At 43.9% G+C, this 288,358-nt stretch overlaps 1 protein-coding gene across 1 annotated transcript; it reads right to left on the bottom strand.

Moving 5' to 3' along the window:
* Positions 1 to 67,069: 67,069 nt before the first annotated feature.
* LOC124775741 (uncharacterized transmembrane protein DDB_G0289901-like) lies at positions 67,070 to 162,621 on the bottom strand. Its single transcript, XM_047250570.1, has 8 exons — positions 162,513 to 162,621; positions 133,775 to 134,177; positions 112,009 to 112,129; positions 99,562 to 99,739; positions 86,413 to 86,613; positions 78,290 to 80,689; positions 74,117 to 74,991; positions 67,070 to 69,924 (listed from the first exon to the last, which is right to left on the bottom strand). The coding sequence occupies exons 1-8, from the start codon at positions 162,619 to 162,621 to the stop codon at positions 69,640 to 69,642; spliced, it is 4,572 nt and encodes a 1,523-aa protein (XP_047106526.1). The 3' UTR covers positions 67,070 to 69,639.
* Positions 162,622 to 288,358: the final 125,737 nt, after the last annotated feature.

The raw sequence follows: 288,358 nt of genomic DNA, 5'->3' as shown, positions 1-288,358 counted from the left end.
GCTCTTCCACGCATTTAAATGAGATTTTCAGAGTACCCATGTAGATGTAGATGTAGATCAAAGGGTATAGTGAGCGGCAGCAGTCGAGCTCACCCATAAGCGGTGCGAGACGTATAATATTCCACAGTCTGGTTGGAGTCCAGGCACCGAATACACATAACAGTACAACTCTCAGCAATTGCAGAAGACGACTGGGTTGGTCGTAAAAATATTGTGCATAAAATGGAAACATCTCGGCTGAACATGTCTTAGACATGATGTCTGCATGGTGCGAAAAGAGGCAATTATTTCTGAATAAGGAAAAGTGTGAAGTTATCCACATGCGTACGAAAAGATATCCGTTAAATTTCAGTTGCGCTATAAATAACTCAAATTTGAAGGCTGTCAGTTTAACTAAATATCTTTAAAGTACAACTAAAAGTGGGACCATCACATAGATAATGTTGCGTGGAAGGAAAGCCAAACAATGTAATTTATTGGTAGAACACTTAGAAGATGCAACAGGCTTGTGTCCTGTGTCAGAGTACTGATAGGCTGTATGGCGTTCTTACCAGATAGAATTGACGAAAGACATCGGAAAAGTACAAATAAGGGCAGCTCGTTTTGTGTTATCGCGAATTAGGTGAGAGTGTGTCACGAATATGATAAACGAGTTGGAGTAGCAATCATTAGAAGTTTGCGGCAAGGTCTTTTCACGAAATTTCAATCATCAGCTTCCTCCTTTGAATGAGAAAATATTATTCTGTCGCCAACTTCTATAGGGAGAAATGATCATCGTAATAAAATATGAGAAATCAGAGTACGGACTGAAAGACTGAAATGTTCATCTTGGAGAGAGGAACAGTAAAGAAATAATATCAAGGTGGTTCGAAGAAACCTCTGCGAGCCACTTACGTGTAAATTGCTGAATAGTATGTAGATGCAGATGCAGATGATTATATAGTTATTGAGCACGTTGATGGAGATGAAAATTTAACTGCAATAGAGTATTAGAATTTGATATTAGGAAAAGGAAGAGAAAGAAAAGTATCAGCCCTCTGCTTGTCACGCCAAGAAAACTTGAGGCATCAGCAACTACTACTAGTATTACAAATAGTGAAGTAACATGCACTATTTATATGATGAGACAAATGAGCGATATTATGAAAACATACGGTGCGTTAAATTCAAAACACTGCTGTCATATCTTTGACATACTGAAATGAAAGCTGTGACTGAACACAACCATTAAGGATCGATGAAAAACTTGTATTCATTCGAATTTTGGACTCTATTGTTTCCTTGTTTTAGAATAAGTACTATTGATTCTGTTGTGATAACTTGATCTGACGATTTGCAATAAGTTTCGCTACGGGGAAAGATATGGATTTAATATCTCATTGATGATAAGATCATTAAACACGAAGCATAAGCTCAGGTAGGAAAAATATGAGCTGTGTCCTTTTCAAAGGAACTGTCCTCATTCTGGCATTGATATGTAATATTAAGAACAAGGATGTTAAATAAATGTGACGAGAAAATGTACAGCTAACCATTTCTCCTCGCTGAAGATACGAGGAAATTAAGTGCGAAAGTGCTACAGTTGGCTGATGTTCCATCCGTACAGTCTGCAAACTTTCGTCGTAAATTTAAAGGTGACTTCTTCAAAAAGATTTCATCAATGATCAGTGTTCCAAAAGCCAGTAAGTATCTGAGTCCCAGTTCTGACTCGAAGAGCGTAGGTACAATGCTCGTTATAAAACAAATCTTTGATCATGCAAGGCGAGCGAGGGCAATGCTCGTTCTTTCCTCTGTATTCTTAATATTACTCATCGTTGAGTTTGTCCACTGCACACAATGAGAACACTGCTGCAGTGAGGAAAAGAAATTGATACACAGTATTTGTTATCTGTGGGTCTTCTAACTACTAAAAGACTGAGAGATCTTGAAATGTAATTTAACACTGAGATAAGGAATTATTTGTTTGCTTTTGTGGTTGAGATAAAGTGGTCCAAAGGCTCTGAGCACTATGGGACTTAACATCTGAGATCATCAGTCCCTTAGAACTTAGAACTACTTAAACCTAACTAACCTAAGGACACCACACAAATCCATGCCCGAGGCAGGATTCGAACCTGCGACCGTAGCGGTTGCGCGGTTCCAGGTTGAAGCGCCTAGAACCGCTCGGCCACATCGGCCGGCCTGGGTTAAATCACAAAAAACTTAACAGAGAGGAAAGTTGTCTAAAACACAAATAAAATCACAAAATGACTCTTAATATCGTGGGGAGGTACCAAAATGTGTGGAGGACTGTGTGGAGAAAGTCCAACAACATCTGTCAATATGGGCAGCTTGTGAAACCAAAGTTAATGATACAAGAAGATGCCACAAATTGCAACCAAACCAAGCAATAAAAGTTGCATGGCAAAGAAAGCAAGTAACAAGCTGTTCAGAATGCAGATCACGCTATCAAAGTTTGCAACATCTACATTTTCCAAAATCAGCTTGCATGCACCAATCAGCACTAGGTGGCAGCCGGAAACAACTTTCTCAACAGTAGTCTGGAGACAAATGCCCAGTATCTAAATTCATTGCACATCCAATTTCTAATTTCAAAAACCTCTACTTGGAAAGGACCACTCAACGTTGCTGCCAACATGATGGACAAGAATGTTGCTCATTTCATGAGAAAACAAGGGATCAGTGCAGAAACTTTCCTCTTTTGTTTGGGCCCATTATACCAAGCACAGTGGCAATTCTTCTGGATAACTAAAAATATGGAGTGAAAGCAACCATCGCTCTCATTATGACCGGGCAATGCCCTGCTTCTTGGCCTTCGTTCGTGCAGAAAAGGCACAAATGTCAAACTCAGTTATTCTCTAGGGGCGGTTGTGCCGGCGCGGCCAATTCAGGGCACCGGCCCTGTCCACAACACAGGAAGCAAGCGGCAGCGTCATTTCCTCGAAAACTGCCCCTCCGCCTGGGGAGGAGAGCCTCTCCTAATGAAATTCACTAACTGCCTTCTGCCAACAATGGGACCCTGAGGCCACACCGGTCGTACACCGTCCGAGAGCGAAAAACGCAAAGCTCTTCGCCAAAGCACACAGGTCCAGCACTTACAAAATAATTAACTTTTCATGGTCGTGGGTCACAGTCATGTTAAAATTTTTTAATGGGCACCATATTCGCCGTTGAGTGTTGCAATTATTTATTTCACAATTGCAGTTTCGGTCTCTGGGCCATTTTCAAATGGTATTGGAAAAGATTTTGTTTCAGCATATGTCAGACTTCAAAATCCTCCGACATGACATACGTAAGTGTTGGAGGATTTTAAAGTCTGAAATATGCGAGGAAGCAAAATGTTTTGCAGTACCATTTGAAAATGGTTCAAAGGCGGAAATTGCAGTTTTTAAATAAATAATTTCTGCAGTCGTCAGCGAATATGATGTTCTTAAAAAACTCACAAAATTATAACCGTGATATAGCGCCAGACGATTAAACAATGCCAACTAACGAGATATGACAGTAATGCCATAACTTTTAATTCGGGCTGTTGGTAAAAAAGGAAAATAAGTCTGGGACACATCTTTACTTTCCTCAGTAATCATGAGAAAACAGAGACGAGTTTTTTGACGAAGAAACAGTGGGATCACTCAAAATGCGCTGCTGGTCTTTCAAATTACAACACAAGATACGATTGCAAATAACGAAATTTTACACGTTGTGCATATCAAGTATAGCAAAAAGAATACATTATTTATTTGTAACTGATCTGGGAACATAAAGGATGTGAAATATACTAGTAGGATACTGCTCTGCCACCTCTGGCAACAACTGTGGGTCTAACCGAACTTGGTATCAAGTCGAACTGAACTTGGATGACAGATACGGGTACATCATTTCATGCCGTTTCAACTCTAAACCAGTATTCATCAACAGTAGCTGCTGGTGAATAGTGACGTGACAGTCTGTTGGCAATCTATGACCAGATCTTTCCAGTGGGTGAGAGATCTAGAGAACCTGTTGGCCACGGTAACAAACGAACTCCATCTTTTTTGAGCTAGGTCACTGTTATCTTGTTGAAGGATAACGTAACGGAGATCTTGAATGTGGGGCACATCAGTCGGGAATCAAATCTCACAAATGTAACACCTGCTGTCCAAATCACCAGCTGTGTGTACCAGCAGTGAACATATGGCGTCCCTGATACCCCATACCATCACGACTGGTATTGAGCACATGTAACAGTAGTAAATTTAACCTGCCAACGATCGTTCTCTTTGCCGCCTTAACCCATGGATACATCCATTGTGCTGCTTTACACAGAACACAAAATCATATAGGTGTAATGCAAGATTAGGCCTCGTAATGAACAAGAAAACAAGAATGGGTGTCAACTACTATGAACAGCATAATGAACGGATTACAGTAGCCAGGATAGATACAAATCCATAGCACCCCACGGTAGTAAATTATCCCACACATTCTTCAGACTATAACGAGATAAAAGTAATTATCGAGTAGATAGGGGAGAAGAAAAATTTAATTTTGGTAGAGTACCAGAATTTGATATGAAGAAAAAGAAAAATAGTAGCAGAAAATAAACTGAGTGAAAGGAATGATGGAGAAGCAGCCTGGTAGAGTTCTGCACAAAGCACAATTGAATAATTGCTCACACTTGGTTCAAGAACCATGAATGAAGGTTGTGTTTGTGGGGGAGCATAGAAAGGTAGGAAATTAAGGTGATGGGCCATTGATAAGTTGAAACACGCAGAGGCTTTTGAGAGTTTCAATGGTAGCGTTGTGCAACCACTAACCGAAATAGGAAACAGATGATTGTAACATCTCCAGGCAGCAAACTTTTTTAATTACACAGTGCTAATGATGAAAAGACATGAGTAGAGCTGCGATATTAATAATTTCAACGATGTCTAAAAAATTTTCACTTTGCTTTTTTTAGAACAAATGAAGTTTGTCACAGATTAGTATATTGCTTTCTGGCATCCTGATTGTTGTAACAGATGGGCGCATCTGTGTGTACTAGCACTAGGCAACAGATTACTGTCGTTATTATGAACATACACTTATCATCCTTGAAATAAACAAGGTTACTGTATAAAAGTTTTATTTATTAATTACAAGTGCGACGGATCATGACCTAAATGAAATTCTGTAACCTGAAGTTTTAGGACCAGCAAAGAAAAGAACACGGCCGGGTGGATCTTGCCAAGAAGAAAGTGACAACAAAGGGATAATAGGTAATACTTTAATTAGTTTCCACCATAGTCTGATTGCCTTCGTGCAGAATGGGAATCCAGAGCCCTAAAAACGAGGAACATGAGAATCTGGCCACTGCGCTCCTGCATGTAGCGAGTTTGCTGCAGTCTATGAATCTGAGAGAGAAGGCCACAAAATCATCAGGGAAGTATAAAGGAAAAACCAACTGCGACTTAAAACTAATGCACTGACTTTTCTGTTTGATGAAATTCAGTCCTAAACGAGACCACAATGTCTACCGACTACACGAAAGCAGAATAATACATACAGGAAGTTGTGAAGATATGGACTTGAGAAGGCCTGAATGCACACAAACTTCAAGTTAAAAGTTTAATATTGCTCATTAGGGCATGCCGAAGTGCACTTTCAGAAGACATTTGTAGAAAAATATAAATGAATAGAAGCTTTGAGTTTAATGGCTAACACCAGTCACGTTATGAACATTGAGGATCGTTGAGAGTAAATGGTAGAAGAGAGACACCATTTCATAACAGCACGAAAATTTTAATTTCATGATCGGTGAAGGATAATCAGTTCGTTGTGTTTAGAACAAGAAATTTGTGTTTTATTCTATGCTTTGTGAAATATATTTAAAAATGGCTCCTAAACAAGCTGAAATAATTGTAAAGCTTAATGGTGTTTTCGAGAAAATGAAGTTAGTGTCTACTGAAGTGGCAAAAATAATGTTAATTTCGGAAGAATATAGTAAAAATTAAACTGACTGGATTTCAAAAGAAGTTAGCAAAATTAAAGGTATGGTATTTTAGAAGAAATTATCAAAATTAACGACATTTTGTAGAAAGTGGACAATATTTCTGCAGAGCTGTAGGCAGGTTCAAGAGATGGGTAGAAGAAAAGGATTAACAAATGAAATATATGTTGGATGCTGAGCGAGAAAAGGTTATAGACAAGGAATTTAACTGATACAAAACTGAAACAGATCAATTTCTAGGACAATTTATAAATCAGAAGTTTGAAGAATACAAATCCCGAGAGCATGATCAACATATCTGAAGCCAAGGTAAATGACAATGCGCATTGACGGTAACTAAATTGAAAAACATGAGTTTGGGTGTAGATTATAAAGTGAATGCTATATCAAATTCTGTGAGACAAATGAAGATTGCCATCCAGTCCGTGCGAAGCAAATTAGGCGAACTAAAATGCAGAGTGAATGGGACAGTAAAAAGCAACCTAGTTACACAGAAAGTATTTTAGGTGGGCGAGCATCAGGCTTCATTTCAATAGAACGGATTCGATTTCATTAGTTCACAGTCATGACAGGAGTCGACATTATACGAATCTCCGAAACGAACAGTCGTAGAACCAAATCTAACTTCTTAACTTAACAGACGATAACGCGCTAAAGCTTCGGCAGTTCGCGACGTTCGCACCAAGAAGGTAAGATATATCTTCAGATGTGTTTACATAATCTTTACTACTCCAGAGCTGGAGTGACAGCCACAAAGTTTTGGATTGCTGAAGACGCGAAGCTTTTCTTCAAAAATACTAGTCCAAGGCATTACAAGAAAGATGAGAAAGGTAGTACTGAATCCTGAATCATTTACTCTGCAGCAGGGTTGATGGCAGTGCTATTTTGAAAAATATTTGAAGAAGACTGGGATTAAGTAATGTCGCAGATCTACATCTCGAAAATTTTGAAGAACTGGCTTCTCGCAGAAACCAGAGAGAAGCTATTAACTGTACCGGACAAAGATATCGAAACATTGCTCGCATATCTAGAGTGTTTGGATATGTCAGAAGACGATTGACGCGCTTTTTACAGAAACAGGCAGTGAGCCTATTTTAGAGGAACAGATGACGCAAGAGAAAGATGTGACGACACTGGCAGATGTGACAGCCACTGACCGCGATGAAATAATAATGCGAGAGGCGCAGTGTGGGCAACTGAATGCGAGACTTGCAGTACCAAGACAGAAACGACAGGAGACACTTTTAAAAATGAAAATCATGGAATAATAAATGCGAATACAGAACAAGAGGAGGATATGGTAGAGGAAACCGCACGGAAAAGAAGCAACAACGACAGTGATTCGAACCGAACTGTGACAACTTGAATCAGGGACATCGTTTGAACCAAGCTGCCATCAACGTTAAATAGAATGGAGCAAACGTAGAAGAAATAGTAGCTAGTGGGTAAGAGATGAGTTCAATTTCCTTTGAAAGGTTTGATCAATGGAAGAAGAACAATGAAATTCGGATGCTATCTTTGAGCAATGTCTTGATCTTAGATGCAGTAGGTAACAGAAGTCCAGTGAAGATTCAAGCACAGGTCTAAATTAAAACTGGTGCAAAATTGCTGATACACGTATGTTTTGGTAGTGGAGATCTAGTGGTCGATTGATTGCAGTACATTGGACAAGGAATTGATTTTACTGAAGGTCAACTACAAATGCCAATAAAATGAGAAGAAATGGAAGTGAATTTGATAGACATGATAATTGGTTGACCAAGAGGATACGAATCAGAGAAAGTTAGAGTGATATTCTAACTACATCATGCATCGAAGCAGGCGGCACAAAAGCAATTGTTAACAAGGTCTGAGAATCTGATTACTTAGATTAAGTAAACGAAGAAGAGCTTAAAATCGTTGTCTTGCATTATCCAGGCTTTCAGGACAAACCCAAGTGTCATCTGATGGTATGAACATAAACTTCAAGTTAAACAACACATACCTTTAACAAGCCAACTTATGTGATTCTATGCCACGCCAGATGAGCTACTGTAACTAAGTAAATCCGCCAGGTGTTGGATTAGAATATTATTGAAGAAAGTAGAAGCCCATAAGAGAATCCATCGTTAAAAGTGCATAAATTTTCAATCGCTGTCAGACTTCCGTTAGATGCAAGAGCACTTAACTTAGTTTTGTTCCCAGTAGAGACTAGGCCAGAGAACTTAGAAGTACAAATAAAAAAATTATGATACGATGTACTTGACAAGCATTGATTTACGTATGTTATACTGGCAGTTTGCTTTAGAGAAAAATTAAGGAAATATACTGTGTTCAGATTTGTGGGTCACAGTGATCAATTTCGAGTTCTAACATGTAGCATGAATTTGCCTGGAGGAGTTTTCGTTGCTGCATTAGCACTTTTTTTAGGAGACTATCTACAGGAAAAAGTTAATGTTTATGCGTATGATCTTCGGATCACGGTGGAGACTCGGGAAGAACACTTAGAAGTACTGTGCATTTTGCAGTTCTGGAGAGACCAAATTTAAATTTTGACGGAATTAAGTGAAATATGCAAAACATGTAGTAACAGTGGGATGAATTGTGTATGATGTAGGGAAAATCAGTGCCATTAGAAAATATCCAAGACTCTACGAAAAGAAACAAATCAAATCATTCCTTGGACCCTGTAATTTTCATCGATGGCATGTGAATGCACGGTCATTAAACAGTGAAGAATTTAGATGGTTAACCAAGGGGTATACTGTGTGAGGAATGGAAACAGGGATGGCAACGAGCTTTTGAAATCAACAGGATTCCAGGATGTTGTATCATCCCGATACGAATACGGAATCCGAATTCGTGTCAATTGCTACGGGATTCAAAATATGGAAAGATTTGCTAGTCAGGTCTTAAACAGACATGAACTGGGCTATTCAGCGACTGAATTAGAATTACTTACAATTGTTTGGGCATTCTGCCACTTTCATTACTATCTACGAGGGGTTGTCCAGAAAGTAAGTTCCGATCGGTCGCGAAATGGAAACCACAGTGAAAAACTAGAAACGTTTTATTTGCAACAGTTAGGTACATCTTCCACCTACTTCTCTACCTAGTCGCCGCTCCAACTTCGAGTTTTGTCTTAGTGTTGTATCAACTTTCCAATATTCTCGTCATAGAAAGCAGCCACCTGTGCTTTCGGCCAGTTATCCGCACTTGTCTGCAGTTCGTTGTCTGTGGAAAAATTTTGTCTTCATAGTGAGCGGTTCTTGTGAGCAGAGATGAGACTAAGGGGGAGCCGATTGTGGGTGATCAAACACTTCTCGTCGGAAACGCTGCGGGAGCGTCTTCATTGCCCCTGCACTGTGCGGCCGAGAATTGGCATGAAGAAGGAACTGCTCGACAGTTGTGTTATATGGGCTGCACGACACAGGCGAAATCTCTGGCCAGGCCCTCACACTTGGCGGAAGACGCTATTCCCTACGCATCTTTACATGCTCACTATTCACTCAAAACTGAAAAGAGCGGCGCGACACGATCGACGGGCATACTAGAGACACTGCCCAACACATCTGTGCAAAGTTTTATCGGATTTTCCCAGTGGTTTCCATTTCGCAGCCGAACGGAACTTACTTTCTGGACAACCCTCGTATATGGGTATCGTACTATGGTCTTTACAGATCACAGGTCTTTTAAGTTGTCTTTTGAGTTATACGCTGATCCACACACGATTCGCTAAATGGACAGTTTCTCTTCAAGATTGTTATTTTGAAATAGTTTACATCAAAGGAGAACGAAAGGTAATTGCAAATACATTATTACTGTTACCTGAATGTTGGAAACGAGTGCCTGTAAATTGTTTACCTAACCCAGATGTCAAGATGTGACGAAGCACTTACCGTCTTTCAGATAAACAAAGTGATTGGACGAAAGTTTTATTTTTTAATCACAAATACGACGGATCACGACCTACATAAAACTCCATAGTCTTAAAGTTATAGCGCGAGCAAAGAGTAGAGCCTGACCGAATGTTTCCTGCGAATGCAGGATCCCCAACGAGAAACATGAGATGCTACAGAAGCTGAATGGGCAACTCATTGAAGTGGAATGGTGAAGGGAGTACAGTGTAATGTCACAGTTTTGACACCATCTATTAACTACCGGGTTTTAGGTTTAGTCATATCATTGTATGCACTTGCTTAGGCAAGCCAGACACACCTGAATTACATTCGCAGTACACATATATTACCTGTCGGGTAGAATCAAAGAGTATGTTATGTCTATGGAGAAAGCATAGTCTACTGCGCATGTTCTCAACATCAAACCGGACTACTCAATTGATTTTAGGACGACGCCGCTAGTCTACAAGTTGCGGTAACAGCGAGGCTTCAGTGCTACATGTCTTCGCCTTGTTTTATGTACGTTTCTCCACGTTTGAGTTTTAGTAACAGCTGTGATGCAGTAATGTTGCTACGGATGTAAAGAGAAATATGTGAAAGGTCGACCAGTATGTACAGCAAAAATATAATTGTAAATGTCATATTAATGTAATGTATGAGGCACTTTATGTGTTGAAAAATATCGAGACACGTGTTATAAAGTATTGCACTATAGGGATAATTTCTACTATTTTATGAGCATATGTTTACGAAACAAGTGCTAAACAATCTGCAAGTGTGTTTGAGTAAAAACTGATCAACGTATCTATATTGGTGCTATGTTCATATGCAGATAAAATTTATGCATGACAGTCTGATTAATTTCCTCCAATTTATGCAGGTTCTCAAACTCCTGTGTCTATCTAAGTATTTCTGGATGAGACAGTTTCGTATACAGTGTCATTGTAACGTAATTCATTAGAACAGATTCGACAATATGAACCAGTGCAACAGAAAACCTAAAAAAATATTGTTGTCTGTTATTTCTTTTATTACTCCGAAATTCGAGCATTGAGCTTGTATTTTATTTTTTTTTTTTTTTTGTGCGCAGTGTATGGTTTTACTTTTCTGATGAATGTTGTGAACGGGATAGGTGGAGGTCCTCAGGTCCTCAACAAACTACTAGAAATTTAAATGAAAATACAAAACTGAAAAACACAACCTCCGTTCTATTGGATTCTGATGACTATCGCATTACCAAATTTGTCGAGTACGAGGATGTTAATCTGTATATAGTCTCTTATGACTGAAGTTGTATAAACAGCTTTTTTTATAAAATAAAATACAGATGGTGTATTTAAAGTCAACTAACCTTCCCAAAACGACTAAGAACTTCCCTTAAATGTTTCTCAGTTTGAGGAATAATCACTGGAATGCTTGGTTTTGAAATGCCAAATAAATAGCTCAAACTGGCACGTAAGTCGTCGGTTGCCAGCTAACGAAATATTATTGCTAGCTTTTTCTTCAGGCTTTATCTCAAGCAAAAAAATCTTAAACTTCACTGTGACCTATTTCTAAATTTGCGAACAAAAAGTCGCCGTCACTAAGTCTTTCTTGTACCTCTGCTACTTAGATGCTGTTTTACTCATTGTCGCCTTTTTTTTCTTTTTCTGCCGCCTTTCATCACAATAAACGCGGCACAAACTGCAGAACAAAGAAATGAATGCATAGCAGACTGCTGGAACAATGAGGTAACCACGCGTACGTGCGTTCTTTCTACTAATTTTTGTGCACGCGCCTTTGTTCCCGTGCATCAGCGATTGCGTACGAGGAAAGAGACATCGAGTGGAGATATCTTATATTTGAAGTAACTGCCATATTTCTGTTCGTATTATTGTTTTAAATTGTAAATATTACACTGTCGCCGCTCGCGGTAGCCATGCGGTCTTGGGCGCCTTGTCACGGTTGACGCGGCTACTCCCGTAGAAGGTTCGAGTCCTCCCTGGGGCATGGGTGTGTGTGTTGTCCTTAGTCAAAGTTAGTTTAAGTTAGAGTAAGTAATGTGTAATCTTAGGGACCGACACCTCAGCAGTTTGGTCCCAAAAATTTCCAATTACACTGGTTAATATTAACGTACCAAACAAGTAGAATGTGTAGTATGGCGCCAAATACGTTACTGAAAATTTAAATTAAGCGTTTTATGAACGAGCTGTGGTCAATAAAGTCGGTAACTCGCTAAGAAACAATAAATTTAAGTCATTGGTATGTACTTCGGGAAGGTACATTGGCTGAAAGTAACAGAAGCTTACCCCGGGATTCTTTTTGCATACTGAAGTGTCGACCGTCAGAGTGAAAGAACGAGTCTGGAAAGTGTTGGTATGTAAATAGCAGCAAGGCAGTTGTACAGGAACGTTTGAGACGCACTCGTTTACGCAACTAACTGTACTAATTGTAAAATAGATTAGAAGTAGCCTGAATTTGGAAGAGGTGTTTGTTGCAAAACGCCAAGAAAATACTGCCAGTTACTGCCTAACGCTTTGAACCAGCAAAAGGTACATCGTGTGGTGAAACAGTTTGCTTTGTACTGGATTTTGATTTGTAATGAGCCACAGACTGTGCGGTACGTACATTCAGTTTATGAAGCCAGGTTTCTCAAATCGACACAGAAAATCATGTTATTAAAATCAGTAGAAGGTAACATATTTGTTGTTCTAATGAGTTCATTAACTTTCAGTATCTATTCCAAACTAATCTTCCTCTGCTGACGATAATTACAAACCCATGATCCTAAGAATGTTGTTTTGACCAAAGTATGCATTTAATCACATGCAAAATGTCAAGTAAAATACAATATCAACTGATGGCAGGACCTCTTGGTGAAGAACGCACTGGCAACAATCTGTATGCTTCAAACTGATAAAAGTATTTCTGAGCCAAAAAAGGTAGACACATTCACATTGTTCTGTATACTGTGATTTAAACTGCGAAATCAGCTAACAGATTTGCTTCTAATTCCACAGAAATATAACCAATGTAATTGACTTTTATGAAGACAAACAATCATGTGTTTTGTCCATTTTTTATCACTGGCTAACGAATTTCAATGCAAAAGGCAATATTATCTTTCACATATTTTATGCCCGTAATAAAACCTTAAGCCATTAAAATCATATTTTATTACTCTGCACTAAAATATTGCTTACATGGTATTTATTTTGCATTGTTTCATGTCTATTCTGTTGTGTGTACATGTATCTGAGATAAAGTGTGCTTATGCGTTAATGTGGATTTGCAGCACTCTCTGACTTTCCCGTTCCCTGCTAAGTGTATACAGCGTCTAATGATGAGAACGATGTCTCACACATTTCGTATATTGGCATCAAACGTTTTATCGCAAACATGTGTCAATTTTGTTTTGAAATACGTAACCTAAGTGGTATTTGGTGGATTTTTACGAGAGAGTATCTGTCATTTTCATACGCTATGAATACTACTGTGACTTAGCTGCAGAATGTCGAGTTAAGAATTTGTGTTTGTAGGTTCCTAATTAGGACAGTCACAAGGTGGTTGCAAGAGGAACAATCAGTCAAAAAAGACAAGGCCTAACATAAATCCTTGTATAACATGATATATTAAATTTAACTAATGAAAGGAGAAAGTATAACAGTACAGGAAACGGAACAGGAAAAAACAGTAAGAAAGTAGAAAAAAAGAGCTTGACAGAAAGTAAAAAGTTTCAAAGCAGGAATTTCTAGAACAGAAATGAGAAGGTGTAAAACATTCATGGCTATGAGGAAAACAGATGTCGAATGTAGGAAAACTAAAGAAACATTTGTACCTGCTGTATGAACGTAAAGGGCTCAGATGGCAAATCTGACGGGTGGGAGGAATTTATACAAGGAACTCGTCTGTAATGACCTTGTCATTGATGGAACGCTAAACCATAATCTCCATTTTTAAAGAATATTTTGGAAAGGGAGGAAGAAATGGACGAAAATGAGATGAGGAATGCGGTACCGCGAGGCGAATTCGACAGAGCACTATTAAGACTTAAACCGAAACAAGACATCTAGAGTAAATGACAATCCCTACAAAGGATATGTGAGACAAGTGAGATGTCCTCAGACTTCAAGAGGAATCTGACAATCCCAATACCAAAGAAAGCAAATGATAGCAATTGTGTTGCAGAATCATCGGTTCAATTAGCCAAGGTTTCCAAAAAGTAATGGGAATCGTCTGTAGATGGCACGATTGGAAGAAGGCAACTAGGGGGAAAATAAATTTGGCTTCCGGAGAAATGTAGGAACACTTACTACTTATCTTAGAAGACAATTCGAAGAAACAAAACCAGTCATCCATAGTATTTGTCGATGTAGAAAAAAAACTTTGGCATTGCTACCGAACTACTCCATTTGAAATACTGAATTTATCAAGAACATTGAGTGAAAGGTTATCTACAACTTGTACAGAAATCAGACTGCAGTTATAATAGCCGAATGACATGGAAAAGGCATTAGTTGATTAGTTGATAAGGGATTTAGACAGGACTGTAGTTTATACCTCATTTTATTCAATCTGCACATTGAGCCAGCAGTAAAGGAAATCAAGGAGCAAAGTGGAAAAGGAATTAAAGACACAAGAAGTAAAAATTTTAATGTTTGCTGAAAACACTATAATTCTGTCAGAGACAGCAAAGGACTTGGAAGAGCAGTGAAACGGAATGGAAAATGTCTTGAAAAGAGGTTATCAGATGAATTTAAACAAAAGTAAAACTAGGGTAAAGGAGTATAGTCGAATCACGTCAGGTGATGCTGAAGAAGTTAGAATTGCAAATGAATTAACTAAAATTAATGCCAGAGCTATACTGCTATTTGGGCATCAAAATAACTGACGATGGCATAAGTAAGGAGGATATAAAACGCAGACTTGAAATACCAAGGAAAGCTTTCCCGAAAAACAGAGATCTGTTAACATGCGACATGAAGATTTGCGTCAGGAAGTCTTTTCGGTAGTAGTTTTTGGTGTGTAGCCTTGTACTGAAGTGAAACGTGACGATAGAAATTGCAAAAAGGAGACAGGAGAATGCTGAAGATTAAGTGGATGTATTGGATAAACAACTGTAGAAGTACTGAATCGAATTGAGGAGAAAAGATCTTTTCGACATGTCCATACCAAAAGAAGGAATCTATTGATAGAACACATCCTCGGGCGGTAATAAATAATTAATTTCGTAATGGAAGGTCGACGGTGAAAACTATAGAGGAATACTGAGGCTCTATAACACAGTAAGCAGTCTTTAATAGATGTCCTTAGCGTAGTTATGCAGGGATGAAGATACTTGGTCAGGGCAGGATAGTGTGGAGAGCTACATCAAACCAAGAGAACAACAACAACTGTATTTTTATCATATTTTAATTTTGTATTTTTTTCTCCTAGATTTTATTTATTATTATTATTATATAAACTTTGAAAACCATGAATTTCTAAATATATTCTCTTTGTCAAGCGATGTAAGATGTGTTTATTTAATCTGTTGCAGGCAACGAGAGAGCGGGTAACGTAGCTTGATTGCATAAAAAAGGTTTTGGGGATTATCCAGTCCTACTCAGAACTTTAATATCGTTAAATACTTACTATAAAACACAGAGGGACTTGCAGCTGATCAGCGCCTGCCTCAAACATTAAAATATGAATCGAAGCAAATGAATTGTAATGTAATGCTGGTAAATAGAGAAAAAGATCCAATACTGTTTACTATGCTATACGGATCAGTCACTGGAATCAGCCGCAGCCTTCAAGAAAATAAAAGTTTCTGTTCGGTACGTTTTAAGGTGGAGCAGCCAAATGATTCTACCCCTGATGAAAGCAGATATTTGACTCAGATTTATTTGAGGAACCCTAAGGAAGCTTAAGCTACGAACGAAAGAAACAGTTTCAACGTCCTCGTTCGACCAATCCTCAAATACTAGTTCTCGGTCTGGACAGTTATCAAGTTGGGTTAATGGGAAACACAAAAAAGATTCACAGAGCAGCTGCACAGTTTGTTAGGGATTTGGTCTGCACGAGAGTGTCATAGAACGCTCAAAAAACTGTGGTTGGAGACGTTACAAGGAAGACATTGTGCGTTTCCAAAAAGAGTCAGGAAACATATTATTCCTCCAACATATGTCAGGGTGTGTTTCTCTGTACAGATGTTGATGATTATTATCCTAAAATGAATGCAGTTATGATATCACTGAACAGGGTCTCTGTAAGAAATCCAGACCATCTTTTTCTTTGAACTACCACCCTCTGTCCGTTTGCTATTTTAATGCGACAGTACTATCTTCAACTCAACCTCGCCGTCATCAGAAAATTAGTAGTGGAGGTGAGGTGCCTGGAGAAAGATTAACAGTGACCAGAACGAAAGAGTGACTGTTTCAGTGTTCATCACAGGAACGTGTTTCCTGGCTACGAAGAGAGTACGTGTTCCCTCGAACAAAATGTGGTCACTTGGGAAGCAAGCCAAGTTTACGAGAAGGACGTCGGAGTGTGACAAATGGAGGCCAGGACGGGAACCGAATAGATTGTTTAATATGATGAACACTCTGCAATGTGTGTTAAAAACTATATTTTGAGTCTTAAGACATTCCCTATTTCCTGTTTAACTTATGAGATGTTTGATAGATGCCAAATGTAGTTAAATGACAAGCGTCAAAGGTGCATCCACCTCAGAGTGTTGGCATATCGAGCTTACAAACAGTTCCGACCGAGAAAAAAAATCGGCTTTTATCGTATGAGAGTGTCTCATTAGAATTTAAACTGAAGGAATACACGACATTAAGTTCTATAAGTTCAATGTAGTATTATGGCTATATGTAGCCGAACACAGTGAACATAAACACTCAGCTCAAGAAGCCTCGGTAAAATATTGATAGATGATACCACGTTTTAGAATATCTGGAATCTCTGTAGCAGAGTACCATTGCTGCTGTTTGACGACTTTATAAAAAACGTTAGCCGTGAAAGTGTACTCAACTTAAAGAAGGCAAATTATGCTACCGAAACTAAAATAAATTTCACCATCGGATTTCTAATTAAACTTTTGTTAAATATGACTAAAGGATAATTTGCTAGAAGATTATATTTCGCTCAAGAAGGTGCTGCACGATTATTTGTGCGAAAGGATTAAATTCCAAACATTGCATTGATGACACCGTGGACGTGGACACGCAAGTAAAAAAGAAAAGCTCTTACCTTCCTGGCAGTCAGACTCGTGAAAGATTCTTGTGACTTCACTGCTGGTACGTCCAAATACTTTGGTGCGATAGATAACTTTGCCGATCACTCTTTTTCCATAACAATAAACAGTTATACATCTTCAGCAATTCAGGGCACTCATAGCGAAAGAGATAGTTAAAATTCCTGAGATTCAATCTCAGACTACTCAAACAAAAAACTTCTATGGCTATTACCGCAGAGTAGGAATATCTCTGGAATGAACATAGCAAACTGTAACTTCGTGGCAGATCATATCAGCGCACACTCCGCTGCAGAGTGAAAATCTCATTCTGGACAGCAAACTGTGTTAACTGCCGTGGAGGTAGCCACAGTCAACATCGAGGAGGGCAAGCCACAATCCTTCGGTATACGCTCTTTTTTTAAGCTTCGAGCAAAGACGGAAATTTACGTATTATGAATTTCCCCATTTTATGTATTTGTTTATTTGTAACTGAAACCATGATTTAATGCTACAGGTGCAAAGAGAAATTCGTGGAAATAGAAACCGTTGCACTTCATAGGAAAGTAACTCATAGATATGAATACAGCTACGGTAGTAAAATGGTTCAAATGGCTCTGAGCACTTTGAGACCAAGCATCTGAGGTCATCAGTCCCCTAGAACTTATAACTACTTAAACCTAACTAACCTAAGGACATCACACACATCCATGCCCGAGGCAGGATTCGAACCTGCGACAGTAGTGGTCGCGCGGTTCCAGACTGAAGCGCCTAGAACCGCTCGGCCACACAGGTCGGGGCTACGGTAGTAGCAAGAGGTATTTTATATGTTGAAAAATATCAAGGCTCATGGTAACAAAGCGGTACTACCATGTGGCTGTCAGACAGATTCATATACTTGTGGGCCTACATGTTCCGGTCATATTAATGTGACAGCCGCCTATGTTTGACGTCGACGTGCAATAACCACTCACAGACGGCGGGTAGCAGCACTAACAGTGGAGGGTATATAAAATGTTTTGTGGGAACGCGGAAAACAGTGCAGTTGTTGCTGTAATGTGGAAACAGAGCGTTGTTTCTGACGTCCAAAAGGTCACGAGCATTGGCTTTCGGGCCAAGGGTGGAAGTATTTCCGAAACGGCTAAACCTGTGAACTGCTCGCATGCCACAGAGGTTAAAGATACCGTCCGTGGTGAAATGGTGCTACCCCGTAAGCGACGCCGAGGCAAATGTGGTGCGCCACAATAGATCAACACGAGTATGCATCTATCCTTGGGGACGAAGTCTACCCCTACGTGTAGTTTGTTTTTCTTCGGCACAATGTAATCTACCAACAAGACAGTGCACGTGAATGTCTTACCCACCCAACCTGTTTCACATGTAATTCTAGACCAAACTACCTCTTTGCTTTCAACCTCTCTACTTGGAATGTCTTTCTACCATACGAAAAGGAGTGAATGCAAAATCGAACACTGTGGGACACCTTTAGTGATTTCTCTCCAGCCACAAAAATTTTCTACATTCCAAACATTGCCTGAATTATTCAGAACAGCTTTTTGTATTCTGTTTGTTACGTATGATTCAGACCATTTGTATTAAAGCATTAAGTTCCATTAATTACAATGGACATTAAGTTTGATCTATTTCGGAAACCATTTGGAATAGGATACATGTCTACTCATGTATAAAGATTATTGCTTCAAATTATCTTCAGTGCTCTTGGGACATCCTGTATGTAGGAAATATTTCCCCGAAAATGGACGGAGTAATAAGGAAACTTAAGATTAAAATAAACTTTCTTACACCATAAAAACTCTTGGCGCTTCTGGGAACGGTCAAAGCCGACTCAGAGCTGTGAAAGGCAGGCGTTTGCTAGATTCCATGCTAGTGTGGCAAATTATATACTGTGCAAACGACTCTCATTGTTCAGGAGCGCATCGGGAAACACCAGCGGCATACTCGTTTACACTGTATTTCTAGTGGGCATGCGATGAAATGCAGTGAAACAGAAATTATGGCCTGTACTTCAAATTTCTGGATCTCCATTATAAATGAATCAATGGAAATACGACTGCGACCCTTGTCGATCGGGACAGTGGTTTCAGGTCTAGTACATGGAATGCAACCATTAAAAAAAAACCTTGTGCTATGCGTAGCCGATGTGTTTCAGCGATTTTACTGTATGAATACGATAGATAAAACATCGATGAGGCCAATTTTCACCACGAATGTCGTTCGCAGCAGCACACAGACTTGTAACAGATGTGCATGCTCTTAAGCAGCACTTGCACAGTTACGACTGGGTTCACTACACATGCACCAGCGGGGTCTTAGATAGAAGAGTTAAGCCTAGTTTCACCATTTTAAACCTGAATATGGACAGAAGACCCTACGCTGAAATCTCAGGGCAGTGAGTTACAGACATGCGGCAGTTTGCCAGAAATTTCATGAAACAGAGCACCCTGATATTGACAAGTCCTCTATTCACGGATTCCAAGTTGATTTTTATGGAAAACACATTCTTTCTCTAAATACGTCAAAATTCGTCAGCATAAAACAGGTTCCATAATTCTAAAATATATTGAAGTCAACGATGTAAGCATAAAATGGCCCTTCTTGAAAACGGGAACGATAATACGAGCTTCTTTTTCCCAACGGGTAGGCGCCCTCCGTTGCTACAGCGATCTATCGTGATCTGATGCTAGATGGTGGGCAAGTTCTTTCGTATGACAGCTGTCTGTCCTTCCTCCATAGTTGGCGTTGGCGCACCACTGTCGACGCGCTGAACTTGGCTGATGTGTAATGGGAAGCCGCAACGATGGTCGCAGTGCTCTCGGCCTATGGTAATCCGGACATCATTATTCCGTCCATTCGGCCACTCGCACATAGGCCCGTTTCTTGAGCCAAGGTGCGTAACGTAGCTGTACGACTTTGCACAGGCTAGCTAGCAGTATAAGATTTTTCTCGAGCGTTCGTCGTATGGAGCCGTTGAGGCACTGCATGGCCTTGTGCGTGGCCTTCTTGAACCCATAGATTCTACGTTCACGTAACAGTTGTGCGATTCCTACCAGCACGAGCAGTAATATATACGCTGGTATTAACGAGAAAGCTGTACGCACCCGCTTAAAAGTTGAGTTTTGTATTTGACCCTTAAAGTCGCCGACTTTGGCGACATATTTTCCTTGGAGGGCTGTATACTACTGGGTATGAAGCGATATGATGACCATGCAGCGATAGAAAATATTTAGTCGTCTGGTCTTAACGCAGCAACGATATCTGGTAACTCAAAGTGCCCTTTTTTCAATATCGATTTATGAATGCATGTTAATCGAATTTAAATATTAGAATGACACAACAAAATGTGTTTATTTTTTCTGGTTGGTTGATTTGGGGGAGGGGACCAAACATCGATGTCATCGGTCCCATCGGACTAGTGGAGGACGGGGAAAGAAGTCGACCGTGCCTTTTCAAACGAATCATCCCGGCATTTGCCTAAAGCGATGTAGGGAAATCAAGTAATACCTAAATCAGGGTGGCCGGTTGCGGGTTTGAACCGTCGTCCTCCCGAATGCGAATCCAATGTGCTATCCACAGTGCCACCTCGCGCCTTGTTCTAGTATATGACTTGTGCAGCACCTGATTGGTAGCCGATGCCAGACTTTTCCTCCTAACGAGAAGCTGGCGTCGCCGGACGTATTCGCCACTGAGTCGATAGCCGTGGGGGTAAAGAAGATACCATAAGCTACAGTTAATTACTGTGATCACTATTCGTTAAGAAGGGAGGAAAAAATCTTGTATGTAATGCAACGAGTTTAAATTTCATAGTGACTGTGCGTCCGCCATGTTTGAAACAAACTGAATTCAAGTATGCCATTTTTTCTGCAATCAAGGACGTCGTCTGCTTTGTCACTCCCCCATGAAATTACCTTTAACTAACTCGAAATAGCTTTACCTTTCTCGGAAAACAGGTTACATCTACTATTTCTGTGAATACTGGCTGCAACAAATAAAGTTTTGATCGAAATATGGGTAAACTTTTCTGTGCAGATGAAAGTGCATGACTGTTCAAAACACGTTCTACTCGTGTTAACTTCTTGTCGGTCGCAAACTGAACGTAAATCAGTGCAATTTCAACAGGTACCGCCTGAAGATTACGTAGTAAACTTCGAAACGTGTTGTGGTTAGCTAATAGAGACGGTGATTGGCGCTGAAATATAGTTTTCATTGTATTTAAAGCGCAATCAAAGCCTCAAAAACCAGTGCTTTATGGACAACAATACAGAAAAAAATATATTTGTTATAAGTAATTAAATAATATAAATGATAACTAACAAGACATTAAAATAACTTTTTCCCAAATCACTTTTACAATGTTTTGTTGGGAATGAATTTCTACAATGTTTCCATTGGCTTTTAACGTTCTGACCATAGTGGAAATGGCGGCCAAGTTAATTTTGGTTGCCGTAAGGAGTGTTGAAACTCGTGTGGCAGCCACTCTGAAATTTTAACTCTTCAATTACTCTTGATATCTGCATGAATCACGTTCTGTGTGACGCATATAAGCGGCCATGATTGATTACAGTATACAAACATAATAATTTGAATTTATTACGTGGCAAAAGTCTGTACTTACTCTGTGGTATAAAACTTTTTGATGTGTTGAAGTGAACCATATGTGTTGGTAGAGTATTATGATTTATCCTGAAACTACAAATTTGAGGCTATTTGAAAATTATGTATAAAGAGGATTTCAGCGTAATTAGAAAATATTAATTTAAAGTTCACATTGATTACGAAGTTCAAGTAATAGCGCAAGAATATCTCTGGTCACTATATATTACATGTGTATAAAATTATCTCTCAATATGATTATGTTCTGAATGTAAAGAGATGTGAAGTTTTTGAACTGTGGAAAGTGTTTTAGAATTTTATCATTCCTAAAGTGATCGTAAGGAATGTATATTCAAAGAATAATTCATAGCTGACTTAAAGTAACACTCAGATGTCAGAGAGTATTGCATTCAAGTCACGGCTGTTAAAAGTTATTTCTTCTTTATAGACATTACGACTACTTGAGACTTGACATCACGGAGGTTAAAAAAGTAAGAAGTTATCATTACGTCACAAACTTGAAGCCGACGTCAGCCCATAGCATTAAGTTCAGTGCATTTACACCTTCATGGTTCACCGCGGTGGTACTTCCCCATGATGTCACTCTGACGTGGCCGTGCCCAGTTTTGACCGTTGGGGATATCTACCGACTTTTTTGGTCGTATCCGAAACAGTGCCTGGTGCTTTGATAGTGTAGAGACATAACTGTTTCATCAAAAATACAAACTTGCGTCGTTTACGGGTGTATTACTCGATACGATTGTAATTCTAAGTTTAAATGAATCCCATTCATTCGTAAGTGGAGCCATTGAAGCAATATTTTCTTTCGTATACATGAATTATGTTTGCACTGTTTACTTTTATTCATTCCCGTGTTTTTCATTCCCTTACAGACTGCAAACGCTTCGATATCCGAGCCACACTGTATCAACGGTCTTGTCCCTGCATAACACACAGTTAGGTGACCACGATTATTGACGGTGCAGCATCTCATGCCATAAATTCCTCCCGCCAGCAATTATTCATTGCTCACATTTTCTCCCTCTTTAAAGAAGATTCTGGATAGAACAGCCCGAGACAGTTGTCGTGTGTGTGAGTTATATACACTCCTGGAAATTGAAATAAGAACACCGTGAATTCATTGTCCCAGGAAGGGGAAACTTTATTGACACATTCCTGGGGTCAGATACATCACATGATCACACTGACAGAACCACAGGCACATAGACACAGGCAACAGAGCATGCACAATGTCGGCACTAGTACAGTGTATATCCACCTTTCGCAGCAATGCAGGCTGCTATTCTCCCATGGAGACGATCGTAGAGATGCTGGATGTAGTCCTGTGGAACGGCTTGCCATGCCATTTCCACCTGGCGCGTCAGTTGGACCAGCGTTCGTGCTGGACGTGCAGAACGCGTGAGACGACGCTTCATCCAGTCCCAAACATGCTCAATGGGGGACAGATCCGGAGATCTTGCTGGCCAGGGTAGTTGACTTACACCTTCTAGAGCACGTTGGGTGGCACGGGATACATGCGGACGTGCATTGTCCTGTTGGAACAGCAAGTTCCCTTGCCGGTCTAGGAATGGTAGAACGATGGGTTCGATGACGGTTTGGATGTACCGTGCACTATTCAGTGTCCCCTCGACGATCACCAGTGGTGTACGGCCAGTGTAGGAGATCGCTCCCCACACCATGATGCCGGGTGTTGGCCCTGTGTGCCTCGGTCGTATGCAGTCCTGATTGTGGCGCTCACCTGCACGGCGCCAAACACGCATACGACCATCATTGGCACCAAGGCAGAAGCGACTCTCATCGCTGAAGACGACACGTCTCCATTCGTCCCTCCATTCACGCCTGTCGCGACACTACTGGAGGCGGGCTGCACGATGTTGGGGCGTGAGCGGAAGACGGCCTAACGGTGTGCGGGACCGTAGCCCAGCTTCATGGAGACGGTTGCGAATGGTCCTCGCCGATACCCCAGGAGCAACAGTGTCCCTAATTTGCTGGGAAGTGGCGGTGCGGTCCCCTACGGCACTGCGTAGGATCCTACGGTCTTGGCGTGCATCCGTGCGTCGCTGCGGTCCGGTCCCAGGTCGACGGGCACGTGCACCTTCGCCGACCACTGGCGACAACATCGATGTACTGTGGAGACCTCACGCCCCACGTGTTGAGCAATTCGGCGGTACGTCCACCCGGCCTCCCGCATGCCCACTATACGCCCTCGCTCAAAGTCCGTCAACTGCACATACGGTTCACGTCCAAGCTGTCGCGGCATGCTACCAGTGTTAAAGGCTGCGATGGAGCTCCGTATGCCACGGCAAACTGGCTGACACTGACGGCGGCGGTGCACAAATGCTGCGCAGCTAGCGCCATTCGACGGCCAACACCGCGGTTCCTGGTGTGTCCGCTGTGCCGTGCGTGTGATCATTGCTTGTACAGCCCTCTCGCAGTGTCCGGAGCAAGTATGGTGGGTCTGACACACCGGTGTCAATGTGTTCTTTTTTCCATCTCCAGGAGTGTATATATATGTGTGTGTGTGTGTGTGTGTGTGTGTGTGTGTGTGTGTGTGTGTGTGCGCGCGCGACGTGTGTGTGAGTGCGTGCTTTGCTTCCTTTCTGAAGAAGGCTTTCACCGAAAACTTATTTGAACACTCTTCTCATCGTGCTTGCCTGTTGCTCAGCGTGTGAGTAGCAACCTATCCACTTCACAGTAAAGTTATTTTCTCAAGAAGTTTGTTGTAGATAACAGGAACAATGATGTACATAATTACGATACCCGAAGAAAAAAATGACATTCATTACGCAACATTAAGGTTGTCTGTGGCACAAACAGGGGTTCACAATGCTTCAACAAAAAGTTTTGATCACTTACACAGTGATATGAAATGTTTGACAGACAGCAAAGTAAAATTTGAAACTAAATTGTAAACTTTTCTCTCTAACAACTCCTCCTATTCCGTGGAAGATGATCTTTTATTGTAATGTGTAAATGGTGATGGGTAGAAATTACATACTAACATTTGTCTGTCTTTAATTAAAAAAGAAAAATCTAATAAACGAGTAGCATGGAGGCATATTAACAAAAACAATATCTGAATATAAAATGATCCATCCCGCATCATTGCGATTTATCATGCAAATGATAGATAGAACATGAAACTAAGTAACTAAAAGTACTGGTATATCACAAAGAATGGTATAGACTTACATACTTCGAAAACGTCTGAATGAAATTCAAAAGTAAAGTGAAGCAGCTGGTCAAAATAGACTTAGGTTCTAATTGTCTTATGTTTATTATTCCTGAAAAACTGACGGGGTTACTGGTAAGAAATATCCCAGAAAAATTAGCAAATAGGCTACTGCTGGAGAGGTAGAGCTGTATGTTACATAGGTTTGGCCACCACAACTAAAAAAGTGACATATAAATGTTAAAGCAAAATATCCATTTTACTTGGTCTAAGCGTCTGAGACCATTCCTTTTATCATATTCATAGTATTGCAGAATGCTGGACCAAGCTTAAAAAAATTATATCAATTTTTTACCCTGTAAATTGCTATTATTGGTCACACTCTAGAGGGTGCATCGTAGGTAAGATTTCAAAGCGAGAAGAGATGTAAACTAAAGTGAAACTAAAGCACTGATAGTCCAATAAAACGAGAACTCTGTTCTGCATGAATGTACACCTCTATGCTGTTCTGATTCTTTGAGATTCCAACAATCGTTCACTTTGTTGACATGCAGAAGATACGATAGCACGTCTTGCGTCTTCCATTACGCACACGTTTATGGGCTAGCGAAGAACACGTGTGTTATTTTTTTTTGCAAACGTGAACGTTAAAAACGTTGCGCATACGAGTTGGAAGTTGAAAATGTAATGAACAAGAAGCGGTATCAGTAAGCAAACGAGCATTAGTTTTGGAGTTCCAGCATCATTTGCTATCGTCACAAATACAGTAAAAGCGCAATTAAATGGAGTATTAAAGCATGCTTTTCACTTCACTTCCTTTTCATCTTAGTAGAAATATATCAACAAAAAATAAGTTCTGGTAACAAGGCCAAATGTGTCGCATTACTAGGGTAAATATGCGTTTAAGAGCAGAAAAACGTTCGAAATTTCCTTTCCTGACACTAGGTTATTCATGTAAACACTGTAATATTCAGTATTTAAAACAGTGATAGAAATAACGAGCAAGAAACAATCCTAAACAGCAGGCTGCTAACGTTTTGGGAAATTTAAGATGGTGGCAGTCCACACAAACTGTGATTTGAAAACAACGTACAGCGTTAAGTCTATAATGCCCTCTCCCGTCTCTCTCTGCTTCCGTGATTGACAATCAGTGATCATTGTTGTAATTTAGTGAGTAACCAGATTTCATATAGTGGCCGACTTACTGACTTACAATAATTAATAAAGAGCGATCCCCAAGGTTGGGATCGACTTTTTGAAACCGTAAGTTAAGATCCCAGGTGTCACAACCTGCCGTCATTCACACTTGTGGGCGCTCGTTTGCGAGTAATTGACGAAAAAAATTTTGCAATTTTGCGTGACGCTCAGAAGAGTTAAAAAGGTTGTATTACATACAAGCAGACGGACGGCGTGATGCTATGACGGGGTAAGGGCTTACCATGCAGGAGGTTGTTAATGAAATTTTACGACCCGGACATGTACGAAAGGACTGAAAATGAAAACGGTGACAAATGGAAATTTAAATAGCATGACAAAGCGTATCTGATGTGGCTTTGTCTCACATGGGTTATGGGATACGACATGTCCGTGTGTTCAGTCTCCCGTTTGAAGTCCCAACGCAGATGATGGGACGCAATCTGATGCTACATGAAAAAATGTATTCGATGACAAACGAAAAATGGGGTAGTGGCTTCAGGCTACAAGTGTACAGCGAAGTTCGATGAGTCCGTACTGAATTAAAACAGCACATCGTCAAAGGCGGATACAGGGCGTTTATCTCCTACAACGGACAACCCTAGACATGTTCGTACTGTAACACTACGGATCACTTTCGTCAGAACTGCCCGAACAGACGGCGTCCTGTGCAGCTCCCGCTTGGTGGGGATGGTACACAGGCGCAGCAAATTTCGTATGCGTCGGTAGCGTTAAGTGTCGTTCCACCTCAGCCCACGCCCACACCCTGTGGCAGAGGCCACACGCGAGACACCCGTAATGCCAGCAAACCCGGAGAAACCCATAGAGATACACGGCAATGCGATGGAAGTTACTGAAACCCATGTAAAAGCCGTCATACCCGAAAGAATGCCGAATGCTCTTCCGCGTGATACAGCGTCACAACGCGAAACCGTAACTAGTGATATTGTTGTTGCTGGTATCAACCCAGAGACGCGTAATCGAGAAGTAATTACATCCGGAGTTTCGTGAAATTCGGACGGTGGGCGCAGTTCGGCTGCTTTGTTAGTGACTCGAGCCTCCAAAAAAGATTGTGGTCCGTCCGCAGGCCAGTTCCCCGAGCAAGCGCTCCAGTAGGAAACAATGACGCGGGCGCGGTAATGCGAATGCTGAATCAGAGCAAAAATGCCCCTTTGCTGTCGGCCCCGTAGATTCAGTTCTTTCTATCGAGACAGAAGCGGAACGCCGAAATGACGCAGTAGTGCGGCACCAATGTTCTTAATAGACAAGGGAAAGAACTGAGCACTCAATCGTCTGTAACTGAGGCCTTGACACCCGTGCCAATAAAAAGGAAAGCAGAGGAATTACACGAGCGCGGTGCCCGCCCCACGGCCCAGCAGTGTGCGATTTGTGATTTTACCAGTGGGGGGTGGGGGGGGGGATGTCTTAGGGGGTTAGTATAATTATATGTGTATGTTACTAGCTTGGACCGTGGCGTTACCCATGGTTAAGTTGTTATTTATAAATAGATTTTAATGCCGAAACTCACTATTCACGTGTATGCACTATCAGAAAAGTCATCCCTTGTTGTATCTTTAAAAGTACATTATAGGTAAAGCTTATTTACAAAATCATCTACATACCGGTATACGAAGGGAATTCAAAAAGTAAAGGCACATTTGTGAAAAGCTGTACTTATTCTGATGACAGAAAACTGAAACATGCGTTATTTTTCTACGTAACCTCCCTGGACTTCAATGCAGTTTTTTTATTTCATCAGATAATAAGTATATCGGTTGCATCTGTAACCAATTTTGCACAGCAGCAATGACGTCTTCATCACTTTCAAATCTTCTTCCCTGTAGTGCTTCCGTTAAGGGTCCAAACATGGGAAAATCGCTTGGAGCCATGTCTGGACTGTATGGTGGATGTTCCAGCACCTCGAATCTCAACTCCTTTATTGCGTCGGCTGTCCGTTTGGCAGAATGCGGGCGAGCGTTATCTTGCTGCAGGATGACACCTCTTCACAGTTTTCCACGACGTTTGGATCTGATTGCAGGTTTTAGTCTCGTACGCAACACATCACATGCACCATACAATAGAGGCCTGGCTCTAAAGCCTCGTTTACGCTGGGGCGACGTCTTGCAACATTGTGGCATGCTACGGAAATGTGGCGTGCGTCGTCTTGTCATTTAGTTCTACGTGTTTTGAAATGCTTAACTACTACATAACACTTTTTCAAAATTCATAAGCAATCATATTAATAGTATTAATAGTAAACTTTCAGTGTTCGTCTCCACAAATTTAAATTATATGTAAAGTTTTACTCCAGTGCGTGGGAAATAAACATCCCAGGTTGGGATGCATAAACTAAAACCAGAGGAGGGGATGGTCTGATGCAGAGGGGGGGAAATCCCCCCATCCCCCCCTGCAAATCGCACACTTCGGCCCAGGTCCCGAGAGATGACAGCCGTGCAGACCGTTGTGCAGGTGGACTCACCGCACGTTGTACAGACGTAAGTATGGGTGGATATCACAGACGACCCCCCAACTCGGGTCACCAACTGCTAAGAGGTTGGTTCGAAGAGGTCGTTACTGAATCTGGCTTTTAATTAGTCGTAAACACATGCGGCGTTAAGCCAATGTGAATTGCATCCTCCTCTCTCTTCTATCCTTTGTTTGTCTTCTCTCTGTGCTAGCAATGCCTATCAATTCTGATGCTTAATAATAATAATAATAATAATAATATTTCCTTACATCAGGGTGATACCTGACAATTTGTCCCTGTTCGGGGGCCACATCTGATGTAAGGAAATATTATTTTTATTATTATTATTACTCATCAGATTGAGAAGGGGAAGCAACAAATATTTGCGTGGCTTCCTTTCCCGTTTATCAAGTGCCGCGTACCATTGTGGAACAGCGAGGCTTTGTGCGAGCGATTACTATTTGAGAAGTTAAGTTTGCTAAGAAATTGCCGGACGTCGCTGGCCCTGAAAATGTACCTAAGGGCCAGTTTACAACAGAGTTTGAAGAATATTACAAGGGGGGAAATAAAATTAGGATGTTAATGCCGGCCTCGACTGCTCTGTCCACAGAATGACACGTCGGACACGGTTGGCTCTGTGAAAAAACCTTGGCACATAGAAAGTGAATGATTAAGGTTGTCCAACAACTAAAGCAAACACAAACTTAGAATAATTGACACTACAATTACGAGCTTGGATGTGAAACACATATACCATGTTAACACTCACGTCAATAACAATGACAGAAACTGAACGGTTTTCTTATGTCCATAAAAGTTTATAAATCACGTAAAAATGTCCATCATTAACCACTCTGTGTTTTTCACACATACTAGTCTCACATGCAACAAAATAACTGCATATCTCTGTAGATTTAAACAAATTACAAATATTATAATGACGCCTATATAATGGTGTGTCCGTATTATACAGGAGATAAAAAGAGAGTGATATCGTCCGACAGTGGACAATGGGTTGCGCGCTTGTTTTTTTGTAATACAATACATGTCTTCAGAGTCTGTCTTTAATATCGATGTTTCTATATGCGCGCTGAATCAGTCTTCAGTTTCTTAGGCGCGTCACTGGCGCAGGATTCATTTCTCCTTGCACATCGTCAAAATACATCATTACAATGCGTAGTTCAGTATTATACACTGGAAAATAAATGGCTCTTGGCCTCTTTCATTACTCAAATCAGTGTTTCATGTGACGAGATGTGGCGGTGTGAAAATACAACATCTCACAATTATAAACAGATAAAATCTTTCTCTGTTCTAACCCTAAACGTTAACAGTATTTCGGAGTTGCACAAAGTATTATCATTTACAGACTTCCTGCATTGTGGTCATTATGATATAATTTTACTTCAGGAAGTAACTGCAGACGTTTTTAACAACTAAACGGATATGACGTCATCTGTGACGTCAACAACAATGTCAAATGTGGCACCGCTGTGTTATACAAAGACTCGCTGGCACCTGACAATATTCAAATGTTGCCAAACGAGCACGCGATGGCGTGTGATATATAGTTGGTAAAATTTATCAACGTTTACGCACCCTCGGGCACAGATAATAGACTGGCACGCGCTGCGTTCTTTAATCACGAAGTCGTTCACCTTCTGGCTACGACCCGTCCCATCGTCCTCGGTGGTGACTTCAGTTGTGTGATAGCCACTGCCGATCAACGTCCTACGGCCATAAAAAGTCCAGAACTCGTGGATCTCATAGCCACTAAAGAACTGCAAGACGCGTGGCTTCGCTTTTACCCAGCTACTACACAATATAAATCTGTATACAATAGACAAGCTAAAATGCTTCGTTCCTTGCTTTGTAAATAGAACTGCCTTTTCCTGCTGCCACTTTATTTATCCTAGATGCGTTTTGCCTTTTTCTTGTTCTAAGGCATCATCAGTGCCATCTACAACGATACAGTTTTGTTAGATTTAGATTATTAAACAGTTCACGTCGCGATTATTTTTGTGAAAAACTAATTACTTACGATTGGCTGATCTGCGTTTCCTCACATCTGGTCTGGAGGTCGCACTACCACTTTATTACTGACACACACTACTGGCCATTACAATTGCTACACCAAGAAGAAATGCAGATGATAAACGGGTATTCATTGGACAAATATATTATGCTATAATTGACATGTGATTACATTTTCACGCAGTTTGGGTGGATAGACCATGAGAAATCAGTACCCAGAACAACCACGTCTGGCCGTAATAACGGCCTTGGCACGGCTGGGCATTGAGTCAAACAGAGCTTGGATGGCGTGTACAGGTACAGCTGCCCATGCAGCTTCAACACGATACCACAGTTCATCAAGAGTAGTGACTGGCGTATTGTGATGAGCCAGTTGCTCGGCCACCATTGACCAGACGTTTTCAATTAGAGAGAGATCTGGAGGATGTGCTGGCCAGGGTAGCAGTTGAACATTTTCTGTATCCAGAAAGGCCCGTACGGGACCTGCAACGTGCGGTCGTGCATTATCCTGCTGAAATGTACTGTTTCGCAGGGGTCGAATAAAGGGTAGAGGCCAGCCGGGGTGGCCGAGCGGTTCTAGGCGCTACAGTCTGGAGCCGCGCGACTGCTATGGTCGGAGTTTCGAATCCTGCCTCGGGCATGGATGTATGTGATGTCCTTAGGTTGGTTAGGTTTAAGTAGTTCTAAGTTCTAGGGGACTGATGACCTCAGAAGTTACGTCCCATCGTGCTCAGAGCCATTTGAACCATTTGGAGGGTAGAGCCACGGGTCGTAACACATCTGAAATGTAACGTCCACTGTTCAAAGTGCCGTGAATGCGAACAAGAGGTGACCGAGACGTGTAACCAGTGGCACCCCATATCATCATAACGGGTGATACGCCAGTATGTCGATGACGAATACACGCTTCCAATGTGCGTTCACCGCCAAGTCGCCAAACACGGATGCGACCATCATGATGCTGTAAACAGAACCTGGATTCATCCGCCGTTGGGGTCTAGCACGGCGTTCCGTATTTCCCTCCTGAATCCACCGATTCCGTATTCTGCTAACAGTCACTTGATCTCGACCAACGCGAGCAGCAATGTCGCGATACGATAAACCGCAATCGCGATAGGCTACAATCCGACCTTTATCAAAGTCGGAAACGTGATGGTACGCATTTCTCCTCCTTACACGAGGCATCACAACAACGTTTCACCAGGCAACGCCGGTCAATTGCTGTTTGTGTATGAGAAATCGGTTGGAAACTTTCCTCATGTCAGCACGTTTTAGGTGTCGCCACCGGCGCCAACCTTGTGTGAATGCTCTGAAAAACTAATCATCTGCATATCACAGCATCTTCTTCCTGTCGGTTAAATTTCGTGTCTGTAGCACGTCATCTTCGTGGTGTAGCAATTTTAATGGCCAGTAGTGTACAAGCAGAGTGGCAGTGCCGCTCCTGTCCCAGGTTTTGGAAACTCTGTGCGAGACATCTTGCGGCGACAGGTTTCCGCTCTGGATGTGCGAGCTACGTGGCTGCGTTGCCTGCAGAAAGTGAACAACCACAGCTCAACACTCAAGTGGTGGGCTGCTTATGCTAAGCCGCATATCAGGATGCTCGCACAATGCGACAGTCAGGAGGTATCTCTCTGGACACGGCGAACGCTGGAATTTTACCAGCAGCGCCTGAAAGATGCTCTAAATGCACCTGTGGGACTACATGACAAACTTCGCCTACTTTTAAATCGAATTAAATCCTATATCCTTCAAATTCATAGTGAAAGATCGAAAAGAATCTTAGTCCGAATTCACCCCTTTGTAGGGAAGCAGCCTACTCACGCTATAGTAAATTCACATCAGTTTCCATTGTGTGCCAGCCAGTCTGCTGTAACTAGCTCTGACGTCATAAATGTTGCGCAATACCTTAAAAATCAAGCAAATGAACTAAAACTTTTCTAGCATGTCAGGAATAATACTAAATTAATGTGTGTTAAATATCAGTTCGATAACTTCAGCCATTTTCGAAATTTGGACGTTTTTCTGAAAAAATCATTGGCGCAACAGAAAAGAGCTAGAGACTTCAAAATTTATATTTAGATTCATCTTTCATAATGATTTAATAAAAACAGTACTTTGGATTTCACAAATTAAGATTTTAGTGGAAATTCATGATTTTCTGGTTTTCATCTCAAAACTGAAGGAAGCAAGATAGATTAAGTAGGCTAATAAATAAGGCTAGGATGTTTAGATTTAAATAGGTTGGAGGTCCGCTATGACTATGAAGATGTGAAAAGTTTTCTTTTGAATACCTATAAAATTATAGCGATAGCGGATCTCAAAAGGGCCAGTTCAGAGCTCATCTACTGCGTGCAGTGTAATTTAATTAATTCTCTCGCCCAAAATATTTAACTTAGCCACATCAAAAATTTATTATCAATACTTACCTGCGTGCTAAATGCACATTTAAATTAAGAGCTTCATCGGCCATCAGCGAAAGAAGCTATAAATTATTATGTAACTTGAAGTGTTGCGTTACTAGCCCAGCGGCTAGTCGGAAGAGCCGAAAAGATCAGGCGTTCCCTTAGCCGTCCGCACCGCGGCTTTATATATAAGGACGCTACGCGAGGAAGCAAGGCCCCAGTTCTCTCCAGACGCTGAATGACACGCCATCTGTGTCGGTAGTCGCGTTGCATCAGTGTATCTGCTACAAACAGCCTCGGGTGCCGTATTAAGTTACTAGAGATACGCGGAACCATGAAGACATTTTATGTGAAGTGTTAATTCTGGGATGATTTTCATTAACTAGCTTCAGTTTGCGTATTGTCGTATTTTCACGTGCCGTCGCGGGACAGACATTCTACCAAAAATTTAGCGTGGCGTTTGATGAAATATTTTCATCAAATTATGGCGAGCATTCTTTTAACATTTAATTCGGACATTTATAGTTGCATCAGCGCATTAGACTCTGAACTGCTCTGTTAGTTAGGCTGTAGGGATACTTGTGTTTTTTATCAGTGAATTTCAGAATATACTCAACTATTTTGGAAAACTGTTTTTGATTAGAAATCCCGGACCATCTCCTAATTCCTCAGAGCTATAAGCTGCAGCTATAATGGTATCTCAATTGAAGTGGGCACTAGGATCTCTAAATACTGGCTCCATGTTTTATTAAATCACTTTCTGGGTGCCAAGAAGTAAATAGAGAGCCAGTGTTGAGAACGGCGAAAGACAGCATTAACAACATTCTAAAAGCTAGAAACTGATTCAACACGCAAGCATATATCCAGCAATTAATTAGATTATTTATCACAAACTTATCCGCCGCCCCACACCTTGTGTGCCCTAGACGACGAAGAACCATTTCACCTCTCATGTGAAAAAAGACGGGCGCTAAGAAAACACGTAGCATCGATTATAACCGCAACTGGTGATCATCTCTCACAGAAATCAGGGATCGTCGCACACATTACGGCCTATTATAAGACTTTATACAGGGATGTTGAGGGCAACGACGCTGCACTGAATAGCCTGTTACAAGACCTGCAATCCGACATTTCGGACTCTGACGGTGGGGAATTAGGAGCGGAGGTGTCGGTATAAGACAGGAAATCAGTGTTACAAACAGGCTCTAAAGGGAAGTCTCTAGGGCCTGCTGGGCATCCAAGAGAGTTTTATCAGGTCTTCTGGGATATCTTAGGAGACAAATTTACAGACATGGTCAATGAAATAATTCGGAGCATTGAAGTCCCTGCTAAATTTCATGAAGGTCGAGTTGTGCTTGTCCCGAAAATACGACATACGTGCCATATTCAAGATTTCCGATGCATTCTGAACACGGATTGCCACAAGCTGTCTCGCATTGAGGATGAAATGAATTATGGACAACGCCTTAGCCCCTATCGAACATGTGCAGTTACACGTCGCAACATCTTCCATGCAGCCTCTGTGTATAGTAGAGATATACGAGCACATTCGACGTGTAGTGGAATGTACTAGAGACTGTCACTGACAGATACACTTCTCTATTATCAAATGTGTAGCGCATGGAGATGACGCTGGGGCTTTCATCGGTCATACTGCCGACACTGACTCGATTCGTTGCTCTCTCCAGCAGTACGAACTCGCCTCTGGAGCAGTGATCAACAGCCGTAAAACAGTGCTGCTTCTCCTGGGACTGCTTGAAACTAACGCAGCTACGCATTGGAGAAGGCTCCTCAATTCCATTAAGGGCCTTTGCGGAAGTCATTCAACTCGGCGGCTAAATCTCCATGAAAAAGTGACAGTTATCAACACCCTGTTTCTCTCCGAGGCCTGGTACCTCGCCAAGTTCTTAAGTGTGCCGAAGCTCATGTGCAGATCAATTTCACTGGTAGCTTACTTGCTTCTGTGGAGGCATGTAATTTTTAAGGTGCGTGCAACAACCCGTGTCTTAGATAGGTCACGTGAGGGCCCCGGACTTGTTGATCTTTCGCGCAAGTGCTGCACTGCTAGTTCAACGCACAGCTTCCATATAGGCCAGCAACCCGGGTGGAACATCAGCAGCACTGCTTGCAATGTGTCAGCTCCATTCTGCACAAGCACCAGTCATGATAGCGCACATTCCTTTTCAGCTATCATTCATCAAAGAGTACTTCCTCAGCAGGAACTACGTACTAGAGACTGTCACTTACAAGCACAGATCAGTTCCTAAACTCTAAATGGCTATGTTAAGACGCCCTCCAGTGTCCACGCACGAGCTTCGGCTACCCTTTGTGAACAGGAGACAGTTGTGGTCCAACGTTAACAATCCCATATTGCCAACAGGTGTGAGCGCACTTTGATATAAATTAATAAACAATACGATATCAACGAAGGAACGTCTCGCAAACATCAAAAGCTCTAGTACGTGTAATAGGCCTGATACACGAGAGCAACGCTTCAATGTCCCAGCGTGTCAACGGTCTGGGAAATATGCCGAGTAGTTCAACTTTTGTAGTTCTGCCTTCCTCAGTTGCGTGTAATATTACGGTATATTGATAATTTTTACTCATGGATCGTCTGACAGCAACTGAATAAAACACAATTTTAGTGCCATACGCGTTGCGCCTTTATTTTCTGCAAGGCATCATCAGTGGCCTGGAATATGCACATATGTTTGCTATTTAATGTACATTTTTGTCACTGGGGGGCCGGCCGAAGTGGCCGTGCGGTTAAAGGCGCTGCAGTCTGGAACCGCAAGTCCGCTACGGTCGCAGGTTCGAATCCTGCCTCGGGCATGGATGTTTGTGATGTCCTTAGGTTAGTTAGGTTTAACTAGTTCTAAGTTCTAGGGGACTAATGACCTCAGCAGTTGAGTCCCATAGTGCTCAGAGCCATTTGAACCATTTTTTTTGTCACTGGGGGTATAGGTTATAAACTGTTCTGGTGGTTGGTGTTTCTTATTAAGTACTAATGTTTTGAACTGTACCTACAAGTTTCGTGGACAATTTCTTACATATTACGCACCTGTTGCATTTTTGGTGTTGTTCTTCTTCTTATGAATGCCAATTTGCGGTTTTTTCCCACATTCCACAGCACTATGTCCTGAACGCTTGTTTCAATGCAATGTTTTGGTTTCTGTTGCCGACTGTCAAATGTTTTTGCCAAAGAACTGAACAAAACTACTTCCAGTTTGAGAAAGAATATTATCTACAAAGTGATGGATTGCCCATGGGATCCCCAATATCAGGGCCACTAGCAAACATTTTCATCAGTCATCTAGAAAATCAGATATTTGAAACGATAACCACTAATGAAAGTTTCAAAATCATATATTAGTACAGATACGTGGATGACATTATTTGTCCGGTAGATGAACCAGGTGAAAAAAATAGATGAACTCCATTCGGAAATAAACAAAGCTCATCAGAACATAAAATTCACACTTGAAAAAGAAAATCAAATAAATTTTCTTGACATTGCAATAAAAAAAAGAAAATGGCAAACATACATTTAACATCTTTACAAAACCAACAGCCACAGACACAATAATACATTCCACATCCAATCACCCCCACAGCCAGAAACTTGCAGCACTAAGACACATGTTACATATATTAAACATAATCCCTCTCAACAAGACAAATTATGAACAAGATATGAGTACAATCACACAAATAGCTAGGAACAACGGGTATGACACACGTGTGGTACACAGGATCAATCAGAAATTAAAAACACAAATACAAAACAAACACAACCTTTCCAGAATAGAAGAGAACTCACAAGCTGAAAACTTACAAAAACACTCAACAAACACACACAATGACAGCACCACAGAGAAAAGAACCAGATGGTACACCCTGACCTACACACATAAACTAACACACAGAGTTTCAAACATCCTAAAGAGACAGGGCTTCAAAATAGCATATAAGCCTGGACAAACCCTCCAATCACACCTAAGCCAGCCAGCTACCACGAGGCACAAATTCCAACAATCAGGAATATATAAACTTGAATGTCAAAGTTGTGATGCAGTATACATAGGCATGACATGCAGGAATTTTGAAACGCGATACAAAGAACATATCAGATGTTGGAAGTATGAAACAAACCACTCCACATTTGCAGAACATTTAAAACACCATAACCATCATCCTACAAACATGAAACAAGAAATGAAAATAATGAGAATAAGCAACCATGACAAACATCTTATACAAATGCAAGAAAACTTCCACATCCAGAAAGCCATAGCAGAAAACAAACATGTGATAAATGAACAAACACACATCAGCACTGGTTCCCTACTACACTTAATAAAGGAAATGATAAGTTAAAACAAAAAAACTCTTCCCCCTTCACCTTCTCGACACACACACACACACACACACACACACAGAGCCCACAAAAAAATGTATCACGCCAAAACACACACACACACACACACACACACACACACACACACACACACACACAGCCCACAATATATATATATATATATATATATATATATATATATATATATATATATATCTGTGATCTGATCGTGTATGCATACACGAACAGATCACAGATACTTCAATAATTACACTCGAAAGTTTGGCAATAACATTCGATCTTTGGCAAAAACATTTGACAGTCGGCAACAGAAACCAAAACGTTGCATTGAAACAAGCGTTCAGTTCATAGTGCTGTGGGGAAAAAAAAACCGCAAATTGGTCTTCATAAGAAGAAGAACAACACAAAAAATGCAACAGGAGCGTAATATGTAAGAAATTGTCGACACAACCTGTAAGTACAGTTCAAAACATTACTACTTAATAAGAAATCAAACCACCAGAAGTGTTTATAACCTATAGGTACAGTGACAAAAATGTAAATTAAATAGCAAACATATGTACATATTCCAGGCCACTGATGATGCCTTGCAGAAAATAAAGGCGAAACGCGTATGGCACTAAAATTGTGTTTTATTCAGTTGCTGTCAGACGGTCCATAAGTAACAATTATTAGTATACCGTAATGCCGAGTAGTGTTGACATTTATCTATCGGACCACACCTGCATTCGTGACCGTCAATCGCATCCTGGAGCCTGACTTTAAACGTTTTCCGAGGCCGAAACACAACACGATGGTGTGGCTTTTAGGCCAGACGGGCTTCGTCATAATATACCAAAAACTTAACGACGCTATTTCGTATCTCTCCTGTTTATGGGCACAACACCAAAGATTTAGATCAGTAAACAGCTATAGACATTTATTCCAAAATTATCTGTCGGCGTCTCTAGAACACGGATGCAGCAAGATACTCCGAAACTGACTTAAAACTCCACTTACTATGTAAAACATTTTTATGTTGAAAAAGTAACAACTAATAATTCATCGCTAAATTTTCGACTGATGTGTCTGCCATTACTGAGACCAGACGATTGATTTCCAAATTGTAAATTGTTTGTAGTATACAGGGTGATTATAATTAAAGATAGATTTTCAAAACGCTGTAGAAATAACACCATTCGTCAGAATGACGTCAAACTGTAACGGAATGTTATCGGAGAAGGGAGAAAACGTATGGCAGAAGAAAAAAAAATAGTGTGAAAACTGATCTACAGATAGCGCTGTTCGTGTCAGAATACGTAAATGAAAGCACCTGTCATGCACACGACCCATCGAAGTTGGTATAAACACGCCGGGTACACGGCTATTCCTCCTTTCGCGTGTGCGACGTTCGCTGTTACTGTCTCAATGCAGGATTGCGCTCAGCTTGTATAGCTGTATTACAAAAATGATGAATGAGCACACGTCGCTCTGCAGAAGTTCCGGATACTGAAGGGTTTGAAGAATGACGTTGGTCCGATGACTGCCGTGGGTCTGGAGAAAATGTATTGGAAATTCGAAATGACGGGTTCTTTTGGTGTGCAATCTGGTAGAGGGAGGAAAAGAATTGATTCCTCGTGAGTGGAAGCAGTGGCCACAACAATTCAGGAGGAGACGAGTGGTGGTGTGCAAACGTGTAGTGCACGGAGAATTGGACATACCCATGAACACGGTGCGTAAAATCCTACGAAACATCCTTCTTTGCCGGCCGTTGTGGCCGAGCGGTTCTAGGCGCTTCTGTCCGGAACCGCGCGACCACTACGGTCGCAAGTTCGAATCCTGTCTCGGGCATGGATGTGTGTGACGTTCTTAGGTTAGTTAGGTTTAAATAGTTGTAAGTTCTAGGGGACTGATGACCTCAGATGTTAAGTCTCATAGTGCTCAGAGCCATTTGAACCATCCTTCTTTGCTATCCATTCAAAATTACCCATGCGCAAGAGTTGATTCCTGTTGACCTGCCAGCAAGAGAGAGCTTTGCTATAGAATTTCTTGCTCGCATGGAAGTGGATAATGATTGGCCGTGGAAGATTTTGTGGACAGACGAAGCCCACTTCCGTCTAACAGGATATGTCAATACACAGAGTTGTCGAATATGGGCAACGGCAAATCCACACGCAAGTGAACCAGTACCACTTCATCCTGAAAAGGTCACTGTGTTGTGCGGGTTTATGGCATAATTTATCATAGGGCCATACTTTTTCGAAGAGACAGGTGCTCCGGCCCTGTTACCTGTACCGTCTCTGGTAAGCGCTATTAGTATCTTTTGCGAAACCACGTCATTCCAGCTCTCCAACAGCGTGGATGTTGGATGGGATCATTTTTATGCAAGATGGCGCACCTCCTCTCATTGAAAATCCAGCTAAGCAGCTGCTGAAGCGCTATTTCGGAAATGCTACAATTATCAGCCACCATTTCCCTACAGCCTGGCCGTCCCTATCACCTGATCTTAATCTATGTGACTTCTGGCTGCGGGGCCATCTGAAAGATGTTGTGTTCAGTGTTCCAATTGCAAACATAACTGCATTGAAGGCACGCACTGCGCAACACATTCTGAACTTTGACTCCGGAAACACTTAGATCAGTTGTGGAACATGCTGTTTCCCAATTTCAACTTGTTGCAGAAAACGGTGGACAGCATATTGAACATGTTTTGCGACAGTCACACGGAAATTAATAATCCGATTTGATTATGATTGATGCTTTTTATGAGGTTTTTGACCTCAGGACAGTTAAAAACCAATGTGACTGATGCCTTTAATGCGGTTTTTGGCCCCAGGACAATTAAAAACCAATGTGATTGATGCTTTTATGCGGTTTTTGGCCTCAGTACAATTAAAAACTGATTTTTCCCATCCGATGTGATATGACCTTGCCATGGTGGATGGGCTTACGTAACTAACAATATCACACATGTACACTTGTGTACACAGAGTAGTACAGTTTGTTTAATGTCAAACGTACAGCTTGGGCGTTGTTGTATGATTCATTTGTCATTTACAGTCGAACACTATTAAATTGTGATGCTTTCAGCGCCTTCTATTGCTACATTTTGTAACTATTTATTTTTCTTCTGCCATACGTTTTCCCCCCATCTCCGATAATATTCCGTTGCAATTTGACGTCATTCTGACCGGTGGTGTTATTTCTACAGCGGTTTTAAAGTTTAACTTTGGTTATAATCAACCTGTACTCATAACTTTCCAGGTGAACATGCTTCATAACCAGATTTGTTATGTTATGTACTCTCTTAATGACTCTTTCACACGTATTCTCATCTAGACAGAGTTTTCTTTAAAGATGTTCCTCTGGTATAAATGTCTTTAGTTTGTTATAATTATTGTTGTCACTTGTATTAAAAGGGAGTCTTTGCCTTATAACTTTGTTTCTTTTTCTCTCACTGCTGAAGCTCCCACCTAAAGCTCATTAGTTTGATTCAAGTACATAGAGTTCAACGATCTATTCAAAAAAAGCCGGGAGCTGGTTTATTTTGAAATGTGTAACCGAAAATTCACCAAAAATTTCTGCAGGTGCGATTATCTTTTATTTTAAAATATTTATCGAAATGACTTTGATCATTATTTTTATTCAAGTAATTGGTTTAAATCTAATTTTTTATTTGTGTTACTTTTTCATCTGATCGTTTTTTCTTTATGTCATTCTTTTTTCACTCGGAATCTAATTATATTTATCTATTATAATATCTAATTGTGATCTAATGGCTAAAAAACAAAAGACAGAATAATCTATTTCTATGGACTGTGCAGTGGTGTAAACATGTATTTTGCGTTACAAGAAGTGAAATTTTTTGCATCGTAATTGTCACAGAAACGTGGAAAACATACCCTAAATTCCTATTACACTATGGAAAAAAACACAGATGAAGATTTAAACGAAAGAATGGTTTATACGTAAAACGAAATTCAAGCAAAATAACAAACAGATATAATCCAGGCAAAAACGTGGTCGAAAAAATAGGATGATAAAAACAAAATAAATTATATCGAAATAAATGCATAAAATTAATTAAAACACATGAACAAAGGTTTCAACTGGAAAAAGAATGAGAGGAAGAAAAATGAGAGCCAATGAAGAAGTTGATATTAGAATTAAAATGATATGATGAACAAAGTCACTTCGATTTTAAAAACAAAAGAAGTTGTTGTCCATTACAAGACTAGAACCTATAACCTCCTTCACGTGAAGCCCTTACCATATCTATTACATCACGCAACCAATCACTGTAACAGCCCATTTTTAATGCTACTGTGCGTCACGCAAAATACTAATTTTTTTGTTTCAGTCGATTAGTCGCAAATGAGGGCTCACAAGGATGAATGGCTGCAGTGTGTGATGCCTGGGATGTTTCCCTACATAACCGTATAGATGGATTCAAAAAGTCGATCCCAACGTTGGTGACGTCTCCTTGTAAACCGTATTTACTCGAACATAGTTAACGCTCAACGCAGAGGTTATGACACACGAAGACGCCACAATTAAGATTTATCTCTGGTCGCGATAGCAAAGAAAAATCAACTAAGCTTCCGAAGCGCTTCTAAATCTGCATTCGAGCGGACTGAATTCCGTAAAAGGTACATCCAAGAGCTAGTACTCACAAGTCTCGCCGCAAGAACGGGAAAAAACCTGACATTAGCCATTAATTTTTTCAGATGTAAGTGTGGTGCTGTTTTCCTTGGCGTAGCGAGTGATAAAAGGAAGCGAAGATACAGACCTAAAGTTAGGTACCGCTATTTCATTAGGGTACTAGTGTGAGGAGGTCGTGTCGCTACGAAATGGAGCAGTCGGCGCGCGGCTTACCTGGTCAGCTGGTGTAGCGGGAGTTGGCTGCTGACGAATGACGCCTTGCTCTGGGCACATAGCTCACTGACGGCAGGTCTCGACTGCCCACTCAGCGACATCCAGCGCTGACGCCGCTCCTGCCCCATAGCTCACAGCCAACCGTCTGCACAACACCCAGCCACCAGAACGTCACACTCCGAGTGGGCAACGCACTGCACTCATGCAATTCGGTCTTTCATAATTACAGGTCAACGCGGATGCGGATATCCACAGGAATATCTGCAAATACCCAAATACACATAATAATAATTACTTTGTGCTTAACGCTTAAAGGACAGTGTCAATATCGCTATCTTTGTTTTTCAGTTACAAGTGATGTGTCGTAATGAATGTTATTTCAGAGTGAATGTTCACCATACAGCGGAGTGTGTACTGATTTGAAACTCTGTGCGGATTGGGAGAAGAGGTACTGCCGGAAGTAAAGGTATAAAGAGGGGTAGTGAGTCTAGCTTGGATAGCGTAATCGGTAGAGGACATGCTCGCTTTAGGTAGAGTTTCCTGTTTCGAGCCCCGGCCCAGCACACAATTTAATAGGCCAAGAAGTTCCAGTTATCATTATCACTGTTTAAGTTCGTACTATTACGCATTTCGGATTCAATGTCTTTTAAATGTCTCGAATGTGCTGTATCCTGGAGGCTTTAGAAGCGTTTTGACATCTGCCAGCGCTAAATACGGTGAGATGAAGATCATCTTGATTTTCCGCACAGTTACATGTACAGTCGAGGACAAAACGAGCGGACCCCTCGCCTTTTCGTTATGCTGATCCGCACAGCTTTAAAGTCTGCTACACAGCATAACAGGCAAGGCGACGAAGTGCTACCAACATACTATGCGCAGGCGTGAAATTGAAAAACTATCCGAACTTTGTCACACTGTTTTCAATCATATGTAAGACTATATTAATGCTGATTAGTGTATTAAACACAAGTCGTAAATATAAGATATAAGTGAAAGAAGAAACGGTAATTAGTATGAACTGTACTAATAAAAATGAATTTCAGCTTATCCAGATAACATAACTGTTTTAGTAAGACAAAGTACCCCAGGTCGTTACGAATTAGCAAAATATTATGCGCATTCGGCCGCGAAACGGTCTGTGTCATCGTTCAGGCGAGTCATACTGGATTACCGTTGCTGACCTACCATGAAAGTGTGCAAATTCAGCAATGCGTGAAAATTCATAACGAAATTCAGTTAAAAATCATTCAGTGCCACACTTAATTCAGTTCAATTATTGACACAAGCGGAAAAAGTAGGCAGTAACAAGCATGAAATTCTACAAGATTTTCATATTTACATCCACAGGGCGCCGGTACAGAATAAAGGCAGCAATAAAACGTATTGGGGGCGCGAGAATTTCTTAAAATTTCTTTACTGATAGTCTATCTGCCTCCATCAAGATTAGAACCGAAAATAAACCAGACCTCCCTTGCAGTAGCAAACACCTTTCACTACGCTAGCAGACAAACCAGGAAAACAGCCCTCTATTATTACCCGAGACATGAATAAGCCGGCAATTTCGCAATGAAAATGTCAAAATGATCTTCAGTTTCCGTTGCAGAGAGCTTTCTGGACTCAAAAAATGAATTTTCTACCTTTATGTCACTGCTTATCTGACAATCATTCGGGATGTTTATCGAAAGAAAAAAATACTGTTATTAGCGAGTAAATTTAGTAGCTTGCCGGCGCGGGTTAGACATGCGTTCAACTGCATCATATCGCGGACCGAGCGGCTGCTTGCGGCGTCAGTTCGAATCCTTCCCCGGGCATGGATGTGTGTTGTTAGGTTAGGTAGGTTTAAGTAGTTCTACGTCTAGGGGACTGATGACCTAAGCAGTTTGGTCGCATAGGTCTTAGAGCCATTTTTTGACCTTACGCGTAAATTTTCTTTACATAAACGGCCGTATCTTAAGATTGCGTTGACATAGAAGCTCACTTTTTTACGCCACCAAGGGACAGTATACTGCAGGGAGTGCGATACATTTCCGCTTATTATGTCTACCTGTTCTCGAGGTAAACAGGTTTTAAGGATTGGGTAGACAGGTAAACGGTCAAGAAAGTGAGACTAGTAGGGTTTCATTTCTACCGATTTATGTGACGAAATCCTAACAAAGAAAATAGCTACGACAGTTACTGAAGACGAGGGCCGCATAAATAATTCTCCCTACCCTTATTTGAAATGTTCTAGTTGCAGTCGATACATCAGCATATTACTCGTAGCTACCCTTTCGATCCAAATCACGTTTACAGGATTGCAAATAAAATCCATTTGCCTACACACGTGGTAATTCATATCCCAGTATTAATGCCACTGCGTTTTAAAAGTGCGGGAATTCCCATTGCTAGCTAGCGTAAGAAACACTTCGGCTAATGAACGTTTTCTGGCTGTGGCGAGTCTAATGGAAAATTCTAAACATTGCAGAATACGTTTGGCAGCTATGTAGCCGTTTATTTCCTGGGGTGGTGTAGAATTATCCTACTAAATTTACTCGCTAATAACAGTATTTTGTTCTTACGATAAACATCCCGAATGATTGTCAGATAAGCAGTGACATAAAGGTAGAAAATTCATTTTTTGAGTCCAGAAAGCTCTATGCAACGGAAACTGAAGATCATTTTGACATTTCCATTGCGAAAATGCCGGCTTATTCATGTCTCGGGTAATAATAGAGGGCTGTTTTCCTGGTTTGTCTGCTAGCGTAGTGAAAGGTGTTTGCTACTGCAAGGGAGGTCTGGTTTATTTTCGGTTCTAATCTTGATGGAGGCAGATAGACTATCAGTAAAGAAATTTTAAGAAATTCTCGCGCCCCCAATACGTTTTATTGCTGCCTTTATTCTCTACCGGCGCCCTGTGGATGTAAATATGAAAATCTTGTAGAATTTCATGCTTGTTACTGCCTACTTTTTCCGCTTGTGTCAATAATTGAACTGACTTAAGTGTGGCACTGAATGATTTTTAACTGAATTTCGTTATGAATCTTCACGCATTGCTAAATTTGCACACTTTCATGGTAGGTCAGCAAAGGTAATCCAGTATGACTCGCCTGAACGTTGACACAGACCGTTTCGCGGCCGAATGCGCATAATATTTTGCTAATTCGTAACGACCTGGGGTACTTTGTCTTACTAAAACAGTTATGTTATCTGGATAAGCTGAAATTCATTTTTATTAGTATAGTTCATACTAATTAGCGTTTCTTCTTTCACTTATATCTTATATTTACGAGTTGTGTTTAACACACCAATGAGCATTTAATATGCACACATGATTGAAAACAGTTTGACAAAGTTAGCATACACATATAAAGATGGTATCGGACATGTCCGAAAGAACAGTTGCTATCGATGACCATGCAGCTCGTTAGAATGAAATTACAATGAAATGAATACCCTTAGCTGCATACAGGCTGTTAATATAAGTCAACCGTCCCCTTTGACTTATATTAACGCCTGTATGCAGCTAAGGGTATTCATTTCATTGTAAAGTTCGGATAGTTTTTCAATTTCACGCCTGCGCATAGTATGTTGGTAGCACCTCGTCGCCTTGCCTGTTATGCTGTGTAGCAGACTTTAAAGCTGTGCGGATCAGCATAACGAAAAGGCGAGGGGTCTCGCTCGTTTTGTCCACGACTGTACACCTAGGTTCCGTTTTTCATGAACAGAAATCACTTACGTAACACCGAAAGTTGTCACACAGTGACATGAAGGCTGTTCTAGGAGAGTCTAGCCCAAGGCAACTAGAATACAATCAGGTAGGTGACTCCAGAGTGTAGCTCTGCTATTGGCTAAAGCGTATGGCGTCATCGGGAATACTGTTCTACCGCGAGAGTTTACCCCCAGCCTCATGAATTCCGTATTGCCAAGTGCTGACGAACATTATTAAGCGTTACTTAAATCTAAAATGATAAGAAATAAACACTTATATGTTATAATATTAACCATCTTCAACGACCTAATATTAAGAACAAGAACGTCGTACTGCGTTCGTAGGTATTACTGTAGCTCAGGAATATGACGACGCAAACCGTCGAAGACTTTTCTTTGCAGCAGTTTTTTCTATGTTTTCCGTTTTAGTTTTATCTTCAGATGCCTTATTTTAATGAAATTTCTTGTCCTTACGTAGAGAAAACCACTTTGTAATGCATTTCGGCAACTCTGAGTTTATTATAGAAATTAACTTTTGTATCCTTCCGTCACACTTAACTACACGTTACCCACGAAAACCGCCAAACATCATTTCAAACTCCTTTGTTTTATTGATGCAGTGAGTTACAGGATAAGTTAACCCATCTCTGGAGATTGCGGGACCCAGTCATTGCCAGTGGTAATTGTGTTGTAAAATGGACCCAGACCACGAATTTCAGAAAAAATTTCTCCAAATAGTCTTTGTTTATCCTGGAAGTCAAGATGTCCGAAGCTCCCAAGTTCTTTATGCCGCTGTAAGGTCTAAAGAGAAAGTTTACTGAAATTGTGAAACCCTTCTGGAATGGCAGTAGGCCTTGCTTTTTTCCACAACGTAAGTTAGAACAAACCTCGAGGAAGCGTTTTAGTGTGTTCTACTGTCTTTGAAAATTAAGGCCGTAGCCTCTTCGAAGAGGTGTCTTAGGACCCCTTGAGTTTAAAAAATTAACTGTGTTATTGATCAGTTCAATTAAATTTCTTTCTTGTTCTTTGCTTAGCAGGTATGTAATAGCTCGATCTCAACGGCGTGAAAACAGCTGTGCTGTCATTTGTATATTCTACTGAACTTGACCGCTTATTTCTAGGTGAGCCTTCACTTCAACATCATTATCATCATGCGTGACAGTGGCTCAATTGGATTTTGTAAATATTGGACTGTGTACAAACTGGGACTTCGTACGGGCGCTGATCACCGCGCAGCTGAGCACTTCACAAACCAAACATTATCATCATCATCTATGTGTGCCTCTATAACGGGTTATGATGCCTATATCCCTAATCACCACAGATCGCAGACTAGTATTCTTAACAAATTATTATTGTTGTTGTAGAAATGAAACGTTTGTAATTGGTATAGAAAAAACGATGCGCGAATAATTCGAAAACCGATAATACATACATTCTAAAGAGAATGAATATCTAGCAGTTACCTGTACGTTGTCTCTGGTGATACTTGCGACAACCTCTAATGTATCTCCATACCAATTTGGATTTTTTTGACGTTAGAACGTCACCCTTTAATTTTCTTTTCAAAGACAAACCCAGAAGCTCAGTTTTTAAGTCCTGTTCGCAATCTTCGGCGAGGAAATGATCTGAAGTGATCCTTGCATTATTCACATTAACAGAGCAGCTCTTTTACAGCGTGACATCCACTTGCAACATTGTACTCCATCCTTCGGAAATCTATGATGAACGATATCCACAGTTTTATATCAAGCATTTCTGCATTCAGAAATAGTACGATGATTTCTACTTTCGCTCTTAGTACTACAGAACGGCCAACATCTAGAACAGCTAACAATCAGCTGCATTCTATTTATTTAAACAGAGGGACTTGGGAATTTACTTGCATTAACAATCCAAGTCTATTGTTCTCGCTTCCCGAATTCAGAATGACGTCACTTCGTATCGCCCACAGTTTGCTCGAGAAGCCAATACGGCATGCCCTGAGTCTAGCCATTGGAATCTTGGCTTTATTACATCTACATACATACTCTGCAAACCACTGTGAATGGACATGATCCAGGGTATTTCTCGTTGTACGAGTTGTTAGGGCTTCTTCCTGTTCCATTCACATTGAGTGAAGTGGCGCAGTAGTCAGCACACTGGATTCGCATTCGGAGAGGACGTCGGTTCAAAACCGTGCCCGACAATCCAGGTTTAGATTTTCAGCGATTTCCCCAAATCACCCTAGGCAAATTCCAAGATAGTTCTTTTGGAAGTGCACGGCCGATTTCCTTCTCCGTCCTTGAAATAATCCGAGGTTGTGCTCCGTCCCTAACACCTCGACGTCGACGGGTCGTTAAGCCCTAACCCTCCTTCTATCCCTCCATTCCAGTCATATACGGACCATGGGAAAAATGGTTGTCTAAACGCTTCTGTGCACGCTGTGATTAATCTAACCTTGTCCTCACGATCCTTATGAGAGAAATACGTAGGGGCTTGTAGTATATTCCCGGATTAATCATTTAAAACGGATTCTTGAAACTTTGTAAGTCGTTTCGGGATAGTTTGCGCTGTAATATTATTGGATTTCAGATATTTTGCATATGAGGTATTTGGCATAAAAGAAGAGGACAGCCAACGATCTGTAGTTTGTAAAGATGCCAAGTAACACAGCGCGAGAGTAAAGAGACGAAATATTTTTATAATGTGAGCCTGTACCAAGATGCGCGTCCAGCGTTTAAACACTTTAAATAAACCCTATGACCCGCTGGGGGCAAATATTTAAAATCATTGCCGCAGCGCTTGATAGCAAGAAGCTGCGAAACAGAAGAAATATTCTAGAGTCATTATTATCCCTTGTACTTTTGGTCGCCGACATGTTAAGACGTACTACATAGCATTGCTACAAGTTGTATTTTTATTTTGTGTAAAACTATGTGAAACGACGAAAAAACGTTTCGGTAACTCGGGTGAAGATATAATATACTTACGCATACGCAGGAACATTTAATTTTAGGAAGGAACGGACTGATAAAGCAGCGATTATTCGGCTGTGCCATGTACAAAAGAAATATCAGAAGTAAGTCATATATTCATTGTATGTTTGTCAATGTCTTAGAAGTTTAAAGCCATTTTGTTCAAAATATATTAATATTTTACGGTGCAGTAATTTTCTTCTTCTTCTTTTCTTTCACTAACCAAAAATTATGTTCAGATTGTACATGAGCTTTGTTGCAGGTTCGCTCTTTATCGCGGTATTTCGGCTGTATTTGGGAGACCACTAATGTGTTCAACTTCCGATCTGTTAACCTTTTTCTTGCGAAATTCCACTAATTTGCTTTCATTTCCATTTTAATATTCAAATAAGTCCCTTAGGTATTTTCATCGAAGGTTCTGGTTGGGTGAAGGCAATCCGGGTCAAAAGGTCAATTAAGAAAACTCCTTCGCGTAAGCAATCCGTACGTGTCCTGAACACAATCGAGAACTGACACATCGGTGATCAATTAATAATCTCTCTCTTTTCAAGTCGTACTGAAAAACGGCCACACAGGATAGCCGTAAGTACGCAGTCTAGTGTTAGGTTGCATTTTGCCAGTAAATATAACCAACCAACAGTGATAGCATCACTATTATTATGTACTACTATTTCTTATAAAGAATACGCAAATGCTAACGCTAGAGCGCCTATCTTCAAGCTCCTGTCTGTTTAATTTCTTCAGCATCGCCGTGACATTCTCCCATAGGTCAAACAAACCACTGACAATTAGTGCTGTCCTTCTCAGTGTACGTTCAATGTTCCCAATTAGTCCTACGTGGTGCGGGTCCCTCATACCTCACCAATATTATAGGATGGACAACACGTTTGTTTTGTAAGCAATCTCCTGTCTAGATTATTTAATTTTTCTTATATTCTACTAGTGAACCGAAGTCTGCCGCCTGCTTTTCCTACGAGGGACGGAAGTGATCGTTCCATTTCATACCTGACTGATCATACTTTTCACTCGTTGATATTGTAGTCATAGGAGTCTATGTTTTTGCGTTTGTGACGTGCACAGTGTTACATTTCTGGTCACTTAAAGGAGGTTGCAAACCTTAGTACAATTTGAAATCGTATGAATATCCAACTGAATATTTGTGCAGATTTTCTCAGACAGTACTACATTATTAACAACTACGCTATCGCGAATTGTCTGAGATTACTACTCACATTGTCCGAACGACCATTGATAGGCTATACAGTATGAAGAGTAACGATCCCAACACACTTCCCTGGGGCAAACCCGAAGTTGCTTCTACATCTGCCTATGACTCTCCATCGAAGATGATATGCTGCGTCCTCCCTATCATGAAATTTCGCTCGATACCCGATACGATCGCACTTCCGATAATAAGCCTAGACATAGCTAAGAGTCAAATGCTAATCGGAAATCAAATATTGCATCTACCTGAATGCTTTGATCCATGGCTTTCAGCATGTCATATCAGAAAAGTGCGAGCTGGGTTCCACAAGATCGATGATGACTTTCATGGAGTAGGTTATTATGATCGAGATACCTTTAGAAGTGGAGTACGTTAACACGATTTAACATCACAATTAATTAACGAACATTTGATGAGCGTATTAATACCTAACATACAAAAATATTCAAGATGCAATAACAACTTCTAACACGAGTTCATTTCAGCAGAAAATTTCACACGATCCAGTTCAGTAACTATTACAGAAAATTATAACTTAAGTAACAAGTCAGTAATATGAAAGACTACGTTGTATTAAAATGTGGTCGTGATAGACTATGGAGTGCGCTTCAAGAGCTCTGACTTCAGCAGACGAAATTTCAGACCAGGGTCGAGCCTACCGTCAGAATTTCAGCGTACCAAACAGACTGAAGTGGTTTACTATATTTTAATATCCGCCGATGCAGATGTCGATAAAAAACCTGCCGATGCGTATAAGGGTAACGGACTTGCAGTTGTCGTGCAGATAGCATTTTTCTTATCCGCAAAGGCCTTTGTTTATAATGTCCCAAGTCTAAGAAGAATAACGAAAGATAAAACCACGAAATTACTTATTATTTCTTCTCTGAGCGAGATCCATTTAGGTATCAACTATTTTTTCTGGCGATGTATGATCTGTGTACGGAATGTCAGAAAGTAAGCCGACTATATTGGATACTTCTTGCCAAATAAAGCTCTGTATTGCGAGACATGCAGTCAGAAGCGAACGTAGCGACATACGTACCTCAGGCAACCGTAGTGGGACCTCCTACTGTTCAGTGCAAGCTCACTGGACATCCGTAGCATGCAGTGCTGGCCTAGCCGCCGCCGTGTGCGGAGCTCGCAGCGAGTGGTGCACGTCATTGGCCGTGTCGCTGAAGCTTGTGAGTACAACATAGCCATCCGGCTATGGAAGCTCAGATTAAGAAGTCTACGTTGAAGTTTTTGTTTCCGTTCGAATATGACAGGCCGAAAGTTTATGAAATCGACGATTGGTTGTTCGAGAAGATAGGTTTACAAGACGATGACGTTCACGGTTTTGCATATGATTTCCTGGGTAATGCAGTGTATGTTTAAGTATGAGACGTTGAAACATGAAAAAAATAGTCGGTTTCGCGAACTTTCTTCATTACAGTGGTGAATCTAGCTCGATTGTGATCAGCTATGATGATTTAGGGTTGCGATCTGTGCGCGTATTCAACCTCCTATTTGAACTGGAGTTCGATCTCATCTAACGAGCGTTAACGCCTTGCGGCACGGTTTTGCTGGTTTCTGGTGAGAAATGGACGGGCAGCAAACATTTCAGGTTGACAATGGTGCGAAATGATAGAATTGATCTTCGTGAGCATATCCCATGGTATATTATTGTTCAAGGCTTCAAAGCCATAGTTGTTTATGGTGGCCAACCAAGGACATGCCTAATATGTGGATGCACAGGTTATCTTAAGGCAACCTGTCCCCGTGTATAATCTTTATGGAGGGCGAAACAGAAACTGTCATATGCAGAGACCTTGTCAGCCCCATTACAAGAAAAAAGGAATGGGCAAGGCTCTGACATATCACGTTATGGAGAAAATGAAGGAAATCAGGATTCAACTGCACGTAGTGTATTGACAAATGAACAGAGTTCAACGGTTACCCTCCCAAAATGTTCAAATCAAGCCTCTCCAGGAGAGACTAATCCTCAGAGACTTAGACGGTAGCAAGAGACTTGGAATAGAAATTACTATGCCTGTTAAACATCCCGAGGTTCAAAAATGGCTCTGAGCACTATAGGACTCAACTGCTGAGGTCATTAGTCCCCTAGAACTTAGAACTAGTTAAACCTAACTAACCTAAGGACATCACAAACATCCATGCCCGAGGCAGGATTCGAACCTGCGACCGTAGCGGTCTTGTGGTTCCAGACTGCAGCGCCTTTAACCGCACGGCCACTTCGGCCGGCCATCCCGAGGTACCACTAGGTTGCAATCCCAGTGATGTTCCAGTGTCATCAGTAGGTAGTGACATGCTAGTTGATGAGGAAACAAACCCAAACAACACCACATTCAATGACCGGCCTGATCACCCAGTATCAAATAAGGATAATTTTAAAAAGTCGTCTAAACAAACGAAACGACACGCTAGAATAAAAGGTCAGGAAGAGACAAAGAAGAATGGAAACGAAAAGAACACGCACCAGAGAAATTCTTAAGCAGTCTCAGACAGGGAAACGGCGGTGGCTGATGAAATGAGGGTATTGGCTCCCATTCGGAATGAGGACGTTCTGGTGGAGTTAGACAATCACATGAACACAACCGTGTTAGCATCTTCCGGTTCCGAGCACGTTTCGGTCGGAAGATACTGAGTAGTAGTAGATAGTTGTATGCAGACTTACAAGCTAGCTGCAGTTAATGTCTCACGGGTAAGTTCGGCAGCAAAGTTACAGTGTTTAAAAGTTTATCTTCATGCCACCGACATAGATGTTACCAGGTTACAAGAGGTTGTAACAACTGAAGTAGCAGACATAACAGTTTATGAGGCCATCATCAACATTGGAAATGAAGGAGGAATAGCCATTTTGTTCAAAGAAGGTATCACTTATCAAGCTCAAGCTATTTTAGAGACTGCTCGGGGTGTAACTGTCCAACTTCAAGACCTCATTTTACGAACGTACATGCACCACCCGGGACTAACGAAAGACGGCACAGAAGTAAATTTTATCGGAATGAGATAGTTGAACCGTTATAGAACGTTGGGGCCGCCCCCATGTTTGCCGGAGATTTTAACTGTGTGTTGCGCCGTGAAGACCAGGTGGCCAGTTTGAATGATCGTCAGTAGTAGCGCAAAGAGAGCATGATCCCATGTAGCATTGTTACAAAAGTTATTCAAGACGACGGATCCAAGATGGCAGCGATAGGTGTGGCAATGTCGCAATGACGTCATGGCGGGAAGTTCAACTTCTGGTGGAAAAAAGGTCACTTAGGTGACTTGGTCTACCTCCACTAACCGAAGTCATCTGACCAACATCTCTCCCTTGGAAATTGGCAAGAAAAGGACTCAGCCTGTGCTGGGCTGCTGGATAAGATGAACGTAAGTCTTTATTCTGCATTCAGCGTTTATTTAAACAATTTCTGTTGTAGCTCCATCCAGTGTGTTCTCCATGTGGTCCAGAGTCCTACTGACCTAGTACACAGTACCTATTGCCACGAGAGGGCACTGTCGTCCCATGGTGGTGTGGGAAAAAATGGCGGGGAGAGGAAGGAGTGTACTTAATTTATTTTGGAACAATTTATTCAGGGACGGATTTCAGGTAGTTCATTTATTACACTGATACAAAACACTTGCCGTGGCGTGCTTGGGGTCACAATAAATAGCCTACAGACCGGCAAACTACTCGTAAATCACTGAAATAATGCAGGGCACTGATGTGCAGACATGAAAACAACTCGTAAATTGTCAAAATAGTGCTCACAACGCTTAAACAGCCGAAATAATGTAGTGCACAAACACTCATTGCATATAAAAATGCTTTCGAACTAACGTTAAGACATTTAACCACGACTTATCAGCGAACTGTTCCCTACAGAGGCCCCAAGGCATGCATGCTGGGTCAGTACGAGCACAACGGTCCAACCTGCGAGATACTTCTATCTGTGCACGTGTTTGCCTAACCACTGTTACTGGCAGAATGACACAGAGATGTTTCCTAGCAACTCACCATCTCAAGCGCAGCTGATAGCTTGTCAGTGTTATACTGACATCACATGTCTATGTAAAGAGGAGCCAAGTCTCGCTCTGGACGCACCATAGACATCTTTTGCAATGCTTTCAGAAACTGTTTACGAAAATAGACGGAATAACACAGGTTGCATTCCTCCAACAGATCCTAACTAGACAGCCAGTCCATTACATATCAGCCCCTTTCCAGAAATCGTATGTGTCACAGAAATAGTTAACGTTCGCTTTTGTTGTTGCTGTAGGAGCTTTCGTAATGTCACAGCTTGTCTGCATAGAAATTCTTGTTCTAACAGAACCTATTTACGAAAGTAGCCCTGAATAACACCGAATGCATTCTTTCTGATGGTCCTAATGAGGCGCCCTGTCCATCAAGTGTTACGCTTCCTGGAAATCTTGACATCATGCTTTCAACAAACGTCTCCAAAACGGTAAACGTTCTCACCGCTATTTAGGGGCTTCTGTGTCCCAGCACAAAGGACGTCTTCTGAATGAGCGGAGCATTCTGATTGGCTCTTACAGAATTTACTCGCCAAATTACTGATGCTGCCAGTATGGAAGCAGTGTCCGCCTTCTTTTTTCTACAGATGAGACTTTCAGCGACAGAACTATTTTGTACAGATCGCCATATTGCCCTGACAGTTAAACCTTGCAATAGTGGTCTACATATCGTCAAATACAGAAAGACACTTCCTCAATTACACTGCCCTGCCGCTGACGACAGAAGCTTGAATATTTCAGCCTGGAACTGAACTCAAACCTGTATATCACAACATACCGTTTCGTTGTAGTAGACACACAATTTGTGTCCTGTGCTATACAAAATCACCACTTCTGCATCTTGCATATAGCTATCGAAAAGCTGACAGTCGTACATATACCACGAAGACAGGCAACATAAGCACATGGACCGTATATAGTCACCGCAGCATTAGACACTTCCCACAAGCTTAGTAGATCATCCACCATAGCCTATGGTCGCAAGTGATGCCTCCACACACACACTGGCCCGACGCATGACGAGAGCACCCTCAGTGGACTGATGTCACTCTCCGAACTATTGTACAAAGTGTGGGTCGGTCCTCTCGTCACAAAGGCGTTACTGTTTCTTACCTGACTGCTTGCTTTCTACACCCATCTCCAGGCTATGGGATTACAAGACCATATGTATTTTCACGCGGTACTTCTCGATATCAAACACATAGCAATATCGCTTGCATAGCAGTATCGCCTGTGCAGTATAATTTCGAATATATAGGCTGGAAATTATTTCTCTAGAAACCCGAAATTTTAGCGAGGTGAAGCGTGCTGTAAACCACTGAATAACTAGAAACTTATCTCGTTTGCGTAGACCTTTACATGAAAACTCGAAAAAGTAGAGGAAACCGATGCTGGTGATATAACAGATTCCAGATCATCTTTATAATTTACAAAGTAAACTAGGTGTTTCTCATGTCTAGAGAACCATCAAACGTTTCTTCCACCCGTCTTTCACCTGCTATATGCACACAACATACACCACAATCGATGTTGTCTCAACTAAATAAAGACGTGAAATGTGCAGAAGCAGTCAACCAGACAATTTGCATTGGAGGGAATAATGGTGCAGCGCAAACACACGTCCATATTGAATCTTCTCAAATTTCCACAGGAACACACGCGATCACGAAGGCTGTCCAACACATACTGAGTATTAGTGCGCTATTCAGCCGTCTAGATGACGACATAGTTAGGTCACCTTCATTCCTGCACGCCAACAGGCCTTTCCATTTGGACAGCTCCTGCTGTTAGCTGGAAACGTGAATCATTCCCACCACAGGTCACCACCGCCGTGCTCCACGCACCCATTGACAGACTCGTCCTAGGAAACTGGCTGCATATAAATTTGATCGCTATAGTTACAGTTAAATATTACGATTGCGATCTCAATTGTATGACATTCGACAATGCGCGAAGTATCAGAAATACCCCCTGCTGATGGCTGTGGCTCGGGAAATAGAAATATCTGTACCATTATTATGACTTGACATACTTTTCCAAGTAAAAAAAAATCTTCCATTCTCTATGCTATTGCAGTAATCTATATCAAATCCATACCTTCATTACGACTGGACATAGTCATTTCCTTGCACATATCGAAACACACATACATACTGTATAAGCCTGATGCTCAAGGCGAACCTATCACACATCCCCTGCTACTAAGTATATACAGTTGCTCCACTCCCTCAAATTATGACCAGTTTCAGCGCTTAACTAAACTTTAGAATTAAAGACTTATGTTGGAGCATCTTTTTTTTTTTTTTTTTTTTTTTTTTTTTTTTAAAATGGTGAAAGAAGTGAAAGATGAATGATATGTAGAGTGTGTGTGTGTGTGTTATAATGAATGATGAAGCAATTTTCTGTGCATCGCAAGTGCTACCCACAACTCCTTCTCAGCTAAATAAAGCTAACTATCCACAGTGAGTTAGACACTTGCAATGAAACGTACTTACCCTGCATTACTTCTCTCCATTGCAGCACTTCCTAGAACTACACACTGCATCCACATTTAAAATTAAACAACTTCATATGTGTGGACTATACTTACTGTTTGTCAATCACTCGACTGTTGAACCCCTTGCTTCTGAACTGGCAGAAATTGGACGACTTGAGAATGTTAATGTTTTCTGTCTAGCAAGTTTAATAATAATAATAATAATAATAATAACAATAATGCTGTGTACAGCCTTAGGTAGTTAGTGCTGTCTCGCGCTGTCAATTAATTCGTTCATCTATTTCGAAACGAGTAATAGAGCAATTTCTGGACGACTGCAAGTACTAACAACAGCTTGGAGAAGACATTTTTTGAGAGATTTACCATTTGTTACGTATATGTCCCACTTTTATCGTCAGCAGTGTATAGGACAAAGCACAACATACGTGTGTAGCGGGTGGACTATGTGAGAAATCTATAACCTCCACCGGATTACTGCTACTAATTGAGAAAAAATAATTATTGATAACTTGTATAAACAGTATTAGAGTCTTACAAAATTTTGATAAAAGTAATGATCTTTTGAAAACAATTTAGTTTCTGACTTTAACAGAAACGAATCGTTTAGTTTTTAAACCTCAGAAAATTTCATTTTACCCTCATGGGGTAATTAACCCTAGGTTGGGAACCTCTGTCCTACACATTCCAGTGTACGAGAAAATAAAGGACTGGTGAAGAACTGCGCGACAATTCATTGCATAAATAAATATGATAAGGGACCAATGATATCTGTCATAGGTTCATCAATATTTTTATATTTTTTGTATATTAATGCACTTCCCTGATAAACGTGTCTACAATGTTATAATATAACAACTGTCCATTTAATGGTAGGCTTGAAACGGCTTTTAGAAAAATAATTAAATGCTGTCAGGAGGCAAGGTTTCCGACCGACAGAGAGCTATTTTCTATGTTCGGAAACTTTCGAGGGAATTTGTTTCCTTTCGAATTGTTTGAGTAAATTGCAGAAGACTGAAAGATTGTGCTGTTCCATCGATCTTTCGTTTCTCGAACAATATACAGCAGAATTTAATTATTTTTGTAAAGGTAGGGTTTATCAAATTTTAACCATAGAACTTTAAAGGCACTTAAGTGCAGGCAAGAGAGGATTAAGTGCGTAATTTTACCACCACTATGATCGCTATTAAATTTGTCCGCCGTTACGGTATTGTGGGGAGTTTGGAAGCGTGATACCCGTAATAAGTGACGCGGAGGTGATATTAAACAGAAGAATTATACATTTATTTCTAACATCTCTGAATACATTCTCGAGCAATATTGTTGCGTATTCCTAAATGCACGAGCATTTTTGTTCTTACCTACATTAAGAGAATGATGTGTTGTGTCATAATTGGACTCTAACACAAGCATGTAATAAATGAAGTAAACACTCAAAATCGACATCATCCCCGGAAATTTAAACACATTAGGGTACATAGGTAACGAAAAATGAAGCATCAAATTTAGATTTCAGCAGCCAGACTATTCTGAATTTAAGCGCTTGTGAACAATGTGTAGGTTTTAGACAAAGAAATATTACAAATTAACGAACGCTGGGTAGTGTTAATAATCAGGTAGATCCATGGTGAAACCGGAAATTTTGCTGTCCTGGGAACGAACGAGACACCCTCTCTGTTCCCGTACCACATTTTCATAAACATCAAACGGCTAGTGATGTAACAAGAGTTGCACGACAAAAGACACTCGACAAAAGCTTCGTCTCTCAGAATTCAAATAGTGGTTAAAAACTCAGACAATAATTTAAGCTAGCAGAATGCGTTATATTTAGTTTCATTTGCTATAAGAGCGTTCCCTGAATGTGACTTGTCGGTAGAAGTAGGCAGCCGTTGTCACCGGACCTGCTGCCAACCTATGCGATCCAGCAGTAAATAATTGTGCAGGGGCTGTGTGGTAGAACCCGGTGAGCTTCGATGGAGACTTTACGTACATCGACACTTGAACTGATTTTTTTTTTTGGCCGTAGAGTATTATGCTTCACTGCGGTGTAACAGTTGTTATACCCACCGCAGACTCGCAGAACTGAGACTCTGCTTAGAGATTACCTCGATGTAAAAGGGAGTGAGGAACTTCGCATTCATCACGACATTATGTCTTATGAAGAAATAAACTTCATTCAAGACACCCGCCACTTCTGTACGCTTAACAGCTAACTACAAGTTACACCAAAGCAAGAGATCTCTGGAACAAGAACTGTCAACGTATCGGAAATTAGCAAGAACGTGAAAGGTCAGAGAAATACGTCTGTGATGTAGTGGGTGTCGAACTTGACAGGAAACTGTGGGTCAAATTAAGTAGAATCCGCAATGGATGTGGAAGGTGCACTGACTCACTCTGTAAATAGGGTGTTGTGGAGTCTCCGAGTTGTGACTTTGGTGCACTGGATCAATCTATCAGACATATAAGAGAGGAGTGCGTCCTACGATGCTATAAGAGCACGTGGAATGATTTTTGAATGCCAATGCCAGAGCGGTGGAATTGATTATAAACCTAGATATTAATATTTAGTCTTTTTATTTTTGTTTTATGCAATGACATCCATTGCATACTGTAAATATAGTGTTTGTGTGTGCCACACGAATGATGATGATGGGGCACAACAAATTTCATTTAATTAATTTCATATTCATATCTGCAAATAAGCATGAAGGTCTCTATAATGCGCTGTCATGAATGTCAGCTGATCGGTACGACGCGAGAGTGTTGTCGGAATTTTGTTCATTGTTTGGTTTAAAAGCGCAATGAATAGAATAAAGAAATGACCCATAGTCGCAATTTTTTTGTACCTCATAAATGAATGAAAACCGAAAGTGGAAGTGTGGGAATCGAAAAATATACTAACTGCGATGAAACATCGCAAGAGAAGGGCAATTGAGACTCAAATATCTCTATCAAAAATCGTAATAACTGCACTATAATTTAAGCCTAAGGTCTGCCTCTGCTGACTTCAGGCGCTTCGGTGAAAAAGATAGTAGTCTCCCAATCGGTATATCTGAAAAAAGAAATGGAGATAAACGATTCGCTACTAAGAGTATAAGATTTTATTGATCTGCAAAAATACACAGGAAATCCGAAGCATATACATCTATATTTACATCTACAACTACAACTACATCTGCATAGATACTCCGCAAATCACACTTATGTGCTTGGCAGAAGGTTCATCGAAGCACCTTCACAATAATTCTTTATTATTCCATTCGCGAACAGCACACGGAAAAACGAACACCTGCACCTTTCCGTGCAAGGTCTGATATCCCTTATTTTATTATGATGTTCGTTTCTTCTTATGTAGGTCGGCGTCAACAAAATATTTTTGCATTCGGCGGAGAAAGTCCATGATTGAAATTTCGTAGAAGATCCCGCCGCAACGAGAAACGCCTTTGTTTGAATGATGTCTACCCCAAATCCTGTATCATGTCCGTGACATTCTCTCCCCTATTTCTCGATGATATAAAACGTGCTGCCCTTCTTCGAACTTTCTCGATGTACCCTTAATCTTATCTGGTAAGGATCCCAGACCGCATAGCAGTACTTCAAAAGAGGAGGGATAAGGGTAGTTTAGACAGTCTGTTTAGTACATCTGTTGCATCTCCTAAGTGTCCTGCCAATAAAACGTAGTCTTTTTTCGCCTTCCCCACAAAATTTTCTGTGTGTTGTGTTCAATTTAAGTTGCTCGTAATTATAATTCCTAGGTATTTAGACGAATTTACGGTCTTTAGATTCGATTCATTAATCGTGTAGCAGTGGTGTAACGAAATCCTTTTAGCACTCATGTGGATGACCTCACACTTTTCATTATATAGAGCCAACTGACAATTTTCCCACCATACAGGTATCTTTTCTAAATTGTTTTGCAATGCTGATGACAGCATCATCTGCAAACAACCTAAGACAGCTGCTCAGATTGTTTGCTGAATCGACAGCTAAGGAACAGCGGAGGGCCAATAACACTGCCTTGGGGAACGACAGAAAGAACTTCCGTTTTACTCGATGACTTTCCGTCAGTTACTATGAACTACAACTTATGACAGAAAATCACGAATACAGTCGCAATAATTGAGACGTTATTCCGCAAGCATGCAATTTCACTACAAGCCGCTTGTGAGGAACGGTGTCAAAAGCCTCCTAGAAACACTGAATCAATTCGAAATCTTTTGTCGATAGCAGTCAACACTTCGTGTGAATAAAGAGGTATTGTGTTTCACAGGAACGATATTTTCTAAATCCGTGTTGACTATGTGTTAGTAGACCGTTCTCTTCGAGGTAATTCATAATGTTCATACACAATGTATGTTCCAAAATCCTGCTGCATTTCAACGTTAATGACATGGACGTGTAGTTTAGTGGATTACTCCTACTACCTTTTTGAATATTGGTGTGACCTGTGCAAATTTCCGATCTTCGGGTAGGGATCTTTCGTCGAGCGAGTGGCTGTAAATGTTTCTTAAGTACGGAGGTATTGCATCAGTATACTCGACAAGGACCGTAATTCGTACACAGTTTGGACCAGGAGATATGCTTTTATTAAGTGATTTAAGTTGCTTCACTACACTGAGGATATCTGCTTGAAAGTTACTAGTGTTGGCAGCTGTTCTTTATTCGAATTCTGGCATATTTACTTCATCTTCTTTGGCGAAGGAGTTTCAGAAGATTGTGTTTAGTAACTCTAGCTTATCAGCATTGTCATCGACAGCACTGGATTGCTATCCCACAGAGATGGCATTGATTGTGTCTTGCCGTTAGCATACTTTATATATGACCAGCCTCTGTTTGGATTTTCTGCCAGGTTTCGAGACGAAGTTCCGTTGTGGGACCCATTATAAGAATCTCACACTGAAGTTCGCTCTAAAATTCGAGATCCTGTAAAAGATCGCCAATCTTGGAGGTTCTGCATTTGCTTAAATTCGGCATGGTGTTTTCGTTATTTCCGCAACAGTGTTCTGACCTGTACCATGTACCACGGGGGATCAGTTCTGTCGTTTGTTAACTATTATACCCTGTACAGAAAGATCTCTGTGTTCAGTTTTCCCTTGCGCTGCTCAAGAGTGGAACATTAGAGACATTGTGTGAATGTGGTTCGATGAATCCTCTGCCGAGCAAATAAGTGTGAATTCCAGAATAGCCATATAGATCTAGATGCAGAAGTTTCGCTACCGCCCTCTGGAGAAAGGGTGGTCTGCCTCAGTGGCATTAGTTGAAATTCTCCGCGATAACACAGGAGCGGTAGGGTAATAACAGTACAAGCAAATTTTGTTAGTGCGGGCTACATACATCCGGTGAGGGGGGGGGGGGGCAAACATGCATTCAGGGTCAAAGTTGATAGATTTATGACACCCTCCGCCACATTTTAACCTATTTTTATGCTAACTGCTTTATGACTAAGGGGAGGGGGGGGTTTAATTATGATCGCTGGGCATAATATGTCCTTCTGAGGAACACTCATCCCTTCCCCTCCTCCTCCCTGATCCCTCTTGAAAATCCTCAACCCTCCCCCCCCCTTGCACATAAAAGCTTCAAATTAATTGATAATTAATTAAACTGATCAATTAATGACTGCATCCCCTCCTGAGAGATTCCCCAGCTCTCCTCCGCCTCTCACCCATAAAAAAATTGGTGGGAAAATCGCCCAGACTGTGTAGAGCTGTTGGTGTGGGATATGGAAGTATTACCCTGTCCAGAAACTGCCTGTCCTAATTATATAATTACACTGTTGAAGATTGGAGTTACTCTACTGTTGGAAATTTTTCACATGTGTGCTCACCTTGACGTGCAGGGATCGACTGACTAGACCACAATGCCACGACCAGAGGCTGTCCAACCCATTCCCCGCTACCTCCTTTCACCTCGTAGAAATATTGCTGAGGTGGTGGACTGGAAGGATCCCATGACAGGAAATTCAACAACATTCAACATAGTATAATAATATATTGTTTATTTATGAAACTGGTTTTGCAAGGGTTGCACCTCTCCTTTATTTGGTGGCAACAGCTCATCGTTCTCTGCTGTTTTGAAAGATGTTGGTCTTGTAAAATGCATCATAAAAAAGTAATTAAATATGTAAAAAGATCACTTTTTCCAAATACTCAAGGAATAACATCAACATAAATCAGTGCACGTAATTGCAGTGTTACAGATCGCGATAAACATATCTGGCAAAGAAACAACTTTTCGATTGTGCACACTTGCTTCTTAATGCACGCTCTCCCCAGAGTACTGAGTGATGATGGGATCACGGCCAAATGTGCATTGAACAGCAGGCAGAAACTATGGAAGTGCCGGACCAACATGGGTTGCAGTCTCTGATCACCTACTACTTAACCTCTGAACCAAGCAATAGGTGCCAGCATCCCTTTGATACCAGACTCACATACTGTTTTGCTCCCAAACACACGCCTTCCATACCAGCTCAGTGGAAGCAGCTGCTCTATGTGCTCGTCCTGCTGTGCAGATACTGACTGAGTTAGTTCACAATAGCACTGGCAGAGGACGTTGAGAGGGGATCGACCTCCCCACTCCCTGCCCAGCGAGTGTCTGTCATGTAATGCATTAACCCCTCGTTTGTGCTGAACAAAGTTGTGGATACCTGGTAAACCTTCAGCCTTCTCGAAAATTCTGGGCTGTGGATCTCTTAGAAATAATTCAATTGCACTCCCCCAACTCCACCCAGTTGATTGAATAATTAATTAAATCGTTACCCTCTGTATGATACTGTTTTTCCTTGCTTCCAATTGGTGGGTACTAGGAGTGGAATATTTGAGGCAAAATTCCACATATGATCCTGTAACTGTCCGATTTTCAAACCCTACATTTCCCTCGTCTGGATTTTTTCATTGCATCCTGTTGGCAGAGGTAGGTATTTTTGGCAGGAAGTCCATTACGTTGGAGGTAGCTGAAAGTTTCAAATTTCAGGTCAACTCTGCTATGTCGTTAAACAATATGCAGGAGATGGAGGTAGGTGTCTGGCTGGAGTATGTGCTCATAATATCACTATTGGGAACATTAAATGGACAATCGGGAATGTGACGTTACTATTGGTTTTTAAAGGATTATATAATCCCTAAGTTGATTCTCTCAGCTGCACAAGGATGAGGAATGAGGGAGAGGAGTAGGAGGAGGAGGAGGAGGAGATAGTATAGTAGCAACAACAAATACTACTTCCACCTTTCTGCTGCAAGCAGAGTTCACTGGGCTGTATTGAGAAGCAGTTAATACCACACACAGAGACCAAATTCCATTCCTATGTAGGTGGTTGCTGAAACACTCGTACATCCCACACGCTTGTGCCCTGGTGTCCACATACTGCATTCCAGGCAAGAGAGTCGTGCAATGCTAGTTGCTACTGTAGACATGCATCTCAGTGATTGTGTCAGGTCTGCAACCAGACTTGGTCTGCCAGAGAGGAATGCTTGCCATGGAGGGTGTCCAGGATGACCGGAGTGGTAGGAATTTGGACGTTATCAATACATCCAGTGCTAACAACTGTCAATGATCGATATTGAATCCTCTCAAATATCCATGCAGAAACTGGAGAATGCTCGCAACAACCGTGATCACGAAAGCTGAGTATTAGTTCGCTATTAACCCACCCAGAGGGTGACATGGTTGTATCCCACCCCCACCCCCTGACCAGTTTGGGAGGCTCAGCGGCAGCTAGCGCCTTGAGCCAGAAATGTTCATTGATTCCAGTCACCGGCTACCTGTGCCACGCAACTTGATGGCAGGCAGACTCAGCCTAAGACACCAGAAACATATTTATCAGTGTAGTTACAATTAAATGTTACGATTGCATCCCCAATCTGGTGACACTGGGCAATGGGACAAGTACTGGAAATATCTCCTGCAGATGACTGTGGCTCTGGAAATATCAATTGTCCACGTAAATCTTCCTTCTTACATCTGGACGTAATTTTCTACGTAAAACCATTCATCCCCCTTACAGCTATCGATGCATTGAAATCGCAGTTTTTCACATCAAATCTATACATCCCTAATGATCAGACAGTCATTTTCTTTGCACTTGTTGGCACACTGACCACAGTAACTTTACACTCTGACACATACACATTTCCGATTATCCTTTACATGTGCTACGGGCTGTTACATTTTATTCAAGAAAACGAAAAGAGAAGACAGAAATTAAAAAGGTAGCCGAAAATGAAGCAATATTCATTAACTATGTATAAAAAAAGAATCAACCCTTGCCAAATATCAGCTAAACAACACAAAGACCGGACGAAAGCATAGCAAATGTGATGGGCTTAGCAAGTTCTTTTGTGGAAAAGATGTACTTTCTTTGCATGTTTTTCGATTGTTATTTTTCTGATGTACTTCCTCTACAGACATTAATTTTGGCGCTAAAATTATATTGTGATTCTTGAGTTTATTCCATATACAGGCGCACTCTCTGGGAAAATCGCCCGCATTTGGAAGAAACACCGGGTCGGAACTGTGTTTTGTCCTCCGAATAAAACTCGTGCACCTGTGGGGAGCGCCAAAGATGACCTCGGTTTGAGGAAGGCCGGCGTGTACCAGATTCCGTGTCAATGTGGCAAGTCGTATATTGGTCAGAGGATGCGTACCGTCGAGGATCGATGCCGTGAACACCAGAGGCACACTCGACTGATGTATCCGAGCAAGTCGGCGGTCGCTGAACATTGTTTGTCGGAAAATCACGCTATGGAGTATGAACGCACGAGGATTCTGGTACAGACGTCGAGATACTGGGACAGCGTTGTTAGGGAGGCCATCGAAATTCGCACCAATGACGACCTCACAAACCGTGACTGGCTATAATCTTAGCAAGGCTTGGGGACCAGCGATTGGATTAATCAAGAGTAAATCGAGCAAACGTATAGTTGTGACGACCACGACTGACAGAGCCATCACACCGACGTCATCTCAGACGCCGTCGCAATCTGTTCCACCGCGTGACCGCGGCGCGGGGCGCGGACGGCGGAGGGAGTGCGCCGCGGGCGGAGGGTATTTAAATCGGCCGCCGCCGCGACCGAACCCAGTTCCCCCTGAGCAGCCATAGCGTACGGATCTCCGTACCGGCACGTTCACAGGAGCTCAGTCCGTCAGTTCACCTGATGATGGCGACATGTATGATCGCCGAAATATTGTGCCCGTTGGATACTGTAGACCGGCAGTACATCCGTGGATATTTTGATTATAAAATTATATTGTTCACACTCGACTGGAGTGTTTTTTGTAACCTTAAAAATTTAGATTTCCTCTCCGGAAAAATGTTGTCGGCTCTTCATATGACATTTCTTTCAGATTAAAAAACATATATCTATTCTACGATACTAAAGTAATTCGACTGTGGTGGCTCAGTTCTGACCACTTTTGTCAGCACAAGAACGCATTGCAGTCGACATATATCATCACTAATCTCTTAATAAACAACAATTTATATTGGAAAACCACAGTTTGCTGCACTAGAGGACAAAGCAGGACAAAAATATTATAAAGACGATTGACATACGTAATATAAGACGTGACCGTCAATTCTTTAGTCAGTTTAGTATATTAGCAAACTTGTATCTGATAATACGTTTAAAATATAATAGAATCTGCGGCTTGTATTAGTAATAAAGAACTTACAAGCTACATTTCTATCTGTTGAATTGTCTCTTTGGCTACAAAATTATGGCCACGTACTTCAAGATATTTTCGTTGAAGTATTTTATCGTCTCATGTCTGTACTTGCCTGTTGTGGCGGCGGGGCTTCACTGAAATAGATAACTGAGAACATTAAAAAAGTACATTTAATTGTTCTCCTAAGTTAAAGATCCTTCAGGCAACATTTATTATAGCCCCACTGCAAGTAGAAGATTGGCTGATGTTTCTCGCAGTAGATCTTCGCAGACAGTAGGGCAGACTATCGATTTTTCTAGTCAAACCGAATGCCAGAAATGTTAAAGAACGTTTACAGGGGGCTAACCCAAGCCAGTATGATAGATCTAGCCAGCAGAGATCTATTCAACAGTCAGGTATCGTCGATAACACCAGAAACATTAGAAGGGAAGCTTAACTGTTGGTGCATAGCTCTCCATTGCCCCGTTGATTACGTGCGTGAAGACAGTTTCGTTGCATTTGAGATCAACAGGCAAGATGTAGCGAATTCGAGAGAGTGGTAGAAACACTGCTGGCGGCGAGCGGATATTGATACAATGACTGGCAATAGCAGTACCCAGCGCAATGATTCGTTATGTCTGTACAATGAATTTTCTTGATTTCTTCTCAAATTAGCCCTTCTAAGGAACTGAGACAAAGTATAAAGATTTAGTTTAAAGTAGTCTGTAGAAATGTTAACTGTAAAAAAATGAAGGTATTGTTCGTCTATCTCAGTCGTGTGATTTTGGTGTTGTCACAGTTAGGAATCTGGATAGTAACAAAGAAGCTTCATGTACATATAAAAAAATCTTTATTTCAGTAGTTATTTACAAGAAGGCATATATTTACAACCTATTTTGTTGGCTGTAGCAGCTTCATAATGCTGCCCATGAAACTATAATCACTTATCCATCATAAAAAAAATAATGGAACTTCATCTGATGTTTCTTGACTACGCAATGAAATCACGTCAGTGACATTTGACTCCTAAAACTATGTCAGTAATAACTATTAAAGCTGGCGTACATATTTGTAAAAACACATTTCATATTGTCGTCTGGTCTGACTGCTGGTGCAGAACAAATAAATAAATAAAAAGCAATGAGGCCATACGACTCCGTAGCCGAGAAGAGTCATTCGCGTCTTCCCAGGAAACCGAAAATCATCCTGCCAGGGGCAGAAGGTATACGCTTCCAGGAAACGCCATGAAAATTCATAACGATCCGTGCGTGGTTCAGAACAAGTACTCTACACATTGTATAAACTTGTATGGACGTATTTTTGGTCGAGAACACGTCAATGTTACCAATATGTAATGTTAAGATGTGTGTGCCTTTGTAGTGCAACAATAAAATGCGGCAACTTGACTTTGTTCCAACACTGTAAGATCATCAGTAACGTACAGATAGGTGTGAAAGAGAGAAGAAAAAGGGAATTCGTTTCTGACGCTGTAGACTCTTTTCTCGGCTACAGAAATAACATGGCGGTAAGGCGAGCCCTCCGCAGCCTCTCGCGACTGCCCTGTTTGTGGAAACAGACCACGTGTCGACACACGCCAACCGCGATAAACTTGTTCCGGGCTCGCCCAAGCGCCAATGGTAGAAGTTAGGAACCGCCACCTCCCCGACACCAGACATTAATTCAACACCGTCGCACTGCGTTGGACACCTGAGCAATAACTGCATCCGAAAGGAGTTTCAGATACAGACATCATTAGTTAGATTTAAAACTCATGTTTTTTGTAATAAATGTATAAAGACGCGGTCCGTAAGCTCGTATCACTCAGGCTACTGTGTGATAAATTTCAGACACGCGATTCTCGTTTCAAACTGATGAACTATTTCAATAACAACTAGTCAGCTAGCGATGCTACTTTGTACGTTCGGACTACCGGAACAGTCAAGACTTTTCTTGAAGTCAGATCTTCTGAAAGTAACCGTGCTTTTGCAACATTTTTTGGAAATTTTATACTGCAAACTCTTGAAGAAAATGTCTTCTGGTTCATACGCATAGTAACAAGTGTGGTATCTGTTTACATTCCTCATTAGCTATTGTGAACTTCTCTTAATTGTTTTGCGGATTAATTAATGAGATATAGCATGTGTACTTGAGAGCTCTGTTGCTCACATCAGTAGGCAAGTAATCTCAGAGGGAAATGATATAAGACTTTTTGATATATATGTTTCCGGGGGCCACGGATGCCGTGGCCTGAAGCTAGGCAACCAACACAACGGGGCTGCTGCAAGCGCAGCCGACTACGCGGCGTGCGCACAAACTTGATCGCAAAGACAATTCACTATGCGTTTGTGATATGTAACATTCGTCACAATTTTCAAGTAGAGACTCTGTGACTCTCAGGGGGGGGGGGGGGGGGGGACGACGACGACGAGTTGATCCTCCTACATATATGGTGTGCAAGTAATATGATGACTGCGTGGTGCGTTGTGCTCCAAGAGGGAAGAAGGATACTTTGCCGAGTTGCGAGTGTAATCCCCGGCGTTGCCTGCTCTAGTAACTGAACGCTGGGGAAAGCGCCGTGATGGGCCTTAGTTTATGATTCTGATGCTCTCTAGAAGAATTTAATGCTTGGAAAACAACAGCTGTCGCCTGTCAGCACAAAACTTGGAGTGTCTGCTTTACGGCGCCCCTAATGGACACTACAGTCGCTAATCACTCTCACTACACCCAAAGTAATACGAAAAATGGACACTAAATGTTTTACATGGACACATAGGCGCACGATACAGGTATATGCGCGACGGAATGACGGTACAGGCTGGAACGTCACTTACTACGGCGCATCGCAACACCACCCGCGTCCTTACGTCCGCACCACCACAGTAACGATTTATGAAACTGATCCTGAACAACCGCTAACTGACCGTTTATGACCCTACACTTTTCAATCTGTTACTGACCTACAGTGACCAATAACTTTACAAAGCGATAATTGGTACATTTCAGTCATTAAGCCAATCAACGTATCTATATTATACATTGTTCAGACATATAGTTCCCAGCAGCTGTACTGCGTAGTAGCGTTGACATCATGTTCTGTCGAAAAATGACTTACTACTAAAGTGGTGTAAAGTCACATTGTTGCCTAAATAAGTATCTCTGCTGTCAACCACTAAACACTGTCAGCGGCCATTAGACATGGTCGTTTCGTTCATGTTAATGCCTCGGATGTAATTTAAGAATACGTACGTAGACTCTTTTTGAAGCACGATAGAGAACGTTTTCGGTTAGTTCCAAAGCGAAGAATAATTCATCAGTTTTGTGTTTCGTTCATAAATGTTAGTATAAACTGTTGATCTAGGCGTCAGATAGGCAGGAAATTTCTGAAGTCCCTGCCGAAGTCTTCATGACTGCGGAAAATTGTGGGTCTCGCGTCCGGGCATTTAAAGCAGCTTCAGACTTCGTGCGGAGCCCAGGTTGGACGTCTCGATGGGTGCGGATCCTGGAGGCGGCTCGTCGGAGGAGTACTCGCCGTAGGGGCAGGAGGGGATCTTGTAGGGCCGCTCGCAGCGCCGGGACACGGGCCAGAAGCCGTAGCCCTGGGGGCACCGCGACGCGCGCGCCGCCAGGCGGCCACCGTCGTCGCGAGAGCAGCGGAGGAATGTGTGGCAGTCGCCGGGCATCGGCTGCGGGCCCTCCGTCGGACACAGCGCCACGCCCGCGGGGACCTGCAGACACACGTCACATTCACATGGACATACGACAAGCGAAGGCTACTTTTAACTATCACTATGACAGATTGTGGTTCGATCATGGTATCGAAATTACTTCTGTAAAGATATCCTGCGACGCATCAACTGATAATTGGTCTAACCTGCATTCTACGAGGGTCACTCCAAAAGAAATGCACACTATTTTTGTAAAAATACAGTTTTCATTCTTCATGTGTGAAAGTTTTACAGTGTGTAGATACATCCTTCCCGCTTGTTTTCGAACATAGTTCAACCTGTTCCCGTGAGTGGCGTCTCAGACCATGTCTTCAAGATGGCTGCTACACTTGACGTTCGTCAGAAGCAACTTGCTGTCATAGAATTCCTGTGCTGTGAAAACGAGACAGTGGGAAACATCCACAAGAGGTTGGAAAAGGTGTATGGAGATGCTGCTGTCGATCGCAGTTCAGTTAGTCGGCGGGCAAGCAGGTTACGTGATGAAAGCGGGTACGGCAGTATTGAGGATTTTCCTCGCAGCGGCAGGCTTCGTACTGCACACACTCCAGACAATGTGCAGAGAGTTAACGAATTGGTGACTGCTGACAATCGCATCACAGTGAACGAATTGTCACGCTACGTTGGGATCCCTGGAAGGAAGTGTTTGCAGAATACTGAAAGTGTGGGCGTTAAAAAAGGTTTGTGCCAGATGGGTTCTCAGGATGTTCACAGTGGCTCACAAAGGTACAAGAAAAACGATATGCAGCGAACTTTTGGAACAGTACGAGAATGGTGGAGATGAATTTCTTGGAAGAATTGTGACAGGTGATGAAACATGGCTCCATCATTTTTCACCAGTGACGAAGAGGCAATCAGTGGAGTGGCATCATGCAAATTCACCCAAGAAAAAAACATTCAAAACCACACATTCTGCTGGAAAAGTTATGGCTACAGTGTTTTTCGATTCTGAAGGACTCTTGCTTGTGGACATCATGCAAAGTGGAACCACCATAAATTCTGATGCATTTGTGATAACACTGAAGAAACTTCAAGCTCGACTGAGTCGTGTTCGGCCACATCGGCAAAAGCAGGATGTTTTGCTGTTGCACGACAATGCATGGCCACATGTCAATCAAAAAACTACAGAAGCAATCACAAAACTCGGATGGACAACACTAAAACACCCGCCTTACAGTCCTGACCTGGCTCCATGTGACTATCATCTCTCTGGGAAACTGAAAGACTCTCTTCGTGGAACAAGGTTTGAAGATGATGACTCCCTTGTGCAAGCTGCCAAACAGTGGCTCTAACAGGTTGGTCTAGAATTTTACCGTGCGGTTATACAGGCGCTGGTTCCAAGATGGCGTGAGGCAGTTGATAGAGCTGGAAATTATGTGGAGAAATGAAAATATTGTTCCTAAAGGATGTATCTACACACTGTAAAACTTTCAAACGTGTAGAATAAAAGATGTATTTTCAAAAAAATAGTGTGCATTTCTTTTGGAGTGTCCCTTTTAGATTACATTTCAACCAGTCCACCTAATCCTGGAACCAGTAGCTCCTTAAAACAAATCCTTCCAAAAATAAGTATACCTACATAATTCCTTGACTTCCGAGAAGCATTACAATCACTACTACCCGCACGATTATTGTTAGAAGTAGGATCGTAAGGGATATCAAGAGAAGTTTGTGACTGGATTGATGATCTGTTGGTAGGGAGGGCGCAGGTTGTTATCTTGGGATGGAGAATCGTTAACGGATGCAGAAGGAACTTCAGATGCATCCCATGTGTTGGGACTCTTGCACCTTTGTTCTATATTAAAGAATATATATAAAATATTAATAGCAAATTCAGATTTTGTAGAAAATATTAATAAAAAATTCAAGCTTTTCGCACATGGTGCAGTAACATATGTCGAACTACTGACTGAAAAATGCTGAAAGAATATTCAGTCGGATCTTGCTAAGAATTCAAAGAGGTGCAAAAACTAACAACATGCTTTAAATGAACACGAATCTAAAATAGTGCATTTCACAAAACGAGAAAAAGGTTTACTGCCCTATGACTGAATTATCAATGATTCACAATTGAAATGGGTGAACTTGTACAAATACCAGGATAACACTTTGTATGCAGGGCATCCACAGTCGAAATATTCCGTGTTGAGTAAGAAGGACCGCTGCGACTGTTAAAAATCTTTATTCAAAGGCACGATCGGTTTCGCAAACAATATTTGTATCAACAGGTGTTTATGAGTATACAAATGCGTAAGACATCTTATCAGAATTTTGGCAATGACAGGTAATGGAAATTAAAAGCGATTAGGTTTGTTTCTATAGAAGTGATCTGCTTAAAATCCTAAAAAAAAAATCTCATTTCCCAACATTCTCATTCATGTAATAATTTGTAAGGAAATGAAATGGAACGATTAGATATTCTCATTTGTAGAAAAAGCAAGTGGTAGAGCTCTGTTCATTGGTTGGTAGGCTACTAGGAAAATGCAGTAGTCCACAAATGAAATTGCTTACAAAACTCTCATGCGACCCTACGTTGAATATTTGTCAAAGTGTGTGTGTCCCATGTCAAATAGGACGACAAGGGATAATGGACGAAAACGAAGAAGACCAGCATGAGTGTACACACGTTTGTTTGTGCCATGGGAGACCATCATGGAGATGCTGAAGAAACGAACTGGGATATTATTGAAAAGCGATGCAAACAATTCGGTAGAAGCCTACTTACAAAGATTTTTCAAAAACTAGCTTTAAATGATGGATCTAGGAATATCCCACAAGCCCCTATGAATCCCGCCCCCCCCCCTCCTCCTCCGTTGGGATCCGGAAGACAAGATTAGAATAGTCATAGCACGCACGGAGTCGTTTAAGCAAACATTCCGCCCGCGCTCCATATGTGAATGGAAATGGAAGAAGCCTCAGTACCTGGTACAATGGGAAGTACAATGCCCTTCGCATTGGTTTGCAAAGGACTGATTTTGCAGGGAGGACAGAGTAAAGAAATGCAGCCTAATAGTGAAACTAGATCGGGATAGGAGACGTGAAATCGAACAAATTTTCCCGATAACCGTAGGTCGTAAATCAAACATCGTGGGGCTACGGCCACAAGGCGACAACCAATCAACGAAGAGTGCTTGAAAGGGTGTGCGTTTCAGTAAGTTTATCCCAGGTAATGCCTATTATGTTAAGCTGAATTAGCAGGAGATAATGATTGCAACTGAACGTACAAAACCAGGCAAACTTTGAACACCTATTCATAGCTGAGCGTTAGTCGCGAATTTTCTATCATGTGTACTGGTAAAGGTTGAGGAATACATTGTCGGAAAAATATTCAGCGTCCTGAAGTACTGTGATCATTGGCACTGTGGTATAATATTTGCATATTGAGAGGTTGTAGGGTATGTATGTATGTATGTATTGAACTGGAGACCTAGAAACGACGGAGAGGCTTCATCCCCGCCGTAGCCCTCAGTGGTACACAACCCCACAATAGGCTACAGCTATCCATTTCACCCACAGCCGCCCCACACCGACCCTAGGGTTATTGTGCGGTTCGGCCCCAGTGGACCCCCCCCCCCCCCCCCCATACTCCCCGGGAACGTCTCATTCCAGACGAGTATAACCCAAATGTTTGCGCGTTAGAGTAATTATGGTGTACGCATACGTGGAGACAGTGTTTGCGCAGCAATCGCCGACACAGTGTAACTGAGGCGGAATAAGGGGAACCAGCCCGTATTTGCCGAGGCAGATAGAAAACCTTAAAAACCATCCACAGGCTGGCAGGCACACCGTACCTCGACACTAACCCACCGGGCGGATTCGTGCCAGGGACAGGCACACCTTCCCGTTCGGGAAGCAGTGCGTCAGACCGCACGACTAACTGGGCGGGCTGGTTGTAGGGTAAGTGACCTTCTTTGCTGGAAACCAAGGCTTAGTGTTCCTTCGTCCCTCTCCTCACTACTTCCCCAACACTGAAAAGGCAGTTGAAGGGTAAAAATTCGACAAATTTGAGGAGATTCATAGAGCTGTGACCCGCAAACTCAAGACATTTACAAGACCGCGAAGACACTGAAAACTCACTGCAAACAATATATCACGTCAATGGATCTTATTTTGAGTAGATAATAGTCTGCAAACTTACGGAGAACGAGGTTGTGCATGAGAATTAGAAAGAAAAGAATCTAATGCCAAATCTTACCTGCTGGAAAGTCGTCCTGGCATCCGACATTTCACAGGCGCGTGGTTCCTTTGGCGGCAAGCACTGGATTTCATTCTCGTCGTATTCGGTGCCGTTTCCGCAGGCGAACACCTGGATGCTCACGTCGCGCCAGTCTTGCGAGACTGTGCACTGATAGAAGAGCCCGCAGCGGGTGGGATGCTGCCGGAAAGCGGTGGGGCAGACGAGCAGTGCCTGGCCTGGTTTCAGCGGACCTGGGCACGAGCCTTGCTGGCCGCCAGAGCCTCCTGAAGGCGCTTCTGTCGTACCGGACGTTGGTGATTCCGTGGCCTCCGTTCCGTCCGGACCGCTCGTCGAAGAGTCTCCGGTGCTCGTCGTCTCACCGGGCGTCGAAGTCTCCGCCGTCCCGGTTGTTCCGCCAGGCGTCGAGGTTTCCTCCGCCCCTGTGGTGGGAGTAGAAGTCTCTGTTCCGTCCGTTGTTTCTCCTCCGCTAGTCGTATCAGTAGGAGGGTTAGAAGTTTCGCCACCCGTCGATCCCTCGGGAGTGCTTGTAGTTTCGCCACCAGGAGATGTTCCTTCGGGATCAGTCGAGCCGGTGTTCACCGTGGAAGTCTGATCAGTCGGAGGAGCATCGGTGGCTGCCGTTGCGGGTGTCGTAGTGCCTGCTTCGTCGGTTCCCGTGGTCTCTCCTGGTGTCGTCGATTGCTCGGGCGCGGTGCCTCCAGTTTCTTCAGGTTGTGTCGAACCGCCATCTGTGTTTGTCGTTTCGCCGGCAGGAGTCGTCGATCCATCTGTGCCCGTGGTTTCTGGAGTACCGCCTTCAGTTGCTCCAGGAGTGGTGCTAGATTCCTCAGAACCCGTGGTCCCCGGTGCTTCTGAAGTACCCTCTGCAGTACCTAGCGGAAAAATAAGAAATGAGTTAAATCGTATCCACAGGAGCGAGAAGACAACATTATTGCTCTTACTGTCAACAACAATTACTGTGTGTGGGTGTTCATGCTATTTCCACGTTTACGCCGAAAAACTACTGGAATATTTTTTTCAGTAGAATTACAATTTCTTTTGTATGATACATCTTCCCAATAGTGCTCTTCCTATATTTACAAATGGTATATGTTTGGAGTAAAATTGACAATATGTTACCGACTTCAAACTTACCTAAATCCATCCTCTCACGTCCATATGGCTGTCAAAATCAGTCAGCCACGGGGTATATCGACCAACTCAAATACATACAAACATATAAGACGCACTGTGCAAGCCAGCTTTAGGAGATTCGAGAAGACGGTTGTACCCACGTCGAGACGCTTTTGATTATCTGTCCAATTTTGGTTACACGTGCTTACATATGTTGCTGGTGTCTTCTTGAATCACCTACTGTTGCAGTTAGCTTGCACAGTTTATATTCTGTATGCACACCATTTGAGTTGCTCGACATGCTCCGTGGTCAACCGATTTGGACAGTGGCGTCGAATCTGAGGATGCAGTCACATAATTCCCAAACTGAGTACATAATGAAAATATAAGCATCATAAACAAAGACATTTGCATGGAATGTTTCAAACATATATTATTGCAAGTGGAATTTATCTAGAAGAATCTCTGTGAATAAGTCATACCATGAACCTTGTTCAAGGGATACGGTAGTTCTAATGATTACTAAATGTCATATATAAAAATAGCTTAGCGTCTTACGGGAAGCAGACCTTAGTTGTAAAAGAAATCCGACTTCATAAACTGGGAATGAAACTTTGCAACAGTTTTTTCCTAACATAGAAACTGAAGTTCTGCTGCCGAAGTAATGATTGACTAATAGGTTTCTAGATGTTTGTTAGAAACGTTTGTCATTTATCTAATTTAAAATACATAGAAATGATTGAAATTTGATACACGTGGGCGGGTATGGAGGTGGGAACAATTAATTTATCTCTAGGTTTAGTAAAAATAACAGAAGGGGCTAACCAGTACCCAAAATATTGTCCTAGAAATAATAATTCCCTGGGTTCTTTCACTCTCTTGAATTGACCTTGACGTTTGCCACGTGTAATCAGAGGAATAAAAGTGTCAATACCATATAACTGGTTTTTTCATCAGAATAAGTAGCTTTTTCTGTGCTGCTGTCAGTGGCACGTGTTAACTTTGTTTGTAAGCCGAGAGATCTTGTAACATAAATGGGCCAGTACTGAGTTTGCAAAATAAATAGTGCACCACGCTGCACACACGTTTCTTCTTAAGTCTGGAATGAATAGTGACACGAATCGAAATTCTGTAACTTAAAGAATTTCTCTGGTGCACTCACCTTTCTGGTGCCTGTGACTTCGTTAACATCAGCATCAGGGTATGTTGGCACAACAGGTGAAAGTCGTCGTACCGTTATTTACTGAGAATCTCTACCGCTTTAGTTGAATGCATGACAAGAAAACTAAGAATTAAATTTCTACATCCATCAAGCGATATTACTAGGTCTACAACTTTCCTTCCACCATTTTGTCTCGAAGTTCGGAGTTTTATTGTGAAAAACTTACAAAAAATTATGATTCATAGTATTGCCCATCGCTGGCCACTACATTTTCCCATCTTTCGGAAAGCATACGAATCCCGTGGCGGAAGAACTGGGTGTCTTTTGTGGGGATCCATGAATCGATTCAATTTTGCACTTGCTCATATGATCGGATGTGCTGGTCAGCCAGACTGTATGCCACTGGTTGAAAAAGTTGGTACTCAGAGAGAGATAACGTATGGAGAATACGGCGAGAGGAATAGGACTTCTCATTTCAATGTTTCCACGTATATTTTGACGGGTTTTGCGACATGGGGTCGAGCACTGACCTGCTGCAAAATTACCTTTACGGGTCTATCGCTGTATTGTGGCCGTTTGTGTTTCAGTGCTGGGCTCGAGCGCATCAATTGCTTTCGATAATTATGTACTCTGACTGTCTTCGTCTGTTTCAGTAGCTACGAAAACGTTCTGTCTTCCACCACCATGCCGGTCTTCGACATCAAAATCATCGTTCTTAAGGCGTTGGAAACATTCTCTGCACGTTCTTCCATTAATAGTTCCCTCACCACTGGTCTTACTCAGCATTTTAAGAGCCACAGCCGCAAATTTCTTCATGTTAAAGCAGAAAATTAAGACTTCCCTCAAATGGCGAGAAATGGGTACGTAAGTTGCCCTACTTAATCGAGAATAATCTTATGATGAAATCACAAATGGACTAATATTGTTATGGCATTATGTTTACAGATGCCTAAGCTCATTGTATTGCACCTATGACCAACTACCTGAACCCAACTTGCCGCTAATGCCGTCTATTGCAAAACGGCGGAAGTAAAGTTGTAGACCTAATACTTGGCGCTGTACCATTTAGTCGTAGTGTATTGGCAATCATCAGCTGCTGTGTCCACGTTCCTCGTGACAGTGCAGTCCGGAGGGTGCAAGAAAGATTGTGTAGACTCATAGGGAAAAATGTGCTCTACAAACCACTGACGTAGTGACATATTGTTTACTGTTTCTTTTGCAATCTCGATCTCCAGTGTCGGGATGTACGTAGTTTGTTTGTGACTGAGAAGAAAATTCTTTTTGTGCATACATTTATCCATCATGAAACAAATGGAGTGGTGGCTACTATGGCAGCCTGAGAATCAGCAGAAACAAAAGGCATGTTCCATCTCTGCCACTGGGAATTAATGTATTCGTGACACTACTTGTTTAAGATTACATCCATCATCATATGTGGCCTGTGTATTTCCCGACGTCATGACAGGCAACGTGCATAAGTCTATTTCCTTAGTGTCAGGTTCTATATTGTACTTCTCTTGGAGTGCAAGGAGTGTGTAAAATCTAGCCACTTCTTGCACGGTTTAAGTGTTTTCTTCTTGTGTTTCGTTTGCAAAGTTTCAGAAACTGCCACTGCTGAGCTAATTTAGTTACACACTTATGCAGCTAATTTGTTTCTCACCTTACCACACCTGATGACGGAAGACTTCTGAACCACGTGCTGTGCTGAATAAATTGATTCGCAGTCGCAGCGAGTGAAAATTCGTTTTATCGCTGCTTTTGTTTTTTCTGGTCATGTGATGCAAATTAAGTAATTAGCAAGGTGCAGAATGATGAAGTGCTGTTAGTACTAGAAATAATACTTGCGTCCTCAGCAGGCAATGCAAGAGGTCTCTTGCTGTGAAATAATAACTTACCAGTCGTTTCTCCTGGTGGAGGACTGCTACTGCCAGCAGCTGGTGTTGAGGTTTCAGCAGTCGGTGTCTCGCTTCCTGCGTCACCACCACCACCACCGCCGCCTCCACCGGAACAGTCCCTTGGCGGATATACTGAGTCTGCGTGGTTGCAAACACTCAAGCTCGGATCAAAGATGGTTCCTTCACCACACTCGAAGTGATACACGGAGAAGCGCTCGCCTTTGTTTCCATCCCAGTCGACGCAACGATAGAACTTGCGACAGTCCGTAGGGTGTGGGAAGTATCCGGCCTCCGTACACTTAATGTCTTGTGGTTTCGGCGTCGTGTTGCAGGGCGCCGTGCTTGAGGTATTAGTGCCATCGCCGGATGGCTTCGTCGCCTCTGCCGGTGGTTCGCTCGTTTCCCCGGTACCTGAAGTACTGGTGCCGTCACCACCCTGTCCTGGAGTACCTCCTGCTGTTTCGGTCGGTGTCGCGGTACTTGCTTCTCCCGACCCCTCAGGTCCTGACGAAGTGTTGTCTCCTGAATCTGGTGCAGTTTGATCGCTTCCGTCACCTCCCTGCGACGGCGGACTTTGACCTCCATCAGTGGATGGAGAAGTGTTTTCGGATTCTGGCTGTGGTGATGAAGCTTCACCTGAGTCGGTAGGTTGGGAAGAAGTTTCGCCATCAGTTCCTGCAGGTGTAGAAGAGCCATCAGTTTCTCCTGGCGAAATGGAACTCATATCAGGAGAAGCTGTTGACGACGCATCTGTGCCAGTACCATCTGTTCCTGGAGACTGACCCCCTTCTCCATCAGGTCCTGGAGACTGACCCCCTTCCCCATCAGGTCCTGGTGACTGACCTCCATCCCCATCAGGTCCTGGTGATTGGCCTCCGTCCCCATCAGGCCCTGGTGATTGGCCTCCATCTCCATCAGGCCCTGGTGATTGTCCTCCGTCTCCATCAGATCCTGGAGTTTGACCTCCTTCGCTACTCGGACTGCCATCTCCAGTACCAGCTGGTGTTGTTGAACCTTCTGCTGGTGCTCCTTCTCCAGATCCAGCAGGTGGTGTCGAACCACCTTCAGGAGCGCCTGGCGGCGAAGGCGCGCTGTCACCAGCTCCTGGTGTGGTCGATGAGCCATCAGTTGCTGGTGGACCTCCAGTTGTCGATCCACCATCTGGTGATGAGCTTCCGTCCTCAGGTGAAGCTGTAGAACTGCTTTGTTCACCAGTAGGTCCACTGCCACCTGTATCTCCGTCTCCAGACGGTTGGGATGCGCCTCCTGTCCCACACTCACCTTGCGTGGCCCAAGGGTGGTTGCATGCTGTAGTGGCAGGATCCCACACAGTTCCCTCAGCGCACGTGAATTCGTACCTTGTGAAACCACCCTGCCCATTATCCACGCATCGTATGAATTTCTTACAGTCACCAGGAACTGGGTGGAATCCTTCGGAAGAGCACTGTCCACTGCCACCACTACCCCCGCTACCGCCACTTCCGCCGCTTCCTTCTGGCCTGGCAGTGGTCGACGTGGCTGGCGTCATCGGCTGTGTTGCTCCTCCTGACGTCTGCTGTTGCTCTCCGCCGCCAGAGGACGACCCTGTTTGCTCGCTGCCAGAGGACGATCCTGTCTGTTGTTGGCTGCCTGACGACGATGACTGCTGACTGTCACTCCCAGATGACGATCCGGACTGACCGCTTTCAGATGAAGATGATGTAGTCTGTTGGGATCCAGATGACGAAGTCCCTTGTTGATTCTGACTGCTAGATGACGATGTTTGCTGGTTTTCGCTTCCTGAAGAAGTGGACTGCTGATTTTCTGAAGATGTCGACGAAGACGAGGTCTGTTCACTGCCTGAGGAGCTTGTAGATTGCTGATTCTCGCTTCCTGATGAACTAGTGGTCTGCTGATTCTGACTTTCTGACGAACTAGTGCCCTGCTGGTTCTGGCTGCCTGAAGACGTCTGCTGACTCCCAGTCATAGATGACGTGGTCGATTGCTGTTCGCTGCCCGAAGAAGATGTGGTCTGCTGATTTTGACTGCCAGAGGAAGACTGTTGGCTTCCACTTTGCGATGAAGTGGTCGATTGTTGGTTCTGACTACCAGATGAGGAGGATGTAGACTCCTGGTTACCGGCAGCGGCTGTGGTGGCTGTCTGGCTACCTGAGGTGGTGATGGTAGTGCTGGTCATGTTGCTGCTAGACGACTGCGACGAGCTAGACTGTTGCTGGGAACTGCTGCTGGAGCTGCTGGAAGAACTGGAAGTGCTGCTCGTCGTGGAGCCTCCGGAATCGGTGGTCGCTGTGGTCTGGTTGCTGCTCGACATCTGCTCGCTGCTGCTGCTGCTGCTCATACTGCTGGACGATGATGAAGATGAGGAAGAGGAGGACGTCGTCATAGTCGTTTGCTGGCTCCCTGGGTAAAAGAAGCGAGAGGTCAGTGAAAGATTATTTAAATGAACTGTAAAGATGTTAGTGAGAGAAACTTCTCGATTTATGTTGTTGAAATTGCAGTTTAGACAATCACTGAAAATTTTAATAACGTTTAGTGATAGACATTATGCAGCCATCGAAATGTATAGATAAGGGGAAGAGGGATGCAGCGGAAGTTGAAATTACGCCACAGATGATCCACAATAGAAGTGAGTTCAAATGCAGAGTTAACAGTATAAAATCGTTTCAAGAGAAACCATCAAATAGGAGGCCCAAACGGACCGTTTCCGAGGAGGAAGAAAAAAAAAACAAGTGAAAGAATAGTGAAGGTCTGGAAGAAGAAAAGAACAAAAGCCAAGAAGTCTCATGCTCTTTGCGGTCCATAGTTGACCAAATTCATAAATAAAAAAAAGGAACATCAGACAGCATTGCGTGTTGTGCCTTGCTAGTGTTCAACGGACTTTCCATGGAAGATGCACCCGATCGTCTTGCAGGCCCGGTCGTTTTCTTCGTCGGTAAACACCTACGACTATTGGTAGACTTTCAAGAAAGGCCGGGCAAAGACTTAGAGAATTAATTTTAGATCAGTGGAAACTTTCTTGAAAGCCAGGCCGCAAGTAATAGCAACGGGTGGTGGAGGTACAGGCAGGAGGTACTACCAATCTTGAAACATACCATTAGTAGTAGAAGAAGAAGAAACAGTGGGAACGCCCATTACTGAGGGAAACGCCAGTAAACTACTGAAGTGCTAGGTGGTTAGAAGTCTTGAGCGTTTATACAAGTATTGGGGGCTGCTCTAGACTTCGGGAATTTTAATTCGTCACGAGGCCTCGTGTAGTTTTGTGGGAAGGAAGCCGCCCTGCAGCACACAGAGCGAAGATGGTAGTTTCGGATCGAAACGCGATTTTAGGAGAGCAAGGTTTGTGATTTGTGATTCACGCTAGTCGCATTTTTTATATATTTACTTATTTATTTTTGTGACAGCCTTGTGATTTGTGATAGGTTGCAGGGTCGTATTAAGCTGGATGAAGTTTTTTCAAGATAACGGACTGCGACATTTTAGTTGATCTTCTATGACGATTGGATTATCGTGCTTCTTAAACTACTATCCAGAGACTTACTCTCTGCGATGAGTGTGTTTCGCAACACCAGTTATGAAAAATGAAACAGTTAGTGATTTATTGCTTATAGTCCAGTGACCGTATTAGTAGTGACTTTATTTGCAACTGGATTTAAATCAGTAAAAAATGGTTCAAATGGCTCTGAGCACTATGGGACTCAACTGCTGAGGTCATTAGTCCCCTAGAACTTAGAACTAGTTAAACCTAACTAACCTAAGGACATCACAAACATCCATGCCCGAGGCAGGATTCGAACCTGCGACCGTAGCGGTCTTGCGGTTCCAGACTGCAGCGCCTTTAACCGCACGGCCACTTCGGCCGGCTTTAAATCAGTAGTGTAGCAGTTGTGCCAATTAGTCTTATTTCAGTTTCAGAAGCACGAACGGAGAAAATGGACAATTAATTTAAAAGTATAGAAAACAAAACACGTCAAACGCAAAATGTTTTCATTGCGGGATGCGGGATAATAACGTTTCACAAGAAAGTCGTGTGCGTTGCATCTGGCGTTGTATTCTTGTAGTGCAATGCACTGAATCGCGCAGATAAGGTCTTTATTATCTAAGGGAACATTTTTCATCGTTCATCTACAAAATATTTTTACTATCCAGACCAGTTACGGAGTGTTATAACTCCATTTTGAATAGAAGTAGTTTATTAGGGATTGTACAAATATTGTGCAAATGCCAGGTCATAGCACAGTCCCATCGACCAGGTTTGAAAGAAGTTCATGTGCCCTAAAAATGGTATTTGAAGATTCAAGCAAATAGAATTCAAATATGTCATTCTCATCAACCAGATTGTTGATGCTTTAATGGTCTTCCGACTGAAGACTGGTTTGATGCAGATTTAAGCGACAGCATGTACTGTGCAAATCTCTCTAGTAACTGCCGCAGCCTACATCCACTTGAACGTATTTACTGAAGTCAGATTTTGGTCTCCCTCTACAATTTCTAACCCGCTCCCCCCATACGAATTTTCCTGAGTTACCAAACTATTCGTGATGTTTCAGGACGTATCTTGCCAACCTACGCCTTCTTTTATTCAAATTGTGCCCTAGATTTATTTTCTCTCCGATTCGATTGAGTATCATTTTATTAGTTATCATAACTACCTATTTAATCTTCCGTATTCTACTGTAGTACTACGCTTTAACATTTTCTATTTTCTCCTGGTCTGTACCGTTTCACTTCCATGTACTACAAATACTTTCGGAAAACACTCCCTAAAAGTTAAATGTGTGTTTAGTTGTTACATATTTCTCTTTTTCATAGAGGCTTTTCTTGCTAATGCCAATTTCTGCGTCAGTTATTTGCTGCCCAAGTAACAAAACTAGTTTACTAGATGTTACTTTCAGTTCATCCCTTCTTCTAAAAAACGTTTCGGAAAGATACTTGAATAATATTTAAATAAAAATATGTAAAAGGTGAAGGATGGTAACGAAGAGTAAACGTACCATAAGAAATTAAAGCTCAACGCCATAGCTTGTTTTATCTGTGTATTCAAATCTGTTCTGTACGAAAATTGTCCGTTAGCACTACTCGCTCAGATGTGATGTGGAATTGTGATTTGGAAGTTGAAACATCATATCACTATTATTAAAATTTTGCCTAAAAGCGAATTCACCGTATGGACGGCATTGAGTCCAAAGATCACCATTTTTCCCACGTCTGATAAATCAGTTAAAAAAAACTTATTTTCGGAGATAGTGGGAGCAACTGAAGTTATTAACAGATAAAGAATATGGATAACGAACAACACTGAGATGATAATACTTGATATTTGCTTTCTGAAATTTTAACGTAGTGAACTTTACGCTAGCCGGTAGTCAACTGTTTAAGTGATTTCCGAAGAGAATAACAGTTATAATGTCTGATTTCTCCGTCAATCAAGCTAGACGGAACGAACATTATTACATTTCATACGATCATTAGTTTGCTTCTTGCTAGATATGCAAGGGATATAACTCAATTCATGACCTTACTAAACCAACTAGGAATAAATAAAGTGCTCCATTTTAGCGTAGGCTTGGATAATCATCGATACAGCTTGTTATGTAGCGCCGTGCATCGCGAATATTTGTACGAATCGCACGCATTTTAAAGCATCTTCTTTTACGCTAGACTCAAAGTGAAAAGTGACGATGAAGCAGGCTGTGTCTACTTGTTTAAGTGAAAACCAACAGTCGAGATCGAAATAATATTTGTTTATTTATCAGTTTCGGCTTATGTTAAATCTATCTTCAGAATTTTTGGCGCCCTGTGGCTGGTGTTGTCGGCTTCTCGGTTTTCTCGTGATACCACGATCGTGCACTTGGACAGTGTGGTTTTAACCTAACTAAAGCACCAGGTCGCTGTACTCCATAGACAATGTTGTCTAAATTTGTGTGTGTACTTGAGTCGCAGCTCTCCACCAACTACAAGGCCACCAGAGTGCCCAAAAATACGGTAGCTAACTTGTCATCTTCAGCAAGAAAGCAAGAACTTCATGTACAGGGTGGTACATTGATAGTGACCGGGCCAAATATCTCACGAAATAAGCATCAAACAAAAAAACTACAAAGAACGAAACTCGTCTAGCTTGAAGAGGGAAACCAGATGGCGCTACGGTTGGCCCGCTAGATGACGCTGCCATAGGTCAAACGGATATCACATGCGTTTTTTTTAAAATATGAACTCCCATTTTTTTAATACATATTCGTGTAGTAAGTAAAAAAGGATTATGAATTTTTTAGTTGGACCACTTTTTTCGCTTTGTGATAGATGGCACAGTAATAGTCACAAACGTATAAGTACGTGGTATCACGTAACATTCCGCCAGTGCGGACGGTATTTGCTTCGTGATACAGTACCCGTGTTAAAAAGGACCGTTTACCAATAGCGGAAAAGGTTGATATCGTATTGATGTATGGCTATTGTGATCAAAATGCCCAACGGGCGTGTGCTATGTATGCTGCTCGGTATCCTGGACGACATCATCCAAGTGTCCGGACCGTTCGCAGGATAGTTACGTTATTTAAGGAAACAGGAAGTGTTCAGCCACATCTGAAACGTCAACCACGACCTGCAACAAATGATGATGCCCAAGTAAGTGTTTTAGCTGCTGTCGCGGCTAATCCGCACATCACTAGCAGACATATTGGGCGAGAATCGGGAATCTCAAAAACGTCGGTGTTGAGAATGTTACTTCAACATCGATGGCACACGTACCATGTTTCTACACACCAGGAATTGCATGGCGACGACTCTGAACGTCGTGTACAGTTCTGCCAATGTGCACAAGATAAATTACGGGACGATGACAGATTTTTTGCACGCGTTCTATTTAGCGACGAAGTTCATTCTCCAACAGTGGCAACGTAAACCGGCATAATATGCACTACTGGGCAACGGAAAATCCACGATGGCTGCGACAAGTGGAACATCAGCCACCTTGGCGGGTTAATGTATGGTGCGGCATTAAGGGAGGAAGGATAATTGGCCCCCATTTTATCGATGACAATCTAAACTATTCGCTGTTCAGAGGAATGTCGTTACACGTGTTGCCAAATGCATTGAGGTTGACGGACATCATTTTGAGCATTAACCGCATTAATGTGGTATTTACAGGTAATCACGCTGTAACAGCATGCGTTCTCGGAAATGATAAGTTCACAAAGGTACACGTATCACATTGGAACAACCGAAATAAAATGTTCAAACGTACCTACGTTCTGTATTTTAATTTATAAAACCTACCTGTTACCAACTGTTCGTATAAAATTGTGAGCCATATGTTTGTGACTATTACAGCACCATCTACCACAAAGCGTAAAAAGTGGTACAACTAAAACATTCGTATTTCTTTACGTACTACACGAATATGTGATAAAAATGGGGTTCCTATTTTTAAAAAAACGCAGTTGATATCCGTTTGACTTATGGCAGCGCCATCTAGAGGGCCAACCATAGTGCCGTCTGGTTTCCCCCTTGAAGCTAGACAAGTTTCGTTCTTTGTAGTATTTTCGTTTGAGGTTTATTTCGTGAGATATTTGGCCTAGTCACTATCAATGAGGGACCCTGTATAAAATTTCACCGCCGTACTACTACTATGGCAAGAAAAAGGAGGACACAGCACAAATGTCATCGTCACGTGATATAATACGACTACATCTCATTCCCCTTTGATTTACTTCTGTTCAATGATCCACTTTGTTCAAATGGTCTTCCAAGTTGTTTGATGTCTCTGGCAGAATTACGTCATAATCGTCAAATCCTAAAAGTTTTCCTTTCTCTCTCTTGGCCCTTAACACCTTTTCTAAATTTCTCCTTGGCTTCCTTCACTGCTGGCTTTATATACAAATTGAACACCACAGGGTAAAGGCTAGAAAGCTGTCTCGTTCCCTTCTTAACTACTGCCTGGCATTAGCGGCCTTTGAGTCCCATATCAGTGTAGTTTGTGCACTGTTGCAATAACGCCTCGTTCCCTGTATTTAAACCGTGATAGTATCAGATTTCAAAGAGCGTATTCGAGGCTAAAATGATTCGCCTTTCCTCAGAGAAACAGCTGCTTCTTTGCGGGACAGGGGCCTGTAGTGTTGGGTCAGTACCTGCAGCGCGGCACTCGCTCCTGGCGACGGCCCAGGCGTGGTTGCAGACGCCGGCGTCGGGGTCCCAGACGGTGCCGGGGCCGCAGGAGAACTCGTAGCGCAGCAGGCTGCGGCCGTCGCCCTGCACGCAGCGCACGAACTTGGTGCAGTCGCCAGGCACGGCGTGGAAGCCCTCAGACGGGCAGTCCGCCGAGCCGTCACCTGCAAACACGCGTACCAACTGTCACATGCGAAAAACACTCATCAGGTTGTCTCTGCCCTATCTGACATCCCCAGTTCGCTCTGTCATTTACAAGCAAAACAAGAGTTCTTCTTGCACAATCGTTAGTAACATCGCATTATTAAATGATAAATAACTACACTGAAATAGTGTTCAGATGTACGTCTTCAAAAATAAGAACAAAGTGATATAGCATGACACTGTTGGCTGACAGACCTGTAGAATGGGTATCTGCGCCTTACAAACGTTGTCTTCCTTGGAAGACATTGGTTGTTTTCGTCGTGAAATGTATGTCGTGTCTTATGTCTACATATCTCATGTACGAGGCTTAGAACTTTAATTCTGGCAACTATTTATTTACAACTTATACAAAATAGATGCATGTTTCGCCGGCCGGTGTGGCCGAGAGGTTCTAGGCGCTTCAGTCTGGAACCGCGCTACCACTTCGATCGCAGGTTCGAATCCTGCCTCGGGCATGGATGTGTGTGATGTCCTTAGGTTAGTTAGGTTTAACTAGTTCTAGGTTCTGGGGGACTGATGACCTCAGATGTTAAGTCCCATAGTGCTCAGAGCCATTTGAACCATTTGACACATGTTTCATACTCTACTGGCCATTAAAATATCTACACCACGAAGATGCCGTGCTACAGGTGCGAAATTTAACCGACAGGAAGAAGTTGCTGTGATATGCAAATGAATAGCTTTTCAGAGCATTCACACAAGGTTGACGCCGATGGTGACACCAAGAACATGCTGACATGAGGAAAGATTTAAACTGATTTCTCATACACAAACAGCAGCTGACCGGCGTTGTCTGGTGAAACGTTGTTGTGATGCCTCGTGTAAGGAGGAGAAATGCGTACCATCACGTTTCCGACTTTGATAAAGGTCGGATTGTAGCCTATCGCAATTGCGGTTTATCGTATCGCGACTTTGCTGCTCGCGTTGGTCGAGATCCAATGACTGTTAGCAGAATATGGTATCGGTGGGTTCAGGAGGGTAATACGAAACGCCGTGCTGGATCCCAACGGCCTCGTATCACTAGCAGTCGAGATGACAGTCATCTTATCCGCATGGCTGTAACGGATCGTGCAGCCACGTCTCGATCCCTGAGTCAACAGATGGGGACGTTTGCAAGACAACAACCATCTGCACGAACAGTTCGACGACGTTTGCAGCAGCATGGACTATCAATTCGGAGACCATGGCTGCGGTTACCCTTGACGCTGCATCACAGACAGGAGCGCCTGCGATGGTGTACTCAACGACGAACCTGGGTGCACGAATGGCAAAACGTCATTTTTTCGGATGAATCCAGGTTCTGTTTGCAGTATCATGATGGACGCATCCGTGTTTGGCGACATCGCGGTGAACGCTCATTGGAAGCGTGTATTCGTCATCGCCATACTGGCGTATCACCCTATGTGATGGTATGAGGTGCCATTGCTTACACGTCTCAGTCACCTCTTTTTCGCATTGACGGCACTTTTAACGGTGAACGCTACATTTCAGATGTGTTACGACCCGTGGCTCCAACCTTCATTCGATCCCTGTGAAACCCTACATTTCAGCAGGATAATGCACGACCGCATGTTGCAGGTCCTGTACAGGCTTTTCTGGTTACAGAAAATGCTCGACTGCTGACCTGGCCAGCACATTCTCCAGATCTCTCACCAATTGAAAACGTCTGGTGAATGGTGGCCGATCAACTGGCTCGTCACAATACGCCAGTCACTACTCTTGATAAACTGTGGTATCGTGTTGAAGCTGCATGGACAGCTGTACCCGTACACGCCATCGAAGCTCTGTTTGACTCAATGCCCAGGCGTATCAAGGCCGTTATTACGACCAGAGGTTGTTGTTCTGGGTACTGATTTCTCAGGATCTATGCACCCAAATTGCGTGAAAATGTAATCAGATGTCAGTTCTAGTATTATATATTTATCCAATGAATACCCGTTTGTCATCTGAGTTTCTTCTTGGTGTAGCGATTTTAATGGCCAGTAGTGTATAACACCTTACCAGCGGTCTGAAAGTCATAGAATAACCTTAGAAGCGTCAGTTGTGTTGATAGTTCGAGTGGAGGGGCCTATTGTTCAAAGATTCTGAAGCGAATACCATGACGTGCTTCCTTCATCTGTGTAATGAAGTTGAAGTCACAAGGGCGTAAGTCCGGGGAGTGTGGTGGGTGGCACAGCACTTCCCATCTCCGACGGAACGAATCAGTCACAACTTGTGCCTTGTGCACCCGGGCATTCTCCTGCAAAATGATGGGCAGGTCATGCAGAAACTGTCGCCGTTTTTTTCTCTTAGTTAGTTGCGGGCTGTGTTCCAGGAATAATCAGCTTAGAGCAAGAATCGGCGACACTTTCTGTAAGACCCACCAATCATTTTGCAGGACAATGCTCGGGCGTATACTGCGCAAGTTGCAACTGTTTTGTTCGATCTACATCTACATTTATACTCCGCAAGTCAACCAACGGTGTGTGGCGGAGGGCACTTTACGTGGCACTGTCATTACCTCCCTTTCCTGTTCCAGTCGCGTATGGTTTGCAGGAAGAACGACTGTCTGAAAGCCTCCGTGCGCGCTCTAATCTCTCTAATTTTACCTCGGGAGGTATAAGTAGGGGGAAGCAATATATTCGATACCTCATCCAGAAACGCACCCTCTCGAAACCTGGCGAGCAAGCTACACCGCGATGCAGAGCGCCTCTCTTGCAGAGTCTGCCACTTGAGTTTATTAAACATCTCCGTAACGCTATCACGGTTACCAAATAACCCTGTGACGAAACGCGCCGCTCTTCTTTGGATCTTCTCTATCTCCTCCGTCAAACCTATCTGGTACGGATCCCACACTGATGAGCAATACTCAAGTATAGGTCGAACGAGTGTTTTGTAAGCCACCTCCTTTGTTGATGGACTACATTTTCTAAGCACTCTCCCAATGAATCTCAACCTGGTACCCGCCTTACGAACAATTAATTTTATATGATCATTCCACTTCAAATCGTTCCGCACGGATACTCCCAGATATTTTACAGAAGTAACTGCTACCAGTGTTTGTTCCGCTATCATATAATCATACAATAAAGGATCCTTCTTTCTATGTATTCGCAATACATTACATTTGTCTATGTTAAGGGACAGTTGCCACTCCCTGCACCAAGTGCCTATCCGCTGCAGATCTTCCTGCATTTCGCTACAATTTTCTAATGCTGCAACTTCTCTGTATACTACAGCATCATCCGCGAAAAGGCGCATGGAACTGCCGACACTATCTACTAGGTCATTTATATATATTGTGAAAAGCAATGGTCCCATAACACTCCCCTGTGGCATGCCAGAGGTTACTTTAACGTCTGTAGACGTCTCTCCATTGATAACAACATGCTGTGTTCTTTTTGCTAAAAACTCTTCAATCCAGCCACACAGCTGGTCTGATATTCCGTAGGCTCTTACTTTGTTTATCAGGCGACAGTGCGGAACTGTATCGAACGCCTTCCGGAAGTCAAGAAAAATAGCATCTACCTGGGAGCCTGTATCTAATATTTTCTGGGTCTCATGAACAAATAAAGCGAGTTGGGTCTCACACGATCGCTGTTTCCGGAATCCATGTTGATTCCTACATAGTAGATTCTGGGTTTCCAAAAACGACATGATACTCGAGCAAAAAACATGCTCTAAAATTCTACAACAGATCGACGTCAGAGATATAGGTCTATAGTTTTGCGCATCTGCTCGACGACCCCTCTTGAAGACTGGGACTACCTGTGCTCTTTTCCAATCATTTGGAACCCTCCGTTCCTCTAGAGACTTGCGGTACACGGCTGTTAGAAGGGGGGCAAGTTCTTTCGTGTACTCTGTGTAGAATCGAATTGGTATCCCGTCAGGTCCAGTGGACTTTCCTCCATTGAGTGATTCCAGTTGCTTCTCTATTCCTTGGACACTTATTTCGATGTCAGCCATTTTTTCGTTCGTGCGAGGATTTAGAGAAGGAACTGCAGTGCGGTCTTCCTCTGTGAAACAGCTTTGGAAAAAGGTGTTTAGTATTTCAGCTTTACGCGTGTCATCCTCTGTTTCAATGCCATCATCATCCCGGAGTGTCTGGATATGCTGTTTCGAGCCACTTACTGATTTAACGTAAGACCAGAACTTCCTAGGATTTTCTGTCAAGTCGGTACATAGAATTTTACTTTCGAATTCACTGAACGCTTCTCGCATAGCCCTCCTTACGCTAACTTTGACATCGTTTAGCTTCTGTTTGTCTGAGAGGTTTTGGCTGCGTTTAAACTTGGAGTGAAGCTCTCTTTGCTTTCGCAGTAGTTTCCTAACTTTGTTGTTGTACCACGGTGGGTTTTTCCCGTCCCTCACAGTTTTACTCGGCACGTACCTGTCTAAAACGCATTTTACGATTGCCTTGAACTTTTTCCATAAACACTCAACATTGTCAGTGTCGGAACAGAAATTTTCGTTTTCATCTGTTAGGTAGTCTGAAATCTGCCTTCTATTACTCCTGCTAAATAGATAAACCTTCCTCCCTTTTTTTATATTCCTATTAACTTCCATATTCAGGGATGCTGCAACGGCCTTATGATCACTGATGCCCTGTTCTGCACTTAAAGAGTCGAAAAGTTCGGGTCTGTTTGTTATCAGTAGGTCCAAGATGTTATCTCCACGAGTCGGTTCTCTGTTTAATTGCTCGAGGTAATTTTCGGATAGTGCACTCAGTATAATGTCACTCGATGCTCTGTCCCTACCACCCGTCCTAAACATCTGAGTGTCCCAGTCTATATATGGTAAATTGAAATCTCCACCTAAGACTATAACATGCTGAGAAAATTTATGTGAAATGTATTCCAAATTTTCTCTCAGTTGTTCTGCCACTAATGCTGCTGAGTCGGGAGGTCGGTAAAAGGAGCCAATTATTAACCTAGCTCGGTTGTTGAGTGTAACCTTCACCCATAATAATTCACAGGAACTATCCACTTCTACTTCACTACAGGATAAACTACTACTAACAGCGACGAACACTCCACCACCGGTTGCATGCAATCTATCCTTTCTAAACACCGTCTGTACCTTTGTAAAAATTTCGGCAGAATTTATCTCTGGCTTAAGCCAGCTTTCTGTGCCTATAACGATTTCAGCTTCGGTGCTTTCTATCAGCGCTTGAAGTTCTGGTACTTTACCAACGCAGCTTCGACAGTTGACAATTACAATACCGATTGCTGCTTGGTCCCCGCATGTCCTGACTTTGCCCCGCACCCGTTGAGGCTGTAGCCCTTTCTGTACTTGCCCAAGACCATCTAACCTAAAAAAACCGCCCAGCCCACGCCACACAACCCCTGCTACCCGTGTAGCCACCTGTTGCGTGTAGTGGACTCCTGATCTATCCAGCGGAACCCGAAACCCCACCACCCTACGGCGCAAGTCGAGGAATCTGCAGCCCACACGGTCACAGAACCGTCTCAGCCTCTGATTCAGACCCTCCACTCGGCTCTGTACCAAAGGTCCGCAGTCAGTCCTGTCGACGATGCTGGGTAGTGCTGCATTACCCACCACACTTCTCTGACTTATGAGCTTGTGACTTCAGCTTGACACCCAAATTGAAGGAAGCACTTTATGGCATTCCCTTCAGAATTGTTACAGAGATTCGTATCGTAGTAGACCGATCCACTCGAGACAACTGGCACTGCTTAAGGATATCCTAAAAGTGCCCCACACTAGAACCCTTTGTTATACACACTGATGCTTACTACTATGAAGGACAGTAAAACTTTGAAACATGTATCTCTCTTCTAAAAGTTATAAACTAATCGCTGCCAGTGTTACAGTTACAGTCTTCGTATATGGCCTTGATGCGTGTCTGTATAACTCGACAAAGGGTTGGGGACTGCCCGGGGACTGAGTGTTTGTGTTGTCCTCATCATTCCATCATCATTCATGAAATTGGCTAGATTGGACTGTGCACGAATTGGGAATGTGCACGGGCGCTGATGACCGCGCAGTTGAGAGCACCACAAAACCAAACATCATCATCATCATCGTCATCGACAAAGCAAACTGTGTTCCAACATGACATGCCGACGGGCTCATAAGTCGAACCACGGCAAGCTACCCCCAGACGGTGAAGGCGAAGGACATACACATAACTGGAGAAATGACTAACATGTAGTACAATTGAAGGCATGTTCCGTATTTCTTTCGTAATATCAGTGTGCTAACAGTAGTTGAAATGTCCTCTTAAAAACTTGTAGTAATCCCGCCAACTTTCAAACGATACTGCGTTGGATTATCTTTAATACTGTGGTTGCGTACACAAATCATTGAGCAGAGATGTTTACGAATCTGCCTTTTCTGCCAAGTTGGCAATAACAAGGCAACGGTAAAATCACGCGAGGCGGGAACTGCAGGAGGAGCGAGTGGCTTCGCGAATTGTCAGAGGGACTTCATCTTGGGCGGCATCGATGGCTGACGCAGGTGCAGCTAGTCTGCACAGGTTAACACTTTGGTCCCGTGTGAGGAGCTGGTGTATCTTCTCCATAAACAGTTGTGAGTGGCAATTACTTTGAAGGTAGCGTAGAAGTGTTTTGTTTATGTGTTTCATATACATTACTATTTAATTACGCAATTTTTTTAACCACGTGGCTGTAGGCCAGCCCATGTACCAGTACATCTTTATAAAACGTTTTTATTCTTTTCATAAAACTTCACTGGAGTATTTTGCTTAGTGATTTCTGGTTGTATAAGATTTAATGAAAAGAATTTTTGTCGCTTTTCGTGGTGTATTGAACCGTGGGATCGCAGTTCCTTTGCACTATATCAGGATACGAATGCAGGATTCGTATCGCTTACGTGTGCAGTACATTCTGTTTCGCATGCTTCCCTATTTTTCAGTGGTAAACAAATATGCTAGTTGTTTCTTCAAGTTATTCCATTTGATTAAGATATGCTACAGACTGTCAAATATAATTTTTCTGTCCACTTCTTAAATGTATGTTCTGTTGTTGTAGGAGGTGCTGTGTTCTCTCCAGCTATATTTTTACTACTGATAGCGAGTTTTCTTTCGTCTGAAGAATATCTTGTCATTGGATTTATGTTTCGGGTATACTGCATCAAATTTCGAGGTATCGAATATACAGGATCAACGTCAATGAAACAGAAACTGTTGGGACGGATTCCTGATAGGAAATAGTGGAAAAAAGGTCCTATGAACATGTGTCCGGAAGTGCATGGTTGCCATAAAGCAGATAAAGGCATGTTTTATATACACACGTAGCAAATCAGCCGCTTTCTATTTTTGTTGTAAACCATGAATGAATTATCAAGTTTTAAGTTTTCTTTTCATATTAATTTGTAAGTTTGTTGTGGCTCTCCTGTTTTTAACCTTTTAAAGCGAATGGAGCATTGCACTTCATTCATATCGCGCTCTGTAAAATATTTCTAGACTAGCGAAGGTGCCATTCTGAAACACAACTGATGTCCGACGATGATAGTAAGAAACTACCAAACAGAACAAATGGGGAAAGTCTTGCACACTGCAGTTACACGCGTACCATCTACTGTAATAGGCCATGCCTCATGGTGACAGGAACATTATGGTCTCAACAGGGCTGTACCAATTCTTATGCCACGTATTTGTTGCCTGTTTCTATCGGCATTGTTATTAAAACAGCACTGATCGATTTTCCTCATTTTCTGTAATAACTCAATATTTCAAAGCTATGCAAATTTTACGTATAAAAATACTATTTCATTAAAAGTTTACTTAAAAACGAAAACTTTAGCATTGCTGTTACGGCTAACTGATATTTCGGTATTTTACCCGGTTAATAGAAAAAAATAAAAATACCTGTTATAACCGAGAAAAAATACCCGTTATTCGGAAGTGAAATGCCGATATCAATTTTAAATGATCGTTTTTTCCCATCGGTATTAATAACACTGTTTGATGTAAAGATTCAGCAATACAGAGGAGAGAATAATAACGTAATAAGAAGCCCAGAGCAAGGTAAAGAACAAAAATCATTTTTTACAGGGTGTGCTTCAATTTATTGCCTCCAACAGCTGTCGAAGTTAATGTAGTCGAAGAAAAATGGTTGTTACACCCTCTCGAAAATTCCTGGCACGTTGTGAATGATTGTCGCGGCATCGAAAATTCTTGCGATCAGCTCTACATGGGTGTTGATTTCCTTGAGTTCACCGTTGATTGGCTGACGTTTCATGTTTGGTACCTTTCCGACGCACGATAATTGGGCAGATGTGTTGAATTCGACGTCCTCTACCCAGTTCTGACAGTATCAAGTTGTTATTCTTCACACTGTAGAGTTATACACCCTCCCTCCTTCCATGAAATGACAGAAAGGTTTTGGGTCCGATTCCCGGCGGGATCAGGGATCTTCACCCCCCTCGAGATGACTGGATGTTTGTGTTGTCCTCATCATTTCATCATCATTCGTGAAAATGGCAAAATTGGACTAAGCAAAGGTTGAGAATTTGTACAGGCGCTGATAACCGGGCAATTGAGCGCCCCACAAACCAAACATCATCATCATCAAAGGTTTTGGGATGTAAACTATGCCACTAGTGTCCCGTTTGGTGACTGGGAGATGTTCGCTTTCACCTCCCATCCTTTTGCTTGTTGGTGATGAAAACTTCTGCCACGAAGAATCGGAGCAGCTACGTCTGTAAAATGAAGCGACCACTTTTTACCTCCACATCTATATAATTACTCTCTAACTCACATTAAGTGTTTGGCAGAGGATTCATAGAATCAATTTCAGACTATTTCCCTCCTTTTGCACTCTCGCATGGCACATGGGAAAAATGAACGCTTAAATCTTTCCGAGCGAGCTCTGTTTTCTCTCATTTTATCATGATATTTAGTTCTTACTATGTGAGAGGAAGTCAACAAAATATTGTAGTTTGGCATTCGGAGGAGAAAATTGGTGATCGTAATTTCGTGGAAAGATCTCGCTGTAACTAGTGTCTTTCTTTTAATGGCTAATACACCAAGTTGCTTGTCATATCCGTGACACTCTCGCCCGTATATCGTAGTAACACAAAACGAGCTGCCGTTCTTGGATATTTTTCGATGTTTTGCCTCAGTATTATGCGTTAAGTATCCAATACTGTACTCCAGAAGAAGACGAGCATGTGTAGTGGCGACAAGCGGTTTAATAAATTTGTTACACCTTCTATATGTTCCGTCTATAAAATGCAGTCTTTGATGTGAAACACACACTTTTTACTGTCCAGGCCTAATCGCCACTTTTCGCACAACACACACTAAGGAGCTAAAGGATCTCAATCACCTGCCTAATACTGTGTAGGGCCCCCGCGAGCACGCACAAATGCCGCAACACGACGTGGCATGGACTCAACTAATTCTGACGAAGTTCTGGGGGGAACTGACACCATTAATCCTGCAGGGTTGTCCATAAATCCGCAAGAGTACGAGGGGGTGGAAAACTCTTCTGAACAGCATGTTACAAGGCATCTCAGATATGCTCAATAACGTTCGTGTCTGGGAAGTCTGATGGCTAGCGGAAGAGTTTAAACGCAGAAGAGTGTTCCTGGAGCCACTCTGTAGCAATTATGAACATGTGAGATGTCTCATTGTCCTGCTGGAATTGCCCAATCCGTCGGAATGCACAATGGACATGAATGGACTCAGGTGATCAGACAGGATGCTTACGTACGTGTCGCCTGTCAGAGTCGTATCTAGACGTATCAGGGATCCCATGTCACTCCAACTGCACACGCCCCACACCATTAGAGAGTCTCCACCGCTACCTCGGAGATGCTGTGCCCCATCGCTCGTGCGTCGACTATAATACCATGCTGAAACCCACGTAGCCAGCCCGGGTGGCCGAGCGGCTCTAGGCGCTGCAGTCCGGAACCTCGCCACTGCTACGGTCGCAGGTTCGAATCCTGCCTCGGGTATGGATGTGTGTGATGTCCTAAGGTTAGTTAGGTTTAGGTAGTTCTAACTTTTAGGGGAGTGATGACCTCAGATGTTAAGTCCCATAGTGCTCAGAGCCATTTGAACCAATTTGCAACGCACTTAAATCTTGATAATCTGCCTCTTTAGGAGCATTAACCGATCTAACAGCAGCCCCAGACATTTGTCTTATATAGACGTTGCTGACCGCAGCGCCGTATTCTGCCTGTTTACATATCTCTGTATTTGAATACCCATGCCTACACCAGTTTTTTTTTTTTTTTTTTTTTTTTTTTTTGCGCTTCAATGTACATACCCTACGCAAATCATATAATTATTAATTTTGATCTTCTCAAGACTTTACTAAATGGTAAAACACATCATCATCAAAACAATCTGAGAGGGCTTCTCAGATGGTCTCCTAAATCATTTATATACATTAAGCACACCAAAGGGCCTACAAACTCTTCCTTGGGGAACGACAGGTTAAATTTCCGGTTCAGTCGATGACATCCCGTGTGTTACTACGAACTGTGACCCATCTGACAGGAAATTTCGAATCCAACCGCACAGCTGAGGCGATATTCCATAGGCACGCAATTTGATTAGCAGTCGCTTATGAGGAACGATGTCAAAAGCTTTCTGGAAATATAGAAATATGGACTCAATTTGAAACCAGTCAATAAAATTCATCACATTATGGGAATAAAGAAGATGATGATGTTGGTTTGTGAGGCGCTCAACATCTTGATCAACAGCGCCCGTACAAGTTCCAAAACTTTCCATTTCCGTTCTCAGTCCTTCGCGCATGATTATAAGATGATGAGGACAACACGAACACCCAGTCCCCGGGCGGAGGGAATGAAGAGCCAGTTGTGTTTCACAAGACTGGTATATTCTGAGTGCTGGCTACGTTCCAATGAAACGTTACACTGAGATGACAAATGTCGTGAGATACGTGCTAGTTTAGTGTCGGACCTCCTTTTGTCCGGCGTAGTGCCGCAAATCGACGTGGTCTTGGACTCAACAAATCGTTGTAAATCCCGTGCAGAAATAATGAGCCTCTATAACCATATATAAGTCTTGCAGGTGGAGGATTTTGTGCATGAACTGACCTGCGGTTATGTCCCATAAAATGTTCGATAAGGTTCATGTCGGGCGACCTGAGTGGCCAAATCATTCACTCGAATTGTCCAGAATGTTCTACAAACCAGTTGCGCACTGCTGTGTCATAGTGACATAGCTCATTGTCGTCCATAATAATATCATCGTTGTTTGGCTGCATATGGTGTCTAAGTAGCGGAACAAAACCATTTCCCGTGGATGATCGGTTCAACTGTATTAAAGGACCCAATTCGCCGCGCGGTATTAGCCGAGCGGTCTGAGGCGCTGCAGTCATGGACTGTGCGGCTGGTCCCGGCGGAGGTTCGAGTCCTCCCTCGGGCATGGGTGTGTGTGTTTGTCCTTAGGAGAATTTAGGTTAAGTAGTGTGTAAGCTTAGGGACTGATTACCTCAGCAGTTAAGTCCCATAAGATTTCACACGCGTCTGAACATTTCTTTGAAAGGACCCAATTCGTTCCATGTAAACACAGCCTAAAGCATTATGGAGCCACCACCAGCTTGCACATTCTCTTGTTGACAACTTGAGCCCATGATTTCGTGGATTCTGCGCCACAGTCGAAGCTTACCACCAGCTCTTACAAACTGAAATCTGGATTCATCTGATCAGATCACGGTTTTCCAGTCGTCTAGGGTCGAACCGATGTGGTCACGAGCCCAGGAGATGCGCTGCAGGCGATGTCGTGATGTTAGCAAAGGCACTCGCGTCTGTCGTCTGCTGCCGTAACCCATTAACGCCAAATTTCGCAGCACTGTCCTAACGGATACGTTTGCCGCAGATCCTACATTGATTTCTGCAGTTATTTCACGCAGTGCTGCTTGTCTGTTAGCACTGGGAGCGTCCCTGTTACCGGTCGTTAAGTGAAGGCCGTCGACCACTGCGTTATCCGCTTTGAGAGATAATGCCGTATATTTGATATTCTCGCGCACACTCTTGACACTGTGGATCTCGAAGTATTGAATTCCCTAACGATTTCCAAAGTGGAATGTCTCATAAGTCTACCACGGACTACTATTCCGCGTTCAGTCTGGTAGTTCGCGATGTGTGGTCATAATACGTCGAAAATCTTTTCACATGAGTCACCTGTGTGGAAATGACAGCTTCGCCAATGCACTGCCCTTTTATACCTTGTGTACGCGATACTACAGCCATCTGTATATGAGCATATCGCTATCCCATGACTTTCTACATCTACATCTACATTTATACTCCGCAAGCCACCCAACAGTGTGTGGCGGAGGGCACTTTACGTGCCACTGTCATTACCTCCCTTTCCGGTTCCAGTCGCGTATGGTTCGCTGGAAGAACGACTGCTGGAAAGCATCTGTGCGCGCTCGAATCTCTCTAATTTTACATTCGTGATCTCCTCGGGAGTTATAAGTAGGGGGAAGCAATATATTCGATACCTCATCCAGAAACGAACCCTCTCGAAACCTGGCGAGCAAGCTACACCGCGATGCAGAGCGCCTCTCTTGCAGAGTCTGCCACTGGAGTTTGCTAAACATCTCCGTAACGCTGTCACGCGTACCAAATAACCCTGTGACGAAACGCGCCGCTCTTCTTTGGATCTTCTCTATCTCCTCCGTCAACCCAACCTGGTACGGATCCCACACTGATGAGCAATACTCAAGTATAGGTCGAACGAGTGTTTTGTAAGCCACCTCCTTTGTTGATGGACTACATTTTCTAAGGACTCTCCCAATGAATCTCAACCTGGCACCCGTCTTACCAACAGTTAATTTTTTGACTTCGTGACTTTAGTCACCTCAGTGTACTTCGGATCGTGCAAAACAAAGTCACGTGGGAGACACCCCTTGTTTTTTTTGTCGCTGGAAGAAGCTCGCCTCCGGTTCCGCTAGACGCACCTTGCGGGTGTCCGACGGCGGTGGAGCTGTCCTGCCCCGGCTGCGCCTGTGCGTCCTCCGCGGCTCCGGGCTGAGTGTCGGGTTGCGGCTGCGGCTGACCCTGCGGTTCGCCCCCAGCGGCCACCTCGTTGCCTTCCTGCGACTCTGGTGCTCCTTGTTCCCCGTCTCCGCCTCCTCCCTGCGAACAACAAATTTCCTTGACTCGTAATGAACGACAACTTTTCTGGTCATAAAAAAGTTGGAACTAAATGACCCAACAAAAAGTTTTCTAAAGGATTTCCACAATTTACGTAATCTAACATGAGTCCGTCCAGTGTACGTAGTAATTCTACTCGAGTAAGTCAATTGTTCTGGTTTTATTGTTTGTAAATGTCACTCCAACTGCGAGTAAAATATATCATATTAATTCTTTTTTATATAATGTACTATATTATTTGTAAAATACTCAACATAATTTAACTACCCAATCACTTCTGTAACTTTTTAAATACCCATAGTAGCACTCAACGTATCTGTGCTAAGCACTTTCACTTTTTAATCATACAGATGTTTAATTAGAAATACAATAGTTCCGCAGGGTAACGTATACAGTCACGACATTCACTGGTAAGAAACTTGTTAAGGTAACGTGCCCAAATATCGTACCCTCTCCTACTTTCGTCCCCAGAGAAATTTACGGTTTCTGCAGTTGGTAAGAAATGTCTAACTGTGTGTGCATGCGTGACCTTAGTTCACAGTTTTGTTGTCTGTTGTGTGCAGCACGTTCAGCTTACGAAGTAATTCATATTTTTACGCTGAAGTGAGTTAATGCAGCAGTCATACTAACTGCCTGCTATTCCTAGTGTGATCACTGGTTTGTGTTCAAATATCGGGTTTTATTTAGTCGTGTGTTGTAGTGTCTGGTATATAATCGCTATTTTCAACAGGTTCGCCTATGTTGTTCAAGCGGCTATTCTAAATCCCTGGGATTTTCAACCCCCTTGCAATTTCTGTTTTCGTCCTGAGGACGAAATTGGGAACCGGTGTTAAAAATTCATTTTATTTGGTATTTACAGGATTAGTTTACTTTTTCCTATTGAAAAAGGCAAACGTAGAGAAATAGATTCGTTAACTAAAATGCATGGTTTTTTATCTTCATTATCCATGCACACAAATTTCAGTGTCACACAAATTTTTATTTTTAAAGGGGATCACTTAAGACTGTTTCCATGGGTTCGCCCCTCAAATTTCTCCCTCATATCACAAAATTGTTGTCTGATGTAGTACAAACTGAAAAAATAAATTCCTTTTAAAGCACAGTTTCGTATATAATTTATATTCAAAACCTTACACCTGTGTCACAGAACAAATCCTACATCGAGAATACTTTACACAAGTTTAAGGGAAGAAATGCTTCCGATAATTATTACAGTATTTAAAGAACATCAAAATATGAACAAGCTGAAGTGAACAAACAGTACATGAGACTATGTTAATCAAATCAACTGTAAAAAGCTAAGGAGCATATTATTAGCGAAATCAGAAATATGCAAAAGTGAAATGCCAAAATGAGCACTTCTCAATTGGGAGAAAATCAAAACAATCAGAATGGCTGAAAGAGAGCACAATAACATGAGCCATAAACGAATAAGAGCTAAGCAACCAAGCAAATAAGAAAATAGGCAAAAATGAGATGCCAACAAAATGAGAGCTGGCCGAACTCCGTCGGCACTTACACACTGTTGCGCTCGTGGCGGCACCTCGCAGCCCGTGCGCAACATGCGCGCCTGCAATCGCAGTGCGCTCTTAGCGCTCGCGGCGGCGTCTAGCGGCCCGTACGCAAGTTGTGCGATTGTTGTCGTAGGTCGACCCTTAATCTATGATGTTACAATGAGAAAAATATATTTTTGTAGCTGTCTGTTCTTATTATGATAGCACTTTCGTTGACATCTAACAATTTTCTATGGAGTCTAATGATTCGCATATTATTACATTTCACTCGCCTTTCCAGTGGAGGAATATTTTTGTTAATTTCATTATCTTTGCTGCAAAGATGTGTTGAAGATTCTTGCTCTTTGTGGCTCTAATTTAATGAAAATAGTGGAATTGCCTTCTTCTTTGTTGGGAAACTGTCTTATTACTTTTGACGTTTTATTGGCAAGTCTGCCTGGCTTTTCCTTCAGCCACAGTTGTGGTAGCTTACTTGGTACCTTACATAATGTAGGTATTGCATTCCATACAAGTTCACCGCATTCTGGATTCACTGAATTGGCTGGAAGTTCAGTGAACAAAACTTCACATTGTTGAGTAGATATACGAAGTCTTTCTGGAAAAGGTCAGGTCTTCTCCTGTTTACTAACTATTTTTTTGTTTGTTCTTAAAAGGCAATGTCCCGACTGACTGACTCACTCACTCATCATTCCCCAGCCCAAACCACTAAAGACAGGAACTCGAAATTTAACTGTGTTGATCTTACACGGTAGGCGTCGTTTAAGGAGAGAGTGTATGAAATTACATACCTAAGAGGCTGAAATAGCAGATGGTTTTTTTTTCGAAAATATGCCGCTATTAAGACAATTTTGAAGTTGTCAACGAAAATTGGTATTTGGTTTCTCGGTCACAAATAAAGAAACATGTGTTTCAGCATTTTTGTAAATTTAACCCCTATGGGCGTGAAATAGTGGGTGAAAGTTTTTTTTTGAAAATATATCATTAACAAAGAACTACTAAAGTATGAAAACTGATATATGACTTCTCGGTTAGAAATAAAAAATACGTGCTTCATTGCCCTCGGAGATTCAATCCCTAAAGGGGTGCAATAAAGGATGAAATGTTCTATGAAAATATTTCATTATGAAAGCATTTTTGAATTTAAATCTATTAAAATTTTTATTTGGCTTCTCTGTTAGAAATAAAAAAATATGCATTTCACTGTTTTTAGAAATTCAAGCCCTAAGTGGGTGAAAAAGAGGGTGACATTTGGCATGAAAGTGGTTCATTGTTAGAGCATTTTTAAAGTTAAATCTTTGAAAATTGGTATTTGGCTTCCTGGCTGGAAATGAGGGTGGCATAGCGCCAGACTAATTCACTGGCTCATCATTGCCTAGCCCAAGCCGTTAAGGATAGAAACTTGAAATTTGCAGAGTTTGTTGATCTTATATTGTAGTCATCGTTTGAGATGGGGTGGTTCGAAAATTCCACTCCTAAGGCGGATAAATGGGTGATGAAACTTTTTTTAAAAATATGTCGCTATTAAGACAAGTTTGAAGCTAGGGCTACGGAAATTGGTGTTTGGTTTTTCTGGCAGAAATAAAGAAGTATGTTCAAATGGTTCAAATGGCTCTGAGCACTATGGGACTTAACTTCTGAGGTCATCAGTCCCCTAGGACTTAGAACTACTTAAACCTAACTAACCTAGGGACATCATACACATCCATGCCCGAGGCAGGATTCGAACCTGCGACCGCAGCGGTCGCGCGGTTCCAAACTGTAGTGCCTAGAACCGCTCGGCCACTCCGACCGCCAAAGAAGTATGTGTTTCAGACTTTTTGGATATTCAACCACTAAGGGGATAAAATACTCGAAGTGGTTGAACGTTTTTGAAAATAAATCGTTATTACAGAACTACGAAAGCATTTTTAAAGCTATATGTATGAAACCTGGTATCTGACTTCTCGGTCATAAGTGTTTCACAGTTCACAGAAATTCAGCCCCTAAACGGTGAAATAGGGGATAAAAATTTTTAAGAAAATATTGCGTCATATTAAAATAGTTTTAAACTAAATCTATAAAAACTGATATTTCACTTCCCGGTTAGCTATGAAGATATATGTGTTAGGGAACGGAAGTTTCTACGGATATGTTACCACAGGAACGCAAAAGGCATGATTAGAAAAAACCTTGGACTCCAACTATTAGATCGCTTTTCGATGAGAAGTGCATTCGGAAGAGGCCATGCTTCCATGACCTTCATTAGCGTGAACACTTTCGGAGGTCTTGCAATTAGTGAAAAACATAAAAATTCGGTTAAAGGAAAACAGAAAAATCACTGCAGACCATACAGTCTATGTGAGCGAAGAAGCGGGCGCTAAGCTAGTTCTTCTATAGATACCTGTAGATCACAAGAGAATCGTCAATAAACCGTTCCGTAGTGCGCCGTTTCACATCCCGCAAGGTCCTTAGGATACTACATAAACTCAAATGTGGTGTCCTCTTATGGTTATTGTCGATTTTTATGGCACTGCATGTGCTCTCCGTTGTAGAACCTATGTTACAAATCAATATAAACGATACTGTTCGCACTCATCTGATATCGTATTCAGAAGTGTTGCTGGCTGGCTGCTTGTAGCACTGCTGACGCAGAGTACAAAATAACTGAGCAGGAGTGTCGGGACTGTATGTGTTAGACTGTGATAGTACTTTCAGAACCTGTACATAAAATATGTCTATGACCACAGATATAATTCTCCGATGTGAACAAAGACGTCAGTCAGCAGTATGGAGGATACTGTGCTGTTTTTGTGTAAGACACAAGTAGAAAAGTGCGTTATTGCAGTGCCTGTGTTTTCTGATGACAATGCACTGCAGCGACCACAGCTGTTGTGAAACACATCAGATGAATTGGCAATTGCGAATAATGACTACCCTCAGCTGCGGAATGGAATGACGACAATGAAAATTTGTGCCGGACCGGGATTCGGATTTCCCGCTTATCGGGAGCGGTTGTCTTACCATTTTGTTTTTGTTGGTCTCAATTTGTTCTATATTTTTCGTTGAATTTGTTCGGGGCGGATGTCCGATGACACCCGTTTAGGTTCTTTGTTGATCCATTCACTAAGTTTTTTATTACAGAGGGTAGCTAACCCTCTGACCGAACACGCTGAGCTACGGTGCCGGCAACCATTTGGCTATTCGTGCACGCGTCACGGCTAGACCCAAACTTCCATATGTCGTCAACCATACATCTACGATCTGTACTCGCACATCTATTGTGCATATTCCCGTACAGATCAAACGTTGTGCTTGAAAGTCACATGCTTCGTATCTTCACGAACAACGGATGAATTTCCATAGGTGACCGTCAAAAACAAATAATTTTATGTCGGCACGTTCATCCATTTGAGCGAAACGATCACAACTGCATGAAAAAGCCATATAAACAAATCTATGCTGCAGTCTTCACTTAACACTATCACACATCACATACAGTATCAACAAATCAAAAACAAATTTGATTGCCCGCATCTCGTGGTCGTGCGGTAGCGTTCTCGCTTCCAACGCCCGGGTTCGATTCCCGGCGGGGTCAGGGATTTTCTCTGCCTCGTGATGGCAGTCCCATAGTGCTCAGAGCCATCTGAACAAATTTGATTGGTATGAAAGCTATCTTGGAACCAGGCCGAAGTCTTCTCTCTTTTCGATAGTATTTGTTTACTGTTTATAATGTTCTCGTCAAGTTCAGAGCTAAACTTTACTTTCAATGACTACATCTCGGATTTCATCTGACGTCAACTACAGTATGACACATTCCTAAGTGAATATTTTTTATTAGAATCGCTAAAAACCACACTACTTACAACCCATTGTCGATTGTCGGGAAGTGCGATTGAAACGGGCAGTTATTAAAAACTATATCTCTGGGAATTGCGATGTGTATTTTGCCGAATTTTATGATATGAAAAACAAATAAATATCAAGCGTACACTGCTAACTTACTGACTGGATTGTGTGACTGGCATTCGATAGCCTAGCTATTTTGAAACAAGTTCGCCGATCCTTGCTCCTTCGATGCCATTAGTGTTACCACATGTTGGTAATATTACTCGCAGTTAGTGTAACGTCTGCTGCTTTATTATCTGCTCCCGCAGTTACGTAACTCACATGCTGAAAGCTTACTGATTTTCTGTTGCCTGTAGGTCATAAGATTGTAAAGTAAATTTTCTTCCCTTATATGTTCGCAAGAGGCTATTTTCGTCACTTGAACAGTATAGACTAATACCAGAGTTTGCTAAATATGGCATGGTTTTAATTAAACTTTCGCTGCTTGGAGATCACCGATGAATACGAGTGATCGCAGGATAATGAAACATAGTGGAAACAACTGTAAGGACACGGGGAAGAGCAATAACGAAAGAACCATTGAAAGAAACTTATTTTGATTTCCACGTGAGATGTAACATTTGTTAACTGCGTACCATCTTTATGTTCCAGGTTACAAACGTTGCTCAGTGTGACTACCATGTGTATCCACGGCAGCTTGGAACTGCACAAGAGATACCATTTCACAATGGTTCGCAACACTTTTTGAACGGTGGAGCATAGAATATTCGGCTGTCGTGACTCAGCTCGTGCAAAGCTTGAAGATCGCATATCGCGTCCAGCATCCTCAGCTATGGCAACAGTAACTTCTTTGTGGCGCCACTGACCGTCTGTCTCACCCAGGAGCAATTCCCAAATCGCCTGTTAGTCCGAAGTTCCGAATCATGATCTTCAACGACGGTGCAGAAAGAGGACCTCTCCGCATTCCTTTCATGCGTCGATACTCGCGAAGAGCTGTTGTTTTGTTAAATCAGCTTTACGAGTAAAGCCCTCCTCACCTCGTGCGGCCCCTGGCTGACGGTATTCAACTGCTGCGCACACTGATGCTTGTGTTTCAACCCTACGTCGCCGTACCACCATCGGTGCCTAACGGCTAGTCATGACACTAAAACCACAAACAACGCAAATCCTTCAGCGCACAGTCTGAACGTCGTTGGGTACCCACACCGTAAATAGTTTTCCGTCTACACTGTCTCTAGCACCGAATGCTCAATTATAACCACGCTGTAAGAAAATACACTACTGGATATTAAAATTGCTACACCACGAAGATGACGTGCTACAGAGGCGAAATTTAACCGACCGGAAGAAGATGCTATGATATGCAAATGATTAGCTTTTCAGGCATTCACACAAGGTTGGCGCCGGTGCCGACACCTACAACGTGCGGGCATGAGGAAAGTTTCCAACCTATTTGTCATACTAAAACAGCAGTTGGCGGGCGTTGACTGGTGAAACGTTGTTGTGATGCCTCGTGTAAGGAGGAGAAATGCGTACCATCGCGTTTCCGACTTTGATAAAGGTCTCATTGTAGCCTATCGCGATTGCGGTTTATCGTATCGCGACATTGCTGCTCGCGTTGGTCGAAATCCAATGACTGTTAGCAGAATATGGAAAGCGGCGGGTTCAGGAAGATAATACGGAACGCCGTGCTAGATCCCAACGGCCTCATATCACTAGCAGTCGAGATGACAGTCATCTTATCCGCATGGCTGTAACGGATCGTGCAGCCACGTCTCGGTCCCTGAGTCAACAGATGGGGACGTTTGCAAGACAACAACCATCTGCACGAACAGTTCGACGACGTTTGCAGCAGCATAGACTATCTGCTCGGAGACCATGGCTGCGGTTACCCTTGACGCTGCATCACAGACAGGAGCGCCTGCGATGGTGTACTCAACGACGAACCTGGGTGCACGAATGGCAAAACGTCATTTTTTCGGATGAATCCAGGTTCTGGGTACAGCATCATGATGGTCGCATCCGTGTTTGGCGATATCGTGGTGAACGCACATTGAAAGCGTGTATTACCTGGCGTGATGGTATGGGGTGCCATTGGTTACACGTCTCGGTCACCTCTTGTTGGCATTGACGGCACTTTGAATAGTGGACGTTACATTTCAGATGTGTTACGACACGTGGCTCTACCCTTCATTCGATCCCTGTGAAACCCTACATTTCAGCAGGATAATGCACGACCGCACGTTGCAGGTCCTGTACGGTGCTTTCTGGATACAGTAAATGTTCGACTGCTGCCCTGGCCAGCACATTCTCCAGATCTCTCACCAACTGGAAACGTCTGGTGAATGGTGGCCGAGCAACTGGCTCGTCACAATACGCCAGTCACTACTCTTGATGAACTGTGGTATCGTGTTGAAGCTGCATGGGCAGCTGTACCTGTACAAGCCATGCAAGCTCTGTTTGTCTCAATGCCCAGGTGTATCAAGGCCGTTATTACGGCCAGAGGTGGTTGTTCTGGGTACTGATTTCTCAGGATCTATGCAGCCAAATTGCGTGAAAATGTAATCACTTGTCAGTTCTAGTATAATATATTTGTCCAACGAATAACCGTTTATCATCTGCATTTCTTCTTGGTGTAGCATTTTTAATGGTCAGTAGTGTACATGGTTTTTATACTCCCCCCTTCTGTCACTGGACGACTACAAGCAGTGGACCGATCTGCGCATTTCTATGTTACTTTACCTGACTGTATGACTAAGTGAACGCGAGTCAAAGTAACTCTTTCGTGTTATCACGGATCGTGATTGTTAAGCATAAGTTTTAGGCTACACTCGCACTCGCAGAGGAGGAATGGTGCACGTAGTTCGAATGTAACTAATAGCTCGAGGATCTAAAAGGATTGTTCTGTCAACGAAATGTGCAACTGAACGCACAAAATGGAAATTGTCGATGTCTCTAAAATCTTCGATTTCTCAAGCGATCTCGAAATTTCAGTAATGGAAAGGTGTAAAAATGTTATCAGTTCAGTTGATACGGAAAAGAGTTTGTTTTAAATTCGTGTTATGTGGTTGTAGTACGATAGTACTAACTAGTTTCTTATACTAAGTTGAAAAATGCAACGGCGAAAAGGTGTGAATCTTTCAATGTGAAAATTACTCCACTCTTCAGTGAGTTTCTTCACTCAAGAAATAAATTACTAAATGTCACCCTTCGCCTCTTAACATAGCAAAGGAAAAAAAGACCTTGTATAGATCTATTTTGTGAGGAAGAAATACCTTAAATGCATGTTGACTTTTCAAAGTAAATTTTGTATGTGATATTTTCAGCATCGTTCTCTTCATCTGAACCGCACTAAATACATGTTTGAATATTGCTGATGAGCTTCATTAGTTAGAAATCTTTCGTTTGTGTGCATAACTGTCTTACCCTTCAAGGCATATAAAGAAGTTGTAATGTCAACATTCTTTAATCTAAGAAGGTCTGTTTCAATTTTCTCCAGTATTTTTTATATTTCTTTCATACCTGTTTTATTGACTTGACGGCCAACAAGGCTGTAACGGAAATTTTTAAAATGCGCCGCAATAACACTACTATGAAAACATTTGTAAGCGTGCAACCAGTTATAGAATTAGTACCTTCTGTTAATGTAGATTCATCACGGGGAAAAAAATGGGTGTTATTGATGAAGAGATCAATGAAACACAGATGTATTGCTACACTACTTTAATATTATAAAAATGAATTATTACAGTCATTAAACCTAAAAGAAAAATAAATAAATAAATAAATAATGTCTGATAACAACAAAAGCCATAAGTGGAAATGATGTTCTACAATCGACACATTCGCTTTGTGCTTATATCTCAATATCATAAAAAATTTTTTGGAGTAATCTAACCTTTTTTACGGAAAGAAGTTATAAAAATAAGCAATTATTAATTTTTTTGCTAAACACACACAAAAAACCGCTATATTCGCTTTAACACTTGAATTGCAGAGGCGCTTTGGGGGAACTCTAGAAAGCAGAGACAGGAAGACACCACATAAAAGTGAAAACACAGATAAGAGAAAGATGGCTATACTAACAAAATTATCATTATAGGCCATAGTAGGCCTGCTTGGTCTAAGGTATTCTAGACCCAACAACTGACAATCCGAACTCAGGGGCTCTATCTTCGTTTGAATTTGGAGGCTGTGCTTGACTTCTCCCCGTGACATACGCACTATTATCCCGTAGGAGCATACGGATTTTTTTAGTTAGCTCTCATAATGCTGTGCAGCTGGATTTCCTGGCTGAGGGATAAAAGGGTAGAGATTACCAGATAATTATAACATCGCTTAAGCTGTGCGATAAAACTAGTATGTGCACGGTCCTTACGACTGTACAGGAGACAGTGTCAAGGTCCCTGTTTTTCTTATTTTTTTACGACAGTTTGCTCTCAATTCGGAACGTGTCAAATGGTAATAAATAGTCAATGATCTTTAAGGAAAAGTGTGACATATTAATAACTGCAATTGTAAAAATCAGTTCGCAAATCTGTACTACCTACTTTTTGGGATTGTCTAGTGCAAGCGGTATCGTTTTGGAAAGCTATGTTCTACTGAAAATTATCAAGTGTGTAACGTTATACAACATTATTTGCTGTAGAATTTGCTCAATCTCCAACATATTAGCCATACATCAGCTTTTGCTAATCATGAACGCATATCTTCCCTGGTTTATCACCCCACCAGCGTATCGCTCCCGCAGCACATGTCATTTTCCAACACCTCGTCAAGGTACGTGTTTGTGGGCACGCGAAACTACAATTGTAATTGTCCTATTTACAAATAAGTTGTTCCTCTGGCGGCCTGTTGGTGTCACGTGTGGAGAAATGGCCACCATTCAGCACTCATACTCTTAACCTTGGCTGTGTAAGTGGGCGAAAGGGCTGTTAACGGCATTCTGTTCTTGCCCAGCGTGATTCTTGTAGAACTCGGTTTCAGCCTCAGTCTTGCTTTTTCAACTTTATGAACACTGAGGCCAGGGAAACCACATACATTATTTTAATTTTCAACTACAGGAAGTAGTTACCACATGCATATATATCATCTGTGACGTTTTCGATCATAGTGGTTATTAATGATTACATATATTTTCAACCACATTTATTTTCAGTTCAGTTTGTTAAATGTTATCCCATGTTAAAAGTTTCATTCAGTAGCAGCAGTGGCTGTTCCCACGACATGATGGCTTTTTACTGATTATATTCAGCTACGTTAAGCTGTGGTGTTGCCATAATGGATCCCATGTGAACTCTTATGCGTCTAGCTGCATACAGAATGAGAATGAGCAAATTCCTACACGCCAAAATTATCTTTTGTTTGTATCAGATTTCATCATTGAATGAGAATAGGACTCACTTGGAACGATTTCAGAAACTTCTGGCTGAATTAACTGTTTATGACCACATTCTTAGTTTTATTAAATAAACGAAAATCTAGATTGTACTTATGACAGTTAACAACAGCTAAACATGTATAGCGTATTAACTGCCGAAAATGGTGGTCCGCGGTGAAGCTGCTAGTGTCTACGTCTTGATAAGACCGCACCTCTGTGTCAGCGGAATCGATGTTTCACGTCGTCAATTTTCTGAACAGTTTATGTTCGTTACTGAAAATTGGCTAGAGAGTGCAGAACATCCGAAATCAAGAAGTTGGGTTGTGATGTGAGAGAAAGAGAACTCTCACAAATCTCGCGCAGTGACTGTTCACTTGAATAGCAAGGAGAACACTTTCAACAGTCTATCGGACGGGAGGCCCTAGCCACACGGCATCAGGTCACTAAAGAGATAATATAAGTTAAGGGAGAATATGGAATGAAAGTGTAGTGGCCGACTATTGTTGGACGTTGAAGCAGCACAGTAAAAATGAAGCTACTGCGAAGAAATCAATGGAAAGAGAGAGTCTGAAAATTAAATGTGAGTATCACACTGTTATTAAGACAACAGTTTGTGGTATTATTAATATACGCGTAAAAATAAATAAAAATAAATAAATGAGTAAATAAATATTATAAAAATATAGGCTTTGATTGACAGCTTATTTTTGTCTGTGCTTCAGCGACTTAAATCTTTAAAATGTGTGCTCTTAGCTTGTGAAAAATTCGGACGTAACAGAACAAAATAAAAGTAATTTCCAAGGTTAGTGTTATAAACTGTTTATAAACATTTTTGAGAAATCACCTGAAACCGATACTAAATTTATTTGAGAAATCACCTAGTAAAAATTTTAAATATTTAGTCGCGTCACAATTAAAACTATAAATTGAGTGACACGGTATTTTTGAAAATACGATATTACAATGTTAACCAACACGATACCAGAAATGGAAACACGCCACTGGCTACTACATCGGAACAAAATAGTGTATGCAATGACTGCTGAGGCAGGAAATACTTGCACGAGTGCCAACTGTAAATTATATTTTCAGACAAAAATACTTTAAACTCTACTTAGAACGGCAGTTGTAGCTAAGTCGGCGTAAGATGATGCCTGAGAGTTGCAGTGGGCAGGGCGCGGCGGCCTCGCCATTTTGTAAACGTCTCTATGGCAACGCTTCACTCTTTCGCCTGCAGCCGTTAGCAGTTGAAAGCTGGAATCAGTGCTGCGAACTCTCAGGGATCTTCTTACACCGTCTCGAGTACAGCCACAGAGAGGTATCACACAGGTCATTCGCTTCACCATCCCTGTGTGGTTGCCACATTTATTTCTGTACCAAACGGGGAGACTTGTATGTTACAAGTCCACGGAGAAGGCTGCGGGCAGCCTGGAGCAGGCCAGCAGCAGCAGCAGCAGCAGGCGGCCCGGTGCCCTGCAGGCAGAAGCCACGCCTGCTCCTGCCCCTGCAGCAGTGGCGGCAGCCGCACTCACCAGCTGCGACGCGTCGTCCGCCTGCGAGCCGCCGCACTCGGAGCGGCCCGTGGCCCACGCGTGGTTGCACACGCCCGTCGCCGGGTCGAACACCGCGCCCTCTCCGCACTCGAAGTCGTACCTGCAACAGTGCGCAAGGCAACCTCAGCACAGCAGTCAACACACTGGCACGACGCTATTCCACGGGCAGGGCTGGTCAGACCAAAAAAATACCAACGAGTCGCAAATGCGATCTAGAAAATCATTTAAATACCTGGGTCTATAGTGTGGTGACAAAAGTCGTGGGAGAGCTATATTCACAAATACGGATGGCGGTAGTATCTAGTACACACGATATAAAAGGGCAGGGCATTGGCGGAGCTCTTCCCCATCAGCGTCTCTGCACTCCCTCCTGCCTTGTCTTTCCTCTTCATCTCCTGTCCCACCAGTCTCCTGCCTCTTGGTGTACCCGCTGACGCCCCTACTATCTTCATCCCGCCCCCTCCCCTGCTGCTCCTTGCTCTCCTCTCCTTTTCCATCCTCTCCGGACTCTCCCTCGGCAGGTCGCACCTGGTAGTTTTATTCTTCATCGTGTGTGCTCGAAGTGGGTTTAAAGTGTGTTGTTCTGGAGTGTTTTTAATACTGTGGCCGACTTGTAACCTGTGCGTGTGACTTCAGTGTCTTCTTTGTGTTTTAAGAATCGCCAACTGTGTTTTTTAACTTTTAATTGTCCCCCTGTAGTAACCACAACCAACAGCGGGAACGCCTTGGGCTGCGGATCGGAGCCGCCAGGTGGGGAAGCCGCCGGCGGTGGAGCACGCATAACCGGGTAAACACAGGACGAGTCGTACGACAGACCAACGACAACTGACAACAACCGACCACGACCGACTATGAGCGACACAACAAGGAAGAGATAAACAACGGAGGCTTGTGGAAACCACAACACCAAACACCACACGTAAATCCACTCGGAACCAGAGCCAGGCAAATGTCAACAACGAGCAACGACTAGAACGCAGTACCGCCGAGATAGAAACGAAATCCAGAGCGAGTACCAGACTGGCTGGACTAGGGCTTTTTTTTTTTTTACTTTATTGTTATTTTAAAACCTGTACAACAGGCAGGCTGTCAGCAGCATTCTGCGCTGCTCTTCAGCCATAGAATACACAACGAGAAAAAAAAAAAACAGGAAGAATACACGTAAGTTCCAGAACGGTGGGCAATAAAACAGTAGACACATAAAGACAAACATAATCCACACGGCAAACTTTTGAAACGACGCACAAACACTGAAGATGGCAGTGGCACAGGTGACCGATGGAGTGCGATGGTGAACACTAAACACTAAACACGACGGCACACACGAGACACAGAGGGCGATGATCTCCAGCGCGCGAAAGTCCATGTAGTGTGTGCGAGTCCGCGGACCTGCCAAGAAAGGAGGAGTGGGGTGGGAGAGGGAGAGGGGAGAGCAGAGATGCCATCGGCAGAGGAGATAGGAGGAAAGGAGGAAGGGGGAGGGGAAGCCTGGGGGAAGAGGGATGGAGGAAGAGGGGTGGGGGGAAAAGGAGAGAGAAGGGAAGGAGGGTGCCTAAAGGAAAGGACACTGGAAGTGGGGGGGGGGGCAGGATCAAAGTTGATAGGAGGGGTAGATGGAGGGGAGGAGGACATCATCAGGGAGGGGGAGCTGGCGGAAGCCGCCTTGGGAGAGGGTAAGGAGGGTGGAGAGATGGAGGCTGGGTGGGAAGTGGGAATACAGGTGTGGCAGTGGGCGGGGGCGGGAGAGGATGGGCGAGACAAGCGGGTGAGGAGGATCGAGTTTGCGGGAGGTGTACAGGATCCGTATCCTTTCAAGGGAAAGGAGGAGGTGGGGGAACAGAATGAGATCGTACAGGATCCGCGTGGGGGAGGGGAGACGGATGCGATAGGCGAGGCGGAGAGCATGGCGTTCAAGGATTTGAAGGGATTTATAAAAGGTAGGGGGGGGGGCGGAGATCCAGGCCGGATGGGCGTAACAAAGGATAGGGCGGATGAGGGATTTATAGGTGTGGAGGATGGTGGACGGGTCCAGACCCCACGTACGGCTGGAAAGGAGCTTGAGGAGACTGAGTCGGGAGCATGCCTTGGCTTGGATTGTCCGGAGATGGGGAGTCCAGGAGAGGCGACGGTCGAGGGTGACGCCAAGGTACTTAAGGGTGGGAGTGAGGATGGCCTTAGATGGTGGGATAGAAATCAAGGATGCGGAAGGAAGGGGTGGTTTTGCCTACAATGATCGCCTGGGTTTTGGAGGGATTGACCTTGAGCAACCACTGGTTGCACCAAGCGGTGAACCGGTCAAGATGGGATTGGAGAAGGTGTTGGGAGCGCTGGAGGGTGGGGGCAATGACAAGGAAGGCGGTGTCATCGGCAAACTGGAGAAGGTGGACGGGGGGTGACGGCGGCGGCATGTCCGCCGTATACAAAAGGTACAGAAGGGGGGAGAGGACGGAGCCTTGTGGCACACCGGCGGAGAGGAAAAAGGTGTAGGAATCCGTGTTATGGATGGTGACGTAGGAAGGACGGTGGGAGGGAAAGGAGCCGATCAGGCGGACGTAGTTAATGGGAGGGGCTAAGGTTTGGAGCTTGTGGACTAGGGCAGAGCGGGTCCCTATATACGAAACCGGAGGGAGCGGCTATTGGCCGCTGTCTGCACGTGGCGTAGCGGTGGCGCCCTCGCTGCGTGAGATCCGCTGCGCGGAATAGCCGCCGCGGAGCCGGAGCCCTCTATGGGCTGACCACGTCCATTTGTTCGACTTCCGCGGCGGAAGGTACTAGACCCCCCATGAACGTTTCCATGTCAGCGTATTTTTACCTCCATATTTAATATACACTGTTTATTTTGAAAGCGCTCTGGAATCTTCTTTTTTACATGTATGCGAGGGAATCGTTTACATGTGAATTTGGCCTTACACAATGACACTTCCACGTTGGAATTTTATATGTAACATTTTTATATGTAATATCTTATTCTTGTATTAGTTGTCATGTTACTCGGCTGAAGAGCGGCGGATTGCGCCGCTGACAGCCCTCCCCTGCCCATATGGGGCAGGGGAATGAAATCACAATAAAGAAAAAAAAAGAGCAGAGTTCTCATTTGTACTCAGGTGATCCATATAAAAAGGTTTCCGACGTGATTATGGCCGCAGGACGGGAAATAACTGACTTTGAATGCGGAATGGTGCTTGCAGTTAGATGTATGGGACATTCCATTTTGGAAATCGTTAGGGAATTCAGTATACCGAGATCCACAGTGCCAAGAGTATGCCGAGAATACCAGATTTCAGGCATCATCTCGCACCACGGACAGTGCAGTGGCCGACGGCCTTCATTTAACGACCAAGAGCAGTGACGTTTGCTTAGTTATCGGTGCTAACACACAGGCAACACTGCCTGAAATAATCGCAGAAATCAACGTCGGACGTACAGCGAACTTATCCCTTAGGACGATATTGTGATCTTCAGTCCAAAAAACTGATCAGATGCAGCTCTCCATGCTACTCTCGCCTGTGCAAGCCTCTTCGTCTCTCACTAACTACTGCAACCTATATCCCTCTGATTCTGCTTACTGTATTCATCTCTTGCTCTCCCTCTACGATTTTTAACCCCCCTCGCTTCCCTCCAGTGCTAAATTGGTAATCTATTGATGCCTCAGAATGTGTCCTGTCCACCGATCCCTTCGTCTAGTCAGGTCGTACCACAAGTTTGTCTCCTCACTAGTTCTGTTCAGTACCTCCTCATTCATTACGTGATCTACCCATTTAATCTTCAGTATTCTTCTGTAGCACACATTTCGAAAGCGTCTTTTCTCATCATGTCTAAACTGTTTATCGTCCATGTTTCACCTCCATACATGGCCACGTCGCAAGAAGAAAAGACGACAGATGGACGAAGCTAGTACTGGAGTGGAGTCCGAGAGAGCATCGGAGGCCTAGAGGAAGATCACCAGAGAGATGCGACAAAGAAGATCGCTGGTAACACCTGGCAGAGAACTGGCCAAGACCGTCCCACTTGGAGAAGACCGCTGAAAGCCTACCTGAATCCACGACTCAAAGAGGCCACATCATTTAATGATTGAATTGGCTGATGATGATGATGATGATGATGATGATGATGACATGGCTAGACTCCCTACAAATACTTTCAGGAAAGGCATCCTGACAAATAAATTTATACTCGATGTTAATAAATTTCTCTTCTTCAGAGGTGCTTTCCTTGCCATTGCCAGTCTACATTCTACTTCGACCATCATCAGTTATTTTGCCCCCCAAATAGCAAAACTCCTTTACTACTTTAAGTGTATCATTTCCTAATCTAATTCCCTCAGCATCACCCGACTTAATTCGACTACATTTCATTATCCTAGTTTTGCTTTTCTTGATGCTCATCTTATATCCTTGTTTCAAGTTACTGTCCATTCCGTTCAACTGCTGTGCCAAGTCCTTAGCGGTCTCTGACAGAATTACGAACCTTAAAGCTTTTATTTCTTCTCTCTGGACTTTTATTTATACTCCAAATTTTTCTTTTTCTTCTTTTACTGCTTGTCCAATATACGGATTGTATAATATCAGGTATAGGCTACAACCCTGTCTCACTCCCTTCTCAACCACTACTTTCCGTTCGTGCCCCTCGACTCTGATGACTGCTATCTGGTTTCTGTACAAATTGTAAATGGGCTTTCGCTCCCTATATTTTATCCCAGCCATCTTTAGAATTTGAAAGAGAGTATTCCAGTCAACACTGTCAAAAGCTTTCTCTAAGAATAGAAATGCTGTAAACGTAGGTTTGTCTTTCCTTAAGCTAGCTCCTATGAGAAGTCGTAGGGTCAGTATTGCCTTGCCTGCTTCTACATTTCTCCGGAATCCAAACTGATCCTCCCTGAGGTCGGCCTTTACCCGTTTCTCCATTCATATGTGAAGGATTCGTGTTAATATTTGCAGCCGTGACTTATTAAACTGATAGTTCGGTAATTTTCACACATGTCAGCACCTGCTTTCTTCGGAATTGGGATTATTATATTCTTATTGAAGTCTGAGGGTGTTTCGCCTGTCTTATACATCTTGCTCATCAGCTGGAATAGTTTCGACATAGCTATCAGTAGCTCTAACGGAGTGTAGTCTATTCCTGGGGCCTTGTTTCGACCTAAGTCTTTCAGTGGTTTGTCAAATTCTTCGTGCAGTGTCATATCTCTCTTCTCATCTTCCTTTGCGTCATCTTCCCTTTCCATAATAATGTCCTCAAGTACATCTCCCTTGCATAGACGCTCTATGTACTGCTTCCGCCTGTCTGCTTTCCCTTTTTGCTTAGGACTGATTTTCCATCTGAGCTTTTCATATTCATACAGCTGCTTCTGTTTTCTCCAAAGGTCTCTTTAACTTTTCTGTAAGCAGTATCTATCCTACTCCTAGTGATACATGCATCTACATCTTTCCATTTTTCCTCTAGTCATTTCCCTTTTGCACTTCTTGTCAATCTCATTTTTACACGTTTGTATTCCCTTTCGCTTGCTTCATTTATTGCATCTTTATATTTTCTCTTTTCATGAAATAAATTCAATATCCCTTTTGTTACCCAAAGATTTCTATTATGCCTCATCTTTTTACCTACTTGATCCTCTGCAGCCTTCACTATTTCATGTCTCAAAACTACCCATTCTTCTTCTAATGTATTCCTTTCCCCCGTTCTTGACAACCGTTCCATAATGCTCACTCTGAAACCCTCTACAATATTTGGTTCTTTCAGTTTATCCATGTCCCATCGCCTGAAATGCCCGCCTTTTGCAGGTCCTTCAGTTTTAATCTGCAGTTCATAACCAATAAAGTATGATCTGAGTCCATATCTGCTCCTGGAAACGTCTTACAATTTATAACCTGGTTACGAAATCTCTGTCTTACCATTATATAATCTATCTGAAATCTTTCGGTGTCTCCAAGTATCTTCTACCCTTTACAGTCTTCTCACATGATTCTTAAACGAAGTGTTAGCTATGATTAAATTATGCTCTGAGCAAAATTCTATCAGGCGCCTTCCTCTTTCTTTCCTTTACTCTAGCCCATATTCACCTGCTACTTTTCCTTCTTTTCCTTTTCCCACTAACGAATCCCAGTCTCCCATGACTATTAAATTTTCGGCTCCCTTCTCTATCGGAATAATTTGTTTTATCTCATCATACATTTCGTCAATCTCCTCCTGATCTGGGGAACTAGTTGGCTTTAGTGTGCTGTTCATAATAGCTTATCCGCATTCCGATTTTTTTACTCATTATTAAAAAAATGGTTCAAATGGCTCTGAGCACTATGGGACTTAACTTCTGAGGTCACCAGTCCCCTAGAACTTAGAACTACTTAAACCTAACTAACCTAAGGACATCACACACATCCATGCCTGAGGCAGGATTCGAACCTGCGACCGTAGCGATCGCGCGGTTCCAGACTAGAGCGCCTAGAACCGCTCGGCCTCTCCGGCCGGCATTATTAAATCTACTCCTGCATTACGCCTATTTGATTTTGTGTTTATAACTCTGTATTCACCTGACCAGACGTTCTGTTCCTCCTGTTACTGAACTTACCTAATTCCCACTATCTTTAACTTTAACCTATCCATTTCCCCTTTCGAATTTTCTGATGTACCTGCCCGATTAAGGGACCTGACATTCCACGCTCCGATCCCTAGAACGTCAGTTTTGTTTCTCCTGATAACGACGTCCTCCTGAGTAGTAACTGCCCGGAAATACGAATGGAGGACTAATTTACTTCTGGAATATTTTACCCAAGAGGATGCCATCATCATTTGACCATACAGTAGAGTTGTATGCCCTCGGTAAAAATTACGACTGTAGTTTCTCCTTACATTCAGCCGTTCACAGTGGCAGGACAGCAAGGCCATTTTGGTTAATTTTAAAAGGCCAGATCAGTCAATCATCCAGACTGGTGCCCCTGCAACTATTGAAAATGCTGATGCCCCTCTTCAGGAACCATACTTTTGTCTGGCCTCTCAACAGGCACCGCTCCGTGTGGTTGCATTTGCGGTACGGCTATTGTAGTGCTGAGGCACGCAAGCCTCCCCACCAACGGCAACGTCCATGGTTCATGAGTGGGGGTGGGTGGGGGGGAAGGGGGAGGGGGGCAAACCGTTATGACAGTGCGGCGAAATTTGGCGTTAATGGGCTATGGCAATAGTCGACCGACGCGAGTAACCTTGCAACAACACGACATTGCCTGCAGCGCCTCTCCTGGTCTCGTGACCACAACGATTGGATCCTAGACGAATGGAAAACCGTGACCTGGTCGGACGGGTCCCGACTTCAGTCGGTCAGAGCTGATGGTAGATTTCGAGTGTGGTGCAGACCCCTACACGTCATGGACCGAAGTTGCCAACAAGGCACTGAGCACGCTGGTGGTGGCTCCATATTGGTGTGGGTTGTGTTAAGATGGAATGGATTCGGTTCTCTGGCCCAACTGAACCGATAATTGTCAGGAAATGGTTATGTTTGGCTACTTGCAGACCATCTTCAGCCAATCATGGACTTCATGTTTCCAAACAACAGTGGAATTTTATGGATGACAGTGCAACTTGTCACCATGCCACAACTGTTCGAGATTGGTTTGAAGAACATTCTGGACGGTTAGAGCGAATTATTTGGCCACCCAGACCGTCCGACATGAATGGTATCGAACATTCTTGGCACATAATCGCCGCGTGGGATTAGCCGAGCGGTCTCAGGCGCTGCAGTCATGGACTGTGTGGCTGGTCCCGGCAGAGGTTCGAGTCGTCCCTCGGTCATGGGTGTGTGTGTTTGTCCTTAGGAAAATTTGGGTTAAGTAGTGTGTAAGCTTAGGGACTGATGACCTTAGCAGTTAAGTCCCATAAGATTTCACACACATTTGAACATTTTTGGCACATAATCAAGAGGTCAATTCGTGCCCCAGAATCATGTACCGGCAATCCTTTGACAGTTATGGACTACTCTAGGGGCATGAGACATTCCCGGGCAGATCCTCTGGGGGCCGAACTGCACAGTAACCCTGGGTTCGGTGTGGGGCGGCGATGGGGTGGGTGGACTTCTGTGGCCTGTCGTTGGGTTGTGAACCACTGAGGGCTACGGTGGGACGAAGCCTCTCCGTCGTCTCTAGGTCCCCAGTTTAATACATACATACATACATACATACTATAGGGGCAGCATGTCCCAATATATCGGCAGGGCACTGCCACCGACATGTTGAGTCCCTACCACGTCGAGTTGCTGCACTACGCCGGACAGAAGAAGATCGGACATGATATTAGCAGGTGTTCCACGACTTCTGTCATCTCAATGTAACACGTCGTAGGGGTCTGAAAAGGGATGATATAACAGAATCTGTCGTAGGTAAGGCAGCTGGCTCGGCTTTGATTCGTTGGTAGAATACTGACAAAATACGTTCAGTCAAAGAGACTGCTTACAAAACACTTGCGAGACTCATCCTAGAATCCTGTTGAAGTGTGTGGGATCCGTACCAAATAAGATTGAACGTATACGGAGAAGGATACCACGAATGCAGATTTGTCCGACCCACGAGAGAGTATCACGGAGATGCTGACAAAGACTCAACTGGCAGACGCTTGCAGTTAGACGAAAACTATCGAGTGGAAACCTTAAAAAGTTTCGAGGTCAAGCTTTCCGTGAGGTACCTAGGAACTTACTACAGTCTTCTGCGTATCGTTCCTGTAGGGATTACGAAGACAAGTTTTGACTAATTACAGCACGCACAGGGGCGTAATCGTTCTTCACCCATTCGGTACCTGAGTATGGCGGGAAGATGCACTAGCAACTAGTACAATATGAAGTACTCTCAGCCGTGCATTGAACAGTAATTTCTAGAGTGTGGTGCTAGACAGGAAACCACAAACATCCAGATGTAGTTCAGGCACTTATTGTTCTAGTCGTCTGCGACCGTAAACAAATTACACTTTGGCCGCTACAGGGAAGAGAGAGTTGCAGGGGAACAAGTCTTGCCTTCCTCCCGCAGGGGTGGCAGTCTACATCCCTGAGTTATTTTACCACAAAAGCCGAACTGGCACATCGTTACAGGGGTCGCCGTTTCTTTGTGGTGTCGTGAGAATAATACTCAACCCCACGACTGAACATAATTAGTCGCTTCACACGCACGATGCAAGTGACAGAGGAGTACGTAAAGCACTGCTGCACCCCGGAAAAGTTCGGTGTGCGATTTGCGAATTTTTAAAGTTTTTTTGCTGCCGTGGCTAGGCAGTATAGGTCAGTTCGGCCGATGTGCTAATCACTTAAGCCACTGGTCGGTGTTGTTGACATTCCGCAAAACACTCCGGGAGATGGGGTTACGCGACATCAGTCAATAATCGAGCGATTGGAGCAGCTAATACAGCTTGACCAAGAGTGAAGTAATATTTTGTATCTCGGGCACTTTGATGCTACAGAGAAACTCACACGTTGTAAATTTAACTGGGCCTAGCAACGAATCTATGAAAATCGCGCCCAGTGAGATTCGCGCCCTACCAGAAATGTGTGAGATTCCCGCCCAATACCTGCTCCCTTTGTGTCGGGCTTACCCGCGCCCGGGCCGTCCTAATCACCCTAAACTACCTGCTCCTTGGACACAGGGACCTACCCCCCTGGTACTAGGCACAGCAGCCGACTGTCTGATACACAAACACAGCCTTAGTGCCGCTTTGGCTGTCGAAGAGTTCACATCGCGCGATTCGTGTATTTTTGACACAGTAGTTCAGATATGGAATTTTCAACCACTAATTACAGTAAGCCATGTTGCCACTACGAAGATTATTCTTACATAGTGAAGAGAACTAAAGAAGATGGAACAGTAACATGGCGCTGTTCAAGACAGAGCAAACCACTGCCGAGGAATGCTGATAACGAAGGATTCCACAGTGCTTTTTTCATTCGAGCATCAATGTGGACCTCCGGATGTCGCTCGGTTGGAAGTAAGGAAGACTTTAAACCACGCAAAGAAGAGGGCTAGAGACGAAGAAACGTCTATTTCAAATGGTTCAAATGGCTCTGAGCACTATGGGACTCAACTGCTGTGGTCATAAGTCCCCTAGAACTTAGAACTACTTAAACCTAACTAACCTAAGGACAGCACACAACACCCAGCCATCACGAGGCAGACGTCTATTTCAAAAATATATTCAGAGGAGCTGGGTTGCCTGCAAAATCGAGGCTATGATTTTGTCACTGAAATGTCAGAGCAGCAAACAACGAAGAGAGCTTTGTACTACCAGCGGGAAAAATCACAGGGAAATGAGAGAGATCCACCGACAAGAGAAGAAATTGACCTAAAGGCAGATTTACTAACTATGAACGATGGCAGCAGTTTTCTGTTAAGCGACGACAAACTAGGAGAGAGGATAATAGTTTTTAGCGGAAGGGCAGGAAGAGAGGCTCTAAGGAGTAAACAAGACTTTCCTATGGCTGGTACGTTCAAGTGCTGCAGCAAACAGTTTTCGCAAATATACACCATTCACGCCGACTTTGGGAGTACAAATAATGAGACAAACATCTATCCAGTTGCCTTTGCACTACTGCCAAACAAAAGAAAAGAGACGCACGTCCGTCATTTCCGAAATCTGATGGAAAAAATTCCAGAATGGAAACCTGCAAACGTGCCGTAGACTTCGAATCAGCTGGGATTTCAGCAATTAAAGTTGTATTTCAGACAGCTGAAGTACATGGATGTTATTTCCATACGAAAAAGTGTCTCTGGAGAAAAGTTCAAGAGCTAGGACTTACTCGTGAATACAAAGAAAACTACGAAGTGAGACAACATGTTCGCATGTGTGCTGCGCTGGCGTTTCTACGGCCTGAAGACGTGTGTGATGGTTGGCTGGAGATGCATTCATATGCACCAGATATCCTCAAACTTTCTGAATTTTTTGACTACTTCGTATATAGATGGTTGGAAAATGAAGAAACCCCTATCAACCTTTGGAGTTGCTACAAACGGCGCCACCGAACAACCAACGCTGTAGAAGGTTGGCACCACAAAATTAATAACATGCTTGCTAAACCAAATCCGAAAATTAATGATGTTATTAGGTGTTTGAAAAGAGAAGCAGAAAATTCAGCGTGCGCCTTAATGAGGGCAGAACTAAATGGCTCTGAGCATTATGGGACTTAACTTCTGAGGTCATCAGTCCCCTAGAACTTAGAACTGCTTAAACCTAACTAACCTAAGAACATTACACACATCCATGCCCGAGGCAGGATTCGAACCTGCGACCGTAGCGGTCGCTCGGTTCCAGACTGTAGCGCCTAGAACCGCTCGGCCACTCTGGCCGGCGAGGGCGGAACTGAGTATGGAAGGTAAACGAAAAAAAAAACAATCTACATGAAACGTGATGAAAGGTTCCGAAAACAGTAAAAAAAAAAAAAAAAATACGAAGAGGATGGTGAAATCAAGGATTGCTTGAAAGCCATATCCTACCTACAGAAACTTGACTGAATTCATCAGATGATGTATATAGATACAGTGTTCAAATGTAAATAGCACCTTATATAAAAAATAATAAAAATTTAAAAAGATATTGACGATGCTTATAAGCTGATTTTAAACACGCCTAAATGACTTTTGCTCTTTAGCCAGTCCAAAGCCTGGATAAAGTGTGACGGAAATCAGATTATTTTTACAATACAGTATATGTGTTTTACAATACACCAAAACAAAAGCGAACCCTTTTGAGAGTCCACCCTTTACAATTATATTTCTCATTCAAGAATCACCACCCCAATTCCTCGCTAGTTTTTATAAATTATGAGTTAAAATTAAGTGGCATTACTAATCGCTAAGTATATAGTCACTTGATATTTCTGAGTATTCAAGAAGTGTAGTTGTTATAATGAGAATGATATTGATAATGACTGTTGAATGGTACTGCAAGTGAAGCAAAAGAATGTAATCTCTTGTATTTACTGCTGGTTGGAGTGGTATGTGGTAGAAACTTAATTCTCTCTCTCACTGTCTGTCGGCTGAAAACTCCAGCTCGGAAACCTCCAGGTAGCGTCCCTCAACTCTTTTGTCTGCCGGGCAAGGGGATTAGCGAACCCGTCCTCGACCCTTTCTGGCCGCGAATCTCACTGGGCGCATTTTTCACTGGGCACGTTTTTCAGTACACCCCTAGCAACACGTGCACAGCGCAGAGCGAAATAGGAAACACTCCCAGGACAAGTAATATAAAGCTAGCCCGCCCGGTTAGCCGTGAGGTCTAACGCACCGCTTTCCGGGCGGTAAGGCGTGTCGGTCTCCGGCACTAATCCGCCCGGCCTGTTGTGGGTTGTGTACCACTGAGGTCTACGGCGGGGACGAAACCTCTCCGTCGTTTCTAGGTCCCCAGTTCTGTACAATATAATATAAAGCTGACCTACTAGTCCCCCTCCAGTAGAATTACGTAACAAGCGTAACTATAAGAGTACAAATGAGCGACCTTAGGGGCTCAAAGCATTCACTTGTGCCACCATTCTGTCTGCGTTCTGAACCGGAGAGAATGACGGACTTACCGAGCGAGGTGGCGCAGCGGTTAGCACACAGGACCCACTTTCGTGAGGACGACGGTTCAATCCCGCGTCCGGCCATTCCGATCTAGGTTTTCCATGAGTTCCCTAAATCGCTTGACGGAAATGCCGGGATGGTTCTTTTGAAAGGGGACGACCGACTTCCTTCCCCATCGTTCCCTAATCCGATGAGATCGATGACCTCGCTGTTTGATCTCCTCCTCCATATCAGCGCAACCCAACCCAAACAATGACGAACCTTCGAGTTTCAGAGAAACACGACTCACACTTGGTGATGAAGATCGGCTTTCTGACTGCCTGCTGATGGACTCATCGAGTTCTGGCAAGGAGCCCCTAACTTTGGTGTAGTGACCCCGGTGCTTGGGAAACTTCACCGATGCGGAGAGTTGGTGTGTGGCCAGAGACTTGGCCGACGGACTGCAAGCTATCTACGATCCGGCAGGGGTAGACGCATCCTATCAGCCTCCTAGCCAACTACACGTTATCGGCCATTGTCCTAGTCGATCCTTGGCACTGTTGCTGGGCAACGGACATCTGGTGTCGGCTACTACACTCGAGAGCCCGACATGGGGACCACAATTAAACGCGGCGGTGTTCAGTGGGCAAGACTCCAGGTGACTTGAGCGGGCCAAACTCGATCAACTCCTCTGGCGGCACACACTGCGTCGCTTGCTGGTGGGCTGCTCGTATTGCAGCAGCTGCCGCCCGCGACTCAGGACAACGGACGTCATTGTCGTATCGGGGCGTCAACGCATTCCGCGATAGGCTGCCTTTGCAAACACACAGTTAGGCCGCGAGGGCAGCCGGAGTGCTGTATAAGGCTGCTTGAATAAACACTGTCAATGTTACCACTGTTCGGCTGTTCGACCTGCCGCAAATCTGCCCTCTCTCTCACCATCTCGCACACCCATCCTGACGCGTAGCGGCCCGGAATAGCCCGGTTCGTTGATGTATGCAGTAACACCTAATGCCCAATTATTTACTGAGATTGGTAGTGCCGTAAACGAGAAAGTATAGGCCCGATCTCTACCGGCATCTTACATAATCATATTTCAAACCCCTCCCCAACATCAAAAACGTCACTTTAAAATGTACTCCAATAATATGGTTCTGGCTAATCTTTGGCACGCAAAACAGTCAGAATTCGTTCGAGGCTCGATGTATGTAAGTCGTTATTGGCATGTGATATCAACTGATAATGAAACCTGTCCTCTTCGTTGATGACATACTGGAGGTGGGTAGCAGCTTATGAGTTGTTTTTCTGATACAAACATAAGTAGCTGGGTAATTCAATCATGTCTATAAATTAAGCTGCATTGGAGGGTCATTTACAAACTGCAGCATGTCGTACGTGTTTCATTCATTTCTCTCTCTCTCTCTCTCTCCCCCTCTCTCTCTCTTTGACCCCTATCGAGTAACACTGATGTCAGTTGTGGTGGCATAAAATCTTTGACCAAGCAGAGGTCACTCTGCAGCGAGGTTATTTTTGATCTATTTGCTCAGAATAGAGAAGCACACAGAACTCGAGTCTGTCTGTCTGTCGCCCATAGTCGGCGGAAGGGAGCAACTGTGCCGGCAATTGCTGTTATTCAACTTCGCAAGTATCCGGATGACTACACTGGCGATGTCAATCACCGTGTTTCTGAAACTTCTTGCTTGAGAGAATTTGTTCAAATTCTTGATGACGTATTTATGTGGCCCATCTGGTAACAGTTTATTCGTATCTGAGGCGATTTCAACTTGTGATATGGCGTGGTTGAGAATTTTTTGCGGTAAGAGCCATTTACTTAGTACACTTCTTGATAAATACGAGTATGTATGTGGCTCATTGATTACGATCCTTTTGCGCATCTTGATTCAGTCTTCTTCTTCTATTTTAATTTGTGAGATTTTACTGTATTAAATGCGCATGCAAATGGTTTACGGTGAGAGAGAATTTATCTGCTGTTAGTATTATCATCAGATCTATAAAATTGGTTTTCCTTCGGAATCTTGCGCTAAGTATACTCCTATCGGGGATTTTTGGCGATGGTAGGCAGTCGCTGCAGGAGACATAGAAACGGTTAAGAATTAATATAAAGACAACACTAAAGTTTGACAGTGGTGGTAAGCGTAGCTCTGAACTTTTGACGAGTTTACATTAATTGCACCCACCATTTTCTTTGGTAGTGAAGTTTCATCTGCGGTGCTTTCTTTGTTTAAGTTCCATCATAAAAAACGTGGATAGTAGCAACTCTCAACTAGTTGCTGAGCTATAGAATCACGTCTTATGTTTGCTAGCTTGTCTGGAAGTTTTTCATGTTTTCAATAAGCAGACTTGTTTATTTTGTGCAATGTTATAACGTTTTTGATTCATGTTATCAGCTCTTAGCTCTATCATGTATTATGTGGATCAGAAAAATTGTAATAAATATTCTCTGCTTTTGGAGCTGAGACCTTTCCTTAAACTTAATATATCCTGCACCTATTCACATTCCTCTTTCGCCAAACTTTCAAGTTCCATGCTTGCAACACTGTGGACAGAAGTCTTGGGTACAGTAGTCTCACCGTGTAATATCTTCAAGTAGCACACACTATTTTAGTCGAAGGAATGCGGAGTGGCAAAGTGAATTGTGACATTACTTCTGGTCACTTCATGGACAGAACAGAGGCACCACAAAGTCACTGGGTGATGGGCCAGGATTAGAATGTCATCCTTAGCGTAATTTCATAAGTGAGGAAAAGATTATAGGACACAACAAAAAATTCAACAGCAGTGCAGGCAAGAGCAGCAACTCAGCACCAGGCTCGTTATCTTATCCAAAGTGTCAGAAGACTTTCAAAAACCAGAGCATCTGGGCTGGTTAGAGTGCCCTTAGCTGCCTCAGGTTCATACTCGTTCCACCAGACCGTGTATCTCAGCCTCGACACGTTGTTCTGTATGCCTACCAGATACACTTCCTTCCAACAAAAACAACACATCGCTCGTTGAACGTCGTACCGTGTCCGTCGCGAGCGGTGCGTGGAGCATTCTACCCATCCATGGTGGGTCTGGAACTTCTTACGAAGTTACTAATATTGTTGAAAGAGGCATATGGTGCAGAAGCTGTGTTCTATACACCACTGTGTATGTTTTTTGTGGGTACTGTGACAGCTGCGGTCTGTAGATATGACTCCCTGAAGAACTATGTGCGCCTTTTAGTGATGAATGTGAACCACTTTCCAGCTTATGGATGATAATACTGGAGCAGTCAGAGCTAATTAGTGGATGAGACCATTACGTGTCTAGAGTGGTCAGCTCGCTTCACGAACATGTATTGGGACGCTGTAGGCTGGAGGTAAGGAATTTCAACACCTTCACCAAACCCCACTTCTTGTCTCTAGAGGGTACTTGTCCAGAAATTTCTTGAGTTCCCGCAAACGATGCTGGATGGCTTGATCTACGGAACGGGGAGCCATTTAATGTCACGCTAGGCTATCAAAATCCGTATTGAAGTATTTGTCACCTATGCAGTCGTCAAACGAATCACAGTTGTTAACAGTCATGTGGGTAGGGATAGTCATGCCTGCGCTAATCGATAAATATGGACGCTAATTTGGCCTTTGCAGTCACTTTTCCTTTCAGTGCCGGTATACGATCCTCTGAAAATTACTACATGACTGTCCGAAACTTTACATAATTTCGATTGTGCTTACGAGGAGCCTATATTGTATGTTTTCGTTTATATTTTCCCTTGGTAGAGACCAGAGTAAAAATAAATTCTTCGGATAACAACACATGTTCCATTGGTCGGCAGTCTAGCGTTTGTAATCCTTGGATTACGTAAGCCTCTTCTGTGGATTTTACTGTTCCACAACAAACCTAGTAAGACTGCATTATTTGAAACGAAAAACAGGATGCTTACAGTTTAGCAGGTTAAAGCTGCATTAATATGAATCTGCTGTAGAGTAATAAAACTGGGCAACACAACATTTGCCTTCTTTAAAGTGTGGGCTGTGCCATCTTTCCAAAGCCGAGAAAATTTCTATATACATATCGAGAGAATCTATATAGTTAATTAGCTGTTCTTGAGATGTGGGCTTTATAGTTTAAAGTTTTCCTAAGAGATTTCAGGTTCTTAATAAATCCATAGGCGAGTATTTTCTACATACTTTCACTATCGGGCTAGTGTATCGTCTCTAATGAACAAGCTGTATTAGTGTTCTGATGTAAGACAGGACTTGGAGGCTCTGATATGATCACCTTAGACAACTGAGAATTTCAGGTTAAATGAATAACTGAACATCTTAATCTTTTTCGTCTTTGAGAGCACGACGTAAAACGAGCAATGTGAACGCTGACAGAGGCTAAAAGCTGACAGTTGTGCATGGTTGGAACGTTTTCTTTATGAGAGCTACAAATATGTTTCTAAATCGACTTTCGTGGCGAGTTGCGAACGTCTTACATCAATGACGAGGTCGCCAGGAAACAGCGTATTTCAGTTTACCAGAACTGAAGAATATCAAGCTGATTCAGCCTATAAAATTACAGCATCGCCTGGGTCAAAAATGGAGAGCTTTGCCTGGTTTAGCGACAGCAACATCCAAGGAATATTATGAAAGTGTAACGTGTAATTAAAAACTGATGAAGGCACATTTTGATCTCGGGAAGTGCTCCTCGTGGTGTAATGTTTTCTCAGATTGTCGGCTTCATTTTCTCTTTCGTAGTCTTTCTCCCGCGATTCGTCTGATTTATCTTTATGGTAAGCTGTCCTACGGCTCGCCAACATGGAGTGATGGTCTGGGTTGCCATTTCTTTTAATAGTAGCACCCCTTTGGTTGACATCCGCCGCACTGCTGCAGGACCGCGGTACGTCGCCGAGATTCTACGTCGCGTTTTGTTGCCCTTCAAGGCAAGCCACCCTGAACTTACATTTCAGTAAGATAAAGCCCGTCCGCACACGACGAGAATATCTACTGCTTTTCTATGCGCATGGCAAACCCTGCATTGGCCAGCAAGGTCGGTGGATCTGTCGCCAATTTATAACGTTTGGAGTAGTACGCCCGGGACCCTCCAACCATCTCGGAATTTTCTCGATCCAACGCACCAGTTGGACAGAATTTTGCACAATTTCCCTCCAGGAGGACATCCAACAACTCTCTCCGTCAATACCAAACCGATAACTGCTTCTATAAGGGTCAGAGCTGGACTAACGCGTTATTGATTTGCTCAGTTTCTAAAGTTCTTTCTCTTGGATGAATCATCCAAATTTTCCCGAAATTGTAATCAGTTTTTTGTCTGTACATGTCCATCGCATCTACTGATTTCCGTCCGATGCTGATAATTCCTTCTTGGTGCGTCGCACTTTCTTTCTTTTTTTGTCTTAGAGTGTATTATCGTGGATTTGCACAATGAATACAGTGGGTGCTAGTGACATATATTGAGGATGATTCCATACTTCTTTAGAAATAAGATCATTCATGCCACAGATCAGTGATGTTATTAATTTAATCGTAACCGTCATCTTATTTTAGAATGGGCCTTGCATTTTATTTTACTCCCGCATAACTAATGAATAAGGCCAGTATGTCCTTAAGTGAACATGCTGCAGCATCTGTGCAGAAGTAAGTACAATTCGAGTAAATAACTGCTTTAGTTTCACTTTGTGCTGATGTACAGACTTCGTTACGCGGCTTGTCAAGTGGTAGCGCTGCAGTCGCGAGCTGCGCTGAACCCACCTTGCTGCTTGCTACGCTCTCCCCGTTATCTCGTGTCGCAATACCGGACTGTTAACCAGTACTGGTTCTTGCATCAGCAACTTCACGAACTATTACTTTTGTTAAACACACGGAGATATCAGAGCAGAGTGGCGCAGTGGAAGCGTGCTGGGCCCATAACCCAGAGGTCCGTGGATCGAAACCACGCTCTGCTAAATATTTTTAATTTATAATTTTGCATTATCGATTTCATTTTTGTAGCTGTAGGATATTTTACTGAATGTTAACATATGAAATCCAAGAATTATGTACTTTGAGGTAAAGAGCAACGTCGACGCACATCTAATAAGACTTCTCTTCTTGCAGACAATCTGGAAATAACACGCAAAAATGTATAAAAGGGTAGGCACGAACGGCCAGCGCCAGTATGAATAAAATCCTTTTGGATGTTATACAGGAGCATTACAAAACACTAAAACAACTATAAAACCTACCTTTCTATTGCCTTTGCAGCGATTGTCTTGAGGACGACAAAACTGAGCAACTTAGTCGTCCTGAACAGGACCGCTGAGAAGACAGTCGAAACGTCGGTTTTAAGGTTGCTGTTGTATTTCATAATGACCCTGTCTAATACTTACAAAAAAAATTATTGAAATAGAAAATGTGTTCAGCTGATCAATCAACTCACTAAAGCTGCCCTTTTTTCTATTTCGGAGAAAATGTACACAAACAAATATGAAATTATTATTATCATACTCTTATTTTCATCCGGAAAATAGAATGGGATTAGAAAAATATTACAGACAGCCGGAAAGAAATTCAGGGCAATTCACTTTTGTGCGTCACTGCTGCGTTAGACCGGACAACATCAGAAATTACACGTTCTGAGAAAAACATGAAGATACTTCCTTTAGTGATAAAATTGTAAATTATAGGAAACGAAGGCATCAATACGTCTTACAAATGGAAAATCATAGCTTGCCAAGATTTTCTCTCAAGTAACAACCAGAGAGAAAGAAGCATGGGATCATCAAGGAAATTGTTACTGTGTGTCGGTATAGGCAAATGAAAATGGTTCAAATGGCTCTGAGCACTATGGGACTCAACTGCTGAGGTCATTAGTCCCCTAGAACTTAGAACTAGTTAAACGTAACTAACCTAAGGACATCACAAACATCCATGCCCGAGGCAGGATTCGAACCTGCGACCGTAGCGGTCTTGCGGTTCCAAACTGCAGCGCCTTTAACCGCACGGCCACTTCGGCCGGCTCGGTATAGGCAGCAGTGCCTAATTTATAAGGGGTATGACCGTGATTATGACGATATTTTCTCTTGTGAATTATTTATTCGTACTAAGCGTTTAACTTTTTGTGTGTCAGTCCTGCAGCAACACACGCTCACAAAATCTTAAACTCGCACCATATAACTGTATGCCAAACATTCAGGAAACGGCATACAAAACATAACACTGGAAAGGGAATTCTTTATCAACCAATTTCAAGAGTGGTAATGTTTTGTCAGAAACAGCAGTAGCCGGCCACTGTGGCCAAACGGTTCTAGGCGCTTCAGTCCGGAACCGCGCTGCTGCTGCGGTCGCAGGTTCGAATCCTGCCTCGGGCATGAATGTGTGTGATGTCCTTAGGTTAGTTAGGTTTAAGTAGTTCTAAGTCTAGGGGACTGATGACCTCAGATGTTAAGTCCCATAGTGCTTAGAGCCATTTGAGACAGCAGTATTGAACGCGCTGAGTCTCGACTCATTGAAATCTGGAGTGTTTCCAGCTAACGAATATATGAATCAAACTTTTGTATAGCCTATGTGAAAGGAAACGTGTCTAACAGAGAGAAATGAATTTACGGAAATACTGAAGGTTTAGCCGAACTTTGTTCGATTTATAATGACAGTCGTCTAATAGTACAAGTTATAGTTGTGCAAAGACTTCATGTACGGAATGCTTTCACGGTCTGTCATTAGGCAACATTCCCAAAATTTCTAGCGGAGGATCACTACATACAATGCCAAATCCAGAGAGATGACTCAGTGACTGAGACATACTACGCATGGCGGAAGCCAGACTTTCACATCTTCGCCCGGCCATCCAGATTTATGGTTTAAGTGCTTTCTCTAAATCGCTCAAGGCTTATTTTGTGATGGTTCGCCAATCCGAATTTTTGCTCCGTCCCTAATGACATCGTAGACGACAGGACGTAAATACTAATATTTCTTTACTTTATTGGTGAAAGGTTAAGGTAAAACGTTAGAGATAATAGTGTTAAATGAACAGTTTGATAAAGAACAAAATATAAGACAAAATGCCGTGTCTTCCTGTAAAATACCTCGCAGGCTGCTTTCCAACATATTGCGGAACAGAGAAGATTGTAGAAGAAAGTTATTTATTGCCTGTCAGATGTGTAAGTTTTCGTGGAAATACGGATAGAGCTAATGGATACAGGGCCAAATAATGAATTTTAGTAACTGACTTTCAGGCGCAGCTCAAAAACTTTGTTTTCAGCGTATGGTTCAAAAATGGCTTTGAGCACTATGGGACTTAACCTCTGAGGTCATCAATCCCCTAGAACTTAGAACTACTTAAACCTAACTAACCTAACGACATCACACACATCCATGCCCGAGGCACGATTCGAACCTGCGACTGTAGCGGTCGCGCGGTTCCAGACTGAAGCGCCTAGAACTGCTCGGCCACCATCGGCCGGCTTTCAGCGTATGATGTCCAGCTCTTGGCTGAAGGGAGACGTGAGTTACAGCAGTTACATATTTTTCTGCAAAAGCAGACCTTATACTGGTCAATTCGATACGTCATTGTCTATTTACAACCCTTCATTTGGCTGTGAAAATTCGAACAAAGACCCATTGTGTAATTATAGGGAAACTTGTTTCAGCTCCGTTGAGCTCGGTCTGAGGCGCTTTGTCACGGTCCGCGCTGCTCCCCCTGTCGGGCGTGGGTGTTTGTGTGTTGTCCTTAGCGTGAGTTAGTTTAAGTTAGATTAAGTAGTGTGTAAGCCTAGGGACCGATGACCTCAACAGTCCTTACCACAAATTTCCGAAGCTCCGTTGAAACATTGAACCAAAAAGCTGTTCTGTTATTAAAAATGTGGAAATGTGTGTGAAATCTTATGGGACTCAACTGCTAAGGCCATCAGTCCCTAAGCTTACACACTACTTAACCTAAATTATGCTAAGGACAAAGACACACACCCACGCCCGAGGGAGGACTCGGACCTCCGCCGGGATCACCCGCACAGTCCATGACTATCTGTTATTCCGTATGCTAGTATTTTGTTCGTTAGGTGACACTGCAGATCTGTATCGTATGCCTTCTTGAAGCCGAGGAACGGAGCAGCAACATGTCCGCGGGTATTTATTTCCGTTTGGTACAAAGTATCCTGCGCCATGCATTGTACAGTGGTTTGTGACGTATGCATTCACACGTAAATCTAGGAGCTACTGACGCTTCGGGACAATGGCATGGAGGTATCTCCAGATTACAGCACCGGCAAAACTGGCGTCGCTCACCTGGCGAAGCCGTCGCCAGAGGAGACGCAGCGGTAGAACTTGGTGCAGCTGTCGCTCCTGGCGAAGAAGCCCTCGGAGGAGCATCCGGCGGCTTCCGTGCCGGCGGCCGGCCTGCCGGGGTCCACCTCGTTCTCGGTGTCGGAGTCCGACCGCAGCGCCGCGGCGACGGGCGTGGGGCAGGCCCTGCCGTAGACGCAGGCGGCGGCGGCGGGGTCGAAGGCGGCGCCGGGCGCGCACCAGAACTGCACCGCCTGCAGCTGCAGCTGCGGGCCGGCGGCCGCGCGGCGCGGGGGTGCGCACCGCACGAACGACGAGCAGTCGTCGGGCGCCGCGAACAGCCCGGCCGCCGGGCAGCGGAACGACGGCGAGAGGCGGCCGCGCCGCGCAGACACCGCACCCGCCCCTGCGGCAGAGAGGACAACACAACAGGTCAGCTGCGCTCGTCCACATAATGCTTGTCATCGCCACAGTTCTAGAGCCTCATTTGTTCCAAAGATATGCAGTGTGCTTTGTAAGTGACAACGAACTCTTCACTAGGAAATAATCTACATTTAATTTTAATAAAAACTGATTTTATAAAATCATAATTTATTTCAAAGCAAATTAAAATATCCATCATTTGGTTTTGCTGCTCTAGCAGTGGCAGTGTTTACGGATGAAATTATTGAATATAAGCTCCGACTGTCATGCAAACAGTACACTAAAGGTAATTTACTGAAAATAAGACACTAACTGCTAAACACACACACACACACACACACACACACACACAGAGAGAGAGAGAGAGAGAGAGAGAGAGAGAGAGAGAGAGAGAGACGAAAGGACAGAAAGTAGACAAAATTGAAATCTGGAGCGAAACTGACAACCAACTCGAGAACAAGTCGACGCCAACTGTGACTGGACACATATCAGTCATGGACTGTGTGGCTGGTCCCGGCGGAGGTTCGAGTCCTCCCTCGGGCATGGGTGTGTGTGTTTGTCCTTAGCATGGCTCTGAGCACTATGGGACTTAACATCTATGGTCATCAGTCCCTTAGAACTACTTAAACCTAACTAACCTAAGGACATCACACAACACCCAGTCATCACGAGGCAGAGAAAATCCCTGACCCCGCCGGGAATCGAACCTGGGAACCCGGGCGCGGGAAGCGAGAACGCTACCGCACGACCGTCCTTAGCATGATTTAGGTTAAGTAATGTGTAAGCTTAGGGACTGATGACCTTAGCAGTTACGTCCCATAAGATTTCACACACATTTGAACATTTTGAATACACATCAGCAACATTAACACTAGATTTTGGTGAAATTGAAAAGTCTTATTTACGAACTAAATTCCGCAAAATATGAGGGATGTATTGCTTCCTAAAGCCCGATCGGTCACGAAATGGAAACCACAGTGAAAACCAAAATTGTTTTACACTGAAGCGCCAAAGAAACTGGTATAGGCAAGCGTATTCAAATATACAGACATGTAAACAGACAGAATAGTGTGCTGAGGTCAGCAACGCCTAGATAAGACAACAAGCGTCTGGCGCAGTTGTTAGATCAGTTACTGCTGCTATAATGCCACGTTATAAATATTTCAGTGAGTTTGAATGTGGTGTTACAGTCGGCGCATGAGAGATGAGACACAGCATCTCCGAGGCAGCCATGAAGTGGGGATTTCACGAACGTACCGTCAATATCAGGAATCCGGTAAAACGTCAAATCCCCGACTTCGCTGCGGCCGGAAGAAGATCCTGCAAGAATTGGACCAACGACGACTTAAGAGAATCGTTCAACGTGACAGAAGTGTACCTCTTCCGCAAGTTGCTGCAGATTTCAATGCTGGGCCATCAACAAGTGTCAGAGTGCGAATCATTCAACGACAAGTCATCGATATGGGCTTTCGGAGCCGAAGACCCGCTCGTGAGCCCTTGATGACTGCACGACACAAAGCTTTACGCCTCACCTGGGCCCGTCAACACCGATATTGGACTGTTGATGACTGGAAATATGTTACCTGCTCGGACGAGTCTCCCTTCAAATTGTATCGAGCCGATGGAGGTGTACGGGTGTGGAGACAATCTTATGATTCCATGGACCCTGCATGCCAGCAGGGGGCTGTTCAAGCTGGTGTAGGCTCTGTAATGGTGTGGAGCGTGTGCAGTTATGGAGCCCCTGACACGACTCTGACAGGTGGCACCTACGTAAGCATCCTGTCTGGTCACCTGCATCCATTCATGTTCATTGTGCATCCGACGAAGTTGGGCGATTTCAGTAGGAGAATGCGACGCCCCACACGTCGACAATTGCTACAGAGTGGCTCCAGAAACACTCTTCTGAGCTTAAACACTTCCGCCGACCATCAAACTCCCCAGACATGAACATTATTGAGCATATGTGGGATGCCTTGCAACATACTGTTCAGAAGAGATCTCCAAACCCTTGTACTCTTGCGGGTTTATGGATAGCCCTGCAGGATTCATGGTGTCGATTCCCTCCAGCACTACTTCAGACGTTAGTCGAGTCCATACCACGTCCTGTTACGGCACTTCTGCGTGTTCGTGGGGACCCTACACGATAGTAGGCAGATATAACAGTTTCTTTGGCTCTTCACTGTATACGCAGTGAGTTTTATACGTGACAACCAACTCTAAAATAGAAAAAAAATCAAAGTTAAAGTTTTAAAAAAAGGAACTGATTTTATAAAATTACCAATTTTATTGCAGGTGACGTAAAATAAAACTAAAATGTGCATCATTTGGTTTTGATGCTCTCGCAGGGGCCGTGTTTAAAGATGAAATTACGGTATATAAGTTCCGCCTGTTATGCAAACAATACACTAAAGGAACTCTTTACAGAAAAGAAGCCACTAACTGCTACACACGCACACACACACACACACACACACACACACACACACACACGCACACACGAAGGGAGTGAGAAAGTAAACAATGTTGAAATCGCCAGCGAAACTGACGACTGACTCGAGAGCAAGTGAACGCCAACTGTGACTGTAAACATAACAGCAACATTAACACTAGGTTTTGGTGAAGCTTAACAGTGTTGTTCATGAACGAAATTCTGCAAAATACGAGGGATATATTTCTTTTTAAGGCTCAATCGGTCGCGAAAGGAAAACCACAGTAAAAACAAAAACTGTTTTATTTGCAACATTTACCTGCACCTTCCAACTACTTTCTCTACGTAATCGCCACTCCGACTTACACATGCGTCGTAGCGTTGTACGAACTTCCGAGTACCGTCGTCATAAAAGGCAGCTGCTCGGCTTTCCGTCAATTCTCCAAGCTGGTCTGCACATCGTCGTCTGTGGCACAACGTTGTCCTCTCAGCAAGGGATCGAAATCAGAGGGAGGCCAAAGGCGGACTTTGTGGTGGGTGAACAAATACTTGCCATTGAAACGCTGCATGGGCGTCTTTGTCACAACTGCAGTGAGCGGCCTAGCGTTGTCACGAACGAGGACACTGCCTGATGACATTCCTCTTCGCTTGTTCTGAAGTGCCTTTCGTAGACGATTTTCTCGAATCGCTTGATCCACTCGCTGAACAAGACCACCGGTTGACACTCACTTCGTTCCCTGACCGCCTCCATAATGAGCTTCTGCACTTACGGCTTCAAAGTTCCTGCACCACGGTACTTTGCTGTCATGCATGAGAATTGCATTCTGTGGCGGAACCCATCAGCATGAAGAAATCGAATGACAGCACCCACTTCACACTTGGCGGGAGGCTTCATTGTCAGAAAATGAAACACCTGTAGCCCTCTTTTTGATGTCATTTATTGTGTAGTTACCGGTTTTGGCGCTTCAAAGCACCACTTCAAGCCTTAGTTGATGCTGAAGGGGTTATCACGAACCATATATACGATGCATCAGTGGCCAAAAACTGGTTTACGAAGACTACCTGTAACTGTGGTGTCGTCTCTCCAACCATCAACTGTCAACTTTATTGTTCTATGCATCACTGCGCGCACAGCACTGAAAATCCGACGTGAGACAATCTATGTGCATACCAGAGACACTGCGCAACACACATGCACCAAGCGTCATCACATCTTCACTGTGGTTTTAATTTTGCGACCAACTCGACATTGAAAAAAAAAATTAGATCTAGTATATGTAGTGCACGGCTGTGTTTCTCAATATCTTATGGGAATGCAGATGAAACAGGATTTTCGAAAGCTTAATTTGCGGATGACAAGCTCTAAGTATCCAGTAGTGTGCATACTGTCACATGTAGCCGATTAATGCAAAACAACTAAGGAAATGACAACAACATAAAAAACCTTTTTTCCCAGTATGTCACTTAAAACATGTTCACAGTTTACACTTTTGAATAAAGAATGCCCACTCACAATGGCACAAAGGTTCTCAAACATGTCTGGACTTATATGAAATACGGTTGTTATATCTACTAAAATTAAAATAGATTTAAAGATTGTTGATGGGGAATACAAGCAGCCAAAATTACTTTTAAAATTCTTTATTTTGTTGCCATTGTCAGTTTCAGGTTATTTGCACCTCCCTCCCACAGTTAACAGCCTCTGGCAGATAGGAGATTATAAAGAGTTTGTTCCGGTCTACACGGGAGGCAAAATCAACACGCTGCTGGGATTTAAATTAACTTGGTATTCAATACTAACCGTGGAAAGCATCGTCTACGAATCTACTTGCTGGGGGTCCCTGATTACTGAGGAAATTAGGGAAGTGGGTAGTCGTTACATTTAAAACCATTTTAAAGATTAACAATCAGATACATTGTGGTAGCAGTCAGAAATATTAGCTGAAAGCAGGCCTCAGTGACTTTTCAGCAATACAGAGATTAGCAGGGTACATTGATAGACACTTTATCCAGAATTAATAGCATTTACATAAAAAGATCAGCGTAAGTGCGAGTAGGACTCATGCATCGACGGATCCCCAGAAATTTAATTAAGTATGTAGATAGTCATCCATCCCGAGAATCGAGAATTCATCGATTTTTCACTGTTATCGACATCTATACTGGCAAGGTAGCAAAACATGTGACGCAAATGACTGTATTTTTTGATTGCGTTGACGAAGGAGTTTACATTTTCTACACAGGCAAGGGGCGATATATCATAGAACGTTGCATAAATTTCAACTTTAATACGTCCTCCCGTTTCTTAGAAACATGTGTTTTAAAGGCAGACAGACAAGCAATCCGATAACATGACCAAAAATAATTTTTTTTCATGTGATATAATTACAGATTAACAGTTTTCGGATTTTTTTCTTTACTTGTACTGTAAAACCTTACATCCTGTCAAATTTCATGACTCTGGGGCTACGGGAAGTACGCTATCGGTCTTGAAGAGTGAATTTGCGAGTATCTAAATATGTGACATAAACCGTCATATCTTTTTATTGCACTGAAGAGTCAGTTTTTTACACCACCAAGAGACCATAAACTCACTACATCGCATAAATTTTATCTTAATACGTTTACCTGTTCCTTGAGAAAAAGAGTTTTCAACAGTCGGACAGACAGACAAACAGACACACGGCCATTAAAGTGATCCTATAAAGGTTGCATCTTTACCAATTGAGACACGAAATCCTAATTGTTTAAACCAAATTAAAACTAGTACTGTACTCGGTAGAGAACGCATGATTAGACCATCTAATTCTAGAGAAAGAGCACTGAAACCATGAGATCATGATCCAGGTGAAAAAAGGGTTCGGTTCGGTGATTTCTTACCCCTTCCCTGGCGCTGTCAGTGTACAGCTAAGGCGCGATATAGTCGTTCACGGCGTATAAAAACGGTGACGCCTGTGTGCGAGAGACACTACGAAGTTCTACTGAAAGTAATGAACAGTCGAACTGAGACTACCTACAAGTCGGCATCTGCGGTCGTTGTTCCAGATGCACGCAAACGGAATGGGCTTTAAGGCAGCGGAGCCGCGGGTTTTTATGACCTCGGAGTTGCTGCACTTCAGTGAGCTTCCGACCATAAGTAATGGGCCGTTGCCAATTACAGGGAGCAGCGGAGGCAGAGGACAACGTGCTGTGAAGCAGGGAACAGACCACATATTTTGCTAACTGAGGTTTAACGCACTGCCTCAGCTCCAACTGACGTAAACCGCTTGTCAGTGTACCGCTGCGCGCCCACGAGGAAAATGAGTACATGTGAAACCTTACGTAATTTTTAACGATTGCCGCCATTCTGAGCAAGTTTGTAACTTTTTTCTGAATGAATGCAAATCGAAATGCCATTCCGGATTTCAGTTCCTCACAACTTCAGGGATATGTTTATTATGCATTCATTTATGTTAGAATTATTATTACGAGGTTAATTTGAAACTGAAATTTAAGGAAGAACGAAATAAAATTGACAGTTCTAAAAAGAATTCACCCGTCTTCTTCCGTCTAGGGACTCCCGTGTGAATTCACGGAGCATTTCAATAATACCCGCGTGCTGATCGCACCTAAAAGAACTGAACTCCGCCCGAACGGGCCACCGTGTCATCCTCAGCCCACAGGCGTCACTGGATGCGGATATGGAGGGGAATGTGGTCAGCACACCGCTCTCCCGGCCGTATGTCAGTTTCCGAGACCGGAGCCGCTACTTCTCAATCAAGCAGCTCCTCAGTTTGCCTCACAAGGGCTGAGCGCATGCCGTTTGCCAACAGCGCTTGGCAGACTGATCGCACCTATTGGTAAGAAATCTAGCTCTGAATTACTTCGATGGTCTTGAATCCGACCTGGTAGGGATCTCAAAGACTCGAACAGTACTCAAGAGAGCGTCCCAAAAGTGTTCTGTACACAGTCACCTACATAGATGAGCTGCACTTTCCTAGAATTCTCCCAATACATCAATGACGACAGTTCGACTTCCTTACAGCCGATGTTACGAGCTCGTTTGGCTTCACGTCGCTTTGTAAGATGATGCAGAGATATTTTATCGACGTGACTTTGTCAGGTAGCTCACCACTAATAGCATACTTGATCATTAGGGGACTGGAATTTTGTAGGCACTACAGGGTTGTTTCTCCTACTCATCTGCAGTAAGTCACGTTTTTCCACATATAGAGCTAAATACCATTCATCACATCAAATAGAAATCCTATCTAGTTTTTGCGAGATACATCCACACCTACATACACACTCTGCAAGTGCATGACAGAGAATACCTCTTACCACAACTAGTCATTCCCTTTCCCTTTATACTCGTAAATGGAGCGAGGGAGGAAAGACGTGTCTGTATGCTTCCGGATGAGCCATGATTTATCGTATCTTATCTTCGCGGCCCTTACGCGAGATGTATATTGACGGCAGTAGGATCGTCCTGAGAGAAACCCAACTCCATCTTTCCTCCAGCGATTCCCATTTGAGTTGAAGTAGCATTTCCGTAGAACTCCCATACTGATCGAACCTACCGACACGAAATCGAGCAGCCTGCTTCTGAATTGGCTTCATGTCCACACGTCGCTTTAGAAATGGAACATTGCAAGTGCACTCTTCACATGAGAACTGGTCTCCATTTCGCAGAGGGAAATCGTTTAGCACAGAGAAACATTTTACGAGGATCGTACTCCTGTTACGCCACGTAATTTAGCTTTTTGTTATAGGACCATATAGGCGCTCTCACAACATGGAGCCCTTGTCAGTATGCAGGACCTCTATCGTCGGCCACTTAACGTGTGGGAGGAGCTGCAAGGACTCGGATGGAATTCCCCGTCACGGACAGCAGCGCGCATACAATTAAGCAGCGCCGCCCATTCGCAACGAAGACCCCAATTCTTAGTCTGTGCGCGTTACCTCGAGCGCTTTGATGGCAGTGCAAAAATTTAACTGTCGTTACTTCTCGTATACTAACTCAGCAATTATTTACGCTCCAGGATAGAAGTTTCGCAACATTTTATCTGATGTAACGTGATATACAGTCCCTACACGGCATCCTTTTAGTCTGAACGTGTCGAATATGCTACTCGACAGGAACGTCAGAGGAAGATGGGCAGTATTAGCGCACGGAAGATGTAAGCTGGAACACAGACGACAAAACAAGCAACTTACCGACAACGGGTTGTATTTCTAATGTTCAGGAATGGTGGCTGTCTTTCGTAATGGTAGGTAGGAGAGTCTGGAAAACCTACTTATTTGGATGCAATAAACTGAAAATTAATTCATAGTGAATTTATGTATTCCCTGAACAGGTTTAAGTACGATATTCGAATATTTGAAATCGGTGTCAAAGATGATGGCACACAACTGACTGTTGGACAAAGGTCCTCAAAGAAAAGATGGTATCTTTGGGGCGGGGTCTCTGCGACCGCCAGATTTAACGAGTCGAACCTGAACCGGAAGCTACTCAAAGTGTCTGAGTAACTCGCCGGACTGTTTTTATAATCTGACATGCTGCTGGTCTGCACCGGATTATTTGCAGAGATACAGCAAACCCTGGGGATGTTCGCCGAGGTACCGCAGACGATGGCGGCAGTGAACTTCCAGACGACCCGGAGGAAAGATAGAAAATATAATTGCTCAGTAATCACAATGCAGCAGAGGAATTCTGTACACAGCAGAGAATCCATTGCTGGCGCTGATAACAATGCTCTTAACGTCTCTTTAAGAGACAGTCTTCACTCCTTCTGATGTGGTCATGTAAGCGTAGAAAAGTTGTGGAATGATTTCAAAGAGATAGTATCGACAGAAATTGAGAGATATACAGGTTGGTCCATTGATAGTGACCGGGCCAAATATCTCACGAAATAAGCATCAAACGAAAAAACTACAAAGAGCGAAACTCGTCTAGCTTGAAGGGGGAAACCAGGTGGCGCTATGGTTGGCCCGCTAGATGGCGCTGCCATAGGTCAAACGGATATCAACTGCATTTTTTAAAATAGGAACCTCCAGTTTTTATTACTTATTCGTGTGGTACGTAAAGAAATATGAATGTTTTAGTTGGACCACTTTTTTCGCTTTGTGATGGATGGCGCTGTAATAGTCACAATTTTAGAAGAACAGTTGGTAACAGGCAGGATTTTTAAATTAAAATACAAAACGTAGGTACGTTTGAACATTTTATTTCGGCTGTTCCAATGTGATACATGTACCTTTGTGAACTTATCATTTCTGAGAACGCATGCTGTTACACCGAGATTACCTGTAAACACCACATTAATGCAAGTCATCGAGGAAAACAGAAGTAATATCCGGTGTTCCCCAAAGAAGTGTTATAGGCCCTCTATTGTTTCTGATCTACACTCCTGGAAATGGAAAAAAGAACGCATTGACACCGGTGTGTCAGACCCACCATACTTGCTTCGGACACTGCGAGAGGGCTGTACAAGCAATGATCACACGCACGGCACAGCGGACACACCAGGAACCGCGGTGTTGGCCGTCGAATGGCGCTAGCTGCGCAGCATTTGTGCACCGCCGCCGTCAGTGTCAGCCAGTTTGCCGTGGCATACGGAGCTCCATCGCAGTTTTTAACACTGGTAGCATGCCGCGACAGCGTGGACGTGAACCGTATGTGCAGTTGACGGACTTTGAGCGGGGGCGTATAGTGGGCATGCGGGAGGCCGGGTGGACGTACCGCCTAATTGCTCAACACGTGGGGCGTGAGGTCTCCACAGTACATCGATGTTGTCGCCAGTGGTCGGCGGAAGGTGCACGTGCCCGTCGACCTGGGACCGGACCGCAGCGACGCAGGGATGCACGCCAAGACCGTAGGATCCTACGCAGTGCCGTAGGGGACCGCACCGCCACTTCCCAGCAAATTAGGGACACTGTTGCTCCTGGGGTATCGGCGAGGACCATTCGCAACCGTCTCCATGAAGCTGGTCTACGGTCCCGCACACCGTTAGGCCGTCTTCCGCTCACGCCCCAACATCGTGCAGCCCGCCTCCAGTGGTGTCGCGACAGGCGTGAATGGGGGGACGAATGGAGACGTGTCGTCTTCAGCGATGAGAGTCGCTTCTGCCTTGGCGCCAATGATGGTCGTATGCGTGCAGGTGAGCGCCACAATCAGGACTGCATACGACCGAGGCACACAGGGCCAACACCCGGCATCATGGTGTGGGGAGCGATCTCCTACACTGGCCGTACACCACTGGTGATCGTCGAGGGGACACTGAATAGTGCACGGTACATCCAAACCGTCATCGAACCCATCGTTCTACCATTCCTAGACCGGCAAGGGAACTTGCTGTTCCAACAGGACAATGCACGTCCGCATGTATCCCGTGCCACCCAACGTGCTCTAGAAGGTGTAAGTCAACTACCCTGGCCAGCAAGATCTCCGGATCTGTCCCCCATTGAGCATGTTTGGGACTGGATGAAGCGTCGTCTCACGCGGTCTGCACGTCCAGCACGAACGCTGGTCCAACTGAGGCGCCAGGTGGAAATGGCATGGCACGCCGTTCCACAGGACTACATCCAGCATCTCTACGATCGTCTCCATGGGAGAATAGCAGCCTGCATTGCTGCGAAAGGTGGATATACACTGTACTAGTGCCGACATTGTGCATGCTCTGTTGCCTGTGTCTATGTGCCTGTGGTTCTGTCAGTGTGATCATGTGATGTATCTGACCCCAGGAATGTGTCAATAAAGTTTCCCCTTCCTGGGACAATGAATTCACGGTGTTCTTATTTCAATTTCCAGGAGTGTATATTAACGACGTAGGAGACAAGCTGAGAAGCCGTCTTAGATTGTTCGTAGATGATGCTGTCATTTACCATTTTGTTAAGTCATCAGATGACCAAAACGAATTGCAAAACGATTTAGATAAGAAATCTGTATGGTGCGAAAAGAGGCAATTGACCCTGAATAAAGAAAAGTGTGAAGTTATTCACGTGAGTACTAAAAGAAATCAGCTAAATTTCGATTACACGATAAGACACACAAATCTGCAGGTTGTAAATTCAACTAAATACTTAGGGATTACAATTACAAATAACCTAAATTGGAACGATCACGTAGAGCAAACCAAAGACTGCGATTCATTTGCATAACACTTAGAAAGTGGAACAGGTCTACTAAAGAGACTGCTTACACCACTACACCACGCTTTTCCGCCCTATTCTGGAATATTGCTGTTTGGTGTGGGATCTGCCTCAAGTGGGACTGACGGATGACATCGAAAAAGTTCAAAGAAAGGCGGCTATTTGTATTATCGCGAAATGGTGGAGATAGTGCCACAGATATTATACGTGAATTGGAGTGGCAGTCATTAAAACAACCATGCGGTTCTAGGCGCTGCAGTCTGGAACCGCGTGACTGCTACGGTCGCAGGTTCGAATCCTGCCTCGGGCATGGATGTGTGTGATGTCCTTAGGTTAGTTAGGTTTATCTAGTTCTAAGTTCTAGGGGACTAATGACCTTAGAAGTTGAGTCCCATAGTGCTCAGAGCCATTTGAGCCATTAAAACAAAGGCGTTTTTCGTTGCGACGGGATCTTCTCATGGAATTTCAATCACCAGTTTTCTCTTCCGATTGCGAAAACATTCTGTTTGTACGCACCTACATAGGGAGAAATGATCATCACAATAAAATAAGAGAAATCAGGGCTCGCACAGAAAAATTTAAGTCCTTGTTTTTCCCGCGTGCCGTTCGAGAGTGGAACGGTAGAGAGACAGCTTGAAGGTGGTTCATTGAACCTTCTGCCAGGCACTTTATTACGAATTGCAGAGTAATCACGTAGCATTTTCTGTCCCTAGCCCACTCTCACTGTCCGCTAACTACGAGTACCTGGCTAGAAGGAGCCTTGATTTCTGCTCCATCCGAATACTATACCACCAGCCAGGGCTCGCTTAAGGCCCAAACGCGACAAGCAACCGACTGAGGGAGCTTAGTTGAGAGGGGCGCCAGAGACGCACGAGAGCAAAATTTTTATACAGCGTGTATCATAAAAAATAGTTGCAAATACAGACACGAGTGAATTTATACGGGGGAGGGCAGGTGGGATTCCCGGGCGGTAAATGTTGTCTCGCTTGTCTGGAAAAATGTTCTCGAACTGGACCTGTCAGTACATTAAACATTACGCCACCTGGAGTCTTATATGGAAAAAATAAGAGGCAGACTATTATACACTGCACACAGCACTAACAATTGCACGTTTGACGAATGTAGTTCCTGTTGAAAAACGCCTCTATTTCAAGGATTCTTCATGCTTCAAAGAGCCGTTCTGTCCCACTTGCAAATCAACTTACCTGAAGAGAACACTGAGTGACACTACTCAACTTGTGTTAAGATTTTGTTGATACGAGAATAGTAGATCCTCCAAGATTGTCTAAATAAGTGTCGGCTCGGGTACTTAAACTGAAGATGGTTCACGTTTAGAACGTTTCTTCTATTTAAACTGTAGGAGAATTGATGATCTATTTGATTTTCAGACAAAAAAACACCCATTTATGAGAACTGCGTAGAACTATTTATAAATGGAAAAAAAACTTCTGTCATTTTCGTATGATAACTTCTTTGTATTTTCCTTGTAATTACTCGTCACGAGTCATATTTGCCTATTAAACGTGTAAGAAAAGAGGTCAGTCACGGCCACTGTGATGCAGCATGCTGCTAATGGTCCCTCTCCAGCATTCTCGTCAGTGTGAAAGGGTTGTTGCTTGAAGCCACGTTCAGCTGCTCTCTGCTGTTATACGCAGGTACACGGTGTATCATGATACTGCACCCCACCTCAATCTACGTTCCTCACGTTTATCGATCGTATCAAGCGACCCGTCATATAAATAAACGTATGCGCTGTTAGCCGTAGCAGCGGCGTGCACTTCCTCGCACAGGCTGTATACTCCGTGCTGCTACTGCGTGACGCACCGGAAAGCCACGCAAAACCAGAAAGATTGCATCAGCCGCTTGTACCGTATAACTGATGTACCAAAACCTGTTGTCAAGGGAGCAGAGTGGCGCAGTGGAAGCGTGCTGGGCCCATAACCCAGAGGTCCGTGGATCGAAACCACGCTCTGCTAAATATTTTTGTCATCCTTGTATCAATCGTCTCAGTGTGTATTAACAAAGAATGATTTTCTTTGGAAAACGTTAATGTTGCACATCCATATTAATTTCTTGTTTCAGTTTCACAGCAAACTGTTCATACCAAGCTTTGGAAATACCGACCAAAGTCTCACGGGGGCCAGAAATCGAGGATAGTGTGAATTGGAATATTAAGGAAACCGACATTTTCTCTCTTCACATCTTTTGAGGGTAAATTACACGTACGTGATCCTCAAACAACTTCTGTAAAGCGCTAAAGTTTTTTTGGTTGTTTTAATAAGGCAGAATCTTTTGTAGTGACTAGAATACAGAAAAGATGCATCGTTTCTGTAAATCGATGTAAAGTGACAGCGCCTGCCGTTAGAAAGTTCAGCAACATTGTGTCTCAAAATTTCTGGTAATGGATGCAGCGGACTGTAACTGATGAGAAAATATTGCAACTAACTATGAATGACTGAAATTATTTTCACATGTTTACCCCTAGTTGTTACTAATCGAGACAATAACTAGTCTGATGCAAAGAAATGCATCGCATTTTTTAATACATTTCTTTCATCGATAAGAAAGTATAATTGAAGAGTTGTGCAGCTATTATTCAAGACAACTGGTAAGAAAGCACTCTTAGACGTGAAGAAGTTTATTAAAACTTTAGAACTACTCACTAGCAAGAAATACGACGAGTACATCATTTATATTACGGTATTACGAGAAAATCATAGTAAGAAGTAAAATTAAGGAGCATGTGTCTTGTGACCTACACATGACAGTTGCACGAAGGAAAGTAAAAATACTGCTAAATCTTCCTAAAATTATACTAGGTGATCTTTTAGTTACGTAAAGTTAATATGCCGTCCTATCTGCAGAGAAGATTTTCCACTTCAGTTGTTGGTGTTACAATTGGTGTTATCAGCCTGTAGTTCATATATAAAATTCGTGCCTGGCACAGTGTCAAAACAGTAATGGTTCGGTACACTTCTTTCACACAGAAACTACGCCTGTCGAGAGGTGACAGTCCTGCGATCAAAAGTTTCTGGCAATTTTGAAAACAGCTGAACAATAGCACATGAGATCTTACGTTTTCTCTACAGGTTCCGAATAGACCAAACTCTTAACACGGTCCCGTAGAAAAGTATGTTGGAGTTAGATCTGTAAACGATGCTATATCTCAGAGATATATTGCCCTTAGAGAACCAACCAAGTGTTTTCTATAGTAAACTATTAGATGTGCTCAGTCATTTGTCGGCGTTTGAAAAAATAGGTTTTTACTTCATGTGTTTACCCAAGTTCAGTAGCAAAGAGTTATACAACTCAAGAAATTAAAAAAAAAATAATAAAATCAGATCTTTTGCTCCGTGCATATTATACAAAGATTCTAGTGCCAAACTGAAAGAAATATGAATGCCTGAAACTCTGAAATCCGAAATCCGAATTTGCCATCACGACATTCTAGACTAGTTCAAAAATGTTCAAATGTGTGTGAAATCTTATGCTAAGGTCATTATTCCCTAAGCTTACACACTACTTAACCTAAATTATCCTAAGGACAAACACACACACCCATGCCCGAGGGGTGACTCGAACCTCCGCCGGGACCAGCCGCACAGTCCATCTAGACCAGTGATCGATAGGAAACTGTAGTTGGTAGCCAGCAGGGGCTCAGTATGGTATAAGACGGCTTGGCCTCAAGGCGACAGTTGTACGTCATTTATGGCAGCGTTCTAGTTGCCTGTTGCCTGGAAGTTCTGAGTTTCTTATTTCAAAATTACTATTGTCTACTTCCGTACACAACCGCCTTAATATTTACCACATCTTGATGGGGTTTAACCTTGTCAAGGTTTATTGCTTTCAGAGCAAATGCATTACTGACATCATATTGCATGTATAAATTTTGAGAGCTCAAAGAATACATAAGAGTCAGAAAACATACCCTAAAAGCTATGAGTTCGTTGCCTGAGTTGGCCCTCGTTGTTACAAAGCCACAAATGATTTATTTATAAATGAGGAGTAGTAACCGCGATGCCTTTCATTTCCATGAGCCAGCCGCGGTGGCCGTGCGGTTCAAGGCGCTTCAGTCCGGAACCGCGTGACTGTTGCGGTCGCAGGTTCGAATCCTGCCTCGGGCATGGATGTGTGTGATGTGCTTAGGTTTGTTAGGTTTAAGTTGTTCTAACTTCTAGGGGACTGATGTCCTAAGATGTTAAGTCGCATAGTGCTCTGAGCCATTTGAAAGCCATTTCCATGACTTGAGGTCAGATCAAGGAATCATAAGTGGTAAACTTGTTCTCCGCGGCTTGGGCTGCACGGAGAACGGAACAGACAGGCCGTTCCTGCTGACTGCAGTATTTCAGTCACGTCTGGTCGGAACACGTTGTCAGCTCGTGGAAGTATCTGCAAATGCTTCGCGGCAATTTCGACGCGGCTGGGGGCGTGATAAATTTTCCAGAACCGGCCGTCCATTAGCTTCTCCCCAGCAGCAAGATAATTAAACAGAGAGACGAGTGTCAGGTCCTAGATTATACATGAATAACAAGCCGCCCGATGCAAATTGCAGGAACGCAGCGCCGGAGTTGAACAGAGCTGTAGTACAAGCAGCGAGGTTTCATGTGCGCGAGCTGCGCAGCAATGACGTGAGTTGTCCAAACAACGTGCAGCAGGCGTTTAATGCAGCGCGAGCGAAGTGTTCATCTCAAGCCACTGGCTTCTAGATTTAGCAACTGCTTGACGTTAACGCGCGTTCGTTATCAGTTCGATATTAAACAGGCAGTAGTTGAGAAGGCAGCGAGACAGCGTTGTAGGCTATCCCCGATGTTATTGAACCTGTTCATTGAGCAGGCAGTGAAGAAATTAAGGAGAAATTTGGGAACGGATTTGAATTTAGGTAGAAGAAATTAAAACTTTGAGGTATGCCGACGGTATTGCAGTTCTGCCAGAGACGGCGAAAAAAAGAAAAAAAATTGAACAGAACGGATAGTGTATTGAAAAGAGGTTATAAGCTGAACACCAACAAAAGTAAAATAAAGTAACGGAATGCAAGCGAATTAAATCAGGCGATGCTGAGAGAATTGGATGGGGAAATGAGACACTAATACTAGATGTTAACATTTGCTATTTGGGCATCAATATAACTGACTGTGGGGCTAAGTAAAAAGAATGTAATGTGTAGACTGCTAATAGCAAGACAGCACATTAGAAAAAAAAAGAACTGTGTCAGCAGTGAACATGCATTTAAATGCTAGGAAGCTTTTCCTGAAAGTATATGTGTGAAGCGTAGCCTTGTACGGAAGTGAAAGGGGGTGATGAAACAATTCATATAAGCTTTTGAAATATGTTGGTATACAAGAATGCTGAAGATTACATGACTGGATCGGATGACTGCTGATAAGCAGAACAGACATTCATGTGAAACTTATTAAACTTAGGGATCGGTTGATAGGACACATCCTTGGGCATCAAACAATTGTCAATTTAGTGATGTAGGGAAGAGTGTGTGTGTACGTGGGGGAGGGGGGTTGGGGGTGGGGAATCGCAGAGGGAGAACAATGCTTGAATACATTAAACAGGTAGGTTACAGCAGTTATGCAGAGGTGAAGGGGACTGCAATGGCGACTGCTACGGTCGCAGGTTCGAATCCTGCCTCGGGCATGGATGTTTGTGATGTCCTTAGGTTAGTTAGGTTTAAGTAGTTCTAAGTTCTAGGGGACTGATGACCACAGATGTTAAGTCCCATAGTGCTCAGAGCCATTTGAATCATTTGGATTGCAATGGACAGACTGCTGTGAATGAGTCGCATTAAGCCAATCTTCGCTCTGCAGGTTGGTTGGCTGATTTGGGGAAAGGGACCAAATAGCGAGGACATCGTGAAGGATGGGGAAGGAAGTCGGCTGGCAGGGTCATTTTAAAGGAATCATCCCAGCATTTGCCTGAAGCGATTTAGGGAAATCACGGAAAACCTAAATCAGGATGGCCGGACGCGTGTTTAAACAGTCGTCCTCCCGAATGCGAGTCGCACTGAAGGGTGAGAACAGCTGAAGGAACTCGCTCGGTGTGTAATCCGATTTTATGTTCATGATCCCTACAGGAACAATACACAGCGAGTTAAATAAGATTCTACCAGAAGACTTCTTGGAACTTCGTATGTATGTTTTCTGTATTAGGCGAGTTCATGTGTTGCAACCGTTCTTATACGTTCTCCCCTGAGTCGGACAAACCTGTTACTACTAGCTCTATCCTTCTTCGAACACGACCGCTTCCAAGCATAAAAGCATGAAGCTATAAAATTATACCAATGTCTGCGGAAGTTTACCTGAAACGAAAATAATCCCCGTTGCTCAATACTCAGCGCAATGCACCCAATACTACTTTGTAATGACACGTTAAAACTGTCTACCCGTGCAGGATTCGAACGCGGGGGCTGTTCTCCTTGGCAGGGATCCGGTTTCGAGTCTCAAGCCGGCAAATATTTCGTCCGTCAAAATTTTCTTTAGATCTTAAATCGGCCATGGGACATGAAAATATCTAACGTATCGAAATGTAAATGAAACAAACTAAGCGTAAAGAAACTCCCATTGGATGCGAAATGCATTTCAGTGATTTTTGTGGTAAGCTTCCAGAGACTGATGAGATTTGTTTGCTGGACATTTTGATAAAAGCAGTTAGTTATTAGTATACTGTTATTGCATAATCCTTTCAATTCTTTTATTGATGTACTTCATTCACTTGATCGATTTCGATATTATAAGATTTCATCTTTAGATTTGCTTGTGGCAGTTCAGTTGAACCGAAAGAATGAAGTAAATGAAGTTATCCAAAACGTAACCACATCGAAAATCATCCGTTGAGTTGTAAGCATAAAACATGCTAGTTCTTTGTAAATCAGTATGAAAGTAAACATACAGTAACCGATTTCTCATTTGTTGGACACGAACGCTCCTTAGGTTTCACCCTTGAAGATGAATGACACGCAGAAAAGAATTTTTGGTTACCCGTGGCTCGTAGCGGAATTATTCGTGCGGTTTTTACTCCAAATAGCGTTGTATTGTACGGATACTTGTGAAAATGCATGTAACGCGTAATATGTGTTGTGTTCGTGACGATACTCTCTGCTGAAGCAGTAGTTAAGTTTTTGACCCTTTTCTCTCGTTCTTGAACTCTGGCAGCGCTGGAACACTACCATATGTGCAAGGGCGGATAGCAAAAAATTCACTGAATACAGAGTAATACAAGAAGGAGTTCACATACGGCACAAAACATAGGAATAGGCCTACGTATCTGTTTCTTTGGAGAAGCTGTTCTAGATGCTGACCGCCACAGTCCCGACAGATTAAAGCCATACGTGCACCTTGCGCTGTCACTGACGCTGAACAATGCCAGGAAACAGATGTACAACATAGCGACGAAGATAATCGCAGCAAGCAGTTCTATTTCAATAGCTGTTGGAGTCAGGAAAACTAGGCTTTTCACATGACCCTGCAAAAACACGTTTCTCAATGCTGTGGCTCCAGAATGATGTTTCTGTAATGTCGTTTAAGCGATATGACCATGAAACAGAAAAACCGTGAAAACTCCATCACTATTTTATTTATCAGGTTCTGTGGGACCATGAGAGCCAAACCTACTGTGTCGTGGAACAGATCCTATGATGCAGTATAAGAACAAACATAAGGACAACGACGTATACCAAATTCGCTAATTGACACTGCAGATCTGCCAGATCGCCCTTTTCTCGGTTACGAATACTCTAGTAGTGAAGATAGGTGCATTCAGTTTCTGAATAAGCCCGACTTAACACGCGGCACATATGCTGTACTGCACGAAACCTGATCCAGTTACACTGAGACTCCCCACTGGAGACCAAGGGTTTCTCGTTCCGGGAGAAGGAGTAAACTGTTCTACTTGGCACCGAGATGGCGATGATATGAGTAAAATTACTGTTTTCTTTTATGTTGCTACAGTTTGGGCAGTTACGTAAGGCAAGTGTCAGTGTGATTTGCAGAATAGGTTTGTTTATATGGCTTTTGAAATAAGTTGTCTTTGATGTGTTTCATTCAGATGGGTGAACGGAAGTGCCGTGTCGTCATAAAATTCTTTGATTTTGATGGTTTATCGACAACAGAAATCCATCGACAGTTGGCAAAGTTTGTATGTAATCCACTGCGGTATTTCTGAGCAATATTTAAACCGTTTTAAAACGAATCACACTAATCTTGTACGTCAATTCGTTATCGTGCGCTAGGTGTGGGTAAAGCATCTCACGACAGAAACCAAACACCAGGCAAAGCAGTGAGTAAAGGTTGGTGGTAATGTACTGAAGAATGCGAAGTCGCTTTCATCTACCGGGAAGGTTGTGGCCAGCATAAATTTCTTTCTTTTTTTGGATTAGCGATTCATCTTATTGATTACTTCGTAAAGGCGAGAATAGTAAGTATCGAGTGTTACACGAGATGTTTGAAAACAACTTGATAGAAACAAATACCCGATAACAGGCTTAGATTGAAAAACAAAGAAAAGGAAAGAAAATAAACGACTTGTTGGAACATCCATCATTTTAACCAGATTTGGCACTCTACCACAATTACCATATGAAAATAAATTAAGAATTCTACAAAGAAGTTATGGTTGTCGTAAATAGCTACTTTACAGATGTCCCGGAAGCACAATTTATAAATTTAATTCGCATTCTAGGAAAACGGCGGGCAAAGCGCATTGAGCCGAAGCGAAATTGTGTTTTTTCGACACGGAACTTCCATTGCCAGCTCGACAAATCTTTAGCTTGCCACTGTATTAAAACACTCAGCTGACACCCACAATAACGCACTGAGCGAGGTGGCGCAGTTGCGAGACAGTGGGCTCGTTCTAGGGTGGACGGCGCTCCAAATGTCAGCGTGGCCATACAGATATGGGTCTTCTATGATTCCTCTAAATAGGGATGGTCCTTTGTGAACGACACGGTTAATTTCCTTCCCAATATTTTCCCACCACCAGCTTCTGCTCAGTCTTTAATTATTTGTCGTCGACGGAATGTTAAACTCTTTTCTTAATTCCTCTTCTTCCCTGATCAGCCTTTAAGTCTGTCGATAGTTGAGACACACGACGTTTACAGTGTGTGGATAAATATGTGGAAACACCAAAAACACAACATATTACCAACCGTAAAACAGTGCAGGAAAACCATTGGCCTTCAAAATAGCTTCCAGTCGTCCTGCGTGTTTCTCAAGGGAATGTTGTACCATTCTTCCTGAAAATTAGTCACAGGTTGAAGTAACAATGATGGAGGTGGCTAGCGATCACGTACCCTTCTCTCCAAAGGCTCAATGATATTGAGATCTGGTGACCGTGGCGGCGAGGGGAGACGCTAAAATTTATCCTCGTGCTCACAAAACCAGTCCTGGACGAAGCGAGCTGTGTGTGAACAGGGGCCCTTTCGTCTTGGAATATAGCATCATCACTGGGGAGTGAACATTATACTATGGGACGGAGGTGATCAATCAAAATAGTCACACAGTCCTTGGAAGTAATACGACCTTCCAGACTAATCATGGGTTTTCTTGGAATGCTACAGTATGGTTGCCAAAATCACCACCGAAGCCTTACCGTGTTTCACTCTTGGGACGTAAGATCGGCCAGAAGTTGGAAACAGTGCGAAACGAATCTCATCCTACCGAATGACTTTCTTCCGTTGCTCAGCGGTCCAGGTTTTATGGTTTCGGCATAATGTTTTCCCGTTACGTGCATTTGCATCACTGACGAGTGGTTTTGGAGGTCCAGTTCGCCATGCAATTCCCTGCTTATGGAGCTCCCTTCCTTTGTTTTGGTGCTGACATGGTTGGTGAGTGCGACATTCAGTGCTGCAGTGACTTTTGCAGCAGTGGTCGTCTTATTTTTGGTCTCAGTCGTATTCATTAACTGCCCTTCATGATCACTCCACACACACGTTTTTCCCGCAGTGTGACTTAGCAGATAATGTTTTCCCACTTTCCCTGTATGTGGTATAAATCTTCGATACAGTGCCTCCTGAAAATTGGAATTTTGTGGTACGGTCTTATGGGACCAAACTGCTGAGGTCATCGGTCCCTAGACTTAGACACTACTTAATCCAACTTCAACTTACGCTAAGGACGACACACACACACACCGGTGACCGAGGGAGGACTCAGACCTCCGACGGGGGTAGCTGCGCGAACCGTGGCAAGGCGCCCAGACAGCGCGGCACCACTTGAAACACCAAACACTTCGGCTACATAAGGTTAAGGAAGCGCCCAATATATGAGCTGCAACAGTTTACCCACATTCGGACGCACTGAGCTACGACATAATGAACTCACAAGTACACATACCACTATTCTGATAACGACTGGCCACGTACTGAGGACACTGGACAGTTGTCGTTCGTGGTCAACTCCAACAGCGCAACCTGCAGGCATGGCTAGAATTACCGAGCGAGGTGGCGCAGTGGTTAGCACACTGGACTCGCATTCGGGAGGACGACGGTTCAATCCCGTCTCTGGCCATCCTGATTTAGGTTTTCCGTGATTTCCCTAAATCGTTTCAGGCAAATGCCGGGATGGTTCCTCTGAAAGGGCACGGCCGATTTCCTTCCCAATCCTTCCCTAACCCGAGCCTCCGCTCCGTCTCTAATGACCTCTTTGTCGACGGGACGTTAAACACTAACCACCACCACCATGGCTAGAATTGATGTTCAAGCATGCGATTTCTCGCAGTGTTTCCATATTTTTGTCCAACACCTGTATTAATATAACAAAGCGTTACGACACGGAGAATTAGACCTCGCTTGACGGTTGAGGCCTAAATGAACAGTGTCCAAGGATATTTATTTGGAGACCTGGAGAAACCCTAACGTCCACTCTCTGGGATCGAGAGGCAGAGATACAGCGCACTGTGTGAAAGAGTTGCTGCCGGACTGTTGGGGCGATTGTCTGTGCGAATCGGCCTCGGAGCCCGTGGGACGGGTTCCACCGGAAGAGCTCTCTTGCTTGCAGGTGCTGCTCCCGCCCCTAGCGGACCCCTGCCACTCTGCCTGCGCTGCCAAATAAACCACGACGCTGTAACTGCCACTCGGCACAACGCTGCTGCGAGGTACAGGTTTTGTAATTAAAGCCCGGGCCCATCACAGCCGCGGGAAACGTCGGAAGCACGAGGGCTCCTGTTGTACACAGTGTTCCACGTAGTCAGCGCGTACCTAGAGCGCGCCCCGCTAAGCACAACAGCGCAGGCGCAGCGTTCGTCCGTCTCCGCACTACGATATGGCGCTGCCATAAAGACGGACCAAATTCTGCTTCCGCCGATCCGCGTATTAATATGTAACGCAGCCAATGAGATTGCTGCTAACGTAGAACCTTTTCTCCTCGCGGATCACACTCGCGCATTGATACATGAACGTGCGAGGTATTATAACGAGTGTACAGAACTCCGATTAATCAGTCTGCATTTGTCTGCACCAGTCTGTACCAGTCTGCATTAGTCTGTACCAGTCTGTACGAGTTCTACATCTGTCTGTACCAGTCTATAGTCAAGTTTCAGTCTGTGCCTAATAAGATTACCATATTCCTGTACATAGCCATGAAGATAAATGTATAGACACTTTTGTCAAGTATCAGAGATATGTGAGAATAAGATTAACGTACCAATACCAAAGGAACTTCAGATTCTCAATTGTAAATAGCATCCAGAACCAAGTTAAGTAATTTTTATGCTTGTTATTATTTTAATAAATGTATGTGAAAATTAATAAAGTTCTGTTTAAAGTTGGTCACCGTCATCTGCTACTCTAAGCGTGCAAGTGGCATTTCTATCGTCCGACCTAACGGCAGAAGATAAACAGGCCACGATAAGACCACGAGACATATTGCTGACACTCGCCTACTTCGTTAGAGCGACAAGTCAAATAATCTGATAGTGTGTGTACTGAAGATCTTACAGTACGCTCACCATTGCTCCGAAATAAAGACGTGCCTCCATACCGCCTTTCGGCCAAGTACGAGCGCAATGAATCCTCGCAGCTGCAGTACCAGCATCGAGCACACCGATAATGTGCCGCTTTTCAGTGAGATTAGCGACAAAGTGAAAATCAAAGTCGGTGAACACGTGGTGACCAAGCCAAAGACCGCACGACGGACGAAGTAAGGGGCATGTAGGAAGCAAACTAGGAGAAACATAGGAGTGTATGTCGCCAAAAATGTTTGCTTATGTGAAACATAGGCACTATTTCGAGAAATAAATTTCTGAACATGTGTGTCTGGAGTACAGAAGAAGTAAATAACAGGCCACTGGAAACACAGAAAAGAAGCAGTTGAGATGTGGTGTTGTAGCCGTAGAGGCGGTGGGAATTAATGGGACGGGGATGATAAAGGGTGAAGAGATTATTTACGGAATCGGCAAGGATAGGAATACATGGAAAAAATTAGCTAGAGAAGTTGATGAGCTAAAATGGCACGTATTAAGACATCAGGGAAGACAGTTAAAAATTGTAGACGAAGTGTCAGATATGGGAATATATAGAACAAATAAGTGAGAACGATGGTGTACAGGGTGTTTATAAATTACTTACACAAAAGTAACCTTTAATTAAGAAAAAAGTAAACAACTTAGAGAAATGTTTGATGGAGCACTGAATCAGCATATCTTCAAGTTTTATTTCCAAATGTTCAGTATAACTACCTTTTTTAAGACAGCAAGTGTCCCATCTGTGATCAGTTTCCCGCCAGATCCTATGAAGCAAATCTTGATGTATGGCCGTAGCTGCTTGTGCTGTCCGTTGTCACAGATCGCCGGCGTTTCCAGGAAACGGGGGAACAAACAGTCTATCTTTTATGTGACTCTCCACACAGAAGTCCATTGGGGTTAACTCAGGTGTCGTGGTGGCCAGGATATTGTTCCACAACGTCCAGTCCAAGTCGGCACCTTCCTACGGGGATACGAGACAACTTCATGGTTAACGTGGGGGCGCCCCCTATTGCTGGAAAATAAATTCAGTGTCCGTATCCTGTTCTAATTGAGGCATTAGATAACGTTCAAGCACGTCCAGATAACGATACGCCAGTTACAGCTCACTCAGCAACAAAAAGGACCGTATATTTTGTTACAGGTTACGTAAAAACATTTACCTTAGGCGAGTTCCGTACATGTTCGATTACGCGACGAGATTCCTGCTCACTCCATAACCGAACATTATGCTGATGAAAGGTGACTTCGTCGCTGAATATGACATTCCGCACGCTCTGCACCGTTATACGAATCCAGGATGACAGCTGGAATAATTCTTTCGCATATACCACCTAGCGCGAACATCAGAAACTAACAGCGTTAGGCGGGAATAAAACTTGAAGACACTGCATTCATAACTGTATCAAACATTCCCGTAAGTTATTTACTCTTTTCGCAACTAAGGGATTTTTTTTGATTCATCAGTCTTCTGACTGGTTTGATGTGGCCCGCCACTAATTCCTCTCCTGTGCCAACCTCTTCATCCCAGAGTAGAATTTGCAGCCTACGTACTCAATTATTTGCTCGATGTATTACAATCTCTATCTTCCTCTACAGTTTTTACTCTCTACAGCTTCCTCTAGTACCATGGCAGTCATCCCTCATGTCTTAACAGATGTTCTGTCATTCTGTTCCTCCTCCTTGTTAGTGTTTGCCACATATTCCTTTCCTCTCCAATTCTGCGCAGAACCTGTACATTCCTTACCTTAACAGTCCACCTAATTGTCAACATTCGTCTCCAGCACCACATCTCAAATGCTTTGATTCTCTTCTGTTCCGGTTTTCCCTCAGTCCATGTTGCACTGCCATACAAAGCCGTGCTCCACACGTACAGCCGCGCGGTATTAGCCGAGCGGTCTGAGGCGCTGCAGTCATGGACTCTGCGGCTGGTCCCGGCGGAGGTTCGAGTCCTCCCTCGGGCATGGGTGTGTGTGTTTGTCCTTAGGATAATTTAGGTTAAGTAGTGTGTACGCTTAGGGACTGATGACCTTAGCAGTTAAGTCTCATAAGATTTCACACACATTTGAACATTTTCCACATGTACATTCTCAGGAATTTCTTCCTCAAATTAAGACCCGTGTTTGATACTAGTAGCCTTCTATTGGGCAGGAATGCCCTTTTAGCCAGTGCTAGTCTGCTTTTGATGCCCTCCATGCTCCGTCCATCATTGGTTATTTTTATGCCTAGGTAGCAGAATTCCTCAACTTCATCTACTTCGTGACCATCAATCCTGCTGTTAAGTTTTTCGCTGTTCTCTTTTCTGATACTTTTCATTACTTTCATCTTTCTTCGATTTACTCTCAATCCATATCCTGTACTCATTAGACTGTTCATTCCGTTCAGCAGATCCTGTAATTCTCTCCACTTCCACTGAGGATAGCAAATGCCATCAGCGAATCTTATCATGGATGTCCTTTCACCTAGAATTTTAATCGCACTCTTGAACCTATTTTCTATTTCCATTATTGCTTCTTCGATGTATAGATTGAACAACAGGGGTGAAAGACTACATCCCTATCTTACGCCCTTCTGAACCCGAGCACTTCGTTCTTGGTCGTCCACTCTTATTATTCTCTCTTGGCTCTTGTACATATTGTATATTAACTGTCTCTCCCTATAACTTACCCCTACTTTTCTCAGAATTTCGAACATTTTACACCATTTTACATTGTCGAACGCTTTTTCCATGTCGACAAATCCTATGAACATATCTTGATTTTTCTTTAGTCTTGCTTCCATTATCAACCGCAACGTCAGAATTGCCTCTCTGGTGACTTTAGCATTCCGAAAGCCAAACAAATCGACATCTAACTCCTCCTCAATTGTCTTTTCGATTCTTCTGTAAATTATTCTTGTAAGCAACTTGTACTGCCCGATAATTCTCACACCTGTCAGCTCTTGCAGTCTTCGGAATTGTGTGGACCATATTTTTCCGAAAGTCAGATGGTAGACTATGTCGCCGGACTCGTACATTCTACACACAAACGTGAATAGCCTTTTTGTTGCCACTTCCCTCAATGATTATAGAAATTATGATGGGATATTATCCATCCGCTCTGCCTTATTTGATCCTAAGTCTTCCAAAGCTCTCTTAAATGATGATTCTAATATTGGATCCCCTACCTCTTCTAAATCGACTCCTGTTTCTTCTTCTATCACATCAGACAAATCTTGCCCGTCATACAGGCCTTCAGTGTACTCTTACCACCTACCCGCTCTCTCCCCTCTGCATTCAACATTGGAATTCCCGTTGCACTCTTAATGTTACCACCCTTGCTTTTAATTTCAGTGAAGGCTGTTTTGAGTTTCGTATGTGCTAAGTCAGTCTTTCCGACAATCGTTTCTGTTTCGATCCCTTCACATGTTTCATGCAGCCATTTTGTGTTAACTTCCCTGCACGTCTTATTTATTTCATTCCTGACCGACTTGTATTTCTGTATGCCTGAATTTCCAAGAACAGTTTTGTACTTCCTTCTTCCGTCGACCATCTGAAGTGTTTCTCCTGCTACCCATGGTTTCTTCGCAGTTGCTTTCTTGGTACCAACGTTTTTCTTTCCAACTTCTGTGATTGCTCTTTTTAGAGCTGTCCGTTCCTCTTCAACTGTTGTGCCTACTGAGCTATTCCTTACTGATGTATCTATATCCTTAGAGAACTTGAAGAGTATCTCGCCATTCGTTAGTACTTCTGTATCCCACTTCCTGGCGTTTTGATTCTTCCTGACTAATCTCTTAACATTTAGCCTACTCTTCATCACTACTAAATTGTGATCTGAGTCTATATTTGCTCCTGGTTACGCCTTACAATCCAGTATCTGATTTCGGAATCTCTGCCTGACCATGATGTAATCTAACTGATGGTTCTAATGGCTCTGAGCACTATGGGACTTAACTTCTGAGGTCATCAGTCCCCTAGAACTTAGAACTACTTAAATCTAACTAACCTAAGAACATCACACACATCCATGCCCGAGGCAGGATTCGAACCTGCGACCGTTGCGGTCGCGAGGTTCCAGACTGTAGCGCCTAGAACCGCTCAGTCACTCCGGCCGGCGCAATCTAACTGAATATTCCCGTATCACCCGGCCTTTTTCAAGTGTACCTCTTCCTCTTGTGATTCGTTAACAGAGTATTCGCTATTACTAGCTGAAATTCATTACAGAACTCAATTAGTCTTTCTCTTCTCTCATTCCTTGTGCCCAGCCTTTTCTTCTACTCTTTCCCGTACAACTGCATTCCAATCCCCCATGACTATTAGATTTTCATCTCCCTTCACGTACTGTATTACCCTTTCGATCTCCTCGTTTACTTTCTTTATCTCTGCATCTTCAGCTTGCGACGTCGGCATGTATACGTAAACTATCGTTGTCAGTGTTGGTTTGCTATCTATTCTGATAAGAACAACCCTATCACTGAATTGTTCACGGTAACACGCTCTCTGACTTACAAAACGAATCCTATCCATAAAGAATTCTACTCCCGTTATACCATTTTATGCTGCTGTTGATACTGCCCTATACTCTTTGTCTTCTTTCCATTTCACTTCACTGTCGCCTGCTGTATCTAGATTGATTTTCTAGCTTCCCTATCACGTTCAGGCTTCTGACATTCCACGTCCCGACTCGTATAACGTTAACCTACAGACCACATGTCCTATGGATACACGTTGTGTGCCTTTAATGTAGTAGTTTCCACTGCCTTCTACATCCTCATGCCCTCATGCCGTTGATCATTGCTGATTCTTCCGCCTTTAGGGGCAGTTTCCCACCCTAAGGACAAGAGAGTGCTCTGAACCTCTGTCCGTTCCTCCACCCTCTTTGACAAGGCCGTTCACAGAATGAGGGTGACGTCTTATGCCGGAAGTCTTCAACGGCCAATTCTGATTATTTATCAAAATTTAAGCGGTAGTGGGTTTCGAACCCGGGACCGAGAACGTTTTGATCAGCAATCAAAGTCGCTACCCCTTTTTATATTTCATTCTGTTCGTTATCGTTCGTCAATTTTTTAGGGGCGGATGTCCCATGACGCCCGTTCAGGTTACTCATTGATCCGTTCACTCATTTTTTATTGCAGAGGGCAGCCAACCCTCTTGACCGAACACGCTGCGCTACCGTGCCAGCACCCCTTGACCACGGGTACAAGTCGAGTGCCCCTTACAATTATGTAATACCTGAATCATGATGGTCAGCTGTGGGTTTTAAACTTGCTGTCAGTGCTAGATACATTTACTGTGTTGTGTGTGTGTGTGTGTGTGTGTATGTGTATGTGTGTGTGCGTGCGTGCGTGCGTGTCATTCTCGCAATGGCATCGACAACAGCGCGAGTTGCAAATTCCGGAGGGATGTGACTCGCCATTCGATTCCAGAGCCAAATATTTAACAGTACTTGATTGTTGTGGGCTGCCTCTTAAGAAAATGGACGCATTAGTGAAGTAAGCAATGGTCAATCATTCTGTCGCTATGAGATAGCGCAGAAGATTTTTAGCAAGCAGTTTCTTCCGGGTGTCATCGACTACACACGGCAGAGCACTGGTTGTCCATTAGCTGGCACATTCGCCAGGTCACGAGGCTGTCAACGTTCAGAACGGTATGCTGCCGGACTCGATTCTGTCGTTGGTGCCAGCCCTCCCCCCCCCCTTCGCCCCCCCCCCCCCCCCCGTTCGCCCTGCTATTAGGATTTGCAAATGCCAATGAACTTAAGCAGGCCCTGCCTTTGTGAGACGGTCTCTCGAAGAGCAACCACCTCATTTGCGGCGCTTCTGTACCGGTGGCCTGCCGAGATAAGGGGCGCAGGCTCGCGAGTGTTTTGCCGTGTTTCGCATATGTCTTGCGGAGCGCAACAAGTGAGTCGCATTTGCCGTCCGGCGCCGTCATACGTCAGCCCGGCCCGTGCTCTGCGACAGTTAAAAGCCGTCGCGGCCGAACCTCTAGCTCGGCTTTCAGCATCTGCTTCTGCATCTATATCCCGCAAGCCATCTTCTGGTGCGTGGCGGAGGTTATTTCCGTCTCACTATCATTTCACCTCCTCCCCGTTCCATTTGCGAATGGTGCGTGGGAAGAACGACTCTCGATAAACGTTGGTGTAATCTGTAATGCCTCTGATTTTCTCGTAGTCGTCATTTCGGGAGACGTATTTGACAGGAAACCCGACCCTCGTTGTGATGTACGATCTCGGAACTCTCTGAGATGCACAACGCCTGGTTTGTAGGGTCTTCCACCGCACTGTGTTGTACGTCTCCGTAACGTTTTTGCGCTTACTTAACTACCCCATGACGAAACGCGGCATTCTCCATTAGATATTCTCTCTCCCAATGAGCAGTATTCAAAAACTTCTCTTACAAGAGCTTTGTAAATCGCTTCATCTGTAGATCAATTACATTGCTTCAAATTCTTCTTGCGAATCTCAACCCGGCAACTGTTTTTCCTACCATAGGTCTTACGTCGTCATTCCAATCGCGGCTGCTTCGTACGGTTGCTTCTACGTATTTTCGGTTGTTATCGTTTCCAGTTACTTATTGCCAATAGCGTAATCGAACTGTGATGGAAGTCTTCGCATAGTGATGAGCAAAGCGGTACATTTACTTAAGTTCAGGATCAGTTGCCAGGCTCTGCACCAATCAGCGAACCTTTGCAGGGATTGCTGCAGTTAATTACAGTCTCGAGGCAGTAATAAATTTCCTATAGACCGAAAAGATTCTCTCCACGAATCATCATGATTTTAGAAAGCATCGCTCATGTGGAACTCAGTTTGCCCTTTTCTCACGTGATATACTGCGAACTATGGATGCAGAGAAACAGGCAGATTCCATGTTGCTTGATTTCCGAAAAGCAGTTCACATGGCACCCAAATACAGACACTTAACGAAGGTATGAACGTACGGAATAGGTTCCCAGGTATTGAGTGACACGAAGAGTTCTTAAGTAATAGAACCCAGTATGCTGTCCTGAACGGCCAGTGTTCATCAGAGACAAGGGTATCGTCAGGACCGCTATATACAGGGTGAGTCACCTAACATTACCGCTGGATATATTTCGTAAACCACATCAAATACTGACGAATCGATTCCACAGACCGAACGTGAGGAGAGGGGCTAGTGTAATTGGTTAATACAAACCATACAAAAATGCACGGAAGTATGTTTTTTAACACAAACCTACGTTTTTTTAAATGGAACCCCGTTAGTTTTGTTAGCACATCTGAAAATATAAACAAATACGTAATCAGTGCCGTTTGTTGCATTGTAAAATGTTTATTACATCCGGAGATATTGTAACCTAAAGTCCGCAGCTCGTGGTCGTGCGGTAGCGTTCTCGCTTCCCACGTTCGGGTTCCCGGGTTCGATTCCAGGCGGGGTCAGGGATTTTCTCTGCCTCGTGATGACTGGGTGTTGTGTGATGTCCTTAGGTTAGTTAGGTTTAAGTAGTTCTAAGTTCTAGGGGACTGATGACCATAGCTGTTAAGTCCCATAGTGCTCAGACCCATTGTAACCTAAAGTTGACGCTTGAGTACCACTCCTCCGCTGTTCGATCGTGTGTATCGGAGAGCACCGAATTACATAGGGATCCAAAGGGAACGGTGATGGACCTTAAGTGCAGAAGAGACTGGAACAGCACATTACGTCCACATGCTAACACCTTTTTATTGGTCTTTTTCACTGACGCACATGTACATTACCATGAGGGGTGAGGTAACGTACACACGTGGTTTCCGTTTTCGAATACGGAGTGGAATAGTGTGTGTCCCGACATGTCAGGCCAATAGATGTTCAATGTGGTGGTCATCATCTGCTGCACACAATTGCAATCTCTGGCGTAATGAATGTCGTACACGCCGCAGTACATCTGGTGTAATGTCCCCGCAGGCTGCCACAATATGTTGTTTCATTTCCTCTGGGGTTGTAGGCACATCGCGGTACACATTCTCCTTTAACGTACCCCACAGAAAGAAGTCCAGAGGTGTAAGATCAGGAGAACGGGCTGGCCAATTTATGCGTCCTCCACGTCTTATGAAACGACCGTTGAACATCCTGTCAAGGGTCAGCCTAGTGTTAATTGCGGAATGTGCTGGTGCACCATCATGCTGATACCACATACGTCGACGCGTTTCCAGTGGGACTTTTTCGAGCAACGTTGGCAGATCATTCTGTAGAAACGCGATGTATGTTGCAGATGTTTGGGCCCCTGCAATGAAGTGAGGACCAATGAGGTGGTCGCCAAGGATTCCGCACAATACATTTACAGTCCACGGTCGCTGTCGCTCTACCTGTCTGAGCCAGCGAGGATTGTCCACGGACCAGTATTGCATGTTCCGTAGATTCACCGCCCCGTGGTTTGTGAAACCCGCTTCATCGGTAAACAGGTAGAACTGCAACGCATTCTCTGTTAATGCCCATTGACAGAATTGCACTCGATGATTAAAGTCATCACCATGTAATTGCTGATGTAGCGGCACATGAAACGGGTGAAAGCGGTGACGATGCAGTATGCGCATGACACTACTTTGACTCAGTCCACCGGCTCTCGCAATGTCCCGTGTACTCATGTGTGGGTTCATGGCAACAGCAGCTAACACACCAACTGCACCCGCTTCTCCTGTGACGGGCCTGTTACGGACCCGTTTGCGTGCTACGACCATACCTGTTGCATACAGTTGGCGGTATATGTTTTGCAATGTGCGGCACGTTGGATGCTCTCTGTCCGGGTACCGTTCTGCATACACCCTGCAGGCTTCAACTGCATTTCGTCGACACTCGCCATAGATGAGTATCATCTCCGCCTTTTCAGAGTTCGAATACACCATGGTCACAGTTCCTACAACACTACACTATCACAGACGTCTGGTAACACGGTGTACTACAGTTGGTCTGTATGCGGAGGCGAATGCAGAATAACAATAGCAGCAAGCGCTACATGCGGACACTGCGACAGCTAGACCAAACCACAACAGTGCACTACAGCCACACTCGTAAACACGGTCGTCATCGTGAACATGTCCCTGCAGATGCTGCTCACCGACCGTGGCCGTGTTTGTTACAACACGCAACTGAACGTCGGACGTTTCAAGCGTCAACTTTAGGTTACAATATCTCCGGATGTAATTAACATTTTACAACGCAACAAACGGCACTGATTACCTATTTGTTTATATGTTCAAATGTGCTAACAAAACTAACGTGGTTCCATTAAAAAAAACGTAGGTTTGTGTTAAAAAAACATACTTCCGTGCATTTTTGTATGGTTTGTATTAAACAATTACACTAGCACCTCTCCTCACGTTCGGTCTGTGGAATCGGTTGGTCAGTATTTGATGTGGTTTACGAAATATATCCAGCGGTAACGTTAGGTGACTCACCCTGTATATATATGGTCTGGCGTACAGGGTGAGCAGCAATCTGCGGTTGTTTGCTGATGATGCTGTGTTGTATGGGAAAGTGTCGAATTTGAGTGACTGTAGGAGGATACAAGATGACCTAGACAAAATTTCCAGTTGGTGTGATGAATGGCAGGTAACTGTAAACGTGGAAAAATCTAAGTCAGTGCGGATGAGTAGGAAAAACAAACCCGTAATGTGTGTATACAGCGTTAGTGGTGTCCTGCTTCTTGCAGACACGTCGTTAGAAATACCTGGGAGTAACGCTGCAAAGCGATATGAAAGGGAACGAGCGTGCGAGGATTGCGTTGGAGAAGGCGAATGATCGACCTGGTTTTATTGTGAGAAGTCCAGGTAGGTTTGGTTCATCTGTAAAGGAGACCGCACACAGAACTCTAGTGCGGCCTATTTTTGAATACTGCTCGAGTGTTTGAGATCTACACCTGGTCGGATTAAAGGAAGAGTCGAAGCAATTCTGAGCCGGGCTCCAAGATTTGTTACGGTAGTTCCGAATAACACGCAAGTGTTACGGAGAAGCTGCGGGAACTCAAATGGAAATCCCTGAGGAAAGGCGACGTTCTTTTCGAAGAACACTAGTGAGAAAATTTAGAGAACAGGTATCTGAAGCTGACTGCCGAACGAGCCTACTGCTGCCAACATACATTTCGCCTAAGAACCACGAAGACAAGATGTACAAGAAATCAGGTCTCGTACGGAGACAGATATACGGTCGTTTCTCCCTCTCTCAATTTACTAATGGAACAAGAAAGCAAACGACTGGAAGTCGTACGGGGTATCCCCCGCCACGCACGGTTCGGTGACTTTCGGAGTATATATACACTACTGGCCATTAAAATTGCTACACCACGAAGATGACGTGCTACAGACGCCAAATTTAACCAACAGGAAGAAGATGCTGTGATATGCAAATGATTAGTTTTCAGAGCATTCACACAAGGTTGGCGCCGGTGACGACACCTACAACGTGCTGATATGAGGAAAGTTTCCAACCGATTTCTCATACACAAACAGCAGTTGACCGGCGTTGCCTGAAGAAACGTTGTTGTGATGCCTCGTGTAAGGAGGAGAAATGCGTTCCGCCATGTTTCCGACTTTGATAAAGGTCGGATCGTAGCCTATTGCGATTGAGGTTTATCGTATCGCGACATTGCTACTCGCGTTGGTCGAGATCCAATGACTGTTAGCAGAATATGGAATCGGTGGGTTCAGGAGGGTAATACGGAACGCCGTGCTGGATGCCAACGGCCTCGTATCACTAGCAGTCGAGATGACAGGCATCTTATCCGCATGGCTGTAACGGATCGTGCACCCAAGTCTCGATCCCTGAGTCAACAGATGAGGACGTTTGCAAGACAACAACCATCTGCACGAACAGTTAGACGACGTTTGCAGCAGCGTGGACTATCAGATCGGAGACCATGGCTGCGGTTACCCTTGACGCTGCATCACAGACAGGAGCCTCTGCGATAGTGTACTGAACGACTAACTTGGGTGCACGAATGGCAAAACGTCATTTTTTGGGATGAATCCATGTTCTGTTTACGGCATCATGATGGCCGCATCCGTGTTTGGAGACATCGCGGTGAACTCACATTGGAAGCGTGTATTCGTCATCGCCGTACTGGCGTATCACCCGGCGTGATGGTATGGGGTGCCATTGGTGACACGTCTCGGTCACCTCTTGTTTGCATTGACGGAACTTTGAATAGTGGACGTTACATTTCAGATGTGTTACGACCCGTGGCTCTACCCTTCATTAGATCCCTGCGAAACCCTACATTTCAGCAGGATAATGCACGACCGCATGTTACAGGTCCTGTACGGGCCTTTCTGGATACAGAAAATGTTTGACTGCTGCCCTGGCCAGCATATTCTCCAGATTTCTCACCAATTGAAAACGTCTGGTCAATGGTGGCCAAGCAACTGGCTCGTCTCAATACGCCAGTCACTACTTTTGATGAACTGTGGTATCGTGTTGAAGCTGTATGGGCAGCTGAACCTGTACACGCCATCCTAGCTCTGTTTGACTCAATGCCCAGGCGTATCAAGGCCGTTATTACGGCCAGAGGTGGTTGTTCTGGGTACTGATTTCTCAGGATCTATGCACCCAAATTGCGTGAAAATGAAATCATATGTCAGTTGTAGTATAATATATTTGTCCAATGAATACCCGTCTATCATCTGCATTTCTTCTTGGTGTAGCAATTTTAATGGCCAGTAGTGTAGATGTAGATGTAGACCTTGGTCTGTCGATCAGAATAAAACACTCTCAAAATTTTGCAAGACGCCATTGATGGGTGTCAATGCAACTGAGTTACATTTCAGAGGAAAATGAGGTATAAGGTGAAATAAACTGAAAACGAAAAGTAGCTTTCAGCAGTGGGCCACAGAGTCCGATGTAGCTTTTTTACTTTAGTTACGGGGACAGCAGTGAGGCGATCGTGGGTGCGTGCCTATCGCAATGTACGGGCTCCCCGTTCTAAGTGTCTTGTTCGGCAGGACTGCGCGCTCCGTTATGTGCTTAAATGAGCCGGGCTGCCGCGTCGTAACCGTCCAGCGGCGTGTTAGACGTCTGCGCCGCCCATCCCCGGCCCCCGTCAAATGAGCAGCCACCACTTTGCTCTCAGCTCTCGACGGTCGTCACTGCATAGCATTACGACTTGGACTCCGGTGTTAAGTGCAAATGCACATGTAGCATGCACGGCGATATCACTTTTCTGAAACATAAGTACCTCGAGAAAAGTACTTTCAGAGAGATTCCTTTTCCTGTTTCCTTTGCAGCTACGTGAACTGGAAATTGATGTCTTTCTTTTTTCTTGAAACAACTGTGATACAATTTCGTAATAGAGCGCAGAAATAAAGTGGATCAAAACCCTAACAACAAACTCTTTCACCCAAACCAAAATTTACATCAAGGGAATTTCATTTCGTTCTTATACATGAGACGTATTTATGTTAACAGCACAACATTGCTTATTGTTAGCTGATTCTACCGATACTACATAATCATTCCGAAAATTTGTTTTAGGATCCCTGTAAGAAATCCTTATTTCCTGTGTTGAATTCACTTTAACACGTTATCCCATATTCTGCTACCACGAACTGAGGATCTATAGCAAAGAAAGACTATAACAGATTTCATTGGGGACGTACTTATTTGGCTAACCCGATATTGAATGACGTATTAAGAAAGGAATTTGTTCTACAATATTAAAATTTAATTAAGCGGACATTTTAGCTGATGCTGGCCGACAAAACATCATGTTTTATACACGCAGCTGTAACCCAACTGCTTCAGCTGAACTAATTTCACTAATATATACATCATAATATTAAATCCTCCATAACTTTTGAAACATTACAGACTCGAGAAAACTAAGACAGGTTTTGTATTCAGCACAAAAATTCCTTTTAGAATGAGACTATTTACAGATAAATTGTCATTCGTTTGAAATCTAGGAAAAATTTCCCCTTATTTTACTTTGCTAACATGGTAGACAGCTTGGTAGGAATAATAGCGCACTCAAGTATGGTTGCTACCAAGTCTCATTCACACAAATTTGGTATGGAACAGCAGATCGCTTTTGAGTTTATTACAATATAAATTAAAATAGAGCTGACTGTCGGGTAGCTAAATTCTGTTATCAAATATTCGGTTATACTTAGTTTTGTAACGTTACATCCCTTAAACTGGCAGAGACTGAGATGTCTTTAAATGGTTCAAATGGTTCTGAGCACTATGGGACTTAACTTCTGAGGTCATCAGTCCCCTAGAACTTAGAACTACTTAAACCTAACTAACCTAACGACATCACACACATCCACGCCCGAGGCAGGATTCGAACCTGCGACCGTAGCAGTCGCGCGGTTCCAGACTGTAGCGCCTAGAACCGCTCGGCCACCCCGGCCGGCTGTCTTTAAATATATTTTTGCTAGACGCTAAGGTCACTTGAGACTGAGTTAAAGTAAGTCCCGTAGAGCTGATATACTTTTAATTTATGTGAATGACAAACAAATGTAGGTTAGCAATATTGCATAAACCCATCTCGTGTGAGTTATAAACGTCTTTTATCGATTGTTTAGGAAACAAATACAGTGGTACGAAGACATGTTTTGAGTTATGAAAATTTAAATTGCGCATACGTACAAAATTTGATAGCACAAGTGAATTGGAGTAGCAGCAGCCGACAAAGTCATCACATTACACTTATAAAATCCACAAGGTAGATTTGTGGCACGCTATTTTGAATGGGGGCCCATACTTCGTTTTTATCGACTCCAGGCATACATAATACCACACCATCAGAAACAATGTAGCATTCTAATCTCACACAACTGGCTAGGGGTTTAAGGAACCGTTCAAGAATTCCACAGTAATTATTTACAAAATCTCAGATCGCGTAAATCAATATCTCTTTCGTAAATAGACAATCCAATTGAGATTTTTTTGGATATGAGGATAATGTGCGAGTTGAAAGGATGACGCAGAAGTGCAGACGCCTCAGGATCGTCTGCTCATCATCCAACTTCTTCTTCCGTCTTTTGAGAGTTTCGTAGAAATTCATTCTCATATTATTTTTTGTTAAGTCGCGAAGTTCATGAATGACATGATGTAACCAACAGCGCCTAACCGCAAAATTAAAAGACAGCCTCATGTTAGTCGATGATTGAGAGAACTTTCCTTGTATAATGAATTCTTGAGCTCTCACAAAACCAGTGTAAAATTATATTTTTACGTATACTGAGATAAAATTTAAGTTATAAAAGCAAATTGTATGCCCTGTATTCCGCCCTGGAATAGAAATAGATTTACGTGCTAATTTACCATTCAGATGGAACTTTTCCTCACACTTTAATCTAACGTTGAAAATAATGATACAGAGCCACGGAGAAAAAAATCTACGACGTTGATTCTCTCAAGGATAAATCAGCTCATTACAATATTAAGGAAGTTTTAGACATACAAGAAACAACATTTCATAGCTGGAATGAATTAATTTTTCAAACATAATAGAAAAAGTGTCAACACTGACGTGGCAAAGGTCACGAGATACCTCCTAATATCTTGCCGGACTTCCGTTTGCCCGACCTAGTGCAGTAACTCTACGTGGCATGGACTCAGCAAGTCATTGTAAGACCCTAGCAGAAATGCTGAGCCATGCTGCCTCTATAGCCGTTCATAATTGAGAAAGTGTTGCAGGTGCATGATTTTGTGCACATACGGACCAGTCGATTATGTGCCATAAATGTTCGATGGGAGTGTTGTCGGGTGATTTGGGTGGCCAGATCATTCGCTCCAACTGTCCATAATATTCTTCAAACAGGTGGCATGTCTCATTGTTATCGATGGAAAAATTCCATCGTTGTTTGGGAACGTGAAATCCATGAATAGCTACATATGGTCACCAAGTAGCCGCCCATAACCATTTCCCGTCAGTACCCGTCACTGATCGGCTCAGTTGAACAAGAGGACCCAATCCAATCCATGCAAACACAGCACACACCATTACGGAGCTACCACCAGCTTGTGCAGTGCCTTGTTGACAGTTTCAGTCGATGGTTTCGTGGGATCTGCGCCACACTCAAACCCTACCGTCAGCTCTTATCAACTGAAATCGGGACTCATCTGACCAAGTCACGGTTTTCCAGTAGTCTAGGGTCCAACAGTCACGGTTCTCCAGTCGTCTAGCATCCAACTGATATGGTCACGAGCCCGGGAGAGGCGCTGCCGGCGATGTCGTGCTGTTAGCAAAGGCTCTCGCGTCGGCCGTCTGCTGGCATAGCCCAGTGACGCCAGATTTCACCACACTGTCCTCTCGGATACATTCGTCGTCCCATATTGATTTGTGCGGTATCTCACGCAGTGTTGCTCGTATGTTAGCACTAACAACTCTGTGCAAACGCCGCTGCTCTCGGTCGTTAAGTGAAGGCCGCCGGCGTCTGCCTTATCCGTGGTGAAAGGTAATGCCTGAAATTAGGTATTCTCAGCATACTCTTGACACTATGGATGGCTTAATATTGAATTCTCTAACGATTTCCGAAACGGAATGTCCCATATGTCTAGCTCCAGCTACCATTCCGCATTCAAAGTCTGTTAATTTCCATCGTGCGCCCATAGTCACATAGGAAACCTTTTCTCATGAATCACCAAAGAGAAATAAGAGCTCCACCAATGCAGTGCCCTTTTATACCTTGTGCACGCAATACTACTGCATATCGCTATCCCATTGCTTTCGTCACTTCGATGTATCATTGACACGACGAGATGAATTTCCTCACTTATATAACCCGACCAGCAACGTGCTTCCGGCTTGTGGAAAGTAAGTGAAAAATAACGAGTGTCTGATGTTTTTGAAGTAATATTAATCGTATTTGTTGATTAATATTAGAGTTCAAATTCAAAGTGACGCCTTATGACCAGAGTAGCCAGCAAAAGCAAAAACTTGCCAGTCGGCCTTTAAATGGAAAGTTGTGTGACGTCACGCGCATTTTTATTCTGTCAGTTGTCACCGTGGCACTTTGCTTAGTTTAGGCTACGTTGCCTTTAATTCCAAGAGACTGCAGTGCTGCTGGTCGTTAAATAATGTTTGCCCTCCACTCCAGTGCACAGTTGCACGCATCTAGGGAGTAAGCTGCGGTAAAGAACTGAAACGATTGTGATTCGAAGTACCGGGAAGCCTCTCTGCGTTTAAGTGCTCATCAAAATAAAACGAACAAGCAGGACAAAGAGCAGAGCCCGCGACCAGGAAGCTAAAAACGACGCTAACAGGTGCGACGACTTGCATGTGTCAACACGTGTACATAAAGGCTCCCAAAGTGTCCGCAAGATCCTGGTTTATGCTGCAGACAATGCTGAATGCAGACGTTCACCCCTCGTTCTCTCTTTCTCTCTCTCTTTCTTTCTCCTCCCTCCCTCCGCCTCTCTCTCTCTCTCTGACATTTTTCTGCGGTGACACACACAGTATCTCACAGAGCACAGAAGATGCATGGTCCTAACAAAATACCGTTCCGTTTGAGAGACTCATGTTGCTAACAGCAATGCATTTCGTAGGTATTAAACTACTTTAGATGTCTGTATTTGTGATTCGGTGATTTCGTAATCAGAGCATGATTAATTGGTTTTGACTAATGCTCTCAAGATCAAAGTTTCCAGAATGAAATTTTCATTCTGCAGCGGACTGTGCGCAGATATGAAACTTCCTGGCGGGTTAAAACTGTGTGCCGGACCGAGACTCGAATCGGGATCAGTTGGTAAACCACTTGCCCGTGAAAGATAAATGTCCCGAGTTCGAGTCTCCATCCGGCACGCAATTTAATTTGACAGTAAATTTGAGGATCAAAGCTATACTTCGACTCGCTTATTTCATTCAACTGCTACCTCAGTTGTATACAATAAGATCGTACTAGTGATAAGATGACAAGCACTTTACACATCTGAATGGAGTGTCATGGGCTGAGTTAGATGGAAAGGACATTCCATTTCTGAATCTATGCAAATGTGAATCCATAATAGAGCACCAACGTGCGAAAGTCGTGGATCCAGAAAAAGTCCTTCATTAATCAACATCACAAATATGATTTTTTTATTGGTAACTAGCTTCGGCTAAATTTATTAGCCAGTTTCATATATGAAATACATAGATAATTACATATAGGATAATAATATTGTATAAACTGTTAATATAAAATTGATCTATCACAAAGTGCATACCACAGAAAATTGTTTGTTTGCTGTACATCATCAATTGGCGGGTCACATTGTCATAATTTTGCTCAAGTTGCATGGATTTATTATACAAGCTGATTGAACAACTACGAAAAACTTCTGTAATTGTACATCATTGTTCCATCAGGACGTACAATAAGCAATGCAGCTTAAACAAAATTAGGATGATGTGTACCTTCAGTTCGCGATGTACGTTAGAAAATTTCTGTGGTATGTACCTTTCGACGAAACTATTTTATATTAATTTTGTACAGCATTAGACCTATTTTCTTAGATTCAATGTTCTGTGTATTGCAGATCTGAAGACGGCTAATTAATTTTGCCGAAACTAATTATCAATAACAACTATTAAAAAAAATGTTCACATGTGTGTGAAATCTTATGGGACTTAACTGCTAAGGTCATCATTGCTTATACACTATTTAACCTAAATTATCCTAAGGACAAACACACACACCCATGCCCGACGGGAGGACTCGAACCTCCGCCGGGACCAGCCGCACAGTCCATGACTGCAGTGCCTAAGACCGCTCGGCTAATCCCGCGCGGCATAACTACTATATTTGCGACCTTGACTAATAAATGATTTTTCTGAATCCACAACTTTCAATAAACACAGATCGCTTATCTTCAATTTGACTATGCTAAATAACAACACTAAGATGTTTCCTTCTATTGTTTTTTTAATTATTTTTTAGATCACTCTTGACATTTGTCTACTAAGTAATGGCACAATTTCATTAGTTTTGAAGCTAATTCCGTCTTGTATACTGGTAACAGAATAGTGTTGCATTCACTAGTTTTTCAATGCATTTCTATATCTACCTTATTTCCCTAACCACCATACTTATAGGTAAACATTTCTATCGATTTAAGTATGTAGGATTACGCGTACAGTTCCAGCCAATCCTTGTTGGCGGACTGCTTCGTCGTCACATGAAACACTTCAAGCACAGCAACGGTGCTGCAACACGTTCGAGACACTATTTGTTTTAGTAATCACGCTACGCTCTGAAGAAGATTCCTGCAAAAAACCGACACATCGGTTATTTCAGTAATTTAATTAATTTTAGTATGTTACGTGATGACGCGGTAGCAGATCCTGTTTTACGAGGCGGTGTGTCTACTGCATGACAGGGAGGCAGGGGTCGCTCCTGGTAATACAGGGGTCTACCTCGCAATTACTGTACCGACAAGTCTCACGAAGCCTGCTAATTATTATCCGAAGTGGTCAACAACCAACGCTCACTAACAAGAGGTCAGAAAGAGAACGTAGGAAGTCGGCTTTTAATATCCCAAGTCACAGCCTCGTATTAATCATGTTTGAGACAGGAATTCGGCCCTAGTTTTTCCCAAAAGGTTTTCACATAAAGCGATTGGAAAATGAAGAGAACCAAAATTTTGATAGCCAGATGGGGTTTTGACTCTTGCTGCTCTCAAATACGGCTCATAGCGTCTGCACAACCTCGGCATTGAATCACCAACCACGGGGTGTGAAAGAATGGTCAAGAGACTAGTACAGCGTAACTTGCCGCAGCATGCCGGGATCAGTGCTGGGCACTTTGAAGGTCCAATCTCCAAGCACTTGACTCCTATTTCCCAAAATCCTGCATAACTTACCATCCGTACTTGGCTGCAGTAGCCATGAACGTCACAGCTATAAACTAAAGACCGTTTTCTTAATCAATCCATGACGCTAGAAGGCGGAAGAGATTTACGGATGGTTGTGAGACTTGCCTGGATAACTCAGTCGTGGAGCACACTGGACCGCGTTGCCGAGTACTGGCTCGGTAAACAGTTCTAGTCTTTCAGGGAGTTCGATTCTGTAGGGTGTTTCCCACTCGTTTTGTATAGGATGCCTAAGGGATGCTGCGTTCTCGGAATGCTATACAACGATTCAACCAAATAACAGTAGTTTTATTTCTATACATCAGGACTGACAATACTTAACTTGAATGTACAAAATGTTGTCGCAAGCGAGGGCCGACATGCAGTATAATTCATAGTCCTTGGTTATATGAAATGATCCTGCAAGTTGACGCATGACACTAATACTGCTCTGCGAATCCTCTCCGCTGATGCCCGACACTGAGCCGACACTGAGTACTAAAGTCCGGCCGAAGCTGGCAGGAGCTGCGCTTATATTCACTTCGTCCTGAGGGCGCTTCTGTCGTGGTGCGGTCCTATTCCGCGCACCATTGGCTGACGTCGTTTCACCGTCTTCTCTGGTCTTGCGTTCTCCGTCTTCGTTCCGGCGCTTGTGGTTACGCCAGAACAGTTTCGTTTGAATTCCTCACCAGTTCATCAAACGTCTTAAAAATTCAGAATGAATTTTTCACTCTGCAGTGGGGTGTGCGCTGATGGAAGATTAAAACTGTGTGCCGGATGGAGGCACGAAATCGGGACATTTGCCTTTCGCGGGTAAGTGCTCTACCAGCTGAGCAATACAAGTACGACTCACGCCCCTTCCTCACAACCTCACTTTCACCAGTAGCAACTCAAAATTTGGTTCAAGAATTAACGTTGAACTGCTTCAGCCTATATCGTTACAAAGAGATGCAAGATGACAATTTGAGGTAATCTCGCCCAACAGGTTTGCTTTTATAAGCACGTAGTTGCTTTGCTGTGCCGTCTTCTTACCGTACTGACAATTACCACTGCTGTTGATTGGAATCCATTTTGACACCTCTAGACGACTCACAACTTTTAGTTTCTAGTATGATAATGCATTTAACCTTAAGCGAGTAAGTACGAAACTACATTTGAACTTGACAGCATAGTGACTCAATCGATTCCAAAGCGCCGTCCAGGGTGGCTGAGCGGTTCTAGGCGCTTCAGTCTGGAACCGCGCGACCGCTACGGTCGCAGGTTCGAATCCTGCATCGGGCATGGATGGGTGTTTATGTCCTTAATTTAGTTAGGTTTAAATAGTTCTAAGTTCTATGGGGCTGATGACCTCAGATGTTAAGTCCCATTGAAACGTCCCCTTTGAACAATTATACAAGACTGTGCTGAAACTGACAAACAATATTTTTTTAGCGCAACGCAATCTGACTTTCAATAACCCTACAAAAGAATGGCCCTGTCTGACATTAACCTATACCTTTCACAAATCACTTACCTCACAAAAATCTTCGTTACTCCAGCTACAGCAATACAGCGAGCGCTACTACTGCCAGCTAAATAAAAGATTCAAACTACGGAAGGCACTAACTACTGATAGGCATAGTTAGCAAATGAAAGATTTTAGTAGAGAACAAACAATGTATTTACCTTAATAGTGTTGAAAACTCATAATATACATAGCAGTTCATGATATCCAGTTTTAAAAATTTCACAACTCCGCCATTTCTCTCCCCACATCCACCACTGCTGGCGGCTCACCTCCAACTGCGCAACGCTATGCGCTGTTAACGTCCAGCTGCCCAACACTACAATGGCGGACAACAATGCAAACTACCCACAGACTGCACACAGCACAGCCAGTGATTTTCATACAGAGCGCTACGTAACGTTGCTAATAAGAAAACCTAAACAGCCTACTTACACCATATTGCTCAGAGCCATTTGAAGCATTTGATTCCAAAGCCTACACGTACACCATATTTAACAGGAGACGGTTAAAGGATCGCTTAGTTGGCGCTAGAGCATGTTGGAGATGCTAAACAAACTCAGGCGTGCGCAACACCGAAAGATTTGCTATTGAAAGTCCGAGAACGTACATTTAAAGAAGAGTCGGCCGCCATATTAATTCGTGCCAGATATGTGTTGCAAAATGACCACAGCGAGTAAATGAGAGAAATAAGACCTGATACAGATGTTTACCGACAGCCGTTCTTCCCGCTCACCACTCGCGAATGGAACAGGAAGGGAACCAAAAGACAGTGGTAGCACAAGAAGCCCGTGTCACATGCCACAATATGACTTGCGGAGAGTAGATATTCAAATGGTTCAAATGGCTCTGAGCACTATGGGACTTAACATCTGAGGTCATCAGTCCCCTAGAACTTAGAACTACTTAAACCTAACTAACTTAAGGACATCACACACATCCATGCCCGAGGCACGATTCGAACCTGCGACCGTAGCAGTCGCGCGATTCCAGACTGTAGCGCCTAGAACCGCTCGGCCACTCCGGTCGGCAGTGTAGATGTAGATGTTCATTTAGCAGTTTATTTGTTTTAAGTACGCTGTAGTTTTCTTGCTACAAAAGATGGGCAGAAACGACAGTTTTTGTTTATTACTCGCATAACGGAAAACAGCTGAAATATTGATTCGAAATTACGGCTAAATAGCCGGAGTTCCGTTCAGAGAGAAACATTTAAAGCGACACGGGAGGCGAAGCGTTCGGCAAAGAGTCCGGCGAAATAACTGGAGGCGCGGCGTACTGGCGAGATTCACGGCGCCTCATTGCCAACGATTCAATTAGTGGGGCCCGCCCCTGCGTTCCTCGCAGACATTCGCAGGCGGCTCGGGGCGTGCGGGTATGCGCTAAGCAGGCGCGTCCGCAGCCGGCTGGCGATCCGTTCTTTACGGCGCGGCGCGGAACGCTTAAATCTCTGCCGTCGGCCGAGGCTCGCCGTAGCTCGTGGGACGCGGAGGCGATAAACTACCAGCAGCTGCCGCAGAGCCCCGCCACGCTCTGCTACCGCACCCTGCTGGGCCTTGCACGCCGCCCGTCCCGGCCAATAACACTTCACCTGATCGACGAGCGCCTGCTGTAAGCCGCAGTCGCTGCACTCCGCAAGCCACTTCGTGTGCTGGACAGAAACGTACACCATGTAGCACCATACAAACACAAAGAAAGATGTTATGAATGACCTCCTTATAATACTCTCAAGAGCCAAAGAAACTGGGTCCCCGCGAGCACGCAGAAGTGCTGCAACACGACGTGGCGTGGACTCGACTACTGCCCATCTTTCTGAAGTAGTGCTGGAGGGAATTGAAACCATGAATCTGCAGGGATGCCCATAAATCCGTAAGAGTACGACGGGGTGGAGATCTCTTCCAAACAGCACGTTGCAGGGCATCCCACATATGCTCAAGCGGAACTGTTTAAACTCAGAAAAGTGTTCCTGGAGCCAGTCTGTAGGTATTCTGGACGTGTGGGGTGTCACGTAGTCCTGTTGGAATTGCCCAATTGTCCGCCGGAATGCACAACGGACGTGAATGGATGAAGGTGATAATACAGGATGCTTACGTACGCGTCACCTGTCAGAGTCGTATGTAGACGTATCAGAGGTCCCATATCACTCCAACTGCACGCTCCGCACACCATTACAAAGACTCCGCCAGCTTGAACAGTCCCCTGCTGACATGCAGGGTCCACGGATTCATGAGGCTGTCTCCATATCCGTATACGTCCATCTGCTCGATACAATTTGAAACCAAACTCGTCCGACATGTTTGCTGTCATCAACAGTCTAACGTCGGTGTTGACGGGCCTAGGAGAAGGGTAAGGCTTCGTGTCGTGCAGTCGTATAAACTACACGAATGGGCCTTCGGCTCCGAATGCCAATATCGATGATGTTTCGTTGAATGGTTCGCAGGCTAACACTTGTTGACGGCCCAGCATTGAAATCTGCAGAATTTGCGGAAGGTTTGCACTTCTGTCGTGCTGAACGAATCTGTCCAGTCGTCATTGGTACTGTTTCTTGATGTTTTACCAAATTCCTGATACGGTACACTCGTGAAATGGTCGTACGGGAAATCCCTACCTTCGGAAATGCTGTGTCCTATCGCTCGTGCGCCGACTATAACACCACGTTCAAACTCACTTAAAGGTTGATAACCTGCCATTGTAGCAGCAGTAACCGATCTAATAACTGCGCCAGACACTTGTTATCTTACCGAGCGAGGTGGCGCTGTGGTTAGCACACTGGACTCGCATTCGGGAGGACGACGGTTCAATCCCGTCTCCAGCCATCCTGACTTAGGTTTTCCGTGATTTCCCTAAATCGTTTCAGGCAAATGCCGGGATGGTTCCTTTGAAAGGGCACGGCCGATTTCCTTCCCAATCCTTCCCTAACCCGAGCTTGCGCTCTGTCTCTAATGACCTCGTTGTCGACGGGACGTTAAATGCTAACCACCACCACCACTTGTTATCTTATATAGGCGTTGCCTACAGCAGCGCCGTTTTCTGCCTGTTTACACGTCTCTGTATTTGAATACGCATACCTGTACCAGTTTCTTTAGCCCTTCAGTGTACAAGTCTCTCTAGTAACTTCGTTGAACTTACCGATTTCTAAATTTCCACGTTTGCTAAAAAAATGCGAACACAAATATGCTCATGGACTACATATTCAGAAGCGACACCCCGTGTCGAAAGCAAGCAAGAAATGAAGTATATTCTATCAACGGATTTAACATCCTCGGAAGAAGTACAAGCTCCGACTGAGACAAAATGGGGAAAGAAATTGGACGCTTCCTTGAAACGAACCAAGGCTGACCACTTTGAAGCACTGCGCCATTTCATGCTTGTTTTCCTTTGTCTTTGTTAATGGATCAGGAACAGCAATTTAATGTACTCTGTGTTATGTAAATTTAATTGTTTTAATTAAACCTGATTTCTTGTACAGCTTTTACACCTTGTAAATAAACATCTGTAATAGTTGATGTTCTTCGTAATTGTGAGATGTGCCATTTCGTATTTGTTCTTGTAACGTGTAAATTACTATCGCAAAAGTAATTCCATTGATATTCATTGTTCGTTGACTGGAATGAGACTGTTATAAAGGGCGATCAAAAAGTTTCAGTTCGAAGGCCACAATAACCCCTTGCCTCGTGTCGATGTTTATATACCTGCATCGGAGTTGGGCTGGGTTGCATATATGCTGCACCAACGTCCTCAAACGGAAATTGATCGACCTTTCTACGAAAAAATTAAAAAATGCAGATTCTGTCACTGTTTTTGATTCCAGGTAGTTTACACAATATTGATTTTATGAGCTACCTGGAATCAAAAACGGTTGTTGGTGAAGCGCGATCCTTGCATCAGCCTTAACTATTTTAGGAAAGTCGCAGAAAAGATAAATTCGAATGACCGGAGGAAGCTTTGAATATAGCCTTGCCAAATGCGAGTCCAGTCACTGCGTCATCTCACTCGCGAAAAGGAAACGAAGGTATTAGGAAAGAACACGAAAGATGGCGTGGTACATACTACTCCGTCCGAACAGACCACGGAAACCCAGCGGTACCGACCAACTTCCGTTTCACCCACAGCCGACAGGGGGATGTTGTTAGCACACTACTCTCCCGGCCGTTGTCAGTTTTCGTGACCGGAGACGCTATTTCTCAACCAAATAACTCCTCAATTGGCGTCACAAGGGCTGAGTGCACCCAGCTTGCCAACAGTGCTCGCCAGACCCGTACGGTGAACCATCCAAGCGCTAGACAAGCCCGACAGTGCTTGACTTCAACGATCTGACGAGATCCGGTGTTACCACTCCGGCAAGGCCGTTGGCGTGGTACGTATTGGATAACAGAAAAACAGAAAAAAATAGAACAATGGAAAACGAAGAGGAAATAAAAAAGAAATTACAGATGAATTAAGAGGAAAAAATTATTACAAGCACCCGAAAAAAGGTGCTCCAGGAGCTTGAGAAGAATATTTGTACTCGTCCTGAAGTTCAGGGCACTTTTCAGAAGCTCACATTGTAAGTAGGCTGTTTAGGTTTTCTTATTGGTAACGCCACGTAGCGCTCTGGATGAAAATCACTGGCTGTGCTGTGTGCAGTCTGTGGCTAGTTTGCATTGTTGTCTCCCATTTTGTAGTGTTGGGCTGTTAACAGCGCGTAGCGTTGCGCAGTTGGAGGTGAGCCGCCAGTAGTGGTGAATGTGGGGAGATAGATGGTGGAATCTTGAGAGCGGACGATCTGGACGTGTGTCCGCCAGAGACAGTAAATTAGTAAGATTGGATATCATGGACTGATATATATATATACACTCCTGGAAATGGAAAAAAGAACACATTGACACCGGTGTGTCAGACCCACCATACTTGATCCGGACACTGCGAGAGGGCTGTACAAGCAATGATCACACGCTCGGCACAGCGGACACACCAGGAACCGCGGTGTTGGCCGTCGAATGGCGCTAGCTGCGCAGCATTTGTGCACCGCCGCCGTCAGTGTCAGCCAGTTTGCCGTGGCATACGGAGCTCCATCGCAGTCTTTAACACTGGTAGCATGCCGCGACAGCGTGGACGTGAACCGTATGTGCAGTTGACGGACTTTGAGCGAGGGCGTATAGTGGGCATGCGGGAGGCCGGGTGGACGTACCGCCGAATTGCTCAACACGTGGGGCGTGAGGTCTCCACAGTACATCGATGTTGTCGCCAGTGGTCGGCGGAAGGTGCACGTGCCCGTCGACCTGGGACCGGACCGCAGCGACGCACGGATGCACGCCAAGTCCGTAAGATCCTACGCAGTGCCGTAGGGGACCTCACCGCCACTTCCCAGCAAATTAGGGACACTGTTGCTCCTGGGGTATCGGCGAGGACCATTCGCAACCGTCTCCATGAAGCTGGGCTACGGTCCCGCACACCGTTAGGCCGTCTTCCGCTCACGCCCCAACATCGTGCAGCCCGCCTCCAGTGGTGTCGCGACAGGCGTGAATGGAGGGACGAATGGAGACGTGTCGTCTTCAGCGATGAGAGTCGCTTCTGCCTTGGTGCCAATGATGGTCGTATGCGTGTTTGGCGCCGTGCAGGTGAGCGCCACAATCAGGACTGCATACGACCGAGGCACACAGGGCCAACACCCGGCATCATGGTGTGGGGAGCGATCTCCTACACTGGCCGTACACCACTGGTGATCGTCGAGGGGACACTGAATAGTGCACGGTACATCCAAACCGTCATCGAACCCATCGTTCTACCATTCCTAGACCGGCAAGGGAACTTGCTGTTCCAACAGGACAATGCACGTCCGCATGTATCCCTTGCCACCCAACGTGCTCTAGAAGGTGTAAGTCAACTACCCTGGCCAGCAAGATCTCCGGATCTGTCCCCCGTTGAGCATGTTTGGGACTGGATGAAGCGTCGTCTCACGCGGTCTGCACGTCCAGCACGAACGCTGGTCCAACTGAGGCGCCAGGTGGAAATGGCATGGCAAGCCGTTCCACAGGACTGCACCCAGCATCTCTACGATCGTCTCCATGGGAGAATAGCAGCCTGCATTGCTGCGAAAGGTGGATATACACTGTACTAGTGCCGACATTGTGCATGCTCTGTTGCCTGTGTCTATGTGCCTGTTGTTCTGTCAGTGTGATCATGTGATGTATCTGACCCCAGGAATGTGTCAATAAAGTTTCCCCTTCCTGGGACAATGAATTCACGGTGTTGTTATTTCAATTTCCAGGAGTGTATATATATATATATATATATATATATATATATATATATATAATAGAGGGAAACATTCCACGTGGGAAAAATATATCTAAAAACAAAGATGATGTGACTTACCGAACGAAAGCGCTGGCAGGTCGATAGACACACAAACAAACACAAACATACACACAAAATTCAGGCTTTCGCAACAAACTGTTGCCTCATCAGGAAAGAGGGAAGGAGAGGGAAAGACGAAAGGATGTGGGTTTTAAGGGAGAGGGTAAGGAGTCATCCCAATCCCGGGAGCGGAAAGACTTACCTTGGGGGAAAAAAGGACGGGTATACACTCGCACACACACACGTATCCATCCACACATATACAGACACAAGCAGACACAAAGTCTCATCTTTGTTATATATTATGACTCTTGAACACTATTAAGGTAAATACATTGTTTGTTCTCTATCAAAATCTTTCTTTTGCTAACTATGCCTGTCAGTAGTTGGTGCCGTCAGTAGTTTGAATCTTTTATTTAGCTGGCAGTAGTGGCGCTCGCTGTATTGCAGTAGTTTGAGTAACGAAGATTTTTATGAGGTAAGTGATTTGTGAAACGTATAGATTAATCTAGTCAGGACCATTCTCTTATAGGGATTACTGAAAGTCAGATATTGTGTGTCAGTTTAAGCACAGTCATGTATAATTTTTCTAAGGGGACGTTTCATAACATGTAAGGAATAGGAGGGATCTGCGAGACATAAATGGCATATACTGTGGGCACCGAGAGCGAGGATGCTTCTAGAAGTCACACAGACGTAAGAAGAGTTTTTAAACAAAAATGCAAACAAAATCTCATTATACATGTTCAAACTAATCTCTATTGGGCACAATACAGGTTTGCTTAAGTTTACACACCTGTTGTCAGCGAGGGCTTGTTCTCGGATCAACTGAGATCTCACATCCTCGGCTGTCCTTTGAACTGTGACGAAGCAGCAGTGAAGTGGATGAGTGATTGTTGCCAACTGTAATCCGTACAGAAGCGCTAGAAGATATCATCATCCCCTGTGATAATAGCAGCAGAAAATCTGGATCTCGATCATATGCGTCAATGACATCTACAGCAATTGCCTTTTATTTGTCCGGGGTTAGTGCGGCACGGTCAGAAACAGACTTTCCTTTTTCCCCTACCCTTTGTGACTGATGATGTTAGGACGGTTTTTGCTAATTCCCCCGCCATCAGTTACAGAGACAGCCGCCCATTTTATCGCATCAACTGTCGCACGTGATGTTTGCCCACTGCTGTGACATGAGTCTTCAGAAACACTACATCAGGCAGGACTCAGCAAATAAGCTTGCTTCAATATAATGTGTGTTGCTTGATATATATTCTCGTGAGCATGACACTCATTCACTTCTAACACAAGATACTGGTCTATTCGTCCTACGTTTTAGATGCACTTTATACATCAATGTTGTAGAATATCTGTTGTAGCAAAGCATACTACATATATGCAGCTCTAGTAATTGATTTTTAAAGAAGTTTAGAAATGAGGCTACAACTGCAACAGCCGTTGGTGCATCAATCTCTGGTGAAAACATGTAGTCCGCAAGCAAACCCGCGAGAATAAAACAATATTCAAATGGTAGTATTTTGAAGCACCCTGAGCAGAAAAACTGGAATCTAATTCTACATGGGTAGTATTTGTTCCTTGAAGGTTGCATTTACGGATCGCATGACGGCAACAGAGGAAGCGTTAGGGGGGATACTTATTTCTGTTTTTCTCGCTGCATCTCAAAAGGGATATGACTTTTACGATCAGCTCGAGGGAACGTGGAATAAGGCAGTCTTTGTATAGCCCTGGAATGGCTCTTCGTCGCGGGCTTTATCTCCCGGTAGGACATTTTAAACGCTGCTGTAGCTCTGTCATTGATATTTTAAGCCGTCCTAATTCCCTGTCAGCTCTTCGCTTGCAAGGTAGCAAAAACTGGATGGCCTCCCTGGTGACTGCGTCATCCCGAGCGGTTTTATGAGTTCCTGTGCGTTAGGAGCAGCACGTATTGCTTTCGGGTGTGAACGACCGATGCAGAACCGTTGAACAGCACACGAAAGCAAAATGAGGACTGGAAATGTTTCCTTAGAGGCTTAAGGCGCACCAGGTTTCTTATGGTTAATGAACTGCAGTGAGATGGGCGTTCTGAGACAGAAGACAAGCAGGAAACAGCACATCTGAATTTTCTAATTTTCAAAATTTGATAATTGATGTGTTGGCAAATGTGCCAACACCTTGTAGATAGAGGAGGCCGAAATGCACGCTATCTAACGCAGACGGGCGTGAATTCTGGAACAGGATAAGTAGTGAATGGTAGCAAGAAAAGTACGTTGCTTTGGGAATACTTAACTTTTATATAGTCCTTTGGTTTACAACGTTCTTGATGAGACATTTCATACGATAACTATCAAACTATGTAAGGCTAATGGCGCCTTGCTAGGTCGTAGCCATGGACTTAGCTGAAGGCTATTCTAACTGTCTCTCGGCAAATGAGAGAAAGGCTTCGTCAGTGTAGTCGCTAGCAATGTCGTCGTACAACTGGGGCGAGTGCTATTCCGTATCTCGAGACCTGCCTTGTGGTGGCGCTCGGTCTGCGATCACACAGTGGCGACACGCGGGTCCGACATGTACTAAATGGACCGCGGCCGATTTAAGCTACCACCTAGCAAGTGTGGTGTCTGGCAGTGACACCACAATAATCTTCGGTTCAAATCGCAAAATAGGAAAGATCTGTAATTACTCATGACGCAGCGTTCAATGACAATGCGAGTACCTGATACCTAAAGACTGCAAAAACTTTAAAAGAAAAAAGAAACAGGTGTAGGAAGCAGGCCAGTGGGGGCGAAACGGCGACGCTCAGTTCCGGAACACCGGACTCTACGGTAATTCCAGACTTCTCGGCAGTGTCTCGTGGAATGATGGTGTTCCGTCCATCGGATGTGGACGTTGACTCAGCGGTCCCCATGTTGCTACTCGAGAAGAATAAGCTGTGTACCGGTACCAGGTTGCACCCTCTCCACGATCATGAACGACGCAAACACAGCGTCGTGTTCCACACACACACGTATCGCAGTGTTCCAGACCATACCTCCAGGCGCGAAAGTGACAGCGTGTGGAAGTAACATAATACCTCCTGTTAATGCACCTGAAATTATCGTCAGGATCTTTCCGTCAAACTTTTTATTTTTCAATGGGACAGCAGAGCAACCAAATTTGTCTCACAGCATGCGGCAGTGAAAGCTTGTTTACTGAGTGAAAACTCGCCCTCTGGAAGAAGCAAATTGAACTTATGTATGGTGACTATACAGATAATGATAGGCCCAACCTAACAGGATGATAAGATGAATTGTAAACGCCATGCACTGTGAACGTTCCAAACACGAATCGTGAACGCGAGCATGGACATCCACCTGTTTAGTACGTGTCCAGTCAGCGTTCGCAAACGTACCATAAAGCAGCAATATCTATGGAGTGAGCGCAGCGTACAACGCATGTCGTGAACATAAAAACTGTCAATGTCTCGTGACAGTGGTATAACGCTGTTGACACCGAAACTTTAATGTTATATGTATTTTTTACATATTTATTAATAAGTTACAGCAACGAATAATTGGTCCTGCTATAAATGTAATTCGAAATTTGTGGAAGTAGGAACAGTTTCTTTCATAGGTAAGTATTATAAACTCACATAATTTTGGAGATAATGTATGTTGGCGACAAAAATCCCATTCTCGTCGTATGAATGGTCACACCATACATATTCCCGCTCTATGGAATGAACACACGAAACAACTCAATTGTCTGTGACTGGAGTCTTATCCAGTTGCAGTTATCTGGTGTGTGAACTACACACACACACACACACACACACACACACACACACACACACACACACACACACATTGATGAGCCAAAACATTATGACCAGCTGCTTATTTATGTGTCGGTCCTCCTATAGACAGCGTTACATCATCGAATATGCGTGGCGCGATTTCGACAAGTGCATGGTGCGTTTCAGGAGCTAAATGGCACTAGATGCCTGTGCACATGTCACGCAATTGTCGTAAATTACGGGGCGGTGGTTTGTGTTCACAAAACTCACTCTTGCCAGCGTTCCAGATGTGTTGCGTCGAGGTCACATGACGCATTTGGTGCCAAAAAGAAATAAGTCCACTACCATGCTCTTCAAAGCACGTTTCTAGTCTTATGACACAGTTATACTGGTACAAGCAGACATCGCCGTCGCAGAAGACAGTAACCATTAAGGGATGCGTGTGGTCTACAGTGATATTAACGTAGTCCACAGACGTTATGGTGAATTCGATTAATACGACAGGTCCCATTGAAGCCCAGGTTTTAGTATCCGACAGTGATACGGATTTCCCGCTCAGCCCGAGTATCGACATGGAGAACAGATCAGCAATACTCGGGCTACATAGTCCAGCAGCTTGCTCTCGTGCGAGGCGCAGCCGCAGCAAGTATGCCACTGATTCGAGAATGCCTGTAAGTACAATTGGAAATTTGTGGTAAGGTCTTATGGGCCCCAACTGCTGAGGTCATCGGTCCCTACCCTTACGTACTACTTAACCTAACTTATACTAAGGACAACACACACACACACACACACACACACACACACACATGACCGAGGGAGGACTCGACTCCCACGGGGGAAGCCGCTCGGACCGTGACAAGGCGCCAAAAAAAAAAAAAAAAAAAAAAAAAAAAAAAAAAAAAAAAAAAAAAAAAAAAAAAAGTGGTTCAAATGGCTCTGAGCACTATGGGACTTAACATCTGAGGTCATCAGTCCCCTAGAACTTAGAACTACTTAAACATAACTAACCTAAGGACATCACACATCCGTGCCCGAGGCAGGGTTCGAACCTGCGACCATAGCGGTCGCGCGGTTCCAGACTGTAGCGCCTAGAACCGCTCGTCCACCCCGGCCGGCAAGGCGCCCCAGACCGCACGGCTACCCCGCGCTGCGCCTGTAAGTACCACGACCCTACAAATCCCAGTCAGCGGATCAAGTCCACAGAAGCATCAAGTACTCGTCATTGATTACTAGTGTTTCCACCTTGCCTGCATTACGTTTTTGATTCGTGATGCTGCCTGGACGCTTGGTATGTGCTTAAGAAGGCTGTGCTACTCTTTGGAGGTCTTTTTGGTCAGACGTTCTCGTTGTGAACTCGGCGGTCGTAGACTCCATCAACCACGCCCCCCCCCCCCCCCACCCGTTTATTCCATCGGTCTCTCCTTTATTGCCGGTGCGAATGATCATAAACTGCGTTCCACCTACAGACACTAGGACAACCATCGACCTTTTATTGTATGTAACAAGAAACGTGATTCATCCGACTAGGCTACATATTTCTATTGATCCATGGTCCAGTCTCGATAATGTCATGTCCACTTCACTTGTAGGAGTCACTGGAACAATGTGAGAACACGTAGAGATCGTCTACTGCGCTGAGAGGTTTGCTCCAAAACTCCACCCACTATCGGGCTTCACAGAGCACCTTTCGAGATGGAGCGTTGGCGACATACACCTCCTCGTCTACACATGTTATCAATGCCCTTTCCCTACATGCTCAAACGATAGCAGTACGTGTACACGTGACCAGTTTCGCCGTTTCCAAGATGGTCATTCCGAGGCATCGAGACATAACAATCAGACTTTTGTCACAGCCGCTCATGTCAGTGGATTTTCCCTTGTTCCGCCAGTATCGTCAACTATAATGATATCCCATTTGTGCGTGTTTCGCTTATACACTGTCCAGTTACATTAGTGTGACCACCGCCACCGTGCAATAACCACTCACAGACGGCAGATGGCAGCACTAGCAGTGGAGGGTACATAAAGCGTGTCGGGGAGACGCGGAAAACACTGCAGTCATTGTCGTATTCCGGAAACAAGCGATTTATCTGTCGTCCAAAAGAACATGACCATCGGTTTCCGGGCCAAGGGTGGAAGCATTTCCGAAACGGCTAAGTTTTTAACCTGTTCGCGTGCGTTCGCGTAAAGTCCGTGGCAGAATGGCGCTGTTCGAAACAGGCGCCGAGGCAACTGTGATAAACTACGGGCCACAGATGACAGGGGTGAAGGGCGGCTGCGGAGATGTGTATGTGCGAGTAGACTTGCAGCTGTTGAGTAACTAACTGTTGCCGGCCGCTGTGCCTGAGCGGTTCTAGGCGCTTCAGTCCGGAACCGCGCTGCTGCTACGGTCGCAGGTTCGAATCCTGCCTTGGGCATGGATGTGCGTGATGTCCTTAGCTTAGTTAGGTTTAAGTAGTTCTAAGTCTAGGGGACTGATGACCTCAGATGTTAAGTCCCATAGTGCTTAGAGCCATTTGAACCATTTGAACTAACTGCCCAGATGAACCAAAGGTCCAGAAACAGTGTCTCCTCAAGGATCGTTCAGCGAATGTTACCGCACATGGGCCTCTGCAGCAGGTGTCTGATTCACGCCCTCATGCTGACTGCTGTTCATCGTCGACGAAGGCTGGAATTTGCACACCAGTACCACTGACTGTGAGTGGCGGACAGGGGCCCTCTTCAGAAGAATCACGTTTTATGCTCCATAGGACAGATGGCCACTGGAGCATTCGCCGCGAAAGGTCTGAAAGCAAACACCCTACAAGAATCGTGGGAAGGGTCCTGGCCGGAAGGCATTGCCTGGCTGAGCACGTCATTGTGGAAGACATAATGGATCAACACAAGTTGGCGTCTACTCTTAGGGACCATGTCCACACCTCGTGCAGTTTATTTTTTCCTCGGCCGATGACGTCTACCAGAAGGACAATGCAACGTGTCACACAGTTCACAGTGTACGTGTGTGGTTCGAAGCGCACCACAATGACTTTACCGTACTTCTCTGGCCACCAAAATCCCCGGATTTAAGCCCAGTCGAGAATCCGTGGAACCTCCTCAGTCGGTCTATTCGTACCGTGGATCCTCAACAGAGAATCCCAGCGCAGTTGGCCACAGTACGGGTGTCGCCATGGCTCCACCACCCTATCACTGCCCTCCATAACCTCAATGACTCTCTGTAAGTCCACCTTTATCTAGGATGGTTGTGGGACCTCGGCTGTACAATATAAAATGTCAAATCGAAGCACCTGCAGCCGTCTATGTTTCCAATTTCATTTTATTTTGCTATCAGTTTCGGTGTTAAATTAAGCCATCTTCAGGTCCCCTGGCCGACGTGTACGGAGAATCCCACCTCTTATGTAGTCGCAATAGGCGCCACTATACAGTCACTGGTATCTGTAAACTTCTTTAATAAAACGCGATCCCTTCGATCGTCTCTTGTGTCGCGTTGTTATAAAGAGGTCTACAGATAGCAGGGGGCAACGGCCTTGCCGCAGTGGATACGCCGGTTTCCCCAAGATCACCCAAGTTCAGCGCTGTGGGGCGTGGCCGACACTTGGATGGGTGACCATCCGGGCCGCCATGCGCTGTTGCCATTTTTCGAGGTGCACTCAGCCTCGTGATGCCAACAGAGGAGCTACTCGACCGGACAGTAGGGGCTCCGGTCACAGAAAACCATCATAACGACCGGGAGAGCAGTGTGCTCACCACACGCCCCTCCTATCCGCATCCTCAGCTGAGGATGACACGGCGGTCGGATGGTCCCGATGGGCCATTTGTGGCCTGAAGACGGAGTGCTGCTGTGCTGCTACGGATACCAGTCAATGTATGCTGGCCCCTGTTTCGACTGAACAAGAGGTGGGAGTCTTATTGCACGTCAGTCAGAGGGCCTGAAGATGTAACGTAACATCGAAACTTGTAGCAAAGCAAAACAAAACTGTAAATATAGACCGCCGAAGGGGTTTTCATTTGACATTTTCTTCACTGACTTTCTCCATGCACGTTTCGCATTGCAAAAGGTGGTTACTGAGTCTTTTGGCAGTCGGTCACGTTAACGTGACTGAACAGTTTATGTTTTCCTTATCGAAAACAAGTTGTAAAGTAAGGGTTAGATATATTCCATCTTCCCTATGACGGGGGCAAAAAATTTGATAGATCTGAAAAACCATCAAATTCTTAAATGTTTGAATATATGCCCGTCCTGGAATCGAACTCCTCCACCTTTGCCACAGAACAGTGTACTATCAAATGGACTGTTGTTGTCTCATTGAACATTTATTGATAGGTTGATACCTACTACTTACTTCACTCCATATCTTTCAAGCTCATGTTGAAGATATTCAGTAGAGGTACATGCAACCGTAGGTTGAATAAAATTCCAAAGACGTTTATATCATCATCCATACCTTCGTACATTTAACCATTGATGTATTGTTTCCCTTCTCTTAACGATAACAAATCCGAGCAAAAACGGGATTTTATAGGTCTAATGCTGTAGTCAACAGAAACAATATACTGCTATCGCATGCTCGTTCTAATACAAAACTAACCCGTCAAATACAGCACCTTAACCACAAAGGTGTTGTAAGGAGTCCGTAGGCCCTTACTATAAGTTTTGGGACAGCACAGGTCGACAGGACAAACAATCGATAGTGTGTGTCGGGTTGCGAGAGCGAGAGCGAGTGTTGAGAGAGTGGAGTGTGGTACGCGCTGCGGGCCGAGCCGGGTGGAGGTCTGTTGCTGGACTGCAAGACCGTACCGACAAAGGGAGTGGCCAGCGCCGTGGTTTAACCCCTTTGTGTTAGAAATATACGGGAAAGTGGAAAAGTATAATTAATAGAGTGATCAGTGATATTTTTGTGCCGATATTTATAATTACGCGTCTACCGCGCCGGCATCATTTGGATTACAGTGTTGGATTGCAGTGTTGGATTATAGTGTTGGATTACAGTGATTGGAATTGCGTGTGATGATAATGAATAACGTAAGGGCCTGTGCTGAGATTAGCCGTTATTAATTCTGTACGACGAAGGCAGTGGCTGTCTCCTTACTTTTGTGTTTTGGTGATGAATATAGGTCGTTAATTAATGAAGCTGTGTTGTTGTTCTTCTTGCCACCAGACATTTTATTATTACAGCATTCGAGAAGGACAAAATGGAATGTAACAACTCCGTAGCAGTCCCATCCGATTGCCAGCCCCATTAGGTACACGGTCACATTAGTTACTATCTATTTGGGCTGCTATCAGATCCCGATCGAGCGGGATAAGTAAGTAGATTAAACCGGAGTGTTACAGTGTGTAATTCGCTACCGTTTCCACGGCGTTTCAATAAGTTCAGGGAGAGTGACATGATTCAACTGTTCGCGTTTAGCAGTGATCTGTAAACGTGAAAGGCCGCCGCGGTGGCCGAGCGGTTCTAGGAGCTTCAGTCCGGAACCGCGCGACAGGTTCGAATCCTGCCTCCGGGCATGCATGTGTGTGATGTCCTTAGGTTAGTTAGGTTTAAGTAGTTCTAAGTTCTAGGGAACTGATGACCTCAGATGTTAAGTCCCATAGCGCTCAGAACCAATTTTTGTTACGTGCAATTCCACGTTACCGTGTCACGAAAAGCTCCTCATTCCACCTCTACGTTTGCATGAACGTTCCACTGATGAAGGAAATATAGATAAACGCATCTACATGTCTGCACCTGTATGTTCTGTAGTATGGGAAAGCATCATCAGTTTAGGATACAAGTTGCGTGACGGTTCCATTATATTTTCTCTTGAGCTGATAAACTGCTTCTGAGCCAATATATTTGTATTTCTAAATTAACCGATTCCATCTTGACAACCCAGAATACATCCAAGCAACAACGATATTATGAACCACAAATGTCATTTCTTTTGTTCCTGTTCTTGAGTGAGATAATTTATTTCCAGTCTGCGTAGTTGCTCACGCGAAAACATTGAGTTTTTGCCAGAAATAAAGTAAAGATAAAATGGCTTCCAGAACTCATAAAGAGTACACTGCCATCAACAGCATACAGCATTTAACGACTGCCTTCCAGTTCTTGCTCTACCGGCTTCTTTCGATTTCCTGTTCCAAACTTTTGTTATCCCGATTGATCTTTTTTCCATCAAGCTAAGCGATCCAATTGGAGACAGCGGAAAGGGGAGGGAATACGGACTGGAAACAAGGTGTGACTTTTGGGTTTTGTGTGGAGGGGGTTACTTGGTGTAGTTGAATTTCTTGCCGTACGTGTGGCGTCATATCCCCCACCCCCTCTCTTCCCCGCCCCTCACTCCCAGAGCCCGCGGCGTTGCCAATTAACACACCCAACAGAGCCCGCCGGTGCAGGCAACATTATAGTTTCCGGTCGAGAAAAACGAAATTGAGCAGAAGGCTTGCTTGACGGTCATATCTCAACATCTGTTGTCTGGCCGGAACGAGCTTTTTCAGGATGCGGCCTGCTACGCTTATTAGCGACAGTAAACATCAATGTATATCCTTGGGGAATCTGCGTTCTTATTTTGCATCCTGTGTAACAAGGTTACTGTCTAAACAGATCTTCTACAAGTGGCTCTGTCTACTATATGTAGGTTTCCTCGTCCGCCTCAAGACAAATGAAGATGTTATTCTGAAAACTCGTAGACATCTTTCCTATACTTTCATGCATATGCCTTTATCATTATTGTTACTTCTCTTAGCATTACTGTCCTGTTTTCCCACTATCTAGCACATAAAAAACAATGAATTATCTTCTTCTAATAATTTCCTGGTATGCAGCCGGATCCCGTCGACATTCTTAGAAGAAGAAATACGCCGGGAAAATTTCAGAAGTCACAATGAATTATCTTTACTGTTCACCCCAAATAACTTCGATGTAATGGAAGACATCGTTATTCTGATTCCGTATACGCAATTTATAAAAAGAAGCTCTGTAAATAAATTGCCACTAATTGACATAGCACTATTAGTTTCCTCGCTATTATCCTGTTAATATATGACCAATATCTCTAATGGTTTTCTTGATCAGAGCTCTTCGGTAGTTCAAGGTTGTACCTAGAAAGTGAAAAGCCAGGAAAGAAGGATATTAGACCGTCAGTGTGTTGGCATTCAAAATCCCTGCTGCCAGTTCCAGACACTCGGAAACGAGACGAAAAAAATCACCCTGCGAGGGAGTCGATCCCTCAGAGTGGGATCACTATAACTACTTGCCAGCAGTAATACGACTGTTAATTACAGGGAGCGGCGGTGTAGCTAACGTATCCGAACAGTGTGAACTGTGAACCCCGGTTTGAGTTTTGCAGACCGAGCCACTGCCGAACCCATGTCTGCCTAGATTCTCAGCCAGTTCCTAAGGAATCCCATGGTACTTGTTGCGCGTTGCCTCTAGCGCGTATCTCTAATGACGGCGTACGACCGTTACTAACGTACTTAGGCTGAGTAGTCTACAGGCAGCTTTAGCAGTGAAGGTTTTGCAATCTGCACAAGGGCCTCGTCGTGGCCCACAGGACTCTCATACACTGATAAGCCAGAACATTATGTACACTGTCCACTGCGACGTTGGCTGCCGCCTGGTGGCGTTGAGGGCACGTGACGAGGTAACAGAAATGTGTAAGCGGAGCAGACACGAACGGGGATCTCCCTAGCGAAGATATAGGCTGCAAACGGGGAAATCCACTGAGATAAGCGACTTTTAAGAAGGACAGATTGTTATTACGCAGACCCTTGTACTAGAATATCTCTAAAACGGCGAATCTCATCGAATGTTCACATGCTAATGTCGTGAGCATCTATGGAAAGAACTAGGAGGACAGCGAAACTATCACTAGGCGCTAAATGGTTGGACGTCCACGACTCTTCACAGAACGTGGGGTTCTGAGGCTTGTCTGCTCTGTAAAGCAGGATAGATGGTGATGTAAAGCATCTCTGACGAATGAACACAATGCTAGTGCAGGACCAAGTGTTTCATAGCACACCATCAAACCTACTTTGTTACACATTGAGCTCCGCAGTAGACCACGCCTGCGTGTTCACAGGTTGACCCAACGACATCGTCAGTTACGACTGCAGAGGGCAGGAGACCTTCGGAACTAGACCATCGATATATGGAGACGTGTTAGCTCTCCGGGCGAATCACTAGGTCGATTGTTGTCTCCACAAACGCCGTCATCCCGGTGAACAGCGGTTCGAAACGTGCAGCGCTCCGCGGACGGAGGCTGATGGGAGCAACATTGTGCTATGGGAGACATTCTCCTGCGCTTGCATGGGTTGTGTGATAGTAATCGAAGACACGCTGACAGCTGCGGTCACCTGCATCCCTTCATACTTGATGTCATCTTTCAGCAGTATAATTGTCCGTGTCTCGGAGCGAGAGCAGCGCTACAATGGGTTGAGGAGCATTATAGTGAACTCACGTTGATATCTCGGCTACCAAATACGCCTGATTTAAATCCTACAGTACCCATCAGGATCGCTATCGGGCGCCGTCACCGCGTACGCCAATCAGTGGCCCGTTATTTGCCCGAATTACGTGATCTGTGCATAGACATGAAATGCCACGTATCTCCACAAACTTACCAACAAACCGTTGGATCCCTGATACGCAGAATCAATTATGTACAGGGTGTTTATAAGTGAATATCGAGGTTTTAATGCTTTATAACCTTTATTACATTAAACTTACAGTTATAAATGGTATGTCAAATTGAAAGGTCTCTGTTGGATTCCTTTCATGTTAATTTCTTAAATATGTTGTCATTTACGGCATAAATTCCTCTTCTAAATTTACTGTGTTGTTTCTGACTATCTGGGAGGAGACTGAGCAGTGGAACGTGTTACTTTTACACACAAACAAGAACGATCTGTCACACTACTACACCTTACAACACAGTTTATATGTAATTCATGTCACACAGTCTCATACGGAACCTACATCCGCTTTCTTTTATATACTGTATATGATAAGATACTGTCATCCCCCTTCCCTTCTGTGTGAGAGGATGAATGAGCAAATGTATTTCTAGTTGCATGCTGGATGGTAGCAGACAAGCCTGTCTGCTAGAGAACAGTAAGACCAACGTCGGAACAGGTAGCTACGCTTTCTAAAAGCAAAGAGGTTTCTATCCTTAGTATGGTCCTGTCCGTCCCTTGTCATGTTGGTATAGGAAGCTGCCTCTCTGGTCACTTTCGTTTTGTATACGGAAGCACCCTTGGTAGGAGCCCAGGTCAGTCAGTCCGCGGCGAGCGTCTGAAGTGGTAAGATCTCCGGCTAAGCGCGTGTCCGTAGGACAATGGATTTCTTAAGATCAGCCTAACTGAAAATTTAATCACCTTTATTTCAGGTTTAACTCTAAAATATCTAATGTTATCTTAAATTGCGACGCAGTGCAATTCGAGTGTGAAGTTCAGAATATATTCCGGTAGTTGCTTTGTCACTACTTTTTGAGTAAAGTGGAACCACGTGTTCATCAGTAACTCTAACTAAGATCATCAATCTTAAATGCGAATGTGCGTGAGATTATAACGTCTCGTCTTGACAATATTTTTCAATATAGCAACTTTTCTTTATGTTCAACCCACGTGGGGTGTACTTTGTGAGACCAGTACCACGTGCTTATACAATTGTTTGACCCATCAGGTTAATAGTAAGACGTTAGTAACCAGTTCGAGGTTTTTCTTTTGTAAATTGCTTTTCGATCTAATTTATTTTAATTATCAAAATTATTGTGGAGTTACACTCTTTGTGTAAACCAAGTTGACCACGTGAAGCATGTGGTGTAAGCATCAAAGTAGCCCTCAGCTATGCTTTTCGAGAAAATTTCACAGAGAGTTAGTATGAATTTAGTATACCAGTGTGTGGTAATTTCATGACGGACAGGATTGCGCTACGAACGTAACTTCTTTGGGTGAAAATTGAATCGGTTGGTTGTGGTTAATTTCCTCTTGCATATGTTTCAACGTTCTTCGTGTGTTACTTTATGAATGCAGTGTTGTATGCAGTCCCCCATATCTTGGCTCCATATTTGATGCGTTCCGTAAGATTACAATCTCACATTTTCACAATCCGAAATAAGGCACAACTTTAGTTATGAATCAAGTTTAATATGCTGAAATTTCGATGATCAATGTTAAAATAAATTTCCAAATATAAACTGATTGATTTTTTTTTATTTAAATTCTCTTTTTTGTATATATATCACCGGTTGTCGTATGACTATTAAAAGATTATAATTAATGTTAGTTTGGTTGGGAATTTGGTAAGCTAGACTGGATACCTGGTGAAACAGTTGCGCAGTAATGCAAGGTTAACTTCCCCAGACAGCTCACAGCTTTTAGCTCACTTTTATGGTCTTGAACATCAGCACCGCTTTCATAGCAAATTAAAGCAACAACGTTAAAAAATGAAAGAGAAACTCAAACAGTTTTACCAAGAACCTTATAAATGTTCAATGTGAGCACTATTTGTCACACGGCACACATCAAGTTTATAGCCGAGTTCTTCCCAAACGTTGATAATTGCGTCTTCAGTGATTGTAGCAACAGCTGATTCAATCCGGTTTCTTAATTCAGGGAGGTCTGCTGGTAGCGAAGGCACGTACACACGATCCTTGATGAAGCGCCAAAGGAAAAAATCACAAGGCGCTAGGTCGGGTGAACGTGGAGGCCACGCAAAGCAAGCCTGTCATTGGGCCCTTTGCGACCAATCCAGCGCTCGGCTATAGACTTGATATGTGCCGTATGACAAATGGTGCTCACATTAAACATTTATAAGGTTCTTCGTAAAACTGTTTGAGTTGCTTTTTCATTTGACATATCATTTACAACTGTAAGTTTAATGTAGTAAACATTATAAAGAGTTAAAACCCCGATATTCATTTATAAACACCCTGTATTTCGCTCCAAAGGCGGACAAACAGGCTGTCAAGCAGGTGGTCGTAGCGGTTTGGCTCTTCAGTGTGCTGACTCCCTTGGCGTGTGCGGGCGCGACACCTCGAACGCTTGCCTCAGAGTGCTCGCCAGTGTGCTCTTTGACACTCGATCCATAATTTTGAGAAAAATATCAGCTCTTAAAGTTAGTTATAATAAGATCACTTTTGTCTGATGAAGAGACCGACATGTTGATATCTAAATACACTGAAGAGCCAAATAACCTGGTTCACGTGCTTAACATCGTGAAGGCCCATGCGAGCCGCAGAAGTGCCGCAATCTGACGTGGCATAGACTCCACTAATGTCTGAAGTAGTGCTGGAGGGATATGACACCATGAATCCTGCAAGGCTGTCCACAAATCTGTAAGAGTACGACGGGATGGAGATCTTTTCAAGGGCTCGTTGCAAAGCTTCCCAGATCGTTACCTCGGACATGCTGTGTCCCATTGCTCGTGCGGCGACTATAACACCACGTTCAAACTCAAATCTTGATAATCTGCCACTGTAGCAGCAGTAACCGATCTAACAATTTCGCCAGACACTTGTCTTACATAGATGTTGCCGACCGCAGTGTCGTATTCTGCCTGTTTACATATATCTGTATTAGGATACTCTTGCCTATACTAGTTTCTTTGGCGCTTCAGTGTATATCATAGAATTTAACGTTTTGGCAACATTTTACTTTTATAGATAACTAGTTTCAGCTTTACGGCTTGCATCAGATCTGATAACTCCAGTAAGGCCGAAAACAGTATCTGTTCAAATCAAATAAAATGCGGCCAAAACTGTAAATACTTCGATTTATATAAAAGTTAATGTTTGTTTGTTGTTAACATATGAGCCTGGAGGAAGACACATCTAGATATTTCATAACCTTGTGAGCGTTGCTACTTCACCGAGGAGATCGCATGGAGACACGCACAAGAAACTTTTTCTGCGAAGGTACAGTATTTAACAAGGTAGTTCAGTTGGGTACGAGAATATGAAATTAATACTGAAGTGTGTGTGTGTGCCTTTGCACGTTTGTGTGTGTGTGTGTGTGTGTGTGTGTGTGTGTGTGTGTGTGTGTGTGTGTGTGTGTGTGCGTTCGTGTATATTTCTGTATGAGGGATATAACACACCCATCAGGTTTGTGTTAAACTAAACTGCTCTGTCGCGGGTTGGTATGATAGCCATTTAATCACATATGTCACCTACATGTATTTAAAATCCGTAAATTTTGTAGCATTGTTACCATACCAATTCTAAGTTCATCCAAAGAAAACCGCGAAGAATTGTAATCGAAACAACCGTTGTGCATCTGTTTTGCTGAAATCTCGTTTTTTTTACAGTATTTGCGAAGGGTACTGACAAGTCCTGGAACTCTTGATTAAACTGTCGGGCAGCCAGCTGAGAGTCACCACACCTAAACAGATTGCATGCAAGCTTTCTTGACAGCCTGCTGTGGTGGCAGTATCTCTGAGATCGTGGGACACTGTAAATCACAGACAGGCTGAGCACCGCTGTCAGACTTCTAATTTCCATAAACACGTTCAAGTAATTTAAAGGGCCAGATTTCGTTATGCTTTTAGCTTGTCCGGAACAACAATTTGTCACCCAAATAAATATTCTATTGCGAAAGGCACGTTGACGTGAAAGCGCTTCCCTCTTAAAGGATCAGAAAATATTATTAATTTCTCCCTGCTAAGTACGACCGGAATATAAATGACTTGCTAGTAGTAACCAATGTTTTAGCCGTTTCTGCTCACACAGATGGTGTATTGCTAGTATAACTAGGGTAACTATTTATAATATGCAGAACCCGTACTTCGAATCGCCTGTGTACACTTAGTCTTGAAGACAAAAGAATAGTAACATCCATGTTACATTTGATTTCTCATTTCACCTTTTGGGGATGCACAGCATAGACCTGCTCTGAAATCCAAAAATAAGAGCATAACACTGAAAGTTCGAAATGGACATGTTCGCTGAAAGTTGAGATATTATCTGTCAGAGAAATATTCTATTTAAGCGTATAACTTTCATAAAAGAATGGAACGATGTGAATGAAAACGAGAGCACAGAAAACTGATGCTAAATATAACTAAAAGTGATACAAGCATTTCGTAGCGAAATGACCATACAACGAAGATAAATTTTTAACTCCAGAGATCTTCGAAACTATAATTATTGTAAGTGTGATGTCTGTTCCCACATTTTCCCCATGTACTATAAACTTTGAATGCGATTGCATTTACTGCATACTGTCCAACTTAGAAGTAACATAAACAAAGAGCATACTAAACAAACAGGGTGTTCCGCGTTTTATTCTTAAACGAGAAGCCTCATATGAACAGCTGCGGAGCATGCTTTGTTGATCTAAAGCACACAGAGAAGGAGCAATTATAACGACTTTAATTTTAATTTTGTCAGTGGTCTTTCGGACGGTTTGATGTAGCCCACTACAAGTTTCTCCCCCGTACCACCCTCATCCCAGAGTAGCAGCTGCACACAACGCCCTGAATTATTTCTAATGTATTTTTAATCTGTCTCTTGTTCTAAGATATTTTCTCTCTATCGCTTCCTTTAGCGCGATGAAAGTTATTCCCCGACGTCTTACCGCACGTGCTGCCGTCAGTCCATTGTCCTAGTCTGTGTTTTTCACAGATTCCTTCTCTTGCCGCTTCTAGGGAAAACTTACTCATTTATTTATCACGAGCCACGTGACGTAGTGATTAGCACACTAAACTCGCATTCTTGAGGATGACGATTCAGATCCGCGTCCTGCCATCCAAATTTAGGTTTTTCGTGGTCTCCCTGAATCTATCCAGGCAAATGCCGGGATAGTTCCTTTTAAGGGTCAGGGCTGATTTCCTTTCGCATTCTTGAAACATTCCGAGCTAGTGCTCCGTCTCTAATGACCTTAATGTCGACGGAACCCTAATCTTCTTTCCTTCTTTCCCTTCTCGGTCCACTTCATTTTCAACTTCCTTCTATAGCACCACGTCTCAGACGCTTCGATTCTCTTCTTTACCAGCTTACACACAGTCAATCTTGCAAAACTATGGAATATGCGAAATGAGGTCAAGAATGCAATGGAAACAGAGCAATAGTATATAGTGTGTGCTGGTTTTCTGGCGTGTGAGACGAGAACAATCCCGTTGGTTACTGACATCCATTTATGCATTTATAGAAGGGAAATCGTAACGGTGGAGATAGAAAATTCAATCACATGCCAAATAAAAACTAGGAAAAATTAAACTGTTTCCATTAACTGGTAAATCAGTCTAAGATAAGATAAAACGTCACGTTAAAGAACATGCTAGAAATCATTTAAGAAAAACGCTGATAAAATGTCAAGTGTATGAGTAAGGTGAAGGTAAATTCCAGAGACAGGCCGGTAGTTGGAGCGGATTTAGCTTAATAGTACCAGACGGCTGCTCATCAGCAGCTTTTTTCCAGGATGTAGAGTTTTGGACTGGTCACGTACAGGTAATTGTGTCTGAAGCTGTGTGAGTCGCGCAGTACTTACCAGGGACGAGCGACGAAGACACTTCGTTGGTCATGAGAAGCGCCAGCAATGACGTCAGCACAAGTGATGACGCCATCCTGAAACAAGGGGGAAGCACAACTGGTTAGCGCATCCTCTGTCGCTTCCCGAAAACAGATACTTGGGAAAATGCAGTTATGTCCTTGCCCTCTCTTAAGTGTCGTTAGAGAAAAGTACTGTTTTTATGTGGTGACAACTACTTTTACAAGTGAACGATAAACTATTATTTTTCTGTCTTTCAGTTTTGAAAGTCCGTGCGTATATATTGTGACATCATCTACTATAGATATTTGTTTAATGTTTTTATTCAGCGTTGCGGATTTATTGTGTTTTGTAAGACTACTTTGCGTCGCTAAATTTTCGCTTCTGCATCTCAAAACTAAGTCAACTTGACAGACACAAAATACAATCGAAATTACACTCATGTAGACATCAAAGGACATGATGCACTGTTTTTTATTTTGAATTACCTCTACCATTCTGATAATGTAGCTGGACAATATTGTCACGTATGCAACAAACACACCACACAGACGTTAGACTTCTCCACGCACTTTCCACTTGAAAAAAAGACACATACTCTCCAGTTCCCCATGACATAAGCGACATAAGATGTCAGTTAAGCGCGGCGCATGGTTTACAACACCACGTAGTGTTTGCTGTTCTTATTCATAATCGGAGTGAGACTAGCACGTCTCACTTTTAGGCGGCTGTCTATCGTTTACACGTCGGTAACGTGGAACATAATGTGCATGCACATATTTAATATTTGTGTTCATTTATTCAGTATGTAGGCTACTGCAATAGATGGCTTGACGCTACCTACGTTCAACGTTTTTATAACGTGTGAGGCCTTACCAATAAGGGATAGTAGTTTTATGAGACCATCCGAAGCGTGGTATTGTATTTGTACTGTTGTGGACGGAAGTGGACGTGGAAGTAAAAGAAGAATGAATCTAGAAGCCAGGCCTGCTCTCCACACAAGCGCTGAGAGATCCATATCACAAAAACAGATTAGCATGCGCCTTACGCAGTACGAACAACAAATTCTTACGCCGTACGAACAACATACTTGATGTTCAAATAACTTACGGGTTCGCTGCCGGGGACGTCGTCGACCACCGCCGATATTTCGACAGGAGCACACCCTGCCATTCTCAAGGCAGAACTGCAAGGCGGAAACGATGTACAAGGGAATTTAATACCTCGGTTCACAGAGGAGAAACAAGGAAGATACCACACACAGAACAAGTAACCGCTGAGTTAACACACAACCAAAGATAACCAACATCAGATATAGATAGTGACTATTAATCAACAGGTGAGGTAGCACTAATTCTGTCCTGTTTTTTGATGAGAGACAGAGCCGGATTCCAAGCAGCATTTAAACAAAATCCACCATCTCTGTTTACAAGGTTGCTTGATAGTTTCATTTCAACTTCTTCCTTAATAACACTATCCCAATAGCTGGACGTGGAAGCCAGAATCTCCGTGTTTTCGCATTCCACAGGATGACCGGTGTCAAGGAAATGTTCTGCCAATAGCGGATTTGCTCGGCTGTAGTAAGCATGTGTGACGCTTATGTTCAATACACCGGTCCACCACAGTCCTGATTGTCTGACCAACATATGACATGCCACAACTGCAAGGAATACGATAGACACCAGCCTTACGCAAACCAAGATCATCTTTTACGGACGCCAACAGGGGCTTAATCTTAGAAGGTGGTCGAAAAACACATTTCATATCATATTTCCGCAAAATGCGGCCAGTCCTGTAGGGAATGCTTCCTGCGTAAGGCAAAAAGGCCGTAGACTTAGGTGCCACTTCGTTGCTATCGTCACTCACCCGTTGCACAGAAGGCTGATAGCGCAACGCACGTTTTATCTGCCTCTCACTATAACCATTCGGACAAAGGTGACTTCGAGATGTGATAGCTCAACTGCCAAACTTTCAGGGTCTGAAATAACGTGGGCCCTGTGAACCTAGGTACGAAGTACTCCTTCACGCGGAGCTGGATGGTGACAACTATCAGCTCGCAGATACAAGTCAGAGTGAGTAGGCTTCCTATAAACAGAATGTCCCAACGTACCACCAATGTTCCTTCTGACCAACACATCAAGGAAGGAAAGGCATCCATTCTTTTCCACCTCCATAGTGAACTGAATATTCGGGTGGTTTGAACTCAGGTGTTCCAAAAACCGGTTTAAATTCTCACTACCATGAGGCCAAACAACAAAAGCATCGTCTACATATCTGAAAAAAACACGCAGGTTTCAAGGTCGCTGACTCCAATGCACGTTCCTCAAAGTCCTCTGCGAACCGAGGTATTAAATTCCCTTGCACATTGCTTCCTCCTTGCAGTTGTGCCTTGAGAATGGCAGGGTGTGCTCCTGTCGAAATATCGGCCTTGGTCGACGACGTCACCCGGCAGCAAACCCGGAAGTTATTTGAACATTCAATTCGCCGGGAAATGTTAGGGTCTCATAACATACTTGATGGCCAACATGAAACTGTCTTCAAATGTGTATTGGAGACTATAAACTGACTGAAGAAGACGACTAGAGCAAGATGGTGTAACAGCAAACACCGCACTTGCAACCTTGGAACGAGTCCACTAAATGTTCTGGGAAAACAGGGCTAGCAGTAAAATAATCGCCTCATATCACTAACTATGATTTTTACCTGTGTGCACGATGCAGGGTGAAGCATATTCAAACAATATCCACACAGTGGAACAGCTACAGCAGAATCTTGAAAGCGCTACCCGTATCTCATAGTGCGATGAATCGCGCACATTGCTGCATCAAAGCACTGAGGTCGTTTCCGGCATCCTTTGTAAACAGCAGTTGTCCTGTTTATTATTTGGGATCACTTATTTCGTGTCAGACGTTTTTCTGGTCAGTTTCGTTACACACCTTACCATCATGTTTGCCGGACCATTATTTGTGAATTCCACACGTAGATGACAGCTAGTACTTCCGTGCTGTTCCTATGATAGTTGTACTCATATATACGTTCACGTTCTGTCATTTATGTGGGCTCTCTGAATACAGCGAGAGGAATCGAGAGCTCCTAGCAGTTCTGTTTGGGACTTATTTCGTTCAAGCAGAGATGTATTATCAGTCTCAAAACCTTTTATAAATTTTGCTTAATTTCTCACATGTACGTCAGCAAACGAGCCATTCCGTCTTTCCCGGTGTTTATCTTCTTCACACACAAAAAGTTTACTAAAGCATTTTATACAGGGTTTAACAAAAATTTACGGCACAAATTGCAGTACATATTTCTCATATATAGACGAAGAAATTATGTTATATGAACATGGGTCTGGAAACGCTTTATTTCCATGTTATAACTCACTTTCTCCAGTTCATTAATCACGGGAATCACACGAGAACAGAACGTTAGAATGATGGGGAACACGCACTGTTGGTGACATCTGGTTACGTCGTGCACCGCCAGTGTTTTGTTTTACATGTCGCTGTTGCCATGCGACGTAAGTCACTGTTTACAGGTAACATCAACTGTCCCAGCGATCAGTAAGATCGTTGCAAGCACGCGGGTTACTACGTAGAGTTAATCACAGACTTGGCTCGTGAAATGGCAGAGTACACAAATGCAGAGATAGCAGGTGCCGATGTATGGATTAGCTGACGGCAACGTGCTGCTGCTCAACGCGTTTACCGGAAGAGATTTCCAGGACGAAGGTGACCCGACAGGAAAACGTTTGACGCCATTAATCGTCGTCTTAGGGAACATGGGGCATTTAAGCGTGATACTCACGACCGGCGGGGGGCCTAGAAGGAGAATTACACCGCAACGGGAGGCGGCAATCCTTCATGCAGCTGACGACAATCCTAGTGTCAGTACAAGGCGTGTAGGTACAACACTGGATGTTGACCAAATGACTGTCTGGCGAGTGTTACACGAGGACCAGCTGTATTCATACCATTTACAGTGTGTGCAGGCACTGTCAGTAGCTATTTTTCCTGCACGGCTACTCTTCTGCGAATGGTTTATTCAGCGAAGCGTCTACCCTAATTATAGTGCAACGGTGCTGTTCGCAGATGAGGCGCCGTTTCAACGGGATCAGATTGTAAGTTTTCACAGTCGGCATGTACGGGCAGACGTCAATCCTCACGCAACTGTCGAAGCAAGTCAACAACAAAGATTTTCTGTCAATGTTTGGGCCGCATTGTTCGTGACTGTTTGGTAGGGCCTCACTTTTTTACCACCAGGCTCAACGGACAAAGTTATCACAATTCGTAGAGAATGTTCGGCCTGATCTGTTAGCAGCTGTGCCTTTAGATGTGCGATAAAACACGTACTTCATGCAAAACGGAGCACCTTCTAATTTTAATGTTAAACGTACGTCGGCTTCTAAATACCAGATTCGGTGACCGATGGATAGGTAGAAATGGACGAACTGCCTGGCCTCCACGCTCTCTGGACCTAAACCCACTGGAGTTTTATTGATGGGGGCATTTGAAAGCTCTTGTGTATGGCACCGCATAACAAGATGTTCAGAGCCTCCGTGCTCGGGAGGACGGCGGTTCAATCCCGGGTCCGGTCATCCTGATTTAGGTTTCCCGTGATTTCCCTAAATCGCTCCAGGCAAATTCCGGGATGGTTCCTTTGAAAGGGCACGACTGACTTCCTTCCGCGTTCTTACCTAATCCGATGAGACCGATGCCCTCGCTGTTTGGTCTCTTCCCGCAACAACCAAACACCCCCTCCGTGCTCGTATTATGGAAGGCTGCGAAACCATACGCGTTACTCCAAGGATACATCAGCACATCAGAGATTCACTGCGACGGCCGATTGATGCACTTTCCGATGCCCACGGACGGCATATTGAACATTCCCTGTGAGAAAGAGTTGCATGTGGTATGCAGGTGCGTTCTGTTCGTGTGTGTTTTCCATGATCAAAGAGTTGGAGAAAATGAGTTGTAAAACGGAAACAAATCGTTTCCAGACCCATGTTCATATTACATAATTTCTTCGTTTACGTGTGAGAACTGTGTGTTGCAATTTGTGCCGTACATTTTTGTTACGCCCTGTATACTCATTGATAATCCGCCTGCGATTTCTCTTGAGCAATTGAGCAGTTCGCTACATAAGTTAAGGAAAGGAATGTTTGCATTGCGGTAACAGATGTTGTGATGTCTGCTTGTGATTACAGTGTCATGACAATGATTGCTAACAGCTGCTGTGACCGAGCAGAGAAATATATGGTTGATGTTCACACCATTAATGGGAAAATGCTGCCCTGTCTTCAGTATTAAACCTTAGAAAAAACCGTTGGGGAATATTGATCAAACACCCACACGGAAATTTGCAACTAAACAAAATGTTATGCTTTGTTATACAAGTCATGAACTGCTGTACCATGAAAGTGAACCATTCTAATCCACTTCTGCTGCTGAGGTGATGAAAAGTATCACCCCTTTGTCAACGCTGCTATGGTCCGCAGTCCGCTGTTGGCAGCGGTGGGGCAAGGTCGTCGTGCCTGTGTCCCCCTGTTAGCGCACCGCGGGCGCGAGTGTTCACTGTTTACCTTCCGCTGCGGCGAGTCTCACGCGTCCGTGTCTCGGTAGTGCCATGGCGCACTCGTATCGCAAATCCACAATTAAGATCACATTTCAAGCGGACTACGCAAGACCTCGAGCACTTGATATTGAACGTTTCATCCGGGAAGAACTTCATATTGCACGTCAAGACATCATTGGGATCCACTTTTCTATAACACAAAGTGTCGTCTACATAAAACTGATCAATGAAAAGGCGCGCACTGATGTTGTGTGCCGACACGCTCATGGACTTAAATTTGAGCATTCTGATGGTCGCATAGGAACTGTCACGATCGACCACGCTGGATTAGGCCTTCGCACTCTGAGGGTCTTCGAGCTGCCATTCGAAGTCCCGCCCGATGATGACAGCTTTCAAACCGTACGGCAACATGCTAAGCCACTTGGCTGAAAAATGGCAAACGTTTGAGACGTACCCCGTCTTAAATGGAGTGCGACAAAATAAGATTGAACTGACGAAGCATGTGCCATCCTATTTAGTAATTGGCGGCTGCAGAGACATTGTCATGTACGACGGACAACCGCGTACTTGCGCAGGCTGTGGCCAGGAAGGACATATGCGATCGGCCTGCATTCAACGCCGACTGACTCAGACACCGGCTGGTGAAGTTCCATCCCCGGCGACGCCTACTTCACTCCCCATCACGTATGCAGCGGCTGCAACCGCAACAGCTGTTCCTGCCCAGGATCGTAACACCATATTGCAGTCAGTGGTCGATGACAGTGTGGCGGACAGCATATTCCCCTCTACGACGTCATCGGCAGACTTGCCTCAAGACGGTGATCAATTGTGCCACCAAGACGATCCTAAAGAGAAGATGGAAATAGAAACGGAAATTGTCCCGACCTCTGCCTTCCTACCAATGGAGACCGCATCAGATGACTGTCGCCCCCATTCTGACACAGAACAACATGTGCTGACTCAACGATCCCCTCGAAAACGCAAGAAACGGCGCCATACGCCATCCGATGATTGCCTGCTTCGGATATGTGACCCGGACGAACATCCGGCGTCGGACGACACTCAGGACTCTACCACCACAACTCACCCTTCCCATCACGATGCTACGGCGGTTACAATTTCTGAGCCTCGGTCTGACAACATCACTTCTGCTACTGAACATGCGCGCAAGCGCTCTACTGACAGCACTAATCAACAGTTACCAGTTGCTGCATCTGATTCTTGGGCGGATGACGTCGAGGATGAGCCACAGCACCAGGAGGATGCCTAAGGCAGAGAAGCTCCAACCACAGTGACTACGGCTGTATCGTCAGCCTCGTGGGGCCAACCCTTGCCGCCCACACCTGGCCTCCTACACAACCCAGTTGCCGACCTGGCTGACCAAACATACCGTCTAGCGACGATTAACATCAACAACATACGTGCCCGACATAAACTAGCGATGCTACAGGATCTACTCAACGCAGCAGACATCGACATTGCGCTCCTTCAACAGGTGTACGTCGCAGACTTCAAGGAACCCTATGGCTACAAGACTTGGGTCTCCCATGCGTCTGGCAATGGCAGTGGTGTGGCGATCCTCCTCCGCGAAGGTATATCCGCAGAAGACGTCGAGTATCTCCCTGACGCCAGAGGCATGGCTCTTACTATCCAAGGAGTCAAACTTATTAACATCTATGCACCGTCAGGATCTGGTCGGCGTCGCGAACGATCCACCTTTTTCGCTCATACAATCACGCCCCTCTTTATGGGCCGTCAGGACGCCTTGATAATCAGAGGGGACTTGAACTGTAGCCAAGCACCTAAGAATCAGTTACCACATCATTCTCCCTGCGCAGAACTTACGACAATTATAAATAATCTTCAATTGGTGGACTCGTGGGAACATGTTTGTGGCGATCGGCCCGGATTTACTCACTACACGAACCATTCCTCCAGCCGCATCGACCGAATTTACATCTCGCGCTCCATAGCTGTGTGGACAAGAGCTGCCGAAGTTTGGCCCGCAGCTGTTTCTGACCACGAGGCCTACATCTGCGCCATTACCCTCGGCCGCCAGAAGGTATGGCACAGCCGTGGTCCTTGGAAGTTGAACGTCGCCCATCTAGCCTCTCAGGAATGCCGCCGCCTTATAGAGAACACGTGGGACTCTTGTAGCCGCCGGCGTGGCACCTACCAGTCTACACTGTCGTGGTGGTTACTCTGCGCCAAACCAGCCCTCCGGAAGACCTTGATAGGCTACGCCCGAGATGTTGCAGCAAGGAAGAGACATACCATGGACTTTTACTACAGCATCTTAAAGGAGTGTACAACACTGCCGTACTCACCTGCACGGCAGGTGACGGTGAACCGTGCCAAGGCACAGATCATCAGATTAACACGTTGCCACCTTGAGGGTGCGATCGTCAGAGCGCACGCTCAAGACAGAGTAGCCCAGGAGGAACCGTCCATGTACCACGTCATTGCAGAACGACGGCGCCGACGCAGGACACTGACCCAAGCTATCACGACGGAAGACGGACGACGCCTTGATACCCAGCGCGACGTAGGAAACGCCCTTCATGCTCACTACACTAGGCTGTACTCGGAACATCGACATCCCCCAGAGGTGATCGCCGAAGTCTCTCAACTCACTTATGGCACGATCTCTCCGACAGCGGCAGCGGATTTGACTGCAGATGTAACGGAAGAGGAAATCATTGAAGCAATACAGGCTGGAGCTGCTCATAAGTCCCCGGGACCTGATGGCCTTTCTCTGGAATTTTACCGGACATATCAACAATTGCTGGCACCAGCATGGACTGATATTTGCCGCCATCTAATGTCTCCCACGACGCAGATCCCTGTGGCTTTCCTAGAAGGACTGATTGTGCCCATACACAAACCACCAGGCGGATCCAGGATCAGTGACTATCGGCTCCTAACCTTACTCAACAGTGACTTGAAGATTTTCACCCGGCTTCTAGCGGCACGCCTAAAGCGATCAGTACGATGTGTTGTGTCGCAGGACCAGGCATCGTTAGGTGGTGACCATAATATTCGCACTGCATTGTGCCGATATAGAGATATGATCGCGCTAGCCAAAGCTCGCCAACTCCCAGGAGTTTTGGCCTCACTCGACTTTAGCCAGGCCTTTGACGGGGTCGACCACACATTTTTGATGGAGGTACTGCGACACGTGGGGTATCCGGACGTCATAGTTAATGTAATGATGCGTCTCCTACGCGGCGCGACGCCGCCGATACAGATACAGCGATCGGTGCGACAAGGCTGCCCTCTTTCGGCGATATTGTACGCCCTCGTCTTAGAACCACTTCTCTGCGGCCTCCGACAACGCCTGACTGGGATGTCCCTCGGTGGACTCACTTTTTGCTGCACTGCCTATGGGGATGATCTGGTTCAAAAATGGCTCTGAGCTCTATGGAACTCAACTGCTGTGGTCATTAGTCCCCTAGAACTTAGAACTACTTAAATCTAACTAACCTAAGGACATCACACACATCCATGCCCAAGGCAGGAATCGAACCTGTGACCGTAGCAGTCGCACGGTTCCGGACTGCGCGCCTAGAACCGCGAGACCACCGCGGCCGGCGGATGATCTGGTACTCCTTCTTCGCAATAATGACGATGTTCGTGCAGCACTGGCGTGGGTGGCGACCTACGGCGCGGCATCGGGGAGCAAACTCAATCTCCACAAATCACACGCCCTGTCTATAGGCAAAGACCTACCCGACGAGAACGTCGCACCGCTACGAATCAGGGACACAATCCGCTGACTTGGCATTGATTTCACATCTGACATGAAGCGTTCAACGGCCCTTAACTACAGGCGTTTATTGAATCAGATGCGAGCAGGAATAAGTGACCACCGTCTGAGACATCTAGACACGATATGCTAACGTCTATTTGGCGTCACGTATCCCCCATTTTGCACAGATACTCCCGATACCACCTACCCTGTCTCACCGCATGTTGGCGGTTTTGGGATCCTTTGTTAATACGGGCATGTTATTTAAGATTCGTTACGAGTCCCTAACCCTCCCGAGGAGCAGAGGGGGTTAGGCCTTTGTCATGTTCAGAACAGAGCGAAGGCCCTTTTTGTCAGCTGTCAGCTGCAACTGTGGCGACGAAGTCCGACGTGCCTCACAAGTCTCTTACTGGAAGCCTTACGACCAATCTCACTCGCACCCCCCGTGATGATATCGGACATCCCAGCACCTTTCCTCTACATTAGCCAGTTCATCCTTGAATTAAGCTACATCCGCACCTCACTACTACCCACACGCTTGATGATGACGAGGGCGGTATATGCTGCCATGCAAATGAACAGGACGCCGAATGTGATTGAAAGCAAACACCCCACTACAAAGTGACGCGCTGTGTGGCAGGCAGTGAATGCCACCACCCTTGATACTGACGTGCAATCTGCATGGTACGTAACTGTTAATGGGAAACACTTGTACCAGTCCCGCCTACATCACATCCACCTCGCCGATTCACCCTTGTGTGCCACATGCCAAGTGACTGACACGGATGAACATCGTTTCGAATGCGGGTCGGCAAAGGACGTTTGGTATTTGGTGCGTCAGATATTGGCTTTTCTCACACGCACGACTCCCGACTGGATAACTACCCGATCACTTCTTTTCCCCGATAAGATTTATTTCCCAAGAGCAAAAACTAACTCTGTGACGTGGATCAGCGGCCACGCTGTTCACTACCTATTCGGTAATGGCGAAAAGACAGCACCCGATTTTTGGTATTACCTCAACGAACGACATTGTGCGATTGTCAAGAACTCTAAATATAGGCAATATTTTTCTAAATTTCTTTGGAGCGCATTCCATAATTCGCCTCGCAGCTGGATTATCGATGGCATGAGAAGATAACCATAGCACCTCTTTCCAGTTCCTTTTTTTATGAGATTAAACAAACAACGGAAACAACACAGCAACGAGACGACAGTCATCGAAAAATTCGCAGCAGGCATCCTTTGTCGTAACGGGACGACTTCCTATTATTCTGTTTATGTAGCCGAAGAGGAACGGCCTTCCCTTAACCCATTTGTATAAAAATAAAATAAAATAAAATAAATAAAATAAAATAAAAGCAGAAAAACAAACCTTCCAAAATCCTTTTTCCTTTTTGTTAAAAAAAGTGGCTAGGATAGCTGGCTATAAAAAAAATGCCCATTTGTGTTACGTACGCATGTTGTTATTTTAATTAGTGTAGGTTTTGGAAAAAAAGAGATCAAGTACCTAAAAAAATAAAAAATATATAAAAAAAGTGGTCAGCGGAACAGACTGTCAATCCTAGGGGCCCGGGTTCGATTCCCGGCTGGGTCGGAGATTTTCTTCGCTCAGGGCCTGGGTGTTGTGTTGTCCTAATCATCATAATTTCATCCTCATCGACGCGCAAGTCGCCAAAGTGGCGTCAAAACGAAAAACTTGCACTAGCGAACGATCCACCCGACGGGAGGCCGTCGTTACACGACATTGTTATTATTATTATAACGATGCGATAGAGCAGTACACTTCAAGAATATGGTTAAAAGTGTGACTCGTGTTTTACAGCCCATCCAAATGGTTCATGAGAAATTAAGCTGCAGATATCGAGAATATATGACATTATTTCTGTGCGGAACTTCATAAATTATTACTGACAGCAATAAATGGAATCTCAGGAGCAAATTATCACCATACCTCGAGCGCTGAAATGAGATGCAAAATGCATCGCATCATCTAAAACGATAAACGACATAATCGGATGTTAACCCTAGATCATTCGGGAGGACGACGGTTCAATCCCGCGTCCGGCCATCCTGATTTAGGTTTTCCGTGATTTCCCTAAATCGTTCCAGGCAAATGCCGGGATGGTTCCTTTGAAAGGGCACGGCCGACTTCCTTCCCCATCCTTCCCTAATCCGATGAGACCGATGACCTCGCTGTCTGGTCTCCTGCCCCAAACAGTCTAACCTAACCCTTGATTAGTAAAGCCTCGTAAAATTTAAAGCTACAGTAGAGTATAAAACAGGACATTTTGTACTTAATCTGGTATGCAGCATACTACTGAAGATATAATGGTTCAAATGGCTGTGAGCACTATGGGGCTTAACATCTGAGGTCATCAGTCCCCTAGAACTTAGAACTACTTAAACCTAACTAACCTAAGGACATCACACACATCCATGCCCGAGGCAGGATTCGAACCTGCGACCGTAGCGGTCACGCGGTTCCAGACTGAAGCGCCTAGATCCGCACGGCCACATCGGCCGGCTATGGACAAGAGTACGTTTGATCAGTGGCGAATATATGAAAGAATTTCGCACCGTAGGCGGGCAGTGTGTGGCGAGGGACGCCGTTCGCTTTCCGACCGGTTAAAGGGAAGGCGCATTAACGGACATTAAACTGGCAGGATTCCCCTCAGATGGGCTTATACATCGCGCAGGTCGTAAAGACGTTGGGCTCGGCGCTGCGGGAGGCGGCCTGTTTGATACGTAAGGCCTGCACCGATTGGCGGACCACGTTTCCACGTAACGTGACGTCACAGAGACAGGCAGTTAACAGGGCAGCCGAACTGTTCTGTGGTCAAGTAAGAGACCTGTCTGCCGGCATGATTTACGTACTGGCCAACGTCCAGCTCTACACGGAAATCTTCATCGCGAGGTCAGTGCACTCTCTTAGATGGGTATGTAACTGTGAAACATTCGATTACGTTTAGGGCAAAGAAAAGATAAATCCTACATAAGGTGTGGTAAGCATTAAATGGAGCAGAAGTTGCCGTGTTTACGATGGTCGAAAAACTGGCTTATTCCTTTTAAGCACTCTCGGCTATTTTTTTTTCCTGGTCCGCTATCAGCGTGTGCTTGGTAGCAAAGGGGCCACAAAATTCTTTGGTCATTTGTCAAACAAAAGTAAACGCCTGACTGAGAGCTAAAATTTTTTTAAAGTGACATTAATTTTTTCTCGGTAACCCCGTTTACGCCGTAACTAATTTTTAATTTAAACACAACGTGTAGAGTAACAGATTAATGTAACTGTTTTTTTAGTTAAATTTAAGCATATTTCGCTAGTAACATTTGTGGTATTACAGGCCGTCGTGTTTACTTTCACTGACTAATTTAAATGTGTTACCTTGCAAGTTATGTGGCTTACTATTTAAAAAGCGTCATGATGATCTCTTTCTTGGCAAAATATTTCGGATTAGTCATCCCATTCGGATCTCTGGCAGGGAATAATGATGAAGAGTAGGCTGAAGTTTAAGAGAATCGTCAGAAAGAATCAGTGGGCAAGAAATGGGATACTGAAATACTAAGGAATAATGACATGCCTTTGAAGTTTTCTGGCGTTGTAGATTCCGTCATTGTGAATACCACAATTAGAAGATCACTTGAAGGCGATGGACATCTCTAAAAACGGCAATTACAGAAGTTGGACAGACAGATATAGATACAAGAGAGGTAAATGCGAAGAAACCTTGGGTAATAAAAGAGATACAATTGCTCACAGAAAAAAGGAAATACAAAAATGTTCAGGAAAATTAAGAAAGACAAGATTATAGAACATTTAGAAATGAAACACGTAGGAAGCACAGTGAAGTCAAGGCGAAATACCTGCAGTAAACATGTGAAGGAACTGAAAAAGAAGTACGTGAAAGTCATTCGCAGTTGAGATTATAGCAACCATCGGGTGTACTTTGTATAATGAAATGACGACTATTTCTTTTTCATACGGTATTACAGTGCCTGTGTTATTCTGAATCACGACGCAACCTAATTTGGAATAACACAGGCACTGCAATATCGTATGAAACAGAAATATATATATGAAGGACTGATTCAGCACACAGAAAAGTTAAACAACCTTCGGTGAAATTAAACGCAAGGGAGTTAACATTAAGAGCGCAATGGGAATTCCTCATGTTAAGTGCAAAGGAGAGAGCGGATGGATGTCAAGATTATACTGAAGGCCTCTACGTGATTCTGAAACACATGCGGTCAAATAATGCTGCAGACACAGATAAAATTCCTTCGAAATTTCTGATATCGTCGGGGAAGTGGTAAACAAGCGACTAGTCAAGTTCGTGTATCATATATATGGGTCTGGAGGCGTACCATTAGACTTTCTGAAAAATATCATTCACACAATTCCGAACATATGAGAACTACCGCACCTTGAGAATAACGGCTCGCGCATCAGAGTTGCTAACAAGAGTAATACACGGAAGAGTGGAAAAGAAAATTGCGAAACTGTTGAATGACGATCAGTTTTGATTTCGGAAAAGTGAGGTGATGCACCAGAGAGGCAGCTATGCCGTTGCGGTTGACAGTGGAAGCAAGACTAAAGAAAAATCAGGACACGTTCAGAGGATTTGTCGACATATAGAAAGGGTTCTACAATGTAACACTGTGCAAGATTTTCGGAACTCTGGGAAGAGCAGCAGTACACTGTAGAGAGAGACGGGTTATATAAAATAGCATGGTGATTGGATTAAAAAGGTTGTAAGACAGGGATGTAGACTTTCGCCTCTACTATTCAATCCATACACCGAAGAAGCGATGGCACAAATAAAAGAAATGTTTAAGAGTGGGTTTAAAATTCAAGGTAAAAGGATGTCAATGATAAGGTTCGCTGATGACTTTCCACTCAGTGAAAGTGCAGGAGAATAACAGGATCTACTAAATGAAATGAACAGTCTAATATGTACAGAGTATGGACTAAATAAACTGAAGAAAAAGGAAAGTAATGAGAATCAACATAAATGTGAACAGCGAGAAACTTAACATGAGAATTGTGGATCATGAAGTAGACGAAGTTAAGGAATTCTGATACCTAGGCATCAAAATAACCGACGATGGACGGAGCAAGGAAGACATCAAAAGGAAACTGGCACTGGCAAAGGGAGCATAGCATTGTATGGTAGTGGATCTTAGACAGTAGGAAAAGCAGTAAAGAAGAGAATCGAAGCGTCTGAGATGTGGTGCTATGAGAGGATGTTGAAAATTAGGTGGACTGGTAAGGAATGAGGTCCTCTGCAGAACCATCGAAGAAAGGAACATATGGAAAACACTGATAAGATGAAGGAACAGGTTGATAGGACATGTGTTACATTTGGGAATAACTTCGAAGGTACTAGAGGGCGCTGTAGATGGTAAAAACCGTTGTGGGGACAGACACACCGCTAACAAATAACTGAGAAGAGAGCAATTTGTGGTGGTCCGCAGGAAACTAGCCAGAAGACTAATGACCCAAAAATAACCTCGCACGAGTATTGTCAGTGACAGTACAGGGTGATCCAAAAGTCCAGAAACACCCTTATAAAATCCATATGGAGTAACAAACAAGGAAACAGAGTCCCTACACACGAGGAACGGGAAGGGGGTAACTTTATAGGATATGCCACCAACATGGCGGCCATCTTGAAAGCAGCCATCTTGGATTCAACTCCAAAATTTCAAATGGGAATGTGGTCATGTGACACATCAAACAGGTAGAGAATTTCACCAGAAAAACAGTGCCGTTGTTATTTTAAACTTAGCTTTATTCATTCTCGGGTTATAGCCAATTACTTGCGGCAGCAGTGGGACGCTCGGCAGCGTGAGTATTACGCACTGAAAAATCATAAAATAGAGTCTGAAACGGTGGAAAGTGACTATCCCATGCCTGATATGTTACATGTGTTTAACTGGTAGGTATCATTTACTCATGCTAACGTTTTAATCATTGTTTTCTTATTTACAGGTTACAACATGTCCTTAACACATGAAGAACGCATTGAAATCATCTTGCTATCAGGAGAAAGAAGCACACGGGTCACTGCTGAGGATTTCAACAGTCGTCACCCAGCCAGACAGCCCATCACTCACAGCGCAGTTGCCAATCTTTTGGCCAAATTCAGAGCAACAGGTTCTGTCGCAGATAAACCTAAGGCTGGAAGACCAACATCCGCCACCGATGAAGCAACAACAGTGAGCGTGTTGGCATCATTTAGCAAGAGTCCGCAACGGCGTACTAGTCGGCTGTCACAAGAATGTAGGGTTAGCCGTACCTCCATACTGCGAATTTTATCGCAGCACTAATGGCACCCGTACAAAATTCAGCTGCTGCAACACCTGAACAAGGATGACCCAGACCGTCGGGTACAGTTCGCAGAATGGGTGACACAGCAGCTGCAGAGAAATCCACGTTCCCCTATCAGGTGCTGTTCAGTGAGGAAGCCAATTTCTTTGTCAATGGTGAAGTGAACAAGCGAATCACAGATACTGGTCCGACACAAATCAGCACTGGATTGGTGCTTCCAAAACCGTCGACTCACAAAAAGTGATGGTCTGGTGTGGTGTGTGGGGTACCAAAGGCGTTGGACCTTTTTTTTATTGATGGTACGTTAACAGCCAACGGTTATCTGAGGTTATTGGATGAAGAAGTGTTTCCCTCGTTGTTAACGGAGGAAGGGACATTTCCGGAATTCTTCCAGCATGATGGAGCCCCCCCAAATTGTGGGTACAATGTGCGAGCATACCTGTATGTGCAGTTCCCTCAAAAGTGGATTGGTCGTAGGGGTGCTGTGGAGTGGCCACCACGTTCACCAGATTTGACTCTTTAGGATTTTTATCTTTGGGGTCATGTCAAAGCACTGGTTTATTCTGTGAAAATACGGATTTGCATCATCTAAAGCAGCGCATTGTTGATGCGTGTAGTCAAATTCAGCCAGATGTGTTGGCCAAAGTTCATCAGGACTGGTTTCGGAGGATAGCATTAACAATCCAACATAATGGACAACATATCGAGGCATTCCTATGACTGTTGGTGGTCTCTCGGGACTGTGTAACATCGGCGTAATGTCTCTTTGGCACATAACACACATCCTGCCGAGCGTCCCACCACTGCCACATGTAACTGGCTATAACCAGAGAATGAATAAAGCTATGTTTAATATAACAATGGCATTGTTTTTCTGGTGAAATTCTCTATCTGTTTGATATGTCACATGATCACATTCCCATTTGAAATTTTGGAGTTGAATCCAAGATGGCGGCTTTCAAGATGGCCGCCATGTTGGTGGCATAGCCTATAAAGTTACCCCCTTCTCGTTCCTCGTGTGTAGGGACTCTGTTTCCTTGTTTGCTACTCCATTTGAATTTTATGAGGGTGTTTCTGGACTTTTGGACCACCCTGTAGTCTTCATTACTGTTCTAAAATTTGGAGCCGTATGATGTTTATTCATGGGAAACTGGCAACCTTTAGCCATACTCACAAGCAAATCATGTATTATGATAAAAGATGTAAAGTTATAGCTAAAATAACAACACTAGATGGTTCAGGCCTATTTTAAAAAGTAGTCGCTTGTATTTCCTCAGGAAATCATTGCAACAACTGCTCGACTCTGTTTCGGGAGGCAACGGGGAGTTTAGAGGGAAATTGAAGATATTTCTCTAGAGGACGAGTTCGTTTTCCTATGACTCCGAAATTTACCGCTTGAAAAGTAGACATTATGGGACATTTAAAGTGCTACTTTCGTTTTGATCTCCTACTTGAAAAACCTTCCAAATAAATGCTTGTGTTAAGGCAATTTAGAAGTAGTTCTGAATGAAACTGGCATTCAAAGCTCTTCAAGTGCTGCAAATGCTGACTGATATACTTTGGACTTAAGCTGCAACCAAAATTTCAATTCTGAGCAGCTACTCGTGAGAATATACTGTTACGTACAAACGTTGTGTTAGAGGCATCATATTATCGGTACTAAACATAAGAGCCATCTCTTATCGCCATAAGCCGGCCGCGGTGGTCTAGTGGTTCTAGGCGCGCAGTCCGGAACCGCGGGGCTGCTACGGTCGCAGGTTCGAATCCTGCCTCGGGCATGGATGTGTGTGATGTCCTTAGGTTAGTTAGGTTTAAGTAGTTCTAAGTTCTAGGGGACTGATGACCACAGAAGTTAAGTCCCATAGTGCTCAGAGCCATCTTATCGCCATATCACGTGATATTAAAACAAGCGGAAGACACTGAAATAAGTTATATAAAGCCAAATTGCAAACTGTGAAACTCATGTTATGGCACACTATGTACGTAAAGAAAAAGCTATATAACTTGCAAAATTAAAACCAACTTCATATGAAGAAAATAAAGTAGTGTAAAACATTCCCAATTAAGGTATGTTCTTGTATATAAAGACAGAATGTCATATTGTAGAATCAATTTTTTATAGCACAATATGTACGCAAAAGAGAAACTGTGACAGTTTCGAAATTAGAACCTACACCAAGTGAAGAAGAAAAATTGTGTAAAATATTGGCAAAACATGTTTAATATGGAACAAGGCGATCTACAAATTTCACGTGAAAGATTGACACTTTGTAAATCGCTACTTTTTGCCATTCGGACATTTTTAAAGTAAATTTTAACCACCTCATCTCTACTTCACACAAGGAGCTGATGATCTCACCTTTTAGCACCCTGAAGAACTAAATACTAACTAAGCACCAAACAGAATTAAAATCACTGTCACTAAAGGAAGGATATATCACATTGTGGCTGTATAATAACATCACGGTACGTCCTAAGAACGTTCCAGCAAAGGTTTAGAACGTTCCAGGAACTCAATAACAAAAAGAGGAGTAACTTAATGGCAGTCCAAACGACGAGCTAGGAGTAGATACGAAGTGCTCAACTGTTGTTACGGCAGGGAAACTGCCTCGGATAGCTGTTGCGTATGCTGTATAGACTGGGTCCTGCGTAAACCTGCCCCAGCGAGGATGTGCTTGCTGTAAGCAGGTTCACTGGCTGAAGACCGCGTCATCAGCGACTTCAAATGTTCATTACCAGCTGCCAGTCGCCCGGCAATGTTGCCGGTGATTAATTACCCACCGCCCGTTTCGTAATGCTCTTTCCCGTTGCTTCAGGAACAAAAAAAAAAAATTTACACACTTACGTTCAACGGCCCCGAGTAGGCTATAAATTGGCATAATTGGAAAGAGAAATGAAAGACACTTTTATAATTTAAAAGACGCTGCTTATTCATTTATCTGAACACAAGCCGAAAAACCTTTTCCTCCTTCAGCACAAAAGCCGTTTCTGATATGTGGAATCCATTTCTTGGCACTCCCTCAGTTAACACCACATCCGAAGATTAGGTAGGGCCAACTCTATTAAAGAACCGTGTATTGATTATAAGTGAAACTAATTAATGATTCGAAATGACGTTATTCCGTATTGGATTACATTAAGAAACAATATGTCCTCTTCACCATTCCACTGGATAAATCGGACACAAAAATGGTTTAAATTAGCAATTTTACTTTTCAAGGAGCTTTAATCTCCTTTTTTCTGAGTGTGTGGATCACACACGTAGTCTAGAGAACATACACCGACCGTCCAAAATGTTCCGAGACTGATTTCATTCCTGGCGTATGAGAGGCGTCAGCTTGAGCTAAGAAATTTAAACGAGCGCTGTGCCTGCGACCGGTCAGTTGTGAGCAGGGATGTGTTAAGCAGGGGACGTGCGGCCATAGTGTGTGAACCTTGTTGTGTCGCAAATGGCAACGGAGCAATGTCTCTAATCCAATAGTTCAAGATTTTCCAGAATGTTTGGACGAAAAGTAAAGTGCATGCAAAGTTTGTACCGTACACGTTGGATCCTGATCAGAAACAACGACGCTGCTTGATTGAAATACGAGACTTGGACATTTATTTTCTGAATAAAATCATCATGGGTGATGAGACATGGTGCTTTCAATACAAACTCACCACAAAACGACAGAGTGCAGAAATTCACATGAATAGTCAACGCTTTGATGACATAACCGATACTCAAACCAATGTGCCGGCGAGTTGAAAAACATTCCAAAGAAGGAGTTTTCTGGCAGTTTCAAGTGGTTGTAAGAACGTTCTGTGCGTTGTACTCAAGCAGGCGGAGACTGTGTAAAACATCTGAAGCATTAAACCCTTCGTCTTCACTATTCTCTATTTTTTTATTAAACCAGTCTCAAGAATTTTTGGATTGTTGGACTAGAGTATTTATAAAACATTATATACTTCCACACCTCCTTCCCACAGCTATCTTAGAATTGTCCGAGGAGGATACTGTGAACACACCGAGCGAATTATTCTCACACAAGTTCAGTTGTGCTTAGATGCGCGGGACTCGTAGCCAAAGAAGTACTTTGTGCATTGACCAAGCTCTTCGCGGCATTTGAGGATACTGCTAGGAGCGAAGGATTTTGCGTTTTCTTGATGAAGCATGTCTTTTTCTCTCACGGGGAAGATAAAATGATATTTATTTCCTTTATCTAATTTCTTTTTTCATTCAGCTATATTTATTGTTTTCCAGTTCGATTGCTGTCGGTTTCGAAAATACAAGGCTGAGTACGGTCATCTATGAACATCCGCAACATATCCCATCTGAGCGTGGGGAAAGTGCTAAGAAAGTTCTCTCTTTTTCCCTAATCAAGCAAATCTACTCGAGTGAATGAACCTGATGTCCGGGGACATGCTTGCATCCAAATCGATGAACAGTACCTCCGATATTGTTTGACGATCCTAAAGAATGCCAAAAAATATTCCTGCAAACATATCGCTGCACCCTAAGCTTTGTCATTTCACAACAATGGTTTCCTTACGATGTTTCTCAATGCATGATTCAACGCCCGTTCGTCCTGTAAACGTAAATCTTTCGAGAAGGTACTCCATCGCCAATCAGTAGCAGTGAAATTCCTAGAATGTCTAGAAAATTCAAGTTTTCTTCCCATCTATGCACCGTCATTTGCAAAGGAAGAAAAGCCATCCGTCTTTTCTGAAGGGAAGGTTTGCTGGGCTGTTGGGACCCACAGATTCTTGATTGCCCCTTGGATCGTTTGGAAGGTTCACTACAGGATGCCATTTGGCCTTCATGCGCTCTTGCAATTGACACACAACAGTAACCATAACAGTCTTTCACTCTGATACCGCGATATATACTTACCGGAGCGACGCTAACTATTCCCAAGTTTTGCTGCCACCCTTTGTCTGGAAGTGTGCATCATAGTTTGTCGCAACTTTATTTTGTGTTGGCGTTGACAGAGATTCATATTACCACAGTTGGGTTTGAATAACTCACAGGCACGCAATGAATTTAACGCACGACCAAGTGATGTTCGGAAGCATTTTCCAAATCAAGTTCAGTAACTAAGCAAACTTCATCGTAAGTACCAAACCAATCCCAGTGAAAAAGCGCCCTACTAAATCCCACAACACTCATAGGACAACCAGTGAACGCCGACGAAGAGTAAGAAGTGGCTGAGCACTAATCGCGGGCGAGTATTTACACGTAATTCAGGTGACAGGACTATTTCATGTGAGTATCTTTCATAGTAGTATTACTTTCCAACTTCTGTTACAGGCAGGAGGAATCAGGACTACTTGCGCGCCAGCACAATATTGGCGGTAGCTATCAACCCGCGACTCAAGAGATTATGCACGACGGTACTGAATGAAAGGTCTTCTTGGTTCACTGCTGCCATTAAAATTGCAACACCATGAAGACGCCACAAATAAAACGCGAGACTGGTATGAAGCGTACTCCACTGACGCAAAAAAAAAAAAAAAAAAATAAAATAATCGCAACATCAAGAAGGAGCCGTATTTCTACATCCGAAAGACGACGTCTATTCAGATTTTGCACCAGTCGAATAAGGGTAGTGCAAGTAGCGCTACTATGAGAGTGAAAACCAGGTTTGTTTCAAATACATGCTGTAACGATCGTGAGGTTTAGTTACCTTTGAGGTTGGACATGGTGAGTTGATCTTAGTCAATCTACAAACTCACATCCAGCACCTGCATGCATGCACCTTTGCATGCTTGAATTCAACATTCTGACGGTTACACCGTTATTAATGTACAAGCATTTCACATTTGCAATGGCTTACTTCTCGCTTACATTAACCTATGATCTTGGAACGCTAATCACATAAACCTGTTACCTAGACTAAAGTATTCCCGAAATTTCATTACTCAACAGTAATTGCTTTTTGGTGTTGCGATTTTTTCCCGTCAGTATATACGCTTGGAAACGCTGACGATTAGTTCTGTACAATTGCGCAAACCACTGGAGCGATTTCAACCAAACTTGGCATACATATCCCTTACTGTCATGTAAGAACCGCTGTTGGGGGTGAGTTCAGGATATATGATGTCATAAACAATGAGATTCCTGAAAAACTGCCGCGTCATGCATGAAATTTTAATACATTTATTCTTTATGTGGTGTCACCGCCAGACACCACACTTGCTAGGTAGTAGCCTTTAAATCGGCCGCGGTCCGGTAGTATACGTCGGACCCGCGTGTCGCCACTATCAGTGATTGCAGACCGAGCGCCGCCACACGGCAGGTCTAGAGAGACTTCCTAGCACTCGCCCCAGTTGTACAAACGACTTCGCTAGCGATGGTTCACTGACAAAATACGCTCTCATTTGCCGAGACGATAGTTAGCACAGCCTTCAGCTACGAAATTTGCTACGACATGTTCAGTTACTATTGATATTGTAAATAATGTACAGACAAGAGCTACGTTCAACATTAATGGATTAAAATTAAGTATTCCACCATCTGCGTCCGTTTTTCTAAGTTCTAATTTCCTTGTCCTGTTCCAGACCTCACGCCAGCCTGCGTGAGCTTAAACGCGTGCCTTTCGGCTTCCTCTAAAACTCGTGGGTTGGCTCTTCTGCCAATCCACATACTTTAGTACTAATATACTCCTACAGTCGAGTCATATTAAGGAAATCGCAAACCCTGGCAGCGCTTGGCCGGCCGGGGTAGTCGAGCGGTTCTAGGCGCTAGAGTCTGGAACCGCGCGACTGCTACGGTCGCAGGTTCGAATCTTCGCTCGGGCATGGATGTGTGTGATGTCCTTAGGTTAGTTAGGTTTAAGTAGAGAACTGATGACCTGAGAAGTTAAGTCCCATAGTGCTCAGAGCCATTCGAACCATTTGGCAGCGCTTTCGACACATTTGAAGTACGAAGTGCGAACGGATTTAGGCGAAAACAATGGCCATCTATGGAGTTACGAAAAGGCGTTGCCATAGAGATGTTTACTGAAGTCCGTGTTAGACACGCGAAACATCTGCACCCAGTGTACAGAAACTGACCGGGATAACGTTTCTTAATTTGGTTACATACTTATACATTTGAACATAATGCATGTTTCTTTGCGCGACTGTTTCATAATTTCAAAGATGTTTTCACAAATACACGGAAATGAGATTTTTTCGGTACTCTGATACAAACACAGTTTTGTTTTTTTTGTTTTCGTTTCTAATAGAAAGCTGGCAAAATGAGTACCCGGGCAATGCCAGGTTTGTCAACCAGTTATATTCAGGCTATTGCAAAAATAATGACCTGATTTCAAAACTCCATGTTTATCGATAAAAACGTATTACACACATGGGAGGGATTGCAAAATACTCACGAATTATTGTAATTTTAGCTATCGTGCAGCTGCTGGTGGACACATAGAGCATTTGCAATATCATAGCTAAAACTTCAAGGTGCTCTGAATACTCTGCAATCCATCCCATGTTTTTTGTATCGTTTATCAGTAAATATGGTGTTTTGCAACCAGGTCATTCTTTTTGACGCACACTGTATGTATGAAAAGAGTACGCAGATGATTTGTCATTCACAAATCGCATCTGCATGCTAGCCCGTGTGAGATGGAGTAACTTCAGCCAGCCAGTGTTTGTATTGGACACTGGCAGGAACGTGGGATATGGAGCCTACAATTTATTGTTCCGCGACAATTTTGCTATCGCTGATTGGGATCCCACCCCTGTTATGCGAATAGGAATTGGTGGGTTGAGGATGGCCGTACTTGGCACCATGCAAGACCTCAGTGACTCAGACTGCGAGCGCCCGAGAGTACAGGTGTCCACTCGAACGATGCCGCTGGCAGTCAGCACGGAGACGGCACTGCGGCTTCCTTTGACGCGACAGCACAGTGTGAATTAGAAAAAATGAAGAGCGAACAGTCCAAAGACTGTAATATCAGCACCTATATATCTTGCTGTTCGCCAATTTCGCACTGAATCTGTGTAATTATAAATATTTTATAGAAGGAGATAAGGCAGAGAGCTTGCTTCTTTTCAGTGTAGATGTAGAACTCTGTCAGACAGCAACCGTTATCATCGTGAAGGCTCAGCATCTAGCGTTAATGTTGTCGCGTTTGTCACGAAGAGCATGACGCAGCTTAGCCAAAGTTATAATGTAGACTGCACAGTGGTCCCGGGTTCAGCAAAGTCCACCAATAACACACACCGTGCAGATCCCAGAACACTGTCACAAGCACTTTCCTGGCAGACCGAGTCACTCTGAATTCTTTTTGTACTGTGGAACCAGCATGTTTCCACACCATAGACGGCTCTTCTGTGTCCTAGCACGTTAAGTGATCCAAGCTTGTCATCATTTGCTGGCGTTTGTCATCATCTGTCAGGTTCTTAGGCACTCAGCGAGAATTAGCTTTCCGAAATTTTAACATGTCGTGAACAATATCTTACGCCGCACCATAGGAAATATTGAACTGCTGCGATAAGGTACGCAGTTACGCACATCGGTGGTTCAAAATTGCTGCCTCAATCGCTCAGACATTCTGTGGGGTTGAAGCTCTTACCATACGCTCGGAGCGTGACGAATCACTAAGGTTCACAAGGCCCTGCTGGAGAATGCACACAACTTGGAGACATTTCTTCGGTCCGTACAGTCGTCTACATACACTCTACCGCATACACCTAAGAATTTCACTCGATTTATACCCTTTTGGCCCACAAATATCGAACTACCCTTCGCTGCTCTTCATAAGTTGACGACAGTAACATGCGCACCATTTTTGTTTCGTGGTTCAGGTTTCTCTCACTAGAGCTTCATGTGAAAGCAAAATACTCTCTATAGCGCAACCTTCGAACTATAAGTCGTGAAATTTCACCATTCAGCAATACCAGGGGAGCAAAAAATTATTATGCATTACTTTCCGATCCTCCATCGTACATCTGCGGAGAGGAGACAAGCAGGGAACCATCCCAGCGACGATACAGATCGCAATTAGGGAAATCCACAGATTCAAGCGACTTCGACAAAGGGCAGGTTGTTACGTTCTGGAGCCAAGCAATGAGCATCTGGGAAACTGGTTGATGGGCGGTGAAATCATGACTAGACGCCGCAAGATCAGGCCTCATTACAGAACGTGGAAGTCGGAGGCCTTCCATCTCTGTACAGCAGGACAGGCTGCGATATGTGGCAGATCGGACTACAGAGTACGGTGTCGGTGCAGGAGCAAGTGTTTCGAAGCCATCGTTCATCGCACATTGTTGAACACGGAACTACGCAGAAGACGACCTTCCCCACGCGTTTCCATGTTGAACCAAAGATATCGTATGTTACAACTGTAATGCTCAAAGGACCATCCAAAATTGGGTGCGGATGGGTGGCAACGTGTGGCCAGTTCGGATGAATCACATTTCACGTTTCACCAGGTCGATAGTAGCATCCTGATACGCCGTCATCCAGGGGAACAGCTGTTCTAAGTGACGCAGTTTGGTGGGGTAGTATTATGCCATGGGGGACATTAATCTAGGCATCCGTGGGACTCAAGGTAGTAATCGAAGGCGTCATTACAGCTGTGGACTACGTGAACGTTATTTCGGACCACCTACTTCCCTTCATGGTTGATGTCTTGCAGCGGGATAACTGTCCGTGCGACAAGGCCAGAATCGCACCACAGTCGTTTGAAGAGCACTCTGTTGACGTTGATGTCTTGGCCATCGCGTTCGCCTGATCTGAATCCGAAAAAACACGTCTGCTACGTTATGGCGCACCAGTTTCGTGCCCACGAACCAACGGCCGGTAATTTTCGGGAAATGCGTGACCTGTGCGTTGACATGTGTTGCTGTACAGGGTGGTCCATTGATCGTGACCGGGCCAAATATCTCACGAAATAAGCGTCAAACCAAAAAACTACAAAGAACAAAACTTGTCTAGCTTGAAGGGGGAAACCAGATGGTGCTATGGTTGGCCCGCTAGATGGCGCTGCCATAGGTCAAATAGATATCAACTGCTGTTTTTAAAAATAGGAACCCCCATTTTTTATTACAGATTCGTGTAGTACGTAAAGAAATACGAATGTTTTAGTTAGACCACTTTTTTCGCTTTGTGATAGATGGCGTTGTAATAGTCACAAACATATGGCTCACAATTTTAGACGAGCAGTTGGTAACAGATAGGTTTTTTAAAATTAAAATACAGAACGTAGGTACTTTTGAACATTTTATTTTGGTTGTTCCAATGTGATATCTGTACCTTTGTGAACTTATCATTTCTGAGAACGCATGCTGTTACAGCGTGATTACCTGTAAATACCACATTAATGCAATAAATGATCAAAATGATGTCCGTCAACCTCAATGCATTTGGCAATACGTGTAACCACATTCCTCTCAACAGTGAATAGTTCGCCTTCCGTAATGTTCGCACGTGCACTGACAATGCGCTGACGCATGTTGTGAGGCGTTGTCGATGCATCACGATAGCAAATATCATTCAACTTTCCCCACAGAAAGAAATCCGGGGACGTCAGATCCGGTGAACGTGCGGGCCATGGTGTGGTGCTTCGACGACCAATCCACCTGTCATGAAATATGCTATTCAACACCGCTACAACAGCACACGAGCTATGCGCCGGACATCCGTCATGTTGGAAGTGCATCGCCATTCTGTCATGCAGTGAAACGTCTTGTTGTAACATCGGTAGAACATTACGTAGGAAATCAGCATACATTGCACCATTTAGATTGCCATCGATAAAATGGGGGCCATAATGCCGCACCATACATTAACCCGCCAAGATCGCTGATGTTCCACTTGTTGCAGCCATCGTGGATTTTCCGTTGCGCAATAGTGCATATTATGCCGGTTTACGTTACCGCTGTTGGTGAATGATGCTTCGTCGCTAAATAGAACGCGTGCAAAAAATCTGTCATCGTCTCGTATTTCTCTTGTGCCCAGTGGCAGAACTGTACACGAGGTTCAAAGTCGTCGCCATGCAATTCCTGGTGCATAGAAATATGGTACGGGTTCAATCGATGTTGATGTAGCATTCTCAACAGCGACGTTTTTGAGATTCCCGATTCTCGCGCAATTTGTCTGCTACTGATGTGCGGATTAGCCGCTACAGCAACTAAAACACCTACTTGGGCATCATCATTTGTTGCAAGTCGTGGTAGACGTTTCACATGTGGCTGAACACTTCCTGTTTTCTTAAATAACGGAACTATCCGGCGAACGGTCCGGGCACTTGGCTGATGTCGTCCAGGATAGCGAGCAGCATACATAGCACACGCACGTTGGGCAATTTGATCACAATAGCCATACATCAACACGATATCGACCTTCTGCGCAGTTGGTAAACGGTCCATTTTAACACGGATAATGTATCACGAAGCAAATACAGTCCGCACTGGCGGAATGTTACGTGATACCACGTACTTATACGTTTGTGACTATTCCAGCGCCACCTATCACAAAGCGAAAAAAGTGGTCCAACTAAAACATTCATATTTATTTACGTACTAAACGAATATGTAATAAAAAATGGGGGTTCCTATTTAAAAAAGCGCAGTTGATATCCGTTTGACCTATGGCAGCGCCATCTAGCGGGCCAACCATAGCGCCATCTGGTTTTCCCCTTCAAGTTAGACAAGTTTCGTTCTTTGTAGTTTTTTCGTTTGACGCTTATTTCGTGAGATATTTGGCCCGGTCACGATCAATGGACCACCCTGTATACCTACAAAGGACATGTCGATTCCATGCCATGAAGAACCTCTGCTGTGTTGAAGGTGGACCAACACTTTATTAAGCGGATGCCCACAATGCTTTGGCACATCAGTGCGCGCGCGTTTGTGTGTGTGTGTGTGTGTGTGTGTGTGTGTGTGTGTGTGCGTGTGTGTGTGTGGCTACTTACAAGCAGCTGAAATGAGTTTTGAGCCTCGTGCCCAAACGTCACACCTAGCGGTGCTCATACTCTCAGTAATATGCCTCGACATATACGAATATCGAGGAGTTAATGAACTTGTCACTACCGATTGGTTCCCTACGGGAGGTGGTGTGGCTCTCGGCCGTTGCGACGGAGCAGACGCGGAGTCAGTGCCCGCAGGTCGACGCCTCGCGCAGTCTCGATGCCAGCAGCCGCGAATTCCAATCAGCGCGAGCAGGCCCGTGCGGCGCGCATCGCTAGCACCTGTTGCATCTCGTAAGCACTTGCCCTAGCCTCGGGCCAACGCCTCCTCTGCACGGGAGGTCACGTACCTCCACTAACTGCTTCACCTGCCAAAGTGGGCAGGAATGCTATCGGCGGCGGCAGTAAAACGTGATCGAGAGGAAACATTGGCACTGAAGTCACTAGTGTCAGTCGCAGGCTGCAAGAGTCGTGGTGAGAGCTGCCTTTATGAATAAATGAATTGACTAAGTGTGTCATTCTACAGCTTCTCCCAACATAGAAGTTGATCAAGCAGTCCACAGGTGGAGTGCCGGTTCATAGTATCCAGTGGGTACAATATTTCTTCGATGAAACACGTCGTTATGAACCGGCAATACATCTGCGCACTGTTCTATTAATGAACATATGAAGAGTGGAAATGTCTAACGTTCGAAGTGTCATTTTTTCACAAAACGCGTTTCCGTTGCTATTGTACTCTCGGTATTCTGTTGCACGTCTCTAGACTTGTTCCAAGTGCCAAATCATTGCAGTGGAAGTAGATAATTTTGGTTCCAACAACAGTAAAAAGTCTTGGAGAAGTGAACAGATAAAACAACTTGTGTGTGAAAAATGTTATGAAGAACCATTTCATCCTCAACAACCCAGTGAGTTCTACTGTAAAATTTGCCACATCTGATCCACTGAGTGAAGTTGTGCAAGAAACAGAAGTCAATATTGAAAGATTTTTTCTTGAATTTAAATTTGCTAATCTCTTGGAAAACAATTTATAAGGTATGAGAAATGGTTTTTGTTGACTAGAGTTGTGTTAGTTGAAAGATTACTGATATACAGGGTGATCAAAAAGTCAGTATAAATTTGAAAACTGAATAAATCACGGAATAATGTAGATATAGAGGTACAAATTGACACACATGCTTGGAATGACACGGGGTTTTATTAGGACCAAAAAAATACAAACGTTCAAAAAATGTCCGACAGATGGCGCTTCATCTGATCAGAATATCAATAATTAGCATAACAAAGTAAGACAAAGCAAAGATGATGTTCTTTATAGGAAATGCTCAATATGTCCACCATCATTCCTCAACAATAGCTGTAGTCTAGGAATAATGTTGTGAACAGCACTGTAAATCATGTCCGGAGTTATGGTGAGACATTGGTGTCGGATGTTGTCTTTCAGCATCCCTAGAGATGTCGGTCGAACACGATACATTTGCGACTTCAGGTAACCCCAAAACCAATAATTGCACGGACTGAGGTCTGAGGATATGGGAGGCCAAGCATGACGAAAGTGGCGGCTGAGCACACGATCATCACCCAAAGACGCGCGCAAGAGATCTTTCACGCGTCTAGCAATACTTTGTTTTTTTTATTATTATTTTATTTTAATAAAACCCCATGTCAATCCAAGCATGCGTGTCAATTTTTACCTTTCTATCTACATTATTCCGTGGTTTATTAAGTTTTCAAATTTATACTGACTTTTTGATGACCCGGTATTTCTGTACCTCTTGAACACAAATAAAACATATTGCCTCAGTGTTAATAACGCTTGAAACAAAAACCCTCTATTGGCACTTAGAAGCAGGAAGGTCACTGGTATGGCATCTACAACGTTCTTTTCTGATTTGTCTCATTATTTTCAGCAGTGACGAGCTGAGCAGGACAATTCTGTGGTATCAGAATACCTTCTCCTTTTTTTTTAGATACTAATAACTTATAAACAAAAACAGATACGTTGGTTTTTGATTCACCTGACAAGTACAGATTCGTCACTTAGGACGTTTATCATTTCCGCTCTTCATATGGTCGTGGCACGAGCTTTTTGCTGTCAGAGGGGTGGAAGGCACGGTGAGAGAAATATTCCCCGTATGAATGTTTAACACGAATAGGAAAATCCTAGCAGCAAGCATCAGCCGCGTAAGTGATCCAATGTCGGCAGTTCAGATTGTAGTGCAGCCGTCAGCCGCCGCGCATACTTGCAGCAGTGAGTTCTCGCACTAATGTCATCTAATGAGTAACTATTCCTGTGACACTGAACAGCTACTGGAGCTGTTTCTCACCATAGTCACCTCCGTCGTTGAGTCACTGTTCATATCGCTGTGGGCTATCGCAGATACGTGTGGGCTGGTAGTAAAAGCAGTTCGCACCAGCTACTTGCACTGACAAGAATGCTACTGACAAGAATGTATATTACTGAACGATCTGTTTAATAAATCATGGATGCAAAACACTGACACGTTTTATTTAGAGAACAGTGGAGAAAGCAACATCGGGAAAGATCACATTGGGTTCCAGACAAATCTGAAAACGGGCGAAGGAATACTGATCGTATGCCTTAGCTATTAAGGAAGATAATCCTCTATGTAAAGCATTTGTAAATTTAGAGAAGGATGTTGACAATCTTGATTGTAATAAGCACTTTGAAATTCTGAAGCTATCAAGGGCAAGCTACAGACAGCTAAAAGTTGTCTACACTTTTACAGAAACCAGACTACAGTTACAGGTATCAATGAACATGAAAAGGACGCAAACGTTGAGAAGGGAGTGAGGAGGGGTTGCAGACCATCTCCGATGTAAATTAATCTGTAGGTTGAGCAAGCAGTAAAGGACGCCAAGAAGACATTTTAGTAAGGGAATTAAAGTTCAGGGACACGAAGTAAATGCTTTGAGATTTGCCGATAACACTGTAATTCTGTCATAGATGGCAAATAACCTGGAAGATCAGATGAACGAAATAGACAACGTCTTGAAAATGGATTGTAAGATAAATATCAACAAAGGCAAACCATGGATAACGGAATGCATTCGAATTAAATCAGACAAGGCTGAAGCAATTAGACGAGGAAATGAGACACTAGAAGTAGTACCGAAAAACTGACGACGGCGGAATTATTGAGGATATAAAATACAGACTGCGATCTTCAAGAAAAGCGTTGTAGAAGAAACATTTATGAGCACAGAATATAAATTTAAATGTTAGAAAGTCTTTTCTGAAGGTATTTGTCTATAGTGTAACCTTGTGCTGGAAGAGAATAGAAGCTTATAGCGCTGCAGAAGAAGGGTGGTGATTAGATGTAAGCAGGCTCTTTCCCGCGCCAGCGCTGTAAACGCAGTAAACTCGTATTTTTAGATGCTGCGTAAAAAGCTGCTTCACGACCATCCTGAAAGGACAATGGCGACACGGCTGGATTCCTTACGGAGTGCTTCCTCAGGGCGGCAGCGCAGCCTTCAATTCCGCCGACCTTTCTGGTATTCCATGCTGCACTAGACTGAAGGAACGTCCGTAGTTGGCGCGCAAATAATTTTCCTTGCTGTGTGTGCTGTAGTTATACCATAATTCGCCACAATCGTCTGCGGTATGTGTGCTTCGTGCAGCGCACGACAAATGAACACATAACCTCTTTCTTCAACGGCGTACTTCCTCTATTGTATAGTTCCCTCGAAGAAGTACCGGCATTTTATTTTATAGAGAAATTAAAAAAACATCACTGCACGTTATTTTTAGACGAACTACTGTTTACAAAAATGTTTTGTTGTTGTTTAGTAGGTCTTGCCTCCTTACGTAGTCATGAAGTTTTTTATCGGCTTACTCGTTTGTGATTTTATTGTTGCAACCAGAGTGACATTGTGAATAACGTATATTTCACGACAGCGGTTAAGGATAATTGCTGCAGAGGGAACATTTCCTTCTGAAACGCTGTACACTGTGTCTCATTCTTCAGTTCTTCAGATTTCCTTTCAGCGTTTTTCAGTGGACATAAAGAAAACTTTATTTGTTCGACGTATGGCGTACTGTGTAACACTTCAAACTTAGTAGGGAAAACTGACACAGGTGAAAGTCTACGAGGGAAAAGGTGGAAGGGTGGGTAGTAGGCGCCATATAACAAGTCGATGACTGACCACTGCCTTAAGGCACCTGATTGTTACACGGCTCCTCTGGCAGTACCTTACAATGCATTCGGTTTGCACTGATCCCTGCTAGTTTATCAGTACTCGTGCTGTTGTCACTTCATTAATAGCAGTAAAGGCACCAGTTTTTTTAATCTTTGTTTATTCGGGAGTTTCCAAAGAGAAGATTTTGTTCAGAGGCAATCCATAGTAACTGGTGCAGTGATATTACGTCCGAGCTTGAGCTGTAATTCGTCTCTAGTTGGAAGCCGCTATTATGACACAATCGGAGTAGAACAAGAGCAAGGAATCTTGTGATGCAGGTCCCATGTGGAGTTCAGAGGACCAACATGAGTGACAATGGTGATAATGCCGATCATTTACGCACTTCAACTTTTATTGGAAAGTTGTTATACAGGTCTGGTAGACAACGGACAGAGCTGTTAGACATTCTGTGCAGTGTTCTGGAGCAGTCGATGAACGGTTCACACAGCAGGGAAAAGGGGGGGGGGGGCAGAGACTGGGTGACAAATAAGTCAGTCTACACCAGTAGACCATTACCCCTCACTGCAATCAGACATTAGTTAGTACCCCCCCGCCCTGCCCCCCCTGCCATCATTATTACCAATTTTGGCACCTAACTAAACTCTAGAACAAAAGATGTTTCTTGGAGCACCTTTTATTTTTAACATTATCAAATATATTTAGTCTGTGTGTGTGTGTGTGTGTGTGTGTGTGTGTGTGTGTGTGTGCAAGAATGAATAATGAAGGAATTCGTGGAGCATCGCAAGTGCTACCCACAACTCCTTCTGAGAAAAGTAAGCTAACTTTGCACAGTTAGCGTACACACTTGTTACAAAACTTTTCTCCCCTGCATTACTCCTCTCTGTTACGGCACTTGAATGACCCGCACACTGCAACACCATTTGAAATCTGGTCGGGCGGTTCTAGGTGCTACACTCTGCAACCGAGCGACCGCTGCGGTCGCAGGTTCGAATCCTGCCTCGGGCATGGATGTGTGTGATGTCCTTAGGTTAGTTAGGTTTAAATAGTTCTAAGTTCTAGGGGATGACCTCAGATGTTAAGTCCCATAGTGGTAAGAGCCATTTGAACCATTTTTTAACCATTTGAAATCGAACAAGAGCAGAGGTGAGTACTATACTCACTGTTCGTAATTCACTTCTTTGCTGCGCTTCTTACTTCTGAACTAGCAAAAATTAGATGAGTTCAGGCTGTTAACGCTTTGCGCCTCACCACTCTAATAATTATAATAATAATAATAACGTGTACAGCACTACAGTAGCCCTCATATAGTTACTGCTGTGTCGGGCTGTCAATTAATTCATTTATCTGTTTCGAAGCGAGTAACGGAGCAATTTCTGGACTAATGTACGTACTATTTACAACTTGGAGAAGACATTTTCTTGAGATACTTAGCATTTGTTACGTATATTCTCACTTTCGTCATCAGCGATGTACAGGACAAAGCACAATATATGTGTGTAGTGGGTGGGCTACGTGAGGAGCCTGTAACCATCACCGCATTAATGCTACTAATTGAGAGAAAGTGATCATTATGTAATCAATATTAGAGTCTTACAGAATTGTGATAATAGCAATGAACTTTTGGAAATAATTTAGTTTCATGCCTGCAACAGAATCGTTTACTTTTTAGCCGTCAGAAAAAATTCATGTTACCACTGAGGGGGTAATTACCCCCAGCCTGGGAACCACTGGTCTAGAACTAAGTAAAACATCTTGTCCAAATGTGGGAAATAAATGTGCAGTGGTATTTCTTCACGTGACTCAAGTAGTCATCAAACAGAGACTAAAAACTAGTGTGAGGGTGTACAACATGACTGAAAATAGGAAGCCGCCAAATCCACAGGCTATGTTGAACCAAATTTTCCAAAGACTGTATCGCTGAAACCGGCATTTTTAAACAAGTGGGAAAGTGCCCATAGAACTCTTTCGCTTTTAGACCGCTTCATGTTGTACAATGTAGCAACATTATATCCGCTGTTGCGATAATGGCCGAAACTCTACTACATTTTACAATATGACACGGCGTACAAATCAGAGGAATTTTATGCAGATTGACTCCGGCTGTGAAAGCGTGCCATCTCGCAAGTGAGGAAGTTATGAGAACAATTACTAATTCACATTTTCCCCTCAACGTTTGTTTAATGCGTTACACTCGTATAGTCTGCTGATGTTTTCTAACGTTACTTAAGTATTCCGAACTGTTGATTACATAAATCTACATGCTGGGAAAGCACTAACCACGAAATTGTCAGCGTTTCCAGTGTGGTTACCGTCGCATTACCCACTACATTCCAAAGATTTTTAATGTTACAGCGAGTATTCTAAATACGCGGTTACAGTAGCGTGCGTCCGAAAGGAACGGACACACCCCCTATTAACGTTTCCGGCGTGAGTACCGTCTCATTAGAGCTAACTGCGAGTAGCTGGCGACTACCGTCGGCATTACACGTCACGCTATTTACACCAGACAGCCCGACGGCGCGCACCTCCGAGGCGATGTGACTGCGGAGGAACACGGCAGCGCATTCTCGGCCCGTCGTGACTGCAGCCGTCCGCTCCGCAGACGATAGCGGATCGGCGCGACGCTAATGGGCAGAATCGCACTCGCCGATCGGCCAGGCCGGCACAGTCGGCACGCGGGGTCGAGCGGCCCGCGCTGCAGGCGCCTCACGCGACCGTCAGGCCCGAGCCAGGATTCGAACCTGCGACCGTAGCAGCAGCGCGGTTCCGGACTGAAGTGCCTAGAATCGCTCGGTCGCAACGGCCGGCGGGCACGATATTCCTGCTCTCCTGCGACCAGCCGCTGCTGCAGCTTACTGACAGGACTGACTCACCCCCAGAGTATGGGTATTTTGGTCTTGTCAGAGTGTCCATACTGTTCTTATGAGTAGCGCTTTTTGCTTCGGAAAGGGACAGCGAATGGATACGCTCTCAGGTTTGGTCGTCGTTCGGAACATCAGAGCCAATGTGTATTAGGCTTGTGCGTAAGTTCGTAGCGATTTTGTTTTGTATGTTGGTATTCCGACTGCTACCGATTTATTTATCGATTATCATTTTTCAAAAATGGTTCAAATGGCCCTGAGCACTATGGGACTCAACTGCTGAGGTCATAAGTCCCCTAGAACTTAGAACTACTTAAACCTAATTAACCTAAGGACAACACACACATCCATGCCCGAGGCAGGATTCGAACCTACGACCGTAGCGGTCGCGCGGTTCCAGACTGTAGCGCCAGAACCGCTCGGCCACCAGCGGCCGGCCTATCATTTTTCATTTGAGATTCACCGTTGCCAGCTGGGGATAATGCCATTGAACAGACCACGGAAAGAGAATAGTTTTCTCGTTTTAGTGAGAATCGTTTTGACACTGGTGACTCTTCACCTTCAGGAAGACTTTTGTGGTTTGATGAAGATCGTTTAAACGGATTAATGCACAATGATCCACGTCAGTGTGCTCGAGAACTGGCAAATATGATGAACTGTGATCATTCCACCATGGTGCGACATTTGCACGCAATGTGAAAGCTTCAAAAATCGGCTGTATTATCTAAGCCAAGATCACAAAAATCCGCTGCTGCTCATACAGAGGATAGGCAAAATAATGTGAACACCTGTCCTTACTTCGGAATGGTTTATTAATAAGGGGTTGGACCACCATTTGCCCTTAGTACAGCTGCGATTCTTCTTGGAATACTGGCATATAATGATTGTATAGTCTCCAGCGGAGTGTTATGCGACTCTTCGATCAGAATCTCTTCTAACTCCTATCTGCTCCGGAGTCTGCGCTCCAATACCACCCACAAGGGTTCGATAATGTTCCAGTCCGGGGACTATGCTGGCGAAGAAGCTGCAGTTCAGTTGCATGCTCCTCATATAACAGTACTGTGCTGGCTGTGTGAATGAGTGCATTATCGTCTTGAAGTATGGCATCTTTTTTGGGGAACAACATTTGAATAATGGGGTGCACCTGATCACCTAAAATGTCCACATAATCGTTGGCTGCAACACGGCCTTTGAAAGTAATGATGGGACCAGCAGAATACCATCATATTTCTGGCCACACCATCACACTTCTACCCCTATGCTTAACCGTTGGAATCAAGCAATCAGGACTGTAGGCTTCTTTTGGCGTTCTCCAAACGTAAACCCGGCCCGATGTTGGAAATAATGAAAACGTTGACACGTCGGACCTATGACGTCTTTTCACTGATCAGTCGTCCAGGATTTATGCTCATGACACCATGTTTTATGCCTCTTTGCGTTGGTTGTCGTCACTAATGGTTTCGGTATAGCAGCTCGTCCATGAATATTCGTATTATGGAGTTCTCGGCGGACTGTGTACGGGGTCCCGACGATGGCTGTTGGGCTCTGCAGTCGCTTTAGTCACCGTAGTTTGTCTTGTTTTGACACAATTCGTGTTAGCGAACGACGATCTCTGTCATTTGGTTTGGGCCGGCCGGTGTGGCCGAGCGGTTCTAGGCGCTTCAGTCTGGAACCGCGTGACCGCTACGGTCGCAGGTTCGAATCCTGCCTCAGGCATGAATGTGTGTGCTGGCCTTAGGTTAGTTAGGTTTCAGTAGTTCTAAGTTCTAGGGGACTGATGACCACAGATGTTAAGTCCCATAGTGCTCAGAGCCATTTGAACCATTTTTTGCCATTTGGTTTTGATTTGCGCCCACTATAACGTTTACGCATTGATGTCTTTCCATGTTCTGTGTAGAATTTCATGACTGTTGAAAGAGTTGCTTTTGAAACATTCAATATTTTGGCTGTCATGCTCCAGCTAATCGGGCCCCCACAACCTGCCCTCTTTGGAACTCTCTTAGGTCTTTCACTGCACGTCGAACTCGGCCTCTGAATGCAAATACGAACTGTGCACTACTCGCAAACAACCTGCACTGATGCCTAGTCCATACTGAACACGCAAAGTGCAGAGCGACACGTGCCTTACCTGCGTTGTTGACCGTCAAATACAACCATCCCATTACTACCACTTATTTTGGCTATCCCCTGTACGTGCATCTCTGTTTGCTCGTTATCACTTGGTTCGTGAACAACACCGACCATTCCTATCCTGTATAGTTACTGGTGACGAGAAATGGTGTCTTAATGCTAATGTAAGGAGAAAATAAGAATGGTTGACCCCGTACAAGGCAACAACTAACTGTACAAAGACCTGCGCGCTTCAACGAAAGGTAACGTTATGCATCAGGTGGAACAGCGACGGTGTGGTGTACTGCTAACTGCTTTCCCAAGGTATAACCATCACTGCTGACACTTATTGTCAACAACTGAGACGTCTTGCAGACGCAGTCCAAGAGCAACAACCAGGAAGACTGCGCTGAGTAACACTACTCGACGATAACGCCCGTCCGCATTCTGCTATACAGGAGTTGCATTGGGAAGTCATAATGCACCCACCATATTCACCTGACCTTGCGCCCTTAGATTTTCACCTTTCCCGCTCTCTATCTATGATCGTTTTGGTGGTCCAGGTATTATGGTGTACGGAGGCATAACGTTGCATGGGTGTAAGGATCTCCAAATCTTTGAACAGGGTACACTCACCGCTCAATGTTTTGTGACACTGCAGAGGTTTGCAGGTGAAGCAGCTCTTGGGACGAGGCGATACTCGGCGAATGGACTTGTCTGACCGTTCGCCCGACTTCAATTCCATCGAGAACTTGTGAGGCGTGTTGAGAAGAAGCGGAAAGCTACTGAAGCACGTCTACATGCACCAACAGCCATCCAGCAGTTGTCAACTACGATGGTGGAGAAATGGAAAATCATATGCCAAGACCTTCTAACCAACACTTTGTCCAGCATGGGAGCTTGTTGTAGAGCATGCAGTGGCGTCCGTGGTGATCATTCATCCCATGAAGAACGATGTCCCGCCTTTTTTGAAGTCCAGGGGCCCATCAAAAATCGCGGTGACTTTAGTGTAATTATTGTCTTTGAAAACAGTATCATTTTTGTTCGTCTCATTGCGTCTTTCTTTCAGTTTGCATCTGTACTATACTTTAACAGTTGTCAATATGTATGTTCGAAGTTTTATCGAGCTATATAGAGCTATATTATTTGGCAGTGACCCATAATGCGAAAGTTACGTTCGTCCTAAAGTTTCCCCCAGCAGTGTAGTATCAACAACAGTTTCGACGTCTTAGAAATTCATCATCGGAAGATTTGAACACATCATAGATTAGCTCGGTAAAATTATGTGTACATGACTTCAGTGAAATTTCAACGAAAGGTCCAAGTACCACAGACTTTCTCCTGTTGATCATGCGGGATTAACACACCTAGAGAAAGGATATGTCGGAGAGAACGGGTTAACAATCTTTTTGTTGCTCTTCAACTGAAGCCATGTGGTCTCAATGGAGTATTCACGGAGTTTCTCTAGTATTTGAAATACGTGTGAGAATGAAGGAAAATTATGGACGTAAATTTAAAGAAATCTGTAACAAGTTGGCTGGACGCCACGCCTGCAGTCTGCATCTACATGGATACTCTGCAAATCACACTTAAGTGCCTGGCAGAGAGTTCATCGAATCGCCATCGCAATGGAAACGGAAATGAGTGTACGGCATTGTGGGCCGGGAGTCCCCCATTCGGGGAAGTTCAGCCGCCAAGGGCAAGTATTTATTGCATTCGACTTGTGAGTCGGATATGCGGATGAAATGATTATGAGAACAACACAACACCCAGTCCCTGAGCGGAGAAAATGTCCTGCCCCAGCCGGGAATCGAACGCGGGCCTCTGGGCGTTGCATTCCGCCGTGCTGACCACTCAGCTAACGGGGGACCATCACAATAATTCTCTATTATTCCATTCTCGAACAGCGCGCGGGAAAAACACCTATATGTTTCCGTGCGAGCTCTGATTTCCCTTTTTCTATTATGGCGATCGTTTTGTCCCTGTGTAGGTCGGCGTCAACAAAATATTTTTGCATTCGGAGAAGAAAGGTGGTGACTGAAATTTCGTGAGAAGATTCCGCCGCAACGAAAAAACGAAAAACGCCTTTGTTTTAATGGTGTCCATCCCAAATACCGTATCATGTCCGTGACACTGTCTCCCCTATTTTGCGATAATACAAAATGTGCTGCTCCTCGCTGATCTCTCTCGATGTACTCCGTTAACCCTGTGTGGTAAGGCTCTCAGACAGCGCAGCAGTACTCCAAAAGAGGACGGACAGTCATAGTGTAAGTAGTCTCTTCAGTAGATCTGTTACATTTTCTAAGTGTTCTGCCAATAAAATGCAGTCTTTGGCTTGCTTTCCCCATAATATTTTCTACGTGTTCTATCTCATTTAAATGCTTCCTGCAAACCATTATCGTGTTTGTCGTGTTTTATGACGCACTACCGTGTCAATGCACTGTGTCTTGGAGCAACGTCCTGTACTACAGTATCTTAAGTAGAGCTCAAGGTAAATTAGTTTTACTTATTTTCGCGGCTAAATGGCGCCCAACCGAAGTCTAACAGCACGCAAGATGGAAGTGAGATTAACGAGGGAAAGAATGTACAAACGATACATTCTTCTTCGGACATTAACAGTAATTATTGTCCAGACACAAATGTGGCTATCATGCTAAAGATGATTGGAGAGTGTTTCGAAACAACCCTCGCCTGCCTTGTTTATTGATCAGCACTAACCCGCTGACTTATTGCTGCGTTGTTTACGGCTAGTGGATCTGTATGCTCCAGGGGCGGAAGACGGGTCAAAGACATGCCAAATTTTTTTGCTGCCACACTCCTTTCTCTTGTTTTGCTGTTGAGCTCAGAGTGCCCGGCGCCGCTACAAATAAATGGCCGCCCAGTCGTTTCTTAAACGCCGGGTCGTGCGGCTCAGTTTATCTGCGTCCGGTCGTTAACAGCGCTCTTCGTCCCGCTTCCTCCCTCCCCGCCAATCGCGCTATTGGTTTGCTCGTGTCTTTATCCACTTGCCTCACCCCCGTCCCCTCCGACCGGCCTAGCTGGCGGCATGCCTTGTTGGCGGCGGCTGTTCCTACAGCGCGCACGCAAACGGCGCTCGTACTGACGCGAATAACAGAGGCCATTGAAACGCTGTGTCGTAAATCAGGGTGGCGTTAACAAGTTCCCCACGTACGTCCAGAACCGGAGGAGACGAGTCAGGCCGGTAGTTGCTGCCTGACTACTAAAGAGTCAAGTTTCCTATGAGAGATACCCGGTAGCCATGCCATACCAGTTATAATTTCGATACAGATTCCCGGAGTTAGGTACTCGGGGGTGATTCAGGTCTAATTATTTGGACTCCTTCTCTGAAACTGTCGTTTTAGAAACACTAAAGCTGATCTCCATCGCCGGCCGGTGTGGCCGTGCGCGCCGGCCGCGGTGCCCGTGCGGTTCTGGCGCTGCAGTCCGGAACCGCGGTACTGCTACGGTCGCAGGTTCGAATCCTGCCTCGGGCATGGGTGTGTGTGATGTCCTTAGGTTAGTTAGGTTTAAGTAGTTCTAAGTTCTAGGGGACTTATGACCTAAGATGTTGAGTCCCATAGGGCTCAGAGCCATTGTGTGGCCGTGCGGTTAAAGGCGCTTCAGTCTGGAACCGCGTGACCGCCACGGTCGCAGGTTCGAATCCTGCCTCGGGCATGGATGTGTGTGATGTCCTTAGGTTAGTTAGGTTTAAGTAGTTCTAAGTTCTAGGGGACTGATGACCACAGATGTTGAGTCCCATAGTGCTCAGAGCCATTTGAACCATTTTTTGATCTCCATCTGGAGTTGTTTCTAGCACCACAGTGCTTTACTAAACTTGATCCTATTGGAGGTAATGTAGCATTGACCTCTACCGCACCACGGAACTGACTCATCCTGCCATTCGATGGGGAACCTCCAGCTTGATGTGGATTCCGAACCTAGGTACAACTCGGCTTAGTTTGCATTAACAAACATTGCCACAGGTGAAAAAACCAACAGTCAGAAAAAAATCCAGACTAGCGGTTCAAGAGAATACTAGATACCTTTTCTTTGGCTACGTAGATTTAGACTTTGTCTGGCTTGTCAAAATCTCTTATGGCGCAGATGATTCTGTTGCCAAAGTAATATTTCTCTATTATTTTTCTCTTTTATTTTACAACTTTCGGCGTCGATAATGTCATGGATAACAGACTCCTGTTTGAAAGCTGTTGTCTGTACCTTTTTTTTCCTTAGGTTTTTTTTTATAACTAGTTGCACACAACAGGTTGTTTTAACCATCTCTCACTACTATGTTAGAGATATCAGCTTATGTTCCACGGGTTTAATTGTTTTATTGTACGGGATACCTGTATTTCGACTAATTTTATATAATCATTAATCTCATGTCATTTTGCACTAATCGATCCACTCCTGCATAACCAGACAACAAACATCCTAAATGATATGTTATGCGTAATCAGAATTCTCATACTTCTTTATTTATTCTTTATCTGCCCACTTAATTTTTTTATCCCCTCCTACAGTTTCACATTCCAAATACGGTAATACCAATTTCTTCTCGTCAGTTTCCCAAGTTTAAGTTTTGCGCAGTGCTCTGCTACCCACATGCCTTTTCGGAAACCTCTTTCTCAAAATCGAGTCAGTGCATGACGTAAGTAAGACTCTTCTGTTGAAGAAATCTTCCTTTAGCGGCACCAGTTAACTTCTGTCCTCTGTCTTGTTTCCAGCACGATATGGCCGGCCGCTGTGACCGAGCGGCTCTAGGCGCTTCAGTCCGGAACCGCGCGACCAAATGGTTCAAATGGCTCTCAGCGCTATGGGACCTAACATCTGAGGTCATCAGTCCCCTAGAACTTAGAACTACTTAAAACTAACTAACCTAAGGACATCACACACATCCATGCCCGAGGCAGGATTCGAACCTGCGACCGTAGCAGTCACGCGGTTCCGGACTGAAGCGCCTAGAACCGCTCGGCCACACTGGCCGCACCGCGCGATCGCTACAGTCGCAGGTTCGAATCCTACGTCGGGCATGGATGTATGTGATGTCCTTAGGTTAGTTAGGTTTAAGTAGTTCTAAGTTCTAGGGAACTGATGACCTCAGATGTTAAGTCCCATAGTGCTCAGAGCCAGCACGATATGAAATTTTGCTTCCTGGATAATTCTTTTAGTGCATATAAGGTTGCATTATCCACAATTATGATATGAAGCAATTGGTGTTGTGCTTTCTACTAATTTTCATTGCTTTGTGAATCCTTAGCCCAATATGTAAGCTAATGGCCCTGTCCAGTCACTGAACAGTTCTGACAAGTCTCCTGTACTACACTGGTCTGCCTAATCCAACAACATTCGAATCATTGATCATATTTCTTTTATTCTCGACAGACTCATGTCTTCTTCCACAGCATTAGGGAAGTATATCTAAATGTTACAAATTGCAAAGTATCACAGTCATTGATCTCGAGAGCTACAAGATGAACATCAAGTAGGTCGGGTGTGTTTCTTCTGTCCAGTCCTTCGCAGAAGAGAAAAATTGCCGTGCTCGGTTTCGCGGAACCGGTACTGCGCGACGGAACACCTAATCTCGTTTGGTATGTGGAAGGGTGACGCATGGACCGCTCGCGCTCTGCTGGTGGGTTGCAGTACCAGCAGGCCCGGTGGGGGCCGAGTGGCCCTGAGGGTTCGTGACCCACCGTCCCGGTTTTGTTGTTCTGCGACGGCTGCAGGCGGACTGACTGACAGCTGAGCAGGTCGACGGGGGCCAAGCGAGGTCGGCCGGCTGCACCGCCACGAGGCCACGGCTCCACAGAAACGCCACGTTCCATCGCACTCCACACGAGAAATACTGCTGCGGCACAAGTTTGCTTGGATTTAGCGGCGGAAAAACTGGTAGTCGTTTAGCTGTCTGAACTCGCTGCTGAAAATGATGGTATTTCTAGAACACTTGTAATTATCTTTTCTTGAGCAGAGATCACGGTCATGTAGTACTTTTCGGAATGCAACACTTTCAATTTGACGGTAAGGCGAATTGCAGGGTGCTATTCAAGGAAGACTTGTCAGTTCATTTTAACACCTTCTGGCATACACAAATATTTGATGCAAAAGTCAAAAACAGTTGTTGGACAGCTCTTCTTTCATCGTCACCACCGTCGCCACCGTGATTCATTTCTTATACATTCCTAAGATGAAAAAAAGGCGGGATGACGCTATTTGCTGGGATACCACGAGGCACGGTTCTGCTGCCTAATCGGAAAGGATTTTCTTCCTCCACTCGTAGCGCCCTGTTTCAACTTGGTTTGTGAGAGACGTGTCTTAAGTTTATGTTTTGAGTCAGTTGAGTGTAGGTGACTGTAGTCGGTGTGTGTATAACGTGGTGCAGTGTTTCTGTTGCATGATGATGAGAGGAAGAGAGAGGGTGAAACCCAGTGCCGTTAGAACACTCTGTAATAGCACCAAGGAGACCACCGAGCTTAAGATCACCATCTGATGAGTGCGTCATTATCAGCAAAAATGTTAGATGCTATCACATACTCTATACTCCATAGGAGGTCTAATCTCTCTAATTTTACGTTCATGGTGCATTCGCGAGATATGCGTAGCAGAAAATAAAATATTGATTGTTTGAACTTGTAACGTACGCCTTCGGGATTTTTAAAGTAGTCCGTACCGTGATGCGTAACGCCTTTCTTGTGGCATTTGCCCCTGGAGATGCTGGGCATCTACGTGCGTACGAAACGAATCTCTAACGAAACGTGACGCTCTTCTTTGTACACTCCTGGAAATGGAAATAAGAACACATTGACACCGGTGTGTCAGACCCACCATACTTGCTCCGGACACTGCGAGAGGGCTGTACAAGCAATGATCACACGCACGGCACAGCGACACACCAGGAACCGCGGTGTTGGCCGTCGAATGGCGCTAGCTGCGCAGCATTTGTGCACAGCCGCCGTCAGTGTCAGCCAGTTTGCCGTGGCATACGGAGCTCCATCGCAGTCTTTAACACTGGTAGCATGCCGCGACAGCGTGGACGTGAACCGTATGTGCAGTTGACGGACTTTGAGCGAGGGCGTATGGTGGGCATGCGGGAGGCCGGGTGGACGTACCGCCGAATTGCTCAACATGTGGGGCGTGAGGTCTCCACAGTACATCGATGTTGTCGCCAGTGGTCGGCGGAAGGTGCACGTGCCCGTCGACCTGGGACCGGACCGCAGCGACGCACGGATGCACGCCAAGACCGTAGGATCCTACTCAGTGCCGTAGGGGACCGCACCGCCACTTCCCAGCAAATTAGGGACACTGTTGCTCCTGGGGTATCGGCGAGGACCATTCGCAACCGTCTCCATGAAGCTGGGCTACGGTCCCGCACACCGTTAGGCCGTCTTCCGCTCACGCCCCAACATCGTGCAGCCCGCCTCCAGTGGTGTCGCGACAGGCGTGAATGGAGGGACGAATGGAGACGTGTCGTCTTCAGCGATGAGAGTCACTTCTGCCTTGGTGCCAATGATGGTCGTATGCGTGTTTGGCGCCGTGCAGGTGAGCGCCACAATCAGGACTGCATACGACCGAGGCACACAGGGCCAACACCCGGTATCATGGTGTGGGGAGCGATCTCCTACACTGGCCGTACACCACTGGTGATCGTCAAGGGGACACTGAATAGTGCACGGTACATCCAAACCGTCATCGAACCCATCGTTCTACCATTCCTAGACCGGCAAGGGAACTTGCTGTTCCAACAGGACAATGCACGTCCGCATGTATCCCGTGCCACCCAACGCGCTCTAGAAGGTGTAAGTCAACTACCCTGGCCAGCAAGATCTCCGGATCTGTCCCCCATTGAGCATGTTTGGGACTGGATGAAGCGTCGTCTCACGCGGTCTGCACGTCCAGCACGAACGCTGGTCCAACTGAGGCGCCAGGTGGAAATGGCATTGCAAGCCGTTCCACAGGACTACATCCAGCATCTCTACGATCGTCTCCATGGGAGAATAGCAGGCTGCATTGCTGCGAAAGGTGGATATACACTGTACTAGTGCCGACATTGTGCATGCTCTGTTGCCTGTGTCTATGTGCCTGTGGTTCTGTCAGTGTGATCATGTGATGTATCTGACCCCAGGAATGTGTCAATAAAGTTTCCCCTTCCTGGGACAATGAATTCACGGTGTTCTTATTTCAATTTCCAGGAGTGTATCTTCTCTATTTCCTCTACTAGTCTCTTCTGGTTCGGATACCAGACTGACGAGCGATATTCAGGTACTGATCTAACAAGGTTTTTGTGAGCTACATCCTTTCTCAATGGATTCTTTCACTGAATCTCAGTGTAGCACTTACCTTACCTGCGACTAGTTCCATGTTGTCGTTCTACTTTAAACCTCCCCGTACACATACTACTAGATATTTTATGGATTTATCTGCTTCTAGCGATTGTTGTGTAATGGTTTAATCGTACAATAACTCGACTTGCTACCAATTTTATTATTATGTTACATTAGTTTATGTTGAGGACAACTGCCAATGCAAGGTTGATCCTCTGCAGATTTTCCTATGTTCTGATATAATTTTGTAGCATTCCGGCTTCTTTGTATATAACAGTATCATCCGCGAAAAGCCTCTTGGAGCTTTCGCCGTCCGCTGTGACCGAGCGATTCTAGGCGCTTCAGTCCGGAACCGCGCTGCTGCTACGGTCGCAGGTTCGAATCCTGTCTCGGGCATGGGTGTGTGTGAAGTCCTTAGGTTAGTTAGGTTTTAGTAGTTCTAAGTCTAGGGGACTGATGACCTCAGATGTTAAGTCCCATAATGCTTAGAGTTATTTGAATCTTGAAGCTTTCGACGTTATCCTCTAGGACATTTATGTCTGTTTAAACAGTAATGGTCCTGTAACACTCCCTTAAGATTCTTTCGAAGTTACTTTTACGTCTGAAGACTTCTGTCCATTGAGAATGGCATGCTGTGTCCTGTTTGCTAGGAACTCCTCAGTCCAATCACATAATTAATCTCATACTCCGTTATAGCTCAGACTTTGCTCATTAGACAGTAGCGTGCAACTCTACTGGTAATCAAGGAACACCGACGCTAGCTAGTGTCTACTGCTTTCTGGATCTCATTAACGATCAGGATGAACTGGGTTTCATACGATCGTTGTTTTCGGAATCTGTGCCAATGGGAAACTGGAGAGATAGCTGCAGTTTAATCCAAGATACTGCCATAAACCTGCTCCCATTGATGGCTAAATGCTGGATGTGGAAATCTCTCCCACCACTGGCACTCAACCCGGCTTCCTTCGAGTCGCGCGCCACCACATGTGTGCATTAGGGACCTCGGTTCCGGAAGTGAGTACGTTGTTCACTGACGCTTTGAGAAGTCAGTGATTCCTCTTTTCTGCGGCTACATGTTCCACACATACAGTGAACACTGAGGACGTGTGAAGGCTGCCTATTACCCAGGAGTAAAACCGTTATTCGCTTCAAATAATGCTTATTAGCGCAGGAGGGGGCAATCAGTGACACGTGAAGAGGTGTTTGAGCAGGAGGTAGGTGCTGTCCTTCTCGTAAAGCGCGCAGGTCTGGCCTATCACGGCCGGGGGGAGCCTTTGTTCTCGAGCTCGGCTGTTAACTCGAAGCTGCCTGCTGGGTATCCGCCGACTGACGCCTCCTAATGGCGAGGCGCGGGCCGCTGTTTCGCTAATGGAGCAACTGACGAGTGATTACCGCGCAAAACACAGGCTTGCAAGCGGCCGACCGGTCCCGAGATACAATGGCACCCAGCATTGTCTCGCAAAGTGTCACTGATGTTGGGTTCTGGCCTGCAAATGTTTCGTTACATCTCTCTAGTCTCTTAGCTCACCCGTCAAAGACAAGGATACACATTGCATGTGTGAAGAAGTTTTCTAGTGCGAGGATTTGGGTTGTTTTTGAGAATTTATTATCTTTATCTAGGGAGTTTTGAATGTCATTACTCCAAAGTTGTGTTAATTAGAAAATTCTTTGGGGTCACTGCTTTGTCTTTCTTGCTTTCATCTACAACTGGTTTTTGTTGCACGGTACCATCATCAGCAGATTCTTTGATCACTGTGTGTTTACGGTTATACTGCTTGACAAAAATGTGAAGCACCCAGAAGGAGAAGAGGAACCGAAATTAAACTTCATTGGCTGTGAGGGAAAATGGAGCTTTTTCGGCGGTTACAAAATCGAGTCGAATTTACAAGCAACTTGGCAGTAAGTGCTCATTATGAGTAAGACGTTACGGCCCCTCTGGCCTGGATACATCGACTGATTCAGTTGAACGGGGTGTCTTAATGCCGTTGCATCCTGAGTCAAGCTCGTCCGTAATGCTTACAACTGTTCCTCGATATCTTGGACGCTGGCTCTGGGACGGAGTTGACATCCGAGCTGGGCCCACACGTGTTCCGTCATGGACGGATCTGGGGAACTTGCTGGCCGCAGGTGTGCAACTCAAACAGTTCACAGAGACATGTGCCATATGTGGACAAGAATTGTCCTTCTTCAGGCTTTCCCGGCGAGGCGTTGTCATGTTGATTAATCGGGTTTCTGCCGACTATTCGCGTCCGCAGCTCGTGGTCGTGCGGTAGCGTTCTCGCTTTCCACGCCCGGGTGCCCGGGTTCGATTCCCGGCGGGGTCAGGGATTTTCTCTGCCTCGTGATGACTAGGTGTTCTGTGTTGTCCTTAGGTTAGTTAGGTTTAAGTAGTTCGAAGTTCTAGGGGACTGATGACCATGGATGTTAAGTCCCATAGTGCTCAGAGCCATTTGAACCATTTCGAAACTGCTATTCGCGTCTTTCCTGCATGATATATCAACTACGTGACTCGCAGTCTTCTTCAGGTGCTGTCTGATACTGATTCCAGTGTGGAACGAGTACAGTATTTATACCTACGTTGTGCTAGGCGCTCTCTCTGCGGTCCGCGCCGCGTCTGGCGCTCTGTCCGTGGTGTGCGCTGACCAATAACAGTGGCTGTAGCGTTTTCTTCTAGCCGCGGCTGTTCCGGACGCTGTGCGCGTACTTTGTGGCTATTGTCCGTTGTCGATATTGTTGAATTAAGTTCTGAATGGCGTCCAAGCTGTGCTAGACGCTTCATCTTCCGATTGTCGTCATTTGAGTCCTTCTGTGAATTAGGACGTGCTGTTACCGTGCTCTGTCGTGTTAGGCGTTCCGTCCGAAGTTCCTGCCCCCCAGGAGCGGCTGCGGCGTTATTTTCAGGTCGATTGTGTTCAAATCGTCTCTCGAAACTCGGAAGAGCGTCCTCAGATACTTTTTCTGTTGTCTGAGGTGCCATTTAACGTACGTCCTTAGTTAAATGTACTGGGCTGTCATCTCTAATTCCATCCTTATGCTTGTGTCACTTGGGGTCTGGATGTTGTTTCGTTGCGTCTTCAGAAGATCGAGTGCTGGGTTCCAGGCCGAGTTCAGGCCGCGAATAACCAGCAGAAACCCGATTAATCAACATGACAAGCATTGTCCTGTTGGAAAATGTCACCACGATAGTGTCTCATACGTGGTAACACAAAAGGATGTAAGATGTCCGTGATATACCGTAGTGATGCCAGAGTCCCCTCAGTCGCCACTAGCCGTGACCCGAAGTCATATCCAATGGCTGCCGACACCTTGATGCCAGGAGTAACACCTCTGTGCCTCTGCAAAACATTAGAAGCATGGGGCCTATGATCAGGTCGCCGCCATACTCGCCGAAAATGATCATCTGGGTTAGTGCAGAAGCACGATCATTGCTGAACACAATGAGATGCCATTCACCAGCGGGCCATTCTTCTCAGTCATGGCACCACTCTAAATGCAGCCTGTGTTATGAAGTACCTTTACCACCCCACGGGCTACAAAGTTGGCAACGGAAAGGCAAATTTCTGTTAGATGCCGACGGCAGTCGTATGGGACCCAGCTGACCAAATGGGGCAGACTCGCTGAGCCACACCTCAATGGCTGTGGACTATGAGCGCCTTCTGCCGCCAACTACAGTTGGGGGCAACCACACACTCCACTGGCAGTTCGAGCCTCTTCGCTAGATGACACTACGCAGACACTGCCCACTTGTGGCTCCCATACCGTCGTTCCTGTTTAAGTTCAGAGAGCCTCATCCTTGTCGCTATTGTATGAGCTAGACTCTGTTTTTTGCTGCATTATTTGTAACGAGTCTCCGTACACTTGGAGAAATACGAGTTAAGTAAATCACCTGTTGGCCGTGTTAAGCTGTTCGCTAATGGTTTTTGCTCCTGTCCAGCTTTCCTGCGACAACACTTGCCGCAACACTCAGTATCCCACACTTCCTTACCGTTGCGTACGAAGTCGCACACATCAAAGCCGTTTGTGCTGCGATGTTAACGGTAGCCTACGCATGGGACAGTCAGGCTGCTGTTAATCTCTGACAACGACACAGAGTGTCGCTGGCAGTCCATTACATTTTTTCGTGTAGCAGGCGCAAATGTGAAGGGATTAGATGTGCTCGGTAAACAATACGGCGATCCTCCTGGCAAAAAGAAATCGGCCAGGCGGTTGCAACGCCATCTCATTCCCAAATTATAAGGGAGTTTGGCAAAGTGCACATTCACTACTTTTTATACAAGGCTGCTGGACATTTTACGCATATCCTCACTAACGTCATCGTTTCCTTTTAATGAATAATGATTTAGGACCTTCATTCGTTTGAGTTGTAGGATACCATGGTGCTAGAAGTTATTCCCAAACGGTGGCAATCCTTGGCGTATCGCAATTTGCACCAGACCACAGCGCTAAACGGCTGACGGCAGACCACAACGTGAACAGCCGGTGGCTGGTCGCGGACTGGGAACACGGGCGCTCACGCATTCTGGTCAGCGACCGTGGCGCGCCGGCGAGTTCACACCGATCACTGGCATTTGTTCAGAGGGGGGCGGCCAGGTGTCCCTGTTCTGATATTCCGGGCACACTGCGCTTCGTGACTGATCGCAGGCACAAAAATCTGCCTGCTATATGCTAGAGGATCAGGAAACGTGTTCAGCACGCGAAGTTCACAAACATTTCCCTTTGTGCCAGGAATGCGAAACCGGTATAAAATCTTGTGAAACAAGATTTCTGACATCATATTTTATTTGTAATGTGCAGCACACGAGACACACTGTAATATTAATTGTTGTCTAGTACACAGAATGTTCCAGGAACGCTCTCCAATTTTATGATGTTTTAGGTTGTTATATAGTAAATGTCATACAAAATATCCATAATTTGTCTCACTGTCAGCAAGAGTCAAGAACCAGTTAGAGCTGTAAACTCATATGCCATATTTGAAAATTTCCATCTACATCTACACTGATACTCTGCAAATCACATTTAAGTGCCTGGCAGAGGGTTCATTGAACCACCATCACAGTTCTCTATTATTCCAATCTCGTATAGCGCGCGGAAAGAACGAACACCTATATCTTTCCGTACGAGCTCTAATTTCCCTTATTTTATTGTGGTGATCGTTTCTCCCTATGTAGGTCGGCGTCAAAAAAATATTTTCGCATTCGGAGCAGAAAGTTGGTGATTGAAATTTCGTGACAAGATTCCGCCGCAACGGAAAATCCTTTGTTTTAATGATGTCCACCCCAAATCCTGTATCTTTTCAGTGACACTCTCTCCACTATTTCGCGATAATACAAAACGTGCTACCCTTCCTTCGTCTTTTTCGATGGACTCCGTCGAATCCTGTCTGGTAAGGATCCAACACCGCGCGGTTGTATTCTAAATTAAGACAGACAAGCGTAGTGTAGGCAGTCTCTTTGGTAGATATGTTACATTTTCTAAGTGTCCTGCCAATAAAACGCAATCTTCGGTTAGCCTTCGCCATAAAATTTTCTTTGTAATCCTTCCAATTTAAGTTGTTCGTAATTGTAATTCCTTGGTATTTAGTCGAATTTAAGACCTTTAGATTTGACTGATTTATCCGTAACCGAATTTCAACCGATTCCTTTTAGCATACTTGTGTATGATCTCACCCTTTTCGTTATATAGGATCAGTTGCCAATTTTCGCAGAATACACATATCTTTTCTAAATCGTTTTGCAATTTGTTTTGATCTTCTGATGATTTTACTAGTCGATAAACGACAGCGTCATCTGCTAACAACCCAAGACCGCTGCTCAGACTGTGTCCCATTTTTACCAACATATCGAGGGTAAATTGAAGTCAACATAACTGTAGGAGCCGGTTCGTGTTTGAAATCAAACTCAAGTTTCTCTTTGAACCTTTCGGCAATTGCATCATCTGAATTGGTAGGTCGGTAAAAGGATGCAATTATTATTTTATTCCGGTGCCAAGAATGATCTCTGTCCACACTAACTTGCAGGAACTATTTACTTCAATTTTACGACAAGGTAAACTACTTCTAAGAGAAACAAACACGCCACCGCCAACTGTGTTTAGCCTATCCTTTCGGAACACCGTTAGGTTCTTCGCAAAAATTTCGGCTGAACTTATCTCCGGCTTTAGCCAGCTTTCAGTGTCTATAACGATTTGAGCATCAGTGCTTTCTATTAGCGCTTGGAGCTCTGGTACATTCCCTACACAGCCACGACAATTTACAACTGTTTTACCGATGGTTCCTGCATCTACGTTCTTCCTGTGTTCGGCCTGCACCCTTTGTGACTGAAACTCTTTTTTGTGTTTCCCCGAGACCCCCTACCCTAAAAAACCGTCCAGTCCACGCCACACTGCCCAGGCTACCCATGTAGCGGCCTCCTGCGTGTAGTGGACTCCTGAACTATTCCACTCTACACTTCATATGACGGCGGTTCAATCCCGTCTCCGTCCATTCTGATTTAGGTTTTCCGTGATTTCCCTAAATCGCTTCGGGCAAATGCCGGGATGGTTCCTTTGAAAGGGCACGGCCGATTTCCTTCCCCATCCTTCCCTCACCCGAGCTTGCACTCCGTCTCTAATGACCTCGTTGTCGACGGGACTTTAAACACTAATCTTCTCTTCTCACTTCATATGACGTTCAGGGCTTGGATAAAAGTATAGAAACACGCGAGAGCTGCCTGCTTGAACATAACTGCAGGTGCTAGTCAAGCTTGCAAGTTGCGCTGTTATATATGACCAAGCAACGACACCTGTGCAGTGTTCTCAATAAGATGCAAGTGTAGGTCGTGCTGATAACAGTGTCCTGCGTACTTGTGAGTGTATTATGTCGGACCTAAGTGAATTCGAACGTGGGAAAATTGTTAATGCTGGTATGATGAAGGGGTGGGGGAGGGGGGTGTTGGTTCTGTAACCTAGGTAGCCGAAGTGCTTGTGTTTCAAGAATCACCGTATCGAAGATTAATATCGCATGCAGGGAAAATGGAAAAACATCATCTGTTAAGTCACAACGCGGATGAAAGTATGTGTTTGATAGTGACAGACCGTCGCTGAAGGGGAAGGTGACGAGAAATAAGAGGACGACAGCTGCAAATGTCACTGCAGAACTGAATGTCGCACTCGCGAACTCCATCAGCTCAAAACAACGCGAAAGGAATACCATAAGTAGGGAAGTGCATGGCGAGAGTCAATTCGAAATCCACTCATCATATGTGCAAATGTCAGTAACAGCAAAAACAGGGTAATAAAACCATAAAATCTGCACTATGGAGCAATGGAAGAATGTCATTTGGTCGGATAAGTCTTGTTTCACACAGTTTCCGACGTCGGATCGAATTTAGGTGCCAATAGTGAAAATGGCGGCTATTTGTTGATGTTTGGGGCAGCCGTATCGCGGTATTCCACAGACCCCATGATTACGCTGTAATGCTGCATTACTGCCAAGGCTTACTTGACAACTTTGGCTGATCAGACCCATCCCATAGTACAAAGTTTGTACTCCAATGGTGATGCTATATTCCAATACGAAAGGGTATCTGTTTACACTGTCCACTTCGTCGAGGACTGGTTTTGTGAGCACGAGGATGAAGTGTCGCATCTCCCCTGACCACAACAGTGACCTGACCTCAGTATTATTGGACCCTTTGGCCTACATTGGAGAGAAGCTTGCGTGATCGCTAGCCACTTCTATCAACGCTGAGTGAAATTGCCACTGTATTGCAGGAAGGATGGTGTAATATTCCCTTGAAAACCATACAGGACATGTATTTATTCATTCCGAGGCGACTGGAAGCTGTTTTGAATGCCAATGAGTTCTCTGCACCGTATTAGGGGTGTTAATGCTCTTTCCATATTTTTGTCCAAGGCCTGTAAGTAATCTGCAGCTGAGTTCTGGTGAAAACGATCTGCAAGCTGGTCTTATCGAAACGGTAAATGTGGGTCAGAAGTATGTCGGCACTTTGTACATTCAGTAATGCTATGCTCTGTTTACTTGGCGACAAAAGTGAAACTGCGCTGCGGTGACAGACTTCGGTCAGACATTTAGTACACTCGTCGCTTCCTTTTGCCAAACGTTTAACTCGAGACATTAACAATGTGTCGGACTGGGGAATGAGATCGATGACTAATAACCGGTCAGTTCAGTCAGGGCAACAATTTTACGGAGATGCTTATAATAAGAGGTCTAAAAACGAATATTTAGAGGAAGGGAGACTGGAGTTTAACGTCCCGCCGACATTGTCATATGAGACAATAAGAAAACAAGTTACTATGTCGAGAGTTTGATATGGAAATCGGTCAGATGTTGTGAAAGAGCTATTCAGGCATTTCCCTTAAGCTGCTGACGACGTCGGGCAAGCTGAAAGAAACAACATTCAAGACAGACTAATAAACTGCTAATCCAATCGTACGTGTCGCTTACGAATCATAAGAACTACCAACTAGAAATTAAGATGCGAAGGAAAGCATACTGACACTCATTATTTTGCCATTTCTTTCTGAGTGTGACAGGAACGGAAGCAAAAAACGGTGAAAATACCCCCTTCCATGTACGATGAACGTTTGCAGACATAAATATATGTTTTGTGCGATCGATGTTGCCTCCAAGAAATACTGGAAGTAAAATGTCCTTATACACTGAGGAGCCAAAGAAACTAGTACACCTGCCTAATATCGTGTACGGCCCCCGCGAGCATGTAGAAGTGCCGCAGCACGACGTGGCCTGCACTCGACTAATGTCTGAAGAAATACTGAAGGGAATTAACACCATGAATCATGCAGGGCTGTCTATAAATCCGTAAGAGTACGACGGGGTGGAGATCTCTGCTGAAGAGCACTTGCAAGGCATCCCAGATTTGCTCAATAATGTTCATGTCTGGAGAGTCTGGTGGCCAGTTTAAACTCTGGACCCACTCCGTAGCAATTCTGGACGTGTGGGGTGTCGCATTGCTCTGCTGGAATTGCCCAAGTCCGTCGGAATGCACAACGGACATGATTGGGTGCTGGTGATCAGGCAGGATGCTTACGTACGTGTCACCTGTCAGAGTCGTATCTAGACGTATCACTCCAACTGCATACGCCCCACACCATTACAGAGCCTCCGCCAGCTTTACCAGTCCCCTGCTGACATGCAGGGTCCATGGATTCATGAGGTTGTCTCCACACCCGTATGCGTCCATCCGCTCGATACAACTTGAAACGAGACTCGTCCGACCAGGCAACGTGTTTCCAGTCATCAACAGTCCGATGTCGGTGTTGATGGGCCCAGGCAAGGCGTAAAGCTTTGTGTCGTGCAGTCATCAAGGGAACACGGGCGGGGCTTCGGCTCCGAAAGCCCATATCGATGATGTTTCGTTGAATGGTTCTCACGCTGACCCTTGCTGATGGACTAGCACTGAAATCTGCGCCGCTCGGTGTAGCCGCGCGGTCTAGGGGGGGCCTGTTAACGTTTCACGCAGCTGCCCCCGTCGGAGGTTCGTTTCCCCCCTCGGGCATAGGTTTGTGTGTTGTACTTAGCGTAAGTTGAAATGGTTCAAATGGCTCTGAGCACTATGGGACTTAACTTCTGAGGTCATCAGTCCCCTAGAACTTAGAACTACTTAAACCTAACTAACCTAAGGACATCATACACATCCATGCCCGAGGCAGGATTCGAACCAGCGACCGTAGCGGTCGCGCGGTTCCAGACTGTAGCGCCTAGAACCGCTCGACCACCCCGGCCGGCTTAGCGTCAGTTAGTTTAAGTTACATTAGGTACTATGTACGCTTAGGGACTGATGACCTCAGCAGTTTTGTCCCATAGGTATTCACACTCATTCGAACATTTTTCAAATCTGCAGCAATTTGCGGAAGGGTTGTATTTCTCTTCACTCTCCCCGTTTTTACAGGATCTTTTTCCGGTTGCAGTGATGTCGGAGATTTGATGTTTTACTGCATTCCTGACATTCACGGTACACTCGTGAAATGGTCGTACGGGAAAATCCCCACTTCCTCGCTACCTCGGAGACGCTGTGTCCCATCGCTCGTGCGCTGACTAAAACACTACGTTCAAACTCACTTAAATTTTGATAATCTGCCATTGTTGCAGCAGTAACCGATCTAACAACTGCACCAAACACTTGTTGTCTTATATAGGCGTTGCGGACCGCAGTGCCGTATTCTGTCTGTTTACACATCTCTGCATCTGAATACGCATACCTATGTCACTTTCTTTGGCGCTTCAGTGTAGTTGATGCATGTGTTTTACTACTCTGTACTGGATGATGTAGGGGATCTGTGAAGGAAGGCACACTTTTTGTGGACCGTGATTTGTGTTGTCTTAACTCTGACACTGTTCACGATATCTGAGCGAAGTAACAGCTAACACCGCTGAGTAGAAGATACCAGATTGACTATGAGCGGTGAGTGACACTCAAAGTCCGTCGCGCCAAACCACGCGGAAGTGGGCGAGGCCAAGTGCAGGGGTAAAGTATGGGCTTTACCCGGGTAACGGTGAGTGCCTGGCGCGATCCCGTAACATGGTAATCGCTGTGGCTAGCGGCAGCGCTGCGATACAATTAGAGCCCTGCGCAGAGATGGCGAACGGCAGCACGTAATTCGTTGTCTCCTCAGCGGACTCGGTCGTGCTAACTCTTTTTTTTTTATATCATATACTGTCCGGGCGAACTGCGCACCGCTATATATTCGCACAGCGAAATTACAGTCTAGCGAACAGGTCGGGGCACCCGATCCCCAGCCCGATATAGTTGCAAATTAGCTCTGCCTGGAGCTGTCTGCGGATCTTCCATCTCACCATGCGGGGCCCGCTTTGTTTGGCCAACGCTGCAGAGTGCAGCCCGAACAAAACTTTGATGTACGGCTCCCAGCACCGTGTTTTATTGGCTATTGTTTCTGCACTGCTGTCTGCAGAACGTGAGATGGAATACTTATTCATAAAAGTATCAGTTTAATCTATTTACTACCAATTTATTTCGCTAATTTAAAGCACCGCTGCACCATTTAAGGTTCTGTTAACAGAAATAATTAAACAGACATATCTGCGTATCTGTTCGAGTCGTTTCGGAGTTGACGGATGACTGTGTGCTCATTTAGCCGCTCTGCTGCGTTATTAGTTAGAATTATGTAGATTCCGATCAGTTTAAAACTTTAAAATATGGCTGTCTGTGTTTATGACGATCACCTATAGCATTGTCACATAAACTGAAAGAACATCCGAGAAACAATACCCAACGTACGCTGCTAACTCCACAATATTCCTATCCGTGTGGGAACAATAGCATACTCAAAGTTAGTTGAAAACATTGGAATGTCTAGTAAATTTAAAATTAGGATAATTTTTTCATGTTGATGTTTTATTTTCATTATGAGTCTATGTTGTTTCAAATATTATAAAACAGAACGCACTCGGAGTTCAAACCGGAAACATCCCCTTTAACCGTTTTGCCAAAATTCATGTTATCACAAGTCATAGGTTCCAGATACGACTTTGTTGTAGGTGTAACAATGAGACTAGAAATAACTGGTCAAGTAACGAAGATTGCAACCTTTGTTCCGCTCAGTCGTCGATTTACCAAGCACTGCCAGTTCATTTTCTTTCCGGATTCCGCTGAAATACCACGAAGCAGTTCAGTTTAATGTTTCATTTATTGCAATGTTTCATGTAATACTGCAAATTCAGTATGTGTAATGTAATCATTACGCTTTTGCTTAGATTTTACACGTATCAAAGTGCTTCATTAACGGTCTTCGATGCGATATAATTCAAATGAGTAGAGGACAGCCTAAGAAAGTGAAACCGTCAGCCTCAGAATGTATAAGATAACAGAACGATTATAAGCGTGTCAGTTATTATAGATCTGTCAGCTATGCATGACAACATCCTCCAAAGACTGCTCCTGAAACCGCACGATATGACGAGAGATTTTAAACTGATCCGTACTATCCGGAATATCTGTACAACCGCAAATTTTTAAAGCTGAATTTCAGGGGAGGCGAAGTAGGTGGCGGAATTAAAGAGAGTAGTTTACCACAAGGAATTGTGCCCGCTCTTGCTTTATTTTATACGTACGCGAATGACCAGCGTGTGCCCGGAGACGAACACCTTTGAGGTGGTGGAAAACTCTTGAAATATTTGGACGCTTAAACCAACAGTGCACAAAAATCAGGTAATATACCACAGAAACTAAACTTTGTGCTTTTCATATTCGCGACAGAAAATTTTCAAGTCATCTGAGAGTTATATGGAGACATACAATACGGGAGCACTGTGCTAATCCCAAATGAAAGGGGGGTGGGGGGAGGGGTCCCACAGCAAGTAAGAAGTCAATGGTATGAACATCATCAGCCAAGTTAACCAGTAGAATCAGTCTTTCGGTTGTGGAAAATATTGAGCCACTAATGTAACAAATACTTCACTGGGGAGGCCCGTGTCGTACAAACTAACACACGTTATGAGAGTCGCCTGTGTCTTCAGTGGAATCCGAAAGTCGATACATGGCTACCAAAGACCATCTCCTATGGAGAAACTTTATTACTGGGTTGATATACAACTCCAAAGCAACAGTCTGTAAGTAGGGAGCGAAAGTACTGCCTCTTAACAGTATTCGCTGTCTTGTTGTTTAGTTTTGTGAATCCTACCGGAAACTTCAAAAACCAGACTTGTTATCGAATGGAGAGGCAATTAAAGCTTATGGACCATCATTCAATATCCCTACCAAACATCGCAGTTAAATTCAAAGAGTCAATCATTAGACTTCGAACCGGTGTCGCTGGGTGCAACAATAGCATTGTATATGGTGCTTACTGGACAATACAATAACACGCAAATGTGGAAGGACGCAGCTTTTTTTCTCAATCTTTGACTTGTTTGATACTGTTCTCCATGTTTTCCCGTCTTGTATTGATCATTTCATCTTTACGTAACTATCATGCTCGACATCCCCTCTAAACTTTTTCGCATATTTTAGTCTTGGTATGACCTTCCAGCGACTGGTTAACTACTCCTGGATAGTGTAGAAATATCCCACTAACCTCTCTTTTCTTCTCGTAAGTGACTTCTGTTGACTTATGGCCTTACCTGTTCTTTGCATTACTTCGTAGTTTCGTACTTTATCTTTCGACTTCATTTTTACCATTTTTCGATAGCACTATCCTTCAGAAGCTTCCAGTACTTTTTCCCTGGATTTCCGACAGTCCTCATACATCTATGATCATGAATTTCCGTCCTCGGCGCACTGTTCGGTGCTTCGAGGAAGATATTACATGTGCACAATACATAGAGTGCACGTAGCTCGTTTTTGTCGTGGTGGTCTTTCGTCACAAGACAGATTTGATGCAGCTTTATGCGTAAACACATCCTGTATAAATCTCTTCGTCTCTGCATAACTACTGCAACCTACATCCATTTGAGGCTGGTTACTACAGTCAACCCCTGGTTTTCTTCTTCAGCTGTTATCCCACCACCCTCTTCCACACTTCCCGCCACCAATTCATAAATAAACTTATTCTGTCCCCAATTTGGTTCAGCAGCTCTAGGCTAAAGCTGTTTACTTACTGTAACTTAATATCATTACTGTTATTGTACACCTCTAGGCTGCTTGGTGTGAGATTTTCTCAGGTGTCATACTTCTTTCGTCTTCTCAACATGCATTTTCTTTCTGTCTTCCAACCGGTTTTTTCGTGTCTTCACTTTCTCAACCTCTTGGTTCGCTTTCCATTGAGTAGCTTGCTGCTGCATGTTTGCCTGTCTTATCGTTCTTATCCTTCAGGTCTTTTCTAATTTTGTTGATCCACTTCGTGTTCTTAAGGCTTTCTGTCTACTCCAAGCCGGCCGAGGTGGCCGAGCGGTTCTAGGCGCTACAGTCTGGAACCGCGCGACCGCTACGGTCACAGGTTCGAATCCTGCCTCGGGCATGGATGTGTGTGATATCCTTAGGTTATTTAGGTTTAAGTAGTTCTAAGTTCTAGGGGACTGATGACCACAGCAGTTAAGTCCCATAGTGCTCAGAGCCATTTGAACCATTTTTTGTCTACTCCAACATCTCTTTAGTTCGTCGGGTGTCCGGCATTCGCATTTTCAGTCTAAGTTTCTCTAAGTTGTATACTATTTTAGATGTATGTTTGGTCTCTTGTCTACTCTCCAATCTACAGCCTTCATCTGTCTTATTGGGGACTAGGATTTTTCTGGTGCTTCTTCTCTCTAGTTTCTTGATATTTATTGTTATTTACAAATTTCCTTTTATCTGGAGTGTATTCCTTTTTTGAGATTTATAGAATGCTTTCAAAATAACAATGAAAATAATAATATTCAAAGTCTAGAATTGAAATTTTGTACGACATAGGGATTAGAATAGTGTGTGTCTGTGTAACTTATAAGTACTGTTTGAAAATTTCCAGAATCACTTCTCTAGAGTGTGAGAGTTTTGCTACCTCTCGCCGTGCCTGTTTGTGGTAGAGAGATGAGACTGCTCGTTTGGAACAAGTGTTTTGCCCAGAGCAACGAGCGGCAAGTTGCGCTGCATCAGACGGACGCTCGCCGTAAATCACGGTGAGGCTAGGTGACAAGTGCCGCGCGTAATCAGCAGGTAGGCCGCTGGCGTGGTAATGGCCGCAACCGCGGAGATTTATGGCCGTCTCCGCTGCGGACCAGTCGCACAGCTCCTCATCCATGCAGCGGGCGAGATCTTGCCAATTACCCCCCCCCCCCCCCTTGCTTTTTGCTTTTCTTTCTTTTACACTGCCATTATCGCTTTTGTGTACTCGTATCGCATCATTATGATTACCATTTAATATCCGAAGTGGCTGCCGTGTGGAGCGACCAGATGGGCTGGTGCACCCATACGCCTTAAGAGCGTCTCCCAGCTGCTGGGGTGTGTGCTGGGTTATCCACAGGGCACACACAGTGACTTACGGGGTTGCGCTGTTGCTTATACTGGATTCTCTGCTCCGTTCGTACCCACTCCGTACAGTGCGCGGCAGAGGCTACTTCGTACCGGTATTAGCTTCAGCTGAGTGATACACAACTCGCCGGGTTTGTTTCCCGTCCGAGTTGGAGGTTTTTTTCCGCTCGGGAACTAGGTGTTGTGTTCTCATCATCACTTCATTACCATCGACAAGCAAGCCGCCCAATGTGGCGCCAACTGAAAAGACTTATACTTCGGCCGCCGAACTTCGCCTGGTGAGGACTCACGTCCATAAATGACATACGATCATTTCATTTTTTCCCCGATAGCAGCTATTACCTGCCCCGTTTCATTCGCGTACTGTGCGAGGAGAAAAATGAATAAAGGCACTATGCGCTCACTATTGTCTCTTACCTTTTTCTCATAGTCGCTATGGAAGATATTCTATGCTGCCAACAGAACTGTCGCTCAGTCTGTCTCGAATGCATTTCGAGCGACTGCGTTTCGAGAGAATGGCGTCGCGTTTTATCGAAAAATTCCTATTTAAGTTCCCCAAACATCTCTGTTACACTTACGTATTGGTTATGCCGGCAGGCTACGATTGTTAGCAGCGAGTATTTGAATTCCTGCGATATCTGTTGTAACTATTACTTAGAAAGGACTCCAAACACTGAAGCTATTCCCTGGAATTGGTCACACTAAGGTCTTCTGTGTGACTTTCTATATAGACGCACTGTACTTCCCCAGAACCTATGTCTTCCATCCGCCTTACCTACTACAAATTTTACGTGCCTGTCCAATTTCGCATTGTCTCTTAGTCTTAGCCCTAAATATTGAAATTACACGACGTGCTAAAGACGCTGTCCACTAATCTTGGAATCAGATAATGCATGATTCATTGTCTTTATCGCCGGCCGCGGTGGCCAAGCGGTTCTAGGCGCTTCAGTCCGGAACCACGCGACTGCTACGGTCGCAGGTTCAAATCCTGCCTCGGGCATGGATGTGTGTGATGTCCCTAAGTTAGTTAGGTTTAAGTAGTTCTAAGTTCTAGGGGACTGATGACCTCAGATGTTAAGTCCCATAGTGCTCAGAGCCAGCCATTGTCTTTATCGTAGGAAGCATGTTGGTCCAGGGAAGCCGGCAATCAGCGGCAAGCTCATGCTCTTTCTTTTTTTTCCCAAAATGCGAATCTTGTGAGTGTACTAGTTGGTCTCGTTCCATTAATGAGGCTTGTAAATAATTCAAATTACCGCCGACGGGAATTGTGTTACATACTGTCCCTTTGCATCTGATGTCGATGAACACAATGTACTATTATAGTGACTTCCACATCTATGGTGACACAGAAATAATTTTAAATTAACTTGATATGTATTATTCCTGCACAAGCAGTACATTGTTTAATTACTTGACGTTTATTGTTACAACCACATAGCGAGCCTGACTGGGCTTATGAATCGGAGCTGACTGTGTGCTCAATAACGAAATAATAAGTGGTCATATTCGTATTAGTAACAACTGACAAAAAGCGAAGCGAGGAGGTAATTTTCATCAGATAGCTTCCATTATACTCGAATTCGGATTAACTTAAAGTAACTATAATAGGTTTCAACAGATTCCAATTTTCAAACAACCCCAGTTGTCGTTTCCTTCGCTTGATCTGCTTCGTCTATCGTTGGTCGAAGACGACGTCACAATAGCTCTTCATTTGCAGGACCTTTATGTCAGTTATCTCGCATGCAGGGCTGGTGTAACGTGGCCGTTAATCGATTAATCGATGATCGATCAAACTGACTAGGTAGTGAGCAGCAGTGAAAATTGAGGCTATGTAAAGAACATAGGTGGAACAGTATGCAAACGTCTGCGAGTCTGACTGTAATTAAGTGATTCTATGTTAGTATTATTTGCGCATGCGGTACCATTACCAGAACATTACAACTGTAGACAAAGCAAGCGTTCCAGCTGCTGAAGTGTTAACACTACAAGAGAAAGCGCTTTACCTTGCAATACAGAAAATGTACTGAACTATATTCGCTGTCCCGTTCCCTGTCTTTCAATTTCCTTATGGTAACACGTACTGAAGTTGCATTGCAGAATAATAAATTGGAATACGGATGGAATGTTATGGCGTAACGTGTTATTGGCGTTGATATCACTGACGCTGGGAAGAGACGGAAGAGGACGAAATGGGTCGCGAAGATATCGTAGCAACCAGTGTTATGGGTGACTTCGGAGAATTTAATACAGAATGAGTGCAAGAGGATTTGAAGCCATCTCTATCGGTAACAATGCAAGTGGTAATATTTTTGTAACTTGTTTTGATCTGAATGACGGTTTGAATAAGTAAATAGAGCGTGCTAGAATAGGGACGGGCGGAGTCTTCCTCACAGAGAGAGCGTTCGTCCTGCGCTGGTTACTGCTGCCTCCGCTTTAGTCACGAAAGACAGGTCAGCAGAATGCGGCCTCCGTTTAGATGTCAGGGCCGCCCATGAATCACGACACTCCGCTACCTACAACTACTTGGTGCGCTGCGCTCACGAGGCTGAGTGGGTGTCGCTCCACAGTGGGCGTCGCCAGGAAACGAGAGCACACGATCCGTTTCACAGTTGGCAACGCTAACAGATGGCTCACGTGACCGAGTACTGTGATGCTGTGGTTCCCGCACTGCAAGAGAATTTGAGGGGAGAGGGCTTCAGATCCTCGTCCGGCCATCCAGGTTTAGTTTCTCTGCGGTTTCCCTACATCGATGGCTCAATAAAGCACATTCCTAAATTCTTAATTTAAAACTAAATGAAGAACTACTTACAGACGATATATATTTGGTGCAGGGATTGGCAGGCGGCCATAAACAAGCGAACATACTGCGTATAAATAGACGGAAAGACCCTTTATTGTGTGATTACACAATTTTTGTTCACTGAAAGCAGTCACATTCATTAAATACATGGGAGTATGCGTACGAAGCGATTTAAAGTGGAATAACCACACAAAAATAGTCGTAGGAAACGCCGATGTCAGATTGAGATTCATTGGATGAATCCTCAGGAAGTGTATGATGATGATGTTTGGTTTGTGGGGCGCTCAACTGCGCGGTTATCAACGCCCGTACAAATTCCCAACCTTTGCTCAGTCCAATCTCGCCACTTTCATGAATGATGATGAAATGATGAGGGCAAGACAAAAACCCAGTCATTTCGAGGCAGGTGAAAATTCCTAATCCCTCCGGGAATCGAACACGGGATCCCGCGGTCGGGAAGCGGTAACGCGACCGCGAGACCACGAGCTGCGGACTCAGGAAGTGCAGCCCACTCACTGATATATGATTATTGTTCGTCAGTCTGGGACGCTCTCCAGGTGGGATTGATAGATGAAACAAAGGAGATTCAAAGAAGAGCAGTATATTTCGTCACAGGTTCGTTTTGTAAGCGCGAAAGCATCAAGGAGATTGTCGCCCAACTGCACTGGCAGACGCTACAAGGAAGGCTTGACGATGAGGTTTATGGTTCAATTTCCGAAAGCGTACGGTTTTAGGAGAGTCAGCTAATATATGGCTTCCTCCTACGTTATATTTTTTGAAAAGACCACGAGGTAAGGGTAGAGCTCTTGTTCTTTCCTCACACCATTGGCGAGCGGAACAGAAAAGGAGAGGGGGGTCTGACACACTGTAAGGTGGCTTGCAGAGTGTACCTGTAGGTACAGAAAGAGCACGTCCTATTTCTTCCTTTGTCTTTGAAAAATCCAATGTGATGCTTCGTATCTAATCACTTTGTCGTCTTTAGCACGTTAAACCACAATCCTCACTATTTTCAGTACACAAACGGTAATTTAACCTGTTGGCGACGGAGTAAATGCCTATCTGGCAAATTATCTCGCCACGTCACAGACTATTCCGCAAAGAAAGGTCTTCATATCGATTGCAGTTATCTAAAAAGAAGACTGAACATTCTGCCGTCAGTAACATAGCAAATATCATATTGAGCGTCGCAGATTCCAGAAATATGCTTCCGTTGTAGATGTCTCTGAATAGTGCCAGCCGAGCGGTTCTAGGCACTACAGTGTGGAACCCCGCGACCGCTACGGTCGCAGGTTCGAATCCTGACTCGGGTATGGGTGTGTCTGATGTCCTTATGTTAGTTAGGTTTAAGTAATTCTAAGTTCTAGGGGACTGATGACCTCAGAAGTTAAGTCTCATAGTGCTCAGAGCCATTTGAACCAATAGTGCCAGAACGGTGACGCTTGGTGTAGAGGGAGCCGGTTCAGATCTTGGAGACGGGAGAAATTTTCATCAATAGCGCTTGATAGACGTGAGTAGAAGAGGTGACAGCAAACAGTTTCTAATCTCCACACTATTTACCGCTTTCCTGAGTTACATCTCATAGTTTAACAAAGTGCTTGAGGCAGTGATGATGATCCGTTCATCAGATGGGGACGTTGAGGTGGGAGGTACCCTGTGTGCTATTTGAGCGGAGTAGATTACGTGCTAGCCCCGTAGCTTTCCCTTCCTTTCATTTCACACACATTCATACCCACATGAAACAGCAGTACCATGGAAGTTATTACGCGACGTTCTAACAGATGTCCTATCATGCTGTCCCTTCCTGTTGTCAGTGTTTTCTATATATTCCTTTCTTCACCTATTCCACGCAGTACGTTCTCATTCCCTACTTTATCAGTCCACCTAATTTACAACATTCTTCTGTAGCACCATACCTCAAATGCTTCAATTCTCTTCAGGTCCGATGTTATCACAGTCCGTGCTTCACTACCATACAACGCTGTGCTCTAAACGTACATTCTCAGAAATTTATTCTTCAAATTAAGGCCTATGTTTGATACTAGCAGACTTCTCTTGGCCAGAAATGTACTTTTTTCCAGTGCTAGTACTTTCTAAGTCCGTCACGGGTTATTTTTCTGCCTAGATACCAGAATTCCTTAACTTCATCTACTTCGTGACCATCAATCCTAAGTTTCTCGCTGTTCTCATTTCTTCTACTTCTCATTTCTTTCGTCTTTCTTCAATTTACTCTCAGTCCATGTTCTGTATGTATAGTCCTAAAGCGTCGACTTCACACCGGCCACCGCATCGCCGCGAAGCGGCAACACGAAGGCGCTGACCCGCAATCCAATGGAAAGATGTGTCAGTGCCACACCTCCAGGAAGACAAGAGTTCAGCGCCCCCTGTCAACGCTGATGTAACCTGTTGTCCATTGCTGGTCGGCTCAGTTCGGTCGCAGACTTCGAGAGCATCGGTACTAATAGGAAGCCTGCGTTCTGCGAGTAATAATAGAGAATAAAGTACTTGCATGTAGGTGGCACAGGAGAAGTTTAGTGCTTTTCTTTTTAGAAATGAAGTGTTGAATTAATCTTCAAATGATTTTGAATTCCTGCCACCGGCCCTCGTAACTTCTCTCCTTCCCTGTTTGTGACGGTGCTGACTCCCGCAGTAGCCGACGTAACATTGTGCTCAATAGACTGTCCATTCCATTCAGCAGATTCTGTAACTCTTCTTCAATTTTACTGAGGGTTGCTGTTGTTGTGGTCTTCATTCCTGAGACTGGTTTGATGCAGCTCTCCATGCTACTCTATCCTGTGCAAGCTTCTTCATCTCCCAGTACCTACTGCAACCTACATCCTTCTGAATCTGCTTAGTGCATTCATCTCTTGGTCTCCCTCGACGATTTTTACCCTCCACGCTGCCCTCCAATACTAAATTGATGATCCGTTGATGCCTCAGAACATGTCCTACCAGCCGATCCCTTCTTATAGTCAAGTTGTGCCACAAACTCCTCTTCTCCCCAATACTGAGGGTAGCAATATCATAAGTGATTCTTGTCACTGATATCCTTTGGCCTTGGATTTTAATCCCACTCCTGAATATTTCTTTTAATTCGATCATTGCTTCTTCGATGTGCAGATTGAACAGTAGGGATGAAAGACTACATCCCTGTCTTAGGCCCTTTTCAATGCGAGCACTTCGCTTTTGGTCTTCCACTCATATTATTTCCCCTTGGCTCTTGTACATGTTGTATATTACCTGTCTCTTCCTAAAGCTTACACTTAGTTTTCTCAGAACTTCGAACGTCTTACACCATTTGCTACAGTTGAAAGATTTTTCCAGGTAGACAAATCCTACGAAAGTGTCCTGATTTCTCCTTACTCGTGCTTTCATTATCAACCGCAACTTCAGAACCGCCTCTGTGGTGCCCTATCCTTTTCTAAAGCCAAACTGGTCGTCATCTGACAGCTCCTCAGTTTTACTCATTCTTCATCCCATGAATGGCTCTAAGCACTATGGGACTTAATATCTGAAGTCATCAGTCCCCTAGACTTAGAACTACTTAAACCTAACTAACCTAAGGACATCACACACATCCATGCCCGAGCCAGGATTCGAACCTGCGACCGTAGCAGCCGCGCGGTTCCGGACTGAAACGCCTAGAATCGCTCGACCACAGATGCCGGCCATACTGCAGCCAAATGAGTCATTTACAGAGGACTACACGATGACCAATCAGCATATGTGTGGTCCGACAGTGCCCGAACGTGGAGCTGGCGAATTTCTTCTGACGCGTTCAGTGCTGTTGTTCATATCACGTGCCTCGAAATCGAATGTTTGCATTTGTCCTGTGTATTGACAGCTTTATAAATAATGTATCAGTGGCTCGCCGGGACAGTAAGCGTGCCTGCCATTAATCACTCTGTGGGATACTTCTATCCTGGGAGCAGTAGGACTTCTGGATTCCGCGCGGCGCCCCTGGGGCCCGCTACTGCGTTCATTAGGAGCCCGATCGAGTATCGACTGCGGCGCCGCGCCTGACGTGCCACTGAACCCGGACTCATCAATATGTATGGAGGCGCAACTGCTCGCCGGGGCGCTCCCATTCGCCGCCATTGCCGCCGTGACGCGGACAACCGCCGCCGCCTTGGACCGCAGGATCGCTCCTCCGGTCCCTTCCTGCCGCATACCTGTCACCAGCCGCAGCGACCGTAGCCGCAGATCACGTGTCTGGCGTCGCCTGGCTTTCACAGGTGCCGCGACCACACGGCGGCCGCATTGTTTGGGACCTGATGTCACGGCCGTGTTAAAGTCACACCCATACTAGTCTGAGAGCATTAGGCAATCTGTTGGAGGTCTCGCTCGTCTTCGCCCAGGGTCAGGTCGAAGTCGCAGCGGCCTGGCTTTATCTTCGTAATTTCTGTCGAGTATGTGTCGTGTAATACTCACTGCAGCCTGCCCGGTTAGCCGTGCGGTCTAACGCACGGCTTTCCGGACTGGGAAGGAGCGCCTGGTCCCCGGCACACATCCGCCCCGGCGGACTTGTGTCGAGGTCCTATGAGCCGGCCACTCTGTGGATGGTTTTCAGGCGGTTTTCCATCTGCCTCGGCGAATGCAGGCTGATTCCCGTTATTCCGCCTGAGCTACATTATGTCCGCGATTGCTGTGCAAACAAGTTCCCCACGCACGCGTACACCACAATTACTCTACCACACAAACAGTTGTATCAACGGACCCAACCACCCAACTCGCGCACGCGCGTCATGACCGTGACATCGCTGGCCACAGTTCCTGTCGCGGTCGTCGGCGTCTCAGGGCGTTACCGCCGACGGAAGAGGTCGCGCCATGGCTGAGCTCGGGTCCGCAGCGCCCCCTGCCTTTTGCATATAAGGAGGAGCGCTGACCCCGAGACGGACAGTCTATTGTCGAATATCTATTGCTAGCCTTTCGTGGAGTTTATAGCGGAGCCATTGCAGTGTGATATTTGCTATAGTATTCGACTAGGTCCAGTACACGGATTACTCTTGGATATTACTTGGACTTGTATTGCTGGTGCACGTTTCGTCAGAAATAAAGATAAGTTATCTCTTCATTCTAGCTGGCGCAACTCTTTTCATTAATTATTTTTCGGCCACCATGCATGTCACTGGTCACTACCCACGCTTTATACAATTTGTGGTGGCTGCCCCAAAAGTACCGCCGAGCACCTTGGGTTTGGGGAGCCGTCACAAAACAAACATAGGGGTTACACTTGTCTGGTGTGAGACGTTCCCTGGGGGGGAGGGGGGGAGGAGGGTTGTCCACCGGGGGCCGAACTGTGCAATAATCCTCAAAGAGCGGTTCAGTGTGGGGCGACGGAAGGGTGCACTGCGGAAGTCGTCGTAGAGTTGTTGACCACTGCGGCTGCGGCGGTGGCGGAGCGTCTCCGTCGTTTCTAGGCCCCCGGTTAACATGCAGCACAATACTCAGTCCGCTTTTCTTTATTTGCGAATGTCCGCGGACGCCGTCAACGTGCTACAGCGATGTGTAGCCCACGTCATTTCACTACGAGAGGCAGTTATGCATCAGCCGGTAGGGAAAACGTGTTATTACTGGATGCGGTTCAATTTCCTATAATATGAAGTAAAGCTGTGATCGATCCGAAGATTGGCTTCAATGTTAGCTTTGCTGGCCTTCGTTGAGTGGGAGCTGATATGCCGCTGCCTACCTAATTGTAAAAAAAAACACACTAAGATTGTATATGATGCGTGTAAAATATCTTTAATATAGGATGATTTTTTCTAAAACAAAATCTCGCAGTCATATGCGTAAATAAAATTTGCCCGAAGTTACTACATTCATGTAGAAGATAAACATAATTTTGAAGTCGCATGAATTCTTTTGAGATAACCTGATCTTTGCTGATTGCATTCCTTAAGTTTCATTCACAGGCTGTTGCTGGAGTTTTTGCTAGAAGTACTGTAGGGACGCACACTGTTGCCACATTTAACCCCTTAACCTACGATTCAAGTTGCTTCGACCTGTGTCCAAAATGCAAACATGATCGCCCGGCCTACGAGACATTCCACAGTTCGATACAACGGGAGGCCCCTTGCGGGGCAGGTCCGGCTGCCTTGGTGCAGATTTTATTACGTTCGACGCCACATTGGACGACCTGCACGCCGGATGAGGATGAAATGATGATGAAGACAGCAGAATACCCAGTCCTTGAGCGGAGAAAATCCCCGACCCAGCCGGAAATAAAACCCGGGCCCGTGGGATAGCAATCCTCAAGCTGACCATTTTTTTTTTTTTTTTTTTTTTTTTTTTGTCGTTGTGTTTGGTCATTGCGGACGTCACATGACATCCGGTCAAGTTCGTTTGTTGATCCTTCCACTCAGTTTTTTATTACAGAGACCAACCGGCTCTCTGACCGAACACGCTGAGCTATCGTGCCGGCTGTCACTCAGCTATGGCGTTGTACTTATCGTGCACGACTTACGGAGCGTAAGTGCATGCGTAAGATCCGGTTGATTTTGTTTTGTAAAATATCTGATAGAGAATCACAACCTCATCTAATAATTGTGTTATAAATTCCACAACAGATTTATTAGCAATCAATACAGTATAATATAAATAAATACCATTTATGTGGGCGGGATTAACTGAGCGGTCTAAGGCGCTGCAGTCGTGGACTGTGCGGCTGGTCCCGTCGGAGGTTCGAGTCCTCCCTCGGGCGTGGGTGTGTGTGTTTGTCGTTAGGATAATTTAGGTTAAGTAGTGTGTAAGCTTAGGGACTGATGACTTTAGTAGTTAAGTCCCACAAGATTTCACACACATTTTTGAACCATTTATGTCTAATTCCTGAAAACACTCACAGATCACATAATTAGCACTCTTACAAAAAGCAGCTACACAAATCAAACGGTGTGAAACATGCGGGTACATGTAATGGAAATTTGCATCTCTTGCAGTCCCACGTTGTTTAACTACGCTGTTTAAATTTCCCGCGAACCTTACCCGACCGATGAGCCACGGGCCAAGCCCGTGCAGTTTACATTTCGCCCGACCGACGTATCACTGGCCACACTCGTGATGATCATATTTGGCCGGAACACTGGACCACGAGTCTCACACGTGGTTGCAGGTTAAAGGGTCAATGCTATTGACTGAGACGTTAGTTTCTCAACGGAATAGACCTACGCTATCGAGATGTTTCTGATAATTAACTGCAGGGATCAAAGTACAAGTTAGTGCTATGGCGATGACAAAATGACTTCCTTCTCAAAAACGACCTGAATGGATGCGGGTGAAGTTAAACCTCGAAGCACTGCTGCGTATATATCATTCCAGAAATTTAATCTGCAGCCTTAAAAAGGTATTACGGAAGAAAGAAGCGACAGATATTTTTCACAGGTGGGACGGCAAATTAGCTTTAGCGGCCGGTGGCGTTAAAGTTGGCGCGGCGGAAATTTATAGCGGCAGGCGGCAGTAGGCGAGCGCCCGTCTGGCTGACTGCCAGCACCCAGCAGCAGGCGCAACACAGCTGCCAGCGGCAGGGGATGGAACCACCGGCAGCCGCGTGGGGAAGTGTCGATACGCTGTGACAGTTCGTACGGCGGACCTCTCCTCACGAGGACACGGCAAGTGCCACCACCCCATGTCCCAGAAACTTCGCTTACTGGAAATGGGGTTAAAATAAGCGAACAAGTGTTTCGGCTAGGTAGATACTCGACCATGTCTGAGAAAACGACTGTCTAAGTTTCCGACCTAATTTACATGCCTTTTAGCGGACGATAAGTTCAACCGAGGCGGTGACACAGTGGTCGTGGTCGTGGCTTCAGCCTTTTGCCACCCGTGTTCGAAACCCGATTGTCGTTTTAATTTATTTTTTTCATTTATCTACCTATGTCCGTATAAAGTTACTACACGAAGTTTCTCACCAAATTAGGGGTAAAGGGCGTTATATTAACTGTAAAATTACAACTGCGTTACACAAAAGTGGGTACATTTATTATATAATATATGTGTGTTTGTAGCCGGCCGGTGTGGCCGTGCGGTTCTAGGCGCTTCAGTCTGGAACCGCGTCACCGCTACGATCGCAGGTTCGAATCCTGCCTCGGGCATGGATGTGTGTGATGTCCGTAGGTTAGTTAGGTTTAATTAGTTCTAAGTTCTAGGCGACTGATGACCTCAGAAGTTAAGTCGCATAGTGCTCAGAGCCAATTGAACCATTTGTGTGTTTGATTTTTCGAGGGTTACGGTCTTTTTAAATTCTCACAGTCTTCTATTTTGTTCTTATATCAATTTCTACATTAATTATTACGTACTGTTCTTATGTTTATTCTTTCAGAAGATGTCGTCCGTTTCCTTGGATGATACCGATCGCAGAAACATTCGAAACATAGAAGCTCCGAACACCATGAGCGTCTCGCGAAGGCAGGTCTCCATAGTGACATTTCTTCGTACGAATCCCACTCGGAAAAGAAACATTGTTAACACTGATGGTGATTGCACGCGTTGGCATATACACTAGAGAACTTCACCGACAATGATTTCAAATAATTTTCTCAGTCATTTATTGCTCTTTTCTTCAATTCATTGGCCGGCCATTGTGGCCGAGCGGTTCTAGGCGCTTCAGTCTGGAACCGCGCGACCGCTACGGTCGCAGGTTCTAATCCTGCCTCGGGCATGGATGTGTGTGATGTCCTTAGGTTAGTTAGGTTTAATTAGTTCTAAGTTCTAGAGGACTGATGACCTCAGTTGTTAAGTCCCATAGTGCTCAGAGCCATTCTTCAATTCATTCACCAGACAGGCAATTGTTAGACGAATAAGAACAACGTTATTTCAACATGCATTGAAAAATATTCATGTAGTAGTCTTCTACGGACACGGGTAGACAAATGAAAAACAAATACAAAATAAAAACAATCTACATCTACATCTACATTTATACTCCGCAAGCCACCCAACGGTGTGTGGCGGAGGGCACTTTACGTGCCACTGTCATTACCTCCCTTTCCTGTTCCAGTCGCGTATGGTTCGCGGGAAGAACTCAGGTTTCAAACACGTGGTACAAAAGAGTGGAGCCGTGGCACTACCTATTGCCCTACCGCAGCGGTTGACGTATTACGCTCTAAAAGGTGCATGTAATACCTCGAAAAGTTTTGACCGTAATTTTATCAGAAACGGTCAATTATCTACGGATAAGTCGAGACATGTGGTCGCTTATTTTGAACCTTCTTTCACTGAGCGAAGTTTTGGGGAAATCGGGTTATGGCACTTGCCGTGTTCTCCGCACAGACACAGAGTCAGAGCTTGGTTCTGGTGGGAAGGGGGAGTGGAGGGGGAAGCGGAATCGTACAGTTTTCCACTCCCCCTCTTAATATACAGTATTTTGCCGTTTTCCGCTAACATCAACACCTCAACCCATGTATCTGCGTCTGAGCTTTAGGCAATGATACACATGTTGAGACAGCACTAATGACGTCCGAACCACTGACAGACATAAAAATTGGTACCTATCGATAGTTGCTAAGTACTCACTCAAAAGAATAAGTTTTGATGCAACCCATGGTGCCTTGGTTGGTTGCGCCGCTACGTTATTCTTTTTATGGAAGAACATAATTCACCAAAGAACAACTTTTTTTTCGGTGTACGTTGCAGACCCGTTTCGAAATGTTTATTTCCATTCTCAACCTTAATTGTAAGATGTAAACTTTCTCGGCCGGAAATGCCACACTTAATAAAATATTCCGGGTTATTATTCAGTCGTCAAATGAACTTCTGTGTGAGACCAAACGTTTCGTTCCCATCTGTGGAGGACGCCTTCAAGGACGGATAGTAGCTTTTTCGAAAGTTCGCTGCTGACTGAAGTAAAATTCCGTTTCCGCGTGCGCCCTCGCAGAGGCGTGATGTCAGACTTTTTTTTTTTTCAAAACTCCAGCGCAGTTGGCCGTTGGCGGTCGACAGTGACCGACAACGGCCAATTGCACTGGAGTTTTCAACTCGTTACAGCATCGTACTATGACGTTGTGCCAAAGTTACGTGGCAGTCTTATTAATATTTTAACTGCGAAAAATTATTAGTTTAAATATGTATCGTTATGTGTCACTGGAACGTATTTTGAGACACTGGGTTTTATGACATCCATGCTTTATTTTGTAATGTAAGGAAATTGTAGCTAAAACCTTCTTGTGTGCAAAAAATTTTACCTTTTGTTCCTAAGGTAGCAACATTTTATCTTTCGTGCACTATTCAGAATGGAAAAGCATTTTTCAAAACCGTTCGGAAAAGACAAAATCTGGTTGTTTGGGGGACTCTTTTTCTCTTCAAAATGGAAAGTATAAAGGTGAAAGAGATATTTTGGTTTCAGCAACCGTCGACTACGAGGCAGTTAGAGACAAAAACTTGAACAGAACAAGACTGGGGAAATGAATAGGCTGAGTAATTCTTAAGGCTCCCATCTTGGCGTTTACTCTTAAGCGATTTAGGGAAACCAAGGGAAAACTAAGTCTAGTTGGCAGGTCAGGGATTTGAACCCTGCACCTCCTGAATGGGAGTTGACTGGCTATACGACCAGACGGTGTGGCAAACGAGTCGGGAAATCCGCCGACGGTCTATTAGAGGCAAGAGGACTATCAGCGTCGAAATCATTTATTAACTGCATTGCACGAGTAATAGTAAACTATAGTAATAGTAAACTATTACTCTGCACTGCAAAACGAAAGGTCGCAAACTTTTCAAACGCCACAGGCTGGCTGGAAATGGCCATGTCGGATTCAGCGTCTAAAGCAACCCCTTCAACGCACCGCTGAGAGAAGAGAGCCGGCCGGGATGGCCGAACGGTTCTAGGCGCTTCAGTCTGGAACCGCGCGACCGCTACCGTCGCAGGTTCGAATCCTGCCTCGGGCATGGATGTGTGTGATGTCCTCAGGTTAGTTAGGTTTAATTAGTTGTAAGTTCTTGGGGACTGATGACCTCAGATGTTAAGTCCCATAGTGCTCAGAGCCATTTGAACCATTTGAGAGAAGAGAGCTAGCGATGCAACGGGGCCTAAGCCGACACCCCCGGGATAACAAGGCCGTCCAGCAGTGTTAGTGACGTCACACTAATCGGCCCATAGCCGACGCAGCAGTCCACGGACACCTCCGTACAGACGCGCCTGATGCTAACGATCTTCTGTCCGTCATACAGAAAGGAGCGAACTATAATTCGAACCAAAGACCAAATTATATATATTCTTGTAAACAGCATAAAGGTTCATAACGAAATACCGATTACATATACGGGCAGGAATAGGTTCTAGAACTCCTCTGAAATGTGTTTATCTTCCGTACCAGAATGAACATCAAATCGTCAGGTTTTCTAAATAGAAAAGCACTTTGTTAGTAACAGACAGCAATAATGAGACTTGCAGTTGGTGATTTCTACGTGGAAAACCTGTAGAGAGATTGAAAGTGGTAAGTAAAGAGAGCCTCAGCCTTTTGCTCACATTCTTACATGTAATGCACTTGGTTGTTTTTCATTTCCTTACCTTTCATAACATTTTTAATATTGTTTCAAGAAGTGTATTTCAATAGCAGAGTGAACTTCAAATTGTCAGGCTTTTCTTAAAGGAAAGAGCAGTCCCTTAGTATCACAGTGCAAGACAGAATCTTGTGTTCAGTGATGTCTATGTTAAAAGGAGAATATTTGATATCTATCTTTTGTTTCCATTCTTTATTACTGGGGATACACTTGTAAAAATTCTTGAATAGAGCTGTCACCATGAACATATGAGTAAATTCACAATAGTCATGTGTTTTATGAGATAAAGCGAACTCTTGTTACCTTGTTGTAAACGAAAGTATGACAGTGTTTAAGATAATTTACTTTCAGTGTAATAGCTTGAAAATGTTAAGTCCTGCTGTCAGTTGGCATTTGTCACCACCTGTATGCAAGTTTTAAAGCTAAATAGTGTTCTGACAATTATAAAATAGTGGCAAAGTTCCTCAATCGATTAAACTTATTCCTGCCCGTATATGTAATCGGTATTTCGTTATGAACCTTTATGCTGTTTACAAGATATATATAATTTGGTCTTTGGTTCGAATTATAGTTCGCTCCTTTCTGTATGACGGACAGAAGATCGTTAGCATCAGGCGCGTCTGTACGGAGGTGTCCGTGGACTGCTGCGTCGGCTATGGGCCGCTTAGTGTGACGTCACGAACACTGCTGGGCGGCCTTATTATCCCGACGGTGTCGCCTAAGCTCAGTCTAGGCGCGCGAATTCCGTGCAAATCAGCGTCCTGAATTGTCGAAGGTTGAACGACCGCCACAGAAATAAGCTGTATATTGGACAGAATGACTTTACCTTGCACAAGAGCGAAGGCACGATCATAGCGTTCCAGACGTGCTAACTCCGTGAAGGACCGGCCAAGGATGTAGACGTTTTGGAAGAAGTCACCCACGGTACAGTATGTAGTTGGTAAGACGTAGGGCAGGATCTTTGAGCAGTATAACTGGTTATATGTTACTGCCTACAGCCAAGGCAGCAATAAACGACTGCGTTAATTCATTGTGATGCTGGTTAACCTTGATTTACAGTCGAGTGTCTCGTATGCTTGAGTGATGTAGGTCAACCTATCTGGCCGTTGAAATAATCCCACAGTTAAAAAGTCAGGCAGAATAAGCAAGCGAAAGTTTGAAATGCTATTTTGCAGTGAAGAGTACCACTTCACTATTGTTTAGGCCTACTGTGAACAACGGGCAACTGGAGATTTGTTTGTTTGTACCGCTTCTGCTTCTCTGGGTTTTTAATTAATTAAATTAATTTGATGAAGTCATTTATCTTTTCACTTATCTGTCTTTGAAATGTGCTTCTAACAGCACTGCGAAAGAGTACATGAAATTTTATTGGTTTACGAAGAAATTGCCTGTAGAAGTTCCAAGCCCATACACTCTTAAGCAACATACAATGATACACAGGTTCTCTAAATGTACAGCATGCATGCTGGAAATGACGCGAGACACTCTTTGACATGGGACTCGAGCTTCCTCACATTTTTGGCCATTGCCAAATTTTCCATGTACCTGATATCGCACAGAAGCGAAGAGAAATGAATATTCTATGTGACCCTATGAAATTTATGTTGCGAGATCTGGTTGTACGGATGGCCACAGTGTTGCATGACGATCGCTACTGGAGTCTTGTGGTAGCCATCAGTGTCAAAGTACAATTTTCAGTGTGGGGATATGTCATTTTGGTTTATTCAACGCGGTTGACGAAGCAGCTCACATGTAAGATACAAGTCTAACACTCTCGGACATATTAACCCCCCTAGTCCCAACAAATAATCTATTTTCGTATCGAAAAGTGGTATGGAGGACATTTTCTTTTCTTGCACACTGTTCGTTTCCTACAAGAGGATAAGAGTCATTGATCTCTCACATCCCGAAGTTATAGTTTACTTTGCTGCATTAGCGAAAATTATCTTAATTTCATGTTATTATTTTCAAGATTCGTTGCTGTCGTATTAGGGTAAATTCTAGAGCAAAAATGAATTCTACTCCAGTGCTACTTTCGTTGCACGATTCTTCTTTTTTGTTGTAGCTGCTTAATTCCGGGGCATAATCATTTACAGACAACTCTACAGGCTGTTAGTAGGTCTTTTGTTGTAGCTGCGGTACATCTTTTTCTTTTCGGAGTGCTGCAAATTTGTTCCACGTTCCCTTCTCAGGCTAGGAGGCAACAACTTGATTTCCTGTTCCACAGAAATCCAATTTCTTAAATTAACTACAGCAAGAACCATTTGTCTCAGGGTGGTTTGTTCTTAAACTTCAGAGAGCAATCTGTAAAATGATTACTAAATTATTCGCACGAAAATCAGACCATTTCCTGGCCTGTGGACTACATTCATTTCCTGTGGTAGAACTGTAGAGTAGACCAAAACAATCGACACTCGAGAAAATAATCAATTTGTTCCTTTGGACAGACAATTATAACGCACGGTGGAACACGATACCTGGCAATCACATTGATCCCCTTCGCACCTTCAAACGATCTTTCTCGTTAGTACCCACATTATTTTCGCCACTAAATACTTATAGCGTGTCCTGTCCTTCGTTTCGAAGAACCTACTACTGTTAGAACAGTATGACTTCTGCAGACTGGAGAAGATAAGCTGAGCCCGTGTGTTCAATGTCTGCTGCTGCAATCTTTCTCTCGACAAGATCCTAATGAAGGTGGTCGCTATGGTCTTCCTTTAATCCATTGCGTAACATTTACAATATGTGTGACTGGACCGCCGGCCGATGTGGCCGAGCGGTTCTAGGTGCTTCAGTCTGGAACCGCGCTGCTGCTACGGTCGCAGGTTCGTATCCTGTCTCGGGCATGGATGTGTACGACGTCAAAATGTTCAAATGTGTATGAAATCTTATGGGACTTAACTACTAAGGTCATCAGTCCCTAAGCTTACACACTACTTAACCTAAATTATCCTAACGACAAACACACACACCCATGCCTGAGGGAGGGCTCGAACCTTCGCCGCTCGGCTAATCCCGCGTGGCGTATGATGTCCTTAGGTTAGTTAGGCTTGAGTAGTTCTAACTCTAGGAGACTGATGACCTCAGATATTAAGCTCCATAGTGCTTACTTGTTAGAGCCATTTGAACCATTCTGTGACTGGACCAACGAGTATTACTGCGCTGGTCTATGCGTTGATGAAGTTGGCACTGAAAGTAAGAGAGAATAATAAATCCTGTCCTGGTAGAACATGAAACATAAGGGGTTTGCGGAACTTAAACGTACTACACCACGGATAGACTTTCATCGTGAGTGTCGTATGAGCTCACTCTGCAGAACATTATTGATACATTTACCGTGTAATCCAGAACATTGGTACACAATATGATGATCAGTATTGAGAGCCAATGTCTATTACTCCCTTGTCAACAAACAAGAAGAGATGAAAACGTTTTCTGCCACCGGGAAATTAACCTAAAACTTCTCGGCCATATTGCACTACCACAGCGCATTTAGTGGCTTCGGCGGGAGGGGACCGGTATCGCAACACGTGAACGCGGAAACGACGATGTGCGAAAGCGCATTCGACTAGTGTCAGCATCTGACATCAAAATACCATCATAAGAGCGCTTCGTTCCTTGTGACTGACGAAAACGTCGTTTTATGCAGCAGCCGCATTACAGAATCGTCTGATATTCTGATTGGTTTTTCGTGTCGCAGGATCCCACGGTGTCAGAAAACAACATGCGACGGACTTAGGGTACGGCTTTCCCGAAAAGAAAAAGAATGCGCGGTCTTGGATTTGTGTGGTAGGGCGGCCAGGGCAGTGACCTGAAACCTGTTTGCAACTAATGAACAGGCGGCACGCTCGCCGCCATTCGTCACCGTAATCTCACCTCACGATGCATTGCGCCCTCTGACGTCAGACAGCGTGCTATGGTGGAAATTAAGTCCGTGGCGAGTGTCTTGTATCTCTGTCACAGTTTGTATTTCGCTGTACGATGTCAACACCTGCAGAGCCTGTTTGCGGTAACATCACTTTTATTTCTCCGACCATTAAGGAGTAACGCTTTGGCAACGACAGATATTCTCTGAGAGTAAACACGATTCTACGGCGACTGGAATGACATTCTGAAGAGCCAAACGTTGTGGACGTAACAAGCCTCTAAAGACTAATTGCACCAACAACAACATACGTCAAGGAAGACACTCTTATGTACAGTCTATAAGAATAAGACACCAGCCCTTTCTAAATTAAGAACTAATTCTCAACGAACAATCAATTCACTCTTCAATAAATTCGAAACAATTCTATCATATCAACTTCACTTGTTAATAAGCATTTTGTTCGTTTAATCTCTCTAGTATGTGAATCCTGTCTATATGTTTAAGGGCAGAGGACTTTCATTATCCTTCCGTGTGTCTATCAACGTTTACACATTAATGTCTCTGACAATTCTGTTTTTTACTTTGTATGTATTGGTTCAAATGGCTCTGAGCACTATGGGACTCAACTGCTGTGGTCATAAGTCCCCTAGAACTTAGAACTAATTAAACCTAACTAACCTAAGGACATCACACACATCCATGCCCGAGGCAGGATGCGAACCTGCGACCGTAGCAGCCCCGCGGTTCCGGCTTTGTATGTATTGTTTTGCCATATTATATTAAGTTCGAGCACTTGATCTTCCTTTTTCTTTTTTTTTTTTTTTTTTTTACAAGCATATGATGCTTAGCAAGTTGAAAATATACGTGTTGTATTTGACTTAATGTACACTAAAACATTAACACTGAAACCACAACGTATTACCTTATTTACAGATCCTATGTGAATACACGACAAACCCGTCGTTACGTAAGCGAATCATCAACAAATTTGTTAACAATATAAATACCGGAAACTGCAATGAGTCACTTTTTTACTCCATAAGCGAATATTAAAAAAAGTGGCTGGCTGTAATTTTCTGTACTTAGGTTTAACAGACAGCCATGGGTTCATAAAATGTCCATAAGGGATATGGTTAATAAGATTTGTTGCTTGCGTATTTTAAAATTGGTTCATTTACTGATTTTTTATTCATCTCACGGCATCTAACTACTAATCGCAATATAAAGAGATTAATCCGTAATAGCTGATACCTGTCTGACGGGAGCAGACAACGCAGATTAGTGTCCTGTCGATGTTGCTGTCATTCAGGATGCAGCTCAGGTGTGACAAGAATAAAGAAGAAAATCAGCCGTCCCTTTTCAGATGAACCATCAGCACTCTCCTGAACAGATTCAGGAATTCATGAAAATTCTAAACCTGGATGGTCGAGAGAGTTTTGACTTTCGCTCCCCTTCATGCAAATCTAATGTTAAACCACTGTGCCATCTCTCCCGGTAACAGGCGTCAGCAAGTACATTTTTCACTGAGTTATCAACTTTCTTCGCAGAATGAATTAAAAGCTAAAGCGTGTCTGTTTTGTGTTTAAAAGTGAAAAGCCTCAAGTTTCATTCATGTAGGGAGACACTGTTGACAGACATTTCTTAAGACATTTTATGAGGTTTCAGTCGCATAACGTATTTGTGTGGTTCGAAAGAGAACTTATGAAACCAAAATTACCCCCAATCACACTTACACTGTCCAGTTTATTTACAGAAATGCACTAAAGGATTGTTAATACACTTTTTGAAGCTTGTTCCATTGCTGCTTAGGATCTGTTCCATGCATCCATTGCAATGTAAAATATTGTTGTTGTTGTTGTGGTCTTCAGTCCTGAGACTGGTTTGATGCAGCTCTCCATGCTACTCTATCCTGTGCAAGCTTTTTCATCTCCCAGTACCTACTGCAACCTACATCCTTCTGAATCTGCTTAGTGTATTCATCTCTTGGTCTCCCTCTACGATTTTTACCCTCCACGCTGCCCTCCAATACTAAATTGGTGATCCCTTGATGCCTCAGAACATGTCCTACCAACCGATCCCTTCTTCTGGTCAAGTTGTGCCACAAACTTCTCTTCTCCCCAATCCTATTCAATACTTCCTCATTAGTTATGTGATCTACCCATCTAATCTTCAGCATTCTTCTGTAGCACCACATTTCGAAAGCTTCTATTCTCTTCTTGTCCAAACTATTTATCGTCCATGTTTCACTTCCATACATGGCTACACTCCATACGAATACTTTCAGAAATGACTTCCTGACACTTAAATCTATACTGGATGTTAACAAATTTCTCTTCTTCAGAAACGCTTTCCTTGCCATTGCCAGCCTACATTTTATATCCTCTCTACTTCGACCATCATCAGTTATTTTGCTCCCCAAATAGCAAAACTCCTTTACTACTTTAAGTGCCTCATGTCCTAATCTAATTCCCTCAGCATCACCCGAATTAATTAGACTACATTCCATTATCCTTGTTTTGCTTTTGTTGATGTTCATCTTATATCCTCCTTTCAAGACACTGTCCATTCCATTCAACTGCTCTTCCAAGTCCTTTGCTGTCTCTGACAGAATTACAATGTCATCGGCGAACCTCAAAGTTTTTATTTCTTCTCCATGAATTTTAATACCTACTCCGAATTTTTCTTTTGTTTCCTTTACTGCTTGCTCAATATACAGATTGAACAACATCGGGGAGAGGCTACAACCCTGTCTTACTCCCTTCCCAACCACTGCTTCCCTTTCATGTCCCTCGACTCTTATAACTGCCATCTGGTTTCTGTACAAATTGTAAATAGCCTTTCGCTCCCTGTATTTTACCCCTGCCACCTTTAGAATTTGAAAGAGAGTATTCCAGTCAACATTGTCAAAAGCTTTCTCTAAGTCTACAAATGCTAGAAACGTAGGTTTGCCTTTCCTTAATCTTTCTTCTATGATAAGTCGTAAGGTCAGTATTGCCTCACGTGTTCCAGTGTTTCTACGGAATCCAAACTGATCTTCCCCGAGGTTGGCTTCTACTAGTTTTTCCATTCGTCTGTAAAGAATTCGTGTTAGTATTTTGCAGCTGTGACTTATTAAGCTGATAGTTCGGTAATTTTCACATCTGTCAACACCTGCTTTCTTTGGGATTGGAATTATTATATTCTTCTTGAAGTCTGAGGGTATTTCGCCTGTTTCATACATCTTGCTCACCAGATGGTAGAGTTTTGTCAGGACTGGCTCTCCCACGGCCGTCAGTAGTTCCAATGGAATATTGTCTACTCCGGGAGCCTTGTTTCGACTCAGATCTTTCAGTGCTCTGTCAAACTCTTCACGCAGTATCATATCTCCCATTTCATCTTCATCTACATCCTCTTCCATTTCCATAATATTGTCCTCAAGTACATCGCCCTTGTATAGACCCTCTATATACTCCTTCCACCTTTCTGCTTTCCCTTCTTTGCTTAGAACTGGGTTTCCATCTGAGCTCTTGATATTCATACAAGTCGTTCTCTTATCTCCAAAGGTCTCTTTAATTTTCCTGTAGGCGGTATCTATCTTACCCCTAGTGAGATAGGCCTCTACATCCTTACATTTGTCCTCTAGCCATCCCTGCTTAGCCATTTTGCACTTCCTGTCGATCTCATTTTTGAGACGTTTGTATTCCTTTTTGCCTGTTTCACTTACTGCATTTTTATATTTTCTCCTTTCATCAATTAAATTCAATATTTCTTCTGTTACCCAAGGATTTCTACTAGCCCTCGTCTTTTTACCTACTTGATCCTCTGCTGCCTTCACTACTTCATCCCTCAAAGCTACCCATTCTTCTTCTACTGTATTTATTTCCCCCATTCCTGTCAATTGCTCCCTTATGCTCTCCCTGAATCTCTGTACAACCTCTGGTTCTTTTAGTTTATCCAGGTCCCATCTCCTTAAATTCCCACCTTTTTGCAGTTTCTTCAGTTTTAATCTACAGGTCATAACCAATAGATTGTGGTCAGAGTCCACATCTGCCCCTGGAAATGTCTTACAATTTAAAACCTGGTTCCTAAATCTCTGTCTTACCATTATATAATCTATCTGATACCTTTTAGTATCTCCAGGGTTCTTCCATGTATACAACCTTCTTTCATGATTCTTAAACCAAGTGTTAGTTATGATTATGTTGTGCTCTGTGCAAAATTCGACCAGGCGGCTTCCTCTTTCATTTCTGTCCCCCAATCCATATTCACCTACTATGTTTCCTTCTCTCCCTTTTCCTACACTCGAATTCCAGTCACCCATGACTATTAAATTTTCGCCTCCCTTCACAATCTGAATAATTTCTTTTATTTCATCATACATTTCTTCAATTTCTTCGTCATCTGCAGAGCTAGTTGGCATATAAACTTGTACTACTGTAGTAGGCGTGGGCTTCGTATCTATCTTGGCCACAATAATGCGTTCACTATGCTGTTTGTAGTAGCTTACCCGCATTCCTATTTTCCTATTCATTATTAAACCTACTCCTGCATTACCCCTATTTGATTTTGTGTTTATAACCCTGTAGTCACCTGACCAGAAGTCTTGTTCCTCCTGCCACCGAACTTCACTAATTCCCACTATATCTAACTTCAACCTATCCATTTCCCTTTTTAAATTTTCTAACCTACCTGCCCGATTAAGGGATCTGACATTCCACGCTCCGATCCGTAGAACGCCAGTTTTCTTTCTCCTGATAACGACATCCTCTTGAGTAGTCCCCGCCCGGAGATCCGAATGGGGGACTATTTTACCTCCGGAATATTTTACCCAAGAGGACGCCATCATCATGTAATCATACAGTAAAGCTGCATGCCCTCGGGAAAAATTACGGCTGTAGTTTCCCCTTGCTTTCAGCCGTTCGCAGTACCAGCACAGCAAGGCCGTTTTGGTTATTGTTACAAGGCCAGATCAGTCAATCATCCAGACTGTTGCCCTTGCAGCTACTGAAAAGGCTGCTGCCCCTCTTCAGGAACCACACGTTTGTCTGGCCTCTCAACAGATACCCCTCCGTTGTGGTTGCACCTACGGTACGGCTATCTGTATCGCTGAGGCACGCAAGCCTCCCCACCAACGGCAAGGTCCATGGTTCATGGGGGGGAGGAAAATATTGTTAGAGAAAGATAATTTACGCACAGCATTGTAATTCCCGATCGTAGCGAGTCCCAACGTTGAAATACCCAGGGATGGTTCGCTACACAGACCAGCCTGGATGCAGATTTATGAGGTTTTCTCATGTCAGGTGAATGTGGGATTGGACCCCCACTGTCTGAAACATAAACTATCCTTCGGACGCTCTCCTCAGCAGAAGACTGCAAATGATACACTTTCGAAACTCACACCGGATACAGTCTTCGCTTTCATCAAAGCATGCATCGAAAATGGAAAAGTTTATTTTCTAAAAGATGCTGCTTCGATAGATGTAACGGAATATTTCCTGACTGTTACTCCATCTACAGCTAAAACCAGGGAGAAGATTAATGGCAGACTTCACCAGGCAAAACAACGCTTTCAGTGTCTCTTGGAAAAAAGCCATTCAGAGGCGAACCCACGTCCATCAGCTCGTGGTTACATCTTTCTCCTAGCAGGAGAATGTTTCCCATAAGGCACATGCGATCAGTAAATTTATAAATGCTACTCTAAGATGATGAGAATGACACAGGAGAGGACCGTATCAAACTAATCAGCTGAGGACCCAAAAGAAATTGTATACACTTCCACAGCAGATTCAGATTTGCAATTTATTCACGACAAAAGCAAAAGAAAATAATACTGACGGATTCCTGCTGTTCCAAAATCCGTTTCGATGTGAAGTCTCTAGTAGGATAGTAAACAGTTGGAAGCAAAGTATTTAGTTTCTTTGTTTATTTTCCGAATGCACTTCCTACACAGGGTTGTCTAATGTAATACATTTCCCTCTCTCTCCCTGATTACAGTTTTTGAGCAGCTATTTTGCTCAACAAAGAGTCTGCTCTTTGCCATTATTACACACGCCCTGTTATGAGACTTGCTTAATGTTGTTCAGCTGACGGATCCAGCACAGAATGGAATGGCTGTTGTTATTTTCTGTCAGTAAATAGGCCTTCGCGCTACACCTGCTTAAAAGATAGTTGTGTGAAGCTTCTATACTCCACATTCAGGCAAGACGTTCTTGTACCGTAAACGGACTCTTTGAGAGAGGAGTTCCGTCTAAATAAATGGCTGTCAGGAGGTCTGAGAATTTATTGCAAAAATATTTCTGTTAGTGGTAGGCAACATGTCACCTCAAACAGCTGCGTAACTTAGGTTTGTGACTGCAGTCATGTGTTCCAGCGTGCGGCAGGACGAATGGCTGTGTAATAGATTGGTAGAATTCCCCCTGGAGATAGTCTTTTATTCGACAGCCAGTAGGTGCTAACGATTGCCATTCTGAGGCTGCGCATTTAGTTGAAAGTCTTGCACACAATCGTTCACCCTGTCTCACTGTATGATACCGTATGTTTACCTTCATAAACTAAATGTCATGGAAACGAAATTGCAAAGGATGCCTGATGTCTTTAGAATGAATCATGTGTCAAATGAAGACATCAGAAAAAGCTTCAGTACAGCTCCGATTTAGGATTAAATAAATGCGAGACGAATCGTTTTCCAGGGTTTGGGCATGTGCTGCTTGCCGAAATGACACAACGGCAAACAGAGGGAGCGCAAGGGATGTCTAAGGAAAGAATACCAAAGGTTAACCAAAATAACGCTGGGCAGACACACTGCGCGCAAATGGTGTAAAACTTCATCCTGACTGGGCACGGGATCTCATAAATTCACGTAGCAAATATTTTCACATGGCTCGAAAACGACAGAAGAAAATTAATGGGCACAATTTGAGGTTCGATTACACGACAGAGGCATCACAAGGGTATGTAACATGGTTGTATATTGTATCGACTGCTACGACGAGTCCTTTTTGGAAGACCGATCATGAGTGAAAGCAGATACTAGTACGAATCCCTCTCTCTGGTTAAAGAAAGCAGATGGTTATGCGACGTTCTTTCATTCCTGTAGACTTCTCTTGCACTTTAACGGCTTTTGACGGCTCTCTACATGAGAACTGCAGTAGCACAATACTGACAAATGTTTGTTGTAAAACGTTTCGCAAAAAACCGTAAAATGTGCGAACCATTGAGAGGACTGCGCCCTGTTATGTCCTGCATCTGAATATATACTCTGCATGTGATTGTGAAGTGCAAGGCAGGGGGTACTTACGTATTATTGTACCATATATTACGGTTTCTCTATTAACGCATGGACCGAAGAAATAATGACTGCTTATACGCTTCTGTGCTAGCTGTTACCCGCCTGGTATAAACTATTTCTATACAGTAGGCCGAGTCGGTGAATATCAACAAAACACCGGACACAAACACGGTAAACTGCAGCATGCTATTTTTTAACCGACAATTTTTTTTTTTCGTGGTATACGAAAGGAAAAGTTATTATACACAAAGTGCCAGCTCCAATTTCATAAATTATCCATGTGTGATCATAGCCGGTTTCAGCACCTAGGCGTCCTCAGATGGTCACCAATTACTTATCCTGACTATATAAAACGTGTAAGTATCCTCACGATAACTAATTTCTGTTCACTTGTCAATGGTTTCCAGGCGCGTAACTGACTTTGTCAATAAATGCCATTTTATGGAAGGGAAGCCCGACACGAGTGAGACTTGCGTGCGTCTCGCAATGTTCAACTGCTCATCTCTGTACAATAATCTGACGTGGCTGTCTCGCTTCGAGTCCATTAGCAACATCTTTCTTCACGAGACGTTGCGCGTGAGAATCATCAACAAACTGAGGGCTACTGACCAATGTGCGTCAGTACTTAAATTAAAAGAACCCAGTTTTCAGCGATTCAGTTCCTATCTACTTTCTGTGCCATTATGGTGCGTCCTGTTGCTAGCATGAAGTGCAGAGGTATATGTGCTTTCTTGCCATTACGACACGTTGCATGGGAAGCAGTTTAGTTACTCCCATTGAGCTCCATACGAGAATGTGAGTTTAATCTTAGGAGTGAAATGTGCTTGACATCTAGCTGCTAACATTTCAAATACACTCTAAAACAAAACAAAAAACAGCTGTAAGGTTGTTGCGGATAACAACCAAAGGGGTCCTGCTATGAAATCAAATGGCACTCCAGACCATCCCTCCTGACTGTCGGACCTTAGGGCGGGCGGCAGTCAGGCTGGAATTTCACCGCTGTCTGGGGCGTCTCCAGACACGTCTTCGACCTGGAATCTCATTGTCTGGAATAGAACTGGATTCAGTGATTGGTCCCGCTTCGAACTGAGCCCTGACGAACAACGAAGACGTTTCTGGAGACATGGGTGGCTACCAACCTAACTTTTGGCCGCCAGTAGTGATGGTCTGGGGTGCCATCTGATTTCATAGCTCGACCGCTATGGTTATCATCAGTGGCAGCCTTACAGCACAGCGGTGTGTTGACGATATTCTTTGACCTGTTTTATTTCCCTTCATGGCAAGCCTTCCTGGGCTTACTTTTCAGCAAAATAATGCCCTCCTGCTCACGGCGAGAGTTTCTGCTGATTGTCTTCGTGCTTGCCAAACCATTTCTTGGCCAACAACGTCACCGGATCTTTCCCCAGTTGAGTAATGGAACATTTTGGACGGGGCTCTCAAACCAGCTCCGGGTTTTGACGATCTAATGCGCCAACTGGAGAGAATT

Source organism: Schistocerca piceifrons, chromosome 2 (assembly GCF_021461385.2).
Source record: "Schistocerca piceifrons isolate TAMUIC-IGC-003096 chromosome 2, iqSchPice1.1, whole genome shotgun sequence".
In the NCBI taxonomy this organism is placed as follows: domain Eukaryota; kingdom Metazoa; phylum Arthropoda; class Insecta; order Orthoptera; family Acrididae; genus Schistocerca; species Schistocerca piceifrons.
This window is presented reverse-complemented; position numbering and strand designations above follow the sequence as displayed.

Excerpts from the sequence above, each read along its gene's own strand:
- LOC124775741 (XM_047250570.1), bottom strand. The coding sequence starts at position 162,621 with ATGACGGCGCCGGACGGCAAATGCGACTCACTTGTTGCGCTCCGCAAG. Across the intron at positions 80,690-86,412 it reads GAGCGAGTGCCGCGCTGCAG|GGAGCCAGCAAACGACTATG; the intron begins GTACTGACCCAA and ends TCTTTTACCCAG. Across the intron at positions 74,992-78,289 it reads TCCACCAGGAGAAACGACTG|GTACTGCAGAGGGTACTTCA; the intron begins GTAAGTTATTAT and ends TTTTTCCGCTAG.